The following is a 288,358-nucleotide window of genomic DNA, read 5'->3' on the forward strand; positions in this document are numbered from 1 at the left end:
CATGACTGGAGGATTCTAGGCTGAGAGACCGCTCTCCAAATTTAGACACTATAAGACTACATTTTTGCTCCTGGGTCATTCCATGTCAGTTCAACCAGGGGCTCCAGCTCATAGTCTCAGTTTTGACTGAAATTCAGTACACCAATTCTACCATGTGTGGAACACTAGTGTACAAAGTATTAGTTTCCCCTGCCTATTAGTTCCAGAATTATGACTTGTGAAAGAAGGTGGCGTGACCAGGAAATTGCAACCTGCATCTGGCAATCTATCTTCAGACCCAACTTCAGGTCTTAATAACGTTGTAACTATTCCACACAGTCTAGTGAAATTTTTACAACCCAGTAACATCCATTTAGAGAACACACTCCATGAATCAAAGCACCAACAACATATTTCTGAAAAGAAAAGAAAAAATTCCAAAATGTGATTAAAAAAATGTAATACATTAAAATGTACATATTGTGGGTGCCCTCTATGCCAAATATAATTCACTCAAAAATGGTATACATTTTTTTGTGGTAAGCTTAATGTGGCCTAAACACACACAGAACTCATCATGCCCATATCAGTCACAAAAACTGAGTTACATGCACACAAAAATTTGAAAAATTACCTGAAAAACATGGATTTTCGAAGTGTGGTAGCACAAAAGGGACAAGTGGTATCCAAGCCAAATTTCACACACTGTATAAGTAGACCATAATGATATATATCTCAAAATTTCAGCATGTTATTGCGCAACATTTGTGTACAATGGAAGTTGACAGATGTATTTGGTGATGTGCCCATTGTTCCACAACACAATTTTGTAAAAACATATCGTAAACTGTTCTGACTCTTCTTATCCTATCCCACAACTGTTTAATCACTAAGCAACAACATATAGACAGGTTAACACAACCTATCATTAATATTTACTGCACCTCAACTGCTAAAAACCAGTCGATTGTGCTTCGAACAGAAGTTCTCCCACACTTTAGCTACTGTACTCTGTACACTGAGTGGCAAATTGTACTGTCTTCCTGACACTGGTAGGAACTGGAACTGTCATAATAATATGTTCAAAAGGAATCCAACACCTGTCTGCCAAACGTGGCCAATGAAATGATCTTGCTGGTCCTGCTGGTGCCATGAAGTTCACAAATACATCACCTTCTGCTTTACAGCACTCTGCAACACATCCTAAGTACCATTTGTCATCATAAACAGCAATAACATAGCAACCTGGTTGTATGTTGCTGCTGTTGCTTCTGAATCCTGAATCAGACACACTGTGAAGACACATGTTGTGCATGAACCTATAGTTATAACCGGACAGTCTGCTGATCTGCACATTTTCAGAGTCCACTGGAGAGAAGTGATGATAGTTCCTTGTGCCTGCAACAGTTTTAACGTGTTCTAGTCTGCTTTTTAGCAACTCTTCGACTGATTTCAACTCATCTTTTGAAACATAGAATGATTGTATGCCAGAGATATTTTTCTGTACCCAGGTAAATAACTGAAGAGGTGTTAGAATGTGACCTTCTGTAGGGTGCTGCAGACTAGCTCGTGATGTCATGTGCTTCATGGTAGCACCGATACCATCACATACATTTTTCCATGAGTTGTTGTGAAAAAATTCCATTCTGCGTGAATGTGAAAATCGTGGTAATGCATGCATAAATTTTTGAGATTTTTAGTTTTTGTACTGACTAGCTGCCCCATCACTGAAGTATTTCACAAAATGTACAAGAGGCAGCTTGTTTTTCACATATGCCACGACTGTGCGAATGTGGGCATGAACTGCAATGGCATCATGAATTAAATAGTCACTAAAAATGCACAGGTTCATGAAAGACACATCACCTGATTCACCTCTATAGTAAATCGCAAATGGCTGGAGAGTTGCTTGGCTGTTGTCTCAATGATATCCTTGGATGCCATCTTGAACTATAAATGCATAATTTTCAGAAAAGTCTAGTATTACTATAATTTCATCTTGTTTCAAATTATCCTTACAAAACTGGAGATAAGCTGATTGTGCTGTTGCTGTGTGTGGTCAGTTTGTCCATTTTTTGACAACACATTTCAACAAAATCTTCCACTGTACTTTGCTTTGTTTCAAGACTTGTGCGATCCATGTGTGTCCATTGTTTATAAGAAATAAGTTCATCGTCATGCACAAGGAGTTCACCATACAGTTTGTTATTCATGTTTTCCAAGATTTGCCTTTCCAGGACACTTTTCACACCTGTGTATCATGCTCTGATAGGAACTGATGTCTCACACACTAGCAGCTTCATTGCACCTTTGTAATCCAGACCAGAATCCTTTATAGCAGCAAACATCAGCTTAGCATTTTGATGGGTCTCACATACACAAACATTGTGTGTGCCCCTTACACTTACAGGCATAACCCATTTACACTTACAGGCATAACCCATTTTGGCCGGAGACTGAATAAAGATGATAAACCTACTTTGGTATTCGGATAATTTTCCTTGAATTCTACATATAGTTCTGGTATGTTTCATAGCAACAGTCTTTTTTGCATCTGTACATGTACATTTCCCATTTTCACCGTTACATAGTCTTTTTTCCAGGCATTATTCGGCTGTAGTCATTTTTTTCATAAAATTCCGCAGGCTGTGATGGCCGTGCGGTTCTAGACGCTGCAGTACAGAATCGCGGGACTGCTACGGTCACAGGTTCGAATCCTGCCTCGGGCATGGATGTGTGTGATGTCCTTAGGTTAGTTAGGTTTAAGTAGTTCTAAGTTTTAGGAGACTGATGACCTAAGATGTTAAGTCCCATAGTGCTCAGAGCCATTTGAACCATTTTTGAACCATAAAACTCCAACACTAGCACCTTTATTTCCGAACTCAATTGCTTACCCTGAGCCTGCTGAAGTTGTGGAAGCACTCCTTGGGTTGCTTTTATTTTCCTAGCTTGCTTTACCATATATGTAGAAACACTGAATTCCTTTGCAGTGTAGTCAATAGACCAGTTGGAAGGTGCAAGGGTAAGGTGTGTGGATATGGCACATTTTTCTTTCAAATCATGCACAATTTTGTCCAAATCAGAGCATTTCTGGCATGATTTCTGTTCCTTTGGAGCAGATAGTTCTTCCTCTTCCAACATTAGTGTGTCAGCTATTTTGTGTTTTAATTCCATTTGAGCTTCTTGTAGTTTTCTTCTACCACAGTTGGGCCTGTCTCTTTGCCCAACTTTGTGTGTTTTCATGGGAGACAAACCAAGAGCAGCCACTATAGTATTTAATTGCTCATCCGCTGTGGTTGTAGGTGGCTGATATTCTTTGTCAATGTCATGTAAATTATCAGAATATTCTTCATTTTTTAGCAGTATAACACAGCTGGAACATAACTTTTGTCCTGGTTTCATGTTAAGTCCCATGCACTGATTCACTTTCAATACTGATTTTATATCAATTTCTGTGAGGTTACACTTCACTGTCTTCTTATGAATCCGAAATGAACTTCTTTGTAGGAAAGAATAAATATCCAGAAACACTTTCATATGATGATAAAAACACTAAAGTTTCCTGGAACTGTACTTCTTGTGCCCACAGGGTGTATCCCAGATCTCCATAGCAACAAATCTTGGTCCAATTCATTCAGATCATACAGTACAAAGCGAATGCCACATTTGGTTCCATATGTTGTTTTATGACATTCAGACGCTTGACTCTACCAATACTGCAACTTGTTTGAACAAAAGCACCACTAGTACACTCTTTGCCTCCATACTGACTTCCACAACAGTACTGACCAGTCTGAACTAGAATCTTAAAAACATGAGTAACCTGTAATTGTTGCTCATTTCCTTTGTTATTGTTAACTTTCTGTTGCCTAATGGTTCCCAACAATTGCTGCAGCTTTATCTGAAACAAGCTATCTGCATCATCACTATTACTTGCTAAATCGTGTTAAAAGAAACCTAACCAAATACATCTGTCAACTTTTATTGTACACAAATGCATTGCAATAACAAGTTGAAATTTTGCCACATATTATATTATGGTCTACTTATGCAGTATTCGAAATTTGGCTTGGATATCACTTGTCCCTTTTGCGCTACCACACTTGGAAAATCCATATTTTTCAAATTTTTGTATTTTTGTGTGGATGTAACTTAGTTTTTGTGACTGATATGGGAAAGATGAGTTCTGTGTGTGTTTAGGCCACATTAAGCTTACCACAAAAAAATTTATACCCTTTTTGAGTGAATTATGTTTGGCACAGAGGGCACCTGCAATGTGTACCTCTTTAACGTATTACATTTTTTAAATCACATTTTGGAATTTATTATTTTCCCTCAGAAATATGTTGTTTGTGTTTTGATTCATAGTGTGTGTTCTCTAAGTGGATGTTACTGGGTTGTAAAAATTTCACTGGACTGTGCGGAATAGTTCCAAAGTTATTAAGACCTGTGGTTGGACTATTCAAAAATTGTGACAAATATTTCCAACCAGTTTTCCCTCATCCTTCGTTTTTACAACTATTTTTGTTTAGAAACTGACTAGCTTTGGTTAAAGAAATTACATAAATGAGTATATAAGTTTACTGAAAGTATTTTAATTGGATTCCTACAAAGGACACAGTATTCACTGCCTCCTTTCTCTTTTCAGAAGAGCAGAATCAACTGACAAAAAGCACTTCACTCCCTCATCTCTTTTTTTTATTTCATGATTTTACTTATTGTTCTTTGAAACTGATGCCCAATTTGCATGATTGGTAACTTCCAAAAACATTAAATTTTACTTTCCTTGCCTATGAAATGGAACAGCATAGCGGAAACAGCTTGTGCTTATTTTCAGGCTTTTGATAGGTTGTGTGTGTTACAGAGGATTTGTTCCAAGAGAGAGTTTTTTAAAGCAACTAAGCCTTCATACCAGTAGTATTTGACAGTCCCATATGAGTTAGTATTGATTTACTACACCAAACATTTGGAAATGTAGCCTCAGTTCAAACTGACCAGATGTACTAAAACAGGGTGTATACACAGATTAGGAAAAAAATTCCCCAATTTTTCTTGGTTAAAAATACACCAGTGAAAATAAACTTTTCCGTGTTAAGTGACAGTATACTTTTCCTCGGTACTGTCAAACTTATGATCCTCTGAATGGTTAACGGTTTTATACACTGGCTTCAAACTTCCCGGCACTTTAATGGGGGTGGGGGGGGGCATTTGGGAAAGAACTTTGATGTGAAGTAACATGATCACTGCATATTTTCGTATTACGAAAGTGTAAATTCGAATTCTACCACGCACAGCACATTAGTTGCCGAAGCATTGAAATTGAGATTGTGATGCGCTTTTGTAAGCCAACCATAGCTCGTGTTACATGATCTCATCAGCCAATGACGGAAGAACACAGAAAATATGATGTAGTCAGACAATAGCAACATCACTGTTAAGCAGAGCGAACACACAAATAGGAGAAGTTACTGGTTTAAATTAATGCACACAGCTATATCAGAATTTAAGCTTTCACATGTAATACTGGTCCTTTTTGCGTGTGTTATACTTTAAGATACAGCACACAAAAGTGCAAATAAAATTTTAAATGATGACAATGCCTGTCCTTCTGGCTTTGAAATTCTTCTAAGTACCTGGTCCTCAAAGTGTTAAGTTTTAAAAGAGAATCAAACACACTGTGATATAACAAATTCATCCAACATTCCCACACGTAACATAATTCACCTTGTGTAAAAGGAAATTTATTTTGAAATTAATGTTTTTCAAACCACTATTCACAATATCCTCCCCCCATGAACCATGGACCTTGCCGTTGGTGGGGAGGCTTGCGTGCCTCAGTGATACAGATAGCCGTACCGTAGGTGCAACCACAACGGAGGGGTATCTGTTGAGAGGCCAGACAAACGTGTGATTCCTGAAGAGGGGCAGCAGCCTTTTCAGTAGTTGCAAGGGCAACAGTCTGGATGATTGACTGATCTGGCCTTGTAACAATAACCAAAACAGCCTTGCTGTGCTGTTACTGCGAATGGCTGAAAGCAAGGGGAAACTACGGCCGTAATTTTTCCCGAGGGCATGCAGCTTTACTGTATGATTAAATGATGATGGCGTCCTGTTGGGTAAAATATTCCGGAGGTAAAATATTCCCCCATTCGGATCTCCGGGCGGGGACTACTCAAGAGGACGTCGTTATCAGGAGAAAGAAAACTGGCGTTCTACGGATCGGAGCGTGGAATGTCAGATCCCTTAATCGGGCAGGTAGGTTAGAAAATTTAGAAAGGGAAATGGATAGTTTAAAGTTAGATATAGTGGGAATTAGTGAAGTTCGGTGGCAGGAGGAACAAGACTTCTTGTCAGGTGACTACAGAGTTATAAACACAAAATCAAATAGGGGTAATGCAGGAGTAGGTTTAATAATGAATAGGAAAATAGGAATGCGGGTAAGCTACTACAAACAGCATAGTGAACGCATTATTGTGGCCAAGCCCACGCCTACTACAGTAGTACAAGTTTATATGCCAACTAGCTCTGCAGATGATGAAATGTACGATGAGATAAAAGAAATTATTCAGATAGTGAAGGGTGACGAAAATTTAATAGTCATGGGTGACTGGAAATCGAGAGTAGGAAAAGGGAGAGAAGGAAACATAGTGGGTGAATATGGATTGGGGGAGAGGAATGAAAGAGGAAGCTGTCTGGTAGAATTTTGCACAGAGCATAACTTAATCATAGCTAACACTTGGTTTAAGAATCATGAAAGAAGGTTGTATACATGGAAGAACCCTGTAGATACTAAAAGGTATCAGATAGATTATATAATGGTAAGACAGAGATTTAGGAACCAGGTTTTAAATTGCAAGACATTTCCGGGGGCAGATGTGGACTCTGACCACAATCTATTGGTTATGACCTATAGATTAAAACTGAAGAAACTGCAAAAAGGTGGGAACTTAAGGAGATGGGACCTGGATAAACTGAAAGAACCAGAGGTTGTACAGAGTTTCAGGGAGAGCATAAGGGAACAATTGACAGGAATGGGGGAAAGAAATACCGTAGAAGAAGAATGGGTAGCTTTGAGGGATGAAGTAGTGAAGGCAGCAGAGGATCAAGTAGGTAAAAAGACGAGGGCTAGTAGAAATATTGAATTTAATTGATGAAAGGAGAAAATATAAAAATGCAGTAAATGAAGCAGGCAATAGGGAATACAACCATCACAAAAATGAGATCGACAGGAAGTGCAAAATGTCTAAGCAGGCACGGCTAGAGGACAAATGTAAGGATGTAGAGGCTTATCTCACTAGGGGTAAGATAGATACTGCCTACAGGAAAATTAGAGAGACCTTTGGAGAAAAGAGCCACTGTATGAATATCAAGAGCTCAGATGGAAACCCAATTCTAAGCAAAGAAGGGAAAGCAGAAAGGTGGAAGGAGTATATAGAGGGTCTATACAAGGGCAATGTACTTGAGGACAATATTATGGAAATGGAAGGGGATGTAGATGAAGATGAAATGGGAGATATGATACTGCGTGAAGAGTTTGACAGAGCACTGAAAGACCTGAGTCGAAACAAGGCCCCCGGAGTAGACAACATTCCATTGGAACTACTGACGGCCTTGGGAGAGCCAGTCCTGACAAAACTCTACCATCTGGTGAGCAAGACATATGAAACAGGCGAAATACCCCCCGACTTCAAGAAGAATATAATAATTCCAATCCCAAAGAAAGCAGGTGTTGACAGATGTGAAAATTACCGAACAGTCAGTTTAATAAGCCACAGCTGCAAAATACTAACACGAATTCTTTACAGACGAATGGAAAAACTAGTAGAAGCCGACCTCGGGGAAGATCAGTTTGGATTCCGTAGAAATACTGGAACACGTGAGGCAATACTGACCTTACGACTTATCTTAGAAGAAAGATTAAGGAAAGGCAAACCTACATTTCTAGCATTTGTAGTTAGAGAAAGCTTTTGACAATGTTGACTGGAATACTCTCTTTCAAATTCTAAAGGTGGCAGGGGTAAAATACAGGGAGCGAAAGGCTATTTACAATTTGTACAGAAACCAGATGGCAGTTATATGAGTCAAGGGACATGAAAGGGAAGCAGTTGTTGGGAAGGGAGTAAGACAGGGTTGTAGCCTCTCCCTGATGTTATTCAATCTGTATATTGAGCAAGCAGTAAAGGAAACAAAAAGAAAATTCCAGAGTAGGTATTAAAATCCATGGAGAAGAAATAAAAATGTTGAGGTTTGCCGATGACATTGTAATTCTGTCAGAGACAGCAAAGGACTTGGAAGAGCAGTTGAACGGAATGGATAGCATCTTGAAAGGAGGATATAAGATGAACATCAACAAAAGCAAAACGAGGATAATGGAATGTAGTCGAATTAAGTCGGGTGATGCTGAGGGAATTAGATTAGGAAATGAGACACTTAAAGTAATAAAGGAGTTTTGCTATTTGGGGAGCAAAATAACTGATGATGGTCGAAGTAGGGAGGATATAAAATGTAGACTGGCAATGGCAAGGAAAGCGTTTCTGAAGAAGAGAAATATGTTAACATCGAGTATAGAGTTAAGTGTCAGGAGGTCGTTTCTGAAAGTATTTGTATGGAGTGTAGCCATGTATGGAAGTGAAACATGAACGATAAATAGCTTAAACAAGAAGAGAATAGAAGCTTTCGAAATGTGGTGCTACAGAAGAATGCTGAAGATTAGATGGGTAGATCACATAACTAATGAGGAAGTATTGAATAGGATTGGGGAGAAGAGAAGTTTGTGGCACAACTTGACCAGAAGAAGGGATCGGTTGGTAGGACATGTTCTGAGGCATCAAGGGATCACCAATTTAGTATTGAAGGGCAGCGCGGAGGGTAAAAATTGTAGAGGGAGGCCAAGAGATGAATACACTAAGCAGATTCAGAAGGATGTAGGTTGCAGTAGGTACTTGGAGATGAAGAAGCTTGCACAGGATAGAGTAGCATGGAGAGCTGCATCAAACCAGTCTCAGGACTGAAGACCATAACAACAACATTCACAATATTTTCCGGTACTCTGTTAGAAACAGGTTCGTTTCAGCAGCGGACAAACAGGCATTACTGCAATGACAAAGAAAACCTGTATGTTCATACGTATAGAGGATTAAGAGATATTACATCATAAAAGAAACTGGACATCAGAGGCTACTCCAAGAGCACCGGAATTTTGTAAACCATACTAAAATGCATAATTCAGCTGAAGGTGCACATTCGTGTGTCCAGATTCACAATCAAGTAGAGCCCAACCTTACATTAAGCTTCTCAGTGGGGTTTTCAGTATATAAATTTTCTTAGAGTGCCAATACTATATTATCTCATGTTTGGTTCGTAATTATGGCATAACGCCATACGTGCCAGAAGATGAAAACGTGCACTTGAAATTCAGCGAACAGTTTACACTAGCCAATATCGTGGAATGAAACACTTCATTTCAAATAAATTGACTGCCTCAGCAGAAAAGATTAATAAAAGCAAAATCGCTTTAGCACAGCGACAAAAATAACTTTATTGTTCTGCCAAAAACGTGGATGTAAAATAAAATGAGAAAACAAACTAATAATTTATTTTAGCCTTCTATGAGACTGGCAACAGAAAACTGTCTCAGTTTCATTTGATATAAGAGCTTGAAACTAAAAGGAAACAAAAATCACTTAGTGTAAACACAAGTCACCTGGAGGCTGCCCCCTCTCCCCTCGAACTCAAACTGTTCTGCTTGAGTGTGTCACAAAAGTTTTGATGGGTAACATCTGCCGGCTTGTTGCTACTGGCAATACAGCTAAAAAGCCACACTTCCAAGTAGCCAGAATCATGAGAAGGTACTTCTCATATGTGACTCAATCGCGATTGTGCATGCGCCCACTGGCAACAGCACAAATGAAACTACACTAAACAATTGTGATGTCACGATCAATGGAAGCAGCTTGTTGTTATGACGTATTACATAGACTTCATTCTGAAGCCTTAGACACATTTTGCTGTTGGCAGATGCCTGTGTTTTGTTGTAAATGACGCATTGCCTTTGCAACTTAAGTTTTATTTTTTCTTTCGTTTATATTTTATTGCTGCAGTAGCAAGCTACAGTAAAATTCTTTGTTAGAGTATCAATTTTTACCAGTCAGAATTACAAAAATTTAACTGAAGACAAAAACAATGGAAAATTCCCAGAATTTTAACAAATTCCAGTTGTCCTGCGGCATACACATCCTGAAATGGGCAGTTCTGCTTTTGTGATAACAAAAGGAGAGTTGGTAAAATGCTTTAAAAACAATCCAGAACAGACATTTATTTGTGAACCTGCAGAAATTTTAGATGGTGTATGTACTAACCTTCCTGAACATTTCTCCAACAGGGTGTATACGACTCTGGACAACCGGGAAAAGCCCGGGAGTTTTTGGGAATTTTTCATTGTTTTAGCTTTCAGTTAAATTTTTTAAATTTTGGCTGCAGAATTGATTCTCTAGCAAAGAATGTTATTGTATCCTGCTACTGGAGAATGATACTGCAGCAATAAAATATAAATGAGAGGGAAAAAAAAACTTTAGTGACAAAGGAAATGTGCAATTTACAACAACAAAAAACCGTGCACGCACAAGTGTTTGCAAATAGCAAAAATATGTCAAAGACCGTAGTGCGCAGACTGTAATTCTTCGTAACAATAAACTGCTTGCTATGAGCATGACGTCACAACTGTTCACATTAGGTTCGTTCGACCAATTGCCAGCGGTCTGTTGCGCATGCGCATTTGACTCGCGTATAAGTAGTAACTTTATCCGTGATTTCGCTGCTTCTCTCCGTGTACAGCTCCCAAGTAAAATGAAAACAAAACGGATTTCTGTGGCCGGGGAGCTATCAAATGAATTAAAATACATTCACATAATTATGGAGGGCAAAAATATATTATTAATTTCAGTTTTCTGATTTTATTTTATTTCCAAGTTAGTAGCAGTAAAGCATTAATCGCCTTGCAGAACAGTGAAGTTATTTTTGCAAGTTTGCTAAAGAAATTTGGCTTTATTAATCTTTCTGCTGAGGCAATTATTTTATTTGAAACGAAGTGTTTCATTCTACAGTATTGGCTAGTTCCAACTTTTCGCTGAATTTCAAGTCCACGTTATCATCTTCTGCCATATATGGCATTATGCCATAATAAAGAACCAAAATTGAGATCGTAGAGTACTGGTACTCCAAGAAAATTTGCGTCCCAAAAACCACACTGAAAAGCTTAATATCAGATGGGACATACTTCATTGTGAATCTGGAAAAAGCCAATTCGCACTTCAAGCCGAATTATGCATTTTAGTATGGTTTACGAAATTCCGATGCTCTTTGGAGTACCCTCTGATGCCCTGTTTCTTTTATGGTGTAATGTATGCTCTTTTAGTGCTTTATACACACGAACATACGGGCTTCCTACACCACTGCAGTTGCACACGCACAATGAAACTGGTAAATCGAACCTATTTCTAACAGTCTTCGGATAGTATTGCGAACGGTGGTTAGAAAAGCGTTACTTTCAAAGTAAATTTATTTTTTACGCAAGATGAATTATGTTACGTGTGAGAAAGTGGGATGGATATCTAAATCACAGAGCTTTCGAAACTGAACAGTTTGAGGACCAGCCACTTACAAGAATTTCGAGCCGAGACATTTATGTCATAATATTAAATTTACTGGCACATTTGTGTGATGTATCTTAAAGTATAACACACGCAAAAATGATCAATATTACATGTGAAAGCTAAGCTTCTGTTGTAGCGTGTTAATCTTAGAGACTAGTATTATATGCGAAAGCTCAGCTTTTATTGTAGATACATAGCTATTTAACCAGTGATCTTGCTATTGGCTGACTATAACACGTGTCCTATGCTCTGAATAGCTGCTATAAGTCATCGGCTGACGAGATCTCGTGGCTTGAGATATGACTCGCTTACAAAAGGACATCGCAACCTCGGTTTCAACTATCCGCAAACTAACGCGCTGTGTTTGGTGCAATTCGAATTTATACTTTCGTAATACGAAAATATGCAACGTATATGTTGCTGCAAATCAAAGGTCTTTCCAACACTTCTCTCCTTTATTTATTTATTTATTTATTTTGGGAAGTTCTACACGATTGTATAAAACATTAACCATTCAAAGAATTGATAAGTTTTACAGTTCCGAGGGAAAATCTACTGTCACTTAGCACAGAAAAAGTTTATTTTCGCCCGGGAAAAAGCGTATTTTTTAAATGGGATATCCGGGAATTTTTTTTCCTTGTCCCCGTATACACCCTGTCCAAACAGTGTAGTGGAGACGCACAATTAGCATCCTATGAGGCCAAGAAGAGGTTTACCCACTTTAAAGACAATTTTACCAGACAACAGTTGATGACTTACCTTGGATCAGCTAAAACACAGTGTTTTTGAACTGCAATAGAAAGTTACCAGTGAAAAATTTCAGAGTAAAACAATTGTTCTGCAAAATGTAAATAAATTGGCTGGTCTCTTTACATACCTGTTACAAATTTCTTTGCAGATAAATTATTTATGGCATTAAATTTACTTAAAATTATTTTGTTGCTCAAACAGTTTATATTTCTCCATTCACAGAGAGAGTTCTTGAAGGACTGATGCATAAAAATTTAATGGATTCCTTCTGCAGACAAATCCACTCCCTCACACTGGGAGCAGCAGCACCAGAACATGATGGCAGTGGCGACTGGATGGGGGTAAGGAGGAGGCTGGGGCAGGGATAGTAGAGTAGGGGTGACGGACTTAAGTGGACAGGCAAGATGTGGTGGGGAAGGGGGGGGGGAGGTAAGGGAGAGAAGTAAAGAGACTGGGTGCGATGGTGGAACGAGTGCTGTGTGGTGCTGGAATGGGAACAGGGAAGGGGCTGGATGACTGAGGACAGTGACTAACGAAGGATGAGGCCAGGAGGGTTATGGGAACAGAGGATATATTGCAGGGAAAGTTCCCAGCTCCGCGATTCAGGAAAGCTGGTGCTGGTGGGAAGGATTCATATGGTATAGGCTGTGAAGCAGTCATAGAAACGAAGGATGTCATGTTTGGCAGCGAGCTTGGCCAAAGTTTGTCGGTGGCGATTCATGCACACGGACAGCTTGTTAGTTGTCATGCTCACATAGAATTCTGCAGTGGTTGCAGCTTAGCTTGTAGATCACATGACTAGTTTCACAGGTAGCCCTGCCTTTGATGGGATATAGGTGATGTTCATAACCAGATGGGGGGAGGATGTATGGGACAGATCTTGCATTTAGGCGTATTACAGGGGTATGAGCCATGAGGTAATGGGGTTGGGAGCAGGGGTTATGTAGGGATGGACGAGTATATTGTGTCGGTTCGGTGGATGGCGGAATACCACTGTGGAAGGGATGGGAAGGAGAGGTAATCGAAACCCTGGCGGAAAATGTAATTTAGTTTCTCCAGTCCTGGTTGGTAATTAGATCTGAGAGGAATGCTCCTTTGTGCCCAGATGGTGGGACTTTGGGAGGTGGTAGGAGACTAGAAAGATCAGGCATGGGAGGTTTGTTTTGTATAAGGTTGGAAGGTTAATTACGGTCAGTGAAACCCCTCAGTATATTTCGAGAGGGACTGCTCCTCACTGCAGATGTGATGACCACAGGTGGGTAGGCTGTGTGGAAAGGACTTCTCGGTATAGAACAGGTGACAGCGGTCAAAGTGTAGGCATTGGTGGTGGCTAGTGGGTTTGATATGGATGGAGTGCAGATGTAGCCATCTGAGGTGGAGGTCAATATCTAGGAAGGTGTCTTTTTGGGTTGAGTATGGCCAGGTGAAGCAAATGGGGGAGAAGTTTTTGAGGTTCTGGAGGAATGTGTATAGGGTGTCCTCACAATCGATCCAGATCGCAAAGAAGTCACCAGTGAATCTGAACCATGTGAGGGGTTTAGGATTCTGGGTGTTTAGGAAGGATCCTCCAGATGGCCCTCTAATAGGTTGGCATAGGATGGTGCCATGCGGGTGCCCATAGCTGTACACCGGATTTGCACGTAGGTAATGCCTTCAGAAGAGAAGTAATTGTGGGTGAGTATGTAGTTGGTCATGGCAACTAGGAGGGGGGTGGTTGGTTTGGAATCCATTGGGTGTTGGGAATGGTAGTGTTCAATAGTGATAAGGCCATGGGCATTAGGGACGTTAGTGTAAAGGGAGGTGGCAACAATAGCGACGAACAGGGCACTGTGTGGTAAAGGGGTAGTAACTGTGGAGAATCGGTGGAGGAAATGGTTGGTGTCTTTCACATAGGAGGGTAGGTTCCAGGTAATAGGTTGAAGGTGTTGGTCTACGAGAGCAGAGATTCTCTCACTGGGGCACAGTAACCAGCCACAATGGGCTGTCCTGGGTGGTTGGGTTTATGGACTTTAGGAACCATGTAGAAGGTAGGAGTGTGGGGCGTGTTGGGGTGAGCAGAAAGATGGACTGTGGGGAGAGGTTCTGGGATGGGTGTAAGGATATGAAGAGTGACTGGAGATCCTGCTGCATTTCTGGAATGGGGTCGTCGCGACAAGGTTTGTAGGTGGAAGTGTCCGACGGCTGGCAGAGTCCTTCTGCCAAGTAACCATTGCGGTTCAAAATAGCAGTGGTGGAGCCGTCATCAGCAGGTAGGATTATACGGTCGGGGTCAGTTTTTAGATGGTGGACTGCGGTTCTTTCTGCCGGTGTAAGATTAGTTTGCATGTTGAGGGATTTAGGGAATGATGGTGAGGCAACGTTCAAGGTTGTTTCATTCCATCCTGGATTTTACATTTATCTTATACAACTCTGAGACAATGTATATTATGTAACTATACCTGTCAATATTCAATTAATTTCTCACATACATCTCTATACATTTTACATCGTAAAAGGTGTACCAACTCCATCAATGAAATGATATTATCTAGACAGGAGTAATAAAAGGAAAGCAGCCAAAAAATAAGAACTGCTTCAAGCAATTATTCAATCATAAAGCAAAATTTACTCTCAATGTGTTCTTCTTTCAAATGATGTAGACAGTCTTCTACATATACAATTCAGTGAGCAGCGAGTTATGTTCATTCAGTGCATTTAGCGGCAGTGTGTAGAAAGTGATTTTCCCAAAATATAATATTCTCCCTTCTCTCAGTTCATAGCCATCAAGGTACGTAATTAAGGTGTTTGTTTAGCACAAGAGTAGTGAGCAAAAAGGCAAATAAAACCATGAACTTATTTTTATTCTACAATGAGTTTGTCATTTGACTATTTGAAGGATGACATGAGTAATTTGAAGTATAAAAAGCACCCACCATTCTTACAAACATGAACCGGTTTAAAAAACACATTGAAAATATTATGACTACATTTCCTAAAAGGAAACATCAAATGGAAGGTTATTAAACTCTCATTTAATTTCATTCAGTACATTAATAAAACAGTTTATTGAACATTCGGCATCATATTATGTGTACAAGCTTATGTAAGCTACTGCTATCTACAAAACCAAACTTTGAAACAACATTAATACACTTGATTTGCTTGCTGTCATGCAACAAAGCAATGAACAGAAATGTAAAATACACAATGAAAATAACTGCATGTACAAAGTGAACACACATATAAATTAATGAGTGCTTATAAAGATATAAAACAAATGAAAATACAGGCAGACAAATAGGGATTAATTTTTTTTGTTTCATCGGTGGAATGGGGTACTTTTTCAAACTTCCTCTGCTATTTTTTAAATAGCTTTTTAAAGTTATTTATGTTAAAATACTTATTTACAACACAAAAGAATAAAACTTCAAATATTATAAATATTATTGACACACTGGAGAATATTTCCAAAAATTATGTACCAGAAATGAACAAGCTTCTTAATTTTATTTTGCACTTATACTTTACTGAGCCTACCATTATCTTAAAAATTTTTGGTTTATTGTAGCTATAAACTGGTTGATACTACGTAAGTATTATAAAACAATGAAAAGGAACCATTATCTACAATTTATATGTATTTAAAAATGAACAACCATGCACAGAAAAAGTGTACATACACTGTCTCTATCAAACGAGATCACTCTGTCTTCACTTGAACACAATCATGTGGCAGTGCCTAGCTATTAAAATGGGCATAAAATGGCAGTGATTTTTAACAATGCATTATCAGGGCATCTTATTTTATCTGATCACTTATCAATAAATTAGCTCACTGCAATTTGTCAAAGAAAAGCAATTTCTCTTAAATATATATATAATATATACATATATATTTATCACTCCATTCACAGACTCACCAATGTCTCATTTTGTTTGGTCATCTTATGTTAACAACCACAGTTTGTTAAAAAATAACTTCCATGTTCATCACAGGCACACAGACATTAAATTTAAAACTTTCAAAATTACGTTATTGTACATAAAAATGAAATATAACAATATCACATTATAACATATCAAACACTTAGGAATGGGAAATAAATTGACATATATTACAACTATATTCTACATACCCTCCAGGGCACAGTTCTGTCTTTACCACTGAACAAAAAAATCATTTGCCCTGCTAACATTTCTATCTACTATACAACTTATTAAATCTAAAACCACACAAGCATCCTTTTAAATTAAAGAATTTTCACTTTAAAAGTCAGTGCCCTTATACACAACAGAACAAAAACTTAACATTATTTGTTATGAAGTCCATCATCTTACAGAATTAGGTCTTCATTCTTCAAATGTTTAATAAATAATGATGTGGCAGTCAATAAAATGTGTGGAAGCACACAGTCAACTTTTAACCAGAGCAGTAAAAATACTGCTGAACACTGACGTATTATATAACATAATTAGTTGCTCCACCCAGATTATTTGGATAAAGTAATTACGAACACTGAGTCAATAACAAATACTGTGATCACAAAATTCTTAAAACTGGCTTAACAAAATTAAAAGGCAGTTAACAAAACCAACAGTTATGCAGAATATTACATGCTCTGGTACTCAAGTTTTGAGCAAGAAATATGAGGATTACTTGCTTGTACAGGACAAAGAATACATTCGACGTATAAATCACTATACAACAAATAGTTTAGAGTGGCAGTACACAGTTGGCAGTGACTTGGCTGACTGGCACAAAACAACGATAACCCGCTTCACGTAAGATGGTGTGATGAACCTGTAACAACAACCACAAACAATGCACTATCAAGATACATTTTAACTACCTTCAGATATTTCCAGAATGAGATTTTCACTCTGCAGCGGAGTGTGCGCTGATATGAAACTTCCTGGCATATTAAAACTGTGTGCCGGACCGAGACTCGAAGGTACCGAGTTTCAGTCTCGGTCCGGCATTTCAGTCTCGGTCCGGCACACAGTTTTCAGCTGCCAGGAAGTTACCTTCAGATATCTTCAGAAATTGTGACATTACACTTATTTTAAAAGTGGAATAGGTGACATAACAGTAAAAACAGACTACTTTTTTTACAGTAGCATGAAAGTCAGATCTTCATTAGCATTCTTAAATTCTCTTTTATCTTTTGTCATTGAATAATGGTCAGACAGAGGTAACTAGGACTAACAAAATGCTATGCCGAAAACCTTTAACTACAACAACAACAACAACAACAAATAAATAAATATAAACTGTCTCAGACAGTTCCAACTCTCGGCTGAATCCTTTAGTTTTGATGATTAATCTCACGTTTGATGATGCAGTGTCTGTTACTTGACTCCTTGGTTCACCCGAACTCAGTCATGCTGGGCTCATCCGAAACCTACTATCCTCCTCATGATCCATGAAGTGGATTGTTGTTCTCTCTCTCTCTCTCTCTCTCTCTCTCTCTCTCTCTCTCTCTCTCTCTCCCCCCCCCCCTCTTTTTTCCTCTCTCTCTCCCAACCACTTCTTTGAACAAAAGGCAACACTGAATCTAATCTCTCCCAGTTTACACCTCTCTTCAGCTGTGACCCTCCCACATTTCCACCTAAACAAACTCCTGGCTGCCTTCCACAAATATCTTACCCTTATCTGGCCTCACCCTCCTTCCCTAGGTCCTTTCCCAGGAACTCAAAGTTTTCCATGGAGGATAGAACAGTCACCCATAACCTTAAGTCAGTTTCTTCTTTGATCTTGTTTATTGCAAATAAATGCTCCAACAAGTGTCACGTTTAACCACAGTGATAACCTAATAGAAGGTAACAGCCAGCTGTCTGTGTCTTCCAGTTACAAGTCCCGTCATCGTAAAAAAACATCTGTAGCTGCCCCTCGTGCAAACGGCCTACCAATTGACAGTGTCATTTGGGAGTTGTCACGCTAACCTTCAAGTAAACAGGCTTTACTTTGGTCCTTTAGTTAGAAATAATAAACTGACAAGGAGAGGTCCCCAGTGGTGGGATAGACTTTTTGAAATCAGCTGTACGATGATATAGGGTAAGGTCCCAGGAACCATGCTCTGCAGCCATTTACACTGATGTGAGCAAATGACAATAAATAAATAAATAATATAAAAAATGGAATTTTGCATGATGTTCTACAGCTGTGAAAGAGTAACGTGCAACAGATTAGTTGCACAGTGTAATGATTAAGGCTTTGGCCTCCATGCAAAACACTGTCAGTTCAAATGCCTTTAGTTTCTTCAACAATTATTACTGTTTACTTGAATAAAATGGAAGACTGACTTAAAAATTATCTGTTTCATTTCCTTTTACTGTTAAGGCTTTCCACTTTAAACTTTCTTACTTTGATTCAAGTACACCAACACTTAAGAACACAAATAAAATAAAAATATTAAGAAGAACTGGGAATTGGTTTATTTTAAAATATGTGAACGAAAATCACAAGGAAACCTCATTAGGTGCTCTCTAAAATTTAATCTTGATCGAAATCTGACTTTGCCCATTTTTTTATTCAATCAGTTGGGTTAAATGTAACTTCTTTTGAATTTCTATTGCTTTAACACATAATTTTAATCACCTTATTTATTTGTTCAATTGCTCTCATTTTTGTTCCTAATTATTTTTTTTTTAACTGGAATCTTTGTTCAAGTGATTTTAATTATTTTCATATATTAAGTTCAATTTAATTTCTACTGTTTTATCATCCTATATTTTTGTCCATGTTATTGCATTCATTGTTTTCATTCGTCGTTTCACTTGAATTTTGTTTTATTTATAATCCCCTTGTTTCATTTAAATCTTGATCCAAGTTCCTTTGTCGATAGTGCAATAACAGTTCATTTTTAATGTTTCGTTTGAGGATTACAACCCAAAATATATATACTTACTGTAAGGAAAAACACAGGCTTGACAACACTGCACACTCAATATAAACAGGTTATTTCACCTTTAGTTTTTTCACCAATGCATCCACGGTTTCAAATGTTTAAACATTATGAAAGATAAATAAAAAAATTAAATTCACATGAACAAAGACTCACGTGGAAAAAGAATGATAAGGAAACGAAAGCAATGGAAAAAGTTAAAATAGTGAGTAAAATGATGTGACATAGGAAAAGAAATGAAAAAATTACATTTAACCCCATTAACTGAATAATAATAGAGACCACGGTCATTTTGATGAAGGTTTAAAAATGGAAATTTGGATAGCACCTCATGAGTTTTGAACAGACAACCTTTTGCATGGGAAACCTATACCTAATGATTATGCTGTTCAATCGATATACTTAATATTTATTACTAGCACAGTTGCAGAACGTCATGCAAAATGGCCAATTTTGTTTTTTCCTTTTTGGTCAAGTACTCGCAAACGTTGGCCCACCAGTGTGAATGGCTACAGGGTGTGATACCAGACACCTTAAAATACATCATCTTGTAGAAGATTTCAGAAAGTCGATCCCACTGCTGGGGACCTCTCCTTGTAAGACTATTTACATTTTTTAACCTAAGGAACTAATTTCCTCAACATTAAAATTTTAGCCACTAGCATCAGATTTTGCTTAACCTTTACACATAAAAGTAATAAAGATTTTAAAAATATGAAAACGAAAACAAGTATTAAAGACTTGGCACACTCACAGTTTGTTATTAACAACTGACTGAAACTAAGAGACAAAAAACAGCATTGACTCAATGGTTGCAGCAACTGGAGGACAATTCTGAGACAACAAAGTCTGCAAAGATGTTCAACTCACATGTGGGAGAGTAACTGGAAAGCAAATGCTTTGCTAGTCCACAAGCAAAAGCATAAAATACGTTGTTTGTAATTTATGCACTATCAAATTTATAAATATTAGTTCATCTGTTAATTCTGGCTTAGAAGATCTAAAACAAAAATGTTTTAGCATATAGAATATAAATATTACATTCAGCACTAGTACAGTCAGGTATTCAAGAAGAATAATAGATGCTAAACAAAAAGAAATAATTGCCACGTGGAATTGGGTATATGTGGTTTAGCAGGACTAGAGGCACAGAAAGAAGGTAACAGGCAGGTTCATGTGCATACCAAACAGTACAAATACTGAGTAACACAATGGTACAAGAGATATACATCATCTTACTTTCTCGAATTACAATTCTTAAAAATTTAGTGAGAAACTGAGGGGCATACCTGGGTCAATTGACGAATCGGGGCCAGCTCCATCGTGGGAGCCTCCGTATCGCTCCCAGGATTGATGACCGCGATACCTGGAGCTGTGTCTGTGATGCGGATGGTAGGGTGGAGGTAAGGAGGTATTAACGAGGTGTGGTGGTGGGATGGAGAAATCTGGGGTTATGCCTCCTGACATTTGGTGTCCTTTAGTCCCGTGCCACTCCCAATCTTTCCCTTTGGGTCTGAATTTCCCTTTGTGGTGGTGGCTGTGGTGTCCTGCTGGAGGAGCATTATGTTGCCAGTGATTGCTGGAAGTCCAGTTCTCTCTGTGGAAGAATTTTTTCTTGAAATGGTGGTCTGTTCTAGACTTGTGATCACCGTGTTCCGAGCGATGGTACCTGATTGGGACAGAAGGTGGCAGAGCTGGAGGTGGGCTGCAGGATTCCCCATTAGTTAGAGGAACACTCGTTACGGACACTGGACTGTAAGGACCGTCTAGGGGGGCAGGACTGAAGGAAGGTCCCGTAGATACAGGCGGAGGTTCATCAGCAGAAGATGGTGACGGTGTCCGTGGAGGACCAGCTGTGTCCTCTACAAGAGGTGGTTCCAATACAGGTGGAGAATCCCTCCCAGCTCGATCTGGTGAAGGTTTTGAGGTCGGCGTTTTAAACAGCCGTGGCATCTTTGGACCTGGACTCGATCCTCCAACTTCGAGAGAGCGCTTTTTTGTCGAAGTGTTCGGAAGAGTCGAAGGTAACTGAGGAGGATCGCCATGTCCGATTCCACTGTCTGGACTGGTGTTACAGCTGGCGGCTACATCTCCGGCACGTGGTGAAGATCCTTCTGTACTTCGGCGGCGTTTGTCTAATTCTGTCGAGGCAAAAGACATCAATCTGTCGAAACCGCTGCTTATTTTGTCCTGCCATTTGTCCACTTTCCTACCATCAGCCTCCTCTTCGTCCATTTCTGGGAGAAAACAAGATTTGGAAACATACAGAATTAATTGTACAGAACGAAATGCTAATTAAATTAACAATTTGACAAATGATTTTTCGAAACATGCTACCGTCACCACCCAGTTTATATCAATATACGTGCAAATTCTTAACGTATATGGCAATACATAAAAATGACTAGAAAACAGAAACCCAGAAGCTGATGGTGCTGAAGATGTTTGCTATATTATAAATAGTGTATGGTTTAAAGCCTCCTTACTTACCTAAACCATTAGTTTGCCCCATTCCTAAAAAGCGATCGAGCCTACTAGTGACTAGCTACATTTGTGCACACCAGACTGACGTGACAAGACAGTGCCTACGAATGCAAAAGCAGTATTACAAATCACACACAAATAGCATGAACACTAAAAAGCAAAGGTTTCCTTTCCCTTAGTGCACCAGTATCTTAACATACCCAAACCGATGTGCCACGATATGTGCACCTTTGATATTCCTACTTTGATATTCGAATCACAACTGGAAACCAGTTTGAGCAACATATTACACTGCAAAGAATAGTCCTAATGAATCAGATATTTCTCAGTATCCTTCAGGCTGTTTACTGGTAGCTCTGCCTGAATTAGAGTACTGAGAATGTCAATTAAGCCTTGTGGCATTCTCCACACATAAACAAAACTTAGAGGAACATACAACACATTAAGAACCTACTGAAGTTCCCGGCAGACACTGCAATATTGCCTTAAGTTCTTTTAAGTCATGATTCCTTAACTAAGTTGGTTAAACCAAACTAATTTCATACTACCAAGAGAAACGAACAAGTTACGATTACTTCAAGGGGAAAACACACACACACACACACACACACACACACACACAGAGATAGAGAGAGAGAGAGAGAGAGAATGTAGGTGCACATAGTATGATCCACGCCATTTTCTTCCGTTTTGAATAATGTTGTGTCCTCGAGATATTAAGCAACAAATTTACTTCACACTAGTATTAGGTACAGATGGGGATAAATATGAAAAGAGAGGGAAATGCAGGGAGGGGGAGGAGGTAAAAAAAAAGAAACACTACTATAAACATGTGCTGCAGTCTGAAAGCATTCTTGTGATCCATTAATGGGAGCATAGTGTTGCCATATAATTAACAGTGGTAAGTTAATACAAAGGAAAATATGCATCACACAAAATTTGCAAGATCTGCTAACAAATGTTAGTAGCACTCGCAAACAATAATTATTACTAAATGAGCAAAGCGTCCTTAAGTGAAGCATAAATCTATGTGGATGTGAAAATCACTGAAATCAGCACCAGCTAGGAAACATCCAAAGTAGGCTACTTAAATGGCATTTGTTTAAAATTGGGCAATAAATGAATGGAAGAATAAAAATTTGAAAAGGGACTGAAAAGTAATGCTAGGGTGTTATGATGTTCAGGCAGGAGACTGGATATACAAACAACAGATGCAGAAGAAAAATAACATGCTACAAACAGTGTAATCCTCATTTTCTAGTTCCATTTGCATTAAGAGTGAAGTACTAATGACAGCATGACAACAACAAAAGTCTGAGTGCCTGTTTTATCTATGAAGTGCAGTCCGGTGCAGGTAACAGCTAACTAGGTGCTGCAGATGTGTGCCACTTAATCTCCCAGCAGTTTCGAGTTTGTAACAAAAGTCTTAATTAACTGTTGGTGCATACTAAATGGGTAACAATGTTATTTCAACAGTGTAAAAAATTATTTTTTTAGAGGAAAGAATATCTCTCATATGCAGGCTCCAATATTCCAGAAAACAAAGTAAAAACAGAATAGGAGTACAGGTCATGGCAGGAGGAGGAAAGACGATTGGGGTTTCACAAAAACTTCATGAGAGATGTAGCACACATTCAGATTAAGGAAGGATATTGACACTCACTCTCACTCTCTCTCTCTCTCTCTCTCTCTCTCTCTCTCTCTCTCTCTCTCTCACACACACACACACACACACACACACACACACACACACACACACGGGGGGCGGAGAGAGGGGAGTGGCCAGGGGGGAGAGAGGGGAGTGGCCAGGGGGGAGAGAGGGGAGTGGCCAGGGGGGAGAGAGGGGAGTGGCCAGGGGGGAGAGAGGGGAGTGGCCAGGGGGGAGAGAGGGGAGTGGCCAGGGGGGAGAGAGGGGAGTGGCCAGGGGGGAGAGAGGGGAGTGGCCAGGGGGGAGAGAGGGGAGTGGCCAGGGGGGAGAGAGGGGAGTGGCCAGGGGGGAGAGAGGGGAGTGGCCAGGGGGGAGAGAGGGGAGTGGCCAGGGGGGAGAGAGGGGAGTGGCCAGGGGGGAGAGAGGGGAGTGGCCAGGGGGGAGAGAGGGGAGTGGCCAGGGGGGAGAGAGGGGAGTGGCCAGGGGGGAGAGAGGGGAGTGGCCAGGGGGGAGAGAGGGGAGTGGCCAGGGGGGAGAGAGGGGAGTGGCCAGGGGGGAGAGAGGGGAGTGGCCAGGGGGGAGAGAGGGGAGTGGCCAGGGGGGAGAGAGGGGAGTGGCCAGGGGGGAGAGAGGGGAGTGGCCAGGGGGGAGAGAGGGGAGTGGCCAGGGGGGAGAGAGGGGAGTGGCCAGGGGAGAGAGAGGGGAGTGGCCAGGGGAGAGAGAGGGGAGTGGCCAGGGGAGAGAGAGGGGAGTGGCCAGGGGAGAGAGAGGGGAGTGGCCAGGGGAGAGAGAGGGGAGTGGCCAGGGGAGAGAGAGGGGAGTGGCCAGGGGAGAGAGAGGGGAGTGGCCAGGGGAGAGAGAGGGGAGTGGCCAGGGGAGAGAGAGGGGAGTGGCCAGGGGAGAGAGAGGGGAGTGGCCAGGGGAGAGAGAGGGGAGTGGCCAGGGGAGAGAGAGGGGAGTGGCCAGGGGAGAGAGAGGGGAGTGGCCAGGGGAGAGAGAGAGGAGTGGCCAGGGGAGAGAGAGAGGAGTGGCCAGGGGAGAGAGAGAGGAGTGGCCAGGGGAGAGAGAGAGGAGTGGCCAGGGGAGAGAGAGAGGAGTGGCCAGGGGAGAGAGAGAGGAGTGGCCAGGGGAGAGAGAGAGGAGTGGCCAGGGGAGAGAGAGAGGAGTGGCCAGGGGAGAGAGAGGAGTGGCCAGGGGAGAGAGAGGAGTGGCCAGGGGAGAGAGAGGAGTGGCCAGGGGAGAGAGAGGAGTGGCCAGGGGAGAGAGAGGAGTGGCCAGGGGAGAGAGAGGAGTGGCCAGGGGAGAGAGAGGAGTGGCCAGGGGAGAGAGAGGAGTGGCCAGGGGAGAGAGAGGAGTGGCCAGGGGGGAAGGAGGGAGAAAGGGAGGGAGGGAGGGAGGGAGGGAGGGAGAGAGAGAGAGAGAGAGAGAGTGGTGTTGAGGGGGGAGGGAGAGATGGGGTAATTGAGGGAGGTCGGGGAGAGAGAGAGAGGGGAGTGAGGGGAAGCAAGAAAGGAGGAGGTACTGGTCTTTTGACACATGAGTCAAAGACTGCAGGACGAGACGAATAGAGTACAGTGAGTAGATTTGCACTAAAATGGATTGTCCATATTATCTGCATAGTGAAGCAGCTGTCTAAGTTATTCATGCTGTGATGTGCAGCTTGTAGGGCAACTGGACGGTCAAGTTTGTGATTTTCCACAGTTTGGTTGTGGTCATTTGTGAGACTAGACAGATGGTTACTTGTCATGCCTAAAAAAATGCTGTACAGTAATTGGAACAATGCTGTACAGTAATTGGAACAAAGTTGATATGTAACACTTCTGCTTCCACACATGGCCCTGCTTTTTCTCGGGTAAATAATTACTAATAATTGACTCTAATAGGAGGTGGTGAACGGATGTGTGGGACAGGTCTTGCACCTGGATCTGCCACAAGTGAATGAGTTGTGAGGTGCAGGATTTGGAGCAGGATCAGTGGACAACGATATTCTGCCGGTTAGGTGAACAGCCGAACACTAGTTTGGTTGATGAGGGTAGCATTCTGGGTAGGATACCCGTGATCTTAGGGCGTGAGGAGAGGTAGTCAAGGATGTGTCTGAGATATACAAGGCAAGTGTGATATTAGGTGATCAGAGGAGTGCCAGTTATCAGGTTTACTGGGTTTAGAGTAGGCGACGGCATTGGAGATCTGTTTAGGGACAAGCTTAGTAGGATACTGTCTGCCAATAAAGGCTCTAGTAAGATTATCAGCATATTCTGACAACTCCCACTTTCCACTGCAGATGTGGCATCGACAGGTGACGAGGTTGTACGAAAGAGACATTTTGACGGAGAACGCGTCACATTGGAGGTGCTGTCAGTAGTTGGTACACTCAATATGAACAAATTTATTTCTAGAACCACCTGAGAGGTGGAGACTGGCGCCCAGAAAGGTGGCTCGTTGAGTTGGAAAGGACCAGGTGAAGTGGATTTGAGAGTAGGTATTCAGATAACAGAGGAAAGAGCAAAGGTGCCACGAGTCCAGATCATGAAAATATCATCAATGAATCTGAACCAGATAAGGGATTTTAGGTGCTAACTGGATAGAAAGGATTCCTCCACATGGATTACAAATAATTTGGCACAGAATGGTGCATTGTGAGCATCCATGGCAGTACCACATATTTGTTTACAAATCAAGAAATAGGTGATGGGTTTGGTATCAGGTGACCACAGGGAAATGTAGTGTTCCATAGCGGCAAGGCCGTAGACGTTGGCGTATTACGATACTGCATCCACAGTGGCTAACAAGTAGTCTGGTGGTAATGGGATTGGAAGTATGAGGGTCCATGAATTTCCATTATTGTTATACACATTAATTTAAAGTGATGTCTTAAAAGAGCCGCAACTGAAGAGTATCATTTCCACAAAGGGCTTTTTAAAATCAATTTTAGACTTTGTATCGCAGATTGCGTGCTGTTTAACTGCCACACTTTCAAACGGCAGCGTCGGGACGTGGTATAACACTGGTAACCATAACACACAAATATGATGATCTTGCAGCTCTGTGGTGGATGTTTCACTTCTTTTTGTGTCAGGATCAAATCTGACAATTTTAGTACTTTCCTACAAGCCAGCCATAACCAATCTGTAAACAAATGTGTGATCAATAAGATGGGGAGTACGTAATGTTCTAGTGTGGAGGGAGACACAAATGTTGTAGAAAAGGCGTATTATTATGTTAGGTGTCCAATGGTGCCAATTTGAGGAGCCACATTCGTTCTCTACCTGCATCTAAGCAACTTCAGGGAACAGAAATATTCCTAGTTGTTGTAAAAATCATTTCACCATCACATCAACTCTAACAAAAAAACTAAGAGGTTTTCTTCACCTAAATGAACTCCTGAACAGCACACATAGTGTCTTTACAGTTACACGACACTGTTCTCAATTAGTTCATTTCTAGACAAGCTGTGCATGTAAATGTGCCAAAAATTTTCTATCATGATCATCTGGTAATGAAACATTGCCTTTTAATTCACTTGTCAACTGTTCTGCCATAACAGTGTACTAATGAGAAGGTATTGGGTAACTGCCGCTGGTAATTTGGCAGATAAACCTTTTTTCTCTTCTAGAAACTACATGACTACAGCTGAATAAAATAATAATAATAATAATAATAATAAAAATAATAATAATAAAAATTTCATGTGTATTATAGGGTAACACACACTAATACAAAGGTGACAGTAATGTAAACAATGATGGCCACTGATGATTATGAAACAATGCAATTAAAAACATCATATAATTTAAAAATTACTAAATTCAGTGATGAGGCAAAGGGCAATAAGCTTTGGGTGAAGTAATGAGCATCTCACACATTCTACACTAGACACTGTTATTGAGGCAGGCAGGTGATACTGTAATATAACAGCACCACAACCTGTGGTACCTGCAGTGTAGTGATAAGGTTAGCTTCACTGGGTAATGTGCTGCGGGCCACCTGTTCAAACCTGACCACCAGCAATTATATTTTCTGGAACTTTCTTGAAATATCTTATGTTTGTAATACTTGTATACTCTCGAATACTGAACGTGTGTATAAACAGCAGCATTCTGGAATATCTGCTCAGGAGGTCAACTGTGTTCCAGTTGTAGACTGGTGTTCATAATAAACATGTTTTCTGTTGTAAGTTTTGTGCTTCACTTTTTTTTTTGGTTTGGTTTTAGGGCACAAAACTGCTATGGTCATTAGCGCCCAGCCTGTGACTTACGAAACAGTAAAAAAACCGAAACTGAAAATCAGCAGCAATGGGAACAAAGTCATAAAATTGGAGAAACTAAAAGCAGAAGGAAGGCTTAAAAATCCACTACAGAAAGGGGGTGGTTGTCCCCAAAAAAAGCTTCAAATGACCGACGTCATTTCACTGTCACTAATAAACTAGAGAACGCGGTCGGCTGAGTGCATGTCATCTGCTAAAATCGACGATAGATCAGGCGATAGCTGTAGACGGGCGCGTAACGGATTAAAATAGGGGCAGTCAATTAAAAGGTGTCTTACCGTCCACAGCTGAGAGCAGTGGGGACAGAGTGGGGGAGGATCGCCACTTAAAAGATGTCGATGGCTAAAAAGACAGTGCCCTATTCGGAGTCGAGTTAAAATTACCTCCTCCCGACGACGCGTTCGGGAGGAAGAAGTCCAAGTGCAAGGAAGAGCTTTCACTTCCCACAATTTATTATTGGGAAGTGTTGACCAATGCGAATGCCATAAATGAGCAACTTTGCGACATAAACCGCTCCGTAGATCGGTGAGGGGAAGCGACGGAATAGCTGGCCGAGGAAGAGAGACTGCAGCCTTGGCCGCTATATCGGCCGCCTCATTCCCACAGATACCAGCGTGTCCCGGGAGCCAGAGGAACGCCACCGAGACGCCCCCCAGATGGAGCAAGCGCAGACAGTCCTGAATCCGGTGGACTAGAGGGTGCACAGGGTGAAGAGCTTGGAGACTGAGGAGAGAGCTGAGAGAATCTGAGCAGATAACGTACTGTATCCGCCGATGGCGGCGGATGTAGTGGACAGCCTGGAGAACAGCGTAAAGCTCCGCAGTATACACCGAACACTGGTCGGGAAGCCGAAATTGATTTGGGGTGTCGCCAACAATATAGGCACTCCCTACACCTAACGATGTTTTCGAGCCGTCGGTGTAAATAAATGTGGCGTCCGTCATTTGTGCACATAGAGCAGCAAATGCCCGACGATAAACAAGTGGAGGGGTACCATCCTTGGGAAATCGACAAAGGTCACGGAGCAGGCAGATCCGGGGACGGAGCCAAGGCGGTGCTGTACCCCAAGTTGTCAAGAAGGTTTTAGGAAAGCGGAAGGAAAGAGAATGGAGCAGTTGACGGAAGCGGACTCCCGGGGGTAGTAGGGAGGAGGAGCGGCCAGCATACCCTACATCAAATGAGGCGTCGAAAAAAAGGGCATGGGCTGGATTAGCAGGCATGGAAGACAGATGGCTAGCATAACGACTTAGAAGGACCGCTCGCCGATTGGACAACGGCGGTTCAGCAGTCTCAGCATAAAGGCTTTCCACAGGGCTAGTGTAAAAAGCTCCAGACACTAAACGTAATCCACGGTGGTGGATAGAGTCGAGACGCCGAAGAATAGACGGCCGAGCAGAGGAGTAGACTATGCTTCCATAATCCAATTTCGAGCGCACTAAGGCGCGATAGAGGCGGAGAAGGACCACTCGGTCCGCTCCCCAGGAGGTACCATTCAGGACACGGAGGGTGTTAAGCGATCGCAGACAGCGAGCCAAAAGATAGGAAACGTGGGAGGACCAGCACAGTTTTCTGTCAAACATAAGACCCAAGAATTTAGCGACGTCTGAAAACGGAAGGTTGACAGGTCCTAGATGTAAGGAGGGCGGAAGAAACTCCTTACGTCGCCAAAAATTAACACAAACGGTCTTACTGGGAGAGAAACGGAAGCCTGTTTCGATGCTCCAAGAGTGGAGGCGATCGAGACATCCTTGAAGACGTCGTTCAAGAAGGCTGGTCCGTTGAGAGCTGTAGTAGATCGCAAAATCATCCACAAAGAGGGAGCCCGAGACATCGGGAAGGAGACAATCCATAATTGGATTTATAGCGATGGCAAACAGTACAACACTCAGCACGGAGCCCTGGGGTACCCCGTTTTCTTGGGAGAAAGTGCGGGAGATAGTAGTGTTCACCCGCACCCTAAATGTGCGCTCTGCCATAAATTCGCGAAGAAAAAGGGGCAGCCGGCCTCGAAAGCCCCAAGAGAACAGTGTGCGGAGGATACCTGTCCTCCAACAGGTATCGTATGCTCTCTCCAGATCAAAAAATATTGCTACCGTTTGGCGTTTCCGGAGAAAATTGTTCATGATATAAGTGGAGAGAGCAACAAGATTGTCAACTGCAGAACGATGCTTTCGGAATCCGCATTGGGCAGGTGTTAAAAGACTGCGGGATTCCAGCCACCACGCTAAACGGTAATTCACCATACGCTCCAAAACCTTACAGACACTACTCGTGAGAGAAATGGGGCGATAGCTAGAGGGGAGATGTTTGTCCTTTCCAGGTTTCGGAACAGGAACGACGATAGCTTCCCGCCATCGTCTGGGAAAAGTACTGCCGGTCCAAATTCGATTATAAAGGCGAAGGAGGTAACGCAGACTATGGGTTGATAAATGCAGCAACATTTGGACGTGGATACCATCTGGTCCTGGGGCGGAGGAGCGAGAAGAAGAGAGTGCATGTTGGAGTTCCCGCAAGGAGAAAACAGTATTGTAGCTTTCGCGATTTTGAGAGGAGAAAGCAAGAGGTCGCACTTCCGCTGCACGTTTCTTCGGGAGAAACGCTGGCGGGTAATTTGAAGAGCTCGAAATCTCGGCAAAGTGCTGACCCAACGAGTTAGAAATTGCGACGGGGTCCACTAATGTGTCATGCGCGACAGTGAGCCCAGAGACCGGGGAGAAACTAGGCGCGCCTGAGAACCGTCGAAGCCGACTCCAAACTTCCGAGGAGGGAGTGAAGGTGTTAAATGAGCTAATAAAGAATTTCCAGCTTGCCTTCTTGCTATCGCGGATGACACGACGGCATCGCGCTCGTAGCTGCTTATAGCGGATACAGTTGGCCAAAGTAGGATGGTGGCGGAAAACGCGGAGAGCACGTCGCCGCTCACGTAGTGCATCACGGCATGCCTCGTTCCACCAAGGAACTGGGGGGCGCCGGGGCAATTCGGAGGTGCGTGGTATTGAATGTTCCGCAGCTGTAAGAATAACGTCGGTAATATGTGTGACCTCATCGTCGACGCTGGGAAAGTCACGGTCATCGAATGTCGCTAGAGGCGAAAAAAGTGTCCAATCGGCTTGAGCAAACTTCCAGCGTCGCAGGCGCATATATGGCCGTTGAGGCTGCAGTCTAAGGACACATGGAAAGTGGTCACTCGAGTGTGTATCATCAAGGGCGAACCATTCGAAGCGCCGAGCTAGCGGAACAGTACCGACCGCAAGGTCCAAATGAGATAAATTTGCCGTGGAGGCAGACAAAAACGTAGGGACCCCAGTGTTGAGGCAAACTAGATCTGCTTGGTGGAAGACGTCTAGCAATAGTGAGCCACGTGGACAAGGATGTGGAGATCCCCAAAGCGGGTGGTGGGCACTGAAGTCCCCAACCAGCAAATATGGGGGTGGAAGCTGACCAAGAAGATGAAGGAGATCAGCTCGTGCCATTGGTGTGGACGATGGAATGTATACAGTACAAAGAGAGAACGTGTATCCGGAAAGGGAAAGACAGACGGCGACAGCTTGGAAGGAAGTGTTTAAATGGATTGGGTGATAATGGACAGTTTCATGGAGAAGAATCATGAGTCCTCCATGTGCTGGAGTGCCTTCAACAGAGGGGAGATCATATCGGACGGACTGAAAATGAGGGAGAACAAAGCGGTCATGGGGACGCAGCTTTGTTTCCTGAAGACAGAAGGTGACTGGCGAGTAGGATCGTAAGAGGATCGACAATTCATCCCGATTGGCTCGAATGCCGCGGATATTCCAGTGGATAATGGACATAGGGTGAACAGAAAATGGAGGAATGTGACCAAGGTCGCTGTCAACTCAACGACTGCTCTGAGCTTGCGACCGACAGCATGGAATGGCATTCAGCCGAAGGCAGAAGATCCTGATCCATAGGTTGGTCAGGAGCAGCTCCTGCCACCAGCGACCGGCCGGTTGATCGGCCGCCAGCAGTGCGCCTCGGCGACACAGAAGACGGCCGAGGGCGACTTCCGCCAGGTGGTACTGTAGAAGGGACACGCCTTGGCGGAGAAGGAGAGGAACTGGGTTTCTTTGTAGCCTTCTTGGAAGTATGATGTTTAGATGAAGGAGGAACCGATGGTTGGGAAGTTGCCGTACGTAAAAACTCTTCACGAGTATGCTCTTTTTTCGAAGTCTTGGTGTCTGACTTTTGGGCTCGAGATTTAGCAGAACTCGACGAACGGTGAGCCAGAGAGTGGGCAGGCGAAAGTGGTGAGGTTGAACGGGCGATCTTTGCGCTGGCCGATCTGACGACCGTGGCACTAAAGGTGAGGTCGCAAGTCTGCGTGGCCGCCTCCTTTGTTGGCCGAGGAGAAGCAAGGACAGTGCTGTATTTTCCTTTCTGAGGCACGGTGGGCTGTCGACTGGCGAATAATTTTCGAGCAGCAAAGGTCGACACCTTTTCCTTTACTCTAATTTCCTGGATGAGCTTTTCGTCCTTAAAAACGGGACAATCTCGAGAGGAAGCGGCGTGGTCACCCATACAGTTGATGCAGCGAGGGGATGGAGGTGGACAAGCACCATCATGGGCATCCCTGCCACACGTAACACATTTGGCCGGATTGGAACAGGACTGGCTGGTGTGATTGAACCGCTGGCACCGATAGCAACGCGTAGGGTTCGGGACGTAAGGGCGAACGGAAATTATCTCATAGCCGGCTTTGATTTTCGACGGTAGTTGAACTTTGTCAAATGTCAAGAAGACAGTGCGGGTTGGAATGATGTTCGTGTCAACCCTTTTCATAACCCTATGAACAGCCGTTACGCCCTGGTCAGACAGGTAGTGCTGAATTTCTTCGTCAGACAGTCCATCGAGGGAGCGTGTATAAACGACTCCACGCGAGGAATTTAAGGTACGGTGCGGTTCCACCCGGACAGGGAAGGTGTGTAGTAGTGACGTACGCAGCAATTTTTGTGCCTGGAGGGCACTGACTGTTTCTAACAACAGGGTGCCATTCCGTAATCTGGAACAAGACTTTACAGGACCTGCAATTGCGTCGACACCTTTCTGAATAATGAAAGGGTTGACCGTGGAGAAGTCGTGACCTTCGTCAGACCGAGAAACAACAAGAAACTGTGGCAACGATGGAAGAACTGACTGTGGTTGAGACTCAGTGAACTTATGTTTGTGAGCAGACATAGTGGAAGGTGAGGAAACCATTGCGGAAGAATCCCCCATGATTACCGGCGTCTCCGATGGCGCGCTCCTCCCTTGTGGGGGCCCTCTCTGAGGGCACTCCCGCCTTAGGTGATTGTTCACACCTCAGGTCACACCTCCCGACAAACGGACGGAGGGACCAATCGGCACTTTCGGAAGGTATCAGCTCGGGTAATCACCCCTCCCTGGGCCTGGCCGTTACCAGGGGGTACGTACGTGTCCTACCTGTCTACCCGGGGCGGGGAATTACGCGTTACCCCGTCACCGGCTACGCATGGAAGTGCGTGGGTTGGCCTTCAGACACGCACAGGGAGGAAGAAAGAGAAAGGGAAAGGAAAGAAGAGAGGTCTCAAACGCCGCAGCGGAGAAGGTAGAGAGAAGAGGTAAGGAAAAGAGAAGGACAAAGGAAGGATGAAGACTTACAAGCAAGGAAGGAAGGCGAAGAATGTAGTATAGGTACAAGCGTCCGTCTCCGGACGTAGGCACAAACCATAACCCCAGAGAAAGGGAAAGAAAGAGCCAGAGGTGAAGGGAGGGGGAGGGGGGGTGGCGAAGATGGGGGATGGGGAAGGATGCGGAAAGGGAAGGTATGCAGCCCAGAAAGGAAGGAAGGCCACATCAGCTCAGGGTCCCGTGCTCGCTTCGCACGTGTCCACAAAAGAGTTGTGGACCCCCTGGGGGGTTCTGCTTCACTGATGACCTGGTTTGGGGTTAGAACTTGAGTGCGGTTATGAGGGATACTGTTTGGTGGAGATGCTGGATATTTTGAGACACCTACATCACCACGGTTCCAATTAGGCAATGTAAAATTTGTTGCCTACATGGACAGGAACTGGAATACGAGGAGTAAGTCAATTGCATAGCTGGCATCCATCAGTGTTTTCCAGAGATGCCAGTTTGGACCTGGTGAAATGGCTGAATGCATTCGACCTAGTTGTCACACACAAATTGTGGGATGACATTATGTTTTTAGCAAACGTATACTTTTACTTGGATGGCACAGCTAACAGTAGTTTGAAAACAACAAAGAGAAGCTCAACAGCTGGGACAGGCTGGAGTGAAGACAACATTTGGCGTCAATCAACGGCAAGTCCTTTTGGCAGAAGAATTAAACAACACAGTCATACATAAAGAATGCGTTGGCTCTTTGCTCATGAATCTGGACATAACTGAAGTCGATAAAATCTCACATTCGAGGAGTTGCAGAAGATGTGTACCAAAATCTTCTAGTAAAGTATGTCACAACATGACAACCCATCATGCGACCAACTTGTTAAAACCGACTCCTCCACCAAGTAGAGCACCCTGTGGATGCCCTAGACATGTCATGTGCTACTGCAGAGAATGCATAAGTGTGTTCAATGATTACAGTGAAACCCCTATTTTACATTTAGACTTAAAAAAGCAAAATTGAGGAAAATGTTTAAGCCCTGAAAATATGAGCAAAAACACATGTAATTGGCATTTAAGATTAAAAATCGCAATCCAGCCCAATACTTTGTATAAAATCTGTGTAAGTGAAAGAAATTAGATGTACAATGCAATGTTGATACAATAATTTGTGGTAAAGAATTTAATTAGTTCTTAAAAAATCACAGATGTGTAACAGCACGTAAAACCTCACCAAAAAATTGAAATTGGTGTCTTGGTACAAGGTAATCAAGCTATTTTCTGACATGCCACAACCACAAAGTATATGTTCAAAACATGTGTCTTTGAGAAAGCGTCCTTTGTGCTCAGCCAGAAAAAATGCAAAAATTGATGAACATGTTGAATTCAACCACAAACATCACAGCAGCTAAGCAGTTAAACCATAAGCATAAATGCAGACATCTGTTTAATGATGAACTTTGTGCTGTTATAAAGTGTTATTTTAGGCTCAATGAGAGAAACAGTTTTGTGTCAGATTTGGAGCATGAAAGTCTTTAAGGTGTGCTATCAAAAACCATCTCTCTCCATGTGGCATCTCTGTCATAGCACATTATCTGCACAAAAAGTACATTTTCAGATGTCACAAAATGCTTCACTCCTACCTGCACTCTCGTCATTGAAGGGCCAGGAAGTGAGCTCATTTTACACGTCTTAGTGTGGTGCGGTGGCTCAACTGGGTATTGGGCAACTTAACAAGTCGCCAGCCCATAAGACTTCACTAGCCAGAAAAGGGCAACATTTTCTCGATTATGACTGAGCATATTCTTCAAAGCTCAGTGTTTGAATTTAAAAGGTTGACAATTGAAATTGTTGCTAACACAGTACATAGGAATTACATGCAGAAAGATGAGTCAGAGTTATATGTGGCAGAAGAAAATGTGCAGACTGGGCCCCTTTGTCATATCGGCTCCTTCCGGAAAACTTTGTGTCGACTGTCTTGTTTTTCCATTACCCCTGCAATCTAGCTGTAGATTTATCATAATTTTCATAATTGCGTGGTGAAACTAAATGTTGCAGGTTGTGTTGCCAACACGAATCATGTATTATGTCAGCATTTTCTCTGTCACGTCTCCCCTCTCCACAACGGCCTAAAGTATTCTCTTAACTCTTCCACTACCTGTGGTGCGAACCACCTGTCTCTTGTGTCACTTTTAACTCCTTCAGTCATACTGATGTGATATCTACAGGAAGAAAAGAGGACAATGTTGAGTACGTTCTTGGAATCGAGGTAGACCTTACTAGAAGAAATGTAAAATCGGGTAATTTTTAGGACCTATCTTAGGGATTTTTCACAGAGAGACAAATTTATGATGTAGAATTGCGAAAAACGTAACATAAGAGAACTTAAAATCGAAGTTATAATGTATTATGCCACAAGACATCAGCCGTTACAACAGTCCTGAATGAGATTTTCACTCTGTAGCAGAGTGTGTGCCGATATGAAACTTCCTGGCAGATTAAAACTGTGTGCCACACTGAGACTTGAACTCGGGACCTTTGCCTTTCGTGGGTAAGTACTCTACAACAGTCCTATTCGAGCCAGTCAACTACAGACGACAATGTTGCTCTCCAACGTGCCGCAGCCATTCCCCATTACCCCACATAGGAACCGGCTGCTCGTCTAGCTGCTGAATTCAGGAGTACTATGTTAGGTAACCATCTATGGAGATGTGGCCCCCACAGATGACAACCGTGCTTGGACAACAGTTACCAAGTAAACAGGAAATTTCACCGATAACAGTGAACCAATTGACGTGCTAAGTCGACTTGGGCTTCCATATCTGTAATGTGTAATGCTTGTTGTCACCAGCTAAACAGGAAACTTGTCCAGCCGGTAAGAACACGAATTGCATGAATAGCTATCAATGACACTACACAGCCCTTCGAAATTGTCATTTTAACACGACATAGTCATGACATTATTCTCAGATGGGACGGACTGCTTGCAGGCATTATAAGCGGTTATAGACTGTGGGTGATCAGAGCTCCAGACTGACAAAGCTGTACCAATGAGCACACATACATAAACTTCTCTAGGTGGCCATTTGTCACTGACAACTACTTTATCCATCGGCGGTCGAGATGTATAGTTAAAATCTGAAGCTTTTGTCAATTGTGAAAAGCTGTACAGGCTCACTAAAGAAACACAGATGCCAGTGATGGTCATAACGGTTGAGACTACTTGAGGAGCACTTTGTATCACTGTCACAATCAGCCACAACTTATCCCTAAAAGAGGGTGTGTGTGTGTGTGTGTGTGTGTGTGTGTGTGTGTGTGTGTGTGTAGCGATAGCTGAACCAATCCAGGAAGGGCAGCTTACAAGGGGAGGCCACCAATTGTGAAATTCAGATTCGATTCATACTGCGCATAATAAAAGCTCATGGCCAGAGGTGTAATGTGGCAAAGCACCAAGATGCACTTCTCAGCCGTTGTCGAGAAAATCGACAGTTAAAAGAAACCATTGCGGTGAAATACTCTCTACGATTAATAGTTTTCTACAGCGTCGTGGCGCAGCGGTAAGCGCTCGGGTTCGTAATCCGAAGGTCGCCGGATCGAATCTCGCGCCATGCAATTTTTTTTTATTATTAGTTTTTTGTAATTCAAATATATGAGCTATTAATGAATTGCTTATGCATGTTGGTGAAGGCGGATGGCTCTCCAATTGTACCGACTCCATTTTTCCTTTTTTTTAACAGGGTGTACCAAAGCTCTCCCGTCCGCACTGAATTTCGACGATTTTATAAGTTGCGCTAGGGACCGCATCTACCTTCTTTCGAAGTTAGCAGGCAACTACGCTGTTATGCGGCGGCTCGTTTCGGCCCATTCAACATCTGTCCTTCAAGTGTAACGAGCGAGTAACGGAGTTTATATTTCATACCTGCCACAGCGAATTTGTGTTCGTGGGGTCTCTATTCTAATTCGAACGTTTGACTTACGCTATACGTATTCGTTTTGGAATATCGTTTCTACGTCTTCCGTTAACTATACGTGGTTAACATTATGAAGACAATTAATAACATTTGTGAAATACAACTTTGTTTGCGGAAAACATAATGATGTTCGAAGTCGCCAGTTTTTCCATGACAAACAACTTTCAACAACTTATTATATGCATAATTGTTGTAACTGACTGCCGGTCATTATGTATATATATACATTTGAATTAAAAAAAAGGGGGGGGGGGGGTGGAATGGTGCGAGATTCGATCCGGCGACCTTCGGAATACAAACCCGAGCGCTTACCGCTGCGCCACGACGCTGTGGAAAATTCTTAATCGTAGATACTATTTCACCGCAACGGTTTCTTTAACTGTCGATTTTCTCGAGAACGGCTGAGAAGTGCATCTTGGTGCTTTGCCACATTACACCTCTGGCCATGAGCTTTTATTATGCGCAGTATGAATCGAATCTGAATTTCACAATTGGCGGCCTCCCCTTGTTAGTCCCACCGTAGACAAATCATGCTCCGTTACAACTACAGACAATTCAGGGGAGGAAACTACTATCAAACTGTCAACAAGATCTAACCTGACAGACGAAAAACATCAGTGACCGATAGCCATTCTGCATCAGTTTTTTTATGCCTTGAGATCTGGAATGGAGAAAAGACAGATCAAGCAGCCAGTGGTAAACAATACTGGGGACCATCCACCAATTAGCCTTTGCTCATGCAGAGTGTCACCAGCTGAATGACTTATAACCTGAGAGAAAGTGGAGACCCTGCTGCAAGATGACATCATTGAGCCTCCAGAGTGTCCTCGGCACACTCCTGTTGTCCTTCTGGTGAAGAAGGATGGCACATGGCATTCTGTGTTGCCTACAAATGAGTGAAAAAACCATGAAGAATGATATCAATTCATTGCTGTGCACTGGTTGTCATCAACCTGGACTACTGGAAAGGGACAAAGAATTTCACAACTATTGACATGCAGACAGGCTACTGTCATATTGAGGTTGACCGTGGAAAGACCACCTTCGTAGCTCCTGACAGCCTCTGAGTTTAAAGTGATGCATTTTGGACTGTGTGTTGCTCCAGCTACCTTCAAACGTATGACAGACAATGTGCTTCTACACCTTAAATTGACGTTTTTTCTTTGTTATCTGGCAATGTTGCTTCAAAGACCTCTGAAGAACACCCAAGCTACTGACAGCCGTCTTTAAGTGTGTTCAGACTGCATGTTTCTACCTGAAACAGGAACAGTGACTCTCATTGCCCAGAAAGTAAAAATCCTGGTGAATGGCGATGGAATGCATCCCAATCCAAAAAATAAAATCAATCACAGTTTTTCCAATTCCTTGGAAAATAAATGATGTGTCACATTTTCTTGGAATGGCTTGTACTATCGGTAACAGATGAAGGACTTCTGTACCGAGGCACACCCATTCAAGAACTACTGTAGGTAGTCTTGAAATTCTCCTGGAACAAGGTGCAAGAAAGTACCTTCCTTGACCTTAAGGTGGTGCTATCATCATCTACATTTCTAGCATTGTATGACAAGAATGCCGAGACAGAAGTTCAGAATGATAATAGTGGTTTTCGGATAGTACACATTCAGGGAGGTACTGAAAAGGTGATTACTCACATACGCATAAGCTCTCTCTAAGTCCGAGATGAATTATTCTACAACTGAGAAAGAGTACCTTACAGTTATTTGAGCCATCAACAACATCTAGCCATATTTATGTGGTGAACTATTCGTCGTTGTGATGGATCACCATTCTCTATACTGGTTGGCTAACTAGCCTGAAGGATCAGACAGGACAAACGGCAAGATGGGCACTGAGGCTTCAGGAGTACAATGTTACAACGGCATACAAAATGGATCCAAACAATGACTAAAGGAGGATTGCAATTAATAAACAGAACATGAGGAACTGGTCGCTCAACATTGTAGCTCATCTGCGGCCACTGATCCTGAAGATTTCCAAAATTCCCCAACTTCTAGTCACTTTGGAGTTGAAAAAACGTTAGACCAAATCTGAATGCCAGCTCTCTACTGATCCATTGGACACTAAGCCACTGCAAGGTATGTCAACTACAGAACCAAATGCCATAATTACTTCTGGGGCATAAAATGCCAACCCTGCCTGCAGCAGTGCTATTCTATCGAATTGGAATCAACCTCTCTGAGAGGTTCCTGAAGTCGACAAACTAGACTCTGCACTGCCTACATCACCCACTACATTGTCACTAAAGATGTGCTGAATGTCAAAGCTCCATAAATGGTATTTTTTCTTGTAGAATATGTCATTTTGGAGCACAGAGCTTCCCATGTGATGTTCTATACTGCGAATAAGTTTTCTAGGCAGGATTAGTATCAGAGATAATTCCACACTGCAATATCACTAACAGCCTACCGTCCAAAGACAAACACCTCAAAGAGTGCTTTAAAAAGATGCCGGTAGAAACACTCTCGACATACACCAATGTTGGACAGACATTAGGATATAATACTACCCGTCATGACATTCGCATATGTACAGCACAGTGAAGCAAGATATTACAGGGGTCACACTGTCCTTTCTGCTCCACGATCATAAGGCTGAAACAACAACACATACAATTACTGTTTCAATCGGACAATACTCGAGATGAAAACACGAAATACCTCATCACTAGGACTGAAGAAGTACGGTAGCTAGCCTGTATATAGACCCAGACGTCCAGGAATCCTACAACACCAAACCTAGGCAGAATAAGGAACTACCGGAAAAGTTACTAAGTGCTACTTCAGGCCACACTGTACTCTTCGTCGCTCCTTGGACATCACTCACAATGTCGAGGATTACGATCCTCGTCGAGAAGACGGAAGCCCAGACACTAATCATATCCTCTGTACGAAACAGGTGCAAATCGACTACGGAAGTTGGTTGGTTGGTTGGTTGGTTTAAAGGTGGGGGAAGGAACCAAACTACGAGGTCATCCGTCCCTTGTTCCTAATAAAACAATGCCATAAGTGTGAGAATAAAACGGACAAAACATATAACACAAAACGGACAGAAAGGGAAAACCACAAGAACGAAGGGAAGGCAAAGAATACTAAAAGGAACAAAAGAGGACAAGTAAACAACAGAGAGAGAGGCTAGAAACAGGAGAAAGTAAAACATGAAAGCAGATTACAGTGGCTGGCCAACCACGAGAATAAAAAGGGAAAGCCAGCCACTCTGCAACACATTAAAACCTCCACCCTAAAAGAACTTGGGTGGAAGACACAGAGGGATAAAGGACATGTGCTAAAACCTACATAGAAGTATGAAACCCACTCTCACGGATAAAGCATAAAACTAATGCTGCTGTGGAGGCATTGTCGCCCAACACCGAAGGCAGGGTGCTGGGAAAGTTATAAGTCTGCCGCAGAGTTTCTAAAAGTGGGCAGTCCAGCAAGAGGTGGACGACTGTCAATTGGGAGCCACAGCAACACTGAGGTGAGTCCTCGCGACGGAGTAGGTAACCATGTGTTGGCCACGTATGGCCAATGCTGAGCCGGCAGAAGACAATTGATTCCCTGTGAGAGGCCTGCGTGGAAGGCTTCCACACATTCATCGTTTCCTTAATGACATGCAGTTTGTTGTGCGTGCTGTTATACCATTCCGTCTCCCAAAGCCTGAAAACCCTGTGGTGTAAGACAAGGTCAGCTTTGGAGATGCCTATCTCCAGAAGCAGTTTCCGCATTGCCTGTCAGCAAGTTCGTTGCCAGGGATTCCGTCATGTCCCGGGGTCCACACAAACACCACGGAACGGCGGCAGGACTGTTCCAGGGCATATATGGACTTCTGAATAGACGCTACCAGTGACGGTGGCGAGGATAGCACTGGTCGGTAGCTTGTAGGCTGCTCAACGAGTCAGTACACTGGAGAAATGACTCGCCAGGGCATGAGCGGATGTACTCAAGAGCACGAGATATGACCGCCAGCTCTGCAGTGAAAACACTGCAGCCAACTGGCAAGGAGTGCTGCTCAATACGTCCTCCATCAATGTATGCGAAGCCTATGCGACCATCAGCCATTGAGACGTCTGTGTAAACCGCTGCGGAGCCCCCGAACATGTCAAGAAGCGAGAGGAAGTGACAGCGGAGAGAGACGGGGTTAACCGAGTCCTTAGGGCCATGCAGAAGTTCCAGACGAAGCTGCAGCTGAGGCATACACCATGGAGGCATACGTGAACGGACTGCAAGTAGAGGTGGAAAAGGGAACAACCCCAGTTCGGAGAGAAGGGACTGCAAATGAACCGCAATACTCAGCCCCGATCTGGGTCGCCAATGCGGGAGATGGACTGTTGCGGGCAGGAAAAGGAGACGGTAATTCAGATCCTCAGGGAACTACAAATGTGTGCTGCATAACTGGTGAGCAGTTGCGCACGTCTGATCTGCAGTGGAGGAACACCTGACTCCACCAGTATGCTGGTCACCAGACTCGTCCTAAAAGCGACTGTCTGTAATTGCACCCCACAATGGTGCACAGGGTCGAGTAAATGCAATGCTGAAGGCGCTGTCAAACCATAAACCAGTTGAATCGGGATTGGGCAAGGGCTCTGTAGAGCTGCAGCAGCATACAGCGATCTGCACTCCAAGTGGTGTTGCTCAAGCAATGGAGGGCAATGAGGTGCTGCCAGCACTCCTGCTTAAGCTGACGAAGATGAGGGAGCCAAGTCAATCGAGCATCGAAAACCAGTCCTAGGAACAGTCTCCAACTACAGTGAGTGGATCGTCATTAAGATAAAGTGCGGGTTCTGGATGAACAGTACGATGGTGACAGAAGTGCATGACACACGACTTTGCGGACTAGGGCCCAATACTGTGCATTATGGATGGTTCCCTGGATGTGCCGCTCAGCAACAACAGTACTGGAGCAGCAGTGCGTAATGCAGGAGTCGTCTGCATACAGAGAACGTGAGACCGAGGGCCCGGCAACTGTTGCTAGACCATTAATGGCCACTAAAAATAGAGACACACTCAATACAGAGCTCTGCGGGACTCCATTCTCCTGGATATGGATGGAACTATGGGAGTCACCAACTTGGGCACGGAAAGTGAGGAAATGTGTCGGACCGGGATTCAAACTCAGGATCTCCTGCTTACTAGGCAGTTGTATTTATCAGTGTGCCAATAGACTTAGTGTTTATTGTAACTGCGTGGATTATCTCAGCACACCTCTCGGATAACCCACATCCCCACCTAGTGCCACCTATCCACAGTCCCCATCCATGTCCTCTATGCTTGCTACTTAGAGATTCCTGCAGGAGGTTGGATACTATTGGGCATCCGCACTAAATGTGCTGAATACATGGCTCATCGAGGACCCAATGTAGAATATAAGTTCTGATGTCTACTCACTACAGACAGTGGGGAACAAAGGGGGAGGGGAAGTTAGCTTCAATGAAGGGGACAGTCTAAAAAGTCAACTACATTTTGAAACTTAATATGTTAGTTCAGTTCTGTAATATTTCAGTCAGAAATAACTGCATCAATGTAAAAAAAAAAACATATACAGCAGTATCATTACTGATCAGTCTGGCACACTAATGAACCAAGTTAATTATACTATTTGTAGCAAGCCACAAGCAGTTCCCTTCTAAGATGGACACACAATTCGCAGCAGTGATAAAACACACACAAGTGTGACAATTTCATGCAAATATGAGAATATGGTTGACAAATACTGTTACATCCAATGCATTAATGGGCTGTTTCAAATGTATTATTGTGTGTGCAGTGACAATTACGATTCGTCTGAGGTTATACTATGTTTTGTTTCCTTGGAATACTATTTGTTAAGAACGCATCCACATCACAACAAGCAGGTATACATGCATACAAACATACAGTTAGCAAACATGCACAATATTTAGATGTCTAAATAGTTATGCAAGTGTGTGCAACAATTTTAAAATTGAAAAATAACTGTACAAAGGTGTGACCAAAAAGTGACAAGTACTTTTAATTTAATGGGCTTTATAAATCCAATTTTCAATTTTTTATCATCTTGTTGGTACACATGTTCCTGATGTATGTTTGCATTTTCAGCTGTTTGAACATTTAGTTTACAGCAAAAAAAAAAAAATTTAGTTTACTGTCAACAGTCAAAAAGATTATACATGTTTTCAAATGTTCGGCAGATTTTCTCTCAAAAAACATGAATCAAAAAAATTTGCATTAAATTTTGTTTGAAAAATGAAATGAAGTGCAGTACCAAATACAAAATCATAATGAATCCACTACAAGTAAGACAAGAGTTTACAAGTGGCATAAATGTTCCAAAGAGGGTCGAGAAGATGTTTAAGGTGACATCAACCCTAGATCTCCTAGCACATAAATTACTGATGTAAATGTGGAAGAAGAAAAGAAAAAGGTTCTAGAAAATCGCTGACTCAGCATCAGAGAGATTGCTGCCAGTTTCAGCATATCATTTGGCCATCAGAGAGGTTGCTGAGCCAGCCGTGGTGGACGAGCGGTTCTAGGCGCTACAGTCTGGAACCGCGATGTCCTTAGGTTAGTTAGATTTAAGTAGTTCTAAGTTCTAGGGGACTGATGACCTCAGCTGTTAAGTCCCATAGTGCTCAGAGCCATTTGAACCATTTTTAGAGGTTGCTGATGATGTCAGCATATCCTTTGGCTCATGCCATGCAATTTTTTTTTTATATTTTGGGAATGAACTGTGTAGCAGCTAAGTTTGTTCCGAATAGTTGAATTTCAACCAAAAATGACACTGTGTAGACATCACTCCAGAATTGTTGAATTAAGCAACAAGAATTTCTAAAGAAGGTTATAACAGATGGCAAAACATGGCTTTATGGATATGACACTGAAACCAAGGTCCAATCATCCCAATCTAAACTGACAAATAAAAAAATAAAATTAAAAATAATAAAAAAATTGACAAGTTCACTCACCACTTGAAAGGCCTTCTCACTGTTTTCTTTTATTACAATGAGATAGTCCATCACAAGTTCCTGCCTTATAGCTGTACTGTCAATAAGGAATACTACTTGAAAGTTATGTACCATTTGCTTGAAGCAATCCCTGTGTGTGTGTGTGTGTGTGTGTGTGTGTGTGTGTGTGTGTGTGTGTTTTGGCCAGACAGGACCCTCTGCAGCTTATTTCAATTCCAGAGCCTGAAGATAAGCATGGAAGGATGGAAGGATGACGTTTTGCCATCACTGATGAGATAAAAACAGAATTGCTGAATGAGTTCAACACCACAATGAAAAATGAGTTCCAGAAGTGATTCCAAGATTGAAAGAAGCTGACACCAGTGTTTTATATCTGCAAGGGATTACTTTGAAGGGGGGACAGTTGTTGTAGCAGTAGTAGTAGTAGTAGTTGTTGTTGTTGATGATTAAATAAAGATTCTTTAAGGGGGGGGGGGGGGGAATCCCGTTACATTTTGATCACACCTTGTACAAACACCAAAATTAAATTGTTAACTACAGAAACAAAAGTTGCGGAACAGTGTGACAACAGTTTCTTAAATCTAAATGTTTCGGCTGAAGAAAATATAGCCATACCTAAACACACAAGGTGCCAACAATATAAACTTCCAAATGTTTATTATTTGTTGGTACACAGCAATGCTCAGTTATTATTATTATTATTATTATTATTATTATTATTTATTATTATTTCTCTTTGGTGATGGAGGAGGGCACTGTATGAAGGCAGTTTCATGTACAAGAATTCATCACGTTTTTCAAACTGAAGAAGTGAACAGTGATTATCATTAAACAATATCCAAGAATAAAAAACTATACAAGCTGTCATCCCATCTCCAAAACCATATGACAAAGAGGCAGTAATGTGGTAAATGTTCACACAGGATATTCTACTTACATAAAAATGATGACAGAATAAGGTGTGATTATTTTCACCTGTCCACTTTTAATAAAATGATTTAAACACTACAAGCACAAAGGTTATGAAAACAAATGGAGGAAGACAGGATATGAATGCTACAAAAATTATTACTGCATTAACTACTATTGCAGTTGTCAATAACATTTTGCTTGTGCACATGCATATGTTTTTTTCTGTATTATAACATGAAAGACTAAGAAAACTTCAAGGACTCATGGCCCCATAAATGTAATTTAATGTTCAAGCAAAATTCACAGTATCTCAGTTTGGGGGAGACTGCTACAACCTCTTCAGTAATAAATTTGGTTTCAATTTAATAAAAGTTGTGAGAAGTAAGCAAAGGACGTCTGATGTGAGTACCACTTGGATTTGACTGTGACTGTAATATACTGAAATATTTACCCTTCCATTACATCACACTTCAATGATGTAACATAAAACTTGCATTCAGACTACATATACTAGCTATGACTGAATTGCATCCCCCTTTACTCTGTAGAATCACCAGAAAGAAGTGATGCAATCAAACACAAACAGATTGAAAAGGAAGTAAAATATTGGTGCACTAAAGTTAGAATTGTAATCATATATACATGCATAAAAATAATAAACATAATTGGAAATTATTATTACAAGTATATATTGTATAACAACAGTGCAAAAGAAAAAAAAAGCTGTAACAATTTAAAACTTATGCAGTGGAGAACTAATTTCTATATTTTAAGAAAAATTTCATGTGATAAAACAGAACCGTAATAACGGAGAAATAAGAATTTCAGAAACTAATTGAATATGAATGTATTGACTAACTCTTCTCTAATGTTCCAATACAGATGCAAGAAGAGAGAATCATCCCCAAGACACAGGTTGACATTTAGAATGCTACAATCAACAGGATAGTAACAAAAAACACACAATCTATGTTTACTATCCCACAATACAAATAAATCTGTGCAACTAAGAACATTTTTCCCCTCCATACTGATGTTTTTGGATACAAAATTTTTCTACAGTTTTTGAGAAAAAAATTATTGTGCGTTGAGAATCCCAGTTTGATATAGATTAGTGTACAACTTAATGGTACAAATTTCATCACAATTGAAATTTTTCTCATAGCTAATTACTACTTCAGTTGGCTTTCACATCAGGATCTTCAGCCTATGTTTATATAATGATTTTTTTATGTTTCACCAGCTTGAGTGGCTGGTGAAACGGTCGGAATCATCATTTAACAAACACCAGCCAAAGAGCGCATTACAAAAGCCAGCAGGCAAGTGACTACCCTGCCCCCCCCCCCCCCCAAAATTGAACACACTAATTTATTCTGAAGTGCTTGAATGGCAGCAGATGTCTTACATTACCATTAATCGTTCTCACTGACAAACATCCACAAATATGTAATGCATCTGAGAAGTGTTTCAGAACCATTCAGAATGGTGAACAGTTTAAATTTAAACAATGGAAAGGCCCAAATTGTCTTTGAAAACTTGTTTCATATGGAATGTTGAGCCACGTTAACATCAAAATTAAAGTACGGTTCACAAACTCCATTTAACAGGTAAAGGATTTTAGAAGACAATGAGCTTATCACAACAAAGGATGAAAACTTTCACAATATACATGAATATTTGTAAATAAAAAATGCAATTCATTTCCTTCTCTGAAATTGGCACTCCACTGCAGGTGCAGAATTGTTCGACTACAAAGTGCACAGCTATACTGTAAGAAAAATAGCAATAACCAATATGATAAGAGGCTTCTAAAAGACAAAAGCAAGCAAAACTTGGACCTTGCTCCTTTTTAAAAATATCCCAGCTCTAAAAAAATAGTCTACATCATTACTTACAGTACCCGAACACTTCTCTTCAAGCGAATAATTCAAGCATGCTTTAAAAAATGCAGGTACTCCAAAACTGTGATACATTCTACATAAATTATACAATAGCAAAATATGTTTACTCAGTATATACTTTCTCTCTCTCTCTCTCTCTCTCTCTCTCTCTCAATAAATGGAGTGGAAACGAACCACCATGCAGATTTTTCAATACATGAGAATTTAACTACCACCTTCCATAATTGCCAGAAGAAGTCAACAAAATGGAATTATCCATTAGGCAAATATCATTGGTTAAATGAAATTTCAGCATACAGGTTTACAATCAATTACCGAATAATTTAAAGATGACAGTTTGACTACAAATAAAACATATAGCTCCAAAACCACTATGTTCAGAGGTGAGAAGTATATTGGGGATATAAATATGCTATAGAATGAAGATATGAATGCTGAAACATCTGCTCATTGATAAAGATAGGTAGAATGAAAGTAGTGTGAAGATAAGACTACCGAGAGTCAAAAACTAGGGGTGGGAGTGGGTGGATCTTATTTCTTTTCCTGCATAGTGCATGCCTATAAAGAACTTAGAAGAAGTTCAAATAAAGCTGGTAATGACAGGACCCATGGACCTTGCCATTGGTGGTGGGGTTTACGTGCCTCAGCAATACAGACAGCGGTACCATAGGTGCAACCACAACAGAGTGGTATTTGTTGAGAGGCCAGATAAACGTGTGGTTCCTGAAGAGGGGCAGCAGCCTTGTCAGTAGCTACAGGGACAACAGCCTCGAAAACTGACTGATCTGGTTGGTTGGCTTAAAAGGGGTGCAAAGAGACCAAACTGCGAGGTCATTGGTCCCTTGGTCCCAGTAGAACAATTACCCAAGGGAAAGAAGGACAACAAACACTACAATGGAGAAAACAGAACAAGAAAACCACAGAGACACACAAGAAACACCGAGAGGAGATTAAAAACAAGATTACTACGGCTGGCTGACCATGAGAATAAAAAAGGAACAGCCAGCCACTCTGCAAGACATTAAAACCTCCACCCTAAAGGCCCTAGGGTGGAGGACACAGAGGGGAAAAAGGATATGCACTAATATTCAGATCAAATGATAAAACCCACCCTCACAAATAAAACTTAAAACTAAAGCTTCTGTTGAGGCATCATCACCCAGCACCGAAGGTAGAGTGCTGGGACAGTTAAAAGTCTGCCGCAGAGTGGCGGAAAGTGGGCAGTCCAGCAAGAGGTGGACAACTGTCATTTGGCAGCCACAGCGAGACCGAGGTGAGTCCTCGCAACGGAGGAGATAACCATGTCAGAGCCACGTACGGCCAATGCGGAGTCGACAAAGGACAACTGATTCCCTGCGAGAAGCCCGCAGGGATGACTTCCACACATTCGCTGTCTCTTTAATGACACGCAGTTTGTTGTGCATACTGTTATGCTACTCCATCTCCCAAAGCCGAAAAACCTTGTGGCGTAAGACAGAACGCACGTCAGTTTCAGATATGCTCATCTCCAAGAGTGGCTTCCACGTAGCCTGTTTGGCCAGCCTGTCAGCAAGTTCGTTGCTTGGGATTCCGGCGTGTCCTGGGGTCCACACAAACAGCACTAAACAAACGGACCATTCCAGGGCAGAGATGGACTCCTGGATGTTTGCTACCAAAGAATGGCAAGGGTAGCACTGGTTGATAGCGTGTAAAGCGCTCAGGGAGTCAGAACAGTAAAGAAATAACTCACCAGAACAGGAACAGATATACTGATGTGCACCAGATATGGCTACAAGTTCTGCAGTGATTACACTGCAGCCAATGGACAAGGAATGCTGTTCAATATGGCCTCTGACGACATAGGCAAAGCCAACATTACCATCAGCAGTTGAGCCATCGGTGTTGACAACTTCAGAGCCCCGGAACAAGTCAAGAATCGAGAGGAATTGACAGCGGAGAGCGGCAGGGTTAACGGAGTCCTTAGGGCCGTGCAAAAGGTCCAGACCAAGCTTTGGCCGAGATGTACACCATGGAGGTGTATGTGCACGGACCTAAAGTAGCGTTGGTAAAGGAAAGGACTCCAGTTCGGAGAGAAGGGATCGCACGTGAGCCACAATCGTGAGCCCTGACCTGGGCCGCCGATGCGGGAGATGAAGTGCTCTGTAAAGCTTCAGCAGCATAGAGTAATCTGCATCCCACTTGGTGTTGCTCAGGCAGCACTCCCGCTTAGGCTGACTAAGGTGAGGTAGTCAACTCAGTCAGGCATCAAAAACCAGTCCTAAGAATTGATACTTCTCCACTACAGTGAGTGGATCGTCATTAAGGTAAAGTTCAGGTCTCGGATGAACGGTACTATGCCAACAGAAGTGCACGACACGCGACTTCACAGCTGAGAACTGGAAGCCGTGGACTAGAGCCCGTGACTGCGCCTTGTGAATGGCTCCCTGTAGGTGCTGCTCAGCAACACCAATACTTGAGGAGCAATACGAAATGCAGAAGTCATCCGCATACAGAGAAGGGGAGACCGACGGCCTTACAGCTGCTGCTAGGCCGTTGCTGGCCACTAAAGTAGAGATATACTCAATACGGAACACTGTGGAACGCCAATCTCCTGAATATGCGGGGGAACTATGGAAGGCATCAACTTGCACACGCAAAGTACGGAGCGACAGGAAGTTTTAGATAAAAATCGGGAGTGGTCTCCAGAGACCCCACTCATACAATGTGGTGAGGATATGATGTCACAAGGTCGTGTCGTATGCTTTACGTAAGTCAAAAAAGATGGCAACCAGATGTTGGCATCTGGAAAAGTCTGTTCGGATGGCAGACTTGAGGGACAAAAGATTATCAGTGGTAGAGCAACTCTGGCGGAAGCTACCCTGACATGGAGCCAGTAGGCCATGTGACTCCAGGACCCAATCCAACTGCTGCTGCAGCAGCTTACAAAGAACGTCGTTGAGGCTGATGGGCCGATAGCTATCCACATCAGGCAGATTTTTACTAAGTTTTAGGACTGGAATGAGGGTGCTCTCATGCCACTGCAATGGAAAGGCGCCATCGCACCAGGTCCGGTTGAAGATGACAAGGAGATATTGCTTGTAGTCAGATGAGAGATGTTTAATCATCTCACTGTGGATCTGATCCGGCCCAGGAGCTGTGTCGGGGCAATGTGCAAGGGCGCTGAGGAGCTCCCACTCTATAAATGGGGCGTTATAGGGTCCACTGTGGTGTGTAGTGAACGAGAGAACCTTCCTTTCCATCCGCTGTTTGAGGGTGCAAAAGGCTGGGGGATAGCTCTACGACGCACAAGCTTGAGCATAGTGCTCAGTGAAGTGCTCGGCAATTGCACTTCACTGGTAGAGAGCACACCATTGATATTGACACCAGGGACACCTGCTGGGTTCTGGTACTCAAAAAGATATCTTATCTGCATCCAGACTTGGGAAGAGGACATATTGAAAGGTGTTAACAAATTTCTCGGGTACGCTATATTTTAATGAAGTCACGAACAGTGGGGTTCCTCACTCCAAATATCCATAGCACGCAGTTTCATTCTCAATTTTCACTTGAAAACTGACGAAGATGGGCCTCTGTCCATTGATGGCAATTTCTACCAATTTCGAAACCTAATACTGCTGACCAAGACCAACACTTGTTTCTGGTCCTTGTCAGTTCCGATCTTTTCTACAATTGCTATTCTTATATGGCTGAGAGGTACACCATTCCCTGTAGAAGGTACACCGTTCCCTGTAGAAACGCCCGACAATCCACACTGGTATACAGACAAACTGGGCAATTGGAACTATTGCAAAAGCTCTCTTCATCATTCACTGCAAGGATCTGCATCAGCAGTGACCATGTGGCACCAGCTCTGCACCGTCTACAGTAACACTAATGTGTTCTTTAAGAGAGGTATGGTAACTGCTAATAACAGAGGAATAGAGCAAGAAGCTTATTCAGATGTGGTCATTAATGTATTCGGGTCAGTTACAATAGTATCACATATACTGAAGGAACTGCACAGAAAAAAAAGACTTAAGAATAAACAAAAGATATTAACTGCAATTCACTCAAATTTATGCACCAACATGATAACTTTATGATAAAGAGATAAGATCTATTTACAGACTCTGACATACGGGGGCAAATTCTGCTAAATGGTGGTAATGTGGGGTTTTAGTAAAAGTAAGAAAAAATTAAAAGGGACAATTTGGGTATGGTGTCAGAAATTGTAAGAGGCTACACATTAACACAATTTATCATGAAGAGCAACATCTGTAGCTAACAAACTCTTTCAGAAGAAAACACATAGGAACTAGACTATTTTATCAAACAGTAAACAAGTTACACGGAATGTGGTGTCCTCAACAATTTTTAAATTTCAAGTTATTACATATTATTAAGATGCTGAATAAAAATAGATGCACAGCTAAAAAAAATCATAATGCTAGAGACTGAAAACGTAAACTGTTATTATCTTAGGTAAGAGTGGTACCCCGTATCAACTTCCAAGTTGCAACACATTCAGTGTCTCAGAAAATAAATATTATACAAACACTTATTTAATGGAGCTACGCAGGCACACAGCAAAACAAATTATACAAGTTGAAGAAGTCAAAGAAAAGAAAAGCTCAAACGGGGCAAGGATTAGAGGAAAAACAATGAAAATTTTATGTGAAGAAGCAATTGAATAACAACAACAGTAGGAAAAAGGAGTAAAACAGGAGGGGACAAGAGGTAGGGAGGTGTCTTCTGTGGTAGACATTTCATCATTTACAATGGAAAATGTTGTAGCAATTAACAGAGAGAAAATTGTATGGAAACATTCAAAAGATTTTGTACATATTTGTATAGCTGAATAAATGAATCAGAAACAACTAGTTAATAATGGAAATAAGGTGGTCCATAAAGTAATGTGATATATACATGAAGCAATGAAAGGAACCTGTGAATGACTAATTTACCAAAAAATGGTAAATTCTGAATGTAAAATAATTCAAGAACACACTAATTTGTTTTCAGGCTGGAGGAGGAGGAGGAGGAGGAGGAGGAGGAGGACGGCGACAACGATAACAATGACAGGTGGGTAACTGCGTTATTATTGCCAATGAAGTCGCAGAAGTAATGTTTCTTAGCACTGAAATGAACCCAATTGTCACTACTATTGGATGGCTTTGTTTATGCTATAATCAGAGACTTATGCTCCATAAGATGATGTGCACAAGTAAATATAAGATAGAATACAGTTTATACAAAGGTGGATAGTAATCTGCTAATTTTGTATGTTTCGCATAGGGAGGGGAGGGGGGGGGGGGGGGAGACTGTGTGTGTTTGGAGAAAGAAATATGAAAAAAGGTGTGTGTGTGTGTGTGTGTGTGTGTGTATGTGTGTGTGTGTGGAATAGTTCACATTTTCCAGTCATAAGAGAAAAAGTATTTCTAAAATATCAAAAGAGGAATGTATAAATTTCAGTATGCCATGAATATAAAAGACAGTAAACAACATTCATAAGTGGGTATGGTTTCATATGACCTACTACTGATTAACAGCACCTTCAACCCAGCCTTCCTTCTTCAAGAAAGTCTGACAACTTCTGCAATGCACAAAATTATTGCTGGATGTATAGCACGTGTGAAGTAGAGTACAACAATGAAAATAATTTAGCAAGCATCACTAGGCAGCCACAAGTCACATGTAACTTTCCTTTTTGTTTTTCAGTGTGATCGTTGCGTATCACTGAGTGATATTTGATTATTTTCCTGCTCATTTCTTGGCTCTTTTAGAAGAGAGCACAAGACCTGCATTCTGGAGGAAGGCTTCAATTACCCTGTTAAGCAATGAGCAGGCCAGGTGTGTCCCGTTGTCTACCTCAACCACCAAAGGTCAGTCACAGAGGCTCTGGAAAAAGGAAGGAAAAAGGAAGAGGATCCCTGGGCCACTGCAGTTAGAGGAAGTAATTGCTATAAGCCCCTAACCTTCACTTTGGCAGTGAACACTGCACACTCTTTGGAAGACAGCTCCTGCTAAGCCCCTGCCAGTCCCTAAAGCATAACGACATGTGACGAATTCACTTCCCACTACACAAATCTGAGAATGGACCAACACATCACCACTCGGCTAATGTGAGAAAATTTGTCACCTTTTTCCTTCAAATCTCGTTATCTGATCGACTGAGTCTTGCTTGCCACCATGTTTAGGTGCAAAGTGCTCGGCTGATGAGTGAAACATGGCTAGGAAGTGATACGACCTCTCGTGTGTTAAGACACATTCTGTAAGCTGAGAATGGGAAATTTCTGCAGGGTTCCCCAGTATTCGACTACATTAAATGAAATTCTCACTGGTCACTGTGGTAACAGCTTCGTGTCCTCTCCATGTACAGCTTTTGGAAAAGTTGAGATTTAGGCTTACAGGAAAGAATTTTAAGCACTCTGTGCGAGGAAGGTGACCAGTGCACCTGTGTTCTGGAGGACATCTGTGGCAGCCTTTTTCTGCTGCCACTTGAGCCATCTTTGCTGCACACATTTGCTGAATTTTAAGTTAGTTTTGCATTCTGCATTTCTGCTGTCCACTTTCTGAGGAGCTCACAAATTTGTGGGATTTGTTATACTACTCAAGTTGCCCAATTAATTGTATTATTTTGTGGGTCTCCAACTTGTTTACTTTGCACCTGCAAGATGCACAGAATAGGAAAGCTTTCCCAAGTAGTCTTTATGAACCTAAGGTACATCTCCACAGTGCTAGCAGGACATTTACAACTGAACTGAACTTCTAGAGAGCTTTGTGGTTTCAATATCCTATACAATTTTGTGCTCGTTTCATTGGAGCAATTTCTCAATCTACACATGATACTTTACATTCATTTACTCAGGAAGTTATTTTATGTTATTTAAATGAGGTAAATGTCAAGATTTTCAGTAAATAAATGACTTCTTACATACAGACATCATTTGGACCTCAGAACTGAAAAACTTTCCAACAATTGATCACAGTTAGGTGACCCTCTAAAAATAACAGTACAATAGCAGAACTGCTATTTTTCATACTTCACTTGACAGACATGAGCATCAGCACAAATTCAGTAGTCAAGGACCATATAAATCTGGTTGTGTATAGCACATCATATATTTTTCTGTCAAGTGAAACATGTCAGCGATTCGCAGGATGAGCTGGAATGCCAACAGTATGACAGCTATAACGCATGTCAAAAGAAAGTACAAAGAAGCATAATGAGAATGAAAAATATATGGAGAAAAATATACAACAGTTTGTGCGATTATATACGTTTCACAATATACAAAAACTAAAGAGAAAGGGGGGGGGGGGGGGGGGGGAGACAAATGACAACTCTCTTAAGTGCAGAACAGCAGACATGACACAGGGTTGCATTGAAAGTTTGTTTAGTGGAGACTATAGTCCAATCCACAAATGATGGCAGTTGATGGCGGTTCGCACATGTCGAGTTGCGGATGCAAATTGCACTGTCGACGATTCCAAGCGACAGTTGTGGTACACAAATGTACTGGAGAAAACATATATCCTGTAAATTATAACTCTCGCTTACTTGTGCATAATTTATCACTTACCACAACTATCAGTGATAACTCGCAGCAAATGGAATCTAAGTAAAAGTTATCAATATACCGTAATATTACACGCAACTGAGGAAGACAGGACTACAAAAGTTGAAGATGTCAACGGAATCTAAATTCACTAAACAACTCGCTACGGTCACATTTAATGCTCGCATTAGCTACGACATTCACAGCAGAGTGCTCCGAATGTACTGAATGCTCACTGGCTATAGGAGTACACGCTTAGGTAGGCAGAACAAGCTTAAACTCAGCTGCCGTCATTCGTAACTTCGACTATAGTTTTCTTGCAATGGGATGGAGGAGTAGTAGTTTTGTCATCATTACCATCTTCAGTCTGAAGAGTGGTTCCATGTAGCTGTCCAGACTAGTCTATCCTGTGCAAGCCTCTTTATCTCTGATTAACTACTGCAATCTAAATTCAACTGAACCTGCTGACTGTACAATCCTTTGGTCTCCCTCTGTAGGTTTTACCCCCCCCCCCCCCCTCTCCCCAATCACCAGACACACATTTTCTTTATTCTTTAAGATGTGTCCTATTAACTGATCCCTTCTTTTAGTCACGTTGCACCAAAAATTGCTCACCCCCCCCCCCCCCCAAAAAAAAAATCTATTCAGTACCTCTTCATTAATTACTCAGTATACCCATTTAATCTACAACATACTTCTACATGTTCGCATTTCAGAAGTTCCTATTCCCTTTTTGTATGAACTGCTTAACTATTTTTCACTCTGGAAAAATACTTTCAGTTTATATTAGATTGTAGCAATTTCTCTTTTTCAGAAATTGTTTTTCTCGCTAGAGTCAAAGATCCTCTCTACTTGAGCTATTCTCAGTTATTAAAATGCCCTGGTCGACTACCTGTAGTATCTCATTTTCCACTCCTGCCATCACAGTAGTGCCCAATTCTATGCGTCAATATTTTACTAACCTCGTTCTACTTTTGTCGACACCCGTCTCGCAAAATCTTTTAGAGACACTGTCCGTTCTGCTCGAAGGTTCCTCCAAGTTCTTTTCGGTCTCCGACAGAATTATAGTGTCGGCAAACTTCACGGTTAGCATTTCTTTCCAAAACGACTTCAGGGATATACTACAACTTATTAAAAAACTAGAAACCTGCCTCGATTGCGAAAATAGCACCTATTGTTAACCTAGCTTTCGGTGTAAATAACTATGCCTTCTTCAGAACAATAAAACCCACAAGTGCCTAAGAAGACCTTTGTCAATGATTAAAAGAACACCATAGCTATACATTTATAAACGAAAAAAAGGCAAACACAAACAGTAAATATATACAAGTCTAAACCACTACTTAACTTAATGGTGTAACCTCCACCTCACACCGGCCTATGTTCGATGGGCCATGACCCGCCATAAACACCATTAAGTTAAGTAGTGGTTTAGACTTTGTACATACACTCCTGGAAATGGAAAAAAGAACACATTGACACCGGTGTGTCAGACCCACCATACTTGCTCCGGACACTGCGAGAGGGCTGTACAAGCAATGATCACACGCACGGCACAGCGGACACACCAGGAACCGCGGTGTTGGCCGTCGAATGGCGCTAGCTGCGCAGCATTTGTGCACCGCCGCCGTCAGTGTCAGCCAGTTTGCCGTGGCATACGCAGCTCCATCGCAGTCTTTAACACTGGTAGCATGCCGCGACAGCGTGGACGTGAACCGTATGTGCAGTTGACGGACTTTGAGCGAGGGCGTATAGTGGGCATGCGGGAGGCCGGGTGGACGTACCGCCGAATTGCTCAACACGTGGGGCGTGAGGTCTCCACAGTACATCGATGTTGTCGCCAGTGGTCGGCGGAAGGTGCACGTGCCCGTCGACCTGGGACCGGACCGCAGCGACGCACGGATGCACGCCAAGACCGTAGGATCCTACGCATTGCCGTAGGGGACCGCACCGCCACTTCCCAGCAAATTAGGGACACTGTTGCTCCTGGGGTATCGGCGAGGACCATTCGCAACCGTCTCCATGAAGCTGGGCTACGGTCCCGCACACCGTTAGGCCGTCTTCCGCTCACGCCCCAACATCGTGCAGCCCGCCTCCAGTGGTGTCGCGACAGGCGTGAATGGAGGGACGAATGGAGACGTGTCGTCTTCAGCGATGAGAGTCGCTTCTGCCTTGGTGTCAATGATGGTCGTATGCGTGTTTGGCACCGTGCAGGTGAGCGCCACAATCAGGCACACAGGGCCAACACCCGGCATCATGGTGTGGGGAGCGATCTCCTACACTGGCCGTACACCACTGGTGATCGTCGAGGGGACACTGAATAGTGCACGGTACATCCAAACCGTCATCGAACCCATCGTTCTACCATTCCTAGACCGGCAAGGGAACTTGCTGTTCCAACAGGTCAATGCACGTCCGCATGTATCCCGTGCCACCCAACGTGCTCTAGAAGGTGTAAGTCAACTACCCTGGCCAGCAAGATCTCCGGATCTGTCCCCCATTGAGCATGTTTGGGACTGGATGAAGCGTCGTCTCACACGGTCTGCACGTCCAGCACGAACGCTGGTCCAACTGAGGCACCAGGTGGAAATGGCATGGCAAGCCGTTCCACAGGACTACATCCAGCATCTCTACGATCGTCTCCATGGGAGAATAGCAGCCTGCATTGCTGCGAAAGGTGGATATACACTGTACTAGTGCCGACATTGTGCATGCTCTGTTGCCTGTGTCTATGTGCCTGTGGTTCTGTCAGTGTGATCATGTGATGTATCTGACCCCAGGAATGTGTCAATAAAGTTTCCCCTTCTTGGGACAATGAATTCACGGTGTTCTTATTTCAATTTCCAGGAGTGTAATTATAATACAGGGAAACATTCCACGTAGGAAAAATATATCTAAAAACAAAGATGATGTGACTTACCAAATGAAAGTGCTGGCAGGTCGACAGACACACAAACAAACACAAACATACACACAAAATTCAAGCTTTCGCAACAAACTGTCGCCTCATCAGGAAAGAGGGGAAGGAGAGGGAAAGACGAAAGGATGTGGGTTTTAAGGGAGAGGGTAAGGAGTCATTCCAATCCCGGGAGCGGAAAGACTTACCTTAGGGGGAAAAAAGGACAGGTATACACTCGCGCGCGCGCGCGCACACACACACACACACACACACACACACACACACACACACACACACACACACACACACACACACACACATAACCATCCACACATATACATATGGGTCTTTAAATATGTCTGCTTGTGTCTGTATATGTGTGGATGGATATGTGCGTGTGTGCGAGTGTATACCTGTCCTTTTTTCCCCCTAAGGTAAGTCTTTCCGCTCCCGGGATTGGAATGACTCCTTACCCTCTCCCTTAAAACCCACATTCTTTCGTCTTTCCCTCTCCTTCCCCTCTTTCCTGATGAGGCAACAGTTTGTTGCGAAAGCTTGAATTTTGTGTGTGTGTTTGTGTTTGTTTGTGTGTCTATCGACCTGCCAGCGCTTTCGTTCGGTAAGTCACATCATCTTTGTTTTTACATATATTTTTCCCACGTGGAATGTTTCCCTCTATTATATTCATATACATATATATTTATATATATAGAGGACAACAGCAGATCGAGACTGGTGTTAAACAGGGAGATGGATTGTCACCATTGTTGTTCAATATACCGCTGGACGAAGTGATCAGGCAGTGGAGAGCAATAAACGAGGAAATGGGAATACCAAAGACCCGTGAGGGGGACAAAAAGGACAACAGGGATCAAGTGGACTGCCTAGCCTTTGCAGATGACATAGCAATATTAAGTGAGAGGGAAGAAGACGCAAAGGCACAACTCGACAGCCTAAGTAAGGTAGCCAGAAAGGTGGGACTGAGGATCGCCTATAACAAGACAAAGACATTAAACACCACTGCAGACTGGGAAGCACCGGAAGGCACTGTGCAAACAGTGGACAAATTTAAATACCTGGGAGAATTTATAAGAGGAAGGAACAGGAGCAAGGAGGGAATAACAGAGAGGATAAAGAAGATGAGGTCAGCCTTCTGCATGACGAGAGATATACAATAAAAGGCATATATCCACACAGGCAAAGATAAGCCACTACAGGGAAACGGTGAGGAATGCAGTATTATATGCTGCTGAGACAATGACACTAGGAAGAAATGGGGCAGAACAACTGGAGAAAGAAGAGAGAAAAATACTGAGAAAAATGCTAGTTTCCAAAAGAGGTGGAGAGAGGTGAATGCGAAGACCTAGGGAAGAATTGTAGCAGCACATGAGGAGAATATTCAAGGAAATCTGACTCAAAAGGGCAAGGTTTGCTGGACACGTAGTTAGGATGAGTATGGACAGAATGATGATGAGAGTGTGGGAAACAACAAGGAAGACAAGGGGAAAGGCAGGAACCAAGTGGGTTGTTGAACTTCGGAAGGATTGGTTGGAATTGGGGATCAAGGTCGAAGGAAAGGAAAATTGGAGGAACAAATATACACCAACCAATATGCCAGAGATCAATGACAGAGAAGAATACAGGAAAAGATTAGAATGTCACCAGTGACGCAAACAGGAGAAACGGACACTGGAGATCTCGGAAGAAGAGAGGGAGAGGAGAAGAGAAGAGAAAGAATGAAGAGGTTCTGAGAGAAGAAGAGGAAAATGCAGTCCACAAAGGGGCTACCCGTAGTCCTACAGAGGCTGTAAAGCAAGAAGAAAAAGAAGAAGAAGGACAACAGCAGTCTTATCATGCTTCCCTGGGGAACTCCGTATGATACTCCTCTGTCTGATGAACACTTGCTGTTGAGGACAACAACGTACTGGTTCTTTGCGCCATTTACATACCTGAGAACTTATTCCATATGCTCATAGCCTTATTTATACCCTGCAATGGGGCACTGTGTCAAATGCTTTCTGGAAATCTAGAAGTATGGTATCTCCCTGTTGCCCTTCACCCATAGTTTGCAGTATATTGTGTGATAAAAGGGCAAGCTGAGTTTTTGCACTGGCGATGCTTTTTAAAACAATCCTGATTCGTGGACATAAGCTTCTCAGTCTCAAGAAAGTTTATGATATTCAAACTGCAAACTGAGAATATGTCCAAGGATTCTGCAGTAGACAGAAGTTAGGAATATTGGTCTGTAATTTCGCAAGTCCGTCGTTTTACCCTTCTTATATACTGGAGTCACCTGCACTTTTTCCTGTTGCTTGGGACAATGTGCAGGGTAAGAGATTCGCAATAAATGCAAACTAGGTAAGGGACCAATGCCGTAGAGTAGTCATTGTAAAATCGAACTGGGATTCCATCCAGACCTGTTGATTTAAGTTCTTTCAAATCTTTTTCAGTTGTTTCTCTATGGAAAGGATGCTTATTACTTGCCAGGGATGCTTATTACTGTGTTGTCCATACACAAGTGTCTGATGGTCAAATGACAGTATGTTTGTACAATTCTCCTATGTGAAAGATTTCTTGAGCATGAAATTTAAAACTTCAGCTTTCGTTTTGCTATCTTCAACTGCCGCACCAGACATGTCAACAAGGGAGTGAGACCGAGCGAGGTGGCGCAGTGGTTAGACACTGGACTCGCATTCGGGAGGACGACGGTTCAATCCCGCGTCCGGCCATCCTGATTTGGGTTTTCCGTGATTTCCCTAAATCACTCCAGGCAAATGCCAGGATGGTTCCTCTGAAAGGGCACGGCCGACGTCCTTCCCCATCCCTCCCTAATCCGATGAGACCGATGACCACGCTGTCTGGTCTCCTTCCCCAAACAGCCAACCAACGAGGGAGTGAATGGAAGCCTTGGACTCAGTGATTTAACGTAAGATCACAGTTTTCTCCAGTTCTCTGCCAAACCTTTTGCTAAGACGTGATAGTGGTAGTAATTGTATGCTTTGTGCATAGACCTTTGCACAAATGCACGAATCTTTCCTAGCCTTTGCTTGTCATCATTTGTGTGTTCTCTTTTGAACCGAGAATGCAACAGCCTCTGCTTCCTCAGCATCCTCCAATTTTGTTATTAAACTATTGTGGGTCTTTTCTGCCCTTAATCCACTTACTAGGCACATAACTCTCCAGACCCGATTTACAATCTGTTTCATCTTTGCCCATAATTCCTCAACACCATCTTACTGGAACTAAGTGATGTCAATTCCCTGTCTAAGTGAGTTGCTAACAACTGCTTATCTCTGCTCTATCTAGCAGAAAAACGTTCCTAGCCTTTTTGCCTGATTTATTAACTTTCGTAACCATAGTTGCTACTACATCATGATCGGTAATCCCAGTTTCTATACTGACATTACTGATAAGGTCTGGCCTATTTGTAGCTACAAGGTCTGACATATTTCCATTGCATGTGGGCTGCCGAGCTAGCTGCTCAAGGTAGCTTTTAGAAAATGGGTTCAAAAGTATTTCGCATGACTGCCTGAAGCCCCTGCAACGAATCCATAGCCATCTGAGTCTATGCTCTGTAGGTTAAGGTCGCCGCCAACTAGTATTGCATGAGCTGGGTATTTAAGCGTTATTGATTGTAGACTTACTTTGAATGATTCTGGAACGGTCACAGCAGAACTGGGTGGCTGGTAAAAACATAACTTAGTTTCATCTACACTTGTCATAAGCAACCAGATAACTTTACTGTCACACTCAACTTGGGCCTCAATAGAGACAATATTTTTGTTAATTGCAATAAACACTCTCCTCTGTCGGCCTCTAATCTATCTTACTAATATACATTCCACGAGTCACTAAATATCTCAGAGCTTTCCACTTTGGGTTTCCGCCAGCTCTCAGTCCCAAGAATAATTTGCATGCGAGAACTTTGCTGGAGAGCAGTAAATGCAGGAACTTTATCACGAAAACTTTGACAGTTTACGAATAAAATTATGACAATTGAAAGGTCTTTATTCTGAATGTCTTGACTCCCCTTGCTGCTTATCGACCGGTGAGCGATCATCAGAGCACCCCAAACTACTGCGTAGTCTAAAAAACTCTGAAGTGCGCTCGAAAAGTACTCTTCTGCTCGAGTGGCTGCTTCTCCCAATTCAATTTCTTGCACCCATGACCTATTAAACTGATAGTTGGATAATATTCACTCCTGACTCCACATGCCTTCTTTGGAATAGGAATTATTAAATTCTTCCTGAAGTCTGATGGTATTTCGCTTGTCTCATATCTTGTAAAACTGGTGGAATGGTTTTGTCACAGTTGGATCTCCCAAGGATCTCAATAATTCTGATGAAATGTTGTCTACTCCAACTTGTGACTTTCAGTGCTGTATCAAATTATTCTCACAGTATCACATCCCCTTTGTCACCTTTATTTCTTCTTACCTTTGTATAACATTGCCTTAAAGTTCATTTCCCTTGTATAGACCTCCTATCAGCTTTCACTACTTCACTCAGTACTGGCTTGCCATGTGAGCTCTCAGTAATCTTACAGCTCCTTCTCTTTTTTCCAAGGGCATCTTAATTTTCCTGCAGGTACCACCTTTCACCTAGTTATGTATATTTCTACAGCCTTGCATTTGTACCCTTTTCTGCGTAGCCCTCGTGTTGTACAAAGCTTTTTACTTTCCCTCAGTCACTTGCTCCTCTGCTGCTTTTATTAAGTAGTTTGATGTGGAAGAAGTAAGTGATCCAGTAATTGGCTCAGAACCTGACAGAGCATGTAGTAATTAAAGCTCAAATAAATAAACTAGAATGGATGAGACAGAGCTACTGCATATCAGTAGGCCCATTTCCTAATCCTCACCAGTCCTTTTCCTTGAGCCCTCTTCCTTCCCATTCAACCCTTCTGTCAGAAGAAGGAGCCACCAGCTCTGAAAGCTCACAAATTTCAATACCTTAAAGAAGTTACTAGACCCGATGTCTAGTTGATCATATTAATAATGCAACACAGGAAGGTAAGCTACATCAAAGGCTGTGGCTGGTGCATTGGCCAGCCTCTTTGTGGTTTCCTACACTCATTTAGGCAAATATTGCACTGGCTCCCAATTTCCAGCTCAGGAAAAAAAACTATGCACAAATAGTTGAAACCAGCTAACCCCCGATTCATCAAAGAATCTGACTCACAAGTATAAAACAACTTCTAATACCTAATTACTTTACAAATGAGTCAATGTGCATTTGACATTAATCATGCGAGCGAGTAAAAGTTGTGAAAAAGTTTGAAATTATGTTTAAAATTTGTCATCAGTCGTCAAGTGCTCATTATCGAAAACTGGATTAGTGCCATTTGGGTAATTTGCACTCCATTTTAGGTGAATGCTAGTTCTTCACAGATCTCTCTGTTTGTGAAACTATTATCTCCTGAACTGCATAAGTTGAAGTACGGCAGAAAGACACAGACGTACTTTCAAAAAGAATGTTACTGACATGTTTTACATTTACAGACCTTCCACCAGTGTGTAAAAGTACTGCCTAAACCTGCCACCTTTGATTCTTTAATAAATCAATCTAACATGTATAAAAAGTCGTACCTCCCATGCTGTGTGTCATAAAATGAAATAATTTTGTACGTTCATTAGAGGTACATGTGGATACCATCTGCTGAATGTGTTGTGAGTAGAAAAGAAGTAATAAACTGTCTTGCCAATACTGAAATTTTACTGCATGAACAGGGAAAATTCAGTAAGTGATAAGCTTTTTTGCCTTTCGTGATTTTGTGTCGTGTGTTAGTGAAAACAATTTTGTAATGGTTCAAAATTAATTGTGGAGTTTGTAGGAAGTGACTAAATGCTTTCATTCTTGGTGTCAACCCTTTAACATAAGATTGTACATCTTACAGATTAGATTATGACAGGATTTTAAGTTTTAAAATCACTCTATAATTATACAAAATAATGAAAATCAATTTTTTGTTGACTCTGGGAGCCATTAGGTAGGGAACCTGCAACTGGGGCCATGTGACCGTATCCCGTGTTAGCTGTTTAGTAACACAGAAACAATCATACACAGAGCAAAGGTTACACAATTCACAGAAAGGGGTGTACACAACTTTCCTTCCTCAGGTAACTGACGACTGCGGTGAAAGGAAGGGCATCCAGCTGCAAAGTTAAATAAAATAAGCCTGCCACATTTTGAATACAGTGGACTGGGTACTACAGTGGCCATCACGGAAATAGTCATCTTGAGGCCATCTCACCTTACAGCATTGCTAATTAGTGACAATTTAAAATGATAGTAAAAATTCCTAAAAAATATTAGACATCTCTATTTTTAATTTAGAGTATGATGGAGTACTTCCCAAAAGAAAATTCTTGCCACTTGCTACAAAAAAAAAAAAAAAAAAAAAAAATTAGAAACTAACATGACAAGAAATTTTGAAAACAAAAAACAGAACCACTGACATATTTGGACTGTAAAAGATACACGAACATTCTGAGTGTGTGATACATATTTTATCACAGGAACATATGAGAATTCCAAGACAAAAAAATAAATTACCGTAAGTGGTATGAACTGTTCAACCAATGTAACAAAAAATGCTGCTGCAGATGAATTTGCACTCTGTTGCATCTTGTAAAATCTTCCAGTGAGAAAATTACTAAGAAAACTATAAAATTAATTTGAGCAACATCTGAGAAATAATCATTGTTTCATGTTACCTACGAAATCATTTCATTTGCAAAAGACACTGTGTGCAGCTTGCCTTATGACAACTGATAATATCCCCTACCTCTGAAAATTCTTTCATCTGTAGCTCTTCCTGATTCATCATCACTGCACCCACTCCACAAATTGCTGATAATACACTATACAGGTACTTTCAAACCAATATTTCTATTAAATTCAAACAAAATATATTTGTTCAAATGAATTTGTGACATCCACATTTTATCAAAGTATACTATGAGACCATTGTCCTCAACATGAAATAAGTGCACTGCACACAACACTTCTCTCTTCCCGCTGCAATGTCTCTGCATTCCATTCAAAATTTTCATTGATCATTACAGTTTATGAATAAAAACTAGGTAAGCAGAGAAGACAAAGAACAGAGGTCTCCGAGCCAGATTACTTTATTTTTTTCATCGAGATCACTGTATCTTTTTCTAGCTGTTTGATACTATCTTCAGTCTTAGTATCTAAGTACAGGTCTACACACTAACTTTGTCAGAATCGTCCAATTTCATAGATTTTTGTTTTCATTTACATCCCTTTCTTGGAGAATTGAAACATGCTCATATCTAGAGATTTTGCCGATGTTACTGCACTGTTAATACAGAATGCAGTTGATTCCAAAATACCAAAACGTTTTGCTGTCATTTAATGAACTTTCACGAAATTTATAACCTTCTTGGTTTTATATAATTGTTGGCCAAGCCAGTGAAAAACTTCAATGTATTCAATACGACAATATACAACTGTTTTTTAATGTCTTTTCGACCTTTATGCACATTGACTGGAACAGCACTACATGGCCCTTGTTCATGCATTTCACTCACTACCAAACCCGCGTCATATGTGAGAATGAAATCGACCATGAACACACAATATGGCACAGAAACATTGAACATTCAGCTGTGTGAATGTGGCTACAAAGCTACGAGGTGGGTGAATCCCAATGCTTAAGTGTCTGTAGATTCCACGCAGCACATGCCACCTCGAGATGTCTAATTTCACGATGGCCATGCCACGAGGCATTAATGCTGTGAAAAGGTTGACTTTATGTGATTTTCAGACCCTTTAAGACATGAGAAGATAGTAAATTTACATAAAACCATCATCATTAAATAACTGAAGAGGAAAGTGCCAGTAAGTTAGAGGACTATTGGATGGTCAGTGTAACCTCTAACTACTATTTTTTTTATAAAAACGGTGAGGTAGCATAGGCCAAAGAACTTGTAAGATTTAGAAAAGTGAAAAGTTACTAGGGAACCACTTTCACCCTGCATATACCTGTGTACACAGATAGTAGGGAATCCTCAACTGAGTAATTCAAGATAATGCAACAGTAGTCAGTAATAAAAATTTCCCCTGGTACTAGGTCTCAAACAAACAGTGCATCTTAGCCACATGTCTGTAAATTGTTTTATGTTTTGTAGCCTGCCTGCTGGATGGACATCGGTGCACTACCCTGAAATGTAACAACAGGGGCATTTACAATTGTCTACAGTCCGTGAGTGGTTACCAAAATTGAGCGTACGAACTTGCAGATGATCATCTAATGTACGGTGCAGCACGATCTAGTGCCTGAGAATCAGAATAAATTTACCTAGAGAAATTACAAACCACCTGTTATCTGCATGGAATAATTTTAGTGCTGTGTATATAAACTTCTCAACAAATGAGTCATTCAGTCAACATTAACCTAAGGTTCACGACAAAGAATTGTTTGCATGGTAGATTTTGAGGAGATGCTGTCATATTCTATGGAAGACAATTTACCAGTATCGACCCGGGAACATGTTCGAGAAATGCATACTTTGATGAATACAGTGTAGAGACTATTCAATAAGCAACAATTACACCTCCATCGTAAACCACACACAATGTGTACAGGCAATGGAGTAAACTGCTTTCGAAACCAAACTTAATTTCTGTCAACGGATTATACAGAACAATACTACAAACTTCCTTACAGTTCATATTATTCACGTTTGATGCTTCTTGAAACCGTGACTGTGTCTGTAACTCCCACAATTTTATATCAAGACTTGTGAAAATCTGTACACCACACCAGTCTCAGATATTGTAGTCACAGGATAGTACTTTTACGCAATTTGTGAAGTGCCCAATCTTAGACTTCTTCATATTTGACTCTTATGTTCCCAATCTTTGCTCCATTTTGAAATCTTATAAACATGTCAATGAATACTCGAGACTTTTTTGAGATAGTTCTTCATTACCTATCACTGCATCATCTGCAGAATGTCTGAAATTACTGTTAATATTGTCTGTCAGGCAGTAACACACAATACAAATGGCAAGTCCCCCGACACTTCCACATGACACACCTCATGTTCCCTATACACCTGCTGATTGCTCTCAATCCACTTCAACATGCATTGTCCTACCTACCATGAAATCACAATTTCACTTGATACTCATACTAATGGACTTTCACTAATAAATGGAAATTACAAAATACTGTATCTTTTTGCTCCACCTCTATTTGCGGCTTTTAGGATCTTATGTAGGAAAGGGGTGTACTGGATATCACATGACCGACATTTTCAGAGTTCATGACGACTGATAGTCATTTGGTCATTTAGTTCTAGATACATCATCAATATGTTCCGATATTTCACAATAGACGGTTTCAAGATACTGGACAGCAGTTTTGTGTTTTTATAGCTCACTTCTGCTACCTTTCTTGTATGCTGGTGTGGTCAGCGTTTTCCTTTCCACTAATGTACGCAGTTTTTTTGCTTGAGGGTTGTACATTACTTTGTGTTCGTTCGAGATTGGTTGCAACATTGTTGAAAATTGTACCATTTGTCCCAAAGAGAATGTGGTGTCAGTATGACAGTCCACCACCCACTTTGATATTTATGTCTCAAAACCTGAACAACAAACACATTCACACTCGCATAGCAAGGGAAGCTTTTCCCCCTTGAGCAACACAACAACAGCATCACTACTGTAGATATTTTCCTATCAGACTGCACCAAGTCATGTCACGAAAACAGAGTTAAAACAGAAAAGGAAATGGTTGATTGGAGCCATACTGTATCACATTGTACAACAAACAACTGGGGGGGGGGGGGGGGGGGGGTATTTGGGAAAGCACATCAAAACTTTTTACATCGACTCTGGTAAACATCATTATGTGCAGTTGTTACGAGCGTATGCTGTTACTACAAGGTGTAAGCTAGTTATGTTGCTAAACAACTAAATCCTTGTTTCTGACCAAATGCCACTAAACAACTAAATCCTTGTTTCTGACCATATGCCACTAAACAACTAAATCCTTGTTTCTGACCATATGCCACTAAACAACTAAATTCTTGTTTCTGACCACGAGTTCCACATTTCATAAATACTCTGTTTAGAATCCTGTACAGCTTTGACCCTAAAAATGTGCAGCATTCTGTGTAGGGATAAGAGGCAGAGGTAGAAGCAATCTTCCAAACAGAAACATCCTTAAGAAAATTATTCGTAGAACACTGAATCACCTTGTGAATCACAGTTGTGATTCGTCTTAGACTGGGTGTGTACAAATTTCATTTGTTTCAAGAAAGTTTAAAACCGCTCACTGTGCAGTGCAGCACTTAGGTCTGTCATCAGTTACGGGACCTGGAAGCTGCACTGGATTCTATCCTATAAACCTGGGCACAGAAATTCAGCTCTATTCCAACAGTATAATGAAACAGTCCACTGAAAGTGCCCATGTTCCACTATATGCTCTTCAAATCACAACGTGAACAGAGCTGTCAGTGTGAAAGGGCATACCGAAACATCCAAAGATAGTAGCCTCAATAAAGCTCAGCTGTGTCAAAGTATGCACTTTTTCAATTTAATGGTTCATAATCCTTAGCTGTTATGCATCCTTAGAGTAGGAATAAGATCAACAGAAACCATGATATTGTTACCCAAACAGTAACACAGACACCAACAAATATAATGACAGAATGTACTGATCCTTATAAGCTGCTTTGGAATTTCACATGTATTCAAGATAAAAAAGGCGAAGTTCACCTGACCACACCACTTCCTTATACACATCATTGTCGAACACACTTGGTAACATTAATATTGACCTACGGCGTGTGTGTGTGTATGTGTGTGTGTGTGTGTGTGTGTGTGTGTGTGTGTGTGTGTGTGTAGGGAAGTGGGGGAGTACAGTGGAGTTTTGACATTTCACACACTAACAAATCATTAGCAGAGGTTCAAAGCAGCTATAAGTCACGGAACAAAATCAACAGGATGACTGGCAATCAAAGTCTGAACCTCTGGCATGTATCTATGAAGCCACTGAGCCACACATTGCTCTTTAAACATCTTGTTATTCTCAATGAATTGACTGAACAATCTGGCATCATTTAATTTCCATGCTGTCTTCCAGAATATTACTGATTATATTAATTTGAGAATCATCTGTATCTCTAGGTGTTGGAAGCAAATGCAGATTAACTGTTAAAGTGTTGCATATTAAAGTCCTTCAATAGAGAACCCAGTTGCACTACATGGCACACACTGAATAGAATGACCTTTGGTGGAGAGAGGGCTACATTTACGTGGCTCAATGTGAAATACAAGCTGTTGGCAGAGGGAGAGAGGGGGGGGGGGGAGATGTGAGGGGGCAGGAGATGTGAGGGGAGATGGGTACCTAAATCAATAATAATTTAGCAAACTGAATTTTGATCACAACACATTTACATTTCCTAAATCCTTGATGTAAAAGAAAACTGTAGATGTTATTACACAATCAAAGGCAGACTAGGAAGATCTTTCATCTTCTGAAAGTATATCTCACAAAGGTACCATGTTAATATTAGCCGATCATTCAAATAAACCTAGTGATAAATTTACGCAGGTCTACCACACACAACTAAACAGTGACTGAAAACAGAACAACGTGCACAGTGCTGTATCTAAGAAGATCATCGAAGACCAAAACCATATTTCCAAAAGTACATTATGAAGTAAATACAAGGAACAGGTTTCAAATGCTGCCACATGTACTGTGCAAATAATCAAGGATTTAAAACATTTCAAGAAAACTAGATGCAATGTGACCATTATGATTAGATGTCCCCTAAACCAAACTTTCTGAGTGACCTCCCATATCCTTATCTCCACCCCATATGCACTTTCATCATTTTTTCCCCCAGCCTGTTGGGGAAAGGCCAAAAATTATTTGTTATGTTAATGGAGTGCTACACATGAAGGAACAGAAATACAGGGTGACCATAAAATAATATCCCAGTTACAATGATATAACATAACAGTTTAATTTAGACCATTTATAGCATATCTTACACCAAACTGAAGGTAGACCAACCCAGTTCTTCTTACCAAGTTAATATGTGCACCTTTAGTTGCACAGCACATATAGAACCCAAAATCCAATTCTTCCCACACTTTACAACAGAGGAGTAACAGAAGCAATAGCATCTTTGGTTCTGTGCCTCTATTCTGGCACATCATTGTGTAGTGGTAGAACGTGGATACAATTTTTTATAAAACCCAAAACCAAAAATTACATGGCATGTGATCAGGTGAATTTGGAAGCCAGTGGAGAAGAGTGCTGTCATATTGACCATTATGACGAGTTCAGTGGTCAAGGACCTGGAAATTCAACCAAACCATCCTACTAAAATTCAAGGCAATGTTTACAAACTGAACATACTGTCTTTCATAAAAAATTACGTACAGGGATTTCATAGAAATAGCACACACTCATTTAGCAGAGCTTAAAGTTACTTCATTTGTACTGTAATTCACGTAAAGATCTTTTGCAACCTCTTTTTCTTTTCATCAGCTGAGGATATAACACATAACTGCTTTGTTAATAATACATACAACACTGGCATGAACATCTAACACGAAATGCAGTGTTGACTTAGGAGTCGTCACCATTTAACAACTGCTGTGTCGACACTGAAAAATGTGGCTAGGTGTATGTATTCCAAGACATACTAGTGTAGAAGCGTAGTGAGTGGGCTGGGCTGGGCTGAGGATGGTGCTTGTCCGAAGTCCATCATGTGTGCCCTGGTCGCAGGCTGCAGCAGATATTGCCATATTTTGCAATGTCACCAATACAAGTAAACACAACAGCTGTGAGAGAGCAACAAAACCTAAGTTGACACTGCTTTCTGTGTTAAGATATTAATGCATGTCCTATATATTTTAGTAGTAAAGTCATTATGTTTTATATTTTTGGATTATGAAAAATGAAAGAGGGCACAATACAGCTACAAAAATTACAGTAAGATGAAGTTACATTGAGCTCTGCAAAATGACTATGCTATTTCTATGAAATGACTGTGTGCTATTTTTTATCAAATGATAGTATGTTCCATCTGTAGATGTTACTGTGATTTTTAGTAGGACAGTTCCAATTCATCACTTAAGTACATTATTTTTTGAAATTACTGTATGCTTAATTTTGAGTTTTAGCTGACAAGTCCATCTGCATTTAGCAAGAAAAATAATGGCCACAGATTGTTGTACAAGGTCCTTCTTACTAAACAGCACTAGAAATGGTACGAATGGAAGATGAATTAATGAGATATCGAGCACCAAGGTTTTAAATATGGTATGTTGATTTTGTTCTATACAATGTACTATTGTAGTGGTAGAAATATTACTTCTCATTTGTTGTGTTTATCTGACAGAGTCTGATGATGCCAAAATTCATTAAGATGTATATTTAAAAAAAAATTACAGTGATCAAGGCTGACAATTATATTGAGTAGTGGTAATGATGGCATAATTGTGCAGTGATTTCATGTCATTTACAGACGTTTCACACTGGCGTCTTTGGCCACTGAAGTTTAAGACTTGCTTCCCAAACAGACTTCTTATGACTATGAAGGACACACACACACACACACACACACACACACACACACACACACACACACAGAGAGAGAGAGAGAGAGAGAGAGAGAGAGAGAGAGAGAGAGAGAGAGATATTACAGTTTTACTCTTAGTAAGCTGCAGAGTACAAAATGCTTTATGCTTAGGGGTTGCCATTTTGTGTATGTGGCACTGCAAGCAGGAAAACGGCAAAGCAGTACTCATACATGCACGCAACTAACAATGTTTGAATTACTCTTTAAGTGTGACCTTGAACCAACACTCTACAATGATTATAGCTCATACTATTAAAATTTATAACTGGGACATTCTTTTATGAACACTCTTCAGGTAACATCTTACTTCAAGTTCAGTAAGATACAGAAATGAAAAATGTTGCAGCATAGGAACACACAGTGTGCCAAAGCCACTGAAAAAAGATGGGAAGAAAAATAATCACTTTCTTTCTCATAAAGTTAAGTGAACAGCAGAATGATAAAGAGATCTTAATACTTGACAGAACTAACCTTCGTCACGCTCCTCTATCAATCTGCTGCTACTTCTCTCCGAGCCTTGTTCTCCTGCTGCAGATGTCGAAGGAGTAGAGGGTGTAGACATGCCCGAATTCAGTTCAGGAGACGAGGCAGCATTAATTGCCAAAGTCGGCCCGATACTTGACACTGAGGAGATGCCACTGTCCCCTTCTGCAGGTATTTCAGAGTTAGTACATAAGTGTTGTTTCTTGTGATGCCGCACAGGCCCCTGGATAACAGGTGAAGCACGTTTGTTACTGTGATATTGGCTGTTCATGTTGCCCGATTTTAAAAAACTCTCCTCAGTTTCAGACAGAGGCTTTGTCGATCCCTCAACTACTTCAGTTTTCACTTCCACAGTGGAAGCAACATTCTGTATTATCGCTGTATTCGACTGTGCTGTACTTGAGTGAGGCACTCTCATCTTCTTCGCCTCATCAGAACTTAAGGTTGTTACATACCTCGGATCACTAATCCTCTGCTCTTCCAACTCATTCTCCTGCTCGTATTCGTGTTCAGGTTTCAATGCATCTACTCGAACTTGCTGCCTGTTTTCATACATCATACAATCCGATCTTTTACCGGAATCCTCCACCTCTATCTTGACACTCAAGGAATCGGGACGCCGCACGTGTTCGGGTGTAGCAGTTTCTCTGTCGCCAAGTATCCTCGCACGTAGTGTGGCTGCCAGGCCCTCGACAGGAGCAAATGAGCCATCGTCGACACTCCCAGAGTAGTGCGGTTTTGGCGTAGCTGCCTCTTCAGACTGCATTGACACAGGTGGCTTGTGGTCTTGTTGAGCCAGTGCTGCACTCACAATGATGGGCGGTTTCGTGTCACTGAAGTATGACTCGTGGTACGGTTTAATGTCAGCTCTAGGTAGCTGGACCGGGGAGAAGCTAGCTTCAGTGCAAGATGTGGCATACCGACATGAAGCAGAAGACACAGTGTGAGGAGCAGATCTCTGGGGATAACCAGATGACGGCAGTGGATAGAGGACAGTCGTTCTCGGAGAAAAGCTACGGGGCACTACGGAGGTTGGTTGCGATGCATAGCCACTATTCACACGGTCGTACGCGACGTGAGCCAGTGTCGCGAGGCCGTGGTGTGGGTGTCGATTTAAGGGTGACTTTGGTCTGTGCTGAGGATACGCCAGACCCTCCAAGGACGGCGCCCGTTGCTGCAGATTACCCACAGGTGTTGGCGGATTTCCAGGAACGGTAATACCACCTTCGGCACTGCTAGGTCTCGATATGGGTGAATAGACTGGCGTGCGCCGAGGGGGTGATACGCTTCCGGAGCTGTTGGCACATGTGCTAACTCTGTCTTCGTCTCTTCTAACAACATTTTCTTCCACGACACGTGTCACTCTCACATTCACTCTCTCTGGCCTTGGTATATTCTGATTCACCACCGTTGCAGAAGACGCCGTGCCGACGACCATAGAGCTCATGTCTACAGCGGCATTTATAATGCTCTGGTTAGATATTTCTAACGTCCTTTCAATTTCGCCATTAACGAGGTCACCAATGGTTCTGGTGGCTACAAACCCTTTCTCACCACTTCCCAGGGACTGTATCTGTTGAGCAGAAGCAGCAGCTAGCTTCTCCTGGGACAAATGTCGCCGCAGTGCCAGTTTTGCAGGAGACACCTGGGTGTAGTCGGGCTGCTGGAGAGCAGCGACGTTTCTCGGATGAGCACCACCGGGGTTACCACACTTTTCTCGAGACTCCCTACGGAACTGTCTCTCCCCTTCGTAGCTACCTTTCTTGAAATCACGGTTAACCTTTCCGGTCTCACTATTCACGATACCGCAAGCGAGTGCCTGTGAGCTCGTGTTTCCACTCGGACAGAAACTTCCACTTGTGCCAAACGTATTCACGACTGTATTTGTCACGTTAGTTATATGCGAGTAACCACTCGGAGGTGGAGGAGCAGGTACTTGCAGGTTGTGGGAAGTTTGCTGCTGTCTATTTTGCTGGTCCTCATTCAGAACACTGGTGATGATACTCTTCAGCCTGTCTTCGAAATTTGCAACCCTCGGGGGCTCCTGCCCGCGGCCGCCAGAAACTCCTGTCGGCTCGGGACGACTCTGAGGCCTCGGTTGCTTAGCCGGCTTCGTGTCTGTCGGCACCGCACAGCTGCGCTGCTGTCCTCTGGAGGTCGCCACCTGGGATTCTTGTTTAGAATAGCCATGAGTGCCACCGTATTCTCTGAACCTGTTTACAGCACGAGTTAAATCGCCATTTGAGGTTCCCGTTTCTGGTTGGGGTAAGGAGGGAATGTGACTTCCGTTAAATTTCGGCACTTCTCTGATCTTTCCAGCCTCTATCTGCCTTCCAGTTTCCAAAATCTTCTGAGCCAGTATCTCGGGGTTATTTTCTTCAATCTTTCCGATATCTGGAACATCTGGCCAATCTTGAGAGCGGGAACGATTCTCTCTCGACTTTCTCTGAGCTTTTGCCACAGGAGAATGACTGTGGTGAGCAGACAAGCCGGCCGTCGCTTGCAGCGAGTGGCGGGGTGAGGCAGTGCCATCTGCCACAGGGCTCGCACCATCATACACACCTGTACCGTTTTGAATTCTCGAGCCTGATGAGAACTGACTCAGCTGAGGTTTCCTGTCTTCACTCACTTTTTGAAGAGCTGTCAGTTCCGTTTCTAATCTCGATACTTTTGTGCGTAGCTTCTTCCTGTGTGTCAGTGTTGCGGAAATTTCCTTTAATATATAATCCTGTGTTAATACAGATATATCTATACTTCCTTGATTAGCACCATTTATTATTCCAGCTTTACGATACTTTTCCAGTATTTCTTGCTGTCTCATGCTCATGTACTTTGCTTGGTCTTGTTCCAATGACGAAACCTGAAAAAGATGCAATTTTCAACAAAATAAAACTACAGTCACTAAAAACATACAGGAAGATTCAGTTCAAAGACATTGCTTTCTATGGTATCACAAACTATACAAAAATGGTTGCAGTAGTAAATATACTGTAAACACACAGAAGGCCAACTGGAATTCTCTTCATCAAACTAGTGCATGTTTTTTTTTTTTTTTTTTTCCAAGACTCATAAAAAATAATAATACTTAATTTTCTAAACACTTGATAGTACTGTAAAAAATGAAATTCTTCCATGTGTGTGTATCATCATAACACAGGGAATTTGTAATCTTTGTTCTTTCATCCTGTACCTTAAGGAGGACTTCACTGCCTTCAAAATCTGCTGATCAGAATGTCAATATTGCTTCTGTTGTTTGCCAATACGGAAAATAAATATACTAGTAATCTAAACCTTAAATTTTCATTTAGCAAAATGAAGAAAAATTAGGTTTGACATCCCACTGACGACAATGTTATCAGCCACTGGATACGAGCTTCGATAGGAGAAGTTCATGGAAAGAAATTTATAGTGTTGTTTTGAAAGACATAAAACCAAAATTTGTTGTAAGTAATGTGGGGAACCGAAATTACGAAACTGGGGCAAGATCCCACACTGTGTGTGTGTCAAACTTGAGAAACAGAAGAAAATATTATGAAGGCTTGTCCTCCACCACTTCTCAAAATATAAAGGTTTCATTAGTGGAATGGATTACCAAGATTCAGTAGACGCCACTAGCTGGGTAAATGAAAATGCGATATATCCTCTTTGGCTGCACAAAGTTTTAATTTACTCTTATTTTATTTGTGCTGTTACTCTTATTTGTGCCACTTGAAAAAAGAAAAAACTCATCATGTAGTATAAGAATATTTGATTACGTGAAAATACAATTTTGTCATTTGCAAAACACTTCACTGAACTAAAGCATGACAATAATTGTAAAACTAGAAGTAACAGGTGATAATTCTGCTAAAATTTTACCTGTGCCTGAAGTTTGGATGCCTTTGCCTGCAGCTCTTTGTGCCTCAGGACAATTTCCTTTGCCTTGGCAAGCAGGTCCCCCGGGGAACTGGCATTTATGCCGAGCTCACACATTCGTGCTTTCAGCAGCGCCACACTATCGTCTATCAAAACCTTGATCTGTTTTTCCAATTGGGCAGCTCTGCTCATTAACTTTAAGTTACGTTCCTACAAGTAGAAATGAGAAAATTATAATAAAAATTGAAACTTCTAATGACATACTTAAAGTCACAGTAGCTGGTGACAATATTTTGTAAGTGTACACTTTGATTTAGTTACTTAAAAAACTATTTGACCCAACAAAAGTGTTAAACACAAAGCACCCAGTACATACTAATGTGTCATCTCAGTCTTTCGCGGTGGTATGCTTCCAAAAAACCTTATCGGCTTACAAGCTACGTTGTTTCAAATAAAACACTTGAGCTTTAGACAGCTGTCTCCTCCAGCATCATCAGGAGTTTAAATCACTGGCTGCAGGGCTGGCACACTGTTATGCTTATACAGATGTAGAGAGAGAGAGAGGCAGAGTGACACACTTGTGGTAGGCAGTTGGGCAGGTTCTAGTGGCTCCGCCCCACCACGAGAACGAGTGATGTCACACAGCGGGGTCAGACAGTACCACATTTGAAACTACCAGTCCCACGTCCCTACAGGCATCATGTCTCTGCGTTTGCTTTTGCTTGATGTCCAAAGCCCGCCCCCATCCCCTACTAAAAGTGTACCCCAAATCTCTGATAAAGTTCACGCTGTTTATTCTAATTTCGGCTGCTTCTTCGCAACAGAATCCCAATATGATGCTGTTTGAGCCAAAACTGTTTTTCCCCGAATTGCATTTTATGCCCATTTTCTAGACAATGTTCAGCCACGGCTGATGCCTCAAGTTCCCTTAGTTTGATGTGCCGTGAATGCTCTGCACACAACGCTCAGCAACAGGACGAATGGTTTGACCTATGTAAATACTACCACATTCACAAGGGACACCATACAAGCCAGGAGCTCTTGCAACCTATGATGCCTTTAATAGAGCGCAATATATTTCTTATTTTGGAGGCGGGCAGGAACACTAATGTCAGTCCACAGCATACGTTCCATCTTGCTGATAGTTGTTCCACAGTACGGATGGAAATATCAGCTCTGAAGACTGTTCTAAACGAACCGAAACCAGTCATATGAACAAACATTTTGCAATCAAGATGGATTAAAAGTTACATGGATGATAATGGTGCTATATTTGTAGCATAGTCAACATATAATTTTATGGGGATACCGTCTGGGCCAGATGCCTTCCTTGTGTCTAAGGATCTTAACTGTTCTACAGTCCCAGATACACTGAACACTATGTCAGCCATCCTTGTGTTTGTTGGATAATTGAAAGGGGGAATGGTGCTGCAGTCCTCTACCGTAAACAAGTTTTTGAAAGCTATGTTTACAATTTCAGCCTTCTGTTTATCATCATCGGTTATATTACCTGTATAGTCAGCAAGAGAAGGTATTGAATTATTTGTAGTGTTCATAGATTTTACGTACGACCAAAACTTTATGGGTTATTTTTAGAATCTGCAGATAAAATATTGCTTTCAAATTCATTAAAAGAATCTCTCATTGTCCTTCTGACAGCTGCTTTCATTTTGCATAATTTCTGTCTGACAGCAGGGAAGTGACTACGTTTAAAATGACTGTGCAAAATTCTCTGCTTTCTCAGCAACTTCCTAATATGTTTGTTGTATCAAGATGGATCCTTTCCATCCCCTATATTTTTGTTAGGCACATAATTTCTCTAGCACATGGTGGACAATACCTTTAAATTCCAACCAAAGATGCTCAATATTTTTGTGTCCCGTGGTGAATGCTTGGAGCTGACTATGAAGATATTCATTAATTTTATTTGTTTTCCCAAAAAAGAAAACTCTATGCTGTTTCTTTGGTTTTTTGCAACTTCCACTGACATAGAAGCCACAACAACAGTATGGTCACTAATACCTTCTTCTAGATTAACTTCCTCAAAAAGATCAGGTCTGTTTGTCGCCAAGATATCTAATATGTTCCCATCTCGAGTTGGTTTTCTAACCAATTGCTCAAGGATGTATGTTGAGAGTGCTCCTACAATAACTTCACACGAATCTTTGCTTCTGCCCCCCGTGATAAACATGTAATTTTCCCAGTCAATGGATGTCAGATTAAAGTCTCCACCTATAACTAAGTCTCCACCTATAACTAATGGATAATTTAGATATTTATTTCCTATGCACTCAAGACTTTCCCTGAAACATTCTGCGACGTTTGCTGCAGATGCTGGTGGTCTATAAGAACATCCTAATATAATGGTCAATCCTTGTCTGATTGACAGCTTTATCCAGACGATTCACAGAGCAACACAGTATCGATCTCAACTGCATTTAAACAGCTTTTATCTGCAATGAACACACCATCTCCCATAGCATCAGTCCTATCCTTCCTAAGCACTGTCCAATCAGCGTTCAAAATTTCACTGCTTTTTGTGTCTGGTTTCAACCAGCTTTTGGTACCTAATACAATATTGGCATTGCTACTGTTTATTTTGGAGAGTAACTTTTATGTACTTTACAAAAACTTTGAATGCAAGTCTTCACTAGGACATTGTCCATCACAGTTGTTTTATCTACCGTAGAAGCATATTCTCTCTGGAGTTATGCACTCGGAGAAACAGACACATGAACATTTATTCAGACCTATGGATTGTTTACAAGTGAGTGTAGCTCCGTCACAAACACACAGGGTAAAAATAGAAAAGGAAACTCACAGTTCCAGAAATGGAGCACTTGCCCGCGAAAGGCAAAGGTCCCGAGTTCGAGTCTCGGTCCGGCACACAGTTTTAATCTGCCAGGAAGTTTCATATCAGCACACACTCCGCTGTAGAGTGAAAATTTCATTCTACTCCCATTCAGAAATCAATTGAAATGGCAGGGATGCGTTTCAAAATCATATGAATAATCGATAGACCAATGTGCGCTGGATGCTAGGAGCTATGTGAAACAAGTCTTTTTTTCTTGCCCCCCCCCCCCCCCCTCCCGGTCAAGAATATGAATTTTGCGTCCCCTTTTCCCAGTAGCATCTAGATGCTTGCAGCGACTGCTTGCACAGCCAATAGCCACATTCCTGTAGCCAGAAGTGGGAGAATCTACTACTTAAATGCGAATAAACTGCGCATGCGCATGAGCCCGCTCGTAATTACTAAAACGAATCCAATGTAAACAGTTGTGACTTCACGCTCACCGGAGGCAATTTCTTGTTATGAAGCATTGCATAGTCTTCCTAAAGCCTTTGACACATTTTGCTGTTGGGAGATGCTTGCATGAGCACTGTGTGTCGTCGTTGCATATGGTGCATTTCCTTTGCAATTTAAGTTATTTTCGCTTTTTTTCTCTCATTTATGTTTTATTGTTGAAGTATTATTCTGCAGTAGCAGGATACAGTAATCTCCTTAGTTAGAGTATGGGCTCATACCAGGCAAAATTACAAAAATTTAACAGAAAACTAAAACAATGAAAAACTTCCCGGAATTCTAAAAAATTGCCGGGTTTTTCCCGGTTTTCTGCTGGATGAAAAAATTCCCGGGTTTTTCCAGGATCTCTGGGTTGTCCCTGGTGGTATACACCCTGAATATAGTATCATCTCTTACAGTATTGCATCACTTCGTCTGCCACTACACTCCAGTGGTGATGTCTGAAGATACAAGACTGTTCAGTGCTCTACATTCACCATCTGTGAAGTGTCACTACATAATGAAAACTGCCATTCTGAAAGACAAAATTTTTACAAAGACCTCATATTGTTGTTGTGGTCTTCAGTCCAGAGACTGGTTTGATGCAGCTCTCCATGCCACTCTATCTTGTGCAAGCTGCTTCATCTCCCAGTACCTACTGCAACCTACATCCTTCTGAATCTGCTTAGTGTATTCATCTCTTGGTCTCCCCCTACGATTTTTACCCTCTACGCTGCCCTCCAATACTAAATTGGTGATCCCTTGATGCCTCAGAAGATGTCCTACCAACCGATCCCTTCTTCTAGTCAATTTGTGCCACCAATTCTATTCAGTACCTCCTCATTAGTTATGTGATCTACCCATCTAATCTTTAGCATTCTTCTGTAGCACCACATTTCTAAAGCTTCTATTCTCTTCTTGTCCAAACTATTTATCGTCCATGTTTCACTTTCATACATGGTTACACTCCATACAAATAGTTTCAGAAACTACTTCCTGACACTTAAATCTATACTCAATGTTAACAAATTTCTCTTCTTGAGAAACGTTTTCCTTGCCATTGCCAGCCTACACTTTATATCCTCTCTACTTCGATGATCAACAGTTATTTTTCTCCCCAAATAGCAAAACTCCTTTACTAACTTCGACTACATACCATTAGCCTCGTTTTGCTTAGTGTTCATCTTATATCCTCCTTTCAAGGCACTGTCCATTCTGTTGAACTGCTCTTCCAGGTCCTTTGCTGTCTCTGACAGAATTACAATGTCATCAGCGAACCTCGAAGTTATAGAAGAGGTTAAATATAGGACAGAGCATCCTACCCCATAACTGCTCACTGTGCCGATTTCCGCAGGTGGCACGTAAGCACTGTATATACACAGATTCTAAAACTAATTTCATGCATTAAGCAGTGCAGTAACCATGGGGACCATTTAAAAAATAAATAAATAAAATAAAAAAGGCAAGCTTATGGCTTAATGCTAAGATACAAACAAAACACATATGTTCAGCATTTCCCCCCAGTACTTCAGGAAAACTTAAATCTCAGTGCAACCATGGATTTGATCCCTGTTCCTCCTAAATGCAAGTCCAGTGCATTGTAACACCACTATTTTACATTAAATTCATCTAATCAATAAATTTGTTACTGTAATGCAAGATAATAAATAATTTCAATACAGAAAGGCAAGTGCTGTCCCAAGATACAACTTCACTCAACATTTAGAAACGGGAAAATACATTAGCACACAAAATAGCAACAACACAACTGATATGCCACACATGGAGTGATAAACTATGGATAGTCACTGAAGAAATACAGAAAATTTCAAAATTCATTTAATTTGTGATAATGATAAACATCATTAAAGGTTGAAACTTCAAATTTAAACATCTGCATCTGCAGCGCTGTGAGGCCATCATGTAGAAGAAATAAGTTCTATTGAAGTAAAAACTAACTTAACTGTAACAAGAAGTAATTTCATCTCAAAGATTGGTGTGTATGAAAATTACATAACAAAAGGGAGTAAAAATTAAGTGGTCGGCAGGCACTAGCTATGTTTTCTGGCTCATTTCCGTGCTAATCATCCACTTGAAACTTTAGCTATATGGCAAAGTTTTGTTTTTACTTTTACAATTTATATCACAGCAAGGACTTTTCATTTCTGTAAGTTCGAAAGTTAATGGCTGACAATTTTAACACTTATTTAAAACAAAACTAATTAAATGTACCTTTTCAGTTTCAATTTGAAGTTCAACACTATCACGGAAAGCAGGATTCTTCATCATGTCCACCATCTGCAGGAACTGGGCACGATAGAGGTCCAAAAGAATTTGGAGAGCGTAAGGTGTCTCAGCAGGCGCTGGGGGAATGTCAAGCTCTTCATGAACACTGCTTGTGTTCAAGGAAAGACTGGTGAGCTGTTGATCCACACAACCTGGAGCTGGGGGCAATTTCTTGCCAATAGCTGTCAAACCATTTTTTGTGTTATGTTACAACCAAAGATCAGCGGTAAATTAAGAATACACAAAGCACAATATCTGTAAGAACCTTGAGATGCAGAAACCCTTCTCTCGAATTTGACACTACAGTTAAAAGTTCTTCAGTGCATTTTGAAGCATACAGAGAGAAATACTTCTCATTTAGTACTGACCTAGGGCCAGTGTGGGCAAAGAGCGGCCCACAGGTGTGGTCCACAAATGGCCGTTTATGCGGTCCACCAAGACAGTAACAATTTTTATGTAACAAGTTACACCTTACTTAAAATGCAAAGTTAACTAATGTATGCAATCATTTTAAAAGGTGTGGCCCTCCGTAAACCTCTTCTTTCACAAAAAGGCCTCCAAACTGAAACTGTTGCCCACTTCTGACCTAGGGGAAACTTATCACTGTAGTTGCTTTCGTTCATCTATTTATACACATCAATATATCACAATATAAAATTACATAGAGTAAATAGTACTATTTTTCTCAATTGTTGTTCTGTATTTTTTTGCTAACTCTTAGTTTTTTCCAACCACTAATGGCTGTTCTTCATTCACTGAGGACTTACCCTGTGGTGACGTACTGAGTAATGTCTGACTGTGTAACAAGTCGAGCCCATTTATTTTTATTGCCTTCTTGGATTTCCCTTTCTTCACCCGGCCTCTAGCTCCTCGTTTCGTCTGGGCTCTCGGAGGCGGAATATTTACTATCTGCTGTGGTGGTGGCGGCTGCTGCTTTCCAACTCGTGTGAGTTTTCTTCTCAACTTTTTGGGATGCCGAGCCTTTGCTTTACCTCCGGGAAGAAAGAAAGAAAGAAACAAACAAATAACATTCATTTTGTTAAATATTTCTCACTATGGTCTAAACTTTTTAGTAAATGCACAATGTGACCTCTTGACAACACTTCATTATCTATACGGCAGAGGTCAAGTAAGTGGCAAAAGTTACTACTGTAAGTGTCTTCTGTGTATTCTAGAATATAGCGCTGATGATAATCTGGTATGTTAATCTTTTGAAGATAACATATTTGCTGTATGAAGGATGTAGGAATGATTCTTATTCCTTGCAATTAAGTTTTACCTATTACAATTTGTATCTGTGCTAAATTATTAGAACAAAAAGATCACTCACTGATCAGGATCTGTCATAGCTTTCACTGTACCCAGTATTATTTCCTGCCACTTTTTAGTGCATTATTCCATCTATGACTAGAGGTGGCTTCCATAGAATGGACACACTGGATGCGGGTATACAGGCACTCGTGTATAGTTGTCTAGTGGCATCTACTCTTATGGCCAATACTGCACAGCCAATTTATTCTGACAAACATACTTCAGTTGTTACATACACTATCCTCCGTTGACACTTTATTGAAAACGACATTCATTTGAAATAGCCTACATCACTGTGCAACAATATCAGATTTTCTTTAAGAACAATAACTAGAAAGGAAAGATATGACTAATAAATTATTTTCTGTCGACATTAACACTTTAACTGCTACAGACGTGTTCCCTGCACTGCTGAGTGCTATGCTGCTTACTTAATGCTGCTACCTGCGCTGCGAGACGGCATTCTGGCTGTTAGGAAATACTTATCCTATTTTAAGAAAACTATTTGGTGAAAAAATCTGATGTCTGCACATCTTAATCTTGTTCAACTGAATTTCTTCAAATTAAGTAAAGCATTGCACGAAATATTTGAAGGTTTGTAGAGCTAAAAATGCATTTCATAAACTTTGTGTACTCCTGACTTTAGCTCATATACCTGCTGTGTAAGAAATATAGACAAGCTATCAAAATTTTATTCACAATTTAAGAGTAGACGTCCACAGTGCTTAAGGAAAACCCAGAGTCTGCATTTAAACATGTCCTCAGCACTGGGGAGCGGCAGGGCGTGTCGAGTTAACTCGTTCACAGCACTCTTAAGAGTTAAACTATTTCCTAATCTTGGATACTTCCACTTTACCTTACAAGTCTATCAATAGCCTTTCACAACTCAAACTGTACAATGCACAACATTTGGCAGATTTCATTTTATAAATGCATGTACATTTAATATGCCTAATTTATTACAAAATGACAGATTAAATAATTTAATTGGATACATAAAAAATCTACTCACCAGGTGGTGGCAGAACACAAGAAGGTCACAATTAAACAAGCTTTCGGAGCCAGTGGCTCCTCCTTCAGGCAGTAGGGATGAAGGGGAATGAAGAGGGGTGAAGGAAAAGGACTGGAGATGTCTAGGAGAAGTGGTAGATTTTGGGCAAGTCACCCAAAATCGCAGGTCAGGGGAGACTTACCGGACGGGATGAGAAGGAAAGACTGATTGTTGGGGACTGCATCGGATGAGATTTGGAAGTCTGACATCTTGAAGGTGGAAGAGAAGGTAATATGCAAGACAGAGATTACTGCTTACACATCATGCATGAGTTAATAGTTAATGCATTGTATGTAACACAGGTGGGAGGGGGCCATGAAAAATAGATGGTAAGACAATGAAAGGTGTAGAAAACTAAAATGGAGTGAAGACAAGGGTAGTTACTGTGAATATATGCTGAGATGGAAGACATTAACATAAATTAAGAACAGATTGGCAGTGAGAACCAAGGACATGTTGTAGAGCTAGTTCCCATCACAGAGTTCTGAGAAACATTTCTGGGAGAAGAATCCAGATGGTGCATGCGTGAAACAGCCTCCAAGGTCATGACTGTCATGTTGTAGAGCAGGCTCTGCGACAGGATATTGCGTGTTGGCAGTATTCATCCTAATTGGTAATTTGGTGGTAGTCACACTGATGTAAAAGGCTGGACAGTGTTTACAGAACAGATGGTATATGATGCGTCTTTTCACATGTGGCTCTCCCTTTGATTGCATACATTTCGCCAGTTACAGGGCTGTTATAAGTGGTGGTGGGAGGGTGCATAGGACAAGTCTTGCAGCAGGGACAGTCACAGGGATAGGACCCATAGTATAGCGAGATGGGTGCAGAAGAAGCATAGGGTCTGACAAGGATATTGAAAAAGTTGGGAGAGTAACAAAAAGCTATTCTATGCGTGGTCGCAGATTCTAAGACAGAATGAATCTCGTTTCAGGGCACGATTTTACGAAATTGTGAGCTTGTCGAAGTAGCTGGTTAATACATCTGGACAAAGATAAGCTGTTTTTTGGAGGGATCAGAAGTACCAGAATTTGATGTCTTGGCTGGAGAAACCTGCTTTTGAAATAGGCTGGTGGCATAATCACGTCCAGTGAAGGTAGAGGTGAGAAAGGTGGTGTATTGCTGTACAGAGCCTGCATCTGAACAAATATGTTTGCCTTGAATGCCAAGGTTGTATGGAAGAGAACGTATGACATGGAAAGGATGGCGACTGTCAAAATGTAAGTACTGTTGTTGTTAGTAGGTTTAATGTCGATAGAAATGTGTAGCTGACCTTTGGTGAGAACGAGATCAACATCAAGAAAAGTGACACAGCATTTGGGATAGAACCATGTGAAGTTTATTTGCGAGAAGGTATTTAGTGACTCCAGAGATTTTAACAGGTCAGCCTCACCATCAGTCCATATGATAAAGATGTCATCAATGTATCTACAACAAACCAGTGGCTGAAGACTTATGGATCCCAGGAAAGCCCTCTCCAACTGATCCATGAAAAGGTTGGCACAGGAAGGAGCCATCCTGGTTCCCATGACCATGCGTCTGATCTGTCTGTATGCCTGCCCCACGAAGTTGAAGGAGTAGTTGATAAGTATAATGTTGTTTTGGATGAGTAGGAAGTATGTCATACTTTTGGAATCAGGTGGCTGCTGACTGAAGAAATGTTCAGCAGCAGACAGGCCACGTGTGTCGGGGATGCTCGTATAGAGTAGTGGTTCCCAACAGGTGGTCCGCGGACCCCCAGAGGTCCGCGAGCTATGCCAAAGGGGTTTGCAAGATGCTATTAGAATAAAGAATATATTAAATATATTTTGTATGATAACAGATTTTTTGTTTTGGCCACTTCCTGCATGAGCAGAGCTCAAGCTAATGCTAACTTCTGCATACAGCGTCTTCCTAGAGCCAACTGACACTAGCACACTAACACAAAACAAGAATTAGATAGAGGCAAATAGTTCTGCTGTATGCCGTTGGACTGCGTGCGCTGCATCTTTCCAGCTGACAACTGACAGTCACTTTACACAGACACTCGCATTTCAGGCAACAATCGGCCATTGTTAATTTATTGACATTTTCAGTTCATACTCAATTTCTATATTTTTAAGGAGTTTGTTATACTAAACACCTAGATTTGAAGACAAATATTTTGAGCAATAATCAATGATGGCTCAATTGAAAAAGTTTTAAGCTCAATATTTTTTCAATAATGAAAATGTCAATGTTTTTTCTAAGTATCAAAAATAGAAAACGTATAAAAAGACTCTTAATTTGGCATTTTTAGGTACTTGATACTGTGATATGACAAGGTACCAAACATGCTCAATGAGGGGGTCCTCGAGAAAATTTTGTTGGGAACCCCTGGTATAGAGGGAGGTGGCATGAATGGTGCAAGTGGGACAGGCACAGATTTCAGACGATCAGGAAATGGTTAGTATCATTGATACAGGAGGGAAGTCTTTGTACTATGGGTTGCAGGTGCTAATCAACTAAGGCAAATATACATTCAGTGAGTGCTTTGAAGCCAGCAATTACAGGACAGACAGGATGATTGGTAAAAGGTGGGGTGCACAGATTGGGTGGATTGCCATCCTTTCCATGTCAAACATTCCCTCCCATACAGCCTCGGTATTCAAGGCAAACGTACTTGTTCGGATGGAGACTCTTTACAGCAATATATCACCACTCTTACCTCAGCCTTCACTGGACATAATTACTCCACCACCTAGTTCAAAAGCACATTTCCTGGGCCAGCACATCCAATCCTAGTACTGCTGATCCCTCCAAAAAACAACTTCGGAGCACACCACTGGTCACTCAGTATTATCCTGGTCGGGAATGTATTAATCAACTACTTCCACAAAGTCACATTTCCTGAAATCGTGCCTCGAAATGAGATCCACCGTGTCTAAGATTTTGCTCACCACACCTAGAATAACATTTTGTTGCCATCCCAAGCTCTGCAATATTCTTGTCAGACCCTATGCTCCTTCTGCATCCACCTCCTCACCATACGGCTCCTACCCCTGCGATCGTCCCCAATGCAAAACTTGCCCTATGCACCCTACTACCGACACCTACGAGGTGTAATTGGAAAGTTTTAAGAATGGGCTTGTAATTGCATAATGATGGTATTTACATGCATCTCCTTCAAAATAGTCCCCTTCTGACTGAACACACTGACTCGAACAGTGTTCCCACTTTTGGAAACATTCCTGGAAATTTTTTTCCCGAAGTGTGTTACGGATGGTTTCCGTATTTGCCTGAATGTCTTCAATTGAGTCAAATCGCTCCCCTTTCAGTGCAAATTTCAATAGGCAGAAGTCCACAGGGGCCAAATCAGGGGAATATGGTGGTTGTGGAAACATAGAAATTTTGAATTTGATCAAAAATTCAATGATGGAGAAGGCACAATGAGCTGGAGCACTGTCATGGTGTAGCACCCAATTTCCACAATGCAGGCCTTTTCTTCCGCATCTTTTTGAGCAAACACTCAAGGACACATTTGTAGTATTCCTGGTTAATTGTCTGTCCCCCAGGGGTAAATTAATGATGCACAATACCTGTAGAATCAAAAAGATCACCAACATTGTCTTCACCTTCGACAGACTTTGTCGTGCTTTTTTTGGTCGTGGTGAACTTGGAGTCTCCCACTGAGAAGACTGCACTTTGGTTTCGGGATCATATCCATATACCCACAATTCGTCACCTGTAAGTACCCTATTTAACAAATCTGGGTCATTTTTAGTCCGATTAATCAGTTCTTCACACACTTCAAGTCAGTATTGTCTCTGGTCACTAGATAACACTTTTGGAATGAATTTTGCAGACACTCGACGCATGTTCAGATCTTCAGTTAAAATTGAGTGAACTGCATTGAAACTTAAATTCAGTTCATCAGCAATTTCCCTAACTGTAAGTCTACAATCAGAACACACTAAGTAGTGAACTTTCACAACATTTTTGAGGTGGAAGGATGGCTGGACCATGGTTCATCTTCAAATAATTTGCGGCCATTTTTAAATCTGTTGAACCAGACAAAAACATTTGACTGGCTCATACGATTATATCCTAAAGCTGTTTTTAATAGTTTGTAAGTCTCAGAAGCTGATTTTCCAGTTTTAAAATAAACTTTCCGACAAACTCGTTGCTCCGTTTTTACGTCCATCTTCATGCAGACAGAATCCAGTGACAAGCCTTAACAGACCCACACTCAACCAGCTGCCACAATGAACTGAATAAAGGAAACTCATTTTCCTGTCAGAGTGCTTTCAAGGACAAGGCAATGACTCACTCCCCACCCTCAGTGTAACTGCCCGCCAAACCAGTAAGCAGTAGTGGATCCATTCTTAAAACTTTCCAATCACACCTCGTATACCAGCTCTGTAACTGGCAAAACATACAGTATCAAAGGGAGAGCCACCTGTGAAATGTCACATCATATACCAGCTGTCATGCAAATTATCAATTAGGATGAATGGGCATAGGCAGAGGCTGTATACTAGCAACAAGCAATATCCTGTTGCAGAGCATGCTGTACAACATGACAATTATGAGCCTGTTTCACGACGTGCGCCATCTGGATTCTTCCCCCAGACACCAGCTTCTCAGAACTCTGCAGGTGGCAACTAGTGCTGCAACAGGTCCTTGGATCTTGCCACCCACCTGGCCTTAATTTACATTAATGTCTTCTGTCTCAGCATTTCTTCACAGTAACTACTTTTTCTTCACTTTGTTTTAGTTTTCTACGTATCTCATTTTCTGACCTGTCTATTTCACTCTGCCCCTCCTACCTCTCTTACGTAAATGCACTTACCTATTAACTCAAGCACAATGTTTAAGCAGTAATCTCTGTCTTGCATGTTACCCTGTCTTCCACCTTTAAGCTCTCAGGTTTTCAAATCTCATTTGATGCGGTCCCCAACAATCAGTCTTTCCTTCTCATCCCGTACAGTAAGTCTCCTCTGACCCGAGATTCTGGTTAGCTTTTCCAAAAATTACCCCGTTTCATAGACGTCTCCCGTCCTTTTCCTTGACCGCTCTTCTTTCCCCTTCAACCCTTCTGTCTGAAGAAGGATCCATTGGCTCTGAAAGCTTGCTTAATTATAACCTTCTGTTACATGTGTGCTTTGCCATCACTTGGTGAGTGGATTTTTTTATCTATCCAATCAAACTATTTTGTCAAAAATTGATTGTTTTTGTTATAATGAGTGACGAGTAATATCATAAATGATTCCTTTTATCACCGAGTGATCACTACATGAATGCAGACATCTCTCACCAACTTATGTTGTGCAAACTGACCTTTCTCCGTAGCATCCCTCCTCCACACTTACTCTGAAGATCTTTCCTGTAATATTTTCACAGCAATTCTCACCAATGAGCAGAGCTCCCTAATTCAACAAGAAACAAACCAAGGATCTCTCAAGATACTACTACAATAGTGGTGAATTCTATACCACACCAATGGAGGGGGGGAGAGGAAAGTTGGAGGGGGGGGGGGGGGGGAGTCTCATGCATACTCTCGTAAGGGATGTAATATTCAACTACTGTTGTGGACCTCTTACTGCTCACCACTTTCTTAACTTCCATTCCAGGTTTTGCAATGGAACATAAATTTTATCACGTAATCAAATTGTCACGAACACAATAAATCTAACAGATATCATTATCTTACCATTGTTGCTACTGCTGTTGTTGTTTTCCTCCTCACTCTGACTACTCTTGCCCTTACTGCTACACCAGTCACTCCATGCACGCCTAGTTGTTGGTCCAGTGACCACACGACTTGTTACCAGTGCAGAACTGTCGTCACTGTCACGAGAGCTGTTGGAACTGGTGTCCAGATTCAGCTGTTTACTGAGATCACGCCTCGCACGATCTCTCGACGTACGAGGTGGTGTGTTCTCTTCTTCACCGCCTGCTGCCGTACCTCCACCCTGCAAACATGATCTCCATGAAATGTGGAAAACAATTTTGTTTCGGATCATGAGAATGTGCACTGATAACTGTGACTCAGTTGATAAATTCAACTGCACATTGCACAGTCACAAAGCAGCAGATTGAGACAGTCATATTAAATAAATGTAACTTACTCGGTTATCCAAATCGCAAAAAAGTATTACAACAGCAAAACCTCAAGTTATTAACCTGTAACTACTGTGGATGGTCTCTCAGACCAATACAGTTTTTGTCTCATGATATTCCACACACCCCTGTGACGTGAAGCAGACTCTTCTGTATATCTTTCTATTGGATGGCAAGCTACACATGCCAGAAACCTGGCATTGTTGTTGCAATTTGATTCTTATTTTTGGGCCTTGAGAAGTCTCACAGATTTACCGTATTGTTTGCAGGTCATGTTTTTGTTGAATGTTACCATTTCTCCATGGTGAGGAAAAATAGACCTTCTACGAAGTATTTACTCTGTGAGATGCATGTAGGTGTTCAAGAACACCTCAGTGAATTCTCAGATGAAGACTTCGATGACAGTGATAATGACCCTGATTTCGAGGATTTAGTGATCACAATTACTAATCTGGAGAAGGAAACTGAAAGTAACGAAGATACGACAGGTGATTATGATGGATAGCATATTTCTTCCAAGTAGAGGGAAAGAGGTTTTCAATGGAGAAAACAGAAGGCACTAATTTAAGAACAAGGCAACTGAACATTATCTTGCAGCTGCCCGGGCTGCAACAGATTCTGAAAAATCTCTGAGAAAACTTTCTGTTTTGGAGATATGAGCCTCAAACACAGAAATAGCATTTTGAAAAATTAAAAACATCAGCCTTTTGTTATCCTTGTTTGAAGAGGAAAACAAGATATCCGTGTCAACGGTGCGGTGTTCTGATTTGGTTGGAGAATTGTAGAAGGGTCTATCTGAAATGCATGCAGGCTGAAAGCAGTTAAAATCTGATTCAGGACCTTTTTTTAAAAAAAAAAAAAATATTTACATAAGGTAATTACTTGCTTCTTGACTTTTAAAACAAAAGTTTGGCAAAATTTCTTCCTTTATACAATTTAGGGGTGGAATAATTGCTGAAACAATGAGCTGTGAACTCAAAGCCGATTCCAAATACAAACTGTCCTAACTGAAATGTGTTTCCCCACACAGTTACGTTGGGAATCTCTAATACTATCTCCGTGATGATAATGTGTGAATGAACAGAGAGGTAACTAGGTGCTGTTATTTTAGTAATACTGCTACACTTTAGTTTCAAAAGTATTCTGAAAGGTGCATTGTTTAAAAATGCAAATTTCCGTAAAGTCTGTTTCCAGGAAGTGTAACAAACAACAGGAAGTCATGAAAATATATATTCACCAAAACAGTGGTTTTATGCACTGAACCGGCAAAGAAACTGGTACGGGCACGCATATTCAAATACAGAGATATGTAAACATGCAGAGCATGACTGCACAACACAAAGGTTTACGTCTCACTTGGGCCTGCCAACACAGACATTGGGCTGTTAATGACTACAAGAATATTGCTTGGTCGGATGAGCCTCATTTCAAATTGTATCGAGCGGATGGACACGTACACGTATGGAGACAACCTCATGAATACATGGACCCTGCTTGTCAGCAGGGAACTGTTCAAGCTGATGGAGGCTCTGTAATGGTGTGGGACGTGTGCAGCTGGAGTGGTATGGGACCCCCGATACATCTACATACAACTCTGACAGGTGACAGATACGTAAGAATCCTATCTGATCACCTGCATCCATTTGTGTCTATAGTGCATTCCGACGGACTTGGACAATTCCAGTAGGACAATGCAACACCCCACACATCCATAATTGCTATAGAGTGGCTCCAGGAACACCCTTCTGAATTTAAACACTTCCACTGGCCTCCAAACTCCCCAAACATGATCATTATTGAGCATATCTTGGGTGCAACATTCTGTTCAGAAGAGATCTCCACTCCCTCGTACTCATAGATTTATGGACAGCCCTGCAGGATTCAGGGTCTCAATTCCCTCCAGTGCTACTTCAGACATTAGTCGAGTCCATGTCGTGTCATGCTGCAGCACTTCTGCCTGCTTGCGCGGACCCTACACCATGTTAGGCTGGTGTACCAGTTCTTTGGCTCTTCAGTGTGTATAAAAAAATAAAAAGGTGGTCTGAGAGACCTCTCCACAGTAATTGTGTTCTTGTCAACATCCATTGTAGTTAAGAATTAATGCGACTGTCACAGAATTTTACCTTAGAGATATTCAAAAAGATGATAAAAGTGATAATAGCTACTCCTAAGGCTACAATAACGCAAAATCATCTTTCTGCGATTTAAATGAATGCATTTAAAGAAATCACATACAGCTGATTGAAGCACAGCATGCATGAGCGCACGAATGTGTGTATGAAAACAAACACTGTAATATATACCTGTATCCCTCCAAGGGTACATCAATTAATTGCCTTCTCAGGCAAAGTATTTATTTCATCTTCAAATTCTGTTTCTTGTGTACTTTTCACTTTTTTTTTATTTTCACATTTAGAAGCTTACTTTCTCTTCTTAATATATACCGCATAACGTTAATATGATTCATGCTGCCAGATCCAACTTCTCAATCCTACTCATTTGATCACAAATGCAAGTATCAGGAATTCTACTGAGTTATCTTCAAATGTGATCACGTCTCCCTCTTTTCCTATTGTACAAATTCCAAGCTGCTCTCTTCCATGTTACCTGGCAACACATGAGCAAGTCTCTGCAACAGTCCAGAACCACAAGCCAGTCCACAGATATTTTTGATGGATCCAGCCCACCGATCTCATGCCCAGCCTTATCCACTAAAATGCAGGCCCCACCCATTGGCGGTAGTGCCACAAATATACCCAGAGGGAGAATCCCTTCATGTCAGACATAAATCGGCAGATTTTTACGATTTATCTCAGGACCCAGGATTGCTGTGCATGCTCGATAGGCCAGAGTAAATAGTACAGTGTAGACATTTTTAATATATTATTTTACTGTGGTACATCTTGGATTTTGAAACTTGTTTCTATCAACAACACGAAATTAATATGAACAATAGCAGGAAGTAAATTGTGGCAGTCACCAGCAGTTAAGGCTACAACCCTGTCTTACTCCCTTCCCAACCACTGCTTCCCTTTCATGCCCCTCAACTCTTATAACTGCCATTTGGTATCCATACAAATTGTAAATAGCCTTTCGCTCCATATATTTTACCCCTGCCACCTTCAGAATTTGAAAGAGAGTATTCGTTCTGCAGAACAATGTACAGTCTTGGACATAAAAACTGACCACCGGCCGGCCACCACAGAGACTAAGTCCAAGTCCACTTAAGGTAGCCAATAAACTGGCTGCTCCTGACAACTCCTAGTCTGGTCATCTGCACAATCAATCATCTGTGGAAGTGTCAGGAGGAAATGTTGTCTATTTCAGAGATGTCGGATTGTGTGAGCCCGTGGTCTAGTGGTAATAGTCGTGCATTCTAACGTTATAGTCGCCTGTTCGCGTCCAACTGTATTATTATTATTATTATTATTATTATATATTTTTTAACACATTTTGGCCCTCATCTAAAGTTAGGAGTCTGATTGAATGTCGAAGATAATTCACTTCACATTCTACCCACCAGCAATAAAAAGTACTTCCAGAAACAATTCCGCAGGACAGCTTGTGGCTGCATCGCAATGAGAACAGCTTACGCTCAGGCGTTTCCTCGCACTACAGTGGCTACTGGCCACCGGCCAGACGCCACCCACCGCCTGACATCCAGCGCCGGTGAACGCGGCGCGATGCTGTCAGTGTATGTATCAACTGTCATTTTCGAATTTGAAGTTCTAGTTATCATCTTGCAGTCAAGCATTGGATTTTGCATACTTGAAACCCATGAACTATGGTTAAGTGTTGTAAAATTGAGTTGCAAGTGGGAAAATGTGTAACATCCGCAACACCTTATTTACTTTTGGCAAAACAGAGAGGTGAATGCAGAAGAGGCAGCTAGAAATATTTGAACTGTGTGTGGAGAGTGTGCTTTTTGGAAAATACGCCAGAAAAAGATATTCTTGTTTCAACAAAGATCGTTCTGGCATGAATGATTTTCCACTTTAAGGAAGTCTCAACTAGTGATATATGTGATGGATTACCATTTAATCATCACGCGACATTTGCATTCAACACGCAAAGTTCAGAACTCTGGTTTAGCAGTACTGCATGCTCTAATTCGAAACAACAAAAATCAACCGAGTGACTATTATTGAACATCATTAGGTCGCTCATTGAGCATTCCTATGCAGTGCTGTTACTGGTGACGAGTTATGATGCCTTTATCGTGTACTTCCTAAGAAGAAATGAAAGGCTGAGGCCCACCAAAAGATGTAAACTCGAGCAAAGAGTAGTGTGAACATAATATTTTACATCTGATAGCTCCAAAAGTGTGTTTTGTGCTATGAATTCTGCCCCCAATTCTGTCAGTCATGGTTCTTGAAGAGCAAGGATGAAAATTTTTTGTCAGTCAATTTCTTATGTGAGTTTATTTACTTTTCGTGTTTGGATCAATGTATCGATGTTTAGTTTTCAAATGCATGTTTTCTGCTTGTAGGGAAATTTACCAGAGATCTCCGATATTCTCTGCCGTGCTAGCCTGGACTCCCCACAACCTGAAAATCCAGCTGCCGCCTGTCGACAGGCGGGTTGTGTACCACCTGGGATAAAGTTGACTTTGCTTGGACAGTTCATGTTTGCTTGTGTTTCATTGGTTTGGTCTGGGTGATACCAGGACCGGACAGGACTAGAGGGTGTTGATGCCTATGGAAGCAAATATTCTCAGCCAAGCTCATCGAGTTAACAGACAGTGACCAGAGTACCGGTGATTTTCACTTAGACGTGTCTGGATTTCGGGTTCAACGGGTTGAGTAGCTGTTCAGGATTGTGTTAGTATTTGGTTCACCCCAAGTATTTGATTTCCTCAGTAGCACCCATATGTGGGAGGCTTTCCCCTATCCATCACATGGGATTATTATTATATTTCTTTCCTTTCTCAGACATTATATCTTGTTAGAAATGGAAAGTGACTTGGACCTTGATCAAGCATGACTTCCTTTCAACTGTACGGTATACGTTACATTGCGTTTAGGAACTTTCGGGTAATTGAACATGTATCAATAATTACTGATTTCTGTAGTTGTATATATACGTTTGGATGTAGCTGTATTGCATTAATGACTGGTGGATATTGTGTGGTATGACTCCTGTAGTTGATAGTATAATTGGTATGATGTCAACTTTATCCTGATGCCACATGTCTGACTTCCTCAGCCAGTTGGATGTATTTTTCAGTTTTTTCTCCTGTTTTCTATTGTATATTTGTTGTATTGGGTATGGATATTTCGATTAGTTGTGTTAATTTCTTCTTTTTATTGGTGAGTATGATGTCAGGTTTGTTATGTGGTGTTGTTTTATCTGTTATAATGGTTCTGTTCCAGGATAATTTGTATTCATCATTCTCCAGTACATTTTGTGGTGCATACTTGTATGTAGGAACGTGTTGTTTTATAAGTTTATGTTGTAAGGCAAGCTGTTGATGAATTATTTTTGCAACATTGTCATGTCTTCTGGGGTATTCTGTATTTGCTAGTATTGTACAACCGCTTGTGATGTGATCTACTGTTTCTATTTGTTGTTTGCAAAGTCTGCATTTATCTGTTGTGGTATTGGGATCTTTAATAATATGCTTGCTGTAATACCTGGAGTTTATTGTTTGATCCTGTATTGCAATCATTATTATTATTATTGTTATTTCTTTACTTTCTCAGACGTTAAGTCTGGTTGAGAATGGAAACTGACGCGGACCTTGATCAAGCGTCACTTCCTATTAACTGTACGGTATGTGTTATATTGCATTTAGGAACTTTCGGGTAATTGAACATGTATCAATAATTACGGATTTCTGTAGTTGTATATATATGTTTGGATGTAGCTGTATTGCATTGATGTACTGGTGGATATTGTGTGGTATGACTCCTGTAGTTGATAGTATAATTGGTATGATGTCAACTTTATCCTGATGCCACATGTCTTTGACTTCCTCAGCCAGTTGGATGTATTTTTCAATTTTTTCTCCTGTTTTCTTTTGTATATTTGTTGTATTGGGTATGGATATTTCGATTAGTTGTGTTAATTTCTTCTTTTTATTGGTGAGTATGATGTCAGGTTTGTTATGTGGCGTTGTTTTATCTGTTATAATGGTTCTGTTCCAGTATAATTTGTATTCATCATTCTCCAGTACATTTTGTGGTGCATACTTGTATGTAGGAACTTGTTGTTTTAAAAGTTTATGTTGTAAGGCAAGCTGTTGGTGTATTATTTTTGCGACATTGTCATGTCTTCTGGGGTATTCTGTATTTGCTAGTATTGTACATCCGCTTGTGATGTGATCTACTGTTTCTATTTGTTGTTTACAAAGTCTGCATTTATCTGTTGTGGTATTGGGATCTTTAATAATATGCTTGCTGTAATACCTGGTGTTTATTGTTTGATCCTGTATTGCAATCATGAATCCTTCTGTCTCACTGTATATATTGCCTTTTCTTAGCCATGTGTTGGATGCGTCTTGATCGATGTGTGGCTGTGTTAGATGATACGGGTGCTTGCCATGAAGTGTTTTCTTTTTCCAATTTACTTTCTTCGTATCTGTTGATGTTATGTGGTCTAAAGGGTTGTAGAGGTGGTTATGAAATTGTAGTGGTGTAGCCGATGTATTTATATGAGTGATTGCTTTGTGTATTTTGCTAGTTTCTGCTCGTTCTATAAAGAATTTTCTTAAATTGTCTACCTGTCCATAATGTAGGTTTTTTATATCGATAAATCCCCTTCCTCCTTCCTTTCTGCTTAATGTGAATCTTTCTGTTGCTGAATGTATGTGATGTATTCTATATTTGTGGCATTGTGATCGTGTAAGTGTATTGAGTGCTTCTAGGTCTGTGTTACTCCATTTCACTACTCCAAATGAGTAGGTCAATATTGGTATGGCATAAGTATTTATAGCTTTTGTCTTGTTTCTTGCTGTCAATTCTGTTTTCAGTATTTTTGTTAGTCTTTGTCTATATTTTTCTTTTAGTTCTTCTTTAATATTTTTATTATCTATTCCTATTTTTTGTCTGTATCCTAGATATTTATAGGCATCTGTTTTTTCCATCGCTTCTATGCAGTCGCTGTGGTTATCCAATATGTAATCTTATTGTTTAGTGTGTTTTCCCTTGACTATGCTATTTTTCTTACATTTGTCTGTTCCAAAAGCCATACTTATATCATTGCTGAATACTTCTGTTATCTTTAGTAATTGGTTGAGTTGTTGATGTGTTGCTGCCAGTAGTTTTAGATCATCCATGTATAGCAAATGTGTGATTTTGTGTGGGTATGTTCCAGTAATACCGTATCCATAATTTGTATTATTTAGCATGTTGGATAGTGGGTTCAGAGCAAGGCAGAACCAGAAAGGACTTAATGAGTCTCCTTGGTATATTCCACGCTTAATCTGTATTGGCTGTGATGTGATATTATTTGAATTTGTTTGGATATTAAGTGTGGTTTTCCAATTTTTCATTACTATGTTTAGGAACTGTATCAATTTAGGATCTATTTTGTATATTTCCAATATTTGTAGTAACCATGAGTGGGGTACACTATCAAAAGCTTTTTGGTAATCAATGTATGCGTAGTGTAGCGACCTTTGTTTAGTTTTAGCTTGATATGTCACCTCTGCATCTATTATCAGTTGCTCTTTACATCCTCGTGCTCCTTTGCAACAGCCTTTTTGCTCTTCATTTATAATTTTGTTCTGTGTTGTATGTGTAATTAATTTCTGTTTAATGATTGAAGTTAATATTTTGTATATTGTTGGTAGGCATGTTATGGGGCGATATTTAGCTGGGTTCGCTGTGTCTGCTTGATCTTTAGGTTTCAGATAAGTTATTCCATGTGTAAGTGTATCAGGGAATGTGTATGGGTCTGCAATGTAACTGTTAAATAATTTAGTTAGATGTGAATGTGTAGAGGTGAACTTCTTTAACCAGAAATTTGCTATTTTATCATTTCCAGGGGCTTTCCAATTGTGAGTAGAATTAATTGCTTGGGTGACTTCATGTTGCAAAATTATCACTTCAGGCATTTGTGGTATCATCTTGTATGTGTCTGTTTCTGCTTGTATCCACCGTGCATGCCTGTTATGTTGTACCGGGTTTGACCATATGTTGCTCCAGAAGTGTTCCATGTCTGTTATGTTTGGTGGATTGTTTATTTTAATGTGTGTGTTATCTATTGTCTGGTAAAATTTCTTTTGGTTTGTGTTGAATGTTTGGTTTTGTTTCCTTCTATTTTCACTTTTTTTGTATCTTCTGAGTCGTTTGGCTAATGCTTGTAATTTCTGCTTCTTTTCGTCTAATTGCTCTGTCGCTTCTTGTTGTGAGATTTTACCTAACCTTTTTCGTTTTTTTTCCAAGATTTCATTTCTTATAAATTGTGTTAACTGTCCGATGTCTTTTCTCAGTTTTTCTATTCTGATCTGTAGCCTGTGTTGCCATGCTGGTTTTGTTTTTGTTATTGTTATTATTATTATTATTATTATTATTATTATTATTATTATCATCATCATCATCATTATCATTATAGGTCATCAGCAAATCCGATATTGTGTATCTTCCCACCACTGAACTAGATGCGTATTGTTCAATTCAGTATTTCCATCACATAAATATGGGTTATAATTAGGTTACTTTGCTGCTAGTAGACATTCCTCACTTTTTCTTAGACAGTTCCTACCCGTTACTCCATCATAGGAACTTATTTGCGCAGCATTGTTGCAATACAGACATTCAAATTATCCGATTTCTGTAATTTGATTTTGATACCAGATCGTTCTAATCGGATTCAGCCAGTCAGCCTTTATGTGGCTATCAGACTACGGCTCTCATCATCATATGATAGACTGGATAAACCACATTTGTAATCGGGCTGTTGAATGTAGATCACTTATCTATGACAGGGCCTGAATTCTTAAACACTATGGAAAATACTAATACAATGTGCTTCTTACAAATACGTAATTTAAATATAAATATATGAAGTAGCGAGATAACAGTTTATTTACAGGAGCAGAGCCCCATCCATCAGAGCAGAGCAGTGCAAGATTGGTTTCAGGGCCAAAAGAGGATAAAGCTGAGCCATTTGTTCCACGATCGCCGAACATCAACCAGATAGAGAATATGTGGGTAGAGGTAACGAAGTCAGTGCCATGTGGACCTACAAATGCAAGTGACCTTTGGATGGATACAGAAAACATATGGTGGGAAGTAAACCATCACACTACACTATCGAAGACTTAATGAAATCAATGCCCGTATGCCTTATAGAAATCTTGCGTAATAATGGTGGGTGGATTGGTTAGTAAAACTATACTTGTCCACAAAACCCATTTGGACAATTATATCATAATCGGTCAAGCTTTGCTTTGTCGCAGCTCTTTAGCATACTAGTCCATTTACTTTCAGTCTCCTCCTGTGTGTGTGTGTGTGTGTGTGTGTGTGTGTTTTCGTGTTCACGCACAATCTGAATCAATGCTATTAAAATTAGAGAGACAACCAACAATAAATGTTGCATCAAATATGGCTAAAGTATTTTAATGCGATGGGAAGTTACAAACTGAATTTTTACCCACCCCATGTCCTGCATAATACGTTAAGTAAGAAAGATGTATTAACTCCTTAGTATCGTTAGCAGCGACATTGCGCTCTTGTTGTCGGGGCTCGCGACAAGTGCAGCGATTAACAGTGCCCAATGCTGCTGCGATTTGTTTATGTTGACTGAGCGTGGACTCTGTAGCAGACGCTTTGCCATAAACAGAAAGAAATCACCTTGGCTCTGACTGCACTGAGCAGATATCACTGCCTGCATGTTTTTATAGTGACAAACGTGAGACTCTACTCACAGGTGTCATGGAGGAATTGGAACGGATATCATGTCATTAGTCATCAGAATATTAACCAGTGATGAAATGTCCACTCTATTTGAATCCCAAGGAAATAGGAACCTTCTCACAAAGGAATGTGAGGTGATATCAAAATTTATCCAACATACAAAAATTAACTGCAGAGCTTCCATGTACACAGTAGTAGCACACAAGTAAATATTATGTCTTGGAAGCGTATATTTCATTTCCTCTTCTCATACTAACACCCTTGTTTTAGTTGTTGTTGTTGTTGTTGTTGTTGTGGTCTTCAGTCCTGAGACTGGTTTGATGCAGCTCTCCATGCTACTCTATCCTGTGCAAGCTTCTTCATCTCCCAGTACCTACTGCAACCTACATCCTTGTTTTAGTATGAAGTGAGAAAATAAAAACGAAGAACTAAAGTTCCTGAGAAGCATACAAGTCATTTCCTCTTCTCATATCATAGCGTTTGCAAGAAGTAAAAAAATAAACAAACAGTTTAGGGTTCTGGAGCATAATATGACACCAGATGCTTATAGTAGGTGCTATCGGAAACGCAAAAAGCAGAAAGCTGTCCATTCTTTTGTCCAACAGTCTGTTTCCTTTCATGAATTACTACCACTCATCAAAGATTCTTATTTAATAACTTGTGGGCATCAAGTTCTTCAGCAGAATAAGCCTTATGTTACTGTGCTAATTACGGTACGGAAAAATGCAACGAAGATGAGTTCCCCTAGAGCAATGAGGATATTTGCACATGTCTGTGTTCAGCAATGACTGCCAGCTGCCACAATACTTCACAGAAACCATGTGGCAGGCAACACAACTGTGAGTGCACTTCAGACGTCAGGAGATGGACGGAAACGTCAAATTAACGTTGCTTTACAAGTCGTATTCAATTCAGAATGAGGTGTTATTAAGGTAGCTGAGCGTTCTAGCAATTACACTTTGATAATTCCCATATTAGTATTCTGATAGCCAAAAGAACCCATTATTGTAAAGCCATCGGGAAGTGCATTGACATCAAACTGCAAGAACTTGAGACAATACGTGGACTCTTCTCTTTGCTGGGTAACCTATTACTGTTATTTAGGATTCTCTCCGTCCTAGACATAATGCAAATGGAACTTCACATTCGTGGGGCGCTTTCTGTTATTCTTGACAAACATCAGCAACTTGTAATCACTGTGAGTTACAAATGTGTGGTGGTAATGGTACAGGTTGTCAGTAGTTGTGGTGGTTTTGTTGTCAAACTGCTTACAGTAATGTTAATGGTGGCGCACATAATTTAGCGCTGACTACCTACTTAAGTGAAAATAGTGTGATGGCGTTGTCGCTTCTCTTTATTTGGCATCAGCTTGAGTAATCTGATTTAACGAACATAGTACTCCATTCGCGAGCTGCTAATGATACAGTATGACTACAGAGATCATCGTGCTGGTATTACATAAATTCTGCAGTGAATTGCTTAACAAATATTACCCTCAGTTATGCAGCTGGAATGACTCATTACACAGGTACTCTATGTTGCACTTGATTAAATGATCAGTTCGCAGCAATCCTGCTTCTACTGTTCGTATATACTTGTATACTGACCATTCATTTATTTGACTAAATATGCACTACAATCTGATTCGCATGTATATGATGTGGGTTAGCACCATCACAAAGCAATGACTAAGGGTCGGATGCCATTGAACTCCCGTTACACTGATGGCAAGACAAATGTTCACAAATTACCTCTATTTCCTCAAAAAACAATTGCATCTTAAATACCAAAGGACCGACTTCCACACTGTCACAGCAACGGCGGCAGATGAAAATGTGTGACCGACCGGACTTCGAACCTGGACCTCCTGCTTACTAGGCAGACGTGCTGACCACTGCACTTTTTTTTTAAGTTGGAGAAGACATTCAGCACCAGGTAGGCGGAGGCAAAGAGGGCAGGGGTCGAAGATCCGAAGCCTGGCCACAATGCCTCCCCCATACATGTCACTGGTTCAAATGGCTCTGAGCACTATGGGGCTAACATCTGAGGTCATCAGTCCCCTAGAATTTAGAACTACTTAAACCTAACTAACCTAAGGACATCACACACATCCATGCTCAAGGCAGGATTTGAACCTGCGACCGTAGTGGTTGCGCGGTTCCGAACTGAAGCGCCTAGAACCACTCTGCCAAACCGGCTGGCATACCTGTCACTGAGTAGCTGCATTATTCCCATGTATTCCATGTTTGCTCCCATATATGCCTTAAATTGTAGAACAAAACTGAAGTATTAATTAAGGTAAAATAAATTACAGATTGCCATTTCCAATGGTGTGCATTCCTTGTAGAATATAACTCATAACAGGCAAAAGGGTCACGGAAAAATACATAACAAACATTAATTTAGAAACACATTCACAATTTAAATTATTATGCACTGAATGCATATGAGGTCTGTAAGGAAGCCATATATTTTTCAACAAATGAAAGAAATTTTGAAGCCGGAGGGGTTTTGCCAAATTATAACGGATCTCACTTTAGAACCAACATTAAAAAACGATTCCAGGAATAAAAAAGTGAAAGAATAGTATTCTGCCTCTAATAAATAAAACTGTCCACCTCTTTGTAGCCCACATAAAGCAATAGATAAAAAAAATTTGAAACCATTCCTTATATTTTTTATTCTTCTTGAACTTTAAATGTTCTTCTGCAACTTAAAACATGTACTCTTCTAAGTTCGAATTTTTGTTTGTTAAAACGTAAAACACGAACCGTCCCAGAAGCCATGAATAACTGTTATTCTTTGCGGACGGGTAACATTTCCAGTCGGGTTGTAAAGCTTCAGTTATCGGTATATGACTTTCGCGGTTCTGTTGGTAAGTGCTAATTTCTTCCTAGTACAGTTCCAAATTCTGATTCTATTTTCACATAAGAACATGTGCACTACAGTTTCTACAAGGCGACATTTGTCGCAGTACGGAGATGGTCTCAATTTGATTTTCCATAATCGTTCTGCTGTGGGTATGGTTTCGTTTACAATGTCGTACCATACGGCACTGACTCCAGTTGGTAGAATTTTATTGTTGATATTTTTCCAGACATTCATCCAGTTTTTAGTAGGTTAATTTACCTGAATTGGGTTGTTAAGACGATGTGTGGTAATATAATCATAGACGGTTCTAGTGTTGGTTTGCGCTGGTGGAAGTCTTATATAGCTCCAATCGCCATAGTACTTTCGGACGTAATCTAGGCTGTCGTGCTACATTAACAGGAGCGTTCCTATCCCCAGGATCTAACGAGAGGAACAGAAGTTTCGTGATTCCTGTCTTAGTGGCATGTATTAGCTTAAAAGCACGAATTGGAAACAGTGCATAACATCTATATTTAACGTCTTTAATTCCAAGTCCTCCGTTTTGCCTCTGCAAAGTCGCCATGTGGAAGGATGCTTTGAAGATATTTTGTTTCCACACATACCAACACGCTGCAGCCAGTATTTTATGTACGGTGACCTGCAGTATCGGTAAGACTGCTCTGACATGATACATTTTGCTAAGTATGTATGTATTTATATACTGAACTTTCTGCAGTCGGTCTAACGATCGCATGTCATGGTTCTTCAACAAGGCTCTGATGACATTATTAAGTTTCCGCTCCCAATTGTTCGTAGCCATGGGCTTGCGATGCACCCTTAACCACAATCCGAATTGAAGTCTCTCTTCATTTACATCTAACCAGTACTGTACTATAGTAAGAACCGAGATGCAGTATTTTGGATTTAAAATTTTGCAAATTTGTGGTAAGATCTTATGGGACCAAGCTGCTTAGGTTATCGGTCCCTAAGCTTACACACTACATAATTTAACTTACACTAACTTACGCTATGCACAACACGCACACCCATGCCGGAGGGAGAACTCGAACCTCCAAAGTTGGGCACTATAGGGACACAACAGCCAATCTCTCTGTAGCACCTATCTACAATTCCCATCTTTGCTGCATACTATAAGCGCGGTACAGAAATGCGAATAAGGCTCGTTGACACATAATGAGGATATTGTGGGCCTTTCCACATGCAACTTTGAGACGAAGCTATAGTCACTTCCGAAGTCGCTCACAGAACACATCAGCTGGTATCCTTCATGGCAGTATAACTGAAACTTGGCAACAGCGCAGAATATGTTTGACAACTCTGTTACCAACGAGTTACTTCCTTGATGGCACAGAACCATCCTGTTAATTCACTTGATATTATCGTGTCATTTCAATTGAATAATGTGAGTGATTTTCTCTTGAGATGTGACATAAGGATATCAGTTAATTCTTTTGAGTCAACGAAAGCCGTTCCACATTGGAAATACAACTACTCTTATCTCTTATGTTTCTATTTATCTGCCATCGCGTTTACTGAGCCAATAAGTATGCCAAACACACCCCACCTGTTCGCTAGCTCCTACGTAACATGCTTGCCTGTCAGGTGCACGCTGCCTTTGTTCGCCTTTCGAGACTCGCTGAAAGCCAGATTTTTAATTCTTTTGTGGCAGAGCTACAAGCAGGCAGATACAAACTTAATAAGGGAATCTTAAGACAACGCTTGTGCAAAATTCGTCTTGCTACTTTTAGTTCCCCTTAGAGTCAAAGCGAAAACTTCATGGTAATGCAAATTTCCTAATGCCACTTTTGTTTCCTTCCGACATATTTTTTGTTGTTGTGAATACATAATTTTATCTATGAATTGCCACATTTTCATAATACCTGCGAATCATACAGGACATTAAGTAAATACAGACATTTTAAAATGTCAAAAGTCGGTAATATCTTACTAATTCGTGTTAAAATAGGCTCAACCGTCTTACAGATACTTAATGCTTTATTAAGCTGGGCTGCCATTGTGATGTTACTCTAGAAGGCTGAATTTACTTTGTATTAGTACAGTGAATATTATAATTGTGTTTTCCATTAGTTTACTGAACGCAATAGTAATCATCAAAGAGAAATTAATCAGCAGCGCAGGATTTTCTTTCACGGTATCTAAGACTATCTGACAATTCTAAAGTAGTTTACAAATTCTATGCCCATAGAAACCTAACAGTTCTAACGATGTCATAAAGTCAGTGTAGTTTGAAGATCATGTTCGTCTAGAAATGAATTGCCTTGATGGTTGATCGATCAAGATCAGGAAACTTATAATTTTACGAGTATATGATGAGAGGGACAAGTGCTCGAGAGAGGTCTTCTCTATCAATAGAAGTGCACGAGAGACTACTTTCCTATCAATCTCCTGGATAGTTTTGTTTCGCAAATCAACAGAGTGCGTCATCATGCAGTAGCACACGTGATGTAGTTTTGTCGGTCGATTTTGTTACGCTGAGACCGAAAGATGTCTCAGTTGTTGGCAAGAAATTCCAGCTGTGATGCACACACCCTTGGGGCAGAATTCGTAGCACGAAACACACTTTTGGAGCTATCAGATGTAAAATATTATGTTCACACTACTCTTTGCTCGAGTTTACATCTTTTGGTGGGCCTCAGCCTTTCATTTCTTCTTAGGAAGTACACGATAAAGGCATCATAACTCGTCACCAGTAACAGCACTGCATAGGAATGCTCAATGAGCGACCTAATGATGTTCAATAATAGTCACTCGGTTGATTTTTGTTGTTTCGAATTAGAGCATGCAGTACTGCTAAACCAGAGTTCTGAACTTTGCGTGTTGAATGCAAATGTCGCGTGATGATTAAATGGTAATCCATCACATATATCACTAGTTGAGACTTCCTTAAAGTGGAAAATCATTCATGCCAGAACGATCTTTGTTGAAACAAGAATATCTTTTTCTGGCGTATTTTCCAAAAAGCACTCTCTCCACACACAGTTCAAATATTTCTAGCTGCCTCTTCTGCATTCACCTCTCTGTTTTGCCAAAAGTAAATAAGGTGTTGCAGATGTTACACATTTTCCCACTTGCAACTCAATTTTACAACACTTAACCATAGTTCATGGGTTTCAAGTATGCAAAATCCAATGCTTGACTGCAAGATGATAACTAGAACTTCAAATTCGAAAATGACAGTTGATACATACACTGACAGCATCGCGCCGCGTTCACCGGCGCTGGATGTCAGGCGGTGGGTGGCGTCTGGCCGGTGGCCAGTAGCCACTGTAGTGCGAGGAAACGCCTGAGCGTAAGCTGTTCTCATTGCGATGCAGCCACAAGCTGTCCTGCGGAATTGTTTCTGGAAGTACTTTTTATTGCTGGTGGGTAGAATGTGAAGTGAATTATCTTCGACATTCAATCAGACTCCTAACTTTAGATGAGGGCCAAAATGTGTTACAAAATATATAATAATAATAATAATAATAATAATACAGTTGGACGCGAACAGGCGACTATAACGTTAGAATGCACGACTATTACCACTAGACCACGGGCTCACACAATCCGACATCTCTGAAATAGACAACATTTCCTCCTGACACTTCCACAGACGATTGATTGTGCAGATGACCAGACTAGGAGTTGTCAGGAGCAGCCAGTTTATTGGCTACCTTAAGTGGACTTGGACTTAGTCTCTGTGGTGGCCGGCCGGTGGTCAGTTTTTATGTCCAAGACTGTACATTGTTCTGCAGAACGAATACTCTCTTTCAAATTCTGAAGGTGGCAGGGGTAAAATATATGGAGCGAAAGGCTATTTACAATTTGTATGGATACCAAATGGCAGTTATAAGAGTTGAGGGGCATGAAAGGGAAGCAGTGGTTGGGAAGGGAGTAAGACAGGGTTGTAGCCTCTCTCCGATGTTATTCAATCTGTATATTGAGCAAGCAGTGAAGGAAACAAAAGAAAAATTCGGAGTAGGTATTAAAATCCATGGAGAAGAAATAAAAACTTGGAGGTTCGCCAATGACATTGTAATTCCGTCAGAGACAGCAAAGGACTTGGAAAAACAGTTTAACGGAATGGACAGTGTCTTGAAGGGAGGATATAAGATGAACACCAACAAAAGCAAAACTAGGATAATGGAACGTAGTCGAAATTAGATTAGGAGTTTTGCTATTTGGGGAGAAAAATAACTGATGATGGTCGAAGTAGAGAGGATATAAAATGTAGACTGGCAATGGCAAGGAAAGCGTTTCTGAAGAAGAGAAATTTGTTAACATTGAGTATAGATTTAAGTGTCAGGAAGTCGTTTCTGAAAGTATTTGTATGGAGTGTAGCCATGTATGGAAGTGAAACATGGACGATAAATAGTTTAGACAAGAAGAGAATAGAAGCTTTTGGAATGTGGTGCTATAGAAGAATGCTGAAGATTAGATGGGTAGACCACATAACTAATGAGGAGGTATTGAATAGAATTGGGGAGAAGAGGAGCTTGTGGCACAACTTGACTAGAAGAAGGGATCGGTTGGTAGGACATGTTCTGAGGCATCAGGGGATCACAAATTTGGTATTGAAGGGCAGCGTGGAGGGTAAAAATCGTAGAGGGAGACCAAGAGATGAATACACCAAGCATATTCAGAAGGATGTAGGTTGCAGTAGGTACTGGGAGATGAAGAAGCTTGCACAGGATAGAGTAGCATGGAGAGCTGCATCAAACCAGTCTCAGGACTGAAGACAACAACAACAACAACAACAACAACAACAACATTTATTGGTGTATATCAATATGCAAGCAGATTGCATTTCCTGACTGATGACTATAGGAAATAAAATACTGTAAGTAAAATCAACATTTTTTTAACAAAGTGATTTTAGGTTTAGAACTGTCAGTATGTTTCATTACAGACCAACGATGATTATTTATTTCAATCAAACTAAGCACAATTCATGATAAAATAGTTATTTTCTTGTATTTGCAATATATATATTTTAGAAATATTTCAATAATCTCTTTATACATCCTATTTTTCATGCTTGTTTGTGTAATGATCATGTGTCCACAAACAATGTATTTCGTGGTACAACTGCACAAGTTTTTCCATTGGGATCATTGTTCCACTCCATCCTATACTTGTTGCAACCAGAACTTGCCGCCACGTAAAAACCACACGAAGACTCGTGGACATTGTAAATGTGGCCTGGTGGAGACATCCACACATGTGTGCCCAGATGGGGTGGCAGGATTGCTAGTTCCAAGAACTGTGGCTAACAGCCAGCAGGTCACATTTCTGCAAATGCACAGGTGGGGCCTGCCAGTTTTGCAGAATTCGTCTGGAATACCTGTGGCCCAGTGCTACAATATGCTCGTGTGTGGCCAGCTACTATTAATAACTGATCTTATTCAATCTATTACTGCAACAATCCCTTCTTTCTAAAGTTATTTCCATTACTGTTTCCCCCTTCCCCTTCCAGTTCATCTTTTACTGCATTTTGTCTCTGGCCAGCCCGACTGCAAACTATTCAAACACTCCACTATTGGCCTGGCCAAAACAGTTCCATGTATTCTTCTTGAATGCCTCCTTGGCAATAACTACCCCTCTGACTGGACTTACCACAAAAAAAAAATCGCTGTGTGTGACTGCCACACTATTCCACAAAGATCCTCTTCTTTTCCCTCCATCTTTCACAAGTCCAACCTAGACCTTACACACCATTCTCACAAGTTACTTGACCACCTCAGCACCTTTCCCAAAAATCCTTGCGTCCAAACCTAAAAATGTGTGTTGTGTGACGAAACTAGTTTATGTCGAGCTGTGTGCCATATCCCAATCAGATGAAGCGAGTTTATACTTTATCTCATTTTCATTTAATGTTTCCTCAACGGAAATTTGCATTATTGTAACAATACTTACTTTTAATTTTGGATTCTTCAACCCTTGGAAATAGCGCTCAAGCTGGAACAAAAGTACATTATTAGTACATACAGATTTCTTCAAACAAAAATACGTAATAAAAAACCCTCAGAATTAAGTATCATCCCCCCCCCTCCACACACACACACACACACACACACACACACACACACACACACACAAAGGGTTGCCCAGAAAGTAATGCACCGCATTTTTTTCTTCAAAAATTATTATTTACTGAACGTAATGAGAACTACACATACACAAAAGATTGGTGTTTCATCTACACACCCTATTTTTCCACATAATCTCCATTCCACTCTATAGCCTTCCTCCAGCGCAAAACAAGGGTGTGTGTGCCGTCAGTACCAATCCGTGTCCTGGTGGCAGAGCCAGTGCTTCACTGTGTGAATCACCTCCTCATGCCCCTCAAAATGTCTTCCGCAAATGGCATCTTTTCATCTGTCCTAGTGAATGACAACTTCAGCACACTGCAACACATCAGGTGTGACAGCTGTGCACGATCTCCCTGACCACTGCAAATCGTGGAGCTCCAACGAACCGCTTTCTGATGACCTCACCATCCATGCCCAGCGAGTAACTGTACTTCTGTTGACAGCAGATGCTCCGTAGACTTTGCACATGCGTTTGTGAATAGTCTCCACAGTTTCTTTCTCTGCAGTGATAAATTCAATGACAGCACGTTGCTTGTAACGTACATCACCTGCAGATGTCATTTTGAAACTGTCCTGCAACTATGCTATCTGTCAGAAGTGACAAACTTGGCACACTCGCTCAGGAGACTTCAAATAATACATATGTAACACTTCGCATTCGTAGCATTGCTTTCGGATGAGAAAAAAAAATTGCAGTGCATTACTTTCTGGGTAACCCACATACAACATAACACACAATTTTCATTTCCTGAGTCTTATATTTCAGCAGCCTGTACAGATTTTCCATTCCACGTACACAATAATTATTTCCCGTATGTTAGCAGAAATACATATTTACACCGTATCTCCATATGATTAGAATGATGTTGGGAATACAGCTATACCACATACTGTGTCCAGCCAGCTCCATACATCATATTTTCATGTTTATTTATGTTTATCTGCTTGAAAACATTCACGAACTACAGGTATTTGTTACACCCATGAGAAATTTAAATTTGCCTTTGGAAATGATCTTGTACTAGGGGTTTCTCAGCAACTGTAATTTGGTCTTCATTCTTTCATTTGGAGAACTCAAGTGCTGAATATTGAACACTTGTCTGGATGAACACCAAACACCCAACTGAATACTACCACATGCATATCATCTGGTGTTATCAGATGTGCCAGAGTTCATGAGCTTCCGCTGTTAACAGATCTCCAGGAATCTTAATCTACCCACGCATAGGGTGCCACTTTTAAACATTAAAATTCTATAATCACAACATCCTAATCTGCACAATGCTAATGACACAGTTACCACAGATATAAACCTCTCAAAGAATGGAAAGGGCACTTAGAAGCAGTAATGGATGTGCACCTGCATACCATCCTCGCATGCGCTAAGCTGCCTAGTCGATTTCATCTACCACCACAGAGTGCTGCGAGTCAAAACCAAATGGGTCACACCAGATGCAAAGATGCACTCCACAAGTGGAACAAGCTGTCCAATGCAGACTGAAACTTCGAGCTCAACACCAGACTGTGCATCAAACTGTCAGCAACTGTCAGTTGTGAGCGTATCACGGAAGTAACGAAGATTTCCTGTTAGTAACTCCACAGAATGTGCACTGGAATGAGAAGCTCTTCCCTCGGGTGCCACCCTACCTACTGCCCCAAGAATGAGAAAAGGCATTTGACATATATGGTGAGCTTACAGTGCAGGCATCAGGAGTGCAATCCCTGCACAGGCAGGGGGCTGCAACTGTAAAGGCCATATCACACAGGAGGGCACACGTCCACCTGCAGAGAGCTGAAGCAATTCGTTTTGCACTGAAACATATGTATCCTTACAAATGAGAGATGAAGAACTTTGTCTTCAGCTCGTGTAGCTTGTCGAGTATATCATCACTGGTCACTTAACAGAGTCAAAAGGGAGCTTCCACACAGGATGCACCAATTTGCTTGCCATCAGCCATGTGCGACACTGCTTTGCCCTCTGAGCGGAGTTTTGTTAAATGTAGTTACGTCGCAGTTTTATTGTTTCTGCCTACTGTCCACTGTTTGTCATTAGTGTGCAGTTGTAAATCAAGTACTGGTTACTATTTTGACACGGGAAGTTTCATTGTGTAAGTGGGACCATTCTGTACCTGGCTATTCACAGGAGTTACAAAGGGCTGAATTAGAATTAAATAGCTTAGAATTAAATCTAAAGCTTACATAAGGGAGATATGACCACCACAAGAGAAGAAAATCTTAGACCGATATTTGTAAAAATTCTTATTAATCTTTAACAAGGCGTACCTGAAAGATTCTATTGCAGTTCTTTCAGAGATTAGTGACAACAATAGGTTACTAATTTTCTTCCTCAATATCTCTAATTTTTCAGGCTTATATTTGAGACTACTGCCACTTGTGTCTCCATTACTGCTGAAGTAGTAGTCCACTCAGTTAGAGCAAAAAGTTTTTGCTGAACCATTCTCTGCAGTTTGACATACATGTTTAAAACTGTCAAACTTCAAAATCTCTTCAAATTTTACTCTGTCTTAAATGTGAACATAATTGTTACACACAACTTAACATTTTATGTCTTCCACAAACAAATTGGAAACACTGAAAGGTCAATGAAACATCTGTCACTTATCAGATAATATCCCAAACATACCTGAAACGTGCCTTTTCAATCTAGACAGATGGCACTTGAAACACTCTTTTCCAAAGATAAAGCTCTTCCAGACATCAGATCAACACATTCGCAGGAAACCTAATGCCTCCTCTGCAACAAACACTAATGTCATATTTGGCTTTGTGGTCCCTGAAGTTCACAATTTTTTGTTTAGAATTTTTTCCTCGAGTATCATTTCAGCTACCACTGGTGGGACCTGGGCTATGTACACCCAAGACTGGTTATAGGAAACAGCTTCTTGAGAAAGGGGCCCGTATCACTATCCCAAACATTTTGTGCTTTTTCTTTTGTGTTGTTTAACAATAATATTGTCTGATTTGTGATGATTTGGATTCAAGTGCAACATAAATAAATATAATGACTTTAGTTTACCGAAACAGAGATTAGTACATACCTTTGCTCTGTCTATTATGTGTAAATAGTATGAAACAGGTTTGTTGGTCCACGAAACAGATCCACGGAGGGGAGTCATTTCTGACACGTGCATTATCGTTCCTATATCTGTGAATAAAGAATAAACTCAGTTATTTCAGTTTCCTCTAACATTCAACAAAAATCGTAAACAAGGAGGAGACAAAGACTAAGAAAATGTCGTTAACATTGATTTTATTGTGTGTCAGATGACATTAGCCATGTTTTGAATACTGAAGCCAAGGATTTTCATTCCCAACCTACAAGCTGTTGAGATAACATGTCGAACCCGAACACTTTACACAAAGGAGCATTTGACATCATCCCGTTTCCCTGCTGAAGCTATTACGAGGAAGTTATTCAAAAATGAAGTTGTTTGGCCAATGAGCCAGAATACAGTAGAATCATATATGGCTAACTAATTACATGATACTTTATCTGGAAATCCACAAAGAATATTCCGGTAACAGACCGTATTTTTTAAAATATTGCACACATTTTGTAAGCATGATCCTGTTACCTTAATCTAGTTCATGCAATAGTTGTCTGAGGGGAAAGCTAAGTGCTACAAAAATATACCAAGAAAGAAAAGATTTTAATCACCCTATAAACGGCTTTTTTAAAAATATTCTGAATTCCTCCTACAAAACAAGACCCCAGAAAGGAATGGGCAAAGACACGGGAATGGAGGTTGTGACATTAAAAGTTAAAAACCATTAAGTGACTGTTTCCAGATTCCAAGAGGTTCTCCTCCATGGCAGTATTTACAGAACACAATACAGGAACAAATGAAGTACTAAGTAAACAAGTAATATTGAGTAATATTGTAAACTGTTAGTACACTTAACCCTCAAACAGAAAGATAATAGCTGACAATTTAAAGGTGCTGCAAATTCTTTGACAGATCTTTGTTCCCAATAAAGGAAAAATTTATGAGTGAGTTAAACCTAGGCAGCCATGGAAGACTATTGCCATATCTTATACACGAGTTACTTCCGAGGTTCCTGCACATATGGCATAAAGATAAAGATGGGAAACATTGTAAAAGATACTACGCCATCAATCATCTCAGAATGAGAAAATAACAAAAAATTCACACATACAACAATGGAGCACCACACATTGTAGATTCTACGAAGTCACTGGTATATGATACAGTGATACAGAAGGATTCAACTTCCAAATCGGAGATTAGCAGAAGTGCTTTTATCAACATTTACAGCTTTCTTAAATTTTTAATATGTCTCTATATTACACTAATCTTTGTTACCCATTGTTTCTCTAGGCTTTTCTTTTACCAGTTATTCCTCCTCCAATTTCTGCTTCATGTTCTTTATTTTCAATACCTTAATCTTCAGAAATCATTATTTCGCTCCTTCATTCCCTTTAGGACATATCTTCTTTTTCCTTTCATCCAGAACCATAACACGACATGTTCACCTCTAAGCAACCTCTTAGCATTTCACATATTTCTCTTTTACCACAGACCGAATCTGCTACACAACATAATCACACTTCTATCACCTTATATTTTGATAAATTTAAGTACAATGATAAGCTGTTAGTTTATATCTTCACCAAGACATATTTAAAAGTTACATCATATGCATTGTTCAAACTTCATACATTTACCTTCTTCCCAATATCAGCTTGTGATGATAATTTTTTCTCATCTGAGTTAAAGGAAGTAGTTACAGTTAGAAAATAATCTTATGTGAAGTTAACAGGTATCAGCTAAATATCTAAATTCGTGCAAGCCAACATTCTTTTAAAAATCTTATAAGGGCTCACTGCCACTATCACCTTAGGATAACGTTTATTTCCATAAATGTATGATCATTTCTACTATTAACTGATGTAAAAACAGATTTTTTGATTTGTGCAGATTCAACTTCCACTCCTCCCTTTCAATGGCTCTAGATGTCATATTTTATAATAACCTTGTTCCTATTTATGTCACAAAAGTGTAAAAGCTCTCTTCTCCTCCTGCAAAGGAGTTTCTACAGGCAACTAATGCCATTTGAAAAGGTTTTCCACAGAAGTCTAATTTTGTACATCTTCTTCACAGCTGAAACAATATTAGCTTACACTTGCCCATAATACCTGTAAAAGGAAAAAGCACAGTGTGTCATTAAACAGGTGTATAAGATCAATCTGAATAACACAAGCCACGAGTTTGACCAGTGGTATTCAACTCATTTTGTGCAACTTCTTTTTCAGTATGAAATATTTCAGAATGCTATGATGGGGTATTTCACTATTAACTCATTCTTCAAGCCAGGAGCCCAAGTACACACATCTCTAGTGCTTCCCAATCAGTGGTAATCTAAGCAGTAAGGGCCAAGTACAGTCTCTTTATTGCTCTGTTACTTACTGATGATTACAGCTACTAATCCCAATATATCTACCCACACATGGTGAATATGTTAAGAAGCAACAAAACAAGTCATATGAAAACCAATGTTTTGTTCCACACAGTGAAAGTGGTGCGGTGAATTAATTTGCAGCAGTACAGAGCAAATCTGAATTTGGGTCCCAACAGATGACAGTGATAAGGATGGATGGATGGATGGATCGATGGGGTTATAGGGACCAAACTGCGAGGTCACTGGACCCTTAATTGTTCGTGCGTGAAGTTGTGAATAGCCCCAGAGAGGAAAGACACAAAGGTAAATTCTGATGGACTCGACTGTATCCAAAAATCTAGAAAACCAAAATATAGAAAGAAGCAAGTAGAAGTGAGAGAGAAGTAAATAGGTGAAAGTGAGAGAGTTGCCCCACCCAGAGAGTGGTGGTACCTGTGACCAGATACATACTCTCTGATCTCTGAACAGTGCTTCCACACCCTCTATTACCAAAAGAAAACTAGCTACACAGACAAGATAAAATCTCAGGAAAGAGAATAATGACAAGTATGTCGAAGGATGACACACGTAAAAGAAAAAGAAGAATTAAAAAGATGGGAAGGGTATGAGCTAGGCGGACCACAGAGCAAAAGCAGCCACGTGCCCCTCTACTCAGAGCAAGCCACGGGGTATCCCACCAATCCCTCAAGCAGACAACAGGGCTAATGTGCTGTATGTCAAAGAGAGGAGTAAAAACCACTTTCACGCGTAAAATGTAAAACACGATCAGCTGCTTCAGCTTCGTTCACAAACGCCACCAAAGGCAGCGTATCAGCAAGTTTAAGGTTTCACTGTAAGGAAGCCAAATCGGGGCAGCCTGTAGGATGACGCACACCGTGACAAGGGCACCACACCGACAGTGGGGAGGATCCTCATGTCGAAGGGTGTGGCCCGGGGTCAGTCAAGTGTGGTCAGCGTGGAACTGATGAAGGACAGTAGATTCCCTGTGAGAAGCGTGAAGGGAAGACTGCCGTGGCCTCCTGTACGGTTTTCAGTCTATTTGGAAAAACCGGGGCACCCCAATCGGCATTCCGAGACTCCGACAACTGTCGGCATAGAGAGAACCACAGGTTCAGTTCCAGTACCCCCATTACCAAATTTGGCATCCAGACTGGTTAGAACATTAAATCCCTGGAAAACCAGCACGATTAGGGGTCCATATAAAGACAATCGGCCACCCAGCATTGTAGAGGTATACAGGAGGTTCTGAATAGTCACAACTGACGGGTGTCAAAAGGTAGCCCGGGTCGAAAGCCAGAAGGCTACTCAAGAATGACTCTCTGGTGTATGAACAAAGGTGAGAAAGACGGAGTTAAGAGCAGAGATTTTACATGCAAACTGCGATTGTGACACCAGACCTCAGCCTCTGTTGTGGGAGGTATATCTCCTTACCGGGAAAAAGTACATGGAAGTTCAGATGTTCAGGGGAGCAGCGAATGTGTATTGCACAGTTGATCAGCAATTGTTGGCACCTGATCGAGCCTATGCGAGTAGGTTGTTTACGAGGCTGGTCCAAAATGCATCTGTCACAAGGCTGATTTCACAACGGTGTATGGGTCCGGCAGCCACAATGCTGAAGGTGACGCTGAGCTGTACACGAGGCTCCCATAATTGAAACACAACAGGATCGGAGCTTTGTAGAGTTGCAAAAGTGTAGAGCAGTCCGCACCCCAGCTGAGGTGGCTGCAGTTCAGCCTATACCACAAAGTGTAAAGTTGTCGAAGATGAGGAAGGAGCACCAACCAGGGATCAAAGACTGATCCTAAGAAATGACAAGACTCCACCACATTAGGCATTTAACCATCAAGCTAGAGTAGTAGTTGGGGACGGACAGTAAGACGGTGACAGGCAGCTGCACCCTGCCGTCAGTATTCAGCAACACCCACAGTTAAGGAGCAATAATATATGCAGAATTCATCAGAATACAGGGAGGGCAACACTCCAGACCCCACAGCCACTATAAAAAGGGGCACACTCAATACAGAGTCTTGTGGGACCCCATTCTCTTGTACACAGGGAGTACTGTGGGAAGCACCAACCTGAACCTGGAAAGAATGGTGAGACAAGAAGTTCCAGACAAACATTGGTGTTGGCCCTGGAGACCCCACAGAGGTTAACAAGGATGTGGCGAAACCTCATGGTCAAAGTCAAAGAAGACAGATATAAGGTGTTGATACCAGTCAGAAGCTGACTAAACAGCAGACTAAACTGTCAACAGCAGAACAGCGTTGGCAAAAATCGGCCTGGGATGGAGCCCAAAGATTGCGAGATATAAGGTACCGACACAGCCATTAGATCACCATACATTCAAGCAACCTGCAGAGAACATTAGTGAGGCTAATTGGGTGATAGCTGCCCATATCAAGAGGGTGTTGACCCAGTTTCAATACTGGGACAATCGTGTCTCCTCGCCACTGACACAAGAGCTCGCCTTCGCTCCACATATGGTTGAAAATGGCAAGGATGTGGTATTGGCAATAAACTGATGTGTGTTTGAACATTCTGCTGTGGATGCAGCCTGCCACTGGATCCAATTTACAGCAATGGGCTAGGGCACTAAGGAATTCCCGCTCACTGCACGGAGCACTGTAAGGTTCCACGCAACATGTGGTAAACGAAGTTATTCTACCTGCTGATAATTCTCAGACACAGAGGCTCGAGTATAATGGAAAGCAAAATGTTCGGCAATAGCATTTGGAAAACTGTAAATATCACCATTCCCAGAGATATGAGATTCACCCATGGGGTACTGGTGTCCACAGAGGCATTGATCTTTGCCCAAATATGCAAAAGAGGGGTACATGGTCCAATGGTAGCAACATACTGGTCCCAACATTCTCATTTCTGTCTTTTATGCGGTGGTGGACCTGGGCATAGAGCTGTTTAAAGGTAATGAGGTGCTTCATCGATGGATGTCACTTGTGGCGTTGGACAGCCTGTCTGCAATCTCTAACGACAACAGTAATTTCGAGGCTCCACACATCCTCCGACAGGGGATCCCAAGGAAGTGGGGATCTCAGTCAGCTGCCGACAGAATGGCAGCAGTTGTGCTCTAAACAACCACACTGATATCTCCATGTGGCAGGGTGTGAAAGGCGACAGCAGTGGAGAAAGCATGACTGCGTGGACACCCAAACGAGTGATGCCGCAGGAGCGTCCAAATGATAGGAAAATGATCAGTGTCGCACCAGTCATCGTGGAGTCTCCAATAGATGGATAGAAAGACATGGGTTGCAAACGGAAAGGTCAACTGCTGAGTAAGACCCATATGTCACACTGAAGTATGTCAAAACATCAATATTCAAGAGGCAAAGATTGAGCTCTGTGATCAAATTTTCAACAGTTTTACCACAGTCAGTGGTTGTCGTTCCACCCCATCAAGTGTAACACTCATTCAAGTCATCCAAAATTAGGAAGGGCGGAGGAGCTGAGAAAACAGTGCAGCCAACGCGTTCTGGGACACTTCATCATGAGGAAGATACACATTGCAGATGGTAAATTCCTGAGATGTCTTCACACAAACAGCCACTGCCTCCGAAGTCATACTGAGTGACGCATGTTTGCTGTCAATAGAATACAAAATGTACGTTTAAACATCACTATGTTCTTTCATAGTGCGATTCTTAAAATAGTCCCACTAGTCACAGAGAGTAGAGGTGTTTCCTGGAGAGTGACTCAAACCAACAGGGGTAATGCACAGAAGACAACATGACTCAGCCAAATGACGGAAAAATTGCTACAGTTTCACTGGAGGATCACCTATCACTATTCTGTGGGGAGTGAAGGAAAATAGGAGACAGGGTCACCTGCTGCCACTGGTTGTGATGATACACCATAAACACACACATCTCCAAATCAGGGTGCTATGGCGGCAGGGGGGGAGGGGGGGAGGGGGTCCAGAGCTGCAGGGACCATCAGGAACGCTGCCTCAGTTACAGAGGCCGTACATGCGGGACCACCAGAATATCCCTCTTTTTGGAGGACTACTACTTGTCCTGGGAAGTAAGAGTCCTGAGGGGCCCTTTCTGGTAAGGTGTGCCGGAGGATGACGTTGCTTCTCCAGTTGGGTTTTGGGCATAGTATTGTTGCAAGAAAAAATGGTGCAAAGATCGAAAGGCACAAAAAGTGGAAAGGCTGGGCAAACATTCCCTGCACTATCTGCACTTCTGTAAAATTTAGAAAACAAGTGACAAGTCAAACCCAACAAGGGGGCCATATAATTAATAATGAAAAGTTGCAGAAGAAAACAAGTTTCCAAAACACAAACAAGATCCAATCACAATCAGCACCAAGAATATTATCCAGTGGAAAAGTGGAGTAAAAGAATAGGAGAGGGAGAGGGGGATGGGTTGTCATACTGATAACGTTGAGATATTTTCACAGCATGGACAATGGATCCAATGTTCTGCATTAGCAGCTGGATAAATGTTGTCAACTAAAATCGTAATAAGGCAATTAGGAGACAACCAACAACGACATTTTCAGAACATGAGAAGACTGATCAATAAATGACATAACACCTTATAAAAAGATGTAATGTAACTACAATCTAATCTTACTGCATCTAAAAGTGTTGCAAATTGTGAAGTCTTATGGTAATGTAGCTACATTAGACCTAACCTGAATGGCCCGTCTGGGATAGAACAGTGCGTGGAATCTCTGTGGTCTATTAAGCTCATCTCGCCGTGATTTATCGACAAATGATTAAGTAAGGAGAATAATGGTAAACCAAAATAATACGAGCAGTCGTTGGTAGGTGACAATATACACTCCTGGAAATGGAAAAAAGAACACATTGACACCGGTGTGTCAGACCCACCATACTTGCTCCGGACACTGCGAGAGTGCTGTACAAGCAATGATCACACGCACGGCACAGCGGATACACCAGGAACCGCGGTGTTGGCCGTCGAATGGCGCTAGCTGCGCAGCATTTGTGCACCGCCGCCGTCAGTGTCAGCCAGTTTGCCGTGGCATACGGAGCTCCATCGCAGTCTTTAACACTGGTAGCATGCCGCGACAGCGTGGACGTGAACCGTATGTGCAGTTGACGAACTTTGAGCAAGGGCGTATAGTGGGCATGCGGGAGGCCGGGTGGACGTACCGCCGAATTGCTCAACACGTGGGGCGTGAGGTCTCCACAGTACATCGATGTTGTCGCCAGTGGTCGGCGGAAGGTGCACGTGCCCGTCGACCTGGGACCGGACCGCAGCGACGCACGGATGCACGCCAAGACCGTAGGATCCTACGCAGTGCCGTAGGGGACCGCACCGCCACTTCCCAGCAAATTAGGGACACTGTTGCTCCTGGGGTATCGGCGAGGACCATTCGCAACCGTCTCCATGAAGCTGGGCTACGGTCCCGCACACCGTTAGGCCGTCTTCCGCTCACGCCCCAACATCGTGCAGCCTGCCTCCAGTGGTGTCGCGACAGGCGTGAATGGAGGGACGAATGGAGACGTGTCGTCTTCAGCGATGAGAGTCGCTTCTGCCTTGGTGCCAATGATGGTCGTATGCGTGTTTGGCGCCGTGCAGGTGAGCGCCACAATCAGGACTGCATACGACCAAGGCACACAGGGCCAACACCCGGCATCATGGTGTGGGGAGCGATCTCCTACACTGGCCGTACACCACTGGTGATCGTCGAGGGGACACTGAATAGTGCACGGTACATCCAAACCGTCATTGAACCCATCGTTCTACCATTCCTAGACCGGCAAGGGAACTTACTGTTCCAACAGGTCAATGCACGTCCGCATGTATCCCGTGCCACCCAACGTGCTCTAGAAGGTGTAAGTCAACTACCCTGGCCAGCAAGATCTCCGGATCTGTCCCCCATTGAGCATGTTTGGGACTGGATGAAGCATCGTCTCACGCGGTCTGCACGTCCAGCACGAACGCTGGTCCAACTGAGGCGCCAGGTGGAAATGGCATGGCAAGCCGTTCCACAGGACTACATCCAGCATCTCTACGATCGTCTCCATGGGAGAATAGCAGCCTGCATTGCTGCAAAAGGTGGATATACACTGTACTAGTGCCGACATTGTGCATGCTCTGTTGCCTGTGTCTATGTGCCTGTGGTTCTGTCAGTGTGATCATGTGATGTATCTGACCCCAGGAATGTGTCGATAAAGTTTCCCCTTCCTGGGACAATGAATTCACTGCGTTCTTATTTCAATTTCCAGGAGTGTAGAAGCTTTGTTTATAGAATAATACTGTCACAAATAGTTCAAGTCCACTGCATAATCTGACTGGGTAGTTATTCTGAACAACACCTCCATTATACTTCTGTGCAGCATACGTGCCAAAAAACTTTCTTTGGAAGAAAACTTGCCATAGGAAGAATGGTTTCACCTGTTGAGATATATACAGTTACACATATATTTGATCAAACTTTCATTACAAATTACTGGTGAGGGACTCAATGGAAGCCGGCAATGCACTGAATGCACTGAAATCAAGTTTCCAGGATTTCATATGCATCCCCGTGACTGCATGTACCAATTCTGCGAACTGTTGCAGACATTTGTTCACACTAGTTCAATGTTTGCCTCTTTATACTTCAGTTTTCTAAATATTTTTGTATAACTTTGCCTGCGAAGGATCTGATAACATCATTTCAAAGGTACGAGTAATACTAAAAGCACCATTTTACTTTCTTTGCAATATATATTCCATGATTCACTATTAACTTAGCCATCACCTACTTTCAGTTTCAACTCTCTCTCTCTCTCTCTCTCTCTCTCTCTCTCTCTCTCTCTCTCTCTCTCTCTGAGTGACAGAATGCATTGATTACTATTTTTTCTGAAGAAAATGTTTCACTATAGAAAGTAATTTAATTTTGACTGACTAAAAATGTTCCAAAGTGCATTTCACATCCTCCACCATCCAAACAGTGAACTCTGCAGATCTGATTTAATCAATTCCTACACACATTTTTCTTACACTCCGCAAAAATCATTCTTCTTTCACTGGAACTACAATTTTAGTGAAAGAGGAATGTACCACTAAAACGATGTAATTTTGTAAAGAAATGACTAACAATGCAAAAATTGGAAGAAGAAAAACAATAAGTAATAATAAGTTTTAATGCACAAACGACGATAAAGAAACCTCTGCCTATAGCTTAATTCACTTCTTAAAACAATTTCCCTGTAGCTTGTGTTGAATACCGCTGGTTGGAGGGCATGCAAAAAACGTAAACTATAATCATACAAAGAAGTATTTCTACGTCACTACTTGTAGAGAGGAACAATTTACATATAAATGAAACAGTGGACACTCCACGTAGGAATATCAACAACGTAGAATAAGATAGATTGCTGCTTACCATAAAGAAGACACATTAAGTCACAGACAGGCACAATTATAGGACACTCAACCCAGAGCTGCCAGAGTCGACTGTCATGTGTGCGTGAGGTGTGGTTGCTTGTGTATATGAATGGTGTGCATTTCTCTTTTGCTAATGAAGGCTGTAGCCAAAAGCTTTGTGCAAGTGTCTTCTAATTGTGCCTGTTTGCAACTCAATATGTTGCCTTTATAGTAAACAGCAATATCTTTTCCTACATTGTTTGTATATGAATGGACTTGAAGAAAACAAACATTCACACACAATTCAGTTTCAGCCCTTAAATCATTAAGAGCTTGCATCACATTGTATGAGAATACGACCAGAAACACTTCATCTGTAGAATGTATGGTTCACAAGATTTATAAGGTTTATCAATCAGTTTACCCTACAGCTACTGAGCCGGCCAAGGTGGCCGTGCGTTTCTAGGCGCTACAGTCTGGAACCGCGTGACCGCTACGGTCGCAGGTTCGAATCCTGCCTCGGGCATGGATGTGTGTGATGTCCTTAGGTTAGTTAGGTTTAAGTAGTTCTAAGTTCTAGGGGACTGATGACCTTAGAAGTTAAGTCCCATAGTGCTCAGAGCCATTTGAACCATTTACAGCTACTGACACCACTGGCCTCAGACATATGTGAGTTTTTAATCTTAACTACAACCACACGCAAAAGAGATGCAAAAACAATTTAATAATAACACTGATGAATAAATTAACAAGATGCACCAGGCAAACAGTAAGTAAAGCCGAAGCATTTTTCAGAAACAGTCCTCAAAAAACTTCAAATATAATGTTTTACACTTTTAATACTTTGGAGACCAAGCCAGAACATAGTTCGGACTACAAGTTTGTATTAAAAAGAGCACACCCGAGTACTGATCAGGATGAGATTTTCTCGACGTGTGATGTATGGCCATCTTGCAACCTGCGCCTTGACTGTTATTACCTTTTGTTGTCAACTTCTAGAATTATTTCGAAAGAAACATTAGCGAACATAACTGCTGTTGCGAGTGACTGTGTCAATACGATCACACTCACATAATTGTGTGTGTCCACTTGTTAGGTTTCATAGTTTGCTGTAATTTTACCACACAATACATCACATTTGTTGAGTGAGCAAGAAATTTTGGAAGTGCAAGGGGAAGAAATTACTCAATAATTCAGGCCACACTTTTTTTGGGAGGACCAATATACTTTCTGTAGTCTTTATTTTAAAATTTGTAGTCTATCAAAGAACTAAAGTAAATATGAAAAAAAAGCTTTAAGTTTGGCCCTTTTTTGGTATGTATTACTCTTTAAGATACATCAAATACATATGTAAAATCCAGGATGGAATGTAAAAATATCAGAGAAGGAAAGTTGCTACACACCATACAACGGAGATGCTGAGCCGCGATAGGCACAACAAAAAGATTCACACAATTATAGCTTTCGGGCATTAAGGCCTTTGTCAGCAGTAGACCAGTTCTCTGAGACTGCAAACGTGTGTGGAAGTTGCATTTGCGCGAGTGTGTGTGTGTGTGTGTGTGTGTGTGTGTGTGTGTGTGTGTGTGTGTGTGTGTGTGTGTGTGTGTACTGCTGACAAAGGTCTTAATGGCCGAAAGCTATAATTGTGTGAATCTTTTTGTTGTGCCTATCGCGACTCAGCATCTCCGCTATATGGTGAGTAGCAACTTTCCTTCTCTGGTATTATTCAAATACGTATGTGACAGAAATACTTTAAAAATGGCATAAATGACTTGTTTTCTAGGCCCAATATCCTTCTAAGTGGCCGTCTCCAAAGTGCTTAGTCCATGCAACCATCAAAATAGATTATACGAAATTATACAGGACTGGGGTTCAGAACCATTGTCAGGAAGCACTTATCAAAAACATTCTACAAATTTTAACAATATGTGAACTCATTTGCAGTGTCACCATCATCACACACTGCTAACTGACAAGAGGAAACCAATTTCTGAACAGCAGGAATGCAGCAACAATGAAAAACTGAAGTAGGGAGGTCATATAAATTCCAAAGAAGTGGAACAAATGCTCTTTCTTGTAATTAAATTATGCATTTGTAGAAATCAAGGCCTGGTGATGGAGGGATCATAAGAAATGAGGCAGCCTATCCCATTAGTCAAGTATGGGAAAGAAAATTGGCTGTGTACCAATGCCAGCACATCATTTCATTTCAATAATTAAAGCTGCGAATGTGACAGCTAAGAAATGAGGAACAGCCCTTCATTAAATCTCAGTGAAGATAATGCATCTCAACAAACAAACAAACAAACAAAAAATTAACTTAAGAGTTCAAAAATGGCTCTGAGCACTATGGGACGTAACATCTGTGGTCATCAGTCCCCTAGAACTTAGAACTACTTAAACCTAACTAACCTAAGGACATCACACACATCCATGCCTGAGGCAGGATTCGAACTTGCGACTGTAGCAGTCGTGCGGTTCCGGACTGAGCGCCTAGAACCGCATGGCCACCGCGGCCGGCTAACTATGAGTCATGTATTGTGTTGTCTTACAGAACAACAGAGTGATTATTATTATTATTATTATTATTGGATTGTGGGGCACTCAATCAGCAGCAGCCATACAATGTCCCAATGTTTACACAGTCCAATCTAGCCACTGTCAGAAATGATGATGATGATGATGATAACACAAACACCCAGTCCCCAGGCAGAGAAAATCCCCAACCCGGCCAGGAATCGAACCCGGGACCCCGTGATCCACTAGCAGCAATGCTAGCTGCTACACCAAGAGCGGTGGACACAACAGAGCAAGGAGGAAATCCTTGTTTAATCCACACTGTAAACATGAAAACTAGAAACAGTTTCAGACAGTGGAGCATCCTCGTGCAGAATAACGAGATGTGTTTCAAAAATGAATGAAAGTTATACCCTGGATATTATTCATATCTACGCACCAATTTGCTGATATGATGAAAATTTGCAGAAACTGACACATGGCAGTAAATCCCTGAACAAAATGATAATGAAACATTTTTAATGAGAGAGTTAAAATTATTTATTCAGACACTTTTGGTACAATGTGGGGCAAACTGACGAATAACTTACCAAGAGTAACAACACATCTGCCCTTTAATGCATTCTTTACAGAGAAAAACAGAAAATGGATAGGATAGTGACAAAATTAAACTAAAAATTAAATTTGTTATATTTTTATTAAGCAACAAAAAGATTATACAGGATGAGACAGTCTTAATTCATTTTCCAAAAGTGATCACAGACTACTGAGATGCAGAGTAAAATAGAAACACCGCTACAAAATACCAAACTCATTGGTAGGAAATTAGAAATATCAATCCTGAGAATTTATTACAAATATAATTAGGAAGGATTATTAATCCGCCCCCCCATTTTGGCCAGCAGTGAATATGAACTTGCTGAGCTACTAATAGAAGTAAAGGACAGTCTCAGTCTCAGTCTCAGCAATTCCACACTCGCAATAATTGCTTTATTGTGGGTCAATCATCTGTAACACATGGAGCTGCAAAGATGAGATTAGAAGATGGATCATGCTAGGGTGGGTGGCTGCGAAGTAGCTCACCAAGAACAAGCATAACAGAGTGATAATATACAGCACAAAGAAACCAGCCTGTCGAAACACTCTTCTTTTCCATCTTCTTTCATCGTTGTGAGACACTGACCCTTGCAGCCAGAGACAAGCAGCATGTCAATACATTTGAGCTCTCATGCTGACACAGGATGGTGCACATAAAATGGACCGAAAGAGGAACAAATGTGTCCATTATCAAGCAACTTGGCACCTCCAGTGTCTACCAAAAGATTCTCTTGCCATATTGTGATAAGAGATAGAGAAAATACTTGTGTAAAGAAAGTTCAAGCATATGAGATCAAGGGGGAGAGCAATTAACAAGTGGATAAATCAAATCAAGATCTCTGGTCTATCCCTCCTGCAGGCTGGTAATCATCCGAGACGGAGATACATCCACAGGGTCACAGCTGCCCACTAAGCCTCCCCTGACCTAGGGTTCTGGATGACTTGACTGAATCCTCCCCATTTCCTAAGCCTTACCAGTCCTTTTCCTTCATCCCTCTTCCTTCATTCCTTTTCCTTCCCCTTCAACCCGTCTGCCAGAGGTCGATGCGTGTTTTCCTCTGCTGCCACTTAGCGAGTAGGTTTTTTTGTCAATCCAATTGTATTACAAAATATTTATACAGGAAAAAGGGGGCAATAAATCAAAATAGAAACTTATGTTTGGTAGGCACCGACTATTATCGCTCGGAATTTTAAATGCCACAGTAACTAAAAACAGGGTGAAAATTTTATACACACTTGAAAATTTTTTTATTCATTTGTGTGAGTAAAAAACATACATGTCCAAAATAACAGACACCGTTTGATCCTGCAGCCACTACGAATCTACGCACAAGGGAATTAAAGGCATTAGCTGTCAATGGGCATTGATTTATATCAATGGGGCAAGCAGAAAATTTATGCCAGACCAGAATTCCACCCGAGGTCTCCCACTTAACTCTAGAGACGTGGTGACCACTATGCCATTTGGACACGTCACTGCAACTGCAAAACTATCCTAGCAAGCACACCCAAATTCTGAACTTGTAGCACACACTACTGACATAGTGTTCCTGCTCATCAGACTCATTCTTCTCGCCTACTACGCAGGAGACCTGGGCTCAAATCCTAGTCCAGCACAAATTTTCAATTTGACTGGTAACTAACATCTTTAATTCCTTTCTGTCTCATTGCAAATTATTAAACCACAAGGAAAAGAAATCTGAACGGAACTGCATGTTCATTTACGTAATGTCTCAAAAAGAACAATCCTCAAAATTAAAACAGTACAGTAAGCTTTCTTCACAAAAGAAGACAATTAAAAAAACTACAGCTATCACTCTCCTCTCCATAAATTATTCATTACAATTACTAGCAACCGCACTGCAAAATAGATTTCAGTCTGTCAAAGAACTAAGCTGGCCATATATGTGGACAGTCACAACAGTCCATTTCCAAGTAGTGAGTGATGGCGTACAATTGACTTCCAAAACTTTTTCGATTCGGTACGATACCAACATTTATAATTAAAAGTATGTATCGTTATAGAGTATCCGACAAAATTAGTGACTGGGTGGGCAGGACACAGTATGTTACGTCTGGTGGAAATCAAGGTGTGCCCCATGTATGTTTACTGTGATTCATGTTAATGCTGTATATTAATGATGTGGCAGACAATATTAATAGTGACCTCCGACTTATTTTCTTCAGATGACGGGATTTCAATGTGCTACAAAGACTGGCAACTTGCAATGTATTTACAGAAATGTAAATTAATGCACTTCTCAAAATGCAGAAAAACGGTATATTATGGTGGCAATATCAATGAGTCACAGTTGGAATTACTCAACTCGTACAAATATGTGGATGTAACTATTTTCAGCAACATGAAACTGAATGATCACTTAGGCTCAGCCTTAGGTCAAGTAAGCAGCAGAGGTATTTGAGCAGTCATTCTTTCAGTGCTCCATACACGAATGGAACAGGCAGAAACCCTACACGAGGCATTGTGTCGATTGTCCTCTGCTGTGTACTTCACAGTTGTCTGCAGAGTATGTAAGTGGACACAGCACGTACATGGAAGTCGGGCGAGGTGGTCCCGTATCACAAAACTATTCTCAGCAGTCAGAGAGTGTCTTCAGGTCCCTAAATCTGGGAAGAGCAAGATGCACGTGCATTACTGAACACACCAGCATCATTTTTCAGTTTAAAAGTGACACTACTCCCATGTTAGCCTTCAGGGCATGTTAACTCCGAGAACCGATGGAAGACTTGAATAGAGCAAGTTTAAGAAGTCTTGAAAATTTGTTTGTAAAAATACAAAAATAATGCACATTCAACTAATCAAAAAGATAGTTGTACAAATTAAATTGTAGAACCAGCTGATGACTTGTGCACGTGGGGTTGTCAAAGTACTGACATCGAAAGAAATAAACTGAAGAGTAAAACTGGCTGGAATGTCTTTTGTAAACAGGATTCGCCACTAAGCTCGTGATGTAGCCTACTTCCCAGTGATTGGGTGGAGAGATACGTTTTGGGAGCTGCCAAGAGACCAAATCAACTCTCTCTCCTCTGCTGATAAGCGGGACATGGTTTGCCAGACTCTGGGTGATAAGGAAAGACATAAAAGACTATATAACAAAAGGTGAGTGCATGACATTAAAAAATGTAAGTGAGAAACACAGGTGTTTTGTGTGTGTGTGTGTGATTTTTTAAACTGGTGTATTTCATACATCTTGAAGATATAACACAGTGATACTCTGAAGCCAATTTCTTCATTGCACGAAAATTCACTAGCTCGACTCGTATTCAGGCTCAATATCCTGCTGACATGGAAGATTAAGAGATACTGAAAAAACTTTTAATATATGTTGTATGTATGGGATTTTATGTTAAACATTACATTACCCAGTTTTGAAGAGAAGTGAACAGAATGCCATTTTTACACAATAAAATGGATGCTAACATTATTATTATCATCATAACAATAATAATAATAATAATAATAATAATAATAATAATAATAATAATAATAACACACATAAAATTTTGTGTGTGGTTATATTTGCACACACAAAATAAAAGTTAACTCTAATAGGTTCACACAATTTTATACATATGATTACACCAATGAGAGACTTTTTTTACTGGTTCAGAAATATCATATTACTGAAAGAAATAGATACTCTTAGAATGTGGTGTGCATTTAGAAGAAAGATGGGTTGACTCTGTGCACAGGAAAGTCATGTCTAAGTTGCTATTTCAGATAAAACAGTGGGTCTCTAGCGCTTATTAGCTGGTAACACACAAAATATCATAATTGACCATTCTCAATGCATACTGTCATGGCTTATTTCTTTGATACCATGCATCTGAAAGAAAATGTGAAAAGATCTCACCTTCTGCGATTACTCAAATCACAGACAAATATAGTAATAGATAGTGAAACACATTGTACTCTTAATTTTAAATGTTTAATACTTTGGCATTTGATTCTCCAAGCATATGTATCACAAGTTGGATGTTCTGCTAAAGCAAAGGAGCAGTATGAAGAAGAAATGCAGAAAAAATTAACCATACAGAAAATCATGATAATGAGAGATTTAAATGCAGATGTGGGAAAGGAAAGTGAAGGACATGTGTAATTGCTGGGAGTAGAAAGGAATGGATTGGCAATCGGAAACACCAGGTTTAAGAAAGTCATTACAAAATCAACTAAAACTTAATGAGTAAATCTGTGATACAACTACATAATTTCTGACCAGAACTGTCACAGTTGTTGAGGCAACACCATCGGAACCCTAGATAGTATCATCGCCTTTTAATAGTGACGGTTAGAGAGATTAAGGGGCAGAAAGACAGAAAAGTATGGCGAGAGTGTGGAAGTTGAAGTAAGAGAAATTCAAAGAATAATTTGAAAAATAATGAATAATGTACCAAACAATAAGATGCAGTCAGTAAAGAGAAATGGGGAGAGTTCGAAACAATGGTGGTGCAAGCAGCAGAAAAGGTGCAGAGGACCCAGTGATAAGAGAAGGTGGAAAGAAATATCTTGGTAGAACAGGGTGTATACGTGGACAATGAAAAAAAATTCCCGGATTATTCCCGGATTTCCCGGTTAAAAATACACTTTCTCCCGGGTGAAAACACACTTTTTCCGTGTTATGTGACAGTATACTCTTCCTCAGCACTGTAAAACTCAATTGTTTGAATGTTTACAGTTTTATATACCGATGTAGAATTTCCCGTCACTGTAGAAAACGAAACTTTGGAGGGGGGGGGGGGGGGGACACGTTTTGAAAGACCTTTGATGTGCAGCAACATGTACGCTGTGTATTACGGAGGTATAATTTTGAATTCCACCAAACAGCGCATGTCACTTTCCAAAGCATTCAAAATCGAGATTGCGATGCGCTATTGTAAGGCACTCATAGCTCATGTCACGTGATCTCGCCAGCTGAGGACACCACAGGACACAGCCAATAGCAAAATCACTCTTCAAGTAACGCGAACACACAAATAAGAAAAGTTAATGGTTTATAATATACATAGCATTCACATGTAATATTGGTCTCAAAGATTAATAAGCTGGAAGAGAAGCTAAGTTTCCACATATAACGATCTTTTTTGCGCTTGTTACACTTTAAGATACATCACACAAATTTGCCAGTAAAATTTTTAATAACGACGTAAATGACTGATCTTCTGGGATCGAAATTCTTCTAAATGGTTGTCCTCAAAGATTCGATTTTTAAATAAGATTCAAGTGCTTTGTGATTTAAGAAATTCATTGTACATTCTCCACATATAGTTCATCTTGCGTAAAAGGAAATTTGGTTTGAATGTAACGCTTTTCAAACCTCCTTTCGCAATATTTTCCTGCGACCTGTTAGAAATAGGTTCGTTTCAGCAGTTTGAAGAGAGTGCCAGATAATAGGCGTCACCGCACTTGCGCAGCTATGACGACGCAAGAAGCCCCTATGATCATACATGTAAAACATTAAAAGATCTTACATTGTGTCATAAAAGAAACAAGACAACAGAGGATACTTCAAGAGCATTGGAATTTCGTGAACCATACTAAAATGCATAATTCGGCTTAAAAAGCACATTCATATGTCCAGATTCGCATGTAAATTTTCTTGGAGTATCAGTACTGTATTATCTCGTTTGGTTCTTTATTATGACATAATACCATATGTGCACTTGAAATGCAGTGAATAGTTGAAACTAGCCAATAGTGTGAAATTAAACATTTAGTTTCAAATAAAGCAGAAAAGATTAATGAAACCCAAATCTCTTTAGCAAACCGACAAAAAAAAACTTCATTGTTCTGCAATGTGATTAATGCTCGACTGTCAGGAAAGTGGAAATAAAATCTAAAACTAATAATATATTTTAGCCTTCCGTAATTATGCGAAAGTATTTTAATTCATTTGATAGCTCCCGGCCGCAAAAATCCGTTTGTTGTCATTTAACGTGAGAGCAATAAACGAAGAGGAAACAGCAAAAATCACTGAACGTAAACACAGATCGCGTGGAGACGACCCACCTCCACACCACAACTCGGACTGCTCTGGGCATCACAGCGCCAGCTTTACTTTATTTCCGAATCGGGGCAATATTAAGTAGTGGCGCCCAGCCACACTTCTGTAACTAGAAGCGGGAGAAGGTACTACTCATACACAAGTCAACTGTACATGCGCAAGAGCCCGCCCGCAGCTGCTCAAACGAATCTAATTTAAACAGTTGTCACGTCACGCTCATTGGAGGCAATTTGTTGTTACAAAGCATTGCATAGTCTTCCTAACACCTTTGACACAGTTTGCTGTTGGCAGACGCTTGTGTGGGCACTGTGTTTTGTTGTTGTATACCGCGCATTTCCTTTGCAACTTAAGTTTTATTTTCTTTTTTTTTTCCTCTCGTTCATGTTTTGTTGCTGCAGTATTATTCTGCAATAGCGGGATACAGTAATGTCCTTTGTTAGAGTATTGGTTCTTACCAGTCAAAAGCACAAAAATTTAACTGAAATCTAAAACAATGAAAAATTCCCGGGCTTTTCCCGGTTTTCTCCCAGATGAAAAAATTCCCGCATTATTCCCGGATCGTATACACCCTGTAGAATGATACAGCAAAGGAGGAAAACCAAGGAATTCTGGACATGGTTTCAAGAGAGAAAACACAAATCAATAAAGGAATAAATTGAGAAGAAGATGGTGGCTGAGAGTTAGTAAGGGAGAAGAGGAAATGGATGGAAGAGTGGGTAACAATAGGGGAAGACGTGTGTGAGGACAATAAAAAGGTCCTCTACGGATCGGTTAAGGCAAAGAGAGACACGACAGAAAGTGTCTGAGCAAAAAAAGAAAAAAGAAAGGGAAGAAAGAAAGCAATTTGAGGAGATGTGGAAGAACTATTTTTAAGAATTGCTAAACCCCAATGGAAATACGGACGAGGAAAATTAGGTGTCTGGGGATGTAGGCAATGCCAAGACAGACATAACGTGGACAGAAATGGATGAAGTAATAAAGAATATGAAAGAAGGAAAAGCGCCTCAACTGGATGAAGTAAGTACATAGACAGTGGTTCCATAATGTCACGAGAACCTTATGAAAAGAAAGAACACCGAAAGACTGGAAAAAGATAACCACAGTAATAATTTTTTAGAAGGGTTGCAGGAAACTTTGCAAAAATTGTAGAAGAATTACTTTGATGTGTCAAATGTATCATACTGCCAGCGTATTTGAGAAGATCCTAGAAAAGAGTGTGCAGTAGGCGGTGGGTGGTGGTGGTGGTGGTGGTAGTAGTAGTAGTAGTAGTAGTAGTGAGAGGAACACTACAGGTCTAGACCACGAAGGTTGACAATGGATCTATTTTTTTTTTTTTTTTTTTTTTTTTTTTTTTTTTGTGCAGGGCTGCTCCAAGGAACACTATGAACAGGATAAGAATTTTCTAATGTTGTTCCTGTATACTGAACTCTATAGCCGGCTATGAGAGGAATAAAGGAATGTATCGCAGAGGTGAGAGTTGTGTAAAAGTTGGAGGAGAGGAGGCAGACTGGTTAGAACAGAACTATCCCCTCTACTTTTCATCACAATTATAGATGAAAATGTGAAATAAATTATGTTTGTTGGTGATTAAATGGTGTGGGGAAATGGAGGAGGAGAGGAATAAGAAAAGCTAAAGGTACGGGAGGAAGTAGTGGGACGGCATAGATCGAAATTTAATACAAAGACACGTGAAGCGATGGTGACCGCTAGGAATACGACGAGAGTATATAAGGAATAAGAAGAGAGTAAGTATTACAGGTCAAATACTAAAGAAAGTGAGAACTATCTTGAGAGCTTAAGAAAAGACAGTTGAAGATATGATAAAGAGGTCAGTGGAAGGGGAAGGCAAGCACACTTTTTTGTACAGAGTGTAAGAAGCATATTTCAGGACAAGGAGAATCACTAAAAAGTGTTATAATAAGCATATTATGATCCAATGCTCACTCACACTACTGTGAGTAATGAAAAAACGGCAGGTAAGCAATTTACAGACCTGCAAAAGGGAATTTCAAAGGAACAGGGTATGACCGACTAGAATTAATAAAGTTAAGAATGAGGCAGAGAGAGAAATAATGAAAGAGAAGCCCATGCAGGAGTCAATAAAAAGGGTAAGATTATGATGGAATGGACATGTTAAACCAATGGAAGTCAGCGGCACACCATGACAGGCTCACGAAATGACAGTACCAGTGGATATACCTGAAGAAAGAGAGATGCATGAATCTATAGAGAGGAGAAGACTGATGAGGGAAATGTGGTGGAAGGACAGGAAAAGATGGAGAGGCTTATGTTGCAAGCAGACCCAGCCAGGGGCTACATAGGATGGTGGTGGTAGTGGTAGTGGTAGTGGTAGTGGTAGTGGTAGTAGTAGTAGTAGTAGTAGTAGTAGTTTGGTATTTGGAATGCTGACAAAATGCTGCTTCTCTTACAAATTAAAGACACTTTGTAAAGCAATTAAAACTGCATAAAAAATCTCAAACTGTACTGCACAACAGCTGAAATACAGAAAGTCTATGGAAAATGGCCTACCATTCTCAAGATTTTTAAGAGATCCACACTTTGCTGCAAAACAAAATACATTTATCATCAGAACAGCATGTAATAATTTTGAACACAGCAAAATACTTATTATCTGCAAACCATATATTCTTATTTCAGTATATATAACGTGTACTGTAATGCACACAGAACAGTAATCTTACCACTTAGATTCCTATCAGTTATGCGGAAGTTCAGAGGACAAAATGATTTCGATGACACTATTCGGGCTCCATCTTTCAGATCTGCAAACCGTTCTTTTAACATGTGATCTACTGTTGGTCCAAATGCAAAGTTGTTGACAAACACAATGGTTGCACTGATAATCTTTTCACGATGTTCGTCATTCAGGAAATCTCCTTTTATAAGGCGATACTCTCCATATTTCTTCCCATACCAACGCATCCATTTACGGAAGTGTACGTTCATAGCCTAGTGAACATTAAAAAAAAAGTTGTGATTAGAACACATATAAACGTACCGTTGATATTCATAGTAGTTTGGTCGTTTACCAATACATTTTAGTAACTAGAAAATCAACAAAGGGTAACGAGATGTTACATTCGGAACTCATTTCATTTTGTACAGTCAGTATGTATAAATTTGTTATTTGGTCAAAACTATATCACTAATTGAATAACTCAACTTCTGTAACAAATTAAAATTGAATTTACCTCGGCATACATCGATGGAATTTCAGCTCTTTCAACGCCAAAACATATTTTGCAAGGTGTTGCTGCTGCCATCTGCAAAACCACTTGACCAACTCCTGATCCCAGGTCAACAAATACATCATCCTTTGTGATTTCTATTTGGTCAATCATTTGGCATACAAGATCATACGATGTTTCACCATAAACCTGCAAACACATTTATGCTGATGAACAATTTTTTTAAGTCCACACAACAAAGGGTAAAAATATACATTACATTCGAAATATGAATGCAACTGACTGTAGGTCCAAGATAAATCTTTGAAGTATTGCAATAAAGGTGCTTTATATCTACAGCTCTTCATATTATGAAAACATCATTCTGTGCACTTATTTTCTGCTATTTCAGCTGCAAAATTCCCCATTTACACTGAACACAATGCAACAACAATGTTGTATTCAATTTGTTCAAGGTTGGAACTGATATCATCAACCGGAAAAACAAAATGGAAGCTCTGTCTGCTTTCAGAAACTTGAACCACTACAGCTCTCCATGCAAGTCCCCTCATCTTTGTGAAGTGATGTAAATGCTTTAACCTGCTTACTCTACTTACGTCTCTGTCTCCCTCTACAATTTCTATTACCACACTGACCATTACTTGATGCTTCCAGATGTATTCTATCAACTGATCATTGCTTTTAGTTATGTTGTGCCCCAAATTTCTCTTCTCCCCAGTTAGATGTAGTACCTTTTCATTATTTATCTGATCTAACAGTCTAATCACCAGCATTTCAAAATCTTCTATTCACTTCTTGCCTGTAGTGTATCACCTAACTGTCACTACACTCAAGACAAATACTACCAAAATTTGTATTCCAATCTAAATGTACGTGGAGAACTGTTTGTACATGAACCATTAATGATTCCATTCTGAATAATGAATCAAGTGTTATTGGTTGCTGTTTTTGATTTCAGTAAGAAATAACCAATTCTAATTTCTCCATTTGACCAATTTTAATTAGATGCTTTCCGTATCCCTTCAAAAAGTACAGCAGAAAGCACAGCAATTTCTGTGCCATGTTGAAAATATGAGTCATAATGCAAGAGTTCTCTCTCAAATGTGAATACTAGAAGAGGTGTATGAGGTCTGATATGCAATTCTACAACATAATTCCCAAAGTTCCAGAATTCACAGGTGAAAGGCACTAGATGGTTAAACAATAGTGCGTATAAGTTTTCTAACTTCTTCTTGTGCCCTCCAATGCAAGTCAATAAACTGTGTTTTCATAAGCTGCAAAATTTACTCAGTTATAAACAACACTTTAAAAGCAAATTTTTACTTCCGGTGGTCATTATTTCGCAACACTTCTATGAAATTGAGATACTGATAACGAAGTGCTCAAATATCAATTTTTAAAATTTCACAGTACTCATGTTCTATGATCTCATACGGTATTTAATTTCACCTCATGTTCTGTGTGGTTGTATGGGGCATTGCACAAACCCATTTATGATAGAATAAATAAAATAAAAATAAATACCAGCAAAGTATGGTTATCTTTACTTTTCATTAGAAGGTAAACATCTACCAACCTGGTGACAGGAGGCAAGTGAGGACACCAGCAGTAAAATACAGTAGAATGCCAAAATAAAATTATCTTTTGAATGTAAATGTATAAGAAACACACAGATCTTTGTCTTTATGACAGTCAAATGGAAAGTGGTAAGAACAGTATGTTCTCACTTGATTATGGGCAGTGTTTGTCATTAACGTGGTGTTATGTCTGGTCTCTGGTAATTATGTAAACATACAATTCTGTTTATCTGGACTTATGTCTACAAGCTCACTGTAGACAACAGTTCATATAACACCAGTTTCAGTCAATTTTATACAACAATGAAGAAGAAAAATGACATGTTGCACACTTTGCAAAATCAAATGCAACACGGAATTTGTCGTAAGTTGCATGCTACATAATATACCAGATTCAGCTAGCGGCTGTTCAAGATAAGTATGAGTGCAGGAAACAAACACAACATGTCTGTGTACCTCTGGTGAGAAAGGTTCATACTGGTTTAGCTTCTCTGGATCAGTGACAGCTTGGTTATACACTTGCTGTAATATGTGCCTCAGGAGACCTCGGGACGGATGCTTGTTTAATCGCTGTGCTGGCAGTGATGTACCTTTTTCCTGAAAAAGGCCAGATTAGTATATATTTCAGTATAGATCAATTTAAAGAATTATGCAGTTTGGTAAACTGGTAAAACAGAAGATTACAGGCTGGGATTAAAAATTTCAATGGCTAACAAAAGGACACTGTAAACGCTATTTGCTCGAACTGTCCACAGATACAAACAGGTAGGTTTCTCGCTACTGCACAATAATAATTACTTATACAAGTGTAAGAAATGAAAAATACATTGTTTCTATATAAGAGGGTGTGAAGCAGCAAGAATTATCTAACACACATATCACACTACAGTAATTCTGAGGCCCTAAGAATATGAAAGCACAAGAAAGTATTTATTTTTTACACGTTTCATACTAGTATACTACAAAGCCATATATACAGGGCACAAATGAGAGTTTCAGTAGCTGAAAGCTAATTAAAGAAAAATTACAGTTTTATTTAAGATTTCAACTGCCATGAATGCATATCTGATAAGGATTCGCCTACAATTGTGACCTCACATAAAGCAGATACTCCCTTAAACTGATGATAATTTCAGCAACATTGGGTAGAATTAAATATACTGTGCCAATATGAATCGACCACTGCAGGGAACTCAGCAAAGGAGGATAACAAATAAACTGGGGGATATACTAGACAAGATAAATTCCTGCCACAATTCCACGACGAGCTGGCTGGCTGCTTCCAACTAAAACTCACTTTGAAAGCTGTTCAAGTATTTCAGTAATTAGTACACAGCAGCGGAAGTCCCATATAGCAAGGTCAACGTCAAGTTCCCGAGACAAAGTTCGACACATCGATCAGTTAGCGATTTGTGGCTGACAAGTGTTTCCGGTTACAGTGCCGCTGCAGATTTTCGGTACAACACAAAATGAGTTGGGAACCAGTCGTTTCGTACAATGAAATGTTGTGTTTATGTTCCGAGAAGCATAGCTTTTGCGCGCGACCGGCCGCCAGACGACACCGGAAGTGGTGACGCACGAGTTACGTCATCAGCTGCGCGACACGGCATTGATCTGGGCTAGCCGCCAGGCCGATGGTTGCTGGGCAACGCACGCCACCCTTGGCGCCAAACGAGCTCAGGAATAAAGGAGCGCTACTGTTCCGATCCAGGAAAGCAAACGCTTACCTGTAATCGACTCCCCTAGCAAGTCAGAACAGGAGCATCTTTCCGAACGGCAAACCAACTATGGTCTCAATTTTATTGCACGGGAATCGCTTCGACATAAAATTAAGTGGAATATTCATAGCACGCCTGAGATTAGGTGGAGTTAATGTAAAAAGGGTGAAGGCAATTTTTGCAAACATGACAATACAAAAACATATTTAGAACACAAAGATTTTCATACGGCGTCATTGACGTTCGGGGCGCTGTTCGTTCACTCACTCACTGACTCACTCAATGTGTTCCATGGTTCGGATTAAGAAAAATAATCTTCAGGGTGGTGGATTGCTAGATACCTTTTGTAGTGCACTCCCCTTGTTCCATCACTAAAGCTGGTTTTACTTCAGAGAACGCCACCAGAAATCTCGTTTGAATCATTAGCAACACGGCGTTTGCAGCATATATCGCGAAAATCATATTTCCAACTGAACAACTCGAAAAGGGGATTTTGAAGGTTAAAGCGAATTGGAACATATCACAAACACGCAATGAGGACTAGATGAAATTAGGACAACATAACGAGAGCATCCGGAATGATGTAAGAAAACTGGTGCTAAACACTTACCAAAAAAGACAAATGCATTTTGGTGTTAAAAAAAACGCGCGCATACAGCAATGTGACTTTAATACTACGTAGGTAGTGTCGAATAAGAAAAAATTTGAAATGAAGATAAATGAGAAACGAGGTGTCTGGTGAACTGGACTCTTATTAGCGAGGCCAGCGGCTCAAACCCCGGCCAACCGTACAAATTCACGTTTTCCGTGATTCCCCTTATGGCAAATGCTAGGATGGTTCCTTTGAAAGGGCACGGCCAATGTTATTCCTCGGCTGTCTCAATCCGAACTTGTTTTCCGTGTCTAATGAAAGCGTCTTCTTTTACAAAATAAAAGATTGCGCGAACATGCTAGTTGCTTCGCTTCTGCGTAACGTATGGAACGTCCTCAACACTTGAGCATTTGAAGTCTTAAATCACGGACGCAAGAATTACTTTACTTATTGAGGCTGAAAATAAAATTTAATAACAGAATTTTATTTTTGGTGGTCACTGAAGTAAAATACTACTAGGATTCAGTAATTCGCTATCTTGTCCGCGTTACTGGATTTATAGCAAAGGGGAGATGTGTATGGAACGGGCAAACGTGTTCACAAGCAATGATGCTATAATACGTCAGAAAGAATGGAACAGAAATCAGTTTGCGCAGGCTGAGATCGGAAAGAAGCTAAAAGTTACGTTTCTTTAGAAGAAACGCAGCAAAACGTGTGTGAAGGGCAGAGGTAAGTGCCGCATTGCAGGAAGCGCCGCCTGCTGACTGAGTCAGACTGCCAGTCTCTCCGAGCTGCATTACTGCGCGACAGACGTCACGGCTGGGCAGACGTGCCACGGCCGCGCCGCCCTCAGAGCGCTTCACATCCGCTCCACTGCGCAACAGTCAATGAGTTGGGATCTTCACTCTTGTGTAGCAGTTGCTTTTGTTCGCAGGTATCTACGTGTAGCCTCGGAAGCCGTATCGAGTGGAAGCAAAATGAAAAATATTGCCAGACACTCAAAATCGAGGCCATATTCACGTACGTGATGTTTAGGAACAGCGCAGCAACCCCGCATTGCTGACCTGGACAAGATCCTAACGAATTTGGCTCGTATTCGCCTTTCTAAAGCTCGTTTTGAGATGAAAAATGTCCGTAGGTGTCGCCTGCTTTGAAAAAGAGAATTAAACTTCAGGGAGAAGAAATATAATCTTGGAGGCATCCTGATGAGACTGTAATTCTGTCAGAGACGGCAAAGGACTCGAAAGAGCAGTTCGACGGCGTGGATAGTGTCTCGAAAAGAGGGAAAAGTAAAACAAGGGTAGGGAAATGTAGCCGTGCTTAATCGGGCAATGCTAAGGGAATTAGATTAGCAAACGGGACACTAAAAGCAGTTGACAAGTTTTGCAATTCGGACAGCAAAATATCAGACTACGGCCGATACAGAGAGACTGGCAATAGTGACGAAAATGTTTCTGAAATCTAGACATAAATGAAAGTGCTAGACGTTTTACTGAAAGTATTTGTCTGGGGTGTTGACTTTTACGGTAGTGAAACGCGGATAAGCAGTTAGCACAAAGAGAATAAAAGCTTTTTAAGCGCAGCGCTAAAGGAAAATGCTGACGATTCGATGTGTCTAAGAACTACTGAACTGATTTGAAGAGAAACAAATATTTATAGCCAAACTTTACTAGAAGAAGGGATCGGTCGAGAGGAAACTTGGAGCCATTCGTACACACCGCTACAGACAGCACCAAAGTCGTTTCACAGCGACACGTCTCGTGCGACCAGAGCCGCAGTGCAACACGACGTGCTGACTGCACGTGCGGACTCAGGCGTTACATAAAGAAGCTGCGTTTCTTCCTTCGCCGAAGCGTGCGCTGATGAGAACTGTCTCCTGGACATGTGGGAAACCTGCCTGCGACACTGTCCCACGGCACAGTCCATCCGCAGGTGTTAGCTAGGCTGCTCACAGCCACTAGTTTCATTTCCCGTCTGCGCTTTTATCAATTTAGTATCATTCACAGTCAGAGACTAGTGTGGTCTGAAAAAGGAACTAGCGAAAACGATTACCAGCGCGAGCACCCTCACATTCTCACTTCGCTACGCATACGAACTTGTGTCCGAGAACAGAGAAAAACGACCTACAAGCTGAGGAGCTCCCTAGCCTCGCTGCTGCCGCTACCCGACTAACGGAGCAGTCTCGGCAGTTCACGTTCGGCCGTTTCGCTGGTCTTTTCGTTGTTACCTGCTGCTCTGTGGTCTGTTTTGGCCACGGGCGGCTCGGCTCGCGCAGACCGAGGCCGGCGTAAGCAATCGATAGCGAGCGGGGCAGGCGCCTAGCAGCAGCAGACTCCACGTAACTGGGTTAGGCGCGCGGGGTCGTCGCCCCCGGCTCCGACAAACCGACGCTATTGCACCTTCTCTCCGCGTCGTGGTTATCTCTCCAGTGTCGTTAACTATCAGTTCTCGCTGCGTGGCATTCCAAAGGAAACGACGTTCGTACAGAAATTGGATGCACTGGCAAGTACTTAAACACGTCGCACAATTGCCTGCCGAACGAACTGTAACCAAAACACCGAATGCAAATATCAAAACGTAAGACAATATTTGTCCGGTTATTTAAATCGACATCGCTTCTTCCGTAACTGAAAATTTAAACAGGGTGACTAAGCTCCACTAATCGAAAACTGCCAGATAAAAGCAGGGTATCGCACAAGATGTGACGCATTCCGTGTTAACAGTGAGACTGATAAGACGTCAGGAACGAAGAGATTTGTGCGCACGGGGGACAAGCGCACGAAAACGATGCTCGCACTTCAAACACGGTTTTCCTAGCTCCGACAACAATGTCTTCTCGTTCGATAAAAGCGTGAGTGTTTCGAACAGCGGCGCTTTCCCTTTGCTTTCCTCTAGCAGTGGGCGTCCAACGAGTGCAGTGGAACACGCCGAGGCGACGCGACACCCCAATCAATAAGCGGTCGCCGCTGCTTCAGCCGCTTCGCGCAGCTTAAAGCGGACCTATCCAAACACGATGCGAGCACGTGCCACACATACCTTCCCGCCTTATTTGCATGCCAACTGTTGGCCGGTTCCACAATAGTGATTCACAAACTCCAAACTCGTTTAGATCAGTTTCGTCCGGTGATGCAGTCTTTAAAATATAGCGAAAGCACTGTTATAAACTTTGTTCGGCGTTGCTCCCTACTCGTGGTACGAGAAGGAATACTAATGACGCCAGAGTCATTACCAAAAACGGTTACCTTGTCGTGTTTAGTTTCTGTCTATGTCGCATCGCTACCCGCCTGTCACAGAAGCACGCGATAATTTGACGCAAACGACTCTTCGCAGTCGAGGCGACACGAGCCCAACTGCCCAGATTTGAAGGCCCCCAGTCGGTCAAGGTCATCGCACAAACGGTGATTTTCCTCGCTTAGTTGGAGCGACTGCCACGGTAGTTTAACACTGTCACTGCATGTGATGCCGAGTTGGCTGCTGGAGTGCCCGAGTCAATGGACTCGTATTCGGGAGAGTCGTGCTTCTTATTTTGGTTATCGTGATTTCCCCGAATTGCTCAACGCGAATTCAGGGATGGTTTCTTCGAAAGAACACTGATGATTTCCTTCCAATATCAGCTTTCGTCTGAATGTACTTTCTGAGTTCGGTATTTTACATCTACAGAAAGGAGACCTCATTCATTCATTACGTTGTCCCCATCGATATTTACAGTCACCTAGGTTGAAGATGCTCTACAGTTGTCTTGCAGTCGCGGTCTCTTCAGAACTCTCGTAAAGAACCTTAAGGATACAGGGTACTTATAAATGGTGGAAACATCGAAATTTTTTTATGACTATTAAATTCTATAGTCTTTTCTGATTACATTGATAGGGTTTCAAATGAAAAATGACCTATATATACCAAATTTTAAAGTCACGGTCATGTATGCCTCCACAACCCCTTTATTTCTGTTACAGAAATCGCACTGTCCCTTTTGGCTTGACTTGCGAGCCAATGATGAGGACACACAACACCCAGTCATCTCGAGGCACAGAAAATCGCTGACCCCGCCGGGAATCGAACCCGGGACCCCGTGCGCGGGATGCGAGAGCGCTACCACCGGAAGACCACGAGCTGCGGACTGTATATGTTGGTAACAGTGCAGCTTTCTAGTGTCCGTAAATGACTATCTTTCCTAGTATTCACTTTGTTTCGCCGAATCAGTTTGTTCACATGTTACTGAATGTTTTTAGCCCAAGTGCTACGTATATTTGTGGAAGTACATATCCTTTAGTATTAAACAAATACGAACTATGCCACGCATAAAGAAATTCAATAAAAGGAAATTCCGTGGTAACCAGTTCACAACCAAAGCAAGCCACACTGTTGAGAGTAACCTATGTATCAGTTCTTCAGGGAAGGAACTCCCACATGGCACACCTCTTGCTGCTTCAAATTTTTGTGTTAACAATGACGCTGTTTGTAGTGGATTTTTTGTTGTTGATGTGGGCATCTTATCTTCTTTGATAAAGCAAGTAGCGAAATGTAAACAATGTGATGGTGTAGGCTGTCTGGAAATAACTGAACAACAAAGTGGCAGGAAGGGTTTAGCGTCAAAATTAGTTGTTCTGCGTGGATCCTGCAATAAATCGACCTCGAAAATGACTTCGAACAGATGTGAATTTGAAGTTAGTGTATGCAATGTGTGCAATAGGAAAGGGAAGGGAAGAGAAGAGAAGAGAAGAGAGGCTGCTAAAACGTTTTGTGGTTTAATGGACCATCCTCCTCCTTCCAGTAGGATCAGCAAGTTCACAAAAATACTTTTAGGTGCCTTGACGGTTGTGTTTCAAGCATCTATGAAACGTGCAGAAGAAGAAACTGTAAATATTAGTGGAGCCAGGGACATTAAAGTGTGTTAACTGTAACACGACAGAGTTGTGTGGGGAGTGCGGGGAGAGGAGGAAGCAAGCATTGGCTGGCGAGGGAAGAGGAGCCGTAGGGGGTGGGGGGAGGGGAAGGGGAAGGCACGCCTACCAGTTGTAGTGCTGGCACTACAAATTGCGCCTCATGCTTACACGAAAGCAGACGAAAAGCTTGGAAGTAAAACTCGCTTTAAATGTTGTTCGTAAACGAAACTGAAAGCGCCATGGCCTGTGTGTGTGTGTGTGTGTGTGTGTGTGTGTGTGTGTGTGTGTGTGTGTGTACTATGCACTCACAAACCATTCATCCGATTGCAATGAAACTTTGGTGAGTGTTCTTCGAACGCCCGAAAAGAGCAATGTACAATGTTTCAATAATTACGTCACTGTAGCATGCGTAGCGCAAAAGATTAGGTAAAGGCTTGTCATGCAGCGGACCCACGTTTGATTCCCACTGCTCGCAATTTTTTTTCTTCATTTTTTTTCATTCCCCTTGCCAGGCGTTTGTGGTGATACGCCAGGATGATTCTTGGAAAACTGTCTGAATCTTCCAATGCTACACATGCTTTGTCCTGTGTATGTAGCAGCTCTCACTGAAGATTTGTAAATGGGGTAAAGCAATTTTTTCTGCTCCCTTTCCCTTTCGCAGCATTCAATCCCAGGCAATATAATTTTGCGAGCATCGCTACGTAATACTGGTTTCCTTCTAACCGTAGGCCTACCGGTAGGGGTTGTTGGCGACTCCCGAGATGCAACTGCCTCTTCACTCATTTTGATACTGTTTAGTACAACTGCACAATAAAAACACACTGAACAGTACAGCGCAAAACAATAACGAGGCAGACGACAATGGCTACCTTGTATAACACAGTCAGCTACGTAATGTTGGCAGCAGGCGAAACTGCGTGCCTACCGAAGCCTCTCGACGTTTACAGACTTCTACCGATTCAGGACTAGGGAGAGGTCTGCCATCTAAAAGTTTACACTCTGTACTGTTGCACTTGATGGGGCATGGCAACGTCAAGGACATCGTTCCTTGAACGGTGTTGAAAGTGCTACTTCTCTGGAGACTTGATGGTGAGTGCTCGACCAAGTACTGCCTCACCTGCCATGGTAACACTGAAGGATATATTGAACATCAGTGTCCTAAGAATTATGATGGTTAAAGTGGGGGTATGGAGTGTGATGGAGCTCTACAAATATTTCAGAGGTCGGTGCCCGTTTATAACGTTAGGTACACGAAGTACCTAGGCGATGGGGACTCTAAAGCTTTCAATAAAATTAATGATTTCAATGTTTATGGTGATACCTTGGTAAAAAAAACTGGAGTGCTGTGGACATGTGCAAAAGAGGATGGGCGCTAGACTGCGGAAGCTACGGAGAGAAATGAAAGGATAGTTGCTACCTGACGGAAAATTTGTCTGGCTAAGGCAGATTGACAGAAACTGAAATAGATCTTCTTCAGAGTTATTATCGACTGGCCATTAGACGAACTGCACCTCTGAATGATGTTACAGCAATGAGAAAAGCTGTATGTGCCACCTACTTTCGTAAGTTGTCCACAGATGACCGCAGTCTCTTCCTGAGCCTGTTATGAATGAAATAAAACCAATTTTTAGAGACCTAACTGACCCTGTTTTGCTTAGTAAATGTCTTAATGGGGGCACTCAGAATACAAATGAAAATTTCAACCATTGCATTTGGGAAAAGATTGCCCAAGAATGTTTTTGTAGGACTAAATACATTAAAAGGTGGTGTACTACATGCAATGATATGTTTCAATGATGGAGTGATAGCAAGGTTGGAAGTCGTGAGCAATTTACGAATAAAATGTGGCTCTAATACGGAAGATCAACTGCTTGCATGTGACAGACAACGGGGGTATGAAGCTGAAAGATTTGCTCTTCAAAGCTGAAAGATTGGCTCTTCAAGTTACCAAAGAAGCACGAAGTGCTAAAAGGAATGCCACGAGGAAGCTTGAAGATTAAGGAATACTGCAGGATGAAGACTACGCTTCAGAAATGTTCTGAGGCACAGTTTAATTGGACTCATATCTTGATTCCCATTTTCCCCCAGATGTATTTTCAGAATTCAGGTACAAATATTTCCTAAAGTTTATAAAGCATTGCTCTAATTTTTTTCTGTAACTTGCAATAGTCCATACTTACGTAATAGTACTAAGCTTTATTGCAGAATCAACTAAATTGTAGAAAAAAATTACATTTTAGTAGGAAAAAATTATAAAAATTAAAATGTAAGATGTGATATTTTTTATCCTTGTAATATTCATAATAGGTGGAATTAAAGTGGTCTAGTACCTCAGCCATTAAGTCATGCGTATCTGGCAAAAATTTGGTCTCCTTCAAATGTATAACATTGGATTAAATGGTACTTCAATTTGAGAAAACATTTTGGAAATAAATATTGCAGCAATTGCTTTGTAATTTTTTAATAACCCTCAGCAGGTTGAAAAATATTCAAAATACTCCTAATTTGTTTAGAAAGTGTGGTGCATTACCCGATATCAACAAGAAATCTGTGTCGCCTGGCCACCAAGAGCTGTTGCAGGAAGATTTGATTCACGGATCCAGTTATATGGCTCCTTCCGTGTATACCGATTTTACGACTATGACGAGTGGAGCCTGAAGATGGCATCAATGTAATGCCGAAACTGGTAGCGTATAGCAGTTCATAAAATAAAATAAATTTTTACAATACATACGGCTGTTGGTAAATTATTGCATCAAGAGGTGCCATGATCGTGCAGCTGAGACGATACGTCTCGAATTTCCACATGTAAATACGCTAGTTTCAACCACCAAAAAGGTTTTTACTAAAGCGGCTAAAACAATTCAATCATTTCGATAGGAGGTTCCCAACGTCCATTTCCACCAGAACCCATACTTACTCGCTGGGGAACGTGGCTAAAGGCCGTGGAATATTACGGCGGCCATTTGGAAGAGTTTAAGAGCATTGTTCTTAAATGCGGGAGGAGGCAGTGAGCATTACTTCAGCTAAAGATCTTCTAAAGGACCCAACAATTTCCAACGACATTGCATACATAAAATATCATTAGCTATGCGTTTTTGGTCCATATTACTACAGCTTTAGAGTGTTCAGGGAAATCAGTCTACACTCTCGTGATTCCGGTAGTCATAATGGTGCGTTACAGAAGTATTGTTTCTGCAGGGACTTGTGCTTCTGTAGTGAATAGATTCGTTAACCAACAGACATTGAATTTCATCAACAGTCCCTTCATTCTTGGGTTTAGCAAATGAATTTGGAGAAACTTTTCTGATACAAACATTGTGACGACCTGTCGTCGGTGACTGAAGAGCAGAAGATGAGGAAGCGGAGTGGAATGAATCGGCTGGCTTCACGTCACGTTCCGCGAACCAGCCGCTTCCGCGAGGGCGGCGTGACGTGGCCCGCCCTGGCGCACTTTCAACATTATTCCCGGCCCCGGCCTTGGCCGCCTACTGCCGCTGTATTTCCCGCAGGGGAAAGACTCTCTGCTCGTTTCTGGTCCCCCCAATGAGTAAGAGCAACGATGTGCACACTCGCTTTTGCTCCTCGACCACTGCAACACGACGTACTGCCCGGCGTACCTTCCACGACAATCGAAGACCTAACCACAAAACGCAGTATCGTGAAGCGACTTTTGGTACTTTTTCCCCTGTCCAAAGGCATATGGTGGTGGTGATTTTACACACGCCGGAAATGAACGAGTTGAGGAGAATAGTTCAAAGGATAATCCGACAGGCATAAACTTATCGCCAAAAATACATCTCAAATGTGTCAAAATAAAGCAATCGTCTTTGACACACGGCTATTCTTTTCCGATTCCTTCGGTGGGTGACATCGTATACTGACCCACCGTAACTTTAACTACTTCCTTAACGGCGAATGTGTCACGGCTGAAATTAATGTTTTCCCGCAGAACCCTCTGAAATCTCCACCTGTAGTTGTCACTATTGCTGCACTCTTTCGAGTCCCAAACAACAGTTTGCCAACAAAAAATAAACTTGTTCGGCAGACACTGACACCCTGTGCTGCTTTACGGAAACAATTCGCCCACACTGGCAAAACCCGAAATCGATGGACGCGACGTTATCCCAGTGCGCGCCGCGTTAACGCTGGCTGCCATCTGTGTGGCGTCTCCCCACAGACAAATAAATGGTGTTACTATTGTGAGCCGAGCACTTCTTCGGAGACTGTGGCACGGGCTAACCGGCTGGGCTTTATCGCGGTTTAATTCCGGACGGCGCGAGGGTGGCCGAGGAGCCTGCTCCGCAAACGCAAATACCGGCAGGACAAACGGGGACACTCTAGGATAGGTGGCTGACGGCAGCTCAGATCTAAATAAGCTACGGAGAAGACAGTTTTACACTAAGGTTACTGGGAAATGACGTGTACTTGTCCAGCATATTTGTCGACTGCTGTGGAATTCCGTCGTCGCATCGATTATACGGAAGTAAGGTATGTGAACACTGGGTGTGGGTCACACGCTTAAGCTTACTAGTAGTGACGGGGTCTCCCCTCTAATGACAAAGTTTCTGATCGTGCTGATACAATGCCAGCACGTAGTGTCGTTTCTGTAGGGGAGAAGATTACAATTAAATGTCGGATAATGACATTTCGGCGATAAAAGGCTTCGAGAGGTTCTAAGATGAGATACACTGTCAGAAGTTTTTCGATCTTACATGCACTGTTTCTGAAGTACGTGTACCAATACTGGTATTTTAATACTCAGGTATGGAGATCACAAATATTCTGTAAATACAAGGCAGTATAATTAATTCGAAAACAAGAGAAGACTTTACGATTTGTCCTCTTGTTAACTACATGTTTTTCTATCTGAATTGAAGTCAAAATGAAACGTCTAATTGCTCTGGCAGAAAAAGAAACGAGGCAATTTGCTTCTAAGTACACAAATTCACTCTGAATGAAAAATCAAACTTGTGACAACACAACTTCTTAATGTACATTTCCTAGTGAATACAAGAGCTGGCTATAAAATAACGATACTGTTTCTATACAACACTTTCTTTCGAAAACATAAATATTTAGTTATTGTCATCCTCACTGTAGTCCTTTCGTCAATCTCTGCAACACTCCTAGAGAATTTTATAATGATGGAAGTCTTCCTCTATGAGTTCCTCAGTCACCGTTCCGCTTTTCTTTCACTGCTTTAACTGACTGAAATATTTGTTTTAACGCAGATTTGACAGTGGATAATAGATCAAAGTCGTGGTGCTCTAACACTAGCATGCTGTACTTTGCTGGCAACATCGTAACATATAATGTGGTATGAAGCCGGAGCGACGTCTCCAGGAAGAACCCGTGACTCATTCTTCCACAATTCGGCTCTCTCCTTTTTTTTATTCTCACTGAATTGAGCAAGAACCTCACGGTAGTAATGTTGACAGTCTGACCTTTAGGAACCCAATGAAGAAGAAAGAACACAATTCCACGAATATCGAAGAAGAAACAATCATCGCTTTTAATCTTGATTTGGTCATTCGAGCTTTTTCGCTCCTTATGACGTTGGGCCCTTCTAATGCATGGATTTGCGCTTAGTTTCTCGATCAGCAGTGAAAAAACGAGATCGGTCACATGTTATCACTCTTTCTACGAAATTCGGGCCATTTTCAATGGTATTCAGCGTGTCAGTACGAACATCTTCACGAGCTTCTTTTTGTTTGATCTTGAGAATTTTAGGCACCAGTTTCACATATATTTTTCTCATGTTAAATTAATCTAACTTCGCCCGAACAGGCCACGAAGGCCCACCGTTACCGACCGGCCGCCGTGTCATCCTCACCACCGGGTGTCTCTGGATGCGGATATGTGGTCGGCACACCGTTCTCCCGGCCGTATGTCAGTTTCCGAGACCGAAGCCGCTATTTCTCGATCCAGCAGCTCCTCAGTTTGCCTCGCAAGGGCTGAGTGCAACCCGCTTGCCAACAGCGCTCGGCAGACCAGATGGTCACCCATCCAAGTGCTAGCCCAGCCCGACAGCGGTGATCCGACGAACCGGCGTTACCACTGCGCCAAGGGCGTTGGCATCATGTTAAATTGGTTATGTTTAATTTGCCTTACGCATTCTTTGTCATTTGCTGCAGTTATAATAATCGACCGAATACTCAACCGACGGCCAGATCGAATAAGATTACCTACTCATTCGATATCTTCGTCCGTTTTTGATGTCGAAGGACGACCCGTGCGTCAGTCACCTTCAGTGTCTTCTCAGCCACCTTGGAAACGTTTGGGCCGCTCAAAAACTCGCGTACGTGATAAACGTCTTCGCCAAACACTTCTTTTTACTGATGTCGGTAGCAGTTTTTCCCAGGGTGAAACTTCACGACATTCGTTGCTCTATTACACATACCATTTTTCTGGCAAAACAAAATACCAGCTCTTACACAAATGAAGACCACACCCACAATGATTTGTCCACGCCGCATTCAACCGAGGCTTCACGCTTCACAGCTGCTGGTCGTTTACCTTGGCGCATTCGTACTTACTCGGTCAGCTTCATTCCCGTTATTATACAGTCACACCTCGTATGTGAAACTACTTTTATTAGCGCCATTCATTATCACATTATCTCCTATATTTTTGCAGTTAATGTGGTTCAGAGAAACATTATTGCAATTTCTTCGTGCATAAAACTGGAGTGTTCGCAAAATCGAACAAACTCACTCCTGAGATACACTGTGACAAACGAACAGGCGTAAAATGGACCGAAGAACACAAGCAAGATGACAGCCGGAGCGCAGCTGGACTAAAGTGTGTGTGTGTGTGTGTGTGTGTGTGTGTGTGTGTGTGTGTGTGTGTGTGTGTGTGTGTTCGATTTCAAACAAACTTTATACACATATACCTTAGTGTCGGACGACAATCGCTGTGTGGATAAAACCACCTGCCTATCAACGGGGTGAGAGTGAAAAAAAATCACAGCCCGCGACACGTGAATTCCCAGACTTTATTCATTCAGTATTTGAGAATGAGAAAACTTAGACTACAAAATGATGAGAGAAAAAATGTTTACCGCTTACTACTTTTCGCATTGTTGATGCATTAAAAGTACGACATGAGGCATGACGTTATGATTTATCACTACCAACTTTATTCGCGACATTTTGCAGACAGCATGCACACATACCACTGAATGTAACCGCAGAATTGTATCATTGTACGACACACAGTTCAGGAGATATGACGTCATAAACATGAAGCACAACATCAGATGCTGCGTGGCACGTGCATGGACGCACAGCTGCAAATAAACAAATACCTGGGCAAAGCCGTGGGTGTCCCTTAGTATTTTAATAAAGCGGGAAGCGAACATACTCCTTTATACCTCAGTCCACTACGTTACAGTGAGAATTCATAAAATTTTCAACTCTCTTCTTAGTATTTTATCTTAGGATCTTCAAGAAGGCTTTTACCACTGACAATGTCATTAATAGTGACATGTTTGACTGGTTGGTTTGGGGGAGGAACCAAACAGCGAGGTCATCGGTCCCATCGGATTCAGGAAGGATGAGAAGTAAGTCGGCCGTGCCCTTTCACAGGAACCATCCCGAAATGTGCATGAAGCAATTTAGGGAAATCACGGAAAACCAAAATCAGGATGGCCGGACGCGCTCTGAGCCGTCGTCCTGCCGAATGCGAGTCCAGTGTGCTGACCACTGCGCCACCTCGCTCGTTTGACGTGTTTGTGATAACATATATTCGGAGGGCGTAAGTAAAAACGACTATAATATAGCAACTCGACAGGTCATTTGTCTACTACTATCGATTTTAGTGGTCGCATAGACACGTAACTATGACTTCACTTCCCAGTAAGCTTCTCCCAATAACGATGACCACTTTAACTAGTGGCCAATACTACATTTAATTCCGCCAACACGACAATAAATGGTTTCACACTCTCAGTCACTTACACAGAGCGTTTCGGCCATTATTAACTCCGTGTGTCTCCTGCTTAGGCAGCCTCAGACGCATCGAGCCGTCTACTAGTTAAAATTGGCAGCGATCAAAACTCAATCTACACCGGTCGGTGTAATTGAACTTGTTTGGATTTTGAGCGTCCCATCAGCCACTAATTTGAGCGTCATCTTACAGCTACAACCTTCCTTAACAGTCCAAATGGTTACGTGCCGTTCTCATATGTTCCTGCTATTCCATTTATATTTGTTCCTCAATGGTTGATATGCTCACTCCTTTAAGATAACTAGGTAAAAGCACAGTTTTCGATTACAATGAATCACTATCACTATTTAGGTTATATTACTTAATTTTAAAAAAGATCTGCTTATGGGTTCGAGGTGTTCAGCAATGTCGTGAAGAGTGGATTCGTAAATAAAGGAAAGTTAAGCTCCTGCGCAAACCTTCCACACACACACACACACACACACACACACACACACACACACACACACACACAAGTAGCGAACAGTAAACACAGGTTTGACGTAGAAAGCTCAGTCTAAAGTTGGCAGATTTCGTTGCAGTTTTCCCGATTTGTTTCGTTAATGTTTTTCTTTTGTAAAGACCGATGCATAATTCAATGACTGGTGAGTCATTAGCCACTGGGATTTGATCTTCTGCGTCCACAAAGTCTTCTGATCGCAAGAAGGGACACGCGATTCATCGTGAGGGTAGTGAAATAGGAAGTAATGTCACAAAATCGTGTAATCGAGAAGCAAAGCAGGAAATCCTTAATATTATAGGAAAAAAAAACATGATTGTCTACGTACTGCCTATTATGCTGGCGTATCTGTACGATCTGATACAAGCATTCGAAAAGTGAGAATTTCCACAGACGTATCCCCTTTGTGCTCAGGTTATAAAGCTTCCAAGATCTGAAGTAATACAAATTTCATTGTCATTACTTGGCTATGATTTTATTTATATATTGATCACATTTTCACTGCGGGTTAGAAACAATCGCGGAACCCTCATGAATGACAATGATTTTAATTGACATCTAGTGAGGAAAAAAGCATTTCAGCGGTTGCATACTAATCACAAAGCAGGCTACAAGAATGAAGAACGTGGTGAGTAGCCTGCAGAGCACGGTGCTTACATATATTTAATTTGCTCAAATGTATTGTTGACAAAGGCAGGCTTAGATTCATGACAATGTTTTCCGAACGTCTTAACTCTTCCTCTCTCAGAGCACACCTGGCTAGCTTTCGAATACCTGAAGCGCGCATTACTCTCAGCTGCTGAGAGCACACGGGCCGTCGTGTTTTGCGGTGGATCAATTGCTCACTTTTCTCATTAAATCTTTTATTCGCGAATCACACATGACAATTTGGCAAGCTGTTGTCTGGCACGTGCGCGCGCCACTCGGCCTGACGGGCACGCTCGTCATTATTTTCATTTTGCTCAGTTGAAGAACAGGAATAAAATACTTTGGTAAGTTGCGTTGGGTTACGGAGATTTCGCCAAGGTTGACCCACAATTAGAACTTCATTGTTGTATAATCTGTTAACCTTTTCTCATTCGAAGACTATCATTTACGTGTAACGGCTATATATCTCTTGTTTACAAGTTTAACTGTGGTTCTTTTGCCAAAACAGGGTATAATTTCCACAAACTCATTTGAAGCAACTATTCCTACTGAATTCTGAAACAGGGTCTCTCATTAAACAAGCAACTGGCGACCAGAGAGTTCAACGGCTTACCGAAAATCTCACTGTGTCGGTTTGCAGCAACACAAGAGAAGAAATTTCGTGTTTATTTTCATAGTAAGAAATTCTCTTTTCACTAGCTGTCCGAAAGAACAGACACCACGCACTGCAAAATAGGTGCGGATGCACCATTACGTCCGACCTCCTGCGGGAATCTCAAAGTAGCGAGCATGGAGGACACGGACGAAGACCGCTGCGCGAGTAGATGGCCCTGGGTGGGAGTGTCAATCGTCCGGGAGGCGTGCCGGGATAGGCCGTGCAATTGCTATAAACACTGCGTCCCGTGGTTGCGCAGTGGTTGACGCAGCTGCCTAGTAAATAGGAGACCTGGGTTCGAATCCAGGTCCGACACACATTTTTCACTCGTCGCCGCTGATTACGCACAAAGTGCCAAATGGGAGATATCATTTGGTTAGTTTTGTTTTACTTAAATATATTTCAGCACTTTCTCTGCTGTTATTCTTTCTCACATGACGGAGTCAGCTATTTATGTTTGTAGATTTTTATGTACTATTCGCTCCGTCACGTGGGTTAAGTACGAAAACTAGTCCGTTGATTGAAGAGTGACTCACGATCTGAATACGATAAGGAAATCTGTGCAATATTACCAACATGTTAGGTCGAAGAACTTTATGTATCAATTTCAACGTTCAATGAACGTAAATTTAACATTTCGAATCTTTTATTATTTTAGGATTTATTTACAGCTGCTACGACTTCTTCGAATGAACAGATAACATAATTATTCGTTTTATAAATTTAAACGTCTCTTGTTGTTGCAGTCTATTTACCGCATAAGTGGGTTGATACAGTCTGGATTTAGTTACTTGTCACTTGTTTGTTGTGTGTTACAGAGTTCTGTGACAACAGTTTTCATCAGACTGCAGACTTCAGCGTGCACAGTAAGACGAAACAGCAAACAGCGCGGCCACGCGGAAAGGACGAGTTAACTGGCAACGTCTAAACCGAATTTCCTGAAGAGATTTTATCGCTTTAACGTAAAACGTGAAACGCATCTGAAATAAAATTGTAGGATTTATAAAACGAATATTTAAATTACATACATGCTGCGGACGATGGCCACGCAAACTAACTTTTTGGTTAACACAGTTGCTGCATTGTGTATCTCCTGCCGTGATGCACACGCGTGAAATTACATTGCAGAATGCAGGCTTTCGCGGTCGCTATGGGCGTCCACGTTAGCTTATGTACTTGCTAGTTATTTCGAATAAATTGTAAGCTTTAGTGCCTCTAAACGAGAGAAAAATATTACTTTAAATTTGGAACGCATTGTTTCGCATAGGATGAGTGTATGGTTCATTAGGAATTGGGTTTTCTAGAAAGAAGAAACGTGTGTTCTGCTAACAGTGCTGAGAAAGCACCAATTCTGGGTATATTTCCTGACACTATAAACAAAATACACAGGCAGAATAAAACGGAAATGAGTGTTGGACAAGCAGTCAATAAAGTGGATCTGGTGTCATTCGCCAGGTGTTAATTTGACGCCAGCCCGCAACCACAGCATGGCGTTGGCGCTACGAGTAGAATAAAAGCCCCCTGTCACCCTTTTTGATCCAGCAGATCTGCAACAAATGACTGAACGGCACATTCTGTCTCCACGAGGAGCAAGGAACTGAGCACGCATCGTCGAGACTACCATTGCACAGGCGTCGAACTGTGAACACCACGAAGGTCGGCCACCGGTTTAAAAGCAGCCCCGACGAACAGTGACCCCACTGAAAGCGATGCGCAGGCGAGCAAGTGTTTACAACGAGCGGCCAGCGCCACGCCGTGCAGATGCACACGGACAAAAAAGAGAGAGGCCATTTAAAAAAGAAGCCAGGCACGGCCTGAAAATAGCGAATGGGTCTCTGGCCGGCCGGCAGCCTAGTTTAGTAAGCGCGCGGGTTCGCTGACACGTGGGGGGGCGCTATATTTAGTCCCCGGCGATCGATGTTGAGGGAGGCACCGCGCCGAAAGCTGGCGGAAGCGGGCGGAGGCGCCCGACGCGACGCCACAGCGCGACACAAGGCCAGCCGTCAACAGCAGGAAAAACTAGTGCTACTTACCGCCTGCTTTACTCCCGGTAGCAGCACTTTATCAGGCATATTGCTAGTTTGAGCTGCGCGTTATGTCCTAAGCACAATCGACACTTAACAACCTCAAATATATGCACTATCCAACAACGTACAAAATACGAGAACAGTTGCTGGTCACACACAACCGGATTTTAGTTACCAGCCACGGATACTCCCGAAGGATTCTGCCCTGCCTGTACGTTAGTGGGGATCCGACTTTCAGGCCGACACCTGCAAGTACTCTGAACCGGCAATTCCTCCCCCCCCCCCCCCCCCCCAGCTGGCACACGAACTGGCCACGTTCTGAAAGTCCGCGGTTATGCCTGTTGTTTTCCAGTGGCGGTAAGTTTTAATTGCTTCAAGTACGCCGAAGGGGTGGACCAATGACCACATCGCAAAACTTATACAATTGTAGCGCGAAAGAGCTTGTTCGTTGAAGTTCATCCAAGAGCATTACACGAACAAGAATGTAAAAAGATGAAGTAAGAGGTGACAAACATTTCTATACCGTATTCCAGATGTGCACCAAGGTTATTGAAAACTAAGCTACAAAATTTTACATCAGGTTTCACAAAAGTGCTCAGAAAGGTACAGGCCTTGGTAAATTTTAATTATAAACAAATATATGATGACTGGCAATAAAAAATATTGTTTGTACTATGTTCACTATCGCATTACCCGTAACTGTGTTAAGTCTATTATTTCACAGATATTATCAGTCAGTACTTAAAAAAGGATCAAGAACGCCAACTTCCTTGCATACCGAAGCTTCACGACTCTCACAGTAGTGCACACCATACATCAGACGCATACGACCGGAATATTGCCTTTCGGAAACCTATTTTTCACTCGTTTTGAACAGTTTTTCTTTCGAGCAATACGTAAGTTCATAGCGTACAAACCGCCAGGGACCTCCACAATTCTCTTCGTATTATCGTCCATAAAAACTTCCTTTCAAAGACGTAAATGACTTTCAACATTAAAATTAACTACAATGAAATACTGTACAAAATTGCGCAGTCACTGTTCAACGCACTTTCGGCGAGGCAACTGCGACTACTGAAATTCGTCGGCTGTGGCTTAATGACCTAGAGTCCTAGGTCCGCGCATAAATTACGATAATCTGTCGATTTACATAAGGAAGGGGGCAGATCTGAGAGGCGGGTCCTGTACGTTAATTAATGGAAACGGCGGGTCTTTGATCAGCAGGTCGGATCCGTCAAAAATATCAGCGGAATTGGCCCGTCGCAAACAGCAGTAACGCGGAAAGAATACCTTCCTTTGCACGGCTACTTCAACCACACTTTGTATGTACTGTAACGAAATAGGTATTACGTGCATATTGCGAGGAACTGTAAAGAAATGACACTCACCCCTAATTTCTGAGATCAGGAAATACTGAGCCAGTCTGGACTCCCACAGGCGCACGCCGGTCACCTGGCGGCGCCTGAAGCGTAGATCCCTAGGCGCTATTTGCAATTTATCCCCTTAGAACTTATTACGAGTGCCATACGATTGTCAACTGTCAACGTACACAGAACATGACTGTCACATCGTTGGTTACAGAATAAAAATAACGGCAGTATGTTTGTTTTATTTGGAAGGACTGTTAAGTAATTAATGAAACTACTTTGTAAATATATCAAACGATTATTTAAATTATAAACATGCTCAAAAGATGTAGTGTGAGCCTTAACAAAAGTCTACGTATCGTCCGATAGGCTGAAGCCCTAATGGTGAAGCTCCGTTTCGAAATGTTTATTGGGGATATAGAAGTCCCCTACTGGTAAGACAGTGGGGAGACTTAATTATTCAGTTTTCCAACATTGGCTAAATAGCTGGGGACTTCTGGGTGGGCAAAGAAGCCTCGAGAAGTTCACAGACAGACATCTGTTCCTTCATACTGTCAGTTTACACGAGTGCTTTATTTATTAAGCGCTACTGGCCACCTCTGAGCGTATGCACACTCTCAAATACACAATGGATGTCGACTCGTCATCCTTTTAAGTATGTATAAAAACCACGTACCACGCCGTTTTTGTTACATACATGTGAGGATTTGGCGACACCCACTGTGCACTCGAGAATCAGCACAAGCTCGAAACTGGCCAAGAGTGCTCAATAAAGCACAGCCTGGGGGCAACCATGTCGTTCTTCAAATAAATATATGGAAAAATTCTTCGTGCAGGAGAGAGAGAGAGAGAGAGAGAGAGAGAGAGAGAGAGAGAGAGAGAGAGGCGTCATCTTCCGCCCGTGAGGAACATGCTTCCACGTGACGCATCACTGCTACAGAAGTTGCTAACGATGTTGCATACCGAGACGTAAATCGATGTGGACGAATGTGTGGGTTATTTTCTGTAACGAAAGAAGAGGAGCTAATTGAAACTAGACTGTGGACTACTGAGTGCCGTGTAGCGGGAGCGCACGAATTACGCAAGGCTCCAGTTCAGAAAGCCAGAGCGAGACGTGGTGCGTGGGGAACTGGGTCGCCGGCTCGTATTTTCGTCCTCCGCCTGACTGACTGACCCAATTTACCCCTCGGCGCGCCAAGCGAGGCCGGCAGACGCGCCACTGAAAGCGAACGCAAGTCCAAACAACGCGCGCGCCCGTCTGTTTACTGTGCTGCGCCGCCGCAGTCGAGGCAGCCGAAGCAGCACGACAAAATTATACCGCTGGCACAATACCGCCGAAGGAAGGGTATCCACATACTACTAACAAAGTTAAGCTGCCAGCAAGGAGAGGAGTAATAAACACAAAACTCCTTTATTGTACTTTTCAGCGTCATGTCGCACAAATGTTATCGTGACCCGTTTCTTAGTAAGTCGTCACCAGAAAATAGAAGGAAACGGAGAAGTAGGCTACAGGGCACTACATTAGAAAATCTACCTTCTATACACCGCTGTACGTGGTATCTAGTCTTAAAAGTGCACCTGAAGAGGCTAGAAAGGGCACCATTTGCCCTTTAAGGAATCACTATACAATGTATTCGTATCACCTGAGAAATGGTAACCGATGATGATACTTACAAGGTAACCTCCCCATCGCACCCCCCTCAGATTTAGTTATAAGTTGGCACAGGGATAGGCCTTGAAAAACTGAACACATATCAATCGAGAAAACAGGAAGAAGTTGTGTGGAACGATGAAAAAAAATAAGCAAAATATACAAACTGAGTAGTCCACGCGCAACCTAAGCAACATCAAGGAGAGTGTCGGCTTACGAGCGCCGTGGTCCCGTGGTTAACGTGAGCAGCTGCGGCACGAGAGGTCTTTGGTTCAAGTCTTCCTTCGAGCTTAAAATTTTATTTTTTATTTTAAGACAATTATCGAAGTTCAGGCAATCACACATAATCAACTTCGCTCTCCAAAATTCCAGGACATGTTCAGATTTGCTTGGACATATGCAGAATTTGACGGTCTACACACGGAAACATTTGAAAACGTTAAAAACATATGTTTTGATAGAGCACAGGGAAAACTGTGCGACTGTGAAACTGTTGCATTCATTTGTTGTAGTTTATGTGACAAGCTCTTATGTTTTCATCACTTTTTTGGGAGTGATTATCACATCCACAAGAAAACCTAAATCGGGCAAGGTAGAAGAAAAATTTTACCCATTCGCCAAGTGTACAAGGTAGGTGGGTCAACAACATATTCCTGTCATGTGACGCACATGCCATCACCAGTGTCGTACAGAATATATCAGACGTGTTTTCCTGTGGAGGAATCGGTTGACCTATGACCTTGCGATCAAACGTTTTCGGTTCCCATTGGATAGGCACGTTCTTTCGTCTACTAATCGCAAGGTTTTGCAGTGCGATCGCAAAACACAGACACTAAACTTACTACAGTGAACAGAGACATCAATGAACGAACGGACAGATCACAACTTTGTGAAAATAAAGATATTAAACTTTTGACTCGAGGGAAGACTTGAACCAAGGACCTCCCGTTCCACAGCTGCTCACGCTAACCACGGGACCACGGCGCTGCTGAGTTCACAGCAACCTTGATGTTGCCTATCTTGCACATGAACTACTCAGTTTGTATATTTTGCTTATTTTTTTCATAGTTCCACACAACTTCTTCCCGTTTTCTCGATTGATTTGTGCTCAGTTTTTCAATGCCTATCCACTGTGCCAACTTATAACTAAATCTGATGGGAGTGCGATGGGGAGGTTCCCTTGTTAGTTGCCCGAGATTAGGCTGAAATGTATAATACAAAGTTTCCTGAACCAAAAGCGCTAGAAGGAAAAGTCCTGGACCATCGTCCATCATGGTGCGATGCAAATTGTGGATACTTTATATTCTCCAGACGGATTGTAATTATGAATGGGCAGCCTCCAACCGTCCGTTACGTACAAATCCCACTAAAGAGAACGGGGTGTTCTGTTTCCTCGCGTGTGTTCGCATGACTATGAACCGTCCAAGTCTCGACAAGACGCCCGGAGTAAGACGAGTACTGAAACAAATTGGGAATAGATACCCACCACCTCTTCACACTTGCTTGGTTTCCTCTCATCATTCACGCATTTTCATCCGGAAAGGAAGTTCCTTGAAAGTCGTTCGATAGAGAGCGTATAAGGTGAAAATCTGAGGGCGCAAGGGCAGGGAATAAAGTGGGTGCGAAATGACTTCCCAACCAAACTCCTGTATAGTATTTTTTGTCAGTCTAGCAGAATGAGCCGGCCAGTGTGACCGAGCGGCTCTAGGAGCTTCAATCTGTAACCGCGCCACCCATACGGTCGCAGGTTTGAATCCTGCCTCAGGCATGGATGTGCGTGATGTCCATAGGTTAGTTAGGTTTAAGTAGTTCTAAGTTCTAGGGGACTGATGACCTGAAGTGCGATAGCGCTCAGAGCCATGTCTAGCAGAATGCGGACAAGCGTTATCGTAGAATAACGTCGCTTCACGCAGTAGTCGTTCTCGGACTGCGTCTGCAAGACGTCTCAGTTCTGACAAACGTCAGCAGTGATGGGCACATCTCGGGTGAGCAGTTCGTAGCACACCATATCATCGCTGTTTGATCAGATGCATATCATCATCATCATCTGTGAATGCGCGGCGCGCAGGTCTTTGTAAGAGGATTGCTGCTTCTTTTTTTGGGCTCAGTTATTCCTTTCTTTTTCTTACGTTAGTATAAAGACACCTTTTCTCGTCACTAGTAACGATACAGGATAGGACTGGTCGATGTAGTTCCCGAGCAGAGATTCACATATGACCACCCGCTGATTTTTATGATTTTTGTTCACAACAGGTTTTATCCACACAGCAAATTTTGTAATCTTCCCCAGTGCATGAAAATGTCGTGGATCAATGTGGATTAACGGGTTTAAACGACATTCATCAAACCTCAAAGGACTTCCTGTACGTGGAGAGTCACAGTTTCGTCTTTGTTCCATTTACTCTCAATTCATATTCTGTATTCATCAGGTTGTTCACTCCATTCAGCATATACTGTAATTATTCTTGAGCTTTACTGAGGATAGCACTGTCATTGCCGAATCTTATCGGTGATATCCTTCCGCTGTGAATTTTAATTCCGCTTTTTCGAAGTCGACAAATTCTACGAACGCGTCCTTATTTGTCTTCAAGCCTGCTTCCATGAGAATTTTTCCTTCTGGCTCTCCCGCACGAGCAGCGCCGTGGCCGCGCGAGGGAGAGACCACCTACCGATTCACTTTCCTTCGCGAAGCAAGTCCGCTGACGCAACGGAGGAAATCACTTGCCACTCGGCTTGAGCGAGTCAGCGGCAGAGGAGCGGAAAACCATCATCTCATTCCGTAGGTCACACACACACACACACACACACACACACACACACACACACACACACACAGAGCCTTTAAAGAAAGCGAGAGAACAAATTGAAAGGTGAGCTGAGTGCTCCGCTACAGGTTTGCTCAGTCAGCGGGACGTCGTCACATAATCGACCCCTAGTTCATCCTTTGGCCTGTGACCAATCCAGCCACAATTATCTGAATCACAGTTTTACAACTACGACGGCGTTTCAATTTCTTCTGTAACGTGTACTGGTTAATCGAGACTTCGATCTCTCTTTACGAAATGTTATCATGTATGGATCCGTTAACGATCTTTTACTTGTTCTCATGGTGACTCACTCTCTCCGTTTTTATTAAGTGGAAACCAACCGCACGTACAAGGGAACAAGGTTTGTAGGTTTTTTCTTACAGTTCTCGTAAGGTTGTTGAGGCCTACTCGCGAAATATGAGCAGAGTGCCGTTACATACAGCAGCGCACGACTAGGACGAGAAAACTTGAGGAGCCGTGTGTCGTACTGAAGCCTACCAGCAACCGCGCTTACTATTCCCACCATACCTGCAGAGATACAAGGGTAGATCGATACGAGACCGATCGCACTGTCCCGTGCAGGTTCGTGGTTGGCTGGTGACCTTGGCGGCGGCTCGGCGCGGGCGACACTGACATTCGGCAGCGGGGCGGCCACGGCCGGCGGACCCACTCTGCCGGACTTCGATTTCTTCTGCGGTTGGGGAGGGGAGTGAGGGGGGAGAGCGTGCTGCCTGCCTGGCTTCGGATCGCTGTTGTTATTGGGCTCTCCCGACGCCTGTCTGTCCTCTTCACAGCCACTACAACCTGTGGTGCTACTGAAATAAGTCGGCATTTGGCAGGGAGCGCGCCGGGCCGCTCCCCTCAGCAGTGCGACAGCCAGCGTGACATTTCCGGCTCGACGCCGTGTTGACGGCTTCGCTGCTTCTCGGGTAGGACATTTCTTCCGCACGCATAAAACGTACAGTTCTGCTTCCAATTAAAATTGTGAATTCAGTTTAACGGATTTCTGTACGAGAATCAACACTTTCAATTAAATATTTGTACAAGCTACATACTGACAAAAACTCAAAGTCGATTTTCAATGTTTACACACAGCAAACGCAATGCGATACGAAACTTTGGAACGATCCCTTCCTAGCCTAGGTGTTTCGGTAATCGACGAATTAAGAACGTACTTCAGTTAGTTCGACTTCAGTTAGTTCGACAGGTCTAGGGACGTGGACGTCCAAGTTAGGGAACTGTTTTCTGGGAGACGAAAAATAGAAAAAGAGCATCAGTTTCAAAATCTTTAGAAGTCTGGTCCTAATTAAACTTAAGAACAGATTTTAAACGTGCTTGCAGACACTACAGAGATCCGCACCGAAGCTTTCACGTCATCGCCGCACGGGGTAGCCGTGCGGTCAAAGGTGCCTTTCACAGTTCGCGCCGCTTCCCCCGTCGGAGGTTCGAGTCCTCCCTCGGGCATGTGTGCGTTGTCCTTAGCGTAAGTTAGTTTAATTAGTGTGTAATCCTAGGGACCGATGACCTCAGCAGTTTGTTCCCATAAAACTTTACCACAAATTTCCAATTTACGTCATCACTTTAGGGGACACAGACTAAGTGATTCTCTAGCGCCGAGGACAACACGTCCCTGCAGACGGTATTTAACGCAACGTCAGATACCAACTAACTGAATTTAAACTATACACACAATCGCGGAGCACTGGAGGCCTAAAGACACAAAATATTTGTGTCGTTAATTCCTGAAGAAATTGTGGCTAACAGAAACTCCTACAGCTCTTTATGGGTACTGGTTGGCTTTTCAAGAATGACAGGGAGGAATACTGCACAATAAACTTTAGTTTTGTTGTGGGCAGTAGGGGCTACAGTCAATGCTGTTATGTCTCGCTGGTCAACACACACACACACACACACACACAAACACACACACACACACACACACACACACACACACACACACACACACACACACACACACACACACACACAGAGAGAGAGAGAGAGAGAGAGAGAGAGAGAGAGAATATTCCTCAAAATATTTATCATTTGGATTTGCAGCTCCTTGGGTTGACCGCATCTGCAGTTAAAATTGTAGGATGTGAGGTCCGCCAGATATGCAAAACACCGTGTTTTCTCAGTACCAAAACATGTCTCAGCACCACTGTGCCATCATCAGTGGGTTTCCGTGTTATTTATTCTGTAATGTGCACATTTTTACTAAATGACAACAAAATTATGTGGATGTTTAGTTCCAACAATAGTTCATTTATTTTTGTTAATACCTCTATACTTGGTGTGCATGATTTATCCGGATCACTTGTGTATTAATTACTACAGGCAGCTTGTCATCTATAACCAAACGATGTTGATGAAAAATTTTGCTGGGAGTTAACCTATCATCTAGAATGTAATTTCGTTTGTTGCGATATTTTGCACCTATATTCATTTTTACTTACATTTTCGTGTGGCAAGTTCTTTTGTTCTCTGCAGCATGGTGAGGTGTCATGATGCACACGAAAATATAACACGTATACTCCAAAAATATAGTCGTAAAACACTTTTCACTTCACCAAAACACAGTCTGATTGTGGTTTGTCGTGTGTCCCAGCCCAGTAAGTGTTCATTTGTTCACCAGAGAATTCGGCGCCAAATTCGAATTTTGTTTACATTTTATCTTGTGTGTGTGTGTGTGTGTGTGTGTGTGTGTGTGTGTGTGTGTGTGTGTGTGTGTGTGTGTGTGTACTTTATCTGTTTGTGTTGTCTTTTTTGTTAAGTTTCTTTAATGTGTGCCCTTCCAGAGTGTAGTGTATTTAAGACCTGTTTTCCTTCTGCTACTGCCTTCTGTATGTGGAAGTTTCCCTCAATATTCAGTTTGCTGTATAGGCACTTACAAAAAGAAACGAACTATTGTTGGCACTAAACATGTACATAGTTTTGTAATCATTTAATAAAATGTTCACATTACAGAATAAATAAAACAGAAACCCACTGATGATGGCACAGTGGTGCTGAAACAGGTTTCAGAACTGACAAGGGAACCTCCCCATCGCACTCCCATCAGATTTAGTTATAAGTTGGCACATTGGATAGGCCTTGAAAAACTGAGCACAGATCAATCGAGAAAACGGGAAGAAGTTGTGTGGAACTATGAAAAAAATAAGCAAAATATACAAACTGAGTAGTTCATGTGCAAGATAGGCAACATCAAGGTTGCTGTGAACTCAGCAGCGCCGTGGTCCCGTGGTTAGCGTGAGCAGCTGTGGAACGGGAGGTCCTTGGTTCAAGTCTTCCCTCGAGTCAAAAGTTTAATATCTTTATTTTCACAAAGTTATGATCTGTCCGTTCGTTCATTGATGTCTCTGTTCACTGTAGTAAGTTTAGTGTCTGTGTTTTGCGATCGCACTGCAAAACCGTGCGATTAGTAGACGAAAGAACGTGACTATCCAATGGGAACCGAAAACATTTGATCGCAAGGTCATAGGTCAACCAATTCCTCCACAGGAAAACACGTCTGATATATTCTGTACGACACTGGTGATGGCATGTGCGTCACATGACAGGAATATGTTGTCGACCCACCTACCTTGTACACTTGGTGAATGGGTAAAATTTTTCTTCTACCTTGCCCGATTTAGGTTTTCTTGTGGATGTGATAATCACTCCCAAAAAAGTGATGAAAACATAAGAGCTTGTCACATAAACTGCAACAAATGAATGCAACAGTTTCACAGTCGCACAGTTTTCCCTGTGCTCTGTCAAAAGATATGTTTTTAACGTTTTCAAATTTTTCCGTGTGTAGACCGTCAACTCCTGCATATGTCCAAGCAAATCTGAACATGTCCTGGAATTTTGGAGAGCGAAGTTGATTATGTGTGAGTGTCTGATCTTTGATAATTGTCTGAAAATAAAAAGTTGAATTTTTCAAGAGAGGGAAGAATTGAACCAAGGACCTCTCGTTCCAGAGCTGCTCACGCTAACCAGGACCACGGCGCTCCTGAGCTCATATTATCCTTGATGTTGCGTATCTTGCGTATGGACTACTCAGTTTGAATATTTTGCCTTTTTTTTCATAGTTCCACACAACTACTTCCTGTTTTCTCGATTGATCTGTGTTCAGTTTTTCAAGGCCTATCCAATGTGTCAATTTATAACTAAATCTGAGGGGGGTGCGATGGGGAGGTACCCTTGTGAGGAAAAAATGGTGTTTTGCATGTCTGGCGGACCTCACATCCTACAATTCCTCTAAACCACAGGATGACTCCTAACAATAGATTCCTCCATTCGGACAAGCTGTGCGATGAATTCCGATTATTCCCATCTATTGGTCAGCTTATTTATGGATTCTTCCTTTACTTCTCGGTACAACCATTCCATATTTAAGGTTGAGTACCAAGTACACAGTTTTTGTTCCACTGACTTGTTTATTTCAAACTAGTTTCAGCTTATTACGCCATCTTCAGGAAATGACTGACTAGCATCTGAAAGGGACTCTATAGTTCTTAGGTAACCAAACATTGTAAGTAGAGATACAATCTACTTACAGAGTGATTTGTATCAAACTTTTTTTCTTAACATAGAAATGAAAATTTGCACAATACAAAACATAGCTCATAATACATCAATATTGTGTATTGTAATCATTTGCTGTATTTAATATTTCCTATTGCATAAAAATGTAATTTACTATGTAAAATATGTTTGCTGCACAACATAAGTTACTAGTTCTCAGATAGTTTTCAACGAATTTCATGATCTCACAAAATAAGGCATCATAACCATATAACCTGTAATATGGTAAGATTTAATCATTATTTTAATTACTGTATATAATACTGTACATTGCTTGAACTTAAGTTTACAATGTTAAAAAATAAGTCTGTTGCACAACAAAAATGAAGCGTACTCAGTTCTACAATTCCTCAGCCAATGTCAAGATCCCACAAAATTTAGCATTATAACCATTTAATGTGTAATACTGTGTTGTTTATTTATTGTGTTTGACATTGTTCATTGTGTAAAGAGTAAGTTCGATGTTAACAAACAAGTCTGATGCACAACACTCTGCGTAAGTATATTGTATCTTTGCTTATAATGTTTGGTTACGTAATAAATGGCACTCCTTTCAGACAGTCAGTTGTTTGCTGAAGATGGCACAATAAGCATAAAACTAGTTTGAAATAAATAAAAATCAGTAGAACAAAACCAGTGTAATTGTTGTTCTCAGCATATTTCTGTAGCACCAAATTTTAAAAGGGGGACTCTGTAGACTACAGAGTAGCTTCTTCCAAAGTAGGTCAGTATCAGAGGAAAAGCAATTTGGGAAGCAAACTAAAAACTCCAAACGCAGTCCCAGCAAGCAGCAGATACATTTAATGAGGCACTCACCAGTTGCACGATGCTGTCTATCGCTCTATTGTACCTGTCACAGAGGTTCTTCATGCTTTCGTAACTGCAAAAAGAAAACAATTTCCAGTTAAAACAGTTACTCACTGCAAAATTAGTACAGAAGTTATTGACAGTTTTTAGAAAAATACAGCAGCAATTCCTTCTAAGTCATCTTTTACATTCTTTAGGAAAGAATAGTTCTGTTAACAAATAGGTGAGGCACGAAGTGTTCACATTTCATATTATCTCTGCTTTTTTGCTTTTTTTTCAGCTTTACTGGCACCAGCAAGATTGTGTCATTTAACAAGGAGTTCTCCGTAAGTTACACGAATACTATCAATATGTTATTTACACAAATACTATGACAGTTCTTATATTTTCTACTCAAAACATCATTCAGAATACAGTAATTTTGGCACCAAAACCCTTGTTTGTCGTCGTCGTCGTCATCTTGGACAGTTTCCAGCCACTGGCTGGGTCTGTCGGGAACACAAGCCTCTCCATCGTGTTCTGTCTTTCCACCATTCCCCCTCTTCCACCTTCGTCCAGTTCTCTCCTCTTCTCGTCACACATTCCTTCACTCCCTTCACCCATCTATCTCTTGGTCTTCCTCTGGGCCTCTTCCCCTCCAGTTGCAGATCAAACATCCTCTTTGGAATTCTTCCTTCATCCATTCTCTTCATGTGTCCATACCACTGCAGTCTTGATTTTTCTATCCTGTCCTGTACTGGTTCCTCCTTTAGTCTTTCCCTCACATACACATTTCGCAATCTGTCTCGTCTTGTTACACTCAACCTGCTCCTCTGGAACTTCATTTCACTAGCCTGTATTCTACTTTTGTCACTTTTGTGCATTACCCATGTCTCACTTCCGTATGTCAATACTGCTTTTAAAAAGGGACAAAAAGGGAACATGCCTTGTTTGTCAGAAGCGGATAAAGAAAAATTGCCATTACATTAAATGTTTGAGTCAGAAATTTCTAAGATGAGAAGGGGAAAGGTTTTTCTTAAAAGCCACATTGCTCGGACTACGGAGGAGCCCGCTGCAAAGGTGCTCCAATAGCAGAGGAGCAGCAGCTGAGGAACAGTATTGTTTTGTGGGCAGTGTGAGGTGAAACTGATCAACGCGACGGCTGGTTCGAGTACTGTTCAAGACAGTGTGCATGATTTCGTCCTTTGCGACGTGAACAGAGGAACCTACGGGTTAACATCAGCTACGAACAGTGGTTAAGATCACAGAGAGAGTTATGGAATAGTATGATCTTGCATTAGGAATATGAAGAGATGAGATGCATTTCGAGACATGAGGTGGTTCTTTTTTGTCAGGTGCACGTCGAGAAACAGACGAAGTAAATGAAGCGTGTGGTAGTCACCGAACGGTTCCGGTCACAACTATCTTAACTGGGACCGGCACGAAAGCATTCGTAGACAGCTCTGACGGCCAATGATTTTTGCTACCTTTGCCATTTCTGATTCAACACGATTAGTGGGCATTCGGCTGCACGACCGATTGTGGCTGCACCAAGTTTCAAACTCAACAGTGTATCTAACAGATAATTGTGGGTCTTCATGAACATCTGCATCATTACTCTGCAATTCACAATTAAGTGCCTAGCAGAAGGATTGTCGAATCACCTTCAAGCTATTTCTCTACTGTTCCAAAGCCCAACAGCACACAGGAAAAACGATCACTTAAATATTTCTGTGCGAACTCCGGTTTCTATTATTTTATCATGATGGTCATTTCTCCCTCTGGAGATGGACACCAACAAAATACTTTCACAATTGGAAGAGAAAGTTGGTAACTGAAAGCTCACAAAAAATATCCTGCCACAACGAAAAATACCTTTGTTTTAATGAATGCCACCCCAGTTCACGTACTGAGCCCACTGCACTCTCCCCTGTTTTGCGATAATACGAAACAAGCCACCCTTCTTTGAACTTTTCTGTCGCCTCTGTCAGTCCTGTGTGATGCAGGCTGCAGATACCACACCACACAGCAATACTCTAGCAGAGGACGGACAAGTGTAGTGTAGGCAGTCTCCTTGGTGGACCCGTTGCAGCTTCTAAGTTGTTCTGTCAATAAAGCACTCTCTCTTTATTGCTTTCCCCAGAACATTATCTATGTGATCGTTCCACTCTAAGTTATTCGTAATTGCTACCGCTAAGTGTTTAGTTGAATTTACAGTCTTTAGATTTGAGTGATTACCGTGTGACTGAAATTTAGCAGATTTCTAATAATACTCGTGTGAATGACTTCACATCCATTATTATTTAGAGTAAATTGCTACTTTTTGCACCATACAGATATTGTGTCAATCATTTTCAAATTGGTTTTTGTCATCTTATGAGTTTACAAGATGGTAAATGACAGCATCATCTGCAAACACCCTAAGAAGGTCGCTGAGGTTGTCTATTGTGCTGCTTATGTAGATTAGGACCAGCAGACGGCCTATAACACTTCCTTGGAGAACGCCTTCTTGTAAAGGCCATTGTATTTCCTGACCACATTTTTTTTCATTTGATATTATACTTGTTCTATCACTGTGTCTACGGGAACTACAAAGAGAAATATACAATTATTAGAACTCGTCAATGCCATATATATAAGCAACCTGATCCACTCGACAGGCAACATTACAATCTCGTAGCACTGTTCTGCCACACGTGCTGCCAGTAACATTTTGACGAACACTTCTTACCTCTACCTACTGACGAACACCGTTTTTGCAGCACATAATGTCACTATTCGTGGAAGTGAAAATTCGCAAGAAGCTGTCGAGTCTCGTCTCAGCTTGAGCCGACAGACAAGGTCCGTCAGCACACTCAACTTATCGCGATGAAATTGCTCGGTATCTACTTCCTCGTACAAAAGTCTGTCAACGTCGGAAACATTTGCAAAGTTAATGTGTGATTCTTCACATTGGGACAGTACCTGTTTAGCACCGACTACAGGTGATTCTCAACCACCATGGCCCTCTACTGAAGAAAGTGCACCATTTTCCAGTTGTAGCGTTTTGTCAGTATTATCTACTGGTTTCAGAATTGTCAGCATTTAGTAGCATCTCCACAGTATACTTGGAACTATGAAACATAGTGGAACATCTAGCAAGATTAAGCAGGAACTAAAACGAAACTGAGGTATTCTACATTGTGGAAAGTTTATTGTTTGCAACAGCTGGTGCAAGTGAATCACAGAAAGTGCCTCAGGAAGTCAGCGAAAGCACGTGTGTGTGTAGTGGCAGCTGTTATACTGAAGAGCCAGCAGTAAACATATAGTATGAAGCAACCCTGTCATCAGGCACACTAATGTCGAGTTCAAGAGCCATCTTGTGCAATTTTTTCTAGTTGCACTGATACATATCAGCTTTCCACTGTCCAGTGGTTTCTCAGTTCAGAACTTGCTTGTCAGCACCCACCTAGTGCTGACCTGTGTCCCTGACACATAGTAGCCGTCCAGACAGCAGTGAACTTCCTGCCAAGTGGACAGGGGAGTACGAAGCTGTGGCTGAAGAGCAGATACTCTGTTATGGCGAATCACCTTCTGGTGTGTCTGCTCACCTGTCAGGCAGTCTGGACGGCCGCGCGCCGCAGCCCTACAGCGCCCTAAGGGATGGAAGCTGTGGGCAATGGGCTTTCGTGTATGTTTTCTTCGGCCTTCTAGCGAATGCCGGTAGTGGCAATCCCCCTCCCGTAGATTCCAAACTGGGATTGCTACCAACCTTACTGAAAAGGACTAATCCTACAATAGCCCTCCCTGCTCCCACGAGGTGGGAATCGAGGATATGTACGACAGCGAGATAGGTACGGTGCGAGGTTTTAGATTTTTAGGTGATTTTTGCAGGACACAGAGACATACTGTTATTTTCGATCACTATGGTGGTTGCCCATAAACGGTACTTGTCACCACAACGTCACAGCTCTGAGAGTTAATCGTGAAATATCAATTGTATCGACGTAGGCTACAGGACACCTACTTCCACAAGGCTACATAACGACTCTGACTGAAGGAATATCACACTTTCAATCTGGCAAAAATGAGGGCGGCACAATTGTTTTGTGGGTTCTTTTATTGTTTCTGAAGCCGGCAATAACTAACACTGAATGTTTCTCCACAGCCATTTATGGAGGCATTATGACGCTGCACATAACTCTTAAAACTTGAGCTATTCAAAGCAAATATGAGGACTTGCCCACTAGAAATTTGTGCAAACTACAAAACTTGTGACTTCTCTCACTGTGCATTCAGTCGCCTATTCGTTTCTTCTTTCCACATGACTGGCGTCCAGTGCTTGGCAGTCTGTCTCACGAGCCTTAAATAATTCTTTCCCCCAAGAGCAGGTCGTCATCGTTCCAGCAAGCGGTGTTACTGCGTGTAGGGGGATGGGCCAGTTTGCCATGTGGCCTACTGGGCACTGCTACCGCTGTGTCAGCTTCACCATTCCCCTCGATCTCGTGTATCACGGTTCGCGTCAGAATAAGATTTCCCTCTCGATTACGACACTAGTGAAGGGTGGCTCCAATATGTCAGTGGATATACATGTCTGATAGTTCAAATCAGATAAGCTAACAATCCTCCTCGTTCGGGACACGGGACGCGTGCGAACAAAAGATCAGATTTTACAATAATTAAAGGAAACTCTGTACTAAGTGCAGATACCACAATTAGTCTCCACTCTTCATGAAGAACGGTGAATAGCTGAAGTTTGAGTCTGGGCGAAGTGATGAAGGGATCGGGAACTCGCCTTAAATCTTTGATTTTTACCATTCAAACATGGTGCTGCACTGCGGAAAGTACATATTGTCTATTATGTTCGGTTTTAAAGACTAACAATGACGCTCTCTACTCAAACCAGGCTTTCACACAGCTATAGTGAAACCGAACATTGCTAAACATACATATCTGCCTGCTCTGATAACAGGGCAGTGGCACCAGAGAGCTCTTACGGCTAATACAGTTGCAAGTGCAGCCTTTATCGAGAGGCACACGTAGGCCTCCTGAACATATTACAAGGAGTTCAAAAATTTGTTATGCCTTACCTGCGGGTGTCGTAATCACACAAAATGTTGTTTTCAAGAGGTAGTTTCAGCTCTGGCAGGTCTTCGCACACCCATCTGTAAATAAAAAAGCGCAGCTATTAACAACGACAACACACCTGACAAGGTAGCAAACACACACACACACACACACACACACACACACACACACACACACAGAGAGAGAGAGAGAGAGAGAGAGAGAGAGAGAGAGAGAGAGAGAGAGAGAGAGAGAGACTCCAGTGCAGGTACAGTAACAGTTCAGAAGACTTGTCTAGTAAGGAAAATTACCCACCAAAGATTATTAAGTTAAGCACTCTGAATTTGCTGACTTTCACCTTTGTGGCCAATTCTAGTACAGAGAACAACTTGCTATATATTACAGAACAGTTACCATTATTCACAAAAAGATACCAGATGTAGTTTCGGGGTGTACTTGCTCTTATTCACACTATAAATGATGCTACGCTGTCAAGAACAGTAAATTATGTCTAGCAGTACACCTACCCGAACGACTGAAGAACTTTGATTTAGAACCTCGTCAGGAAAATTAATTCAGCTCGCCATTATTCTATGGAGTGGACAGAGGCCGTAAGCATCAGCGGGGGGAGGAGGGGGTTGGAGAGAGAGAACCTCCTTCCAGCAGTGAGCCTGACATGAAGTCCACCTTGCCTCTGTGGTCAATTTCAGCGACTGCAGTTCGTTTTCTGTCACCTGCAACCATTCAGTCTCCCACTGACACACGATGTGTCAGTCAGAAAATGAGACGATGGCATGCAACGGGATGGGACATTGATGGACAGCATCATCCCGACATGCTTCCTTGGTAGCTTTGTCAACCATGTCGTTTCCCTGTATTTCGATGTGGCCAGGTACCCAGCAGAAGATAACCTCCTCACACTGGTGTCTGAGCCGCTGTGTGGAGTCATAGATTAATTGAATCAGCTGGTCTACTGGAACAGAACAGGAACAGACAAGAAACCTTGTACAGTGATGTCTGTGAACCCTCTACAGTGCCATCAGAATGCCATAGAATTCTGCATCATAAAAACCAGGGAAAACAGCAGAGCAAGCGAGGACATTCTCTTGCTCGGATCCAGCCATATAAACAATGAGAAAACTGTGGCACATACTTAAAATGTACGAAAACAAAGTTGTAAAAACATAATCTGGAGTACAAGTTTTCTTGTACTGCGTCGAGCTTACAATCACTTTGAGCCTCTGAAGACACCAAGGTGGCAATGTGTTCCATCCCTGGCTGTGTATTTTGGTGCCTCACAGATCCAGATCCTTGAGATGGCTTTGTCTCGTGGGGCCGATTCCTGAATAGCCATTCAAAGATGCGTTTGTCCACTGAACTAAATGCCAATGACTGAGGCACGCCGAGATTTTCAATGCCCATCGAGCCAAAAGGATACGCCGCCGAATCCAGAGTGGTGGTTCACCAGCCTCTGCACACACAATCCGAATTGGGCTCCTCGGAAAGGCTACAGTTGATAGCCGAATGCCCTCGTGGTGGACAGCATCTAACATCCTGAGGTAGGAAGTACGGGCTGCCATAAACTACACATGAGCGAACAAATGCTCTATTAAAACTGCCAGAGCCGGGACCTGTCAGCTGCCCATATTTTTCTGATAAGCCATTTCAAAATATTCAATGACTAGAAGTCCTTTGTTCATACCTCTTTCAGGTGTGGGAGCCAGGTTAATTTTGAGTCAAATAATAAACCCAAAAAGCAAACAGTTTCTTGAAAACGTAAAATATTGTCTCCCACTGTGAGCACTGGTTGGTTAAATTTCAACAGGCACGGTTAAAATAGACACCTGTAGTCTTCTCAGCTGAGAACCGAACACCATTTGTCCTAGCCCAGGTTTCCAGCCTCCTAATGGTCAGCTTTAACTGCCTCGTCATCGTCGTAAGATCAGAGGAAAAGTAGAAGATTGCAAGGTCATCCACAAACAAAGAGCATTTGACAGGGCTCCTGACGGAGGAGGAAACTCCATTGATAGTGATGGCAAACAATGTGACACTGAGGGCACCTGCCTTGGGGGACCCATACTCTTGAACACAGCAATCAGACAAGGCATCGTCAACACGATATGGAAAATGCCGGTCGTCGAGAAAGGATTGTATAAGTGGCAGGCGTCAAAGTAGACCCCATTCATGAAAACAGCGAAGGATGTTCTACCTCCAAGTAGTGTCTTATGCTTTTTTTATGTCAAAAAACATACAAACTAAATGGTTTCAGTGTAAGGATGATTCCTGTATAGCCATCTCCAACAGAATTAAGTTGTGAAGTGTGGAATGGTAGTACCTGAAACTGCACTGGGAGCAGCTCAGGTGATCTCTGGATTCGAGCAGCCAGACGAGGCGGCGCCTGGCCATTCGTTCAAGAGTCTTACTCAAACACCTGGGTATGTGTCTCTTGACCTTCAACTCCTGAATTTTCCTTTCCTCATTGTGAACCTCACACTGTGTGATCCCCGGAGCAGTTTACACGCCGGTAACTGTTAGGCGCGCAACGGTCCTTGCTAGGTTTCCAGAAAAGAATTAATACTGCCTCCTTCGAAGTCGTGGAGTATTGTCCATCAAACCAGATCAGACTGAAATAAGAAAGGAGCTGTTCTTTCACTTCAGGGCACAGTGATGAAGCATGGCACAATGGATCTCATCAGGTCCTGGGGCAATGTCTCCGACAGCAGAGAGAGCTGATTCCAGTTCCCACATGGAGAACACAATGTTGTAGCCTTCCTCATCATGCGAGAAGAAATTGAGCTTCCTCATCTCCGCAGTCCTACTACGGAACACCTGAAAAGCAGGAGCTTGTCTAGCTGACGTATAGACAGTAAAAAAGTGTTCAGCTAAAACCTGAGCCAAGTCTTCTCGCCTGACCACCAAGATCCCATTATTGACAAGGACATAGGGGGACGTGTGCTGCCCTTGCTGGAAATCAGTCAGATTGCGTCCCAAACTTGCGTAGTGAAAGTGGACCGAGTAATGGAAATCGTGAATTCCTTCCAGGAAGCCCTCCTCTGTTCTTTTTATCATTCGCCCCGCATGTACTCTCACAGATCTGAAGGCACAAAGGTTTTCTGTAGTTGCACAGTGTTTGAAGTTTCACAGAGCTGTTCGTCTGGCCCCGATTGCCATTCAACATTTGTCATTCCACCAAGGTACAGGCTGTCGTCTGAGGAGGTTACTAGACCAGGTGATGGACTCGTGGTGAGTGATATGGGCCACCGTCTCCTGTGCACAATACTTTTGTTCAAAAATAGCCTGGCGACTGTACTACAACCAATTTGCCCTTTGTATCATCCATCTGCTTGGTATCCTGTCAGCCACTGTCCTGGTTGGCAAGTGGATCCACACTGGGAAGCGGTCACTAGGATGTAAATCTGAGCCACTTCCCACTAAACTGAGGCTGCAATCACTGGGGGGAGGGGGGGAAGGTAAATGATTGAAAACGACCCTGTAGCTGTGGAAAAGTGTGTAATCTGATCTACATTCAGAAGGCAAATATTCTCAGAATGGAGAAGTTGCTCGATCATCTGATCCCTGGAGCAAGTGGTAGCGCCCAGCTCCGCAGCACTTTGTGTCTATTGAAGTAAGAAGGAATGAGTGTGGGAGTGCCCAGAAGTGTTCTTCCAGTGCGTCTGCATCCAAGGCATTATTAGCTGGAAGGTACAGAGAACACACGGTGATATTAAAGGATGCGAGAACTTTCACGGCAATTGCTTGCATGGTCGTGGTAAGAGGGACAGGAGACGAGTGGCATCTGTCAAAGGAAACAGCCACAGTACTTTTAGCCCTGTATCCAGTAGTATCGTCCTTCCAGTATGGATGGTACCGCAATGCAGATGTGTCCGTGACTAAGATGCGTTTCTTGTAGGCAGATGTAGGTCGGTTTCTCCAGGGCCAAGAGCTGTAATTATTCCAAGTGTGGGCGATATCCATTTAAATTCCACTGTAACATATTAAGTCCCTGTGGAAGCCATTGTATAGCGAAGGTTGTTCTTGTCTTTCTCCCTTGGAGGATGTAATTTAACAGGGACGTCAGGGTAAATGTTAGCCGGTTCCCGCATCTCCAGTTCCTCCAACTGGAAGTCCATCTCCTCATAAGCATAGTTCCCATCAGAGGGGGAAAGATCTCACCTATGTGAAGGTTGAACTATCACTTTCCTGGACTTGGAACTACTTTTTAAAGGATGTTTTTCTTTACTCATGGGAGGAAGTGGTTGCGGGGATGGCTTAGTTGGCTTCTGATGGTGGGTAGTGGTATGCGGCTTGCTTAGGTGGTAAGCCCATTGCTGAAGGCTGCTGAACGACTACAGTTTCAAGTGGAAACTCTGACACTGTCGAAATTAGTTTTTTAACACATGTTTAAAGTGGCCAAAATCGAATATTTCAATATTTTTATTTATTTTGTCGTTTGCGAAATAAAAACAGCTGAATCAGTCTAGTATATGCGCATATATATATTTTTTTGGAGATCGCTCTTTTGCAAGGAAAATTGGGAGATGGCTACTGGTTTCGATGCTAATTATTATTTATAATGAAAGGTGAAGACTGTTATGACAGTTGTAACAACATTGATCATTATTACAAAATTTAATTTACATTTTAATATGTAAATCCAAAGAAAAGGAGGAATAATAATATTAATAACAGAATGTTTTCGACAGTCTTCCATGCCGCCATAGCGTAACTCATTTGGCTCATCAGCATCTTCCAGACATCAGTGGCACTGAATCTTGGACAAGGTTTTTCTAATACTCCAGACGTTCATTTCCTTTTCACCAAAGTGGATAGTTGTCAATTTTTTAACATCTTTCAGTTTTTACTGTTTCACCTTCACTTCATAAGGATGAATGAGATTCAGCTGAAGATCTTCCACAGTGCGACACTTTTTAATGGCTGCAAAACTCCCCATGTTGTGCTTATACACAAGTTTATCATCTCACTTCACAATTACTTCCATTCTTGTTCCTGTGTGTTAACAACCGTTTGCACGACTTATTTTTATGCGAAACTTATTAGTATTCTTAATCGTAGCAGCTTCGCTGATCAGAAATCATAAACTTCACATCGGTATCAAAATATAAAACAGTACCACGCATTCCAATGATATCACGGTAGTATTCTAGTTTCACTATTTGTTGCAGGTTTTTTATATCATTCTCAACATTACCAACCACACGTGCAGGTGGAAGAAACAAGTGGCCTGTAACAGCAAAAAACTTCAACACTGTCTATTCATTTTAAGCGACAAACTCAACACTGTGATGACAATCATTTTTATTTTGTCCAGGACAAACACCTGCAATCAGACGCACAATTTTCTTTCTTTCAAAATTACGGTTGAATAATCGATGGTGTAAGGCAGAGATAATTTCGTTTGATCCTTTACCAAACTCATTTTTTATCCATACATAACACACATGTTGCTTTTGTAAAGAGTGAAGTTAATCCGGTATAATTGCCTTGAATAATAAGTTAATTGATCAGGGATCCTAGGCAATGGTAAGTTTTTCTCACAATGAAAACATACTGCCAACAAGTTCAATGGAGGCCTTGGGATGTTTTATATTAATTTGCTTCTAATCCGTCAAATTTGACTTTTCAACGGAATCCTGGGCCCTCTTGATCCTCAACAACAGCTTAATACATGTGGAACAGCACTTTGTTTAATGACTTCCAAATTCAAGGTTGAACTGGTCAAAATAATTTGTTTAACTCTCCAGCCATCTGCAACTGCTGTACTTCTCGAATCGTCTATCTCTCATCCGTTCCTAGAAGATTAGCAACCAGTTTGTACAAAGTTCTTCAACACACTTTAAATACGTGAGCGTGTTATCTTCAAAGTATTTAAGAAAGTTTGTTGACAACGCTGTAGCATTTCTGAAGTGTTGTTACCAGTACGAGGAATAAAATATTTCTTGTGGTAATTATTCTTTGCACGAGTTCATTCTTTGGAGGAAGTTTCGCATTGTTGGTCCTGCAATACATCAATATCAAAGCATCTTGACTCACTTTATCAGGAAAAGCATAAAATATTTCGTGAAGTGATTTCGAGTCTTTCATTGTCACTATTCTACAGAGCAGTGGTTTGGTGTTTTGACGTTGACATGTAGGATACGAAGGTAGGCTCTGAGGTTTACGTCTAGTAAGAAAATAATATGCTTAGTTCTAGACTACTGGATTACCGCATAATCAAATCAAAACTTATTTTATGATACAAGCCCTGCTGTTCTGAGTTTGTTAAGTTTCCATTGAGATGGACACGCCATAGGTTTACTGGCTTTGTTTGAAGGAACTACTTTTGGGTAATGGCCATCATTAATAATGTTTTAGATTCGATAAATTACGTTTAACATTAATAGTAAGTCTTATACCATTCATCCTGCAAAACAGTGGCAAGTTCAGGTAAGGACGATGGGGGTGGTATAGCGATCACTCACTGTTCTCTCCAAATTAAACCACAAAGGCTGGATATGGTGATTACGGTGGCCGGGGAATATGTGAAAACTCATTCTCGGCTCGTAAAACCAGCCCCAGACGATGCGAATTGCGTGAACGTCCTATAATCTTGGGAAAACAGGACCACCATCATAGCAAAATACTCTTATAATCCTTGGCAGTATTGCGACCTCTCAGCCCGATATGGCTGCCCAAATCGTCACCGAATCCGCACCACGTTTCACTCTTGGGACGTAAGCGCGGCCAAAAGCTACAAACGGTTTGAAACACGACTCATCCGACCAAATGACTTTTTTTCCCATTGCTCTGCAGCCCAGGTTTCACGGCTTCCGCACCAAGTTTTCGTGTATTGGCATTTCCATCAGCAGTGAGTGAGTGGTTTTGGAATTCACCTCGCCCTGCAATTCCCAACTTACGGAGCTCCATTCACGGTGGCTTAGTGCAGACAGGGTTCGCGAGAACGACATTGAGTTCTCCAGTGGGTTACGCAGCTGCCATCCCTCTCAAAATTGGGTCGTTTTGAATATCAGCCTTATGCAAACACAATTTGTTTGCATAGGCTGATTTTCAAAACAACTCAATTTTAAATCGCAAACACGGAAGATCAAGAGGAGCTTCAAACCTTAGTAAAATGAGTCGTCCTTTTATGCTTGTTCATAATCCTCTTCAATGACTGTCACGATGAGTCAACACACACTTTCGTCTACGTTGCGACTCGGCAGTACTATTGCAAGAGCTATAAATCTTCGATACGAGGCCTCGTGAAACAAACACTTCAGCTACGTCGGTAGGAGTACCAGCAATTTATCCCCGCTCGGATTCACTTAACTTATACAGAATACTATTCTGACCACAAACAACACTTGCAACGTATGGCATTGCACATGTGCCGTTGGCGGTCAAATTCAACAGCACCACCTGCAGGTGCGACTAGTTCTCATTTCTACTGATGTCCAACCTTCCCCATAATAAGAAGAAATATCTCGGCATCAGCGCACGGCCTGACAAGTACTGCTCGTCCCTGTGTCACTGAACCGCGGGCGGCTGCTCCACGACTGGTCTGTGTTTCGGTGCCAGCGTTGCGGTAGGTCGGCCGGCCGAGCTACGCGCTCGCTCTCCTGCGCGCTGCTGGCCGCACAGAAGCGCCCTGCTCCCTGTTACCTAAACGACAACTACTGTCAGAGCCTGATTACACATATCTCCCAACATTTCATCTGTCAGGTACCGCGGTACCTGCGAGCCAGAGCTATTTCGTCACGGAAAGAGTCAAACGTAGTTAACAGAATGCTAATTACAGAATCATAAACAACGAAGTGGTACAACAAGAAAATGAGACTAAACGAATGAGTAACACATTACAGAAGCAGTTCTTAACTAATGCGAGGAACTTCAGTACGGGAGGAGTGTGGAACATGGAAACCTTTTAGCCTCGGTTTGAATAGTTAGGGTTTATGACCCAACTCTCTCAGTTCTGCTATGAAAATGATATCTGCCGAATAGTGCACACCCTTACTGTACAACGCTTTGGGGAGTGTTATCAGAGTATACCGCGCTTGCGTCTAGTGCTCACCAAATGAGAATGTGGTCAACAACAAATTGAACGACGGAATGTTATGTACAGTGATTGCAGAATTGGAACACTGGCGAAATGGTACACCGAGAGTGCGCCACCATACGAGACAAGAGAGCTGCGGTTTCCCTCGAATCCAGTTGGAACGTGTATGAAGTCCCCCTAACATTCTTCTCTCTGGAGAATCAGCCAGAAAAATCACACTGAAATCCCCACACAAAGTAAGCCTCGTGTCTTTCTTAAGAATCGAGTCCAGTACAGCGTCACATCTGGAGAAGAAAACCCTGTATCTGATAATGAAGCAATTCCAAGTGTAATGCGAAGGTTAAAAAAAAAAAAGATTCACGGTAAACGATATCAGCCAAACAGTTGCAGAATAAAGATTTCATGAAATCCTTTACCACGCTTTCGGTATATCTAAATATACCGTCATCAGAAGCAAAAATACACCTAAACAGGGAGACACCTTCATTAGCAAAAAACTTAGAAACATAAGTGAGACAGAAGAAAAAAAACGTTTATAGCTTTACGTAACCATGAAAAATACAAAAGTATTACAAGCACAAAAACATTTAGTCACTAAAATCACATCCTGCAATGGAGATACATAAAACAATCGTGCTAAAGGCGTCGTCAGTAGTTCAGCCATGTTTAAATTTTTTTAAAAAAAGAAGTTTCTTCTTACAGCGGGAATACTCCCTATAAAGAATGAATTAATATCGGTTGTCACACAATAACACGAACAGACGCAGAAAATTTGTTGCAACACAGCCACATTGATACTCATCAAATCCAAACCTGTAGGCCGGAGCACGAAATGAACTCGGAGACTGAGGCAGGTACGTAGGAGGTGGGGCTCCTCAATCCCAAAGCTCTTGAAAGTCTACACTGGTAGATCTAAAGACAAGTCGCAAATAGTCATTTGTAACAAATACAAGTTCTCGTATTTCATTTCACACTAACTCGTCGACAGTTTAAGAATAGGCTATAAGGAAAGCACTGATTTTCAAGAGGCGTAAAGGTTGGCTGAATTCGTGATCCGATGCGAAACTGTAGTGCCTGGCAGCACTACTACGAGTGGCACAGAAAAATCAACTGCTGCCAGGCAGGTATCGGAAGGTGACCAACTCTTGCCTGTCTGTACTGGTAGATAATAGTTTCGAACATGGAGAGTGACATTTGGTGGACAAGACTTCGGCAGTAGGTTGTCGTGCTGACACGACACTGCCCGCGTCAGAACGCTACTCCTTTGCCCTCCTTACTTCGCGTCAGGTCCAAGGTGCTGCTGCACAACAAAAGGTATGTCGGAGAAAAAACAGAAGCACTATGTAATTCCCACTAACAATTTTGCTTATGTCACAAGTATTACAGAAAAACGCTGCACTTTCGCATCCATTCAGCATCGCCGATAAAACTTGAGACTACATAACCCTGTATTTCCCGCATTTTTCAAATACCGTGGCCATAAAAGTACACTAAAACATCACCGAAGAAATTTGTAATTCCGCTCGTGGTGCATCGAGTTCATTATTGAAAAATTACGTACGTATATAGCTATATATTAGAAAAAATATTTCACAGTGTCTGAACCCAATCCGTAACCTTTTGCGACAGAGACGAATAGGCGACAGAAACTGGGTGCTTGTTTTGCGTTTGTTGTTGGCAGACAGAGTAATACGATTAAAAGAAAGTTATGTAATGAGATCTTGCCCTTCCGGATTGGTAAGGAGCGCCTGGTCCCCGGCACGAATCCGGCCGGCGGACTTGTGTCGAGGTCCTGTGAGCCGGCCAATCTGTGGATGGTTTTTATGCGGTTTTCCATCTGCCTCGGCGAATGCGGGCTGGTTCTCCTTATTCCGCCTCAGCTACACTACGTCGGCGATTGCTGCGGAAACAAGTTCTCCACGTACGCGGACTCTACCACGCAAACATAGGGGTTACACTCGTCTGGTGTGTCCACCTGGGGCCGAACCGCACAATAACCCTGAAAGAGTGGTTCGGTATGGGGCGGCGGAGGGATGAAGTGGACTGCGGTAGTTGTCGTGGGGTTGTGGACCACTACGGCTGCGGCGGGGACGGAAACTCTCCGTAGTTTCTAGGCCCCCGGTTAACATACAATGAGAGATCTTAATACTTGTGTTTGACTGCTGATCTATAATGAGACGCGAAACACTAATTTGTATAAACAGTGACACTATTAAACACAGGGCAAAGTGAAAAGTTATTTATCGAATGCCAAACGAAAGAATAATTCCTCATTATATTTTCAGCTTCAGATTTCTCAATAGCCGGTTTAGATATCTTTGCAAAGTTATCATATGATCTGTTTCAAAAGAAAGGATAATAAAGTACAGGGAAACAAAAAACTATAGGCCCCTGAATCTGTTGAACAGTGACTAGTCGTAAGAACAGCTGAGGAGGGAAATGTGACTATTGTCAGCGCCTCTTACAGATTGTTCGGTTGTACTTCTAACGAGTTACCCTGTAACGTATAAGATTGTCTATGCAAGTTTTCTTGTAATTTAGTTTACTTTTTTTACCGTTACTCCCATTTTTTCCTTTTGTTTAAAAAGATAATCAAGATGATTTGGAGACGCGTTTAAATCGGTTACGATTTCATTTGCGGGACTCGAGAATGAAAATACATTAGCAGAATTCCGTTAACAAGATGGCCACGGCAGTATGCATAGTACGTGCGAATAAAATTTTAATAAACAGAACATTCTCAGAAGCTGACACGTAGGTGCGCAATCGAAATTTGAAATAAGAAGTAAACCACACACCGTATCCGGCTGTATACCGCAAGTAGCAACGTCACTGCTGCACACATCGAGAATACTTTCCCCCAAACAGATCCAACACAAATACTTAACTGTTCCCATCGTGTGGAAACATATTTGGATTCGGCACGGAAATTTTTGTAACTAATCGTTAGACCAGACAAATGGAATAGGCTGACGCGGTCGCCAGGGTGAGAAGGGTCTTGTGAAACAGGCAGGGGCGTGAGGCACGCATACTCGTTCGAACTCGGGACGAGCGAGCTGAGTAGTGGCAGTCTTGACGATGACCGTTGGCCTCCAAACGCCTCACCCGGATAAAAGCTGAAATGCTCCGCTTGTTCTGAAACAGTCGTCACACTGTCAACGTGCCTTACGTTACCATCGCAGTTTTTTTTTTTTCTTCTTCATTACTCGCATTGCTAAATGTATCAGACGATAAATGCGTGGTATGACCCGGGGAGAACAGTAACAACAGAAACTCGTTTTGCGGCTTGATACTAGTAGCAACAACACGACGACTGGAACACAGTATTTCTGATACGATCTGCTAAGTGATAGGTTCACTCGAGTACTGACCTTTACTTCGTACAATGCACGCACGACGCCGGTCGAAAATAGACGCGCAAGGCAGAACCTGTAGCGAGACGCATTCTGAAACGTGACTTGCGATACTGTACAAGTCAGGACCAGTTTAAGGCCCGAGCGACAAAAGCTGACAATTGCAAGATTTCTATACAGACGAATCACAATTAGTAGCTGCCGCTTGGGCCCTAAGATCAATGTGCAACTTTTGTATACAGACATTATCACAATTAGCAGCAAAAACTGACAAGGCTGAAAATGCCCGAGGGAAAGGGGGGGGGGGCGACAATGATAAGTCGTGTGTGTAGAAAAACGTTCTCGAATCGGCCCCGCTTCAAGTTGAAGTTATCTCACAAGGGATTACTGCCAGAAAATTTCCGTTATCGCCCGCTATTCCACTACAAGACAGTAAGTCGTGTGAAATGCAAACACTTGACGCACCCAGGCTACTCGCTGATAACCTGTTTTGCTGCCACGCTATCGGACGATATTATTTGTCAACAACTGTGCTGTATTACGCCTGTATTTGCACCTCGCATCGGCTCGTCAAGAGAAAGGCGGGCGGTAGGCAGCGTAGGGCGCACCGGACTGTGCGCGTGACGTCACACGGCCGACTAGAGGCACTGGAAGCTCCCTTGTTTGTGACGTAGGCAGAGTAGATCTGTTGTTCGTAAGCCTTGCGCCTAGTGATGGTTTGCTCAGCGTGTTGAACTTTGTATTGATTTGTGGATTAAGTACCCAGTTACCAAAGAAAAGGTCACGAATTTGCATTTCTTTGAACAGTAAGTACTTCATAAATGCCAATATAATTACTTTTCGCCACCAGTTAATAAGCAGAGAACACCTGCATTTGATTGAGAGGTTATGCCGAATTAACTAACTAAATGTATACACGAAATGTTTGTATCTACATTGTAAAAGTCACACTGAATTTCTATTTTCAGATACCTCTTCTAGAAGCGCCAAGGTGGTGTAGTGTGGCTGGTTGTAAAAGTAATTACAGATCTCAAAACGAAGTTGCCAGCACTTTTCTTAACCAAGCGATGTCGACTTAAAGAAAAAGTGGCTAAAGAAAGTTCTCACTGATTTCTCAAAGCTAAAGAAACATTTTACTAAAGAGTGCATAATCGAGACAAAAATATTTTTAGTTGGAGACAATAAGATTTGAAAGAAAATATCCCGAGCTGAAATGCAGTGCCTTCAATTTTTCCAAATTTAACAAAAAACTTGAAAACTCATGTAGAAGATTATGTGATGGAGAACACGACAATCTTGAGAAAGCAGTGACAACGAGTTTGGGAGATTACAGTCAATATGAAGAACAAATCGCTATTAAAAATTTGGAAGAATATGCAATTACTTTTCAAGTGCAACCCATATCAACAAGAAACAGTGGTGCTGTATCGAGTGTAACAGAAGAAAGTGCCGTGTTTTATTGATGTCACTAATGAATTACCAGTTGTTTTAGGTTCTGTAACTATTAATACTGATAAAAGTGCCCTACTTTCTGTCAAAGTTATAAAATTTCTCAGCATAAAGCGTCCACTGACTATAAATCAGTAAAAATCAAACTTGTATTTGATAGAATACTAAAATATGTTAATAGGGTCTGTGGGAGAATATAAAAAAAGTGTTTGGTGGTCTTGAAGTTTACAGATTTTGACCATTTTGAAGTTAAGCTTACTGCACACTTTCATTCTTTAGAATTGATGTACTAGTAGGAAACAGGTTCGTTGATGATATAGTCATTTATTGTCATTTAAGGCCATATCTCCTTCCAATATTCAGGAACAAAATGTTAACCTTGCACTCAAAATTAGCTTCAAAAGAGACGGATTTCGCAGGCACTGAAAGTACTTCATCTTTCATACAAATAATTTATAACTGGTGCCACACTGTTAATGTAATAGGTGCACTTAAAGGTGAAAGGTTTAATGATCAATATTGGCAACCAATTAGTGCAAACAGCTTTTTAGTTAGGTTTTTTAAGAAAAATGCCCATATGGTTAAAAAATTGGAGGCAGAGTGTTCATAACTCCCATATTCCGAGCTCTAAAACTGTTCAAGCACTAATCAATACTCTTGGGTTCTTACTACTGATGTATTTGGACACTATAAGCCGGATTATACAGGGTGTAAATTTTAAGTTGACAAAATTCTCTAATTCTTCTCTGTCAAACCCCACCCTATGGGGAGAGAGGGAAAGTTTTGGTTTTAGCGTATCAAAATTTACGAAGTAAATAAGTATTTTTTATTTATCCGTAACCATTTTCCAAGCAAAAATGACAACATGGATTTTCTTGAATTACAGCGCCAACTACTAAGAATCAAAACAAATGTTTAAGACAAAATGTACGTAGTTTTTTTATGTAGAATCTGATTCTGCAATAAAAAATGAGGGTTCCCATTTGAAATATTAAAGTTGCCTCCCACCCCACCCCCAGTGAGCTGGGGTGGCGGGCTAATTTTAGCATCAGCAGATGTCCCCCTAGAAAATAATCAACTTTGGATTCTACACTTTTTTCGCGTGAAGCTTATTTTTCGAGTTATTCTGGTTTGTCAACTTAAAATTTACACCTTGTATATTACTGAGTAAGTTTCAGAATGACAATCTGAAAGGCAGATGTAGTAGTAACTGTCAAATGAGTGGGGTAAATTATTATGTAAGTAACATCAAACACTTGAGGTGAGAAGTAATTAATACTGAAAGATATGGTACCACTAATTTCTTTGAATAAAGATCTTCCTCTGGGTACATTGCTTCCTTGCTCGCCGGCCGGTGTGGCCGAGCGGTTCTAGGCGCTTCAGTCTGGAATCGCGAGACCGCTACGGTCACAGGTTCGAATCCAGCCTCGGGCATGGATGTGTGTGATGTCCTTAGGTTAGTTAGGTTTAAGTAGTTCTAGGTTCTAGGGGACTGATGACCTCAGAAGTTGCTGTGTTATGGGAAATTTTGAAGAGTCACAGATACCAGAAAATATCCTGCCAGGGCTGACGTACATTTCTTGTCATGCTGTAAAGAAGGAGCTTTTTCTATCATTAAAAAAAAGTGAGATTTGCATATCTTGGCTGCTATCTGATAAGGTCGTTGAAATATCAATTCCAAATTACTTCATAACAGAGTATGACTGCGGACAGCTGACAGTTCCCACTGAAACCACGGTTACAGTGACTAGCCTCGCTTGGCTCATGCTGTCAGCAATATCAGAATTGTCTACCTGTGTGTGGTTTAGTAACGTACGAAACACTACCTGATGAACAAATTGCAGTAGTATAGTATAAAACAATTATTTATGAGTATCACTGATACAGTGTTACGCCTTTTCCTTAAAAAAAAAAATCCGAAACAGTACAGTGTGTTGTTAAACTGTAATGATCAAACTCTGAAGTAATTTAAAGATAACAGAATTACGAAGAGTAGTATTCTTTCAGTATCAATAGTAAATAATAATCAGTGAGCAGTAACGTCAGCTGTAATTTTGCGAAGCAGAAACGGCAAATACGCGAGGGCCGGCGTATGCTGAGCCGGGTCACCAGAGGCTGACATAGCGCGCCCACGCCACAGACAGGAAGGCCTGCCGTCGTGCTACCAGAGGCTCATTCGTTTCGGTGGACCACTGGCACCGCGATGAGGACTAGTTGGAGACACCTTCCAGCGGTTCGTCTCAGGTAACCCACAAAAGCAAGGCAGGCCGCCAATTCCTTCACAGAAGCCAACATCACGGCCTCTGTTGCCCATTCGTCAAGGGACCGATATTTCATGTCTGAAGACATCTTCAAAGAAAACGCATTGCCAATCACAGAAAACTGTTACCACCGTCGCGATGTTGGGACCAAACAACACAAGAAACACCAAAATCTTAACTAGTTTCACCCGAAACAACCAGCTGTGAACAGTCAATTGGACAGACAGAAAATGGTACGTCCACAGCAGCCATTACGTAATCATCTGCGCGAGACAATAATTAAACGCCCAAATAGCCACCGAGAGATACTGACTGCGCTGCCAGCGACTACCTCTGATTTTATTAAATGTTCGATAGGAGTCATGTCGGGCGATCTAGGTGCCCAAATCATTCTTTGAAATCGTCCCGAATGTTCTTCAAACAAATCGCGAACAATTGTGGCCTGGTGACATGGCACATTGCCATCCACAAAAATTCTCTCATTGCTGGGAAAATACGAATGGCTGCAAATAGTCTGCATGTAGCCGAACATAACCAATTCCAGTCAATGATTGTTTCATTTGGACCAGAGGACCCAGTCCATTCGATGCAAACATAGCCCACACCATTATGGAGCCACCACGAGCTTGCACAGTGCCTCGTTGACAACTTAGATCACTGGCTTCGTTGGGCCTGCACAACCCCTACCACTAGCTCTTATCAGCTGAAATCGGGAATCATCTGACCAGGCCACGGTTGTCCAGTCATCTAGGAACCAACCGACACGGTCACGAACCCAGGAGAGGCACTGCTACTAAAGACACTCGCGTTGGCCGTCTGCTGCCGTAACTCATTAACGCTACTATGTCGCCGCACTGTACCAAGGGATACGTTCCTCGTACGTCCCACATTGATTTCCGCGGTTATTTCCCACAGTATTGCTTGTCTGTTAGCACTGACAACTCTATGCAAAAACAGCCCTCGCTGCCCTAGGTCGTTAAGTGAAGACTGTCGGCTACTTGTCTTGTCCGCAGTGAGAGTTAATGCCTGAAATTTGGTACTCTCGGCACACTGTTGACACTGTGGATCTGGGAATACTGAAGAACCAAACGATTTCCGAAACGTAATGTCCCATGCATCTAGCTCCAACTATGATTCCGCGTTCAAAGTCAGTCATAGTTCCCGTCGTGCGACCTTACGTCGTAAACCTTTTCACATGAATCACCGGAGTACAAATGAAAACTCCGCCAATGCACTGTCCTTTTATACCTTGTGTACGCGACGCTACCACCTTCTTATTTGCATATCGCCACGAGCTTAGCGACAAGTTTAATTATCTTGTGGCGTTACTTTTACGTATCTTATTTGCCGTTCGAAAACGTGCTCAGGTTCCTAGGAATGAAATAAATCTAAAAATAAGACAAGTATTATAGTTGAAGAGCCTCTTCCAGGCGGTTAAAGTAGTGCCCAAGCTCGTGGGTAAGTTACCTACAGAGAAATGCTGAGAATCACTTGTACACACACTGCACAGCATCGCCACCCCCGCATGTGATGCGAATATTTCTTGGCATTTTCCAAATAATAATCTAAGAACAATATTCGAAAATCATTTTGATAAAAGGCTTCAGCTACATCCGCTGATACCCACGCTGTGTCAAGATTTCGTAGCATAAAGTGCCAAAGCAATCACAAAACAGGCGGCAGGGTAAACTAACCAGAACTTGCGTGTTGCTTACTCAACTCCGACTGAGGCAGTCCTGACACATAGGATTCGTATTCTTGAAGACGGCAGTACCCGCTTAAGACAAATGACGGGATGGTTCCTTTGAAAAGTGCACGGCCGAATTCCTTCTCAGTCCTCGCCGTCTCCGACACATTGGTAAACCTCCTTTTCTTTCTTTCTTTCTGTCTTTCTTTCTTTCTTTCTTTCTTCCCTCAGACGCCTCCATGGGCCATTATATACCTCTGCTTCTTTTACCTTCATTGAAATTTTGTACACTTTTTTATTCAAAATGTTTTCTACCTATTTTACGCTCTTTTTGTAATACACTTACGGAGCGTTTTTGTTTACTCCCTTGTTCATACACTTCCTCAGTATTTATTCTGTATCCCATATAATTTACTCCATTTTTATCCCACATCCTGACTTGAAAATCTCTCCCATCTTTCTTCCTTAATGTCCAAATCACGGAGTCTGATCCAGTTTCAATAGAAGTTAAACCATTTTTGGTATCCCTGCCTTAAATCCGTTGGCAAAATCCAACGCCACGAAGAAATCTGTTGATATGTCACATCCAGAGGCACGAAGGAAACGCCAATTTGGTAATGGTGGAAAGGGCGGGGGCTAAAAATTGCAGAGAGACACGAAGACCGTGATTCGGCGAGCTTGTTGAAATGGACGCAGGTTGCGATAGATGAAGAGCTTGAACAGAATGGAGTAACGAACAATAATAACGGGAACTTGGGCCAGTTCGAGTGACAGTATTGCTAGAGGCTGTGAAATACTACTGCGCGGCGCTCTTTTGAAGGATGGTCGGGCCGAGTCGTGGTACGCAGTGTTGGACGAGTGCACGGTGTCCGAAAGAACTGAGCCCACGCATTCGTATAATCGATTCGCCTCGACGAGCGCGTTCAGTGTGGATGCACCATTACGCCCGACCTCCGCAGGGAAGGTCAAAGTGGCGAGCACTGGAGGGCACGGATGGGGACAGCGGGAATGTGGGTCGGCCGAGGCAGCCCGCGCGATTGCGATGAACACTGCGGCCGGATGGCACCTTCCCAGTAAGCACGAGGCCCCGCATTTGAATCCTGGTCCGGCACACATTTTCACTCGTTGCCGCTGATACTGCAGTGCAGCTAACATCAATACTCCCCATTCCTTTTCTTTCCTTTCTCCTCACTCCACTTTCAATTTACATAATACATACAGTATTATCGGCCAGTCGATAAGCTGTTATCGCTTTACACGTGCAGGAGGGAAAAAACATGCGCTCGCGCTGATTTCTGAAGTGCAGCACCTGGCCGCAGTGTCACCGCTATTCTGGCGTGTGGCGCCGTCTGTGTGTCAGCCTGCGGCGGCAGGCTGTCCCTACATCCAACCGATGTGGATTCTCCTTCCTGACTTTAAACTGTGCAACGCCGTGACCTGGCTACTGGGACACACCGCCTACGCCGTTTTTGAGCTACAACTCAGTCACGCCGTGCAGTACAAGGCCTACCTGTGGGAAAGTCATCAACGATTGCACCGTTCACCACAGTACCGTGAACATTTTGCCTACACTTTATCAGTTGCGTTATTGCACGGATATCAAAGGATGCTTCACTTACAGTGAATACTTTCGCTAGAAGTATCCCTTTTGTTTTCTCTTTCCTCATTTGTGTTTTCCATTTTCTATTACTTTCTTACCTCATGCACTTATTTACCTTTTTATTTACACACATACTGACCTTTTTTTAGAATTGTTACTAAAAGCTCTCTGAATAACTTGTCACACATTTCAGTTGTATTTCTTTCTGTTCTTAAAGGATTTCGACTATGTGAAATATTGACCAGGTATTCACAATTACATTTTTCTGTACATGTATTGTTGTAATGATGTTATGTTCATAAATAAATACAAAAAAATGAGCGTAACTTGGGCGCATAATTTATGGTAATCGGGACTGCGTTTCGCGCTTCCCCGAAAAAAAAAATTTAAAAACGTAAATCTCGCAGTTAGTGTGCTGCTTAGGATTCTTCAATAAGTTTTCGTTATCTAAGATACTGCGTGAAGAGTTTGGCAGAGCACTGAAAGACCTGAGTCGAAACAAGGCCCCGGGAGTAGACAACATTCCATTAGAACTACTGATGGCCTTGGGAGAGCCAGTCATGACAAAACACTACCATATGGTGAGCAAGATGTATGAGACAGGCGAAATACCCACAGACTTCAAGAAGAATATAATAATTCCAATACCAAAGAAAGCAGGTGTTGAGAGATGTGAAATTACCGAACTATCAGTTTAATAAGTCACAGCTGCAAAATACTAACACGAATTCTTTACAGACGAATGGAAAAACTGGTAGAAGCGGACCTCGGGGAAGATCAGTTTGGATTCCGTAGAAACGTTGGAACACGTGAGGCAATACTAACCTTACGACTTCTCTTAGAAGAAAGATTAAGAAAAGGCAAACCTACGTTTCTAGCATTTGTAGACTTAGAGAAAGCTTTTGACAACGTTAACTGGAATACTCTATTTCAAATTCTGAAGGTGGCAGGGGTAAAATACAGGGAGCGAAAGGCTATTTACAATTTGTACAGAAACCAGATGGCAGTTATAAGAGTCGAGGGGCATGAAAGCGAAGCAGTGGTTGGGAAAGGAGTGAGACAGGGTTGTAGCCTCTCCCTGATGTTATTCAATCTGTATATTGAGCAAGCAGTAAAGGAAACAAAAGAACAATTCGGAGTAGGTATTAAAATTCATGGAGAAGAAGTAAAAACTTTGAGGTTCGCCGATGACATTGTAATTCTGTCAGAGACAGCAAAGGACTTAGAAGAGCAGTTGAACGGAATGGACAGTGTCTTGAGAGGAGGATATAAGATGAACAGCAACAAAAGCAAAACGAGGATAATGGAATGTAGTCAAATTAAATCGGGTGATGCTGAGGGGATTAGATTAGGAAATGAGACACTTAAAGTAGTAAAGGAGTTTTGCTATTTAGGGAGTAAAATAACTGATGATGGTCGAAGTAGAGGGGATATAAAATGTAGACTGGCAATGGCAAGGAAGTCGTTTCTGAAGAAGAGAAATTTGTTAACATCGAGTAATATAAGTGTCAGAAAGTCGTTTCTGAAAGTATTTGTATGGAGTGTAGCCATGTATGGAAGTGAAACATGGACGATAACCAGTTTGGACAAGAAGAGAATAGAAGCTTTCGAAATGTGGTGCTACAGAAGAATGCTGAAGATAAGGTGGGTAGATCACGTAACTAATGAGGAGGTATTGAATAGGATTGGGGAGAAGAGAAGTTTGTGGCACAACTTGACTAGAAGAAGGGATCGGTTGGTAGGACATGTTTTGAGGCATCAAGGGATCACATATTTAGCATTGGAGGGCAGCGTGGAGGGCAAAAATGGTAGAGGGAGACCAAGAGATCAATACACTAAGCAGATTCAGAAGGATGTAGGTTGCAGTAGGTACTGGGAGATGATGAAGCTTGCACAGGATAGAGTAGCATGGAGAGCTGCATCAAACCCGTCTCGGGACTGAAGACCACAACAACAACAACAACAACAACATCTAGCTTCAACTTTATGGACAGATTTTCACGCCCCAAAAGTTCCGCAAGTTCCTGTTTCGTGTTACTAAGCGAAAATATCACTGAAACAAAATTGTTTGGGCTTCTGCAACTGCAAATAAAAGAGTAACTCGCCAATGGGCGCTGTTTGTCTTAGAATTACGCTCTGTGTACACCACCGTTAAAGCGAGAGTGAACAAGTTACGCCGTGTTTGGTCGCGCCAACGACCTTGAACACCTCGTATAGTTTGGCTCTGTGTAGGCCATTACTCTGGGAGCTACAAGTTGCAGGGTCGCGTCCGAAAGGTAGGTCCCACGTGCTCACGCTATTTGTAAATATCCTAAGAACGTCCTTTGCTTCATAAAAGTTCATTTCTCTCACTCTTCCTGTGGGCTTCCTAAACATGTCACCGCACACCACATACATCTCTCAATCGGTTTCTGTCTTCCCATGTTTCCTTGCTTCCTCCTGTTTTCCTTTTTCACAATGCCTCTTTGGCCGAGACATTCTACGCGAGCTTCTGTCTATACAACTATCATGTTTGTTTTTTTTCCAGTAGGCTCCCAGCCCTCGCTTTCATAGGATACAGTATCTACAATATTGGTAGTTTCAAACTTATCATAAAAACCATGACAACGGGTTTAGCATTGCATTGCTGTTTTTCCACTGGCTACTCGTTGCCGCATTTCCCAATTACTTGTTCCATCTTCCGATAGAATGCTACCCAAATATTACATTTTTTTTACATGTCTCGATGTGCTGGCCATCTACTATACTTTCCCCAATGCAGATAGTCTTTTGGAAATTTACTGCAATCCTCATTCATCATATTCTTAGCCTGAAGCAGATATCAAGCTCGTCACTAGCCTAGCCACCACTACATTACCATCTGCGAGGAACACGGTGTACAGGGTGCTGATAACCGTCATCACCACCACATATATTTACTGGTCGTTCTCTGAATGCCCATTCCTGCACATTTTCTACTGAAGTAAGAGGTTTTCTGAATGTATAAAATAAACAATTTAAGAGAAGGCAGCATCCCTTTCATCCTTTAGTAATTTTTAAAACTGCATTCGTAAGAACTGAGTATTGTCCGCTTCCATAATTTGTAGATTAAATCACTCCGTCATAGCGATTTAGCTGTCGCATATAACCGTGGAGACCAGAATGTCAGATGCTGCGTCTGGATGAAGGCAGCTAACTATCACATCACCACGAACATTACAATTTGTAAACAAAAAGGAACGGTAGCGTATCGTGTGATAACGCGGCCTCTTTCATGCGTATGGCGCCTTGTTGGGGCCGACTATCGTACCGTTGCGTTAGGACTGTTGCGGCGGTAAACACTCGATAATGCCTTTTAAGCCGTTACGTAACGAGGAAGAGGTCTAAATAAACACAGTCTAACTGGGAAAATGTCGATTTCGTCCTGTGGTAACCACAATGAGGATGATCTTTAATGTACCATTATGTCAACTATTGTGGCAATTGGAGGCAAGTTTTGCGTTCTATCACTTTACTGGATTGGTGAATTTCGTGAGCTGAGAATGCCGCTGAATAATAACGCTTTGTTCATATCCCCTTACCTTTAAGTCCTACGGTTTGTTTCTCACGCTTTCTGTTGGTAAAGTTCGTATAGGCGACTGCAGTCGTGTCTTCAACAGAAACGAATTTGCCTCTGGCATAGTTACTCAGTATTCGACAATCGAAGATGCATCCTTCACCACACGTAAGATGGTTTCCTCCATGCTACTAGGCAGCCCCGGAATAAGATGGTCGGTCGGACTGTACGGCTGTACCGCCGATGTCTGTACGACGGAACTAATTGCACGGAGGACAGCTTGTTTGGACAGCTTCACTCCCCCACCCAGCTGGTGCCCGCTTGCCAAGCCGGTTATTACATGCGTTATCGTATCTCCGCTTTGCACCTGTTTCCCGCCCGCTGGACACACAACGGTCTCCGGCGTTAAGAAGGAAGATGTGCTGCGCAAGGGTGGCTGGGACGCCAGCTCGTCACCTATACGTAAGCTCACACTCATATTTTGCCTGCATTACACACAATGTTCTCTATATCACAATTTGTGTACCTCGTGCAGCGATTCCATGGACAGATCGGCAGTCTCGAGATTCTTCAGATATTTTTTCTGCCGAATACATTATGTTGTTCTTTTAATATCGTGTGTTTATGACTGCCAGGTCGTTTGACGCATTATCTGTCTCTCAGTTCAAAAATGGTTCAAATGGCTCTGAGCACTATGGGACTCAACTGCTGTGGTTATCAGTCCCCTAGAACTTAGAACTACTTAAACCTAACTAACCTAAGGGCATCACACACATCCATGCCCGAGGCAGGATTCGAACCTGCGACCGTAGCAGTCCCACGGTTCCGGACTGCGCGCCTAGAACCGCGAGACCATGTCTCTCAGTAGTTCGTTTCAATGTTAGGTGGTAGACACACAATCTTCAGATTCCCAAATCACTGAAAGACGATTTCTAATCGCTGTCAAGAATTGTGAATGTACTGTTGAGAATGAAGAACAATTAGGGCACCCTTGAATACTCTCAGTAATGGAAAGTTACAGTCCCAAATTTAGCACATGACCGGAACACGAATACAGTGTCCAGTAAGCATAACAACAGAAGGGAAACCATTTAAGCACACGAACCCCTTCACATTCTGAGGGACCACGCGAGCTTTATGTGTAAACTGTGACAGACAAATAAGAAAAAGCACTGCACGAGAAAATGAAGCGTTCAGAAAAAGCCTTTTGTATCCTATCTACTTCGGCCATTATCAGTAAGTTTGCTCACTCTGTAATTTCCTTATATATTTCCCTAAGCACAACCAGCCTTAATTCGCCTATATTCGATTACCCGACTCTTAACTGCATTCTTGTTTCTGTATAAATTGTATATAACTTTTCTCTCCCTGTATTTTATCCCTATTACTTTCAGAATTTCAAAGCGTGTAGTCCAGTCAACAGTGTCAAAAACTCTCCAAATTTACAAGTGGTATAACTTTCCCCTTCTTCAACCTGTCGTCTTCCAGGATAAGTCATAGAGCCATTTTTGCCTTGCATGTTACTATAGTCCCATTAACATTATTTGCTAAATGATGTCTATCAGTTGCAGCACAGTGTTGCCATACCGCCTGCCGCTCGGTTAATGGCGACGCAGACAAACAAGACGGGTCACTTCACAAGTGCCGAAATGTTGTCACACGCAACGTGGAGCTATGTTGGAAGCTGTTGGCGTCAGGTATGAAGGGGAACGCTAGACACTCCTTCCACAGCTGATTTTAAGCGGCCAATCACTGAATTGCGGCAGACAACACATTCCGTAGCCCTGAATTTACACTCATGACAACCTCGTGATAATCAACGTACCCGAGAAAACGGCTGTCAATAGTCTGTAGCAGAACGCTCGATTTGTTCATAATTATTAAAGATGACCTATGCGAGCAAACCAAAACAAAAATTTTTCTGGTTCAGCACTAAAAGCTAATTTTAATTTTTCACTTTCACTAGTTACCTGAAACCACATTCACACTGGTTACACGAGCTGGCGTGATAGCAATCGATGAGCAGCTATGGTTGCCTCTCGTTTATGGGCGACACAGGCAAGATTCTAAATGAGAAATGAATGACAGGAATAACAAAATAAGAGCAAATAAAGTCAAGCGCGATTATGAAAAGGACGCAACAAAGAATAAAGTTAAAATCACATTTACACCAATTTATTGAATAAAAATTATAATCAAAGTCATTATGATGAAGACATAAATAAACTATCGCCTCTCGAGATTGTAGCACATGACGTTATCCCCTTCTGGTTGTTGACAACTACGCTACAGCACTACATACTGATAGAGCTTCATATTTGTTCCTCGAAAGGTCCACTAGCAATGATGATTTGCTGCCTTATAAATGTTAGGCCTCGTGCAATGTCGTATGAAGCTTACCTACTGTAGGCCCATTTCGATGATGATGAAATATATATCACCGAATCGCGTCTTGCTTTAAATGTGTTTGGCTCTGTATGAAACGTGCGCGCGCGCGGGTGTGTGTGTGTGTGTGTGTGTGTGTGTGTGTGTGTGTGTGTGGTATCACGTCTGATGAAACGCAAAATAAAATCGCTAGACTCAGGATTCGGGTTACAAACATACCAAGAAACAAAGACTGACAAGAAACAGGAAGTGAACTGGCACTCCAGCAACGGCGAATGGTTCTGGTATGACGTTGAGCACGCTGGAGGAATCCAGCTCAAACGATGATTTCTCTAGAACCAAAACCAATCATCCCCGAGGCAGGATTCTACCAATTTTTCCATGCTTCTGTATTTAATTCGTGTCAGCATTTTGCAACAATTTATTAAACCTGTCAGCACCTAACTGCTGGAAATTGAGATTACAATCTTCTTTAACTCTGAGGGTATTTCGCCTGTATCACATCTTACACAGCAGGTGGTATAGCTGTCAGGTATGGCTCTCAGACGACTCTGAATAAATCCTATGGAATGCCGCCGGCTCCTGGGCCTTGTCTTGACTATCCTTAAGCACTCCGTCATATATTTCTCGCAGTAGTATATTCAGTCCCGGCTCCCCACCTACTCCATCTTCACCTAATCCTTCATTTTGTTCCACAGCATTGTCTCAAAGTTCATTTCCCCGAACTAGCACTTACAACTATATTCCTTGCATCTTCCCTATCTTTGTTCAGTACTGGCTGCCATATAAGCTCTTGATATTCGTACAGCTGATTCTCCATTCGCCAGGGGTGTCTAATTTTCCCTTCCCCTTTCTCGTCTAATCATTTTGCATTTTCCGTCAACTTCATTGTGCATTCCCTTTTGACTGCTTCCCTTGCTGCCTATTTTCTCCTTTCATCAATCAAATTCAGTATTTCGCGAGTTGCTCACGGATTTCTACTAGGCCTTGTCTTTTTAACTATCTGATTATCTGTTTCTTTCACAATTTCATCTCTCAACGCTACCCATTTACTTCTAACGTATTCCTTTCCCCTATTTCCGTCAATCGTTGCCTAATGCTCCCTTTGAAATACTGAACAACCTCAGCTTCTTTCAATTTATCCTGGTGCCATCTACTTAATTTCCTAACTTTCCGCAATTTCTTCAGTTTTAATCTACAGTTCATAACCAGTAAATTATTGTTACACCAAGCATCTGACACTGGAAATCTGGTTTCGAAGTCTGTCTTAAGATTATGTAATAAATCGTTTCCACGCCTCTTCCTCGTATGAGAAAATTTTTCACAACTTTCAACACCATGTGTTATCGGTCCCGAAATTCTACGAGGCGGCTTCCCGTTTCATTCTTTTCCCCAACTCGTTTTTTTTCCTTTTCTTCCTTTTTCTATTATTGGATCCCAGACTACCATCGCGAATTTTCGTCTACCTTAGCTATCTGGATAATTTGCTTTATGTCATCATACATCCTTACAGTCCCGTAGCCATTTGTGGAGCTACCTGGCTTATAAACTTATTGATTGTTGGTGTCATATCTAACTCAGCTACGATAGTGCGTTCACTATGCTGTTATCACAGAACTTCGCAATTAAAGTGAGTGCTCTCTGCAACTCTGTTTTCCGTCGAATAGTTGCTGGAGGTCTTCACTCTACCAACGCATCTCAACTTCAGCTCTCCTGTAGCACCGTATCTCAAAGGCTCTCAATCGTTCGAACTACGCCCTCTAACCTTTCACTCAATCCCTCCACCGCTGTACAAGTTTCTCCCCGTACACAGCTCTGTTCCTTACATGGCGGTTCACGGATATATTACTAATATCAAGGATCATGTCCGCTGCGATTTCTTTTTATTTAGAACACCCTCGTTCTATGAAATTCTTGTAGTACCGAGTCCTTATCCATTCTACAATGCCCAAAAGAGAGGGGCATGAGTAGTGTTCGGAGAATGCACCTGATAGGCCTCAACAGCGCGTGGTGCTTGGTTGGGATTAAGGAAAAAAATAGCAAGGTCATTTGTCCCACGTTGATGCGGTGGTCCAACTTGTGTTAGTGGCATCAACCAGAAACCTAATGGAATTGACTGTAAGTTGGGGTGGTAAAATCGAGAAACTGCAGGGAAGATGAAAGTACCCGGGTGCAGACCAGAGAGCAGACGAGGCGTCCAGGGCTGGAGGTACCTCTTCAGTATTTGACCCCCGGCGACCTTCCGGAGTAACGGAATAAACAATCCATAGCCGGGTGGGGTGGCGGCCCATAAGGGCGTATTGAGCACCAATAGTGTAGACGAACAGTAACAGTACACCGAGGTGAGAGGATTAGTCAGATAGGGAGGTGGGCCCTCCCACCGCACATCGCACGGAAATACAACTGACTCTCTAGGTAGTAACGTAAAACTCTCTTCAACTGTTCCTCCGTCTCGACGTATTACCCAGGGTAAGGTCTTGCAATCATCAGACTCCTATATGAAGATATGCTAGTAAAATAACTGGATAAAAACAAGCGACTGGTGTGGGAGGTAGGGTGGAGGGGGAAGCGCTCTGCCATACACGCTGAAAGCAGTTTCAAACGTTAGATATAAGAGCAAAAACCACTTTATCGGCGAAAGGTAAGAACAAGCGATTGCGTAAGTAATCACGAACTGGCTTCGTCGTATTTGTAGAGGGAGAATCACCGCTTCTGCGAGGAGATTGTAGACGGGACTAGTGCGAAAGGCACCAACAGCGAGACGCAACCCACAATGATGAACAGTGTCACGTAGTTTCAGAGTGGAAGGAGCCACTGAGCCATAAACTTGACTACCATAACCTAGTGTGGACTAAACCAGAGCATAGTAAAGATGGAGAAAAGCAGCACGGTCTGCAGGCCAGGAGGTGGAGACCGTTACGCTTCCACATGCATGTAGTCTTCAGGTGGCGAATATAGGGAAGCCACATTAGCTTTTTATCAAAAATAAGGCCCAAGAAACGGGACTGAGCTACAACATCCATGCGTTGGTCGCCTAAATCATCGGGGTGTACTGTAAGTCGACGGCGTTTTGGAGGGAGAAAACTTGAAGCCATGGGAGAGCGCCCGCGCAGAGGCCCGTCGGATGGTGTCTTGGAGCCGGCGTTCAGCAGACGCTACCGAGTGGGCGCTACCCCAGATGCAAAGATCGTCGACATACAACGCCGCGGTAACCAGAGGCTGTAATCTCTCCCTCCTTCCTTCTTCCATCTATTGTCCACATTAAACAATGCCCAGACCAAGTAATTAATAAGCAAAGTCTTATGAACATTTGAGAGGAGCGAACATTTGAGAAGAGCGAAGATTGCAATAAACTTTCGAATTTACTTAGGTTATCATGTTGAGATGGGTCCAGTTCTTCTTGTTTAGGGGTCTGATTCTTGAAGGTAAAAAACTAACATCAGGTCCTCAGGGTTGGTTTGAACTAAATAAATTTGAAGACTGTTGTTGCAGAATTTACGTAAATATATTTTTCACTGATTTTCTCACATTTTAGTATATCACACAGTATTTTGATTTTTCACATTAACAAAGCATAAATTTCATTGTTCGCAACTATTATATAAAAATACGTCTGATCACATCAGAGGCAAGTTTACGATGCCCACACTTTGCGAAAACAACAATATTCCAAAGGGTTTACAATTCATTCTTAAAAAATTCCTACTAGTTTTCGTTACATCATTAATTTCGATTATTATTTCATAAAAGAATCCATAAATAAACCTAGTAAACAACACAGGATTGTGTGATTAATAATAGAAATTTTAAGTGTGCAAATAATTCGTAATTTCAAATGTTTCTTTAAAAAAATAATTTTAACTTTACATTCAGAACTAGTACTTATCGATTATAGCATCGAAACTAAACTGTTTTATAAAATAATCCCTAAACTAAACTATTTTATAAAATAATTCCTTTTCATAAATTTTAGTTTGATAAATAAAATATTGTGTATAAAATTATATGAAAGTTTTCAGAAAGGCAACTGAGATAATATTGAACTGTCCAAACTTCAAAAAAATAATACTGGTATCGACAACCAGTGTTGAGGGAAAGTAATTCTAGAGAAGAATGCCTCGTTACAAGGCCCAACAGAGGTTACAAGCCCATTTAAGGCTAAGAGGGAGGAAGAGTGTAATACCCTACACAGAACCTTGTCGGACACTGTTCTCCTGAAGCCGATGGGTAATGAGTGAAATGCCAACTCGAACCCGGAAGAGCCGGTAGGATAAAAACCCGTGGATAAAAATCGGAAGGAGGCGGCGAAAGTCCCAGTCATGGAGAGTAACAAAAATGCGATGGCACCATGCCGTGTCGTATGCCTTATGTAGTTCGAAGACGCCAACGGTTACTAAAGGCCTGTCGGAGTGCCGTTTCCAATCTGAGAAAATTATCAGCCGGAGATCGTCCTTCCCGGAAGCCACACTCATACGGGGACCAAAGGCCCCGAGATTCGAGTACGCAACATACTCGGAAGCTAACCATCCTCTCGAGCAGTTTACTAAACACGTTGGTCAGACTAAGCATGTGGTAGCTGTCGAGGGACGTTGGGTTCTTCTCTGGCTTATGATAACTACGCTGCCTCACCATTGCGAGAGAGGGGTACCCGTGAGCCAAATGCGGTTGAAGACCTTGAGGAAATGTTGCCTCTAGATAACGTCCAAGTGTTGGATCATCTTGCTGTGGATGGAATCCTGGCCTGGAGCCGTGTCATGTGAAGAGGTAAGAGCCTGCAAGAATTCCCATTCAGTGAAGGGCTCATTATATGTTTCAGCTTGAAACACAGGGGATTCTGTTAAACCTGGCGTTTCCGTCGGAGGAAGGTAGCAATATAGGAAGAGGACGCTGACGCTGTAGCAAAGTGTGTTGCAAGGTGTTCTGCAAGGACCGATGGATCAGTACCAGAGCACTCTGGAGGATAAGACCCTGGGCAGTTAATTGTCGCTAGCGGCCAGGAAGGCTCTGGAACTTTGAACACGGAAATGAGGCGTACGTCCCCTGGGAGGAAACATAGCATTTCTTTTTACTCTGATTAATCAGGCAGCGAGCCTTAGCATGTAGACACCTAAAAGGATAAGGTTGGACTGTGAAGGGTGTCGTTTACATTGCTGTAGCGACCCGTCGGCGGTCCTCGATAGCAACTGCTACGTCGTCGGTCCGCCACGGTATCTGTCGACGATGAGGACCTGTGGATAGGGGGACAGCAGTGTCAACAGCATGAAGAATAGTGGCAAAGGCTCCTTGCACGACCGCACCACTGCACTCCGAGAGGTGTCGAAGTGCACAGCAAATGTATATAAAGGCCAATTGGCTCTGCAGAATACCCAACGTGAGGACCTGTCTGCGGCAGGGAAACGACAATATCACCGGAATGTGATCACTGTCACGAAGATCATCATGGGGTGACCAGTATAAGGAAGCCACGAGAGCAGGGGAGGAGACCGTGAGATAGATAGCAGAAAAGGTGCCATGAGCGGCACTAAAGTGGGTAGGGGAACCGCCCTTGACGAGGCACAAATCAAAGTCTGAAATGAGTTGTCAATTAGAAGAGGACATACGGAGGCGGGAGTTGCTGTATTAGACAGTTCAACATAAGGAAGTGACTTACCTGGAAGGAGGTAGACACTGCAAACGGTGATTGCTGGGGTCATTTGCACTCTATTATAGCTTCCAGGTTGGTACGAAGGGGGATCCAGTCACTAATGACATCGATGCGAACCAAAATAGAGACTTTCCAGGTGCTATCCCGGGGCCGGCACAATTCCAACAGAACGCCCGAAAATCACGAAAGTTTGGAGAGTGGTCATCATGAAAGTGTATTTCTTGAAGAGCAACACAATGCAGAAGAGGATGGAACAAGGTATTGTATTTACGGTAGGTGACGATAATATCCGTTGCAATTCCACTGGATTAGAGTGTGGCGAGAGTCCGGGTTAAGCATAAAGAAGCCAAGTGGAGATCACATCACCTGATCAGTGGTCGTCACCGACAAGGGCGGTGTGACATCCATAAAAATGTCAGGTTGTGGGGTGCGAGATGGCACCTCTGGGGGCACCGGGGAGACATTGTCCTAGGACTCATGTTTCTTTTCTTTCAGAGGATGAGGGCACAGAATCAGAGCCAGCTTCTGCAACATCCGGGACCGAAGGGGGTGGTGGGGGGGATGGATGGATGAATGGATGGAGGGAGGGGCTGGTTTAAAGGCGGGGGAAGGGACCAAACTACGAGGTCATCTGTCCCTTGTTCCTAATAAAACAATGCCGTAAGTGTGAAAATAAAACGGACGAAACACACAACACAAAACGGAAAGAAAAGAAAAGCCACAAAAACGAAGGGAACGCAACGAACACTAAAAGGAACAAAAGAGGACAAGAAAACAACAGAGAGGGGCTAGAAACTGAAGAGAGTAAAACATGAAAGCAGATTACAGTGGCTGGCCAACCAAGAGAGTAAAAAGGGAAGGCCAGCTACTGTGCAACACATTAAAACCTACACCCTAAAAGCACTAGGGTGGAGAACACAGAGGGGCAAAGGACATGCGCTAAAAACTACAGAGAAGTGTAAAACCCACTCTCACGGATAAAACGTAAAACTAAAGCTGCTGTGGTGGCATTGTCGGCCAACACTGAAGGCAGGGTGCTGGGAAAGTTAAAAGTCTGTCGCAGCTGTCGCAGAGCGGCTAAAAGTGGGCAGTCCAGCAAGAGGTGGACGACTGTCATTTGGAAGCCACAGCGACACTGAGGTGAGTCCTCGCGACGGAGTAGGTAACCATGCGTTAGCCACGTATAGCCAATGCGGAGGCGGCAGAGGGCAACTGATTCCCTGCGAGAGGCCTGCGTGGAAGACTTCCACACATTCATAGTCTCCTCAATGACACGCAGTTGTGAGTGCCCTTATGCCATTCAGTCTCCCAAAGCCGGAAAACCCTGCGGTGTAAGACAGAACGCAGGTCAGCTTCGGAGATGCCTATCTCCAGAAGCGGTTTCCGCGCCGCCTATTTGCCCAGCCTGTCGGCAAGTTCGATTCCGGGGATTCCGACGTGTCCTGGGGTCCACACAAACACCACGGAACGGCGGGACTGTTCCAGGGCATATATGGACTCCTGAATAGAAGCTACCAGAGGGTGGCGAGGGTAGCACTGGTCGATAGTCTGTAGGCTGCTCTATGAGTCAGTACACAGGAGAAATGACTCGCCAGGGCATGAGCGGATATACTCAAGGGCACGAGATATGGCCGCCAGCTCTGCAGTGAAAACACTGCAGCCAATTGGCAAGCAGTGCTGCTCAGTATGTCCTCCATCAACGTATGCGAAGCCTATGTGAACATCAGCCATTGAGCCGTCGGTGTAAACCGCTTCAGAGCCCCGGAACACGTCAAGAAGCGAGAGGAAGCGACAGCGGAGAGAGGCGGGGTTAACCGAGTCCTTAGGGCCATGCAAAAGGTCCAGACGAAGCTGCGGCTGAGGCATACACCGTGGAGGCACACGTGAACGGATTGCAAGTAGAGGTGGTAAAGGGAACAACCCCAGTTCGGAGAGAAGGGACCGCAAGCGAACCGAAATCGTTAGCCCCGATCTGGGCGACCGATGCGGGAGATGGACTGTCGCGGGCGGGAAAAGGAGACGGTAATTCGGATGCTCAGGGGAACTATGAATATGTGCTGCGTAACTGGCGAGCAGCTGCGCACGTCTGATCTGCAGTGGAGGGCCACCAGCCTCCACCAGTACGTTGCTCACCGGACTCGTCCTAAAAGCTCCTGTCGCTAATCGAACCCCACAGTGGTGCATATGGTAATGCAATGCTGAAGGCGCTGCCGAACCATAAACCACACTCCAATAGTCAATTCGGGATTGGACGAGGGCTCTGTAGAGCTGCAGCAGCGTACAGCTATCTGCACCCCAACTGGTGTTGCTCAGGCATTGAGGTGCTGCCAGCACTTCTGCTGAAGCTGACGAAGATGAGGGAGCCAAGTCAATCGAGTGTCGGAAACCAGTCCTAGGAACTGATATGCCTCCACTACAGTGAGTGGATCGTCATTAAGATAAAGTGCGGGTTCCGGATGAACGGTACGACGCCGAAAGAAGCGCACGACACATGACTTTGTGGCTGAAAACCGGAAGCCGTGGGCTAGAGCCCATGACTGCGCCTTATGGATGGCTCCCTGGAGGCGCCGCTCAGCAACAACAGTACTGGAGCAGCAGTACGAAATGCAGAAGCCGTCTGCTTACAGATAAGGTGAGACCGAGGGCCCGACAGCTGCTGCTAGACCGTCATTGACCACTAAAAATAGAGAGAGACTCAATACGGAGCCCTGCGGGACTCCATTCTCCTGGATACGGATGCAATTATGGGAGTGACCATCTTGGACACGCGAAGTACGGAGTGAAAGAGATACCACTCATACAATGTGGCAAGGTCTTGCCGTCTGGAAAAGGCTGCTCGGATGGCAGACTCTATGGACACAAGATTATCAGTGGTAGAGCGACCCTGGCGGCGCCCTGACATGGAGCCAGCAAGCCACGTGACTCCAGGACCCAACCCAACCGCCGAGATACTATACGTTCCAGCACCTTACAAAGAACGTTGGTGAGGCTGACGGGCCGATAGCTATCCACATCAAGCGGGTTTTTAGCGGGTTTGAGCACCGGAATGATGGTGCTCTCCCGCCATTGCGACCGACAGACGCCATCGCACCAGATCCGGTTCAAGATGACGAGAAGATGTTGTTTGTAGTCAGATGAGAGATGTTTAATCATCTCTGTAAATGGCGCGTTATAGGATTCGTTGCAGCGTGTAGTGAATGAGAGGACGTTCCCTTTCAGCGAAAGGCTGGTGGGTAATTCTCCGACGCAGAGGCTCAGCAAAGTGCTCGGCAATCGAGTTTGCGTCGCTACATAACTCGTCATTTATGGTAACACCGGGGACAGCTGTTGGGGCCTGGTACCCGAAAAGACGTTTGATCTTGCCCAGACTTGGGAAGGTGACGTGTGGCACCCAATGGTGGAGACGTACCTCTCCCAACACTCCTGCTTCCGTTGTTTGATAAGGTAGCGTACACGGGCACGGAGCCGCTTAAAGGCTACGAGGTGCTCCAGGGAAGGGTGCAGCTTAAGCCGCCGTAGAGCTCGCCGACGCTCCTTAATTGCTTCAGCGACTTCCGGCGACGACCAAGGGACTGCCTTACGCCTTGCGCACTCTACAGAATGAGGGACCGTGTTTTCTGCTGCAGAAACAATTGTGCTAGTCACCTGCTCAACCATCACATCGATGTTACCGTGTGGGGGAGATTCAGCGGTGACAGCAGAGGTGAAAGTTCCCCAGTCCGCCTTGTTCAAAACCCATCTGGGCAGGCGTCCTTGCGGCTGGCGCTGGGGAAGTGACAGGAAGTTGCGGAAGTGGTCACTAGCACATAGGTCGTCATGTGCTATCCAGTGGACAGATGGGAGAAGTCCTGGGCTGCAAATCGATAAATCAATGGCCGAGTAACTACCATGAGCCACACTGAAATGTCTGGCAGCCCCAGTATTTAAGAGGCACAGGTCGAATTGCGTCAGTAAAGTTTCGACATCTCTGCCTCGGCCAGTAAGCATGGTACCACCCCATAAGGGGTTATGGGCATTAAAATCTCCCAGAAGTAGGAAAGGTTTAGGGAGTTGATCAATCAGTGCAGCCAATACATTCAGGGGTACCACCGCACCATCTGGACGGAGATATACGTTGCAGACAGTTATTTCCTAGAGGGGGGGGGGGGAGGGGGTACTTGTGGGCTGTCACCATCAGAGCCTGTTCTGTGTCAACGGTTACATGTTCAACTAGTGTCACCGCTACCTCCCTACCTCCGGTGACAACGTCGGCATACGTGAATATCCTAGCTGACGTCCTGTGGTAAACGGACTACACCTGGAAGTCCAATATAGCCCAAGTTACGTGTTTAGACAACCTGCACCAAACATCACTCAAACGCCGCTTTGAGAACCGCCTTGTTTTACTAGGCACGGCCCTACTAAACGTGGTGTGCCGTCGCCTACCTCGGTCCTTTAAACCGACTTAGTCCTTATGGGAAGAGAGAGAGTGCTATTCCGCATTTTTTTTCCACATATACAAAATCACTACTTGAGATGAAATAAAGGACTACAAATATCTTTTGATCAACTGGGGATTGAACTTTGGACCTTAGAATTTGTGGTCTGACTGACTTACAAAGCCAGATATCTTTTTCTTATTTGAAGGAGCTCACTTTTGTTTCTCATGTGTATATGAGGCTTCTATTTGTCAGAACAGTTCGCTCTTAGACAAGTGATGAGTCCGCTCCAAGGCAAATCGAGGTCTACTTTAACTTTGTTACTTGGTGGCATTTAGCTTCCTCCGACTTTAAGGTGAAACGAGGTAACATTTCAGTCCTATGTACGATGGAAACAACCATTTAGAAAATAGTGTTACTCGTGATTAGCACGTGTTGCCATTTAGCGAATATCATCTTTAGCGTCCAGCAAGATATTTCGCGGCCTATACTTCGCGCTGTGCACACGACGGACAAAATATGGCGCTTAGGGAGTTAAGGTAGTTATTCCCTAGTATCCCACACCTTGTGCTGCACACCAACTCGGTAGCACGGCAAAAATCGCTGCACCAGTGCCAGGCCAAGGACAGACACTACTACTACTACTACTGCTGCTGCTGCTGCTGCTACATTTCACTGCGTGTGCCGCGTCGCCTCTCGGCTAGTTACTCGCTTCACTTGTTTTTGGCAGGGGCCGGCCTAGTACTCAATTAGTTCCTGCACAGTGCTGAGTTACGAGGTCTACTGCTCTATGTTGTGTACATGTCACTTTCTCCCCGCAATAATTCGAAAAGCAGTTATTTCAACAACGTTTGGTAAATTTATTCGATCATTGCTAAAATGCATTTTTATTGGTAATTAATGCTGTATGAATATGTGTAGTTAATTTTGAAACAAAAGCATCATACAGGAATTTGGACACGCGCGCAAACCAACTGAAGTCAGGATGGACTATATAAATAATATCTGAGGTCCTGATAACACTACGAGAACACAACTGCTTTTCGCAAGCGCTTACAGGAAACCGTGTGTCAACGATTCCAGAATAACGAAAAGTGGTCTCGCCTCATTTTATGCATTCTAACAAAACAGTAGAGACATCGCTATCATCGCCAGCTAGGAAACATGAAATGTTTTTGTGGTGAGCGTCGGAGATACAAGAAACAAACAAATCCAGGAACTGCCCAGAAGCACATTGAGAATCATTCTATCCACTACCTCGTAAGGCAACCCATTCTACTTCCACAATTACCACTCAGTACTTATATTACGGAACGCAATACAAATATGGGTAAGTGTAATCAGCTGAAAAATGTCCTCCAAAAATCATTCTCCTTTCCCCCGGCTTTCACATACGATCGCGAAATACAGCCTATTAAGACGGAACATCTTTAATTTTCCTTCCACCTCACCTTCAATTTACGTATAATGTGTTGCCTGTTCTTTTGGACATGTCCAAAAGAGCAGATAGGACGCATTCACATAATTAATTCGCCTAGATGGCTAGTGGATCAACTTTCTTCAGTGCAGAAGCCCAAGTACGTCCGACCTCCTGTGGGAATCTAAGAGTAGGAAAAGAAAATGGACAGGGACTGCGGACAGGTAGCGCTCGGTGGGAGTGTGGCGATACGGTTCCCGCAGTTACGGTAAGTGTCCCGGATGGCGCGGTGGTTAACATACCTGCCTAGTAAGCAGGAGATCCCGGGTTCGAATCCCGATCCGGTACACATTCACTCGTCATCGCTGATTCTGCGTGATGTCCCGATGCACCTGACGTCAGTGACCCATTTCTCTCCACCCCCACCTTCAATTTACACATAATGTATGAGAGCTGCGGATTCCGCGTGGTCCGAAACAACAGATACCACGCACTCGTATAAGTAATGACTGACTTTACGTCTGTTATGGGTATAATGCTACGTAACTGCAGTAGTCCAATTTCACTGTACGAACAAATACACAGTCCATCCCACAGGAAAGGTAACTGACGTGAAATAAAATACAACTAGTTTTCTTCTTAGTTTTCCACGAATGTTAATACGAATCTGGTTCCTTGTGAGTTGATATACAATTGGATGCGTCGGGAAAATTGATCGAAACAATTTTAATACTGATCCTTTGAAACTTCCTGCAGTTCCATAATCGTAGCCTTCTGGATGTTTGAAATATTGTCGAAAAGCTTTCCTTTCATTGCTATTTTCAGTTTTGGAAATAATAAGAAGTTGCACGGATGCAAATCAGACGAAAAAGGAGGGTGTTCGAACACCAGGACACATTTTTGAGCCACAAAATCGAGTACGATCTTGCTTTTGTGGGTCAGTGGATTGTCATGCAATAGACATGTTCCTTGTTGCCGGTACAACATGATTTAAAACGCCATTTGATCTTCTGGAGCGAATTATTAAAAGACACTTCCTTCAGAATTAAAATAGTCAGCAGTGTCCTGACACGGCTTTTCTGCACGCGCTCTTTTTTCCGATCTCGGAGATTCTGGACCTTCCTTTTCTGAACTAAGTGGCTCGCACTAGAAACACCATGTTCTGTCAAGTGTCGCAGGCCTGTAAACAGTCGTTCACTGCTGTGGTTTAGTGTAAAAGTTACTAGTGATGGTGGAACAAACATGTGTACGTAGAGACTATGCTGTTTTAGAATATATGGACATGTGTGCTCGCACTACTTATCAGAATGTATATAACAGCAAATGACAACGACATATAAATGTGTCAGCGTGTATAAAGTTGACATGGCTTAAAGCCAAAACATCTGCTCTCGATAATGGCCTAAGGCCGAAATTGCAATAGTGGAAATAAAAAGTTTAAGTTAGTGGCGTAAACATGGAGTCTTTAAAAAAACCATGACTGTGAATCCCAGTTATGAAAAGTTAATTTAGAGTACGTTGAGTAACAACCCTCGTTTAGTAAACGAATCTATGACGAAACGCGCTATCACTTCTTCGGATCTTCTCTATTTACTGCATCAATTCCTTTTTGGTATTAGACATTGACGAGCAACATTCAACTATTACACGAAGCTACTTTCTCTGTAGGTCATCTACACTTTCTTATGAATCCTTCCAATGATCTTCATTCTCACGTTGCCTTTCTGTACTGTTAGTTTACGAGATAGGTCGCCTTTAAATCGCTCGACATGCATACTCCCACATACTTAATGGAAGTGACTGTTCGGAGTGCCGAGCCTGACCCCTGTCACGTTATATTTGTTTACGTTGAGGGTCAACCTCTGCACCAAGCTCTGATCTTCTGCAGGTCTACCGCTACAATTTTCCGGCCTTGCGACGTCTCCCAGGTACGTCAGCACATCCATAAGAAACACAATATAGTTTCGGACGTTTTACGCTTTGATAATTCACTCGCTTGGGATACGTCCGCAATTACTTTTACCTCTAAAAAGTTCCGATTGTAGAAGAGTGAATTTGGTAGCTAGAATCAAATTTTTAGGATCGATGTTGGAATGTTTATATGGGCAACCATAAGTGTTTATTGCGAGATAGTGTTACGAACACTTCATTTTAGGGCCCCATGTAAACGTAACGGTGTGTGTGCGGGGGAGGGGAGGTAGCGAATTCAAGTGTCCGATGCGGAACTGAATTGGTTGGGGGGGGGGGGGGGGCAGGGAAGAGGGGTCACTCTAAACTTGTCGTTCCTTCGGCACAGATGAGGCGAAAGGATATGAATGGATGCGATCTGTGTGTAGGGACTGGTTGCAGTTGCGGCATTAGGTTTTTTTTCTGGCGGGCGGGCGGCCGGTGTGTGGCGCGCGGCCGCGCGTCAGCTGATCCGTTATAACGAAGTCGGTGCGACCGCCTCCTACCTGCTGTGGCCTGCTCGGCGCGCCGCTGGCAGAGGCTCGGCGTCCGCGCGCTCGGGCGGCGTTGCCACGCCGGCGCAAGGTCGATGTCCACGGCGACGTGGCAACGCGGCGCCGCGCCGCGCCAGCCGGCACGAGGCTCTCGGCCCAGCCCCCAGCTCGCCAGCGTTTCCGTTCGCGCCACCGGCCGCCATGCGCCGTAAATTGTGCCGCACGTTGCCAACGGGCGAACCCACCGGCCACTATTTATTTTCCTAAACACTGTCCACACTGCTGCCATTCGCTTTCGGTATTTAACTACCGCTCAAAGCCCATTAAAACCGAGGACGGTTTCTAGAATATTCCGTGCTCTAGTTTTCATCAGTCATCATCCTCACGATGGGATACACAGAATTCACGGGTTAAGACTCCTGTAACTGGAGCTGAACTGCCACGTTTTCCCCTAAGTATAAGATGCGTATACTTGTTAACATACGAGTGGAGATTTCTATTTAAAACATCGAAGACTTCGTCGTAGATATGGGTGGTTGCTCAGCTGTGAGCTCAATTACCCATCGCAAAAACGATTTTCATATGTTCGGATATCCAAGTGATCCCGATCGTAGAGAAGCAGACAACTAGGATCACGACCTGGCGTTCAATTGTATATTGTAAGCGCGAGTTAATAAAGGTAGTTACAAACATCACACCAACTGCATACAATTCTTTCCCAAGTCGAAAACTATACTGAACAGCAGCTCATCTCATAATTTTTCGATTGCTGACGTATTTTCGCAACTGGCAAAAATGGACAGCAATATTTAATGTAATGTATTTATACGTCTTTATCATGACCATACGTACACAAACTCAATAATGGTTCAAATGGCTCTGAGCACTATGGGGCTTAACTTCTGAGGTCATCAGTCCCCTAGAACTTAGAACTACTTAAACCTAACTAACCTAAGGACATCACATCCATGCCCTAGGCAGGATTCGAACCTGCGACCGTAGCGGTCGCGCGGTTCCAGACAGAAGCGCCTAGAACCGCTCGGCCACTCCGGCCGGCCAAACCGAATAATACTTAACCCCATATCTTACATAGATTATGTGATCAAAAGTATTCGGACACCCCCCCAAACACACGTTTTTCATGTTAGGTGCATTGTGCTGTCAGGTACTCCATATCAGCGACCTCGGCAGTCATTACACATCGTGAGAGACCAGAATAGGGCGCTCCGCGGGACTCACGACCTTCGGAAGTGGTCAGGTGATTGGTTATCACTTGTGTCATCCACACTCAAAACATCCCTCGATCCACTGTTTCCGATGTGATACAGAAGTGGAAACGTGAAGGGACAAGTACAGCACAAAAGTGTACAGGCCGACCTCGTCTGTTGATGGACAGAGACCGTCGACAGTTGAAGAGGGTCATAATGTGTAATAGGCAGACATCTATCCAGACCATCGCACAGGAATTCCAAACTGCATCAGGATCCACTTCAAGTACTATGATACTTAGGGGGCAGGTGAGAAAACTTATTTCATGGTCGAGCAGCTGCTCATAAGCAACATCACACCCGTAGTGCAAAACGACGCCTTGCTTGGTATAAGAAGCGTAAACACTGGACGACTGAACAGTGGAAAAACGTTGTGTGGAGTGATGAATAACGGTACACGATGTGGCGATCCGATGGCAGGGTATGTGTACGACGAATGTCATCTGCCAGAGTGCGTAGTGCCAACAGTACAATTCGGAGGCGGTGCTGTCATAGTGTGGTCGCGTTTTTCATGGAGGAGGCTCGCACCCCTTGTTTAGCGTGGCACTATCTTAGCACAGGTCTACATTGATGTTTAAGCACCTTCTTGCTTCCCACTGTTTAAGAGCAATTCGGGGATGGCGATTGCATCTTTCAGCACGATCGTGCACCTGTTCATAATGCACGATCTGTGGCGGAGTGGTTACAGGACAATAACATCCGTGTAATGGACTGGCCTGCACAGTGTCCTCATCTGAATCCTTCGTGCCAGGCCTCACCGACCGACATCGATACCTCTCCTCAATGCAGCATTCCGTGAGGAATTGGTAGCCATTCCCCAAGAAATCTTCCAGCACCTGACTGAACGTATGTCTGTGAGAGTGGAAGCTGTCATCAAGACTAACGGTGGGCCAACATCATACTGAATTACAGTGTTACCGATGGAGTCATTTTCAGCCAGGTGTCCGGATACTTTTGATCACATAGTGTAGGTAGGTATGTAGGTCATGTGGTTATGATAGTTTTAAGGCGGATTAGTCACGGTGAAGGAAACTGAACCAGTAACAACCTTCAAAGAATAAAGTTACTACCACAACTGTCTTATTTTTGTGTTACTGAAGAAGGCAATAACAGCCTGAATTCCACATACACAAATTTTATATTTGGAATGGGGTTGGGGGGGGGGGGGGGGGGAGGTTATTCATACCACCTTCATGGGAAAGAACTAATTTAATCTAAGGAACAAAAAGGAAAACTTTAGTTTAGCATAATGGGGCTATATGATTAAACAACTGGGTTAAGTTCATGCATGGTACAATTGAAGGGGGGCTTTCATAGTGCCGAATTTCTTAAAATACCTACCTATAATTAAAAAATAAACACTTCTGTAAGTGCCTGTATACGGGCACATACTAATAGACACAGGTTGCTTACTTGAAGACACTGGTACCGAGTTCGTAACTCATTACATTTAATATTTACAGACGACCACCCAAGTTCCTACATTTGTATAGCCCTGTAATACTACATTTCAATTTTTCTGTTGTATCAAATGGGCACTCTAAGAATCTCTATAGGCATGAATTACTGTTTTGTGCAACATCAAATATTTTGCAAGAAACGCAGTAAAAAAAATTGCGTGAATATGTTAACCACCAACAAGGTAAACATTACCAAATACTCTGAGTTGGAGAAAACATGACGGACGATTCCGCCTGTTACGTAGGAGCTCTATGCAGGGTGATTTCGTCACCATAGTAGCCCTAGACCAAGTTTTCAAAGCCCGCGACTGAGAAAACTATGTAGAAATACTTGGTAATGGATCACACCTGAACGACCTTCGACCTCCCTCTGCGGTATTGTTCGCCTATAGTGCTGATAAATTACAACGAAGTGAGTATGAAAGATGGCCCGGAAAACAGTTACAATGACGCAATAATGCGTATTCAATGCCCAGAAAAAATAAACTGTAAACATTAACAATGATGTCCTAAAACAACTTGACAAGTTTTACATATTTACAGTGGTAGAAGGATCTCATGGACGGCTTCTAAAAGAAGCTGGAGATTGAAAAAAGCCTTAAGTGCTTTTCGTAAGCTTAATTTTTCAAAATCAAGTTTCCTGTGAGTTTGAAAAGGAATCTGTGTATATCCCCTGTAATGACTTATGACCGTGAGATCTTTACACGAAAACAACTCAAAACTGACAGAGGGTGTTCATTGAGCAGGGGAGAGACGCACTGTGGGAATCATTAGCAGAAGCTAAAAAACGGATCAGAGAATAAACCTAAGAGGAATCCCCAATAATGAATCTAACAGAAATTAAACGGAGGTGAGCAGGCGTGGAGGCAGGCGATTTGCTGATGCATGGGCAAGGTGGATTCTACGTTGGAGAACGAGAAAAGACCTAGACGGCCTAATTCATCGTGGGTACATAACACAAAACAAAGAGGACCAACATATATATGTATACTTGACGTACATTCAATGGAATGGTCTTTAAATTGGCAATGCCTGTACAGAAGGAATAATTTCTAGTTCTCAAGAAAGTGACAGTTGCACTAGCAGGAAACTATGTAGAATGTTTAGTATGGTGAGTGTACCGCGATGAAGATTCATTAATCAAGGCCGCAGATGTTACTGTAACGACAGCACTGGCAGTGACAAAAATACAATGGATTACTAAGAAACTAGTTTTCGATGAGAAAAGAAACAGCAAATTGAAAGGATGACTCGCAAAGCCAAGAGCGTTAAAATTAATAAATACGTTTTACCATGCCCGCTACCCGTCGCAGTTTGCTTACACAATGCTTAAAATTTTTGTTGGCAATGCATTTTTCCACTTCATCGCCGGTGCACCTGAATGTATTTCTAGAATTTCCTGCAATTCAACAGCAAAGCACTACACACCGCGGCACTAACCGCAAGATGTCAGATCCCATCTGCCATTTATAGACTAAGCAATAAGATTTAAAATCGGCAACATACTCCAGATTTAGTTCTGGCCCTGTAACCAACACTGTAAGTGAACAGCGCATATTAATTTCAGAGGTCGTATCACGGAAGTTACGTCTTCCACGCACGTGGATGTTGTTTGGTCGGGACAGGTGCTAGTGGGCATAGTGACGTGGGTACATACACAGTGTATCATAAGTACTATAAAAAACATATGACTAATATACAAAAATCCTTCGACTTCAAATTATTAATGACACAATATTTTACTCCATTATCAAGTCAGAGACCGGCAAGTGTTTAAATTGTTCACACCTACTTGCTTGTTTGATCATGAACTGCCGCATCGCCCCAAGACGATGTGGTTGCAAAGGCTTCCGTGACACTTTGATGCATTCTGAAAATCTGCTGCGTAAGCCACTTGCTTACAAAGTGTCGGTGGGGTAGTGGCAGGTCCGCCCCAGCGCCTGTCTAACACTGACCAGGGGACACAGCCCTGCAGACAGACAATATATGGCCAGTCTCTTACAATTTCAGTCCACCAGCAGATGCCCGTGTACAGACTGAGGAATTTCATCCGCCTACGTGCTTCCATAAATAACTCAAAATTGAAGGACTTACGGATGGATGCTAAAATAGATAGTTCTTCCTTTTCACACAGCGACGAATCAAATCTGCCCCTAAAGTTGGTACAAGTATTTTTCAAGCAATATTCTGTACGTATAAACCGTAAGGAATAATGATGCGGTCACCTGGCCTAGTAATCTTATAGTCACATATTTCTGACAACTCTTTTCATCTGACTTTAGTTACCTCCACTTTTGTACGCCACTGTATTCAAATATGAAAGATGGCAATCCCAAGAATTATGCTACTCACTCTGTACTAATAAAGGTGACCTCTCTGAATAAAAACAATCCATGAGTACGCACGTGAGAAGGTTCACCTTAGACGTTGAGCTTGAAGAATCAGAGGGACGATACAGAGTGTTGTGTTTCTCACGTTTGTTCCCGGATCAGCGTTTACAATGAGTTTGTATAGTTGGGTGAACAACACCTCTGTCGTTCCTACCTCCTTAGTCAACTTCTGAGACGAATTCATTGCGCTAATGTTTCCTGAAAGTTGTGATCGACTGCTAATGCAAGATACACGTCGCTAACGGCTATCCTCCCTCGGTGAGCAAACTTCACTTTCTCCACCAATAACATAACGGGTGAAAACATCCCCTACCCAATACGGAGACATCGTCTACGTGATCGCATGTCCAGCTTGCAACTGTACCTTGCACTTAGATCTCATTCACAAACACCGCTTTCACATTCTCACGAATCTCTCTCTCTCGTTTGCAAGACAAATGCAGGAATTTGTAATGCATCGTGCCCCAATTGTATTATTGCACTTTCCTTTAACGGTCTGATAAAAAAGGAACGAAATAAACATCTATACTACGCAATTTTTTGAGGACGTTAACAACTGCATTATGCAATACACAGCTATAACGGCATATTTTATTAGAGACGGTCGACTTCGGTCTAGGACAAAACCATCATCGAGCCCAAAATCCATCTCATTCAAAAAAACATCTGTGCTACGCATTTCAGCATGCACAGCTGAGACGCTTTTTGGATTCTATGGTCTGACCTTAGACCTAAATAAGACGTACAGAGGACAGGCGCTCGGTGCAGGGAGTGACATATCTCGGAGGTAAATAAATGTAACGTAATACGCAATAGTGTTTGATTACACTAAATCACTTTAAACACTAACAACCTTAAAAGTTCTACATGTATAATGGAACGAATACAGAAAAGAGTTTGTTGGAAAAGTAAATGCCGGACAGAGTCAATGAAAAACTGTAAGTAAATGTATTTCATAGACTAACGAAATGGCTTACTAAACAAATGCAACATCCAGAGGTCTACCGCATCACTGTAAGCACTTATTTTCATAAGCACATTACTTATTCCACACCTATCGCCATTATTCGGCAAGACTATTCCTGTGACGACACAGTGGACCTCACTCATCATATATTTCTATGAGGTGTCCTGCGAGAATCTAACCTCGAACCTCCCCTGTGCCACGGAGATCACGTCACTAACTGGTATAAACTTTCCGACATGATCATTATCACGATTAAGACCTTCACGCACAGAACTTTGTTTCACTTATGACGTACGGGTGTTTCACAAAGCGGCAGTTGATTCCAAACCAATTAAGTCCCCTTTGAATCGACAGTCAGTAAAAGTTCAGAAATTATCTCTGAGCTTACCGTAACTGACAACTCACGTGACAAAGACACACACTATGTTTAAACATTTAACACCGCAAGTTATGTTGGTAAATAAAACAATCACAAGCATTACAGAACTATTTCCCGCCTCAGTCGCCTCTGTATGGAGAAATTTAACTAATACTTCACGATTTAACGCAAGTGAAGAAGCTCCGTTTGTTGTTGCTGCTGACATGTTTGTGAATCACTGGCTTCTGTATTGCCTTTACGATTAACTATGGCACCGACATCTTCAGTAACATTGAAATCTTTATCGATTCTCCTCACAAAACCTGCTAACATCAAAACTGGTTGATAAATCGAAAATATGGCGAGCTACAGTAGCCTGTCGCGATACGCTTGATTTAGCAAACTGCGCTTTCTCGTCAGGGCATTAAGTATCAGTAGCCCTTTCAAGGTATTCTTTGACAAACTTGCTATCTGAAAATGATCTTGATTTCTTTGCAATAAATTCCGCAACGACGTAAATCGCTTGACGAGTGAGTCGGAATGTCAGGAAATGTTCTTAAAAAGTAGTTAGTTTCGCAAAGATAATGTTCAAACCTGGAACTGACCGTCGCTTGATACTTTACTAGTGAACTAAACAAGTTTTGTTGCAAATTAGACACACTGATTTTTTTGTTCGTCAAAAACATACTGCTTTGCCTACTTGACCCGATAGGATCTGCAACATAATCTCTGTTACATTTAATTTTCAAAGTTTCTAGTTTTTGGTTTCCTCACAGCATTTACGTGTACATCTTTACTGCCCCTCTTCAACACTGAGCAATAGTCTATCATATTTTCATTCCATCATTCCTGGCAGCTGTTCTCAATCTCCTCAACGCTCTCTCCAACAACAATTCTTGCTTTCAGTTTTTCTTAGCCCATGAAGGGAAATTCACTGAATTGGTAACTAAACCCTATTTGATGTATAGAGTACTGCAAACATTTTGTGTGTGGTCTACAAGCCATATATGCACAATGTTTCCGTCCCATACAAAAAATGCCTCCTATGTGATCAAACCATTTTCACGCCAATACTTCTGCTTTGTTGACCTACCCCACTCTCATAAAAACCAGTGCATATTCGAGTACCCAGCTCGTACGTTATAACATAAAACTAAGAACAGTTGAAACCAGCACAAAGAAGGTAACCAAGAACACGTACTCATTTTCAATCAATTTGTACCACGCAGAATGGTGTTACATGAGAGTTAGAACCGTAGTACCGGACTTGTGTCTGTTGCTGTACAGGTCAGTGTTTTATTAGCTGCCAAACACTTGGGTTGTAAGCAAATTTGGTTTTTAGGGAAATGGGGGTCGCAAACGAGCAGTTGCCCGCCCCCACTCCTTCCTCGTCTGAACTTTTACACCTCTCTAATGACAGCGCCTCGACGGGACGTTGACGGTCATTTTCGTACACTCTAACGGACATCTAACACGTTTATCTTCGTCTTTTCGTGGGCAACATATTTTTAGAGTGTTACATGTGGGGTGCTTCACTGAGCACAGAAGCGACTGTGCAATAAATGTGTTAAGTGCGAAGTGGCAACCAGAGGCGTCAACACGCTCGGGAGGTAACGCGGCGGGGTGCGAACACACTGGCACCTCGTCAAGGCTGCTAACGGAGACAACAGGGCCGTTTCAGTTAAAGCGGGCCAGAAGGACGCCGGGACCACCATTATCTCAGAGGGGGCGCAGTTTTACTGTGACCGTGCGATGTATTACAGGCGGTGGGGGAGGAGAGCCGAGTACAGGGACACAGTCCAAGGTCTCCTTTTATTACAACTACCGTCTCCTAATGAGATTATATTGTTCAAAATTTGTCGAGTGTTAATGTTAAAAAACAGCAGCTCACAAACTGGTATAATAGTTTGTTTACACTTGTGAGCGTTTATAAAGAGACAGTTTTGTGGATAAATGGTAATTTCAGGCGAAGGTTTTATTTGCATTATTTTTTTACTATTTTCATAAAATCCTATTTCAACAATGCCTCAAATAACGTTCGGTAATCAATCACACAAAATATCCTTCTCATTTGTTTTCTGCAGAGGAATTTTTCCGCGGTCGTGCTAAAGACTGCACGGGCATTACTTTGTTGTGAATAAGATCACTTCCCGATGGATTTCGTTTGATCGTGTCACTCAGTGTACGGAAATACTCTAAGAAAAATTTCCACCGAGGAAATGGAGATTCCGCTTGTATAACGTAACAGGATGCAAAACTTATTTATTTTCGTAACATCTAGAACTTAAGCAGAAACTAACTGTATAACTGTTCCAAGACGAACAAAATCAACAAAACTAATTTACTCTTTCAGCACATCCAACAAAATGATTTCACTAGTTTGTTGCAACCACTTCTTTTGAGCAGTTTTCCCAGACTGTGTTCCCCGAGAAGAGAATATGGGCTCCTCGAAAACCTATTAATAACAAAGCAGTTTTTTTTGACATTTTTTACATATTAATATATTTTTTTTAATTTCGCTGTGGTTTCTGTGTTATTAGTTATGATTTAAAGCCGAAGTAATCGCCGAATATAATAAGTTTTTCATATTTTAATTCCATCAAACTACAAGGATCAAAGTGTTACGTCAGAGGAAAAGTTTGAAACACGCCTCCCCTCCCTCCCCCCCCCCCCCCCCCCCGACGCTTTCGAGGATCCATGAACAACTGATGACGAATCGTGACAATGCCAACTGGCACTCGGCACGTCCAGCGATTAGTTGACGGAGTGAAATGACTGCTTTGTATTTATCTCATTTATCGTTTGTATTTGTTTGCTTATCTCAAAGATTGTACAGGTGGCGACTTTCATCACACGAAGAAAGTTTCAATAATTTTACATTTCTAGTCCCGAAATGAGACTCGCAAGTAATCGAGTAGAGGGTGCTCCAAGATGATCTTTACAACTTTGATTGCGCATATTTCTGAAATAGGGATAGGTAGCAAGGTGCAGTTTGCCTTATAATATTCAAATACACTAGACGTATTTTTATTTTTCAGTTGGCAAAGTTTGTGGAACGACTGATACAGACCAACCATCATAGAGTGGAACATGAGGTTCAGGGGAAACCGGAAGTGTCACGAAGAGACCGAGTTCGGGCGTCTGAGCACAAGTGTTTCATAAGACTGCACACTTGTGACGGCTGCAACAGGCTTTTATCTGGACACCAACCAAATCAATCCCTCAAGGGTCTCTAAAGTTGCAGCTACCACCAACCATAACTAAAGCTTCACGTCTGCAAGATACCACATGTCTTCAATCTGAAGGCAGGCCAAAGCGCAAATCACTTGCAGCTGAGATTCTGTGCAACATAGACGTTGACTCAGTCAATCTGAAAAAGGTAATGTGCAGGGGCAGAGCTTGCTTTCATAAATCCAGTAAGGTAAACCGACAATGTGAGGCTCTGAGAGCACCCCCCCCCCCCTTTCCCCCATTTTAACATGAGAATTGTGCGCGACAGTCCAAAGGTAAAAGTGGTCTGCTTCGTGATACAGTTTTTCTTTGGAGACGCGTCAATACACTAAACTGCCGCGCGGTCCCAGCGGAGGTTAGAGTCCTCCCTGGGGGGGGGGGGGGGGGGGGGGGGGGGGCGCAGTCGACACACACACACACACACACACACACACACACACACACACACACATAACTGCAATACTAGATTGGACAAACCCAATATCTTGGTTGTACCTACATAATACTAAATGTCTCCCATCCATCTGATCCTCATACTCCCACTACGAATTCTGATAAACTCTGTAAGCATTGCTTGCTCCAATATTTTTCTACTACAATTTTTTTCTTAAAAAGGATAGTCCGTCATAGCCCTCACTTTCAGCATTAAGGTTGGTTGGTTTAAAAGAGGGGGCGGGGGACCAAACTGCAAGGTCATCGGTCCCTCGTTCCCGGTAAAATATTTTTACACAAGGGAAAGAAGAAAAGAAAGAAGAACGACAGAAGGACAACCAACACTACTATGGACAAAACAGGAAAAGAAAACCATAGAGATAAGCAAGAAACAGGTAGAAGAGGTAAAAAGACAGCAGATGACCGTGGCTGGTGGCCGAGCACGTGAATAAAAAGGAAAAGCCGACCACTCTGCGACACATTAGAACATCCACCCTAAAAGCATTAGAATGCAGAACACAAAGCTTATACAGAATGATAAAACCCACCGTCACGTGTAAAACTAAATTAGCCGATGAGGCGTTCTAAAATAAAATTAATGGCAACGAGTCCGGTAACAGAAGAGTCCGTCGCAGGGCAATCAAAGAAGGACCGCCCACCAAGACATGGGCCACCGTTAGCCGAGCGCCGCACCGACACTGAGGTGGGTCATTACGGCGCAGGAGGTGTGTCACCACCCAAGCGTGGCCAATGCGGAGCCGACAGAGAACCACAGGGTCCCTGCGAGAGGCCCGCATGGAGGACTGCCACACATTTGTAGTCTCCTTAATGCCGCGCAGTTTGTTGTGCGTGCTGAGGTTATGTCATTCCCTCTCCCAAAGCCGCAAAACCGTGCGGCTTAGTACTGAACGCAGGTCAGTTGCAGAGAAGCCGATCTCCATAAGCGGTTTCCGCGTAGCCTGTCGGCAAGTTCGTTGCCTGGGATTCCGACGTGACCTGGGGTCCAGGCAAACACCACTGAACCATTGGACCGTTCCAGGGCACAGATGGATTCCTGGATGGTCGCTACCAGAGTAGCACTGGTCGATAGCTTGTAGGCTACTCAAGGAGAGCCAGGGCATTAACGGATGTGCTCAAGAGCACCAGATATAGCCACCAGCTCGGCCGTGAAAACACTGCAGCCATCGGGCAAGGAATGCTGTTCAATATGTCTTCCATGGATATACGCGAAGCCGACGTGAGCATCAGCTATCGAGACGTCGGTGTAAACCACTTCGTGGCTTCCGTACATGTCAAGAATCTTGAGGAAGTGGCAGCAGTGAGCTGCGGGATTAACTGAGTCCTTACGGCACATGTGAAAGGTCCAGGCGAAGCCGCGGCCTAGGTGTACACCATGGAGATGTATGTGAATGGACCTGAAGTACATGTGGTAAAGGCAAGGACTCCAGTTCGAAAAGAAGGGAGCGGACACGAACTGCAATTTGAAGCCCTGACCTGGGCCGCCGATGCAGGAGATGAACCTCCGTGGGTGGGAAAAGGAGACGCTGATCCGCATGCGCAGGACAACTACGAACGTGTGCATCTCAACTGGCCAGCAGTTGTGCACGTCTAACCTGCAATGTAGGGATTCCGGCCTCCACCGGACGCTGCTCACTGGACTCGTCCGAAAGCTCCTGTCGCTAGAAGAGCGCCACAGTGGTGCACTGCGTAACCTGAGGGCGCCGCCGACTCAAACCAGACTCCCATGGTCAAGGCGGGATTGAGTAGAGGGTAGAGCGATCTGCACCCCAGTTGGTGTTTCTCAGGCAGCGGAGGGCATTGAGGTGCTGCCAGCAATTCCGCTTAAGCTGACGAAGGTGAGGTATACAAGTCAATCGGGCGTAGAAAACCAGTCCTAAGAATCGATATGTCTCCACTACAGTGAGTGGATCGTCATTAAGGTAAAGTTCTGGTTCTGGATGAACGGTTCGACGCAGACGGAAGTGCATAACACACGACTTTTAGGCCTTGCGGATGTCTCCCTACAGGCGCCGCTCAGCAACACCAGTACTGGTGGAGCAGTACGAAATGCAGAAGTCGTCTGCATACACAGAGGGTGAGACGGCCGGTCCTACAGCTACTGCTAGACCATTAATGGCCACTAAAAATAGACGGACACTCAATACAAAGCCCTGCGGGACCCCATTTTCCTGGATATGTGGTGGGAGGGGGTGGGGCGCTATGGGAGGTACCAACTTGGACAGTACGAAGCGACAGGAAATTATGGATAAAAATCGGGAGTGGGCCTCGGAGACCCACTCGTATAATGTGGCAAGGATATGATGTCGCCAGGGGGTGTCACACACTTTTCGTAAATCAAAACATACGGCAACCAGGTGTCGGCGTCTGGTGTTCGGATGGCAGACTCGAGGGATCAAACTATCAGTGGTAGAGCGACCCTGGCGGAAGCCGCCCTGACATGGAGCCAGTAGGCCACTTTACTCCAGGATCCAACCCCACCGACGACACACCATACGTTCCAGCAGCTTACAAAGAACGTTGGATAGCTATCCACATCAAGGTTTTTACTGGGTTTGAGCACCGGAATGATGGTGCTATCCAGCCATTGCGATGGAAAGACGCCATCGCACCAGATCCGGTTGAAGATGACGAGGGGATGTCGCTTGTAGTCAGATGAGAGATGTTTAATCATACGGCTGTGGATGCGATCAGGCCCAGAAGCTGTGACGGGGCAATGTGCAAGGGCACTGAGGAGCTCCCACTCTGTAAATGGGGCGTTATAGGATTCACTGTGGCACGTAGTAAACGAGAGGACTTTCCCTTCCAGCCGCCATTTGAGGATGCGAAAGGCTGGGGTGTAATTCTCCGACACAGAGGCTCGAGGGTAGTGTTCAGCAAAGAGCTCTGCAATCGCGTTTGCGTCGGTAGATAACACGCCATTTACGCTAACACCTGTTGGGGTCTAGCACCCGAAAACACGTTTGATCTTTGCCTAGACTTGGGAAGGTGACGTATGGCACCCAATAGTTTAGACATATCTCTCCCAACACCCCTGCTTCTGTCGTTTGATAAGGTGGTGTACGCGGGCACGGAGCCGTTTAAAGGCTATGAGGTGCTCCAGGTAAGCGTTCCGCTGATGTCGCTGTAGAACTCGCCGACGCTCTGTAATTGCCTCCTCAGCGACTTCCGGCGACGACCAAGGGACTGTCTTTCGCCGGGGGCACTCTAAAGAGCGAGGGATCGCGTTTTCTGCCGCAGAAACGATTGTGGTTGTCACCTGCTCAACCATCATATCAATGTTACCTCTGTGGGAGAGTCAACGGTGACATCAGAGGCGGAAGTTTCAGAGTCCGCCTTGTTTAAAACCCATCTGGACAGGCGTCCGTGGGCCTGAAACTGGGGCAGTGACAGGAAAATGGGAAGTGGTCACTACCGCACAGGTCGTCATGTGCTCTCCGGTGGATAGATGGGATAGGTCCTGGGCTGCAAACTGATAAATCAATAGCCGAGTAACTACCTCGAGCCACACTAAAATATGTGGTGGCCTCAGTATTTAAGAGGCAGGGGACGAACTAAGGCAGTAAAGTTTCGACATCTCTGCCTCTGCCAGTAAGCACGGTGTCACCCCACAAGGGGTTATGGGCATTAAAATCTCCCAGAAGTAGGAAAGGTTTAGGGAGTTGATCAATCAGTGCAGCCAATACGTTCAGGGGTACTGCTGCATCATCTGGTGGAAGATATACATTGCAGACAGCTATTTCCCGCGCGGTCCGTATTCTGACAGCCACGGCTTCAAGAGGGGCTTGAAGGGGCACAGTTTCACTACAGACTGAATTTAGGACATAAACGTAGACTCCACCTGACAGTCGATTATAGTCGCTACGGTTCCCATGATATCCCTTATAGCCGCGGAGGGCAAGGGTCCGCATTTCCGGGAACCACGTTCCCTGGATGGCAATGCAGAAAGCAGGTGTAAAGCTTAACAGTTGCTGTAGCTCAGCAAGGCGGTGGAAAAAACCGTCGCAATTCCACTGGAGGATGACATCATCGTGAGACTGGGAAGGCATGGAACATCTAATGAGGCAGTTAACACCTCAGAGTCACCTGCTGCCACACTCAGACGCAGAGCTTTTAGGTAACGGTGGTGTGGGTGCACCAAAAGTTCCTTGTTCTTGGGGATTGTCTTTTTCTTTTCTCGCGCTGTTCCTTGAGTTTCCATAGCAGAGAGGACTTCACTGAATCAGTCTCCGGGACTGAGGATGAGCGTGAGGCCTACGACTAGCTGCTTTTGGACTCTTCGGCCACTGGCAGGGGTCATCTTTCCCACTAGCATGAACCTGGGAAGGCAGTGGCCCAAGCGACGCCTTCCTAGCGAGAGGAGCCAAAGAAGCCTTACGCTTCTCTGGCTCAGAAGTGGTTGGGGGGTTTGCTCCCGAAGTAGGTGGTGCAGGAGCGACAAGGAGGGAAGTGACCCCCCGCCCCTCCCCATCAAGGGGGCTGGTGTAGTCATCCGGTTCGGAGAGGCAACAGGGATGTGAGGAACTGATGAGGGCGACAACTGTTGTAGTGGTGGCATATGAGGTGGTCACAGCCACAGGATGTAGGCGCTCAAATTTCCTCTCAGCCTCAGTGTAGTCAGATGGTCAAGGGTCTTGTATTCCATGATTTTCCCTCTTTTTGTAAAATCCTGCAGTCTGGCAACCAAGGTGAATGATGTTCTCCGCAGTTGACACAAATGGGAGGCGGGCACATGGAGTATTGGGATGTGATGGACGTCCACAATCTCGACAGGTGGGGCTGGAAGTACAGTGGGAAGACATATGGCCGAACTTCCAACACTTAAAGCACCGCGTTGGAGCAGGGATATATGGCTTGATGTCACAGCGGTAGACCATCACCTTGACCTTCTCGGGCAATGTATCACCCTAAAAGGCCAAGATGAAGGCACTGGTGGCAACCTGGTTATCCCTCAGACCGCGATGGACGCGCCAGACGAAATGAACACCTCGCCACTCTAAACTGAAACGCAGCTCATTGTGAGACTGCAAAAGAAGGACCCTGTTGACTATACTACCCTGGACCATATTTAACCTCTTATGAGGAGTGATTGTAACAGAAACATCCCCCAACTTGCAACAAGCGAGTGATGCCTGTAACTGGGCAGAGGAATAGAGGATTTTTTTTTATCAAAACTGACCAAGAGCGCATTTTGGACAAGCCCTCCACCTCACCAAACTTGTCCAAATACTCCACAAAAAACTGAGGCTTCATGGACATGAAAGATTCCCCCATCAACTCTTGTAGTTATGAGGTACCGGGCTGAATAAGGTTCACTGCCATCCTTAGCCTGGTGTTCCTCCCATGGTGTGGCCAGGAAGGGAAATGACTTGGGTCATATTTCTTTGCCCACTTAGAGACTGCTGGCGGCGGACCACCAGCAAGAGACGACGTACTACGCTGCATGACATGTCATCCAACATGATGCCATCCACGCCGACCAGAGGCCCCTCTCCTCGGGCGCCACCCAGCCTCTGAGCAAGGACCACCTGGCAGGATGACCATTGCACCGGCCCCAGGGAGATGGGCATCTACTTCATGGCATACATGGGGAGTTAACAGCGCAACCATCAGCAGAGCGATCCCTGTGTGGTCAGGGGCTACAAACAAACAGGGTAGATGGCGGCACCACCACAATGGACTGGCTACCATGCTGGATGAGGTGCAAAGAATTCCATGGTCCTCGTCAGCGCAGAAAATGACACTGCATAGTGGAAGGAGGAAAATACATCCAGAAAGGTGGCCTCGCTCGAGAGATGGAGAATGAGTGGGACTGCAATGCCACGACGAGAAAGTGGGCTAAATATCTCAATGCACGATGGACTCGATGCACCATGTAAGGCGTCCTTCCCCAATTGGCTCGCTCTTCGGGAAAATTTTGACAAATGGAGGTCAATCCCTACAGGAGACCATCACATGAAGGCCAAAAGGTGAGAGACCCCTTCTAGTCACCTCTTACGACAGGCACGAATACGTCGGGCCTATTCTAACCCCCGGGCCCACAGGGGGGGGTTTACCACGAAGACGCCAAATTCCGTAGCTGACAACACACGCAATTTTGGTGCTTACGTCTAAACAAAAATGAGCACTCTAAACAGACGAGATTCCGTACAGGAATAAAATGACAGGGGCGCCGCAGTAGACTTACTCGTCTCGAATGCTCGATTGAGACAAGAAAGTCTATCGCGCAAAAGGATTCTACAGGTCGCAAAGTCTTTTACACTGCCGTCTTCCTGATCACTGCGACCCTCGTGTTTCTCCCAGATGTTTCGTACAAACAATGGGCGGGATAATGCAGGGAAAAAAAGGTGTTGACACCGCTTGGCATTCGGCAGCCTATTTTCTGCGATTTTCCAGAAAGCGTGTCGTGACGAAACTGAAGGCCGGTGCTTGGACAGTCATCATCATCATCATCATCATCATCCTGCCTTAGCGCGGGTCTTTACATGTAGTTCACCTTGCACTCACCTATCATTTGCTACCCTCTTCGTTTTTCTCGTAATTGTTTCCTATCCTTATACTGTCCATCGTCTGCTGTGTTCTGCGTCGTCGTCTTCTGTCATTCACCATTCCCTCCATAGCATCCATAAGCAAGCAATCTCTTCTCCACTAATGTCAGAGCCAATTGTGTTTCCTCTTCCTGATCATCTTTAAAATTTCTCTCTTCCCTTACTCTTCTCAGCATCTAATTTCTCACTTTGTCTACACATTTTATTCCTTCCAACCTCCTCCAAACCCTCACAAATGCTTCTATGGTTCTCTCTTCCTGTTTCCTCAGCGCCCGTGGCTCAGCTCTATATAATGCCAACCTCCACATAAAGCACTTCGCCAGTCTCTTCCTGTGGTCCCTGTCCATGTTCCCACATAGAAGCCTCCTCTCGATTGAATGCCTTTTCGGCAATTGCCATACGCGTTTATACCTCCCCATTACATCCCATGTCATCCTAACTATGCTTCACATTTATCTGAAAGCACTAATTTGTTTTGTATCTTGCCTGGAGCAGGCACCGTAACTGACGCGATGGGTCTCCCCTTGCCACAGCCTGGAGACGATGCGCGAGGGCCCATGCGGCGTGTTTTGTTTCTCCCCCCGGTGACGGATTAAAAGGCGAGGCAGTGAGCACAAATGCAAAGTAGTGTCAGCGGATCAGCGAACCCCATATAATCTCTGCCACGAAGCCGCCACCGTGATTGCGAAAGCTGTGAGAAGCGGTCCAGGGAGGGGGTGCGTTTACGCAAACCGAAGAGCTGCATAAGCTATCGATAAAGGCGATCACCTATTACATAAGAGCTGCGTTCCTGGCCGGCCTTGGGTGTGTGTTACTTCCAAGTGTTCGTTTGGCCTGCGCGCCGGACACACACACACACACACACACACACACACACACACACACACACACACACACGTTTCGCTTTGTTAGTAGCCTCTTTGAGTGTTGTAGAAATGACAAATTAGTCAGTAAGCTGTGATTAAACGCAAAGGTACAAGATGATAATTCTTTCCCAAAAGAAAGAAAAAAAAATTTTCTCTGTCGAGTTCGAAACAGGGCAAAAGGCAGGATCTACCAAATATAGCGAATGGAACGGCGAATGAATTATACAAGCAGAGATGGCAGCAGCAGCAAGGTCACGGCAGCGCAGTACGCCAGCGGACACGCTCTTAGTGAAAGCTGCCGGGTTTCAAACGGGACCTCGCCGACTGTCCGCCCCTCCACGGCGGCAGCTGCGAGAGCCGCTATTGTTCCAGCTCTTACGGATTTGTCCAGCGAGGGTTTCCTAGGCGATCTTCTATTTAAAGCACACTTGCTTGGTATTTTTCCAAAAAACATATCTTTACAGACATTTGACTTAAGTGACTGAAGCCAAAGGATGTGGGGCATTTACGCTTACGCTGAGCCTACACGTTTTATTACCTTAGACACCAATTAACAGTTGATACCGCACGACGCATACTGGATCGGTTCTGGTCTCATTTGCGTTCAGACCACCGCCGCAAATTAATATTATGACGCGAGGCGCCATTGCCACACACGTCGGAGCGCGACGTCGTCACCGCTGACGCCACATCGGCGCTTAATGAGGAAGTGACGCAAGCGGCCGCTCGAGTTGGCACTGTCAGTGAGGCATCGGGCAGATTACTCAGCAAACTTCGCATAATGCGAGAGCGTTTCCTCAAGCACACAGCACGCAGATTGCAACAAAATGTGATGCTGTTGAGTTTCATTTGACGGATTTTGCTTCGCCTCGGCACAGTGCGTACTTCTCTTGAAACAACGACACAACGTGATGACCGTACAAGACAAGAGGCAGAAGATCTTATTCTGATATTGACTAACACGTATGTCCAGTATCGTACGAATGTATGTAACTTGGTAAACAATTATTCTATTTCTCCTGTCTGCACATGAGAGTCACGCTTTAAACTGCTACGCAGCCAACAGTGGAACGTGTGTTTCGAAACACTTGCAACGACACAATCTCCCCACTCCCCTCCGAGCGACTGCTCTTCTTTAATGACCCGAAAGCCACGTCACCCAGCTGGACGAGCATGTAATTTGTTTTGTAGTGAGGCGAAACAGTAATCCATACTATTGTAAGTGCGAAAGTAACTGTCTGTTACGCTTTCACGACTAAAATGCCGAACCAATTTTGGTTAAATCTGATACGGAGATACTTTGAGCGCCGGGGAAGAACAAACGCTACTTTAGAAAGCATGTAGTAAAACATATTTATTGATTTGAAGATCGTAACGCGAAATATAGAACAATAATTACTCTTCGAAAAAGCTTGTATGGCCTACATAATACAATTATTTTTCATTTATTTTTTATCGGTATGGCAATACATGTACAAAAACTACAAAACTACCATGTCACCATTTAAACAAGGCTCTCCAGCATGAAATCACAAATGACACAGGTATCAAGGGCTTCTACATTACATACAATACGATTCAATGTTTATACAATCCTGTACGTGTTTACTCCATGCTTCCATACTAATATCAGTCACAAACTGAGTCTCTCGCGTCAGGTAGCTTAAAGACACTCACTGACATGCATCACTTGTTGCTGGTCTTGTGGTTTGCGTATTTGAACTTCGTCCGTGGGGTCATCGACGCGCAAGTCGCCGTCGCGTCATGTAAAAAGACTTGTACCAAGTGCACGAACTTCCCGAACGCGGTCTCCCGGCGAATAAAGCGATATACACATTTCATTTCATTGATATGCCAACGCAGCTGCGGGAAATAGCTGGTTGTTCCATAATTTAATAACATATCTATCGCAAATCTACACTAAAAACTTCGTGTGAAAGAATTTATAAAATAAACTACTATTAAACGAGTGGGAGCAGAAAAAGGAACGTCCACAACGGAACGCAAAAAAAAGGCAGGGAGAAGAGACAACATAAACTGGCGTCCTTACGAAGATAACACACCAAGAAGTTAATCTACAAGGCCTACTTCAGGCTACTACAGCAAAAGCGGGGATAGCGCGAATTTTGACAGCGTTTACTCCTCGCCACGCATCGTGCCGTCTACTTTAGTCATACTGCACTGCCGGCTCCAATCGCTCGATAACATAATGGGAACTCCTGTACGTGGCATGTAACAAACTCCTGGAATGGTGCACAGCCCGTGCACACTACTCCCAAAATAAATGCAACCGAGGTCAACGCGGTCTTACGGTCACGAGAAGGGAGCCCGTACTATCAGGTGATGAGTGGACCTGTAGGCATAACCGTAAATGCCAAAATTACGCAATACGCATAATTTACCTGCTCTGAATCATTAAGTTATGCTAATTTTTAACACCAGGAGAGCGAGGGAATATTTTAGACAGGCTATTTAGCCAAAATTTCACCAAAAAAGAGCTTCACCTTTCCTCCTACACAATATTCTAAGTGTAATGCAGTCGTGAAATTGCTGACACACTTGTTTTTGTGGAAACTGCGGTGACATGCAATTCTTAAATAATAACGCCCGCCAGTTCGGTCATCCGGGACCTCTTTTTCGAAAAAATCGAAGGGCAAACCCGATATTAGCGGGGCCGTGCACTTTTAATATCCGTATCCATCACTTGGGTCAAAACCCATGTTGTTATAGCAGGGACCAGGGGAGTCTATCACATCACCAAAGACGCAACCCATCAGTGTCGATTTCAATATGCGGTAAATACAATCCTCGAAACGCTACGATGATAAAGCAAGTAAATGTTGCTTTGTCTATGCTCCGGGGTAGGAAAGAAATTTCAGCAGATACTCATCTAACGAAATGTAGCATTATTTCAGTACTGTATCCCGGTGGTGTAGGTAACGTCTTTGTACAGATTTATTACATCTATACTAAAATGTAGTCTTCACTCCGTAATTAAGTGAATTGATAAGAAATGGCGTACAGTGTTACGCATTGCTCTGAGATGAGGTGGTCGGCACAGGAGAGAAAATCCTAGTGAGTCACAAACCAGTCAATATAATGTATCGAAAAGTTAATTACTGTCTTTGTCGGATTCTACGTATTACACACATCTATGAAAATGTTATGACTGATTAAGACAAGAAACCTGCGCTTACTCTGGGCCAAATCCTTATTTATATTTGTCGAAGCAGAGACGGAGATAAGAAGGGAGCTTTGCATAACGCAGATATACCTCGAGACTAGCTTCCATAGCGGGATGGCGAGGGAAACATAAGCAACCAGAAATCTCCCGCACGCGCGCAGATTCGGCACATCTGTGCTCTCCTATTCCACGTCGTTCCCAGCAGACGGTAGGCCTAGATGACAGTGGCTCGAAAACAGAAGCACTGGACTAGCGTGTAGTTTGGGAGCAGAGTGTGTCAACAGTGCGGACAATTGGCGAGGCGGCGCGTATGTCCTTGCAGGTGGGCGTTAGTTACGTCAGCCGGCGCGCACCACCACCCTCAAAGGCTCAATAGCCTGTGGAGCGTGTTGTGACGGCCCCTCCCTCACAACGGGCCTCGGCCTCAGGATTACGAGGTTGGAATCTCAAAACCGCAAAAGGAAATACTAGGCAGGGGTCAAAGACCAGACAGATGAGGACGGGTTACGGATATTATTTCACTAAAGGTATACTTCTATTTAATGATAACTGTTGGCTATATTGCCTCCTGATTTTGTGATGCTTAACAATTATTGATTTGCGAAGATAAATTATTCACACTTTAAAGGGCAAGTCTCGATACGGGGCAAAAGGCTTATACTCCGCCAGCAAGAGCTCAGCTGTAATTAACAATACATCAAGAAATCAAAATGAAATCTGCGATTCGCTATTCGAGACAATAAATGGAATACAGCCTCGCTTTTTAGCCATTTTGGATTATGTGTTGTACTGAGTAGGCAGCTCAAATACGCTACAAATACTGAAGACTAAACTACCAATGAAGCAGTGGCGGACAGCATCGTCAATGAACTTTCACGCATGCTATAATGTACGTTTGGGAGATAAAGATTTGCACGTTCTAAGCTTCAAAATCTTCACTTAACGATAACAAACGAACAAATAGTTTTCACACGCTGTTTCGTCATAAATTCTGTATACCAACAAATAATGTACATTTAGGTGCAGCCTTCAGCTATTGCTACTTAGAAAACCTGCGTAACTACATGCCTTTGATATGCATGCACTGTATCAAAATGTTGCGAAATGCTGAAGGTGCAACGTTGTACATAATGACTCACAAAACTGTGTCGTTGCCTGCCACGATGCTGTCTCTGACACTGAGTGAACGACAGATAGAAACCTCACGTCTACAGTCTCCGAGAGCACTATTAACGATGCCCATTGATGGCCACTACTTATCGATTTCCAGGAGGAACGAAACAGTGCATTTCGGCTTGACCGGGCCCGAGCGCAGGACGTGGACCCGAGAAAGCATGCACAGCTGTATATAGAACGCGACCCGGCCGAGCGGCGAACAAAAGGCTAGCAGCAGCAGAGCTAAGCTAACGCTAGCGCAAGCGCGACGGCCGGCCGGCAGCATTCCTGCGTTACGTCAGCAGGCGGCCAGTGCCGCCGCCAGCCGGACAATGGGCAAAGATTCACCGCCTCTAGAGCCCCGCGCATGCGCAGTTGCCAGGTCGCGCACAGCTGCGCGCAACTGTGCCAAATTTCTGGATCAGCGTGCGACCCCGCCACTGGCCGGGAAGGGTGAGCGACTCCCGACGGAACACCCCTTCTCAGAAACGCAAATACGAAGTCATTCGAGCCCACGACTATGCTAACACACATCAGTGCTCAAACAGCGCCTGCTAAATGTTGAGTAATGGGTTAATCGACTGTGCCTCGTTCTGGTGGAAAGCGATACGTAATTCTCTGCAGTACTAGTCAGGTTTTTCACGTTAATTCGTCAGCGAGAGCATAAAACTAAGAGTGGCCGTGCAACAAGACGACGAGCGTTGGACTCTCGTTATCAGATTAATTAATTAGCCGTCATTACTCAAACTATCCGCTTCGAAACAGGAGAAATTTGATTTTTTTTAATCTATCGATTATTTTTTCTTTACTAGAAACACAGTAGAAAAAAGTTTGCCCGGGAGTCGCAGTCACACCGAGCGAGGTGGCGCAGTGGTTAGCACACTGGACCCCCCATTCGGGAGGGCGACGGTTCAGACCCGCGTCCGGCCACCCCGACTTTGATTTTCCGTGATTTCCCTAAACCGTTCGAGGCAAATGCCGTGCTGATTCCTTTGCAAGGTCACGGCCGATTTCCTTCCTTAACCTTGACACCATCCGACCTTGCGCTCCGTCTTTGATGACCTCGATGTGGACGGGTCGTTAAAACGAAGCCGCAATTAAAGCAAGAGGCTAGTGGGCTGATCGGTATCCTACTATCGATAACAAGCCACAGCTTTCTCTCAACTGTAAAGCGCGTTTCAGATCTAACGTATGCTGTGTTCTCCCCCTGTGCCAAACCGTACAGTAAATTCTCCCACGGTTTCCAACTTGCGCTTCTTTCTCTCTTCCATTCCCTTATTTTCATTAATTGCGTCCACTCAGTGGTCAGTGCGTCTGACTGCCACACAGCGGGCCGGGATCGATTCCCTGCCGGGTGTCAACATCCGGACTGACACCTCACACCTACTGCAACTGAGCAGAGCGCAACATCCCCATTGCGTTCAGTACCGCATTTGTCAGCAATCTTTCAAATACGTTATGAAAGGAACGCCGTTAAGGTACATAAAACGTGCACATGCCAAAACGTTAAATAACGTTTATATAACGAATTTTCATTCTGCAGCCGACTGTGCGCCGATATGAAACTTCCAGGCAGATTAAAACAGTGTGCCGCACCGGGACTCGGATCTGGGACCTTCGCCTTCTGCGGGCAGGTGCTCAGCCAGCTGAGTTACCCGAGCACGACGCACATCCTGTCTTCACAGCCTTACTTCTGCCCGTACATCTCTGCCCGAAGCCTGACAATTTTGCGAAACTTGCGCCACTACTACTCCTGGAAGACAGGCCGGAGATGAGGTACTGGCGAGAGTGACGCTGTGAGGAAGGGTCACCGGGTCGTGCTCGTGTAACTCGGTCGGTATAGCACTTTCCCGTGAAAGGCAAAGGATCCGGGTTCGAGTCTCGGCTCGGCAGGCAGTTTTAATCTGCCAGGTTTCGACATCACGTTTGCCCCCAGCCACTCATTCTCACGTCAGTATACAGTGCCCTTAGGCGCCACCGGAGGGGCACGTGGTCAGCACACCGCTCCCCCCCCCCCAACCGTTGTCAGTCTTCGTGAGCAGTGCTGCTACTTCTCAATCGAGTAGCTCCTCAATTGGCCTCACAAGGACTGAGTGCACCCCACTTGCCAACAAAGCCCGACAGCGCCTAACTTCGGTGACCTGAAGGGAACTAGACGGCAAGGCCATTGGCAAGTCGAGAGTACAGGATGGAAAATGGTTAACAAACTGCCTATTGGCTTCTGTATCGCGTTCTTCGGCCGACGTTCATCTAATGATTTCGCCAGCCACTCGTGCTGGCAGTTTGTCTACAAGTGGCCACGAAAGCCTTAACAATTTTGAAAATGGTTAACACAGCTTGTCTCTTACGGTGTATTATTCAAACACTACTACCACGCTAGAAGAGACACGAAACAGAGTCCTTTAATAAACGGTTGGTTGATCACTTACACTCAACTGTTTAGACGCGTCAGAAAACCGAAAATATTTAAACAGTCGTCTCTTCCATATCGTCACATCAAACTGACGGCATTTCTGCTACTAACCCAGCTTCTGCCCTCCTGCTACGACACAAAATAGACCCGGCGGAAACTGCTGGTCGCTGACGGCTGCGTCCTACTGGAAGCCGCGGCGGTGTATTTCGGGCGCGGTGATTGGCAGGCCTGGGTGCCGGAATGCCGGAGTTGGCACACGCCGTGGCCGCCGGCCGGACAGGGCAGGATCAATAGCCAGCAACATTCCCTGCTCCCCCTAATTCAAAGACACCTCACCGGCCGAACTGAAACGGCTAGCGCAACCGGTAGCTTTGCGGCTTCTTTATGGGATTACCGGTCCCGGACTGTACTGGCTCAACTACCGATGGTTAGACTATACGCAGCGCTTCAAATATAGCTCACACATCACTGCGAGTTGCGAATAGATTTCTACGAGAAAGAGGACATACGAAACATGCAAGAGCTTTTACGTATATAGAGCGACATTTTCAAAAGGTTCGCTGAAGGTACTAGTGGAAAATTAAAAGGAACCTTTGATCCATGTTGGCGATACGTGCTATTTTCGTCTCAACACACCAATGTTTACATAACTCTAAGCGTCGTGGAAGTACTTGAAGAACGAAAATACTTAATACATGTTATTGTTGTTGTGGTCTTCAGTCCTGAGACTGGTTTGATGCAGCTCTCCACGCTACTCTATCCTGTTCAAGCTTCTTCATCTCCCAGTACCTACTGCAACCTACATCCTTCTGAATCTGCTTAGTGTATTCATCGCTTGGTCTCCCCCGACGATTTCTACCCTCCACGCTGCCCTCCAATACCAAATTGGTGATCCCTTGATGCCTCAGAACATGTCCTACCAACCGATCCCTTCTTCTGGTCAAGTTGTGCCACAAACTTCTCTTCTCCCCAATCCTATTCAATACTTCCTCATTAGTTATGTGATCTACCCATCTAATCTTTAGCATTCTTCTGTAGCACCACATTTCGAAAGCTTCTATTCTCTTCTTGTCCAAACTATTTATCGTCCATGTTTCTCTTTCCATACATGGCTACACTCCATACAAATACTTTCAGAAACGACTTCCTGACATTTAAATCTATACTCGATGTTAACAAATTTCTCTTCTTCAGAAACGTTTTCCTTGACATTGCCAGTCTACATTTTATATCCTCTCTACTTCGACCATCATCAGTTATTTACTTAATACATAACAAAAGATATACTTGCCAAAAAACTTCAAAAGATGATCTCTGAAAGTTATCGCAACGATGATATCAATAAAAATAACAACAACACACTGGTGGCCACATTAAGTCTATTCAGCAAAAAATTCCTAAAAAGGGCATTAAATGTAAAAGTTTGGGAGAATTTCTAGCCAACTGCTGTACATATTCACAGCAATCACCCGACAGTAAAAATAATATGGAAGATCTTCCCAGAAGACTGGCTCATTAGCACATTTTGGTCATCAATATCAATTCGTGCAATCAGTTATATATAACTGTGTTCCTAATGTGTAATCTTTATGTGCAATAGAAGGCTGCTTTCAGTAAACAATTTTTTTTAGGAAATACAGTTTTGGACCTTGGTAAAAGTTGTGAAACATGTACTGTCAATGACTTTTACGAGTTTCGAACTGAGCCTTAAACACTAGTAATTATGAATGACACGTGCTTTCAAAGAAACTACCGTAACATTTTTTAAGGCAATTACAATGTTAAATCGTAATAATGCCACATTAATTACCACATGACAAATATCAAGTGAGTTTTCAGCCAAACTAATTAACAAAACATTTTCTACAATGTCACTGAACACTACTTGCAGATCTCACAAAGCTACTGCAAGTCAAGATTGTCACAAAAGCAAAAAACCTCCAAACAACATAATAATCTCAATAAACTGATGGAACAAAAAGTAACAAGAGTTTAGAAGATATTTCCACCTAACATTTTTGACATACAGAACGTACCTAAGATTGAAATGAATATTAAAAATCAATAGTAGGAAGCATTATTCACTTCAAAATACAGTATATTCACAACAACTCGAGTGAAGAAGCAGCTCCTTTTGTAAATAACTTAGTGCAAATTTATGCAGGTGACTTACAACATCTGCACATGGGGCACAAAACGTTATACATACGTTTTGTGGATCACGAATGTGATACAGAACAAACCCATTTATAATCATAGTAGAATTTTTCAGTGGAAGCATGATGCCACCGGAATTACATGGAATATTCTCACAGTGATTACACAGTCACAGATTAAATTTTAAAATGATTTCTGTGTGGCACTGACCAGAAATTTTTTTTCATGTCCTGCTGCCAGATGATGGGCATTAGCTCAAAACTAGAAGCAGCATAAGAAATCAGAAACTTTCAACACCTCGTTGAGGTTAGTTCACGACAATGTCATGTTGAACAGTGCAGAGGAAACAGGCTACACGGGTTCTACAAAACTAATCTTTAATCAGCTTTTTTGATTAAAAGCTGCTTACAACAAACAAGTGGGCAGCGACAGTACTGCAAAATCTTTTCACAAATATAGTGGCGAGTGTTTTTTCTAAACTTCATTATGTGTGTCTTGCCTATCCCATTACAATATAGTGATGACAGTGTTAAATTACAGCCCACATAAGAACCACACCAATGGTGCAAAATATGATCAAAACGTGATATGCTGTCAAGACATAAAATGCAAAAAAGCAGATAAATTTGTACAATCTGTTCTTCGAAATTAATGCTAGACCAGAACTAAAACACGGATTCTGCAAACTATATAGTTCAGTAAATGCTGCAGCTCATGGACTCAACAATCGGTATGAAATACTTTAGGCAAAGAGTCTTATTAAAGAGAAGCGATGTCCTGAATATTGGCCATACAGAAACGAGTTCTTTCTATTCTGGCCTTAAAGAAACGTATGACAGGTCCAGCTATTAGGATTCAATGACATGCCTCGGATAAATGATCATAAGAAAAGAATTATGCCAAATTGTCTCATATTCTGGGTATGTAAAATGTAACAAACATTAAATCTGCTTCATGTGAGAAGAAAAAAAATATTCTGAGTTGACATTTTCTATACTGCAGCATGTCACATTTTGGACATATGTTGCAACCTCAGCATGTTCTTATGTGGGTTATAATTCATTCCACTTAGACTACCTGATATTAAATTTTGCTGGTCTTCCCTAGTACCATAAATTATGGATAAAGTCCCTAGGCTTTCACTGTGCAGACTCATCAATAACCACATTAATTTGTTTGGAGTAGGCATACTTAAATCAGAACCAGTGTGGGATAAATATTATTTTACTGGACAGAGGTTACTGACAGATTTCTACACGGCAATGCGAAAACAAAGAATACTGACATTAGACGGGAACACTATGTACTGTGGAACTTAGCAGAAACACTAAAACTATTCTGCAGTATAATTCCAGAATAAAACTGAAATATTCGCCAGCTTATTAGAATGATGGTGTGAACCGTTGTGGCACGTGGGGCTGGCCAATAGGTGTACTCCTTCATGTCCATGATGCTTAACTCTAATTAAACATTTTAATTTTTATATTTTGAGGAACGAATTTGTCGTTACAAATTTGAACAAATTCTCCACAGTTCTATTACACACTGAACAACGACGGGAAAAGTAACATCCAATTAATTAGCACAAAAGAAACATTTAAACGAATCGCGCTGCTGAAAAATGGAAACGGTGTAGACTAAAATCAGCAGTAAACAACACATGGACTTATTAACTGGAACAATAACGTCATACTGACACAGATCCCGGAATGAACAACCTTAAATGACCGCTTGCGAACTGTTGGCGTCGTTTCCGGTTGCAATTCAGGCTATGCCTCTACCTGACACATTATCCGCAGCATTCTGCCGAGTAAGAAAAACACGAACAAGCAGATTTCTCCAGATACATGTATGTCCTATTACGATTACAATGTCATAATATGTGCTCGCAGTCCCGACTGGTTTCCGTGATAACAGCTAAAAAGTTACGACAGCGCGACGGTTAAATATATCATTTTTTAACTTTCAAACCGGATGGGTTGCTGAAGTGTATAGCCTACGGGCGGCCACTGAAATGAACGCACAGACCGACTCCGCCAACACTTGCTCAGCCTTCCCGCAGTAACGGTCCGGCCCACTGACGGCGAGACAGCTAGCTACACAAGCGCGCTGGCTGGCCAACTGCAACAGCTCTTGAGTTCTCCCACTCATTCAGCTGCCGTTTTCTCCTCTGGCGGGCATCTACGGCGCACACGCTTCGTAAAACCAAATTCAGTAGCAAGCGACACTATCCTGAAGTCAAAATGTCAAAAATACTAGTCTGGAAGAAAATGGAAACAAAACCGAGAAAGTTACATAAATCCTCCCTTAAACCGTTCCCTCTCTGTTCCAAATAATAGCAACAAATACCGTACTTCACATTCTTTCGGGAATAGGCTTTCTTATTATCACTTGCACACGCAAAACCACCTTTTTTTTGCATTTTACAGATATGCACAGTGGCTACTTTACCCTAGAAAATGCAAAGGGAACGTCTTTTATACTTAATACAGTTGAATGTTAAGAGTTATCTTCTCGCTGCCCAGCACGAAATGCACAGATGAAGAGCTGGATGAGCGCGATAAAACGTATCTGACTTTACTGGGAAGTTAAGGTCGGTAACTTACTACATTTCTCTGCTGAAGAACTGTGTTTTCCTTGGCAACAAGAGGAACTTCCGGTAATAGAAAACGAATGGACTGAACAATCCATTCTGCCACGACCATCCTGCGACTTCTGCAGACGGTGTAATTCTGAACTTGTCTTTCAAATCAACGCAAGCAAAAGGGACGAATAAGGCATGACATGTGCGGAAACTGATTGAATTCGAGCCTAACATTAACAATGTTCTTCCAGTATACACGACACGTCCAAATGGCAGGTCTAATGAGAACCAAACGATGCAGAGAAGGTTTCTGATACACCGAATGTCGGACTGTGATGTAAACAACGAATAACGCACCCAACCAAGAAATACCAAAACTGTTATATTCCCATTTACATTAAGACCCGTAAATTATGAAACAGTTCATAGCACAACCGTTTCTAGGACAGAATTTGGTATGTGCTCTTATACATTAAATTATGGGGTTCAACATGATGAGTGCAATGCTTTGCTTATGAAGTAACACTAAGAAATATTTCTTTAAACATTCTGAAACGTGATATGCCAAACCGGTTGTTTCGCACTGACAGTAATACATTTGAAACAACTGAACTAAATGCCTCACAGACCCTGAGAAAATTACTACAGACTTTTAAGCTCATCTGTTCTCACGTTTGCAGAAAATAACGGATTAAAGTGTGTAAGTCTCCTCACAAGAACACAAATTCTAGTTTTATTTAATCTCCAAACATTTTTCGCCATCGTTGTGGCATCTTATGTGAGTTTTTTTCTTCTTTTATTGTTTCTGTTTTTACTTTATGTGTCTCGTGTTGGTGTCAACAGCAGCACACCACAAGTACAATTAAACAACATCTCACTGCTGTATTTTAGCTGAGCTGTGCTTTGAGTATCATACTTTTACTATGCGAAATATGTTGTTGTTTTTATGCTTAAAATGACTTTATCCTGGTGTTTACTGGCGAATTCTGGATGTTACCATGTTGCTGTGGCTTACATGCACTCGTCACAGTGGCATGAAACAATGTGCAGAGATAAGTACGTGTAAGCCACAGCAATATGGCAACATCCAGAATTCGTCAATGGGCATCAGGAAGCGTCACTCCAAACATCAAAATAACACGTTTAGCAATTAGATAATAACCAAGTACAGCACAGGACAGATCAACTACAGACAGCAATGATGACATGTCACTGATTTCTGTTGGCAGGCAAAGGGAACACACAATATATAAAAGAAAAACCACACAATAGATACCACAGCTATGGTGAAACAGGTTTGGGGGTTAAAAGAGGAAGAAATGTGTTCTTGTGAGTAGGTAGACTATTTAATTCATTATCCCAAGAGGCGTCAGTAAAATTTCGAGAAATTCCGATCTCTCGACCCCGCAAGGAGAGTTAAGTGCATCTGTTTGGCAGATTGACTTTCCACGGGAGCAACGGTAGTAACTCTTGCTGGATTCGGGTCTGATGGTGCGATACTTCGGCGTGCACGCCTTGATCAGACCGGAGGGTCGTAGACCGCGAGGTCACTCCGTCAGTCACGGCTGGTTGTTCACCCGGCTGCTCCAAGGTCACCAAATTATTCGCAGGTCCGCCAGGCACCTCCACCTCCTACTCTTTCGCTATGCAGCTCCTAGTAGTTCGCTTGCTCTCGCGCCACTCAAGCCACTCTCGCTACAAAATACTGAATTTGCATCTAGTCACTGTGACTATAGTCTCAACCCTCACCACAGCACGAGAACTAAGTTCCTACGCTAAACTAAACGTCATTACTGAAAGTCCTTTTTCGGCGCTTCTAACGTCGTCATTAAATATTTAAAAAAGTTACGGCGGTAAGATCCGCATACTACACGAATCTATCTGAATGCGAAGCACTGTCACAGACCTTGAACCAATGAATCACATTCTGAGCGCCTAATCGACAAAAGGGAAGTATGTTGCGTAAGAACACTATACCGAGGTCAAAGAGCACACATTTGTTTTGCAAGTAAAAACTTATTTGTCAAGTGTACACGGTTAATTTACCTTATGGTTTCCACTATCTCAAGCGCACCGTCATGTTTATCCTGTAAAGAAAAGAAAACGAGTAATTAGAAACACGTGTTCGTCAATCACAACCTATAATAAATGTTCAAAACATGAGATTTTATGTCATTAAAATACTACTAATCACGAATAAAATTACAACACATACTACTCGGATATGGAGCATTTGATTTCTAACGAATGTCATAATGCACGAGATGTATTTCCCAGCAAAACACAGGCAAGCATCTTTTTTAACCTGGCAATAATTATATAGAACTAAAACTCAAGTGTTAAACTTGAGTGTACTACTAATCCCATGCGCACCTAAGCCTGAAATGAGAAACCGAAAAGTGTTTCCTTCAAGCAAATGTGATCATCTTTCTGTACAAGTCACGGAAGGAGTATGCACGGCTCACAGTTGCAAACTTAAACGTCTCATTACGGAAAACACCTTTATTTTATTTCATATATTCGTAACATACGACACGGTTAAATTACACAGTAAGCTAATAATAAACTAGGTTCACCGTGTAATATTTCTGTTATCTATTCCATTGTAAACACTAACGCTATTCTCAATATGAACAAAACTTACAAGCGCGCGAAAATAGCATGAAGTTGCACTGTTTAGCGAAACCGGAGGTTCAAATTCTAGACAGATAAGAGACAGCATAAATTAAAGCAATGACTGTCTGAAATACTTGTTTTATTTAAACTTTAAATTAAATGTAAAAAAATTTAAGAAGGTTCTCAATGAAAACTATCCAACAACATGAATTGTGTGTACTCAAACCATTAAGGAAGGAAAGTAAAATGAATACTGAAAATAGCCCATGTATTATTTTTACTTTCTTGCACTTAGGATTCCATAAACTGTTCTAGTTACGACCAGCTCAGCAAGAAATGCCAATTCTTTGCTGGGACTATCAATCTTTCCCCATAATTATAGTTACAAAGAATACAAGAAAGTTTTTCCCTGCAGATTTAGATCTTAACTGTTTTTTAAAGCTGCGCTTCCTAAAACAGAAATTTGGAAAATAAAATGTATATCGTCAAAATGGGAATATATATTGCATTTGCGTTACAAATGTTCAAGAAGAAAGCGTTATAAAACTACACTTAATATTTGACCTACTTTGAACGTGATGAGTGTTCTAACCTATCGACTTGAACCAATTACTTCTACAACAATGCAATAAAACTTACTTTTACGTTGTATTAAGATATTTAACCTGGCTTAAACGTGTGTTTAAACGTGCCTTCGTGGCTATGGTCCAATACGAACTCACGTATGATGCAAATATTGACGCGCGTGCTATGCTGGCCGATCTTTACAATGGGTAAATACGAGAAATATTCAATGAAAATAAGCCTCTACTACCGCAATAACGAGTTACAGTAAATCGTTATGGCACTGATTCCAACACGAAAGGTAACTTAGTATTAAAATAAATACCCAAAAATTTTAAAAAATCTCATATAAACAAGACAAACTTACAGAGCCCGTTCCTGAGGAAAGTGGCCACTGATAAACAACGGCTTCTGCTCCAGCAGGGCTATGAAGTCTTAATTCCAACGCCATTTCCAAAAAAATTGAGATATTTGGAACACCATACACAACACAACACCAACAACTTCACACAGAACTTATTCACTATAGCTTTTTCTTCGCGCGTGCACAGTTACTACCACCCTGGCTGAACGCCATGATGGAGCAGACGGAACATGGCTTCCTTTGATTCGCGCAGGCGCGTTTCTCCCCGAACCGATGGTGACTTCTTGGACGCAGCAGAAAGCTTATTGGCTGGACGTACTTACACCCGAGCCATAGGCTGACGTAAGCGCGGGATTATTTGAAACATGTTTCTGCGGGCATCGCTTACGTATGACTGCCAACACACACTTCTAGGTAATGCGGTACAGTCATCCCATTTGCAGCGTACTAGTACAGAGTTTCTCAGAATGTTTAGTCGTAAAACAATTGCACATGAATAATAATCACCTACTATACTAAAAGTTCCGCGAGGCGCAACCTCATCAAGCTTCAACAAAACGAAATAATTAAACAAACAATTACAAAGATATTTGATACATGCAAAATTAGCAATTTAACCAAAATTATTTTGTTATCTTAAACGGGGAAAAAAGACAGTGTGCTGCATTATATCAATAATGTGAAGCACTGGAATCGTACCATTATCCAAATGATAATAGGCGTCCTTTACAGAGTCTCATAGTCTGTTTTTCTCACGTTTATTATATATTCTCATACTGAAATATGAGGAAATCAATACGAAAATATTTTTGATTTGCATCAAGACAAGCTAAATGCATAAAATCCGATTACTTAATATTCTCTTCAAATGACACGTATTCTTACAGATGTTACCTCAAAAAGTGGTGCATTTGTTTCATCACTCGTGTTCCAGTGATAGTTACACACTGGGAGTCAAAACTCTTCGGAACGAATAATCCCAGACAGCAAAAGACGTAATATCAAACATAAATAAACATAAATCGAATTCATCTAATGTAAACATTTTGTATCTCTCCAGGAGTAACTCATAGTTACTGACGATTTGAAAAACATTTGAAGTTACACCAACTTCTGAACAGCTCGCACTATCATATTTCGAATGGTTCCTTACATATTAAACGTAATATCCCTGAGAAAGATGACTATTGAAGTTCAGTCTGTTAGATTTGTTGTTCTTCAACTAATTTTTTTGCTCTTTTATTGTTACGATCTACCGCCACACAGGTAGCGGCGTTAATAAATGTGGAGTACTGTGAGAATACCACTTAGATATGCATAACACAATTTTTCAAAGTGCCTTGATTTTGTAGTACTAAACCTATAAAAAATAAATACTCCTGCTTTCACGCAATACGATTTGCATATATAGATTCAACTATTATTCACCATTGTTCTTAATAACAAATAAATGCGTTAAATAACAAATACGAGTGATGTTAGAGTTTCGGTTCTTAGTGCAAAATGTACGCAAACAGCAGGTCTAGAAATTCATCAACTGGTTCTATGTCTTCATATACAGCTGTATTTTGGATATGTTGGATACTTTTTTTAGTGTTTGTTGTAAATGATGCTGAGGTAAGTTTACAAAGTTTTCTAAAAGTTAATCCATTCGTCGTTATAGCTTAAATGAACTAGACTCAAACAATGCAGTGTCATCAGTAAAAAGGACGTGTATAAAAAATTATAATCCATTAACATGTACCCCAGTTTTAGAAGCTGAAAATTTCCACTGCGACTGCTATCATTTTGATGGTGCGAAATCTCTTTGCATGACCCTTCTATCCCGAAGAAGAATAATACAAGCGGAAACACTGACGTGCTGTACATATTCTTTCGCCCACTAACGTAGATTCAGTCGGTCCCTCGTCCCTCGAGGGCTGTCGGTACAAATTTTGTAGGAATTAGGTCAACAACTTTCTAAAAATCAAAGAATCCAAGGTAAGGTGTTAGTTCGTAATCTTTATTCCGATCCGATATTTTAGTCAATACCTCGTATTTTATGGACGCGAGGCTGATAGGTCTCGTGTGTCGTCATTTCGATGCAGCTGTCCACACTGGTCCATCTTGTACAAGTCGCAGTATCTTCATCTTTGCCTAACTGCAGACGCTACATCCATTCTTAGCAGTCTACGTGTTTTTCTGTCTGACTTATTTTATGCGAAGGAAAATAATTATGTCCCATTTAGGTAAATGGCTACCTTCACAAACATTATGTAAATACAAATAATTTTGATAGGTCCTCCTCGTTGTGTGGCAACACCATAATGTCCCGGCGCCTTCCACTTCTTCATTTCTTTTCCTTTTTCTATTCGATCATCAGTCTCTCCTATCAGTGTTTGATTTGGCTCGCCACCGCTTGTCCCTTCATCACAAAGCAGACCTTGCTCAGTTATCTGCTGGATGTATTCCAATCTCTCTCTTCCCTTACAGTTTTTACCCTCTACAACTCCCTCAAGTACAGTAGTTCCCAACTTGGCGGGTAAAACGATTTTTTTTTTTTTTGAAGAGTAAAAATAAAGATGTTCAGTTATGTTTTGATCTCAAAACTAACAACACGATGAAATGCTTCAACTGGCTAGAGAATTCTGTATAACATTGAGGGAACAAGTGAGCCCCGTTAGCTTAGACATGCATGTAGTCTTTGCACCCAGCTGAAAGGGATTCCATTTCTGCTGGGACTACGAATCCAAACAGTCGTAAGCAGACAGGAAAAGAAACGCAGATGGTTAATTACTAAAATAGTGGCACTGCGGAAGTAATCCCACGTAGGGTGTATATAAAGTATAAGGGGTATCCACGAACGGAGGATGGAAGACATGCAAATCAGATTAGCGCTGGTGATGAGGGCCAAAATAAATATACTCCAGTATCAAACATGGACCTTAATTTGACAAAGAAGTTGGTATGTACGTGTGGAACACGGTATTTTGTGGAATCGAATCGTGGGAAACGGGGAAAAGAAAAGAATTGTTGCGCTATAGAAGAACTTTATAAATCAGGTGAACGGCGTATGGAGTTTCTCCGCAGAATCGGCGAGGAAAGGAACATATGGAGGACACTGACGGGAAGAAAGGACAAAATGATGGGACATGTTTTAACAAATCAGAGAATACTGCAGGGCTTCCCAGCCTTACCCCTGACTATACCCAGATATCAGTTACCCCCAGTATACGACACTAGCACCTAAATAAACTTTACAATGAACAAGAATTGTCTGTCATTACTTTTATTTTTAAAATGATTAAAGGTAAATGATATTTAGTTTTTATAAGTGTTTCATTGAACCACAAACAAAAAAGATAATGTGGCAGTTGGTACAGCTTATTTCTAACAACCTTTTCTTTTACAATGGTGCAACAATTCTCAGTACTTAGCGAGTGATAACGACAGCTATTTCTCAGAAAAGAAAACTTAATTATCCACACTGATGGTAGACACTTGAAGACACATTGCAACGCGGGGTAGCCGCGCGGTGCGGTCTCAGGCGCCTTTCACGGTCCGTGCTGCTCCCCCCCCCCCCCCCCCCCCCCGCCCGGCGGTGGTTCGAGTCCTCCCTCGGGCACGGGTGTGTTTGTTGTCCATAGCGTATGTTAGTTTAAGTTAGTTTAAGTAGTGTGTAGGCTTAGGGACCGATGACCTCATCAGTTTGGTCCCATAAGACCTAACCACAAATTCATTCATTCATTCGAGATACATTCTACAAAACATGCATCCTATATACCACTCATCATCGTAGTGACACTTGCTTCACCCGCATCCTGCACCGCCCATTTAAAATCAGCCAAGTTAAAATGCGTGTGCTGTACTTACTGTTTGCTGGACTCTTTACACCTGAACTGACGAAAACTGGAGGACTTAACGCTGCGAGGGCTTTGTGTGTGACCACTGTCATTGCCCGCAATAATAACGGTCCCTGTGGTCACTGAAACACCGAGTGCACGTCGGATTGATGACAATGCATCTGGGGCTCTGAGTGCCTCTTTGACGATTGCTCGGTCTTTACGCGTTGTCGCCTCTCTACGCCGACCGTTTCCGTCTCGATGCTGTGTCCCGCCACCGTCACCAATTCCTGCCACCAATATCGTCGAATAGTGTCAACGCTCCTATTCGAGTGTCGAGCGATTCGCTAATTACTACAACCGGCTTCTTTGAGCCCAAATACACGTTCTCTCTCAAATGGATGACATCTGCGCACGTTGTTCGTACACCTGTCTGCCAGACATAGTTATTGTTCAACTGAATACGCAGAATGATATTCGCAAAGACACCGTGCCCTGATATCGGGCCGGCCGGAGTGGCCGAGCGGTTCTAGGCGCTACAGGCTGCAACCGCGCGACCGCTACGGTCGCAGGTTCGAATCCTGCCTCGGGCATGGATGTGTGTGATGTCCTTAGGTTAGTTAGGTTTAAGTAGTTCTAAGTTCTAGGGGACTGATGACCTCAGACGTTATGTCCCATAGCGCTCAGAGCCATTTGAACCTGATATCGGCACGTCCCCTTATTACTATCCTCGCCAGCTGCGCGGTGAAATTGTGGTGTACCGCCAGAGTTTACAATTTTCCATTTTTCATCGATACTTGTACGAATATCAATTTCAGACCAATTTGCATAGCTCCTTCGTCACGCGCCGTTTTTATTATGTTAGAGCGTAAATGCAATTACTAGCCAAGGCTGCAAGTGGCGCTCTGGCATTTGACCAGGAACAGCCCTCGTGTGATGCCCTCGGCACGTCCAAAGTGCCTGCCAGTCGCGGTCAGGACAGCGTTCTGTCCGGCTGTGAGGGCGCTGTGTTGCAGCCGAGAGGGTTCGGGGGAGAGCAAAGTGTTGGCGCTCGCACGGTGGGTGCTTCCGCGAGCGAGACAGCCCGAGTGTTTAGCGTTTCGAGAGGCACGTTATCGAAAGTGTATACTGCATATCGGCAAAGCGGAGAAACCTCATCCGCTAAGTCAAAACGCGGACGAAAGAGTGTGCTGAGTGATAGCTCACTGAAGACGATAGCTACGAAAAATAAGAGAACGACAGCTCCAAAAGGCACTACATAACTCAGTGTCGCACTCACAAACCCAGTCGGTAACAAAACGCGACGGCAGGGAAGCAGGGAATCGAAGTGGGGACTGGAATTCCAAAACCGTACATTAGTGTCACAAATGCCCGTAATGCGTAAACGTTGTGCCGAAGCCGTAGGAGCTGCACTGTGGAGTGGTGGAAGAAAGTCGTTACGTCGCTTTTGTCTTCTTTCACACCATTTTCGACTGCGCTCCAAGTTTATGTCTGGCATAAGCTGTCCCCAGCCTACAGTGCGGACTGCTTGCTGCCAATAGTGAAACGAGGTGGGGGTTCGGTGTCGATTTGGGCACCCGTATAGTGAGTAGTGGGACAAAGTTCGCCTCTCTCCACTCTCCATTGTTGCCAAACGTATCCGAAATGGCGGCGATGACGCCATCCGAAATGGCGGCCCTAGACTCGGCAACAGTGTATGATGTCATCTGAGATGGCAGCCTGTAGACTCGGCAACAACACATGACGTCATCCGAGATGGCGGATTTTGGTGGGGAGATAGGTTAATTGGGCTGTCTCCACTAACTTAACTGAGCGAGGTGGCGCAGTGGTTAGACACTCGACTTGCATTCGGGAGGACGACGGTTCAATCCTTCGTCCGGCCATCCCGATTTAGGTTTTCTGTGATTTCCCTAAATCGCTGTAGGTAAATGCCAGAATCGTTCCTTTTGAAGGGCACGGCTGACTTCCTTCCCCATCCTTCTCTAATCCAATGAGACCGATGACCTCACTGTCTGGTCTCCTTCCCCAACTAACCCCAACCCGACCCCTACACTAACGTAACCCCCCTCCCCTCCACCAAAAATGGCGGGAAGTTCAATTTCCATCAGGACAATCCAACACAACTCTGCTAACCTAAGAAAATGGTGGGAAAATTGGTCACTTGGGTTACCTCCACTAACCTAAGTCATCAAACCGCCACCTCTTCCTAGGAACAGGCAGGAAGTTTGAATTTTGGACGGAAGATAGGTCATTTGGTCTCTCTCTACTAAACTAAGAAAATGGCTGGAAAGAAAGGGCAGTTGGGCTACCTCCACTAATCCAAGTCATCTGACCACCACCTCATCCTAGGAAATGGTGGGAGGAGGACTCGAACTGTGTTGGACATAAGTCTTTATTTTGCATGCACTATTTATTTAATCAATTAGAGGCAGTACCACCATCACGTGTAACCGCCATGGGGTCTGGAGTCCAACTGATCTAGTACACAGTACTGCCACCAGAGAGCGCTGTCATCCATTCCATGATGTAATCCAAGATGGCGGGGAAAATGGAGGGAAACAGTGTGGTCGCCACGGAGTCCAAGTGGCCTAGTACACAGTACTGCCACCAGAGAGCGCTGTCATCTGTTCCATGATGTAACCCAAGATGGCTGTCTGGAGGGGCAAATTACTCAGCCTATGCTAGGCTGCTGGAGAGAGGAAGGAGTGTACTTTATTTATTTTGGAACAACTTATTTAGGGATGGATTTTGAGAGATAGTATATTTATTACACTCATACAAAACACACACTCTGACATGCTTTGGGTCATGCCACACAGCCTACAGACCTGTAAAGTACTCCTAAATTACTGAAAAAAAGCTCTGCAGACACGCAAACAACTCCTAAATTACCGAAATAATTTCAGTACACAGCACACAGACATGCAAACTTCTCCTAAACAATGCAGAACACTGATGTGCAGACACGAAATCAACTCATAAACTGTCCAAATAACACATAGCACAGCCAACAGACGTGCTCGCAAAATAATGTAACGGATGCACAAACAATCCGTGCAGTCAACTGGATTGATGCTCTGATAATATACAATCCAACGAACACCGTCTCGGTATTTGTCTGGAAATACCATGTGATTTGTAGGTAATGCCATACATGGATTTATAAAGCCAATATACACTCCTGGAAATTGAAATAAGAACACCGTGAATTCATTGTCCCAGGAAGGGGAAACTTTATTGACACATTCCTGGGGTCACATACATCACATGATCATACTGACAGAACCACAGGCACATAGACACAGGCAACAGAGCATGCACAATGTCGGCACTAGTATAGTGTATATCCACCTTTCGCAGCAATGCAGGCTGCTATTCTCCCATGGAGACGATCGTAGAGATGCTGGATGTGGTCCTGTGGAACGGCTTGCCATGCCATTTCCACCTGGCGCCTCAGTTGGACCAGCGTTCGTGCTGGACGTGCAGACCGCGTGAGACGACGCTTCATCCAGTCCCAAACATGCTCAATGGGGGACAGATCCGGAGATCTTGCTGGCCAGGGTAGTTGACTTACACCTTCTAGAGCACGTTGGGTGGCACGGGATACATGGGGACGTGCATTGTCCTGTTGGAACAGCAAGTTCCCTTGCCGGTCTAGGAATGGTAGAACGATGGGTTCGATGACGGTTTGGATGTACTGTCCACTATTCAGTGTCCCCTCGACGATCACCAGTGGTGTACGGCCAGTGTAGGAGATCGCTCCCCACACCATGATGCCGGGTGTTGGCCCTGTGTGCCTCGGTCGTATGCAGTCCTGATTGTGGCGCTCACCTGCACGGCGCCAAACACGCATACGACCATCATTGGCACCAAGGCAGAAGCGACTCTCATCGCTGAAGACGACACGTCTCCATTCGTCCCTCCATTCACGCCTGTCGCGACACCACTGGAGGCGGGCTGCACGATGTTGGGGCGTGAGCGGAAGACGGCCTAACGGTGTGCGGGACCGTAGCCCAGCTTCATGGAGACGGTTGCGAATGGTCCTCGCCGATACCCCAGGAGCAACAGTGTCCCTAATTTGCTGGGAAGTGGCGGTGCGGTCCCCTACGGCACTGCGTAGGATCCTACGGTCTTGGCGTGCATCCGTGCGTCGCTGCGGTCCGGTCCCACGTCGACGGGCACGTGCACCTTCCGCCGACCACTGGCGACAACATCGATGTACTGTGGAGACCTCACGCCCCACGTGTTGAGCAATTCGGCGGTACGTCCACCCGGCCTCCCGCATGCCCACTATACGCCCTCGCTCAAAGTCCGTCAGCTGCACATACGGTTCACGTCCACGCTGTCGCGGCATGCTACCAGTGTTAAAGACTGCGATGGAGCTCCGTATGCCACGGCAAACTGGCTGACACTGACGGCGGCGGTGCACAAATGCTGCGCAGCTAGCGCCATTCGACGGCCAACACCGCGGTTCCTGGTGTGTCCGCTGTGCCGTGCGTGTGATCATTGCTTGTACAGCCCTCTCGTAGTGTCCGGAGCAAGTATGGTGGGTCTGACACACCGGTGTCAATGTGTTCTTTTTTCCATTTCCAGGAGTGTAGCTTTTAACATGGATACTTGTGTGCCCACATAGAACCAAGACCATTTGTCACAGTAACATACTGTAGTTATTGCGATCGGGTTTTTTTAACATCTGGCAGTTTGTAAGATGATTAAACCTCTCTTTCTAAGACACGGTGGTAGCACTCACAAGAAAAACTTATGAGACATGTCCACTCATCATTGACTTATTTAGTATTGCCAACGATTAGTTATTGACAAAGTATTATACTTAGCAGTAGGGGATGTGTGATAGGTTTGCCTCGAGCATCAGGCTTATGAAGTATGTATTTGTGTTCTGACGTGTGCAAAGGAAATGACTATGTCCATTCGTAAGGAGGGTATGGATTTGAGTTGGAGTACTGTGATAGCAAAGGGAAGAGCATGTCAAGTCATAAGAATGGTACCGATATTTCTATTTCCAGAGCCACAGTCGTTAACAGGGTGTATTTCCAATACTTCGCTCACTGTAGAATATTGTTGAACTGAGACTGCGACCGTAACATTTAGTTGTAAGTACAGGGATAAAATATATATGTGACTGATTTATTAGGATAATGATTCTACCTGTGTGTGCTTGGCGTGCAGCGCTGGTGACCTTGTGGGGATGATTCATGTTTCCTGTTAATGGTAGGGGCTGTCCGAATGGAGAGGCCTGTTGGAGTGTAGGAATGTAGTTGAATTAACCGTCTAGTCCTTTAGACGACCGAATATCGAAGTAATACTTAATCTGTGTTGGATAGCTCTCATGATCAGGTGGAAACTTGAGAATATTGAATATGGAGGTGTGTTTGCGTTGCACCATTATTCCCTCCCATGTAAATTATTCAGTTGACTACTTCTGCACATTTCACTCCTTTATTTAGTTGAGAGAAGATCGATTGTGATGTGTGCATCTAGCATGTGGAACACACGTTTGCCGGTTCTCTAGACATAAGACCTTGTAGATTATAGGGATGATTTGGAATAAGCTACATTAACGACATCGGTATTCGCGAGTGGAACTATCAGTTTTCCTTATTTTTTTCAAGTTTCCACGTAAATGTGTATGCAGACATGACAAGTTTCTAATTAGTCAGTGGTTTACAGCATACTCCCCCCCCCCCCACTTAGCTAAAGTTTCTGGTTTGTAGAGAAATAATTTCAAGTCTATACCTTTGGAATTATGTTGTGTGAGCATTTGGTAGGCTACTGCTGTGTGCTTGATATTGAGAAGTACCACGGAAATGGTATATTGTTATGACAAACCACGTGAAATTACAAGTGTTCTTGTAGTCTCAGAGTCTGGAGATGGGTGTAGAAAAAGCAAGCAAGAAGGTCAGGACCAGAAACATTAACCCGTTTGTGCTGATGGGGTACTAGCCCAAATTTGTAGAACAGTTCTGAGAGTGACTTTGGTCCACTGAGGGCACTCTGGTCACCCATCGGGGGTGGATGGCCGCCGAGCTCGCAGGGAAATATCTAGTGCTGCGAGGAGTGTATACGGCGCTGTTTGTCTTCAGGGTATATGTACGAATGATGTAAAAGGGTCGATGTTGTATGGCGCAGGATATAAATTTTACGTTTACTACATAGACACGGTACACGGTGATATATTGCTGGGTTGGAGATCTGTTTCGCACTCTAATATACGAGCTCCTGTCCTCATTGGGAGAGCAGTGTAATTGAATAAGAGTGTTTACGTATTTGACGATTTGTAGGTGACTTTGCAGGGTTTAATTGTTAGTGCATTATGGTGATCTGTACAAAATATAATTATAATGCTCTATTCATTCACAAGACATCCTTTGTGCCGGGACATAGGAGCGTCTACAAACTGATTCAAACAAGATGGAGTCAACATATGTACGGAAAGTCCCAGATGAGTTGAAGCAGACCATCCTTCTCTGGTGGGGATACAGTCACTTATCCTCCACTGTGGTATTAGGACATCTCCAGACCTGTAGCCGTAGGATACCGAAAATTCTGGTCATTTTCTCTCTCTTATGTTAAGGTAGTGCTTTGAATTTTGTTTGTATAATTGTTCTGATTTCCCACCCATCTGTGCTTAGCGAGTGCTCTCTTTCCAAACTACAAGAATGCTTTTATGATTAACGGTGTTTTAGCAAGCATGCACTGGCTTTCAGTGGTGAGATCTTTTAACATTTCTGAGACGTATATTGACAGCAGGACGAACATTTCACACGATGCCCAGGCATGGTGGGTACCCGTGCACAGGTAGATGCAGCTCACATGTCCTATTAGCATCGATAGGAGCAATGCACCCTGTGCTATTCTGTGACGTCAGTATCCGCAGATATTGCATAAGCGATGGTAAACACACGTGTTGCCCATAGGTGTCTCACATATGGGACCGGTGTGAGCACGCCTCGGAGTTCTGTGACGTCAGTATAACACTCGAAGAACTCTAACTGTATACCCGCACCTGCTCACTGTAAGCAGCAGCGGCGTGAGAGTGATGGCTAGAGCTGGCCTGCGCCTGGCAGTGGCTGACGCCGGCGTCGACGCGCGTGCGCCCTTGGAGCGTCAGCACTCTGCAAATAGATCTCCGCTCCCGTCTGGACGTGTCAGCAACAGTGACTAGGTGATCACGTATCTCGAGAGGAATTTCTCAGGTGTCAAGTACGAAAGGGATGCCACCGCCTCACGCTCGAGGGACACGAACTGGCACCTGCGCACGGCTCGGCAGCTGCTGGTGCATCCCGATTTCTGGGAGCGTGTGCGGTAGCTTCCTGTGTGGTCCTGTGGACAGGGGGTGGCGTGCAGTTCCCTGCGGAGATTGTTTGTGCGGCTGTTGTGTTATTTTGTGAGCAAGTCTGTAGGCTGTGCTATGTGTTATTTGGACAGTTTACGAGTTGATTTCGTGTATGCACATCAGTGTTCTGCATTATTTAGGAGGAGTTTGCATCTCTGTGTACTGTGTACGAAAATTATTTCGGTAATTTAGGGGTTGTTTGCGTGTCTGCAGAGCATTATTTCAGTTATTTAGGAGTAGTTTACAGGTCTGTAGGCTGTGTGGCATGACCCAAAGCATGTCAGAGCGTGTATTTTGTATCATTGTAATAAATATACTATCTCTCAAAAGCCATCCCTAAATAAATTGTTCCAAAATAAACAAAGTACTCTCCTTTCTCTCTCCAGCAGCCCAGCACAGGCTGAGGCATTTTCCCCTCCAGACAGCCATCTTAGGTTATGACATGGAACAGACGACAGTTCCCTCTGGTGCCAGTAATATGCACTAGATGAGTTGGACTCCAGACCCCATGGCGACCACACAGTTTCCATCCATTTTCTCTCGCCAACTTGGATTACATCATGGAATGGACGACAGCGCCCTCTGGTGGTAGTATTGTGTACTAGGTCAGCTAGACTCCAGACCCCATAGCGACCACACTGTTTCCCGCCATTACCCCCCCCCCCACTCCAGACCTCCATCTTGGATTACGTCATGGAATGGACAACAACGCCCTCTGGTGGCAGTACTGTGTACTAGGTCAGTTGGACTCCAGACCCCATGGCGGCTACACTTGATAGTGGTACTGCCTCTAATTGTGTAAATAAATAGTCTATGCAAAATAAAGACTTATGTCCAACACAGTTCGAGTCCTCTTCCCACCATTTCCTAGGATGAGGTGGTGGTCGGATGACTTGGATTAGTGGAGGTAGCCCAACTGCCCTTTCTTTCCTGCCATTTTCTTAGGTTAGTAGAGGTGTGTTGTATTGCCCTGATGGAATTTGAACTTCCACCATTTTCTGGGGGAGGGGAAGAAGGTTAGGTTAGTGGAGGTAGCCCAATTGACCTATCTTCCCGCCAAAATCCGCCATCTTGGATGACGTCATCGACGCTATCTTGGCTGACTTCATATGTTGTCGTGAAGTCCACAGGCCACTATCTTGAATGGCATCATCGCCGCCATCTCGAACACATCTGGCAACAACAGAGATTGGGGTGACGTGAACTTTGTCCTACTACTATCGGGATATTCCATGGGCCCCGTGTTTAATATGTAAGGTCGCATTACTGCCAAGGATTACCTGGTCATTGCGGCTGATTAGGTCCATTCCATATTACAAAATTTGTTCCCCAATACTGATACAGTGTTCCAAGACGACACGGCCTGCTGTTCACACAGCTTGAATCATCCGGAACTGGTTTTGTGAGCACAATGATGAATTGTCACATCTTTCTCGGGTCAGTATTGTAGAATCTTTCTCGTCTACTTTCCAGACAAAGGTGCACGATTGCTGTCCACACTCGTCATCGTTGTCAGAACGTGCCACTACTTTACAGGAAGAATGGTATAAGTCTCCATTTAAAACCACACAGGACCTATATTTATCAATTGGAAAACGATTTGAAGCTGTTTTGAATGCCGACAGTTTTCTTACACAATGTTAGGCATGGTAATGTGTTATATTTTTCCTCTTTCGGTATTTCTGCCAACTCCCTGTATATTTCTCAATTTTACTTTCATAGAGGCGTTGTACAAAGGACAAAGTGTGTGTACAGCACGTGGACTACGGAAGAAGATGATGTTTGTGCGTTCGTTTAACGAGCTATAACGTCCACCACACTGTGTCTGCTTGTATTTGAAAAAAAAAAAAGAACTAGTGGGAGAGTAATGATGTATTAACAATAATTTATTTTTGCGAACGAAACATAACTGAACACTTCTGGTTTTACCCCTAGGAAAATTTATTTTGTCCCTCAGCGGAGAAATTACGCACAGATTGGGAATCATTGCATGACGTAGTTGCTATTGTGTTTTGTTGTCGATTGCTTTATCCGTTTGTTACGAAGGAATTTCTGATCCATACAACTCGGAGATGCCGTTTTCATGAGATGTTTAACCACGCGTCCCCCTTTTGCCCGGCCTAGTGCAGCAGCTACACGTGGTACAGATTCAACAAGTCGTCGGAAGTCCCCTGCAGAAATGCGGAGTCACGCTGCCTTCATAATCGTCCAAAACTTCGAAAGTGTTCCCGGTGCAGGATTCTGTGCACCAGCTGACCTCTCGATTATGGTTCAAATGGCTCTGAGCACTATGGGACTTAACTTCTGAGATCATCAGTCCCCTAGAACTTAAACATAACTAACCTAAGGACATCACACACATCCATGCCCGAGCCAGGATTCGAACCTGCGACCGTAGCGGTTGCGCGGTTCCAAACTGTAGCGCCTAGAAGCGCTCGGCCACCCTGGCCGGCTCTCCATTATGTCCCATAAATTTTCGATAGGATTCATGTCGGGCGATCTGGGTGGCCAGATCTTTCGCTCTAATTGTCCAGAATGTTCTTCAAACCAATCACGAACAGTTCTACCAGGTGAACGGCGCATTGTCATCCACGTTGTTTGGGATCATGAAGCGCATGAACGGCTGCAAGTGGTCTCCAAGAAACCGAACATAAACAGTTCCTCTCAACGGTTGGTTCAATTGGACTAGAAGACCCAGTCCAATCCCTACAAACACAGCCTAAACCGTTATGGAGCCACCACCGGCGGGCACAGCGCCTTGTTGACAGCTTGGATCCACGGCTTCACGCGATCTGCGCCACCATCAGCTCTTACCAACTGAAATCGGCACTCATCCGTCCAGGTCACAGTTTCCCAATCGTCTGAGGTCCCACCAACACGGTCACAAGTCCAGGAGCGGCGCTTCAGGCGATGTCGTTTTGTTAGCAAAGGCACTCGAGTCGGTCACCTGCTACCACAGCCCATTAACGCCAAATTTCGCCGCGCTCTCCTAACGGATACGTCTGTTGTACGTCCCACATTGATTTCTGCAGTCATTCCACACAATGTTGGTTGTCTGTTGGCACTGGCAACGCTACGCAAATGCTGGTGCTCTCGGTCGTCGAGTGAAGACTGTCGGACACTGCGTTGTCGGGGGTGAGAGGTTATGCCTGAAATTTGGTATTTTAGGCATACTCTTCACACTGTGGATCTCGGAATACTGAATTCCCTAACGGCTTCCGAATGGTTTGTCCCATGCCCCTAGCTCCAACTACCACTCCACGTTCGAAATCTGTGGCCATAATCACGTCGGAAACCTTCTCGCGTGAATCACTTGAGTGAGTACAAATGACATCTCCGCCAATGTACCGCTCCTTTACACCTTGTGCACCGCCATCTGTGTAGGCGCATATCGCCGTCCCATGTCTTTTGTCACAATGCTACTGTACGGATGCGTGGTACGAAGTATACGTGTAGCTGATGGACAATTTGAGAAAAGTGTTTTTCATATATTCGTTTCAGAATCTGTGACCTTCACTACACCGTGTCACACATTAATGCTACTGTTTGGAAAAGAATGTAATGATTGGTGCAATCAGTATAACAGCCTTATGAAATAGTGATAATAGTAATTATCTTTTAAAAATAATTTAGTGTAGCTTTGTTTCTGGAGAGGGACCACCTTGAGCAAAACACAATTTTTATTTTTATTCCCCGGACTTGTTTCACTGAAGTATCAGCATCAGCAGTGGGTTCTTTATCTTCTATAAAGCAGGACAAATTCTTTGTACTACTTGTACACATATCAATTTGACTTTTTAAGACAGTATTTACGTACATATATCTTGTTAACCACACACACAAACACACAATCTTTCACATAGTATTAGTTAGTGGTGGGCATATCCATAACATCCCCAATCGTAAATTTTCGAAGTAAATAACTGTTCTACATTAAGTTCTGTATGATTGCGGATGAAAAACCGTGAAACAAAACAACTGTATTAAAATTTTATAAAATAAAGGAAGTCCACAGCATGTGGTAACAAGTTACATACGCACAAAACTTTGTCTGTTTTCAAATATGTAAATACTGTCTTAAAAACTCAAATTTATATGTAGTGCAAAGCATTAGGATGCAGAAGGCAATGGAAGTCACGTAACGTCTATCCACAGGACATGTGACCTGTAATTGAAGAAGTGTCATGATGATCTCTCCATTGGCAAAAGATTCCCGAATAGTCCCCCATTCGGATCTCCGGGAGGGGACTGCCAAGGGGGAGGTTACCATCAGTAAAAGATTGAATAATCAACGAAATAATAACATTCTACGAGTCGGGGTTTAGAATGTCAGAAGCATGAACGTGGTAGGGAAACAAGAAAATCTCAAAAGGGAAATGCAAAGGTTCAATCTAGATATAGTAGAGGTCAGTGAAGTGAAGTGGAAAGAAGACAAGGATTTCTGCCCAGATGTGTGTGGGGTAATATCAACAGGAGCAGAAAATGGTAAAACGGGAGTAGGATTCGTTATGAATAGAAAGGTAGGGCAGGTAGTGTGTTATCGTGAACAGTTCAGTGATAGAGTTGTTCTTATCAGAATCGACACGAAACCAACACCGACAACGATAGTTCAGGTATACATGCCGACGTCGCAAGCTGAAGATGAACAGATAGAGAAAGTGCATGAGGATATTGAAAGGGTAATACAGTATGTAAAGAGATATGAAAATCTAATAGTCATGGGAGACTGGAATGCAGTTGTAGGGGAAGGCCTAGAAGAAAGGGTTACAGGAGAATATAGGCTTGGAACAAGGAATGAGAGAGGAAAGGGTAATTGAGTTCTGTAACAAGTTTCAGCTAGGAATAGCGAATACTCTGTTCAAGAATCACAAGAGAAGGAGGTATACTTGGAAAAGGTCGGATGATACGGAAAGATTTCAGTTAGATACATCATGGTCAGACAGAGATTCCGAAGTCAGATACTGGATTGTAAGGCGTACCCAGGAGCAGACATAGGTAGTAGTGATGAAGAGTAGGCTGAAGTTTAAGATGTTTTCTGAGGCTATAGATACAGGAATAAGGAATAGCTCAGTAGACTGTACAGTTGAAGAGCAATGGACATCTCTAAAAAGGGCCATCACAGAAGTTTGGAAGGGAAACTTAGGTACAAGGAATGAAAGGAGGAAGTACAAAAATGTTACGGGAAACTGAGGAATAGAGAAATACAACTCGCTGAGGAATAAAATAAATAGGAAGTGCAGGGAAATTAGGACGAAATGGCTGCAAGAAAAATGTGAAGACATCGAGAAAGAAGTGACTGTCGGAAGGATGGACTCAGCATACAGGAAAGTCAAAACAGCCTTCGGTGACATTAAAAGCAAGGATGATAATATTACGAGTGCAACGGGAATTCCACTGCTAAATGCAGTGGAGAGAGCAGATAGGTGGAAAGAATACATTGAAAGTCTCTATGGGGGGGGGGGGGGGGCGATAGGGGCGGGGGGGGGGGGGCGGGAGATTTGTCTGATGTGATAGAAGAAGAAACAGGAGTCGATTTAGAAGAGAAAGGGGATCCAGTATTAGAATCAGAATTTAAAAGAGCTTTGGAGAACTTAAGATCAAATAAGGCCGGTGAAAGTATATCAATGATACGATTTGCTGATGACATTGCTATCCTGAGTGAAAGTGAAGAAGAATTACATCTGCTAAACGGAATGAACAGTCTAATGAGTACAGAGTATGGATTGAGAATAACTCGAAGAAAGACGAAGGTAATGAGAATTAGTAGAAATGAGAACAGGGAGAAACTTAACATCAGAATTGATGGTCATGGGGTAGATGAAGTTAAGGAATTCTGCTACCTAGGCAGTAAAATAACCAAAGACGGACGGAGCACGGAGGACATCAAAAGAAGTCTAGCAATGGCAAAAAGGGCATTCCTGGCCCAGAGAATTCTACTAATATCAATATCGGCCTTAATTTGGGGAAGAAATTTCTGAGAATGTACGTCTGGAGTATAGCATTGTATGGTAGTGAAACATGGACTGTGGGAAAACCGGAACAGAAGAGAATCGAAGCATTTGAGATGTGGTGCCAGACAAATGTTGAAAATTAGGTGGACTGATAAGGTAAGGATTGAGGAGATCCTGAACAGAATCGGAGAAGAAAGGTATATGGTGAAAACCCCGATAAGAAGGAGGATGATGGACGTCTGTTAAGACATGAGGGACTGACTCCCATGGTCCTAGAGGGAGCTGTAGAGGGCAAAAACTGTAGAGGAAGAAAGAGATTAGAATACATCCAGCAAATAATTGAGACTGTAGGTTGCAGTGCTACTCCAAGATGAAGAGATTACTACAGGAGAGGAATTTGTGTCGGGCCACATCAAACCAGTCAGAAGACTGATGACAAAAAAAAAGCATTTTTCCCGTTTTGTAGAAGATAGCAAAACACCTCACTGATGATGCTGAAACTTTAGCGAAACATGTCTGGAGAAAAAAAAATGTATTTATGCTCAAGGCGGGTCCTCTCCAGAAATAAAACTATTTGTAAGCATACACAGACAAAAGAGCCTCAACCTCATAAAATTTTACATATTTTAACGGAATTTCTACACAGATATAGAAGTACCATGACTGCCAGTTAATTACTCAATTTTTAAACTGTCACGTTCGCGTATGTTACAATATGATTGTTCAAACTTACTGCTTTGTGTTGTACTTTAATACACACATACATTAGTCTACCAACTATTTCCAGAATTACAGAATGGAAAAGGCAGAGCTCATCAAAATGTCGACGTTCCGACGGCGACTATTTATGGAACAATAACAGGAATTGTCAAAACTGCTCACAAAACGAAGCACTATGTCGCTAGATCGACAGTCAAAGGTGCCAGCGTAGAACAGAGGAAAGACTGGACACGTCCGTGTCTAGAGCGACATTTCGAGGCACACCTGATGGCACACGACGACCAGAAACGGTCGTACATCCTATCTCGTGTCGGCACTGACACGTTCGACCTGCCGGCGGAGCTCTTTGGACTAAGGGACGTTAAAAGGAAAATATTTCGAGCTAATTAAGCTACATCACATTTTAAAGCGAAAACACATGTTCTGGCGGTCACTTACAAACTTCTCGGCACAAAAAAGGGAGGCCGCTTATACTGACAGATAGATCAGGGACGTCATTGTGGCTCACAGCGATAATAGTGCGGGATTCGGTCCTTTAGTACGGAGCGACATCATTGGCTGAAGTTTTAATGATTGCTGACGGGTATAACGCTACTCAACGAACTGTGAAAAAAACAAAGGTGGAAATACGGAAGATTCACCTGCAATTTTTTAATTTTCAAATGAGCAACCACTACAAATCCAGAAGGATACATTCAAAGCTCATTAAAAAAATGAACCCCGTCAAGTAAAAATATTTGATTCTCGACCAGAATGTGAAGTTGGAATAAATGCTACTTGAGGAATGCTGCGTGCAACATTAGCAAGAAGACTGGCCCATATCCATTGTTTGTGTTCCCATCCTTCATTTACTGCTAACAGATATCAACATTCAAACTGTTGGACTAGGAATGCACAGAATGAGAGCGACTGGAGTAGCATCCGCTGAAAAAGTCAGGAACGTTGATAACATGAGCAGTGAAGATGCAGGAAAAACTAAGATATCACAGGAAATCGATGACTGCACAATTAAATTCCTGCTTGCACCACCAAAATACTTCCACTCAACTTGTGGAATGAAAACACTCAATGGAGCCCAGGTTGTCCTAAAGGGAAGTGGTCAAATACAATGGAACAATCAAAATGTTCAATTGCTTTTTGTCAGTTCAAGAAAAAATTTCACTCTCTTTGCCGTGAACTAGTTCAGTGCCTTCAACTTAAATATCAGCTTAAATAAATCACTGATGGGAAACTCAGTGGACCAAAATACACTCCTGGAAACTGAAATAAGAACACCGTGAATTCATTGTCCCAGGAAGGGGAAACTTTATTGACACATTCCTGGGGTCAGATACATTACATGATCACACTGACAGAACCACAGGCACATAGACACAGGCAACAGAGCATGCACAATGTCGGCACTAGTACAGTGTATATCCACCTTTCGCAGCAATGCAGGCTGCTATTCTCCCATGGAGACGATCGTAGAGATGCTGGATGTAGTCCTGTGGAACGGCTTGCCATGCCATTTCCACCTGGCGCCTCAGTTGGACCAGCGTTCGTGCTGGACGTGCAGACCGCGCGAGACGACGCTTCATCCAGTCCCAAACATGCTCAATGGGGGACAGATCCGGAGATCTTGCTGGCCAGGGTAGTTGACTTACACCTTCTAGAGCACGTTGGGTGGCACGCGATACATGCGGACGTGCATTGTCCTGTTGGAACAGCAAGTTCCCTTGCCGGTCTAGGAATGGTAGAACGATGGGTTCGATGACGGTTTGGATGTACCGTGCACTATTCAGTGTCCCCTCGACGATCACCAGTGGTGTACGGCCAGTGTAGGAGATCGCTCCCCACACCATGATGCCGGGTGTTGGCCCTGTGTGCCTCGGTCGTATGCAGTCCTGATTGTGGCGCTCACCTGCACGGCGCCAAACACGCATACGACCATCATTGGCACCAAGGCAGAAGCGACTCTCATCGCTGAAGACGACACGTCTCCATTCGTCCCTCCATTCACGCCTGTCGCGACACCACTGGAGGCGGGCTGCACGATGTTGGGGCGCGAGCGGAAGACGGCCTAACGGTGTGCGGGACCGTAGCCCAGCTTCATGGAGACGGTTGCGAATGGTCCTCGCCGATACCCCAGGAGCAACAGTGTCCCTAATTTGCTGGGAAGTGGCGGTGCGGTCCCCTACGGCACTGCGTAGGATCCTACGGTCTTGGCGTGCATCCGTGCGTCGCTGCGGTCCGGTCCCAGGTCGACGGGCACGTGCACCTTCCGCCGGCCACTGGCGACAACATCGATGTACTGTGGAGACCTCACGCCCCACGTGTTGAGCAATTCGGCGGTACGTCCACCCGGCCTCCCGCATGCCCACTATACGCCCTCGCTCAGAGTCCGTCAACTGCACATACGGTTCACGTCCACGCTGTCGCGGCATGCTACCAGTGTTAAAGACTGCGATGGAGCTCCGTATGCCACGGCAAACTGGCTGACACTGACGGCGGCGGTGCACAAATGCTGCGCAGCTAGCGCCATTCGACGGCCAACACCGCGGTTCCTGGTGTGTCCGCTGTGCCGTGCGTGTGATCATTGCTTGTACAGCCCTCTCGCAGTGTCCGGAGCAAGTATGGTGGGTCTGACACACCGGTGTCAATGTGTTCTTTTTTCCATTTCCAGGAGTGTAGCTTTACAGAAGCCGAGAAGAAAATATGCTAGGATCATGAATCTCTTGTCCAATCTGGCTGAGGCACCGCAAACCCTACAAAGCAGACTTGAAATTAAAGACAGCAGCCACACTACAATTTTTCAAGTCCAGACCAGTACTACAGGGTGTTTCAAAAATGACCAGTATATTTGAAACGGCAATAAAAACTAAACGAGCAGCGATAGAAATACACCGTTTGTTGCAATATGCTTGGGACAACAGTACATTTTCAGGCGGACAAACTTTCGAAATTACAGTAGTTACAATTTTCAACAACAGATGGCGCTGCACGTGATGTGAAAGATATAGAAGACAACGCAGTCTGTGGGTGCGCCATTCTGTACGTCGTCTTTCTGCTGTAGGCGTGTGCTGTTCACAACGTGGAAGTGTGCTGTAGACAACATGGTTTATTCCTTAGAACAGAGGATTTTGCTGGTGTTGGAATTCCACCGCCTAGAACACAGTGTTGTTGCAACAAGACGAAGTTTTCAACGGAGGTTTAATGTAACCAAAGGACCGAAAAGCGATACAATAAAGGATCTGTTTGAAAAATTTCAACGGACTGGGAACGTGACGGATGAACGTGCTGGAAAGGTAGGGCGACCGCGTACGGCAACCACAGAGGGCAACGCGCAGCTAGTGCAGCAGGTGATCCAACAGCGGCCTCGGGTTTCCGTTCGCCGTGTTGCAGCTGCGGTCCAAATGACGCCAACGTCCACGTATCGTCTCATGCGCCAGAGTTTACACCTCTATCCATACAAAATTCAAACGCGGCAACCCCTCAGCGCCGCTACCATTGCTGCACGAGAGACATTCGCTAACGATATAGTGCACAGGATTGACGACGGCGATATGCATGTGGGCAGCATTTGGTTTACTGACGAACCTTATTTTTACCTGGACGGCTTCGTCAATAAACAGAAATGGCGGATATGGGGAACCGGAAAGCCCCATGTTGCAGTCCCATCGTCCCTGCATCCTCAAAAAGTACTGGTCTGGGCCGCCATGTCATCCAAAGGAATCATTGGCCCATTTTTCAGATCCAAAACGATTACTGCATCACGCTATCTGGACATTCTTCGTGAATTTGTGGCGGTACAAACTGCCTTAGACGACACTGCGAACACGTCGTGGTTTATGCAAGATGGTGCCCGGCCACATCGCACGGCCGACGTCTTTAATTTCCTGAATGAATATTTCGATGATCGTGTGATTGCTTTGGGCTATCCGAAACATACAGGAGGCGGCGTGGATTGGCCTCCCTATTCGCCAGACATGAACCCCTGTGACTTCTTTCTGTGGGGACACTTGAAAGACCAGGTGTACCGCCAGAATCCAGAAACAATTGAACAGCTGAAGCAGTACATCTCATCTGCATGTGAAGCCATTCCGCCAGACACGTTGTCAAAGGTTTCGGGTAATTTCATTCAGAGACTACGCCATATTATTGCTACGCATGGTGGATATGTGGAAAATATCGTACCATAGAGTTTCCCAGACCGCAGCGCCATCTGTTGTTGAAAATTGTAACTACTGTAATTTCGAAAGTTTGTCTGCCTGAAAATGTACTGTTGTCCCAAGCATATTGCAACAAACGGTGTACTTCTATCGCTGTTCGTTTAGTTTTTATTGCCGTTTCAAATATACCGGTCATTTTTTAAACACCCTGTATTTGCCATGGCAGATAATACTGAATATTGCTCATTGGTCTGGACTCTGTACCATATAAGACTAATATAGAAAATAGAGAATATCCTAAGAAGAGCACCACATTCTATTTCATGTTCATTTGGTGTGCAAGAAAGCATCTCAAAGATGCTCAGCTAACTGCACAGGCGACGCTGCTAAAGAGAAATTCTGCATCACGGCATGGTTGAATGTTAAAATTTCGAACGTGTACGTTCCTAGAACAGTCAAACACTATATTGTTTCTTCCTACATACGAGTACAGTATACCTCGCGAAAAAAAACTATGAAAGTAAAATTAAACAGATCTGAGTCCACACAGAGGCTTACCAGCCATAGTTCTCTCTGCAAACATTATGCGGCTGCAAAAAGAAAAGGGAAAATTGTCAGTGGCATACAAAGTACACTCCATAACGAGCTGTGAGGTGGCTTGCAGAGTATAGATGTAGATGTAAAAGTGTAGCAGGTCAGTGTATGTTCTGATGCGAAATTCGCTGACACCACTTTCTTATGAGCAGTGACATGTTACAGCTGAGAAAATTGTGCATACCATGTTTCGCTGACGGCAGATCAGCACCTCTTTATCTCCAAGGTCACACCAGGAATCATGACATCCTGCGATGTGCCAAAGCGGAGGGGAGGGCAAGGGAGGGGACATACTTGCCGCCCTCAGTGCGATCCTGCAGTTTGCTTCCCCCGTCCCGAGTGACCCTGTTCTGAAGCTAAAGTGTCAGAACTGCCAAAAAAATTGCTGGGAGAGGTTGAAAAATCAGGCAACCAGTTGCAAACAAAGGTTTGTTGGCTTTTGATCCAGGTTTCGATATTAGCAAAAATAAATTGAAAAACAAGAATTATCCCATGCAATGGCTTTAGGTAGCACCCAGATTACACATACTTTACTTATGAATGAGTGCTCACTAGTAAATGCCCACAGGTAGAAGCTCTTATCAACATAAAATTGTGATAGATGTCACAGGATAACGTATTTGCATGACTTACATATACATCATGGTTCAAATGGTTCAAATGGCTCTGAGCACTATGGGACTCAACTGCTGTGGTCATTAGTCCCCTAGAACTTAGAACTAGTTAAACCTAACTAACCTAAGGACATCACAAACATCCATGCCCGAGGCAGGATTCGAACCGGCGACCGTAGCGGTCTTGCGGTTCCAGACTGCAGCGCCTTTAACCGCACGGTATACATCATGCCAAACGCTATACACAAACCAAGAAAACGCGAAGTAAAGGCAAATCATATTTCCCATCCCAGTTCTTCTTGTCTCCAGTAGATGGCTATACTGAAAAATCGAGTTGAGTTCGGTCTTTGTACCACACCAACAGGTGGCACTGCTGTTAAAATCGTCATTGGTTCATCGATTGCACCATGAATAAGTAGTTTTCTCTACAGTAAAAACACAACAGAGCAGCAAATTAATTATTTTCCACAGCTGACATGTTGCAGTATTCTAGAAAGTCTGCAAAATACGTCAGTAGCGCGGAAAGTGCGATGATTACATTGCTAGATGAGATTAATATACGGAAAAACGCTGTAGGACTCAAACCAATTAATGTTACATCACAATATTGCAGAAATATGTCTGCAAAGTAAAAGAGTGAATTAATTTTCCCATATACACATATTCGCCAAATTTGTGTCCATAATGTATGAAACCCCCCCCCCCTTCCCCCCCTCCCCCAATGCCAGATTTATATGCCTAATAATAGCTGACATCTGAGAATGTAGCTCTAAATTTATATGTCGAAAAACTAATGCAAATAAGTTTATCACTACAGAAATATATATGTGTTAGATAAAAAATGTTGCCCTGGGGGACGTCTATGTGTGTGTGATGTGGATAGCAGTATGACCTCGAGAAGTAGCTGAAACTTGAGTTGAAAGGGTAGCGATCCCCTACTTTGAGGTCCTACATTCCTAGTTTTCTTTGCTTTCGTATACATAACAACGTGAGACATTGTGAAGACATCGGTAGTTGTGACCTATATAAGAGGTATTTTTCTGTTTTCTTTCTTGCTTTCTTTCTTTCTTTCTTCATAGTTTTACATTAATTTCTAGTGATATAGCATAGTGTTTATTTTGTTCTACAATGCAATGAGTAACTGTTTGTTGAAAATAATAATATGCAACGGTTATTATTTCCCTTCTGGACATTAGTAATTAGGCTTTCTCATCTATTGAATATGTAAAATATTTACATTCTTCGTATATCATTTATTGCATTAATTATGACTGGAATGATTTTTTTTAAATTTAAATGTATACTGAGATAGTGTACAAGCAGAGGAAGATCGACCAGAAGACCGATTGTGAGGACCAAACAGCTAACCATTTGTTTTTCAACTTCTCTATTTTCTTCAATAGCTTTCAAAATATTATCACCTAATCCTTTGATATGTTGTTTAACTATTTTAATTGCATCGATAACTGGTTGGCCTTCCTTTTTTATATTTTTCATACTCTGTTCTTGGTTGTTTCTTCTATTTTTAAAACTCCTCTTTTAACTGTTCTTTTACTCTTCTATTTTGTCTATCTTTTTTAACAACTTCTGGATCATAATTTGCAAACATTTATTATACATGAAAGAACCTTTAACGTTTATATTTAACATTTATGTTGTTATGAAATGTTGTATTTTTTTTCTGAACTTACCTTCATTCGGTTTTCTAGTCATGTATTTCGTAAAAAACCCAAATTGATCATTCAAAATTAGCTACACATATCTTTAAAACAATCAAACTTCAAATCGCCACCAACAAACTCATAGTAAATATGATTTAAATTTGTGTCTCTTGTCTAAAAAGATTTAATAAAATTAAGATTATCTGGGAGTAATTTTTTCGGTATTTTTGAGTAAGTTTGAGCCAAATGAAAGCAATAGAGTCTTTTACGTCTTCCTCTAGTAAAATATTCTGTAACGATGTCTTGATTTTAAAGAATGGAGTCATCAAATACTACTACTGAATTTTTTGGGCACTGTTCTAATGGAATAATTTCTTCATTATTGTCAATAAAAGTAGTAATTCTTTTCTTATACTTATCTTCAATTATTTCACATCTTTTTATAAATTCTCGATATTTCGGTTGATCTAAACTTTTAGAATAAGTGTAAAAATGATTAATTTCACTCCAGTTCAGCCATCAAGTTGCTAGAATATAATCATCGATCATTAATGCCGTTTTTCTGCAAGCACTTGGTCCTAAACTTGCACATTGAATAGAATTTGGTAAAAGTTTACAATGTTTATTTTTTGATTTTTTTCTGGGATTCTTACTTTTGGTTCACAGTCAGTATTCATTTAATTAAATAATTTTTTCAGTATAAATGAGCAGATTATTTAAACTGAGTGGAAAGTCATCTGTTCTCAAAAAAAGATTAACTGTTCTTATACAAGACAGCTTTAGTAAGGTTGCATTGGTTAGTTTCATTCATCTTTTTTAACTCCAAATATTACATCAAAAAATTCCTACAACAGCCGAATATTCACATTAAAGCAGATCAAATTTTAAACAGATTTGTCATTGAGAGTGATATTAAGTTATATATGGCTATAAAAGATAGTATCGGAAATGTGTTTGGTTTTAGTAACTAAATTGTTGAGGCTAATGAAAAGACTTCTACTAACAATGTTCCTAAAATTATTCCATTTGAATAAATAAATACAAATTTTAATTTGGGGGATGGAATGTTTGTAAAACATACTGATCATTTTCATTGAGAAACTAGAATTAGTGCGTCATTCAAGCCTAATGCAGCATTTCTTGGACCAATAATTCATGAACCACATTATGCTGTTTATATTCCGATTTTTTAACCTACTCAAAATTTAGAAATAATATAACTGATGAAACCTACGATTTGATTGGCTTTAATGGTGCTTATGTAACAGTTGTTTTAGAAATGCCTTAATAAAAATTTTTCCTTAATAAATCATGAATAAAATCGAGAGTTATCAGTTTTACTCATTCCCTGTGAATGAGAAGACTAAAAATAATCTAAATGTCCACAATAAGAACACAGAGATTAATATAAATATTGGAGATGGATGGGTTCATCCAAATCATGTGCAATTATATATGAGTTTTAGTATTGTTGGAGCTGATGGTACACATTTTCCATCATATGATGGAAAATCAAATAAAAAAATTAATTGATAACTATGAGGCAAAGTTGTTCAAGGTCATCACTACAAAGAAAGGAAACAATATTTTGTCTAGAATGGAACATCCATTCATTTCTTCATCTGTCCTTATGAGATTAACTTCGACAATAGCTCATGAGTCAATTATGGAAGGTCATATGCTTAATAATGGTAAGATAAAAAGTACGAAAAATGAGGTACTTTTCCACTAGATTTGTTTGGTGGATTTTTCAAAGATTATAGAGAAGTGATGTGGGAGGGAAATTTAACAGTAGTTTTTACTTGGAGTTCAAGTGCTGGAGATACTATTCTTAAATAGGCTGATAAAAACGATGCTGAAATTGAAATAAAATATACACTTCCAAAAGAAGGTAAAATTGTAGTAGAATCTATTGAAATTCGTATTCCTGTCTTATAGTACGAACCAGAATATTCACTAGAGCTAGAAAAAGAAAGATTAAAATATCCAAAAATTCCAATTTCTTTTTTGACTCACAAACATTTGAAATAACTGGATTAGAAGGAAAAAGAAATTTTGAACTAGATATTACTAATTATTATAATTCTTCAGAATTTGATATGCCTTACTTTATTTTCATTGTTTTCCAAACTAATCGAAATCTTTATCAACTAATTTGATTCTTCTTTATTAAAACATGTTAAATTACAAAACATATATGAGAAAAATGGAAGAAATGAAGTTTTTCCTCAATAATTTTGGAATCTTGTCCAGGAAATAATTATTTGAAAACATATGATGCTTTCCTCGATTTTAAGAGTCACTCAATTTAATAATGATGTCAATGTATATCCCTCCAGTTTTATTGAGAATTATCCTATTTTTGTTATAAATATATCTAGGAGAATGTATAAGTTAGCCACATAGAAAACTACAATGACAATAGTTGCCACTTTTAATGATAAAATTTCGAAAGATGCATAACATGTGATGCTCAGGATAGAATTTTGAGTGAAAATTTTTAATATTGTTATTTTTTATTCTATATAAATGGATACTTTAGTGAAGAGGATAAGCAATGCAAGCAATTCTGATTTGTTTATAAAGATTGGTGAGCTAGTACTAAATAAATTGTATTACATTACAGGATATGAATATTTAAGTACTAAATATGGAAAGAAAATTTGTATGGATCTTGATAATAAATTTAAAATTATTTTGCTGGACTGGTTTAATAAAGCAATAAGTGACTCAGACTTTGAATGTTTTGAAGATGGTGATATTAAACTAAATTACAATGGATTGAAGAGAGATAAAAATAATGATTACATATTTGACGATCTAGAGTTAATTTTTGATTTATTTTTATTGATTTAATTTTTTAAATCTTCTCTTATCTTATTTTTTATATCTTTTTTTTATGGGTGGGTTAGGTTTGCTCAGTAAATTATCCCCGAGTACACCCAACCTACCCACTTACTACTTGCGTCGAATTTCACCTGTAAAAAGTGGAGAAATTTTCTCGAGAATCAAAGAATAAAGCACCCAGTAGTACCCCATTGTTATGTGAATACATGTGCTGACGAAGCAATCCAAATGGATAGAATACTTAACAATGTTTGAGGAAATTGTAAACAATCTGCCTCATTCGACCACAGGTTTCATTCCCAATGAGTTGATATATGGTAAACAAGAAACTAATGAATGTCTAAAGCCTTTACCATATGTACCTAACAATGAATAAACATTTAATGAAAAATTCGGAGAGCAGTAGTTGCATCAAGTGACAATGCTGAAAAGAGAAAGAGGTCATTTGACAAAAGAACTCAGTCGAATTTGCTGATGTACGATAAGGGAGGAAGTCCTTTTATGAACCCACACCAAAGCAGCGAAGATAAGGAAAATGAACAGGAAGTGGCAATTACTGTACACCAGGCTGTATGTGATTATGGATATTCCATAGCTGGGATATTGCTTGCTTGGTTATCGTAACACTGGATAGATATGAGGGTTGCATTCCCATACAGATTTGAAAAAGTATTTTCAGGTCAGGGATTAAATATTCAGGAGGGGGAGGATCGGAATAAAAAGCGACAATTTAGCTCTAGTGAGTTTGGTGTATGGTCAATGTTTAGAACTTTGAGTCAAGTTAGTGAAGGAGGACCCATCAACAGGGGACAAACTGGACTAGAGAAGTAAGCTTATTTTATTCTATTCATACTACCCCAAGAAAAACGAATAGAAAAGAAAATGCTACTAAGGTAAAACATATATGTAAAAACTAGGTATGTACAACGAAAAAGGATATTTACAAAGAATGCAGTAAAACTACTGTAAAGGATAGAAATAGTGTATAGGTGCTAAAATGGCGAATATGGTTTCAGATAATATGAAAGCTAAGAGCCAAGCCAAAGTCATATGTACTGAGAAAAGCTATAGGGTGAATGTGGCTGAATATCCTACGGGAATTACGTTTTAAACAATTAGGAATATTAAGGAATGATGTAGAAACATGTCCTTAAAGAAAGAGATTTGAAAATGATAATTAGTAATAGATTTCAAAAGTAATTCAGTGCTGGTACCATAGCTGGGCCACACTGACATAGATATGTGTACACTGAGTGTGATTGTGTATTTGAATGAGCAGAGGTCTCAGAAGCATAATGAATATTATAAGAAGGTTCCGCAGAACTTAGAGGTGAGAACGATATGAATGAATCGGTTGCTAGTAAGTTGATTAAGAGATAGCTTAGCGGACCTCACCCTGGGTAGCAGTAATACTACACATTTACTTAAGTAAGATACACCAATGATATTAAGGAATAAAATTACATAAACAAAAAAGTTGTACATGCAAGAACAACAAGACAGTTGTACACATGAAGGTATTTGACATTATCAGTGAAAAAGGGTATAATAAATTAATGAAATGAAACAGTCCACTTTCTCGTCATTCAAACATCAGTAATAACAATGGAAGACTAGTGACATGCAGTCCGTACAGATGTAGGCCTTAGATTATAGATGACTTAGCTGCCTTGTTCTTTTCTGTTGCCGCCAGAGGTTTATTTAATAGTTTGAAACAGTAAATGCTTATAAATCATCTAGTGCTGAAACTTCATCAAAGTGTCGCAGGAGTCTTGGTGGCTGGCCAATGGATTGGTCGAGAGGAGTGCAATTAAAATCAAACGTTTCTGATCTTCCCACTCGCCAAACCAGTAGTAATCGCGTATTAAGGACACATATATGAATTCATTGTATTCCAAGGAAGTAAAAGAGATAAGTTTGTTGTTAAGCTATGTCCTAAAAATGGTGATAACAAATGTTCTGAAAAAAATTAATGTGATATGACGAAATATATTGCTTATGGGCATTTGCGTTTTCTTGATGAAGTTCAGTGATATGTTTATATTGTAGGTATGTTTTAAATGTGTAAATAACAAATGACAATTCTGTTCAGTTAAAGGCAGTTGGAAACTAAATTATGTTTTTGTTTTATGATCCACATTGGGTTTTATTTTTCAACATACTATGGTAGTACTTATACCGTTATCTATAATGTTCCTATTTCTCCCTTCGTGGAAGTGTTCTGTGAAGTACAAATTGATCACTATTTTCAAGAAGTAACTGTATTTGTTTTATTCTTATGAATAGATTCAACATTTGTTGTGACATCGATACGACGCAGCTTCGTATTGTGTTGTGGGGCGATTTGTTGTTGTTGTACACATCGTCCATTTCCGGATTTTCCAGTTAGGAATCCGTCCCTGGAGCTTGATGGTTTTATTAATGTTCACCCTGTATACACTGACGGAAAAAAATCACAATGTCAAGAAATAATTAATGTACAGGAATATATTTGTCTAGGTGATGTTGAGGGTATTAGATTAGTAAATGAAATACTTGAAGTAGTAAATGAGCTTTGCTATTTTGGCAGCAAAATAACTGATGATGGCCGGAGTAGAGAGGATATAAAATGTAGACTGGCACTGGCAAGGAAAGCGTTTTTGAAGAAAAGATATTTGTTAACATCGAGTATAGATTTAAGTGTCAGGAAGTCTTATCTGAAAGCATTTGTATGGAGTGTAGCCATCTATGAAAGTGAAACATGGACGATAAACAGTTTAGACAAAAAAAGAGCAGAAGCTTTCGAAATGTGGTGCTACAGAAGAATGCTAAAGATTAGATGGGTAGATCATGTAACTAATTATGAAGTATTGAATAGAATTGGGGAGAAGAGGAGTATGTGGCACAACTTGACAAAAAGAAGGGACCGGTTAGTAGGACATGTTCTGAGGCATCAAGGGATCACAAATTTAGTACTGGAGGGAACTGTGGAGGGTAAAAATCGTAAAGAGAGACCAAGAGGTAAGCAGATTCAAAAGGATGTAGGTTGCAGTAGTTATCCAGAGACAAAGCGGCTTGCACAAGATAGAGTAGTACGGAGAGCTGAAACAAACCAGTCCCTGGGCTGATGAATACAACAACAACAACATTTGTCTAGAAAATTCAAATGGCTCTGAGCACTATGGAACTTAACTGCTGACGTCGTCAGTCCCCTAGAACTTAGAACTACTTAAACCTAACCAACCTAAGGACATCACACAAATCCATGCCCACAGCAGAATTCGAACCTGCGACCGTAGCGGTCGGGCGGTTCCAGACTGTAAAGCCTAGAACCACTCTGGCTGGACATTTGTCTAGGTAACATGTTTAAGGGGAGTTGGAACGCCCAGTCCTGGCAATGTAAAATTTAGTGATTTGGCTTCCCTGTATCTCAGGAACGACTGTAGACATTGACATGAAAGTTTTACATTCTGAGTCTACTGAACTACAATAATTGCATTTCAGCCATTGCTTTGAGAAATACTATTTTTTAATTACAGAGTTAAAATTTTGTGTACTTTTTTGTACATTATCCTAAATAACTTTAATTATACATAACATTATGTCCTTCCCCATGAACCATGGACCTTGCCATTGGTGGGGAGGCTTGCGTGCCTCAGCGATACAGATGGCCGTACCGTAGGTGCAACCACAACGGAGGGGTATCTGTAGAGAGGCCAGACAGATGTGTGGTTCCTGAAGAGGGGCAGCAGCCTTTTCAGTAGTTGCAGGGGCAACAGTCTGGATGATTGACTGACCTGGCCTTGCAACATTAACCAAAACGGCCTTGCTGTGCTGGTACTGTGAACGGCTGAAAGCAAGGGGAAACTACGGATGTAATTTTTCCCGAGGGCATGCAGCTTTACTGTAAGGATAAATGATGATGGCGTCCTTTTGGGTAAAATATTCCGGAAGTAAAATAGTCCCCCATTCGGATCTCCGGGAGGGGACTACTCAAGAGGACATCGTTATCAGAAAAAAGAAAATTGACGTTCTACGGATCGGAGCGTGGAACGTCAGATCCCTTAACCGGGTAGGTAAATTAGAAAATTTAAAAATGGAAATGGATAGGTTAAAGTTAGATATAGTAGGACTTAGTGAAGTTCAGTGGCAGGAGGAACAAGACTTTTAGTCAGGTGAATACAGGGTTATAAACACAAAATCAAATAGGGGTAATGCAGGAGTAGGTTTAATAATGAATAAAAAAAATAGGACTGTGGGTAAGCTACTACAAACAGCATAGTGAACACATTATTGTGGCCAAGTTATGAAGCCCACGCCTACCACAGTAGTACAAGTTTATATGCCAACTAGCTCCGCAGATGACGAAGACATTGATGAAATGTATGATGAGATAAAAGAAATTATTCGGATAGTGAAGGGAGACGAAAATTTAATAGTCATGGGTGTAATTCGATAGTAGGAAAAGGGAGAGAAGGAAACGTGTTAGGTGAATACGGATTGGGGCTAAGAAATGAAAGAGGAAGCCGCCTGGTAGAATTTTGCGCAGAACATAACTTAATCATAGCCAACACTTGGTTCAAGAATCATGAAAGAAGGTTGTATACATGGAAGAAGCCTGGAGGTACTAGAAGGTATCAGATAGATTATATAATGGTAAGACAGAGATTTAGGAACCAGGTTGTAAATTGTAAGACATTTCCAGGGGCAGATGTGGACTCTGACCACAATTATTGGTTATGAACTGTAGATTAAAACTGAAGAAACTGCAAAAAGGTGGGAATTTAAGGAGATGGGACCTGGATAAACTGAAAGAACCAGAGGTTGTACAGAGTTTCAGGGACAGCATAAGGGAACAATCGACAGGAATGGGAGAAAGAGGTACAGTAGAAGAAGAATGGGTAGCTTTGAGGGTTGAAGTAGTGAAGGCAGCAGAGGATCAAGTAGGTAAAATGACGAGGGCTAGAAGAACTCCTTGGGTAACAGAAGAAATATTGAACTTAATTGATGAAAGGAGAAAATATAAAAATGCAGTAAATGAAGCAGGCAAAAAGGAATACAGACGTCTCAAAAATGAGATCGACAGGAAGTGCAAAATGGCTAAGCAGGGATGGCTAGAGGACAAATGTAAGGGTGTAGAGGCTTATCTCACTAGGGGTAAGATAGATACTGCCTACAGGAAAGTTAAAGAGACCTTTGCAGAAAAGAGAACCACTTGTATGAATATCAAGAGCTGAGATGGAAACCCAGTTCTAAGCAAAGAAGGGAAAGCAGAAAGGTGGAAGGAGTATATAGAGGGTCTATACAAGGGCGATGTACTTGAGGACAATATTATGGAAATGGAAGAGGACGTAGATGAAGATGAAATGGGAGATAGGATACTGCGTGAAGAGTTTGACAGAGCACTGAAAGACCTGAGTCGAAACAAAGCCCTGGGAGTAGACAACATTCCATTAGAACTACTGACGGCCTTGGGAGAGCCAGTCCTGACAAAACTCTACCACCTGGTGAGCAAGATGTATGAAACAGGCCAAATACCCTCAGACTTCAAGAAGAATATAATAATTCCAATCCCAAAGAAAGCTGGTGTTGACAGATGTGAAAATTACCAAACTATCAGTTTAATAAGTCACAGCCGCAAAATACTAACGCGAATTCTTTACAGACGAATGGAAAAACTGGTAGAAGCCGACCTCGGGGAAGATCAGTTTGGATTCTGTAGAAATGTTGGAACACATGAGGCAATACTGACCCTATGACTTATCTTAGAAGAAAGACTAAGGAAAGGCAAACCTACGTTTCTAGCATTTGTAGACTTAGAGAAAGCTTTTGATAATGTTGACTGGAACACTCTCTTTCAAATTCCAAAGGTGGCAGGGGTAAAATACAGGGAGCGAAAGGCTATTTATAATTTGTACAGAAACCAGATGGCAGTTATAAGAGTCGAGGGGCATGAAAGGGAAGCAGTGGTTGGGAAGGGAATGAGACAGGGTTGTAGCCTCTCCCCGATGTTATTCAATCTGTATACTGAGCAAGCAGTAAAGGAAACAAAAGAAAAATTCAAAGTGGGTACTAAAATCCATGGAGAAGAAAAACTTTGAGGGTCGCCGATGACATTGTAATTCTATCAGAGTGAACGGAATGGACAGTGTCTTGAAAGGAGGATATAAGATGAACATCAACAAAAGCAAAACGAGGATAATGGAATATGGTCGAATTAAGTCGGGTGATGCTGAGGGAATTAGATTAGGAAATGAGACACTTAAAGTAGTAAAGGAGTTTTGCTTTTTGGGAGCAACATAACTGATGATGGTCGAAGTAGAAAAGATATAAAATGTAGACTGGCAATGGCAAGGAAAACGTTTCTGAAGAAGAGGAATTTGTTAACATCGAGTATAGATTTAAGTGTCAGGAAGTCTTTTCTGAAAGTATTTGTATGGAGTGTAGCCATGTATGGAAGTGAAACATGGGCGATAAATAGTTTGGACAAGAAGAGAATAGAAGCTTTCGTAATGTGGTGCTACAGAAGAATGCTGAAGATAAGGTTGGTAGATCATGTAACTAATGATGAAGTATTGAATAGAATTGGGGAGAAGAGGAGTATGTGGCACAACTTGACCAGAAGAAGGGATCGGTTGGTAGGACATGTTCTGAGGCATCAAGGGATCACAAATTTACCATTGGAGGGCAGCACGGTGGGTAAAAATCGTAGAGGGAGACCAAGAGATGAAAACACTAAGCAGATTCAGAAGGATGTGGGTTGCAGTAAGTACTGGGAGATGGAGAAGCTTGCACAGGATAGGGTAGCATGGAGAGCTGCCTCAAACCAGTCTCAGGACTGAAGACCACAACAACAACAACATTATGTACTTCTTTTAGTGCAGTTGACTCAGGATATGTATGTTATTACTCCCTGAAAATTTGAATACTCTACTCAAAGGGTTCCTGAGATTTAGGGGAAAATGCAGCAGAAAATGTAAATTTTCAGGATCGGCTTCTAAAGTTTGCAACTCACATAATATATGCTTAATTTTTTTAATTTTTAGTCACTCAGAAGCACTTTGCACCATACTGTATATCATCTTCTTGATCTTTTCCCAAGCTTTTCTCTTCTTTTCTTCTTTCTGGACTCCTTAGTGGATAACTGTGCTGCATACTCTGCGTTATCAATGCGAACCTTGTCCATCCGTTCAAATTCTCTGATGCAGTTTGCTCCTCTGTAGCACTTTCACCCTACCAATGTTGCCATAGTAAAAAGCAATAACAGCATCACTGACTCCCCACTTTAGTGTCTTCATTCCAGCAAAAACATTTTTTCGTAAGCGAGTCCATGTAAGATTATTGAATGACTCATTGTGATTTTTAACCTGACCGTGCAGACACTTCTTCAGTAATTCAGGATTTGCGAGGTCTCTGTAAATAAGTTTAATAATATGCATGACTGCTGCTGGGATGGAATGTTTATGGCTGTGTGAACTGTTTGAGTACTGGGCATTGTGGTAAATGCACCATGAATCAGGTACAGGAGGGCAAAGGTGGTGTATTGGTTTTTCATAAGTTGACAGTCTGTGGAAGAAGGTAGCCCATACTGCCTGCTTCATTTTCAACAAATCCTCAGTATTATTTCTAATGGCCATCCCATAATACTGCTGTGGTTCATCAATCATTTTGTCTGTCAGCCTGCCTCTTATGGTTTTACCATCAGAAAGTTCCTTGTCTCACAAACTGTAGCAGTCGCGTGGTTCCGAACTGAAGCGCCTAGAACCGCTCGGCCACCACAGATGGCTGAGCTTTATCCTGTTGGGAAACACCCCCTGGAATGCTGTTCATGAATATCGACGCCATGGAGAGAGCATATTGGGTTACAACAGTGGCATGTGGGCGACCTTTATCCTGTTGGGAAACACCCTCTGAATGCTGTTCATGAATGGCTGCACAACAGGTCGAATCAGCATACTGAAGTACAAATTTGCAGTCAGGGTGCATGGGATAATTGCGAGAATGCTTGTGCTGTCATATGAGATTGCATCCCAGATCACGAATCCAAATGCATGTCCAATGCGTCTAGCACGTAGACAGATTGTTGCAGGTCCTCAACTGGCGTCCTCCTAACCTGTACACGGTCGTCACTGGCACCAAGGCGGAACTGGCTGTCACCAGAAAGCGCAACTGACCTTCACCCTGCCTTCCACTGAGCTTGACACGGCTGAATTTGCAAATTGCAGTGGTTTGGGGTCATTGGAATGCATGCTACATGGTGTCTCGCTCGGAGCTGCCCTTGAAGCAACTGATTTGTGGCAGGTCATTGTCACTGTTCAGGTTGTCACTGCAGATGCAGTACAATGCGCCAGAGCCATATGCCAAACACGATGGTTTTCCCGTTCGGTAGTGCCACGTGGCTGTCTGCAGCCTGATCATCTTGTGGTCATACATTCACGTGACTACTGCTGCCAGCACTGATTTACAGTGGCTAAATTCTTGCCAAGTCTTTCTGCAGAAGACACATTAAGCTTCAAATGGTTCAAATGGCTCTGAGCACTATGGGACTCAACATCTTAGGTCATAAGTCCCCTAGAACTTAGAACTACTTAAACCTAACTAACCTAAGGACATCAGACACACCCATGCCCGAGGCAGGATTCGAACCTGCGACCGTAGCAGTCCCGCGGTTCCGGACTGCAGCGCCAGAACCGCTAGACCACCGCGGCCGGCCATTCAGCTTCTCGTACTCCTATTACACAATCTCGTTCAAGCTCAGTGAGGTGCTGATAATGGCATCTTTGTTGCCTTTAAGGCATTCTTGACTAACATCAACTCATCACGCCCAATCCCAAAGATAACTAACGGTCACGACCGTTACAGCGTGTATTTAAAACAAAGCTGATTTGCATCCTCATGGCGTTGCTACCGCCACTCTTATGCGACTGGCGCGAAATTTGAACAGGCATCACCTTTCATATGTAGAAACATGCCTACCAACATTCGGTTATGTTGCACAACTCCTTCTTGGTTTTGCGATTCTTTTTCCGTCTGCGTAATTCGTATACAATATATGCATGAAGCTACTTGTATAGTTTTGGTGGCAGTGGATGTGGTAGTGAAAACTGGGTGAGATGGGTGTCAGTGGAGTGTTAAAATTCGTGACAAGCCAAGATTCGAATCCAGAAGCTTCTAGTTCCTACACCAAGAGAGGTGTCACTGTGTGTGTCGAAATTCGTGGAAAAAGAATTTTAATAAAATTACTCACGACGAGAGTCGACACCATAACTTCTGAACGTGGGGGGAAGGGTGGGGGTGTGGCCTTGAAACACTAATAACACTGGCATAGATGAGACAAAGGCTGCTGTCGTCCTCTCAGTTCTCCTCTACTTATTTGATCAATGGGAGTGTATGACATAGATGCTACAAGAACTGAACTGGCAGACTCTTCATGGTGGAGGAAAACTATCCAACTGGAGCCTCCTTAGAAAGTTTTTAGAACCAACTTTAAGTGATGAATATTGGAATGTACAACACTGTGCTATGTGCTGCCCCCACAGGGATCTCAAAGACAAGATTACGCTAGTTACAGTGCACACAGAGGTGCTTAGACACTCATTCTTCCCATGCTGCTGGTGTTTTCTAAGCTTGAAGTCAATGACAAAATTAAATTCTGAGCTCCCATTCAATTGACACCAGAAATCCAACATCTGGATTTCATCAACGACATGATGAATTAAACTGCTGCAACCGTTTGTAAGTGTCTAGTCCCAGAGTTCACATGTGCTAGGTAAATATTAATAGGTCAGAATCATGTATTAATACTACATATTTATTTTGTAAACAAAATTTGAAATATTTATTTATAAATACAGTTCACAATACAAGTTCACAGTAACAACAGCCACTGACCACATTTTTCCAGATTGCCTCCCCACATCTGGAAGGCATTCATATAAATATACAGGGTTATTACAAATGATTGAAGCGATTTCACAGCTCTACAATAACTTTATTATTTGAGATATTTTCACAATGCTTTGCACCCACATACAAAAACTCAAAAAGTTTTTTTAGGCATTCACAAATGTTCGATATGTGCCCCTTTAGTGATTCGGCAGACATCAAGCCGATAATCAAGTTCCTCCCACACTCGGCGCAGCATGTCCCCATCAATGAGTTCGAAAGCATCGTTGATGCGAGCTCGCAGTTCTGGCACGTTTCTTGGTAGAGGAGGTTTAAACACTGAATCTTTCACATAACCCCACAGAAAGAAATCGCATGGGGTTAAGTCGGGAGAGCGTGGAGGCCATGACATGAATTGCTGATCATGATCTCCACCACGACCGATCCATCGGTTTTCCAATCTCCTGTTTAAGAAATGCCGAACATCATGATGGAAGTGCGGTGGAGCACCATCCTGTTGAAAGATGAAGTCGGCGCTGTCGGTCTCCAGTTGTGGCATGAGCCAATTTTTTAGCATGTCCAGCTACACGTGTCCTGTAACGTTTTTTTCGCAGAAGAAAAAGGGGCCGTAAACTTTAAACCGTGAGATTGCACAAAACACGTTAACTTTTGGTGAATTGCGAATTTGCTGCACGAATGCGTGAGGATTCTCTACCGCCCAGATTCGCACATTGTGTCTGTTCACTTCACCATTAAGAAAAAATGTTGCTTCATCACTGAAAACAAGTTTCGCACTGAACGCATCCTCTTCCATGAGCTGTTGCAACCGCACCGAAAATTCAAAGCGTTTGACTTTGTCATCGGGTGTCAGGCTTGTAGCAATTGTAAACGGTAAGGCTAGTGCTTTAGCCTTTTCCGTAAGATTTTCCAAACCGTCGGCTGTGGTACGTTTAGCTCCCTGCTTGCGTTATTCGTCGACTTCCGCAGGCTACGCGTTAAACTTGCCCGCATGCTTTCAACCGTTTCTCGCTCACTGCAGGCCGACCCGTTGATTTCCCCTTACAGAGGCATCCAGAAGCTTTAAACTGCGCATACCATCACCGAATGGAGCTAGCAGTTGGTGGATCTTTGTTGAACTTCGTCCTGAAGTGTCGTTGCACTGTTATGACTGACTGATGTGAGTGCATTTCAAGCACGACACACACTTTCTCGGCTCCCGTCGCCATTTTCTCTCACTGCTCTCTCGAGCACTCTGGCGGCAGAAACCTGAAGTGCGGCTTCAGCCGAACAAAACTTTATGAGTTTTTCTACATATCTGTAGTGTGTCGTGACCATATGCCAGTGAATGGAGCTACAGTGAATTTATGAAATCGCTTCAATCATTAGTAATAGCCCTGTATATACTGCCAATAAGAACGACCTATCTCAGCACCACATCACAATGATCTGGCTTCTGGCACCTCTTAAAAGTGTATATACACTCCTGGAAATTGAAATAAGAACACCGTGAATTCATTGTCCCAGGAAGGGGAAACTTTATTGACACATTCCTGGGGTCAGATACATCACATGATCACACTGACAGAACCACAGGCACATAGACACAGGCAACAGAGCATGCACAATGTCGGCACTAGTACAGTGTATATCCACCTTTCGCAGCAATGCAGGCTGCTATTCTCCCATGGAGACGATCGTAGAGATGCTGGATGTAGTCCTGTGGAACGGCTTGCCATGCCATTTCCACCTGGCGCCTCAGTTGGACCAGCGTTCGTGCTGGACGTGCAGACCGCGTGAGACGACGCTTCATCCAGTCCCAAACATGCTCAATGGGGGACAGATCCGGAGATCTTGCTGGCCAGGGTAGTTGACTTACACCTTCTAGAGCACGTTGGGTGGCACGGGATACATGCGGACGTGCATTGTCCTGTTGGAACACCAAGTTCCCTTGCCGGTCTAGGAATGGTAGAACGATAGGTTCGATGACGGTTTGGATGTACCGTGCACTATTCAGTGTCCCCTCGACGATCACCAGTGGTGTACGGCCAGTGTAGGAGATCGCTCCCCACACCATGATGCCGGGTGTTGGCCCTGTGTGCCTCGGTCGTATGCAGTCCTGATTGTGGCGCTCACCTGCACGGCGCCAAACACGCATACGACCATCATTGGCACCAAGGCAGAAGCGACTCTCATCGCTGAAGACGACACGTCTCCATTCGTCCCTCCATTCACGCCTATCGCGACACCACTGGAGGCGGCTGCACGATGTTGGGGCGTGAGCGGAAGACGGCCTAACGGTGTGCGGGATCGTAGCCCAGCTTCATGGAGACGGTTGCGAATGGTCCTCGCCGATACCCCAGGAGCAACAGTGTCCCTAATTTGCTGGGAAGTGGCGGTGCGGTCCCCTACGGCACTGCGTAGGATCCTACGGTCTTGGCGTGCATCCGTGCGTCGCTGCGGTCCGGTCCCAGGTCGACGGGCACGTGCACCTTCCGCCGACCACTGGCGACAACATCGATGTACTGTGGAGACCTCACGCCCCACGTGTTGAGCAATTCGGCGGTAAGTCCATCCGGCCTCCCGCATGCCCACTATACGCCCTCGCTCAAAGTCCGTCAACTGCACATACGGTTCACGTCCACGCTGTCGCGGCATGCTACCAGTGTTAAAGACTGCGATGGAGCTCCGTATGCCACGGCAAACTGGCTGACACTGACGGCGGCGGTGCACAAATGCTGCGCAGCTAGCGCCATTCGACGGCCAACACCGCGGTTCCTGGTGCGTCCGCTGTGCCGTGCGTGTGATCATTGCTTGTACAGCCCTCTCGCAGTGTCCAGAGCAAGTATGGTGGGTCTGACACACCGGTGTCAATGTGTTCTTTTTTCCATTTCCAGGAGTGTATAAACATTCTCTCCCCAATAGCTTGAGGGATGTGAGGTCACAAATACGAAGTATAAATATGTGCTTCATAGTGGAATTAAGCTGACTTATACCCATCACTATTTTAATTCATATTAGTTTACACATAATGACTACTATTTTAGTAACATTAATTTGTGTGATGCATTTGGGTTGCAGTTCTATGATCTTTATCGTCTGGCATCCAATGGATGAATGTTACTTTTAAAATATTATTTTAGTTGAATTTGAGTATTGCATCACAACTTCTCCTTTTATGATGTGACACAATTTTGGAGTTAGTCAAATGAGTGGGTCCCCCTCAAAACCTATTATCCTGTCACGATCTTTAGTTGTTAGAGATCCTCAGTTCATGGTAGTAAAGTATGAGGTGATCAATTTAACTAGTTTCAACATTCGAAATAAAGATTTCTTATATGAATTCTGAAATAAAGTTTCAGGAGGACTGTGTAATACCTATGGATCCAGAAAGCATTCAGCAATGTTGTTCTGATGTTATAAACATGTCATATACAGTATATATATATAGGGTTTATGTAATATCAAATTAGGTTTGAGTCAAAGAGGCTGTTACCAGCTGCTAGGATAGATTTAGCTTCAATAATCGACAATCGATTGTGAAGTCATATCAGACATTCCCTAAGTGAATGAAATGAAAAACTGGCACAGTGGGCAGTATCAGTTGCCATGAAGTTAACAATGGTTTGCAAAGTATAGCTGTAGACGTAATGAAAATATTTCTTGCAGAAAAAGCAATCAAAACCCACAACGAAATTCAAAATTGGTCAATATGCAATAAAATTAGATTGAAAATAGAGAAAGCAAATATCATGATTTTCAGTTTGATATGGAAAAATCACGCTGCTGAACTATACGTTGATGGGTCTCTATAGGTAATTTAACAAACGCAAAATTTCTAAGAATGAATACTGATTGTCAGTTGAAGTGGTGCAAAGACACACAACATGCCTTCAAACAGAATGTCGTCAAGATGTTTTGCATTTAGAGACCTGCCATCAGTGTTTAACACTCATTGCATTTAATTAAATACTAATAAACCTAACACTCCGGTTCTTTAAAGAATCGAACTTCTCTGTATTAAATGTCATATCTTCTAAACCTTGTGTCATACAAAATAACTTTCTATGTACATTCAGTGGTTCATGTGGTTACTCTCGAGAAAATTTTTTGCGAGTAGAGTAAGCGGTAAAGAAGTAATAAAACGCCATGCATGATGCTAAAATCTTATTGCTGGATAGAAAATGAGTAGTGAGCGATATACTTTATTTCGTTCGTTACTTTGTAAGGGCCGAAAGCGAAAAAAAGTTTCGAAAAGGCTTGAAATTATGTACAGTGTTTGTTGGAAGTCGCTAAGTGTTCTCATTCACAAATACTGAATGAATTTAATCTACGTAACTTCTGCACCATGAGTCAAGACATATGCACAATTACTGTCTTTAATATTTGAGTTATCATGTTTAAGGTTTAACGTAATATTATACCTCTTGATGCGTAAAATTACGACAGCTTTTTAAATGTTTAAATTCGTTCAATATTTGTATGAAATACTGAAAATCAAATGTTTGAAGCGACTGGAATCCGATAGATAGGGAACCCGGAACTGGGATTGCGCGCCGTTTTAGTTATTTAGTAATACAGGTAATTCGTACTTGCATGCAGTTCGTAGCTATGACATTGTTTTCTCATGAAACATGATACAGACTGAACTTACATTTGCCAAGGAAGAATAAACGTAAAACTCAAAACAGCATTTTCTATCTATGAATAAATTTGCAACCAACTAGCAACAGAGATTAAAGACACTACTGAAGTAAATTTATTTGAAAGGGGTGTTAAGCAGTTCATTCTATACAATCAAACAATGGAATATCTAGGATGGAATGTAACAATATTAGAGAAGTAAAGTTGCTACTCACCATATAGCAGAGATGCTGAGTTGTAGATAGGCACAACAAAAAGATTCACACAGTTATTGCTTTCGGCCATTAAGGCCTTTGTCAACAAAAGACACACATACACACACTTTCCACACAATAAAGCAAATGCGACTCGCACACACGAATGCAGTCTCAGGCAACTGAAACCATTGTGAATCTTTCTGTTGTGCCTATCTGCGACTCAGCATCTTCGCTCTATGGTGAGTAGCAACTTTCCTTCTCCAATACCGTTTCATTCTATAGAATGAATGATTACTCATACGATACAGGGCAGCAGTTTCATATAAAACGTAAAACATACAACTAGAAAATAAATAACACCTTTGCCATTTCAAGAACACATTTGCACTATATTTTTTCCTATGTACCTTACACAAAAGCCCTGCAATGGATAATATTATCCTCTGTCTGAGCTCAATATCTCACGCACTGTGGAGTGATGCTGCTTCGATTTTCCAGCTAAGCAACTGAGAAGTTGCACTATACAAAATAAGTAAACATATTCATGTGATAGTGCCTGTAGTGTCTGCAATGATGGTACGGAAGAACAGATGAGGAGCTTAGCACTAGCTGTCTACATTACGAAATAACTTCCGAGTATGAATAAACCCCAATAGATGTGGTTGTTTTAAACAGACTGCCCTTATATTAGGGCAGTTGGAGGATCTGGTCCTGATTTAAGTTTTACGTGATTTCCCTTAATTACTTCAGGCGTTGCTGGGATGGTTCCTATTATACGGCCGTGGCTGACTACATGCCGAATCCTTGTCAAATTGGGCCAGTACGACTGTAAATGGTAGAACATAGGAACTATGTTCTATTAATTTTTAACTGCAACATAACGACATATCCATTATCCTTGGAAAAGCATTGCGTGGAAGAATAAATACTACTGTTGGTATCACTACTACCATTATCACTACATTAGTCCGACTCGTTTCAAGTTGACAAGCACGTTATTCCACCTTTCACTGTCGACGACATTGTTTAGGCCCACATAGGCTGGGAAGCTGTTTAATCTTCTTTCCTTCACTAAAATTTGAAATCCCTAATATGGAATCAGATTGACGTTTATTCAGTTCTTCTTTAGTTTTGCTACCTGTTCTCCTGTACATCATTTTCATCAGCATTTTACGAATATGTTAAATTAGGCTGATTGTACATAGTTTTCTTGGTTATTTGCTTGAGCCTTCTCCAGTAAGGTAATGATTATACTTTTATGGAAATCTGTCGGTAAGACATCTTCATGATATATTTTCACGGCAATCTAAATAGCCTCCTAGTTCTTACATCTCCCACTCGTGTAAGTGCAGTGGCTTCCCCTTACGTGTTAGCACTGAGACCATTCAGTGATGTCAGACTCTTATCACACGGCTGGATCACCTATATCTTCATTACTTTTCTTCTCTTTGCCTAGCACGCTTTGGGGCAGTTCTTCTCGGTCTAGCGGACTTTCAGAGTGCTTCTCCCATTCCGGAATGCACCTTATACTCGGCAGCAGAATGTGCGCTATTTCGAAGCTATGTGCCGGATCATGATACTAACACAAAATCTTGCCCATCGCACGCGACACTCTTACAGGGTTGTACAAATCAGACTTTTCCTTGCTGTTTCACGCACACGTGGAGAGGCCTTTATGTCCGTTTTATTCAGCCTATACAATGAAGGAGTACCGAATTAGTCAATTAATATAAGATCAAATAACAAATAACAGGAGAAAAATTTACAAATCCGGTGACAAAGATTGCAGATCAGTTGCATGCATATTTAATACTTTAGGAGAATGATACGCAAGTTTCCACTGTAATACGAATTTTCTCTGTATTCTGGACCTACCGATCTTTTGCTGAGGTACAAGACCACGGAATGGAGACCTCAAAATAATATTTTTACCTACTAAGCATGTTGCTTACGAATGTCCCAAGATGAGATAAATCGCTGAATAAAAGTAGTTCAAATTGGTTTCACAGCTATGCTGCCACAGAGGAAGAACTTTTTCACGCAGCTATCCGAGTGGTGCCACTTCAGAATGGCCAGGGACACACCGCAGCCTCACCACCTGAAAATCTGTAAAGGTGCCTAAAAAGCTGCAAAAGGGGAGAACGCAACCTCCCCAGTAAAGTTGGCTTGACACCGAGGCAGTAGGACCGACACTCCAGCTGGATTCCAGTGCCAGTTCTCGTTGGTGCAGACTGGCTTTTAGATCGCTCGTAATAGTCTGGAAGCTGCCACCATATTTGCTTAGCACGTACTGATCTCGGAGTCAGCTGCGGCCGGCGTCGTATCAGTCCGAGAGCGCACGCGTGGCCGCCGCGACCGCTGAAATTGCGGGTGCACGCAGTCCGTGCGCTCTGAGAACGAAACACGTTTATACGAAGTGACAAGTCGATACATGGCAAATGTTGTTGTTGTAGAGGTCTCCACTCCGAACACTTATTTGATGCAGCTCTCCCTGCTGCTCTATCCTGTGCAAGCCTCTTCATCTCTGAATAGCTGCTGCAACCTACATCCTTCTGAATCGGCTTATTGTATTCATCTCTTGATCGCCCTGTACGACTTTTACCTCCCACACTTCCTTCCAATACTAAATTGCTGATCCCCTGACGTCGCAGAATGTGTCCAGCCAAGAGAACGCTTCTTCTAGTCACGTTGTACCACGAATTTCTTTTCTCCCCTGCTCTATTTAGTAACTTCTTATTAGTTATGTGAGTCCCATCTAATTCTCAGCCTTCTTCTGTAGCACCACATTTCAAAAGCTTCTGTTCTCCTTCTGGTCTAAATTGTTTATCGTCCATGTTTCACCTCCATACATTGCTACACTACATACAAATACTTTCAGAAAAGACTTCTTAATACTTCAATATAGACTCGATGTTAACCAGTTTGTCTTCTTCAGAAACTCTTTTCTCGCTATTGCCAATCGAGATTTTACATCCACCCTCCTTTGGCCATCATCAGTTATTTTGCTACCCAAATTACAAAAGTCATCTATTAAATCAAGTGTCTCTTTTCCTAATGTAAATTATTTAGCATCACTTGATTTAATTCGACTACATTTCATATCCTTGTTTTGCTCTCATTGATGTTCATCGTATTTCTTCCTCTGAAGATACTGCCCGTTCCGTTCAGGTGCTCTTCCAACTCGTTTACTGTCTCTGATAGAATTGCTATGTCATCGGCAAACCTCAAAGTTATTATTTATGTTCCCTGAGCTTTAATTCCTACTTCAAATTTTTCTTTGGTTTCCTTTACTGCTTGTTCAGTGTCCACAATGAATAACACTGGGATACGGTGCAACTCTCTCTCACTTCCTTCTCAACCACTGCTTCCCTTTCGTACCCAATAGTCTTTGTAATAGCCGTTTCGTTTTTGTACAAGTTGTAAACATCCTTTCACTCTCTGTATTTTACCGCTGCTAACTTCAGAATTTCAAAGAGAGTATTCCAGTCAACATTGTCGTAAGCTTTGTCTAAGTCTACAAATAATAATGTAGGTTTGCTTTTCCTTAACCTACTCTCTAAGATAAGTCGCAAGGTCAGTAGTGCTTCAGGTATTCCTATATAACTTCAGAATCTAAACTGATCTCTCTAGTTGGTTTCGCCCAGTTTTTCGATTCTTCTGCAAAGAAATCGTGTTAGTATTTTGCAACGATGACTTATTAAACTGATAGTACGATAATATTCACACCAGTCAGCACCTGCTTTATTTGAAACTAAAATTATTATATTCTTCAAGTCTGAGGGTATTTCGCCTGTCTCATACATTTTGCACATCAGGTGAAATAGTTGTTTCATGGCTGGTTCTCCCAAGGCTAGCAGTAGTTTTGACGGAATGCCGTCTACTCCCCGGGCTTGGTTTGGACTTAGGTCTTCAGTGCTCAGTCAGGTTCTTCCCGCTGTATCTTATCTCCCATCTGCTCTTCAACTACGTCCTCTTACATTCCTATAATATTGCCTTCAAGTTCGTCTTCTTTGTATGGACTCTCAATATACTCCTTCCATCTTTCAGTTTTCCCTTCTTTGCTTAGGACTAGGTTCCCATCTGAGCTCTCTTTTCTCCAAGGGCCTCTTCAGTTTTCCTGTAGACGGTATCTATCTTTGCCCTAGTGATATATGCTTCAAAATTCTTACATTTGTACTCTAGCCATTTCCTGCTTAGCCATTTTGCACTTCCTGCCGATCTCATTTTTTAGACGTTTGTATTTCCTTTCGCCTGCTTCATTTACTGCATTTTTATATCATCTCTTTTCATCTTTTAAATTGAGTATTTCTTGTGTTACCCAAGGGTTTCTACTGGGCCTTGTCTTTGTACGTATTTCATCTTCTTCTGTCTTCACTATTTCATATCTCGAGGCTACCCATTCTTCTTCTACCATATCCTTTTCCCATTTTCTGGTCAACCGTTGCCTAATGCTCCCTCCGAGACTCTCGACAACCTCTGATTCTTTCAAGTTATCCATTTGTCGTCTCCTTAATTTCCTACCTTTTGGAATTTTTTAAAATTTTAATCCACAGTTCATAAGCAATAATTTGTGGTCAAAGCCTGCGTCCACTCCTGGAAATATCTTACAATTTAATTTCATTTAATTTAAAAACTGGTGCCGAAATCTCTGTCTTTCCATTATATAATCAATTTGAAATCCTCCAGTGTCTCCAGGTCTTCTTCATCAATGCAACCTCCTTTCATGATTCTTAAACCAAGTGTTAGTTATGATTAAATTATGTTCTGTGCACAATTCTGGCATGATGCTTCCTCTTTAACTCATTTCCCCCGGTCCATATTCACCTATAACTTATCATTCTCTTGCTTTTCCTGCTATCGAATTCCAGTCAACCGTCTCAGTTAAATTTCTGTGTCCCTTAACTTTCTGAATAATTTATTTTATCTCATCATACATGCTGTTGTTGTTGTGGTCTTCAGTCCTGAGACTG

The 288,358-nt window shown here is 42.5% G+C and overlaps 1 protein-coding gene across 2 annotated transcripts; it reads right to left on the reverse strand.

Moving 5' to 3' along the window:
* Nucleotides 1-15,293: 15,293 nt before the first annotated feature.
* On the reverse strand, nucleotides 15,294-241,178 carry LOC126260943 (histone-lysine N-methyltransferase, H3 lysine-79 specific). 2 transcript variants are annotated; one of them, XM_049958451.1, is made up of 16 exons: nucleotides 240,977-241,178; nucleotides 239,476-239,516; nucleotides 170,179-170,253; nucleotides 165,140-165,203; nucleotides 135,414-135,554; nucleotides 133,384-133,569; nucleotides 132,874-133,141; nucleotides 111,303-111,409; nucleotides 108,068-108,109; nucleotides 89,011-89,272; nucleotides 81,745-81,969; nucleotides 80,924-81,159; nucleotides 75,412-75,618; nucleotides 71,542-74,413; nucleotides 20,554-21,501; nucleotides 15,294-17,160 (listed from the first exon to the last, which is right to left on the reverse strand). In XM_049958451.1, exons 1-16 carry the CDS (start codon nucleotides 241,058-241,060, stop codon nucleotides 17,138-17,140), a joined length of 5,781 nt encoding a protein of 1,926 aa, XP_049814408.1. In that variant the 5' UTR covers nucleotides 241,061-241,178; the 3' UTR covers nucleotides 15,294-17,137. The 2 variants fall into 2 exon arrangements, 1 of the variants encoding a protein (XP_049814408.1); XR_007546669.1 differs by lacking the exon at nucleotides 15,294-17,160 and adding an exon at nucleotides 21,755-21,849 and having other exon boundaries at nucleotides 21,365-21,501.
* Between the last annotated feature and the right edge of the window lie 47,180 nt (nucleotides 241,179-288,358).

The sequence above is a fragment of the Schistocerca nitens genome, chromosome 5 (genome assembly GCF_023898315.1).
Source record: "Schistocerca nitens isolate TAMUIC-IGC-003100 chromosome 5, iqSchNite1.1, whole genome shotgun sequence".
In the NCBI taxonomy this organism is placed as follows: domain Eukaryota; kingdom Metazoa; phylum Arthropoda; class Insecta; order Orthoptera; family Acrididae; genus Schistocerca; species Schistocerca nitens.

What these genes read in the sequence shown, in the direction of transcription:
- LOC126260943 (XM_049958451.1), bottom strand. Translation starts at nt 241,060, where the DNA reads ATGGCGTTGGAATTAAGACTTCATAGCCCTGCTGGAGCAGAAGCCGTT. An exon ending in TAGACAGCATCGTGCAACTG is followed by an intron (nt 135,555 to 165,139) that starts GTGAGTGCCTCA and finishes GGCCTTTTTCAG; the next exon opens with GAAAAAGGTACATCACTGCC. An exon ending in GATAGAGGAGCGTGACGAAG is followed by an intron (nt 21,502 to 71,541) that starts GTTAGTTCTGTC and finishes GTTTTCTCCCAG; the next exon opens with AAATGGACGAAGAGGAGGCT.